This window comes from Podarcis cretensis (assembly GCF_951804945.1).
Source record: "Podarcis cretensis genome assembly, chromosome: 8".
NCBI classification, from domain to species: Eukaryota; Metazoa; Chordata; class Lepidosauria; order Squamata; family Lacertidae; genus Podarcis; species Podarcis cretensis.
This window is the reverse complement of record NC_137177.1, coordinates 42,494,261-42,725,255: the sequence shown is the minus strand read 5'-3', so window position 1 is coordinate 42,725,255 and position 230,995 is coordinate 42,494,261. Positions and strand designations below refer to the sequence as shown.

The 230,995-nt window shown below is 43.6% G+C and overlaps 3 protein-coding genes and 1 long non-coding RNA gene across 6 annotated transcripts; 2 read left to right on the top strand and 2 right to left on the bottom strand.

Annotated features, from left to right (window-relative positions):
- Positions 1-26,405: 26,405 nt before the first annotated feature.
- On the bottom strand, positions 26,406-35,800 carry LOC307223246. Its single transcript, XR_013842046.1, has 2 exons — positions 34,836-35,800; positions 26,406-26,713 (listed from the first exon to the last, which is right to left on the bottom strand). It is a non-coding gene; the product is annotated as an uncharacterized lncRNA (long non-coding RNA).
- A 1,041-nt stretch (positions 35,801-36,841) lies between these two features.
- On the top strand, positions 36,842-92,256 carry NFATC3 (nuclear factor of activated T cells 3). The gene is made up of 10 exons (XM_079988276.1): positions 36,842-37,303; positions 51,488-52,610; positions 62,304-62,466; positions 72,760-72,959; positions 74,598-74,770; positions 76,354-76,494; positions 77,484-77,539; positions 78,876-79,002; positions 80,522-81,580; positions 88,444-92,256. The coding sequence occupies exons 1-10, from the start codon at positions 37,159-37,161 to the stop codon at positions 88,566-88,568; spliced, it is 3,312 nt and encodes a 1,103-aa protein (XP_079844402.1). The 5' UTR covers positions 36,842-37,158; the 3' UTR covers positions 88,569-92,256.
- Positions 92,257-100,880: 8,624 nt separating this feature from the next.
- On the bottom strand, positions 100,881-163,274 carry ESRP2 (epithelial splicing regulatory protein 2). 3 transcript variants are annotated; one of them, XM_079988281.1, is made up of 17 exons: positions 163,133-163,274; positions 162,701-162,861; positions 161,580-161,708; positions 134,270-134,383; positions 132,956-133,070; positions 131,982-132,080; positions 131,785-131,845; positions 128,847-128,957; positions 128,015-128,147; positions 126,908-126,950; positions 125,687-125,988; positions 114,946-115,167; positions 114,278-114,476; positions 110,766-110,985; positions 110,486-110,663; positions 106,614-106,725; positions 100,881-102,368 (listed from the first exon to the last, which is right to left on the bottom strand). In XM_079988281.1, exons 2-16 carry the CDS (start codon positions 162,839-162,841, stop codon positions 106,636-106,638), a joined length of 2,157 nt encoding a protein of 718 aa, XP_079844407.1. In that variant the 5' UTR covers positions 162,842-162,861; positions 163,133-163,274; the 3' UTR covers positions 100,881-102,368; positions 106,614-106,635. The 3 variants fall into 3 exon arrangements, with proteins under 3 accessions (XP_079844407.1, XP_079844408.1, XP_079844406.1); XM_079988282.1 differs by having other exon boundaries at positions 114,290-114,476; positions 163,129-163,273; XM_079988280.1 differs by having other exon boundaries at positions 163,129-163,271.
- A 39,429-nt stretch (positions 163,275-202,703) lies between these two features.
- On the top strand, positions 202,704-221,469 carry PLA2G15 (phospholipase A2 group XV). Its single transcript, XM_079987993.1, has 6 exons — positions 202,704-203,010; positions 212,321-212,477; positions 214,199-214,317; positions 215,448-215,546; positions 216,245-216,469; positions 217,085-221,469. Exons 1-6 carry the CDS (start codon positions 202,842-202,844, stop codon positions 217,594-217,596), a joined length of 1,281 nt encoding a protein of 426 aa, XP_079844119.1. The 5' UTR covers positions 202,704-202,841; the 3' UTR covers positions 217,597-221,469.
- The last annotated feature ends 9,526 nt before the right edge of the window (positions 221,470-230,995 follow it).

Sequence of the window (230,995 nt, the reverse complement as noted above, 5' to 3'; positions counted from 1 at the left end):
TTCATCCGAGAATCCAAAGCAGTGGGGGGCAGTCCTGTGTTCTTTGTGAAGAAGAAGGACACGCCCCAGAAGAGGCTTGTAGTTGATTTCAGAATTTTAAATTCGAAAACCAAGCCCACGGCTTTCCCGATGCCCAAGATCGACGACTTGCTCGCGACGGTGAGGAAGGGACGCATCTTCACCAAGCTGGATCTACGAGGGGCGTACAATCTTATACGCATGCGGGAGGGCGACGAGTGGAAGACGGCCATGTTCACGCCCTTGGGCACCTATGAGTATAGGGTTATGCCCTTCGGTTTACAAAATGGCTCCCACTGCTTCCAAGCATTCATGCATCACGTGTTAGCGGGGCTCCTCTACAAGAAGTGTGTCTGCTTCCTGGACGACATTCTGATCTTCTCGGAATCGCAGGAGGCTCACGAGGGAGATGTCAAGGAAGTCCTGCAAGGACTACGGGAGCACAGGCTTTACGCCAAGCTGGAGAAATGCCAGTTCGACATGACGGAGGTGGATTTCCTGGGCTACAAGCTGTCCGACAAGGGAATCGCCATGGACAGTGCCAAGGTACGATCAGTACTGGACTGGAAGAGCCCGCGCAATCGGAAGGAGGTCCAGAGGTTTGTCGGCTTTGCTAACTTTTATCGCAAGTTCATCAAGGGTTTCGCTATGCAGACGGCGGCCATCACGGACACCCTCAGCTCCAAGAAGAAGAAGTTCATCTGGACGGAGCAGGCGGAGCAGTCCTTTCAGAAACTCAAGCGTCTTTTTGCTTCCGAGGAACAACTGCTGCATGTGAACCCCAGCAAGCCCATGAGGGTGGAGACGGATGCCTCCGACAGAGCCGTGGGGGCAGTCCTGTTGCAGCGAGACCCGCAAGGGGATTGGAGGCCGTGTGCTTTCTACTCCAGGAAACTCAGCAAGTCGGAGCAGAACTACACCATCTGGGACAGAGAGTTGCTGGCCATTCATGCAGCATTCAAGGCGTGGCGGCACTTCCTCATCGGAGCCAAACACACGGTGCAAGTTCGCACGGACCATAAGAACCTGGAGTACTGGCGCACGGCGCGGTTCCTGAACCAGAGACACATCCGCTGGGCGGAGTTCTTTGCGGATTTCGACTTCAGGATAGAATATATCCCCGGAGACAACAACGTCATGGCTGATGCGCTATCCAGGAAGCCGCAGTATCTGGAGGAAGCAGCACCGGTAGTGGCCAAACACATTTTCGCACCCAAGGCGTGGGCATGCGCTTCTGCCACAGTAGACCTGGAAGCGATACGGCGCGAGCTGCTAACAGATTCCTTCGCGCGCTCCAAGATGGAGGAGGTGCGCAGCGGCACGGCAAAGGACGACGAGTTCCAGATACGCGACGGACTGCTCCTCCGCAAGGGGGCCATCTACGTACCGGGAGATGAACTCCGCGCGACAGTACTGCAACAGCTACACGACGCACCCAGCGCCGGACATTTCGGCAAGGAAAAGACAGTGGAATTAGTAGCCAGAGACTTTTGGTGGCCCAAGATGCGGGGAGAAGTCGCGGATTACGTCACGAGGTGCGACACCTGCCAAAGGGCCAAGCCAGTACACAGACCGCCGGCGGGACTGTTAGAACCGCTACAGACCCCGTCCGAACCGTGGGAGAGGGTAGCCTTGGACTTTGTCACTGACCTGCCCAGCTCGAGGGGCAAAACAGCAGTACTCGTGGTAGTCGACATGTTCACCAAGATGGCGCACTTCATTCCTTGCGCGAAGGTGGCCACAGCGGAACAGACAGCCAAGCTGTTCATAGACCACGTGTTCAAGGTGCACGGCCTGCCACGGTCTATCCTGTCCGACAGGGGGCGCCAGTTCATCTCGAGTTTCTGGCGGAAGCTGATGGGAATCCTGAACGTCAAGGTCAACCTAGCGTCGGCAAGACACCCGCAGACCAACGGACAAGCGGAGAGGGTCAACGCCGTCATGCAGCAGTACCTGAGATGTTACGCCAACCAGCAGCCCTCGACCTGGGTGGACTATCTGCCCCTGGCCGAGTTTGCCTACAACAACACACAACACGTGTCCACGGGGGTGACACCGTTTTTTGCCAACCACGGGCGACATCCCAGGACCTTCCCGGGCTTAGAGAAAGAGGGGGAGGGGGAGCCACAGGGAGCTGAGGCATTGGCAGAGGAGTTACAGGAGGTCCATGAACAGCTCCGTAGACAGTTAGACCTAGCAAAACACGTATACAAGATGCAAGCAGACAAACACAGAAGAGTGGGGGAGGACATACGGGTAGGGGACTGGGTCTGGTTAGCGGCCCAGGCAGTGCCGGCCAGATCCTTAGCTAAGAAGAAGCTAGGACACAAGCAGTTGGGCCCTTACCTAGTCGAGGCACAGATCAACCCAGTGGCTTTCCGTTTGACACTACCGGAGGGTTCCAGAATGCACCCGGTCTTTCATAGATCGGTGCTAACGCCCTACAAGGCACCTCACAGGTTTCAGGAGCCAGGAACAGCTCCCAGTCCGCTTAGAGATGCACCCATGACAGGGGGGTCGCCGAGGGCGGGGCCACTCAACGAGGTGACGGAGATTTTGGACTCGAGATGGGGGGAAGAGGGCGTCGAATATCTCATCGCAAGGGAAGGTGCCCCGGCCAGCGCCAACAGCTGGGTGCCGTACTATGCGGTGGAGGAGCACTACCTCAAAGACGAGTTCCACGCACTCTTCCCACACAGGCCCATGCCGGAGGATTATTTTGATGAATATCTTTTCACCCCCACACTCTCAGCCAGTACGTTTCAGGGGTTCTCCTCGGCTGAGGAGACGGTTCCAGAGACTACCTCGCCGGAGGGGTCGGTCTCAGACTTGGGTGCGGAGCGCTCTTATTGGTGGGACACTCAACCCGAGGAGGAGTGGCGCAGGAGACTGCTCAGAGGGCCCTGGCACGCAGACTACCCAGAGGAAATGGGGGAACAAGGGGGCATGGACGGGTTGGGGGAGGATCCTGGTTTCGAGCACGCCGGCAACGAGATGGAAGCGGAGGAGAGCGACGTCGATGTACCCGTCACGGACTGGCAGCATGCCAGGGGGGAAGACCGGTATCCGGCAGGCACCCCCATAGCATTGGAGCACCCGGAACCCACGCCAGAAGAGGGGGAGGGGGGAAGGGGGGGCTTCGAGGGGGGGATGGATGTCAGGGACTCAGCGGGAGCGCAGGGAGGAGAGGAGATGGAAAGCGAGGGGGAGCAATCCGAGGGCAGCGTAGGAGAATATGACAGCAGCTCGATAGATTCCATGAGCCTCTCCAGCGAATCGGAAGATTCACAGAAGGGGGCGCCGATGGGCAGGACAAGGGGCGACCCAAGGGGGACACCCCAGAAGCAAGGGGCCAGCGGGGACTCCCAGAGCAGCAGTTGCAAATCAGGACCAGCTTCCCCACCAGAGCGTAGTGGGGGGGAGGAGTTCCAGGTGTCAGAGCCCACACATGCACCACCAGCGAGAGAAGATGAGTCAGGGTGGACCACGCCTCCATCAGAGAGCGAGTTAACGGTTAAGAGGAAAGTTGCAGGCTGGGCGCGCGCGCCAAGTTCAAAGGTACAGGCGAGCGGCACAGAAGGTAGCCCGGATAGGGAACCAGGTCCTAAAGCCCGCCGGAAGGAGGGGCAAGAATCGTCAGGATCAGCGTCAGAGGAGTCCAGGAAGGATGAGACCCTAGCGGGCAGGAGGACCCAGAGGAGAAAGGAATTTAGGAAGAGGTGGAGCAAAGCGAGAGTCTTAAACTGGTGTGGAGGGGGAGGAGACTCAGACAGGACTTCGCCGGTCTAAGGTCGGGACGTAGAGCTGCACGCTGCGGCTTTAAAATGGAGACTGAATCTCAATAAAGACTTTTGTACATAACTACAGCCTAGCGTTGGTCCTCTGTGAGCTGGGACCTGGAGGCAGCTCTGACAGTAAGTCCTGTCTCAGATTTCAAAGAACCTCGCAACGTGAGAGGACGCAGCGAGGGGCGAAGATTGGTGCTTCGCGAGCTCACAAAAGCAGCACAAGATGACTACAGAAGAACGACTGGCAGCTTTGCAAGAAGCAGTGGTACAACTTAACGCAGAAATACGAGCGGCAAGGAGAAGAGAAGAGGAATCAGATGCTGTCTGCAAGGATCTGCAAAACAGGTTGGAAATGTTGACTAAACAGGGGCCACCGGCAGCCAAATCCGAAGGGATCGGGCTCGGGAAGAGAGGGGGGAGCCTGGTGTCGCATTTCGATGGGAGTCTGCAGCAATATCCTAACTTCAGAGCAGACGTAGTTTTTGCGCTAAAGTTGCTGGAGAAGGACTTTAGAGATGAGCAGGAGAAAGTAGGCTTCATACTAACGCATCTCCATGGAGAAGCTAAAGCGTGGTTGCGCAATCTGTGGAGAGATAATGATCCAGCCCTCCAAAACGCAAAAGCCTTCATTAAGGCGATGGACGCTTGTTTTTTATCAGAGATAGATGTGGATGTCGCTAGAAGAGAGATTCACGGTCTGAAACAAGGCAGAGCCACTGTAAGGCAATATCATTCCCGCTTTTTTGCATTGGTCAACGCGCTGGGATGGGAAAAGGACTCAGCGTCCGTCAGGGACCTGTTCTGGGAGGGGCTCAACGGGGCTGTGAAAGACGAAATCGCAAGGGGGGAGAGGCCACGGAGCACTCAAGAAGTGGTCCAGAAGGCGCTGACGATTGGGGTGAGGCTGGAAGAACGTCCCTGGAGCAAAGATGAAGGGCGTTGGGGACGCACGCCAGCAAGGGCACCTCCTTTCTTTCCCAGAGACTCAGCGCGCGCTCAATCCACGCCTCCACTGGGAGGGGGAGAGGAGCCGATGGAGATAGGTGGTGCCAAGGCTCAGTCAGCGACCAGAGCCCTCACACCAGGAGCAGCCAAGGTGAAGCCTCCTAGAGGGAACAGGAAGTGTTACATCTGCGAAAGTGCTCAGCATATGGCAAAAGAGTGCCCCCAGAGGCTCCGCAAGCACAATGCAGCCTCAGCAAAAGTAACAGAAGCAGCTCAGCAGAGGGAACCGCAGCAGGGAAACGACGAAGTCTGGCTGGAAGCAGAGCCGCTGGGGCCCAGCCAGACGAATCAGTAAAGCAGTCCCCAGGAATCTTACAGCCCACAGACCCCCTCCCGCCCAAACCAGTGGTGCAGCTCACCGCAACACTCCAGCTTCCCAATGGGCTCACCATGGAAGTGCCTATTACCATTGACTCTGGTAGCAATGCAGACTTTATGGGGGTGGATTTCATCAAGCAACATAGCATAGCGCTCCTGCCTGCCACGATGCCCCTGAAAGTAGTGACAGTCGATGGAAGAGAATTGCTGGGGGGACAGGTGGTACAGCAAACGCCGCCAATGGTGATGCGCATTGGAAATCACCGCGAAGTCATCAGCTTCAACGTCACCCAACTGTCAGACACGCCCATAGTGTTGGGCATGAGCTGGTTGGACAGGCACAGCCCGGCATTGGCATGGTACCAGCGTAAATTGACCTTCTGCTCCTCCTACTGCTCAGAACATTGCATCATGACTAACCAGGAGGACGAGGGGCAAGAGGATGACCCACAGCTACAACTGGGCATGCTGCAAGCGGTACCCGACAAGTACAAGGCGTTTTTGGAGGTCTTCTGCGAGAAGGAAGCGGACAAGCTGCCTCCCCACAGACCCTACGACTGCAAGATTGACCTCCTGCCGGGGGCAACGCTGCCGACCGGAAAACTGTACTCCATGTCTGAAGACGAACTGCAAGAGCTCAGGGAGTTCATAGATCACAATTTGAAGCGGGGATTCATCCGAGAATCCAAAGCAGTGGGGGGCAGTCCTGTGTTCTTTGTGAAGAAGAAGGACACGCCCCAGAAGAGGCTTGTAGTTGATTTCAGAATTTTAAATTCGAAAACCAAGCCCACGGCTTTCCCGATGCCCAAGATCGACGACTTGCTCGCGACGGTGAGGAAGGGACGCATCTTCACCAAGCTGGATCTACGAGGGGCGTACAATCTTATACGCATGCGGGAGGGCGACGAGTGGAAGACGGCCATGTTCACGCCCTTGGGCACCTATGAGTATAGGGTTATGCCCTTCGGTTTACAAAATGGCTCCCACTGCTTCCAAGCATTCATGCATCACGTGTTAGCGGGGCTCCTCTACAAGAAGTGTGTCTGCTTCCTGGACGACATTCTGATCTTCTCGGAATCGCAGGAGGCTCACGAGGGAGATGTCAAGGAAGTCCTGCAAGGACTACGGGAGCACAGGCTTTACGCCAAGCTGGAGAAATGCCAGTTCGACATGACGGAGGTGGATTTCCTGGGCTACAAGCTGTCCGACAAGGGAATCGCCATGGACAGTGCCAAGGTACGATCAGTACTGGACTGGAAGAGCCCGCGCAATCGGAAGGAGGTCCAGAGGTTTGTCGGCTTTGCTAACTTTTATCGCAAGTTCATCAAGGGTTTCGCTATGCAGACGGCGGCCATCACGGACACCCTCAGCTCCAAGAAGAAGAAGTTCATCTGGACGGAGCAGGCGGAGCAGTCCTTTCAGAAACTCAAGCGTCTTTTTGCTTCCGAGGAACAACTGCTGCATGTGAACCCCAGCAAGCCCATGAGGGTGGAGACGGATGCCTCCGACAGAGCCGTGGGGGCAGTCCTGTTGCAGCGAGACCCGCAAGGGGATTGGAGGCCGTGTGCTTTCTACTCCAGGAAACTCAGCAAGTCGGAGCAGAACTACACCATCTGGGACAGAGAGTTGCTGGCCATTCATGCAGCATTCAAGGCGTGGCGGCACTTCCTCATCGGAGCCAAACACACGGTGCAAGTTCGCACGGACCATAAGAACCTGGAGTACTGGCGCACGGCGCGGTTCCTGAACCAGAGACACATCCGCTGGGCGGAGTTCTTTGCGGATTTCGACTTCAGGATAGAATATATCCCCGGAGACAACAACGTCATGGCTGATGCGCTATCCAGGAAGCCGCAGTATCTGGAGGAAGCAGCACCGGTAGCGGCCAAACACATTTTCGCACCCAAGGCGTGGGCATGCGCTTCTGCCACAGTAGACCTGGAAGCGATACGGCGCGAGCTGCTAACAGATTCCTTCGCGCGCTCCAAGATGGAGGAGGTGCGCAGCGGCACGGCAAAGGACGACGAGTTCCAGATACGCGACGGACTGCTCCTCCGCAAGGGGGCCATCTACGTACCGGGAGATGAACTCCGCGCGACAGTACTGCAACAGCTACACGACGCACCCAGCGCCGGACATTTCGGCAAGGAAAAGACAGTGGAATTAGTAGCCAGAGACTTTTGGTGGCCCAAGATGCGGGGAGAAGTCGCGGATTACGTCACGAGGTGCGACACCTGCCAAAGGGCCAAGCCAGTACACAGACCGCCGGCGGGACTGTTAGAACCGCTACAGACCCCGTCCGAACCGTGGGAGAGGGTAGCCTTGGACTTTGTCACTGACCTGCCCAGCTCGAGGGGCAAAACAGCAGTACTCGTGGTAGTCGACATGTTCACCAAGATGGCGCACTTCATTCCTTGCGCGAAGGTGGCCACAGCGGAACAGACAGCCAAGCTGTTCATAGACCACGTGTTCAAGGTGCACGGCCTGCCACGGTCTATCCTGTCCGACAGGGGGCGCCAGTTCATCTCGAGTTTCTGGCGGAAGCTGATGGGAATCCTGAACGTCAAGGTCAACCTAGCGTCGGCAAGACACCCGCAGACCAACGGACAAGCGGAGAGGGTCAACGCCGTCATGCAGCAGTACCTGAGATGTTACGCCAACCAGCAGCCCTCGACCTGGGTGGACTATCTGCCCCTGGCCGAGTTTGCCTACAACAACACACAACACGTGTCCACGGGGGTGACACCGTTTTTTGCCAACCACGGGCGACATCCCAGGACCTTCCCGGGCTTAGAGAAAGAGGGGGAGGGGGAGCCACAGGGAGCTGAGGCATTGGCAGAGGAGTTACAGGAGGTCCATGAACAGCTCCGTAGACAGTTAGACCTAGCAAAACACGTATACAAGATGCAAGCAGACAAACACAGAAGAGTGGGGGAGGACATACGGGTAGGGGACTGGGTCTGGTTAGCGGCCCAGGCAGTGCCGGCCAGATCCTTAGCTAAGAAGAAGCTAGGACACAAGCAGTTGGGCCCTTACCTAGTCGAGGCACAGATCAACCCAGTGGCTTTCCGTTTGACACTACCGGAGGGTTCCAGAATGCACCCGGTCTTTCATAGATCGGTGCTAACGCCCTACAAGGCACCTCACAGGTTTCAGGAGCCAGGAACAGCTCCCAGTCCGCTTAGAGATGCACCCATGACAGGGGGGTCGCCGAGGGCGGGGCCACTCAACGAGGTGACGGAGATTTTGGACTCGAGATGGGGGGAAGAGGGCGTCGAATATCTCATCGCAAGGGAAGGTGCCCCGGCCAGCGCCAACAGCTGGGTGCCGTACTATGCGGTGGAGGAGCACTACCTCAAAGACGAGTTCCACGCACTCTTCCCACACAGGCCCATGCCGGAGGATTATTTTGATGAATATCTTTTCACCCCCACACTCTCAGCCAGTACGTTTCAGGGGTTCTCCTCGGCTGAGGAGACGGTTCCAGAGACTACCTCGCCGGAGGGGTCGGTCTCAGACTTGGGTGCGGAGCGCTCTTATTGGTGGGACACTCAACCCGAGGAGGAGTGGCGCAGGAGACTGCTCAGAGGGCCCTGGCACGCAGACTACCCAGAGGAAATGGGGGAACAAGGGGGCATGGACGGGTTGGGGGAGGATCCTGGTTTCGAGCACGCCGGCAACGAGATGGAAGCGGAGGAGAGCGACGTCGATGTACCCGTCACGGACTGGCAGCATGCCAGGGGGGAAGACCGGTATCCGGCAGGCACCCCCATAGCATTGGAGCACCCGGAACCCACGCCAGAAGAGGGGGAGGGGGGAAGGGGGGGCTTCGAGGGGGGGATGGATGTCAGGGACTCAGCGGGAGCGCAGGGAGGAGAGGAGATGGAAAGCGAGGGGGAGCAATCCGAGGGCAGCGTAGGAGAATATGACAGCAGCTCGATAGATTCCATGAGCCTCTCCAGCGAATCGGAAGATTCACAGAAGGGGGCGCCGATGGGCAGGACAAGGGGCGACCCAAGGGGGACACCCCAGAAGCAAGGGGCCAGCGGGGACTCCCAGAGCAGCAGTTGCAAATCAGGACCAGCTTCCCCACCAGAGCGTAGTGGGGGGGAGGAGTTCCAGGTGTCAGAGCCCACACATGCACCACCAGCGAGAGAAGATGAGTCAGGGTGGACCACGCCTCCATCAGAGAGCGAGTTAACGGTTAAGAGGAAAGTTGCAGGCTGGGCGCGCGCGCCAAGTTCAAAGGTACAGGCGAGCGGCACAGAAGGTAGCCCGGATAGGGAACCAGGTCCTAAAGCCCGCCGGAAGGAGGGGCAAGAATCGTCAGGATCAGCGTCAGAGGAGTCCAGGAAGGATGAGACCCTAGCGGGCAGGAGGACCCAGAGGAGAAAGGAATTTAGGAAGAGGTGGAGCAAAGCGAGAGTCTTAAACTGGTGTGGAGGGGGAGGAGACTCAGACAGGACTTCGCCGGTCTAAGGTCGGGACGTAGAGCTGCACGCTGCGGCTTTAAAATGGAGACTGAATCTCAATAAAGACTTTTGTACATAACTACAGCCTAGCGTTGGTCCTCTGTGAGCTGGGACCTGGAGGCAGCTCTGACAATATTGATCTATTTCATCCATGAAACTTTTTTTTTTTATGCAGAACGAGAGGAAACTAACTTTGAGCAAAGAGGCCAAGTCATCTGTTGAGCCACACACCATAATTATCTGGAAGTCTCCTTCCTAAGTAGCCCAGTTCTATGCTCCCTGTTTATTCACCATTTTTCTGGGTGCATTTGCCACAAACTGAAGTCACAGGCCACTGCTGGTGCATGCCAAAGATGCACAAACCACCCCGATTTCTGACTGGATGCCTTGTTGAACAGAGTGGATGTGTTTATCTGAAATGAAAGGCCTTATTTGGCGGCTGATCTTGACAGTTCATAGGCAGGTAACACAGCCTTCTCCAACCTGGTGCCCTCTGGCGGTTTTGGACTATGACTACCGTCAATCCCTGCCAGCACAGCTGTAGTCCAAAACAGCCAAGGTGGAGGTATTAGTTTAGAGAAGGGTGCAGTAGCTAAATATAGCTATATAGCTAAAATATATATATAAATATATATAGTAGCTATATAGCTAAAATATAGGGGGAGCCTGCAAATATGGAAATAATAGCTGAGTGGTAGGGGATCTGTTTTGCATGCAGAAGGTCCCAGGTTCTACCCCCTGCATCTCCACATAAGGCTAGGAGATGTCTGAAATCCTGGAGATCTTCTGCCAGTTTGTATTGAGCTAGATGGACCGGTGAAGGCTGGTCCCCTAGGGCAAGAGGAGCATTGCCCCACTATCTTCATCCTGCTCCCCTCCAGTCCCCACCTGTTTGCTTCTTACATCCAATCCATGGGTGGTACTGCTTGTCAGCTTCCTCCTCCTTAGTCTCTGTGTTGCCTTTGTACTGCGACTCAGAGGGGGGAATTGGATGAGGGAATGGAATTAGTCGGTCCTGCCTGTGATTGGCTCTGCCTCCTGCTTGGTATCCTTGCCTTCCCCCCTACCAGCCTCAGAGGATGGCAGCCACCACTGAGATGGAGCAAGGGTCTGAGTCAGGATAAGGCCATTTCCAAAGTTCTGTTTTGAGGACGGGAGGAAGCAGAGGTTGCGAGGTGTAAGAGGGAGGGAGGATTGTTTACTGTGGGTGATATTCAGTGCTAGTCCTACTCAGAGTAAACCCACTGCAGTTAATGGACATAATGGGTTCAATAATTCCAGTGGGTCTACTCTGCATAGGATTTTGTTGAATACAACCCACTGGGCCTTGCAACTAACATGGTTGTGAACTGACTATTGATATCATTCTTGGGCACCACTGCTTCAGGCAAGAGCCACCGCCTTTCCCCCTGACGCTGCTCCTATGCCTTTAGCAGACTTTCTTCCAGAAGTCTCCTTTCAGGTGCAATTCAAAGCAGAGATTTAATTGCATCTTTTGGAAGTCTGACTGAGCATCTTTATGTAGACTGAAAACCCATCTCTCTCTCTCTCTCTCTCTCTCTCTCTCTCTCTCACACACACACACACACACACACACACACACACACACGAGAACAACCTTCCCCAACCTACGATCCTCCAGATGTTTTGGATTACAATCTCCATCCCATCTGTAGTTGAAAACATCAGGAGGGCCCCTGCTCGGTGACAGTTGGTGTAAAGCTCTTTTCCTAAAGCTCATTGATTGTCATCTGTTCCAAAGTTGAAGCTGCTTATGCCGTTAGTTACATTTGAGACAATCTGGGAAACTCTCTAACTGGGGGAAAGCCCTTCCTTCTTTAGCAGCAGAGAAAAATCCAGTACTTGCTTACTTTGTCTCAGGGCATTAATAGCTATGGTAACAAACTGGCAATGATGGCAACCTTATCCCAGTTACTAGAGTAACAGGAGCCAACATGAAGAGAAACATTTTTTTTTTTGTTCTCCTTTATTATTATCTGTTGCTGAATGTATTTGCCATTGAAACTGTCTTGGTTTCTGCCCATAAAATTGATGCCTTTGCATTGTGAGTTTGCATCTAACAGGATCCTGACCTAATGCATGTAGCTGGGGCGCAGCCCCTTACCTGCTTTGATCGTCCTTACTGGTAGCACCACCTGGCTCAGCAGAAACGATGTCAACAGCAGCCATCTTCATGGAGCAGGCTGAGCCAGAAAGGAAGAAAGGGCAGAGCAGCACAAGAACACAAGACAAGCTTTCTGGATCAGGCCAGTGGCCCATATAGTCCAGCATCCTGTTCTCACACTGGTCAGCCTGATGTCTGTGGGATGCCTATAAGCTAGACATGAGCACAACAGCGCTCTGCTCACCTGCAATTCCCAGCAACTGGTATTTAGAGTCATGATGCCTCTGACAGTGGCTAGCAGCTGTTTATAGCCTTGTCCTCCATGGATTTGTCTAATCCCCTTTTAAAGCCATTTAGGTTGGTGGCTATCACTGCCTCCTGTGGGAGTGAGTTCCATAGTTTAATTATGTGCCATGAGAAGTGAACCCTGGATCTCTATAGATAATACCCACATACCTATGTAGATAATAAATAATACAGCCTTGGTGGTCTGGGTGATATTATTCCCAGGTGTGGTATTCAACTAAGTTTTACTCAGAGTAGACCCATTAATTTCAGTGGCTCTGCTCTGAGCAAAACATAATTTACTACTGCCCTAAGAAGCCATAAATATCTCATTCATTGTTTTGGGCTCTGGAAGAGCTTTCCTCTGTTAGCTATTCTTGGCAGGGCCTGACCATCCACATGTAATCTAATTAATGCCGTGTTCCAATTCAGTGGCCGATTCAGCCAGTGGAGCATCAGCTGAGCTTTGCAGCAAAGGCAGGGCTGTCTGTCTCACCATTTGGTTCGGATCCTTGCACAATCCCTGTCCCTTGCTTTCTCTTTAATCTGCCTCTCACTGTGCATGTCTACTCATAAGTAAGACCTACTCAGTTCAATGGGGTAAACGGATATAGAACTGCAGCCTAGTAATAAACACACTTACTAAGGAATAACTCCCACTGAGTATTTTAGGATATGTGCCATATAATTGGGGCTGAACAAATGCCAGAAGTTTGGTTTCTAGTTTCTGCAGGCAGCAATTATTTGTGACTAAACAAGTCAGTTCTGCTGAAATGCCAACTCTATTGGGCCTCCTCCTCCTCCAGGGAAAGATGGAAAGCAGGGCCCAAGAACTACTATTTAACTTTTAAGAACTGTCACACAAGTTTGCTTTTCCTTTTGCCCTCTTCCCTCCTGGTCCTGTTTTCCTTGTATGTTGTGTCTTTTAGATGGTAAACCTACAGGCAGGAACTGCCTTGTTTAACCTGACTGCATGTAAGCCTCTTTGGGAGTCTCTTTGGCTGAAGAACACGTACAAATCCTCAAAGTAAACAAATTCACCTGGCTATCCTGGAAGGTGGACTTGAGGTTTGATTGCCTTGGCTGTGAAAGAGACAATGATCTATCTTAAGCATGCCTGGAAAAATTTCAAAATATTTGGCAGGAATTTCTTGAGCTATTTTAATAATACTGGTAGTTTCCTAAGAAAATGTCCAATGACTGTTTTCATGTTTCTGCAGTTGAGGCTGCCCTCTCCCTTTTCTCTTTTCCCCCTTGTGTTTTTGATATGTCTGTTTCTGCCACATCATCTCTTCTTCTTCTTCTTCTTCTTCTTCTTCTTCTTCTTCTTCTTCTTCTTCTTCTTCTTCTCCTCCTCCTCCTCCTCCTCCAAAATTGCCATTAATTTGGAGGATGAGATGGAGGACTTATAGAGAGGGGAGTGAAGGCAGAAAGAGGGTGGATTTCATTGTGGGCTGTGGGTGAAGGGGGGAAAAAGTGGCTATTGTGGCTTGCTTTATTATTTAGTGAAGTGTGTATGCATGCCTTTGCAATCCTGTGTGCTTTTCTATATAAGCTTATAGTAATATGGCAGCTGTGCCACCTCTGGAATTACAAAAAATGGAAGCCCTAAGCTGACAAAAGAAAATGAATATTAGCAGTTATCAAAGTGTGTGTGTTTGTGTGATTATTACATAAGTCTGAACTAAAAGTGTTCAACAATCTTAAAAGTGTGGAACCCGCTAACACAAGATGTAGCGATGTCCACCAACTTGCATGGCTTTTAAAAGAGAATTAGACAAATTCATGGCAGAATAAGACTAGCAATGGTTACCAGCCATGGTGTCTTGTGTTCTACCCCCCCCCCCCCCGTGTTGAGAGGCGATGTGCTCCTGAATACCAGAATGCTGGGAATCACAAGTGCGGAGACAATGCTATACTCTGACCCTACTTGTGGACTTCCCATAATGGGCATCTGGTTGGAATCTGTGAGTACAGGATACTGGACTAAATAGACTTTTAACATTATCCAGCAGGACTCTTTCTGTGTTCTTAGCTATTATTTTGGAAGTCAAGTTGCTTTGAAATGAATGGAGCAAGATAGGTGTTGCCTGTCCTCTGGTCTGAAGAGCTTTCCTTCCTTCTGACCATCACCACAGCTGCTGGCAAACTGCTACAGAGGAGGAAAATATTCCTTCCCTGATTTTATTTATTTGCTTGTTTTAGCTGTCCAAGCACTGCATCTCCCAACCCCCTCCCTCCTCTACTTCCAGCCTTTGAAGCCCCAGGAGGGAAGCTGGCTGTTCTCACAATATTCCAGCTGAGATCAGAACGAGATGCTAAAGCCAGCAATCTCTCACAAACAAGTCTCGTTCTCTCAGAAGCCTTCCAGGCTGACATTTCTCGCCCAAGAAACCCAGCTCCTTAAGATGAACAGTCAGACCTCCGAAAGCATCTCTGAATTCAGGCCAGTTCTCATATATCCAATAGTTGCAGTTGCACACTAAGCTAGGAGCTTTCTGGCTATCATAAAATATTTGAGGCCTGGCTGCTTGTTTGGCTTTATTTCATTTTCGCAGGTATGCTGCTGTGGTATGATGCCCTCGCCCTCGCAAATCTGTAATTTAAATTGTCATGTGTGTAGACACAGTTCTTAAAGGTTCTTTCGGGAGGCATTGTGCTTTTCTTCACTGAAGTTTCAACACATACTTTCCATCTATCCACTGATGTGTATCACGCTTTCCCCTCACCAATACGATCCTTTGATGAGACTTTTCTCTTTACTGCTCTGGAAAGACGGTCTCAATATTTGCTAAGACACAATAACACATATACACACAAGACCCATTGGCTATAATTTAGGAGTCATCTTTCCTTTGTTCTCTGCAACAAACACTTCTGTTTGTTCTCTAGTATTGGTGCCTCTTCCAGTTTCACTCTCAATCAGCCCTCTCATGTTTTCTTTAAAGGGCATCCCAGGAGGACAGCAAACAGGCCCCTTAGCTTCAGTATATACCCTTGAGCAAGCCGTTTGAGGTAACCAAGATGGTTGTTGGCTTCTCTGTAAACTTCAGGTTGCATTTCCTTGCCTAGAGATCTGCAGCGGAGACTCTGCTGGAATTTGCACCACCCTCTGAAGTCCATGGGGCAGCAGTGCATGAAATAGCCTCCTCTGGGGCAGCTCCCAGGTAGTGCAAAGCCCTCCCTTCTGAGGTGCATCTGTAAATGTAACCTCATCACTATAAATATTTTGATGTGTGGTCAAGATGCACCCTCTTCCCACAAGCCTTTGTTTGTGGAGGACAAAATCAGAATATCCCTCCCACCACAGAGTTGCTGCTGTCTCTGATTGCTATTTGATTCAGTTTAATTCATAATCTGGTGATGTATTACTGTAGTCTAGTTTATGTATTCCATGGTTTACTTGTATTGAGTTGCATGGACCCACCCTGGGACTGCATGATGAAAAGCAGAATACAGATGCCTGGCAATAAAGCAATCAATCAGTCAATGAATCAATCAGATGCAGCTATGTATTTTTATTTCTCTGCAGAAATAAAAAGGTATCCATCCTAAGATAGCTAAGATAAAATTGCCTTATTTAAATTAAGGCAACCCATAATAAAGTTTTCAAAATTAACTTAAAATTTTGCATTGTTGAAGACCTCCATAAGGAGAGTGTCAAGAGCATCATGGAGACATAATGGAGAGGGTAATTGATGAGGAAGAGTGGGAGGAGATTGGGGAGCTGGAATAGTCTGGCCTGGGGAAAGATCTGAGCCGATTCGGGTATAGGAATCCACTCTATAATTTCTATGATTCTATGAAAGCTCCTTGTACCTTGGGGCCAGATTGGTCTCCTCTTTGCAGACATGATATTCACCATATATGTGCCTGATAATCAATAGTGTAAGATGACAAAATGTCTTTTAAAATGTGTTTACAAGCCCTGAAAAGAGGGCAAGCGAGTGAGCGAGAGAGAGAGAGAAGGTTTGAGAATTCCCAATTTAGCTCTCAGGCACAGGAACCAGCCGTATAATTTATTGCTGCCTGTTGCTGTGGTACATTCTGACTTCCTTATAGGTCAGAACAGACTGGCCATGATTTGACCCACTTGCATACAGAATGAAGGGATGCCCCTTCCATTCAGTACTGTGCAGAATGCCAGGCCAATAACATATTTAGCTTGTTATAACCCACTTAATAAAAGATACACAGGCTGGCCAGCATTGGTGACAGCCCTACAACTAGGGTCAGTTATTGCTCAGGCTGCAAGATGTTCTGGCAAGGAGTCAACGTGAAACAGTTCCAGTAATTTGTGCATCTGGGCTGACATTTGGCTGCATGGCTGCTGCTTGGTCAGGAATATCACATCTGAGTAGGCATCAGGTCAGGATGGGGAGAATTCAATTCAGTTTGCATTTAAAGGCAAACCTACCAAATCCACAATTTCCAAAACAATATGTAAGCCATAACGCAGCCATCTGTTGAAAATTGCCCATCTCTGAAATTTGCAATGCAGTTTTCGAGCCAAATAATGTGTACAAAAATGCATATATCAAAGTCTGTATATAAATGGTTGTATTTGTAAAAACAGCATACGAAAATGCATTGTGCTGGGGGAAATTTTCTCAAAAATGTGTATATTAGGTAAAACTGAATACAGAAGTGAGATAAATTTTCACAGGGACCTTAAAAAATAATAATGCAAACTGATGTAGCAATGTGGAGAACTGAAATTAAGCGTGAATGACAAACCAAGAGAAACTGAACTGGATAGATTTGCCCATTCTCTCTCTCTCTCTCTCTCTCTCTCTCTCTCTCTCTCTGTGTGTGTGTGTGTGTGTGTGTGTGCAGGGCCGTCCTAAGCATATCTGGTGCTGTGGTGCAAAGCTCCCTCCGATGCCCCCCCCCCGTTTCCCGAAGTTTTTTTAGGGAGGACGGTGCTGCTGGTGGGGCTGGAGGAAGAGGGCAGTGGCTGGATGCGGCTCCTTCCGGCTCAGCTGGCCGCTTTGTGCCACAGTGGCCAAGGCAGACAGAGGCTCTGGGCGCGGCAGAGGTGGGTGAGGGCAGCGAGCTGATGCTGAGAGGCGCCATGTCCAGCTTACACCTCTTCCCTGGCGCCCTCCAGAACTTGGCGCCCCGCGCCACTAGCCTCTATGGGTAAGACCCCCTGCTCTCTCTCTCTCTCTCTCTCTCTCTCTCTCTCACACACACACACAGAGAGAGAGAGAGAGAGAGCGCATATAACAGGAGAAAGTCCCCCTTCTCTGCTCTACATCCCTTCCCTAATTTTTTGCTTTTCATTTCTTTTTAAAATAAGCCTCCTTAAAAAAAGAAAGCTACTGTAGTCATCAGAGACAGCAGAAATTGTGCCAGCAGTTAATGCATGCAGTCATTAACAGTACAATCCTACTGACCCACTGCTAACATTCAATAGGAGTTATTCACAAACAAGCATGCATAGGATTGCAGTGTAGGATATAAACACTCCTCTCACACATGCCAGTGCTCTAGCCAAAGTGGGCAAAGGCCTCTGGAAGATTGGCAAGCTAACATTTTAATTGCAATGGAAACACTGTTAAAAATTAAAATGTGTTGTCCTGTGATTTCACTTTTGATGCGCAAACTGTCTGTACTTAGCCGCTTCTGACATGCACCGATTTGGACATAGGAACAGCCTTAGACAGCCTGCCTTGGGAGCCATATTTTAAGTGTGGATGGCACAGGGTAGCAGGAGAACCCAGCCAGTTCATTTCTATCACCACGGAGAGCACAGTCTGCATTTTTGCCTTCAGGCCTCAAAAATGTCTTGGGAAATTTCTGCTTACAAAGGGCTATCTCCTAGCCTAAGCCCCCAAATATATGCACAAAACAATTCTGGCCTAAGGCCTGGCAGGCACTTTCTTGCTCACATTAAATCCCCGCAGATGTCTCTGTAATCCAGCACAGGAGTTCCCAAAGCGGGAGGTGGGGTGGAAGTTTGCTCTGGCTCCTGCTAGTAAATGGATTCTGCATTCTTTGGAACCATCTGTGATGTAGTGGGGGGGGGCAGCTGAAGGGTGGGTGGTCTTGCCTTGTGTCATAATAAGCTTGAGGGTCTCTTCCAATCAAAGCTGCATTTATATTATGATTGTACAGAAGTGACTATAGCTGGGCACAGAAGATATTTCTGTTTCCTGAGAATCTGTGCTTTGATATAGTTTGCTTTTTTTAAACAAACAAACAAAAGCCAAAACCAGCAGCACGATCTCCCCAAAGTTAAGCATTTCTGAATCACCCTGATTTCAACATGGGAGATTTGAGGACGTGTACTTAACTATCCCCTTGAAATCAGTCAGATTCAGGCTGGACCCGCATATAATAGATGTATAGTCATGTGCGTTTCCCCTGATGCTTTTTCAAAATAATTATTTCAATTATGTTCAGAAAAAGAAAACATAAAAATATGTATCCACAATTCACTATATATACTTTTTGATGCATTTTTACTTACAAATGGTGGGGAAATTTAGTTTGGCTCTTGAATTATTATTTTTTGTAAACCTACCTAATTCTCGCTTCCCCAAAACCATGAGAAAACAGTAAGCATCTATTCTTTGAAATTTGTAGTTCTTTGAATTTTGCAAACCAAAATAAATGCATATTAATGAGAATCATACGGAAATGCACAATCATACAGGAAAAGGCTTGTTAGGCAAAATGGCAGGAAAGTATGACTATATTAAGAGAAATGCAAACTAAGATGCTGACATATTTTTGTGAAGACTTTGTTTTCTAAAAAATTGCAAACGGATGTGGAAATGTGGCAAACTGAACTTGAGACTGGAAAAAACGAGGCAAACCAAAATCAACAGATCCACCCATCTCTACTCAAAAGTAAGTAATGTGCTTAGCATTACAGCCATTTAAACATCAATCAATTTCTTACAGTCAATAGAGCAAAAATAATAAAGCATACAGTACACAAGAATCTTGGAGCAAAACAGATTGTGAAGTACAATATTAAAAACTATCATATAAAACTACAATACTCTCAAGTTAATCCTTGAAGATGGTCCTTCCAGTTTCAAGTGCTGAGTTGTTCTCTTGCCTCCCTGCTGCCGACAGAAATTTTGCCACTGTGTGCTTGTACCTTCCATTAGATATTTAACGTAGGATTGAACTGACCTTCCCAGTAGTTTGGTCAGCAATGGGCCATTCGTCTGCTGCCAAACTCCAGCATAGAAACAAAAGAACACGATCTACAGATTCCACTTCCTGATTATTACAGGGGTAGAAACTTTAAGGAAAGGGGGGATGCAACATGCTTGAATTTCTACATGGAAAGCTGGCATTAAAAGCACAGTGGCAGAGGTGGTAAGATACAAATCAAAACAAAAACGGCAGCCCTCTGGATCCTATTTCAATTATGAGCACTTATTTGGCATGGGAGTCAGAGGCGATGAGCAGGCACATAGGCCTACCTTTGTTATGGAGCTTGAACAGCTTCCCCAATCAGTGCCTCCTCTTCTTCTTTCTTCTTTTTTTATGGCTTTTGCCTTTAATCTTCCTCCAACAACTGTGTAAACCTGGCGGATTAGAGTCTGCAGGAGAGCAAGGCAGCTGTTGCTGTCTCCGGCATTTTCTGCCAAGCAGAAGCATGTCAGAGACGAGAACCACTCGATGCCATTGCCTTGGCGGAATTCGTGGGTACATACAGTTCTGCTAGCTGAGACTTTCCCCCAGCTGGCTTCCTTTTTAGAACAAGCGCTTGCTGCCCTTGACTCACGTCACCTAAGCAGGATCAAATAGGACGCTTTGATCAAAAGGTACAAAAAAAATGAAGGAGGGAAAATGTTTCCGCAGGCCCCTTGGCCTGGGTGTGATCATAAAAAGGGAGACGGGGGCTGGATCTCCACACACACACACACACACACACAGATGTAGCTGTGTGTGAAGGAGAGAATCAGCTACACACACATGCCTTCTGAGGAGCGACTACCTGCTTTGGGATTGGATTGGGAGGCAAACATTATTATGCCATACTCATTTTAGCCTCACAATAACCCTGTGGGGTAGGTTAGGCCAGAGGCAGCGAATTTTTTTTCAGCCCAAGGGCTGCATTCCCTTCTGAGCAGCCTTCCAAGGGAAATATGCCAATGCTGGGCAGGGCCAAAGGCAAAAGTGGGTGGAGCAATGATTGTAAATACATCTTTGTGTTGTATGCTAGTTTTACACACATGCACACTCCTGTATTGTCCATCCAGTCAATCAAGGGGCATTAGCAGAGCTCAAGGGCACATGCCAGTCAGGCAAAACCATTCGGGGGGTGAAGGAGGACCAGTGAGGTATGTGGTCTGGGGAGAGTAAGTCACCTGTAAATATTTTGTATTAGTCAACTAAATAATACTAATGAATTTATAGAAAGGTAGGCTGTGAAATTGACCAATTCTATGAAGACTTACAACACCTTATAGAAGTGACACCAAAGAAGGATGTTCTTCTCATTATAGGGGATTGGAATGCTAAAGTAGGGAGTCAAGAGATAAAAGGAACAACTGGCAAGTTTGGCCTTGGAGATCAAAACGAAGCAGGGCAAAGGCTAATAGAGTTCTGTCAAGAGAACAAGCTGGTCATCACAAACACGCTTTTCCAACAACACAAGAGACGACTCTACACATGGACATCACCAGATGGGCAGCATCGAAATCAGATTGATTATATTCTCTGCAGCCAAAGATGGAGAAGCTCTATACAGTCAGCAAAAACAAGACCTGGAGCTGACTGTGGCTCAGATCATCAGCTTCTTATAGCAAAATTCAAGCTTAAACTGAAGAAAGTAGGAAAAACCACTGGGCCGGTAAGATACAATCTAAGTCAAATCCCTTATGAATACACAGTGGAAGTGAGGAACAGGTTTAAGGATTTAGATTTGGTGGACAGAGTGCCTGAAGAACTATGGATGGAGGCTCGTAACATTATACAGGAGGCAGCAACGAAAACCATCCCAATGAAAAGGAAATGCAAGAAAGCAAAGTGGCTGTCCAATGAGGCCTTACAAATAGCGGGGGAGAGAAGGCAAGCAAAATGCAAGGGAGATCGTGAAACATACAGGAAATTGAATGCAGATTTCCAAAGAATAGCAAGGAGAGACAAGAAGACCTTCTTAAACAAGCAATGCAAAGAAATAGAGGAAAGCAATAGAATGGGAAGAACCAGAGATCTGTTCAAGAAAATTGGAGATCTGAAAGGAACATTTCGTACAAAGATTTCCATAATAAAGGACAAAAGTGGAAAGGACCTAACAGAAGCAGAAGACATCAAGAAGAGGTGGCAAGAATACACAGAGGAATTATACCAGAAAGAAACGGATGTCTCATATACCCCAGGTAGTGTGGTTGCTGACCTTGAGCCAGACATCCTGGAGAGTGAAGTCAAATGGGCCTTAGAAAGCACTGCAAATAACAAGGCCAGTGGAAGTGATGGTATTCCAGCTGAACTATTTAAAATTTTAAAAGATGATGCTGTTAAGGTGCTACACTCAATATGCCAGCAAGTTTGGAAAACTCAGCAGTGGCCAGAAGATTGGAGAAGATCAGTCTACATCCCAATCCCAAAGAAGGGCAGTGCCAAAGAATGCTCCAACTATCGCACAATTGCACTAATTTCTCACGCTAGCAAGGTTATGCTTAAAATTCTACAAGGAAGGCTCAAGCAGTATGTGGACCGAGAACTCCCAGAAGTGCAAGCTGGATTTCGAAGGGGCAGAGGAACCAGAGACCAAATTGCAAACATGCGCTGGATTATGGAGAAAGCTAGAGAGTTCCAGAAAGACATTTACTTCTGCTTCATTGACTATGCAAAAGCCTTTGACTGTGTCGACCATGGCACACTATGGCAAGTTCTTAAAGAAATGGGAGTGCCTGATCACCTCATCTGTCTCCTGAGAAATCTCTATGTGGGACAAGAAGCTACAGTTAGAACTGGATATGGAACAACTGACTGGTTCAAAATTGGGAAAGGAGTACGACAAGGCTGCAATTTGTCTCCCTGCTTATTTAACTTATATGCAGAATTCATCATGCGAAAGGCTGGGCTGGATGAATCCCTAGCCGGAATTAAGATTGCCGGAAGAAATATCAATAACCTCAGATATGCAGATGACACAACCTTGATGGCAGAAAGTGAGGAGGAATTAAAGAACCTTTTATTGAGGGTGAATGAGGAGAGTGCAAAATATGGTCTGAAGCTCAACATCAAAAAAACGAAGATCATGGCTACTGGTCCCATCACCTCCTGGCAAATAGAAGGGGAAGAAATGGAGGCAGTGAGAGATTTTACTTTCTTGGGCTCCATGATCACTGCAGATGGTGACAGCAGCCACGAAATTAAAAGACGCCTGCTTCTTGGGAGAAGGGCAATGACAGGCCTAGACAGCATCTTGAGAAGTAGAGACATCACCTTGCCAACAAAGGTCCGTATAGTTAAAGCTATGGTTTTCCCAGTAGTGATGTATGGAAGTGAGAGCTGGACCATAAAGAAGGCTGATCGCCGAAGAATTGATGCTTTTGAATTATGGTGCTGGAGGAGACTCTTGAGAGTCCCATGGACTGCAAGAAGATCAAACCTCTCCATTCTGAAGGAAATCAGCCCTGAGTGCTCACTGGAAGGACAGATTGTGAAGCTGAGGCTCCAGTACTTTGGCCACCTCATGAGAAGAGAAGACTCCCTGGAGAAGACCCTGATATTGGGAAAGATGGAGGGCACAAGGAGAAGGGGACGACAGAGGACGAGATGGTTGGATAGTGTTTTCGAGGTTACCAGCATGAGTCTGACCAAGCTGCGGGGGGCAGTGGAGGACAGGAGTGCCTGGCGTTCTCTGGTCCATGGGGTTACGAAGAATCGGACACGACTAAACGACTAAACAACAACAACAACAAGGCTGTGCACAGTGCTGATTGGCTAGAAATAGGTGACATCACTAACCCCACCCCTCCCTGGGGGCTATGTACTCTATTTCAACGTCGTTGTCTTCTTCTTCTTCTTCTTCTTCTTCTTCTTCTTCAGGCAGTGCTAAATGTACTTGGAGTACTCCAAAAATAAAAATAAAACCAGAAGTGGACAGCATGCCTCAAGCATGTTGGGATGACCAAGACAGGGCAGATCAAGGTTTAATTTAATGCCCAGTACACTTGTCAAACATATTGCAAAGGAGAGGGTAAGATAAGCTTTAGATGTAGGAGAAAGTACCCATAGCAGGTCCTGGTCCTTATGTATTTCTATATATACCCAATTGGTAAGATCTAAAATTAGGTTTACTCTGAGTAGTCCCATTGAAATAACACACTTGACTCCATCGATTTTAATGTGTTTACTCTGAGTATGGTTTCAATGGATACCACCCTATGATATCCTCATAACTTAGGCCCTACTTCGGTATAGTATCTTTCATTATTGGATCTTAAGCCACTTATCTGTTGTTACTTTATACTTTCTAGATATGACTGAGTTTTGCTTCCTTGTTTTTTTTCCTCCTTTGACCCTTTCAAGGTCTCCACTGTTTTATCTTCACCTTATGCAAACTTCTCGGCTGGCACCAGAATAAAGAGCCGCAATTGTTAAGATCGCAGAGAACAGTTCAGTTGATGAAAGGCACTGCAATGATCTAATTTTTTTTATCTCAGGTACATATTTTTCATTTAGATATCCTTTGATTAAGGGGCAGGGCAGGAACTGTCTTCATTAATAGTTTTCAGTGAATAATTACTAGTGCGTATATGAATGTGCCATATCATGAACGATATAGTTGGGTTGCCATATTTTGAAGAGCAAAAAAGAGGACACATTTGCCGACTTCTACTTTTAACTATGGATTGCCATGAAAAAAGAATGTGTCCTGGAAAAAGAGGACACATGGCAACCCTATTTTCTATCCCATTTTTCATTTCTTTTCTCCCTTAAAAAAATTTACTTCAGTTTCTTGGTTGGAGCTTTTGTTTGTGAAATAAGCCAAAGGAGATATTAAAAGCTGGGCCTCAATCATTAGGCCCCTTGGTTCTCAAATTGACCTGTACACAGAGGCAGACCCTGTAAGGAAACAGCCATTTTTGTCTGCCCCTTAATAATCTCAGAAATATAAAACAGCAGAGAACTTTATGAAGTAATGTCTGCTTTGTGCGGTAGACTGCTAACCCAACAATAAAGAAAGGCAGTGTTTGTTTCATATCAGAAATGTACCAAGGTGTGTGTGAGAGAGGGTGGGGGGAGGTAACAGGACTCAAGTAGGCTAATCTTACCCCTGCAACTTCTGAGGAGCTGTTAAACTTCCTAAGGAAGGCCATAAAAAGTGCTTATGAGAGACTCCATGGCCTCTCTGAGTTTTATGTGGGATATATTTTCATCCCGGCTCACCTTGTGGGTAGCCATTATTGCTGTAGGACAAATGTCCCATTGATCAGAAATTTAGTATATATATATTTAAGAAAAGGCGAAGTCAATAGCAGAGGCACTCTGGAGAGTCTGCATTTGACAGCATCTTCTCACATCTCATCTGAACTCTTTAAAACAAATAAAAGTTATGACTATGAAATCCCTTTTTTTAAACAAATGCTTCAACTAACAGTAAAGATTTTAATTCTTGAGTGGGGCCAGCTGTTGAGGCAAAGCTTCAGTGCTGTATACTTTACCCTCTCTCCCTCTCTCCAAGTTAGCATTATTTACTTGTGCCAGGAGTTTCATGTTTCACCGTTGCACTGGCGATTAGCCAAGGGAATTATTAAAACAACCAGATGTCGTGCATTAAATAAAAGTCACCTATGACCTTCTGTGCTGAATGTAGAACTCCCTTGAATGCTGAATTTCACAACTAATTGGGCAACATATAGAGAGCTGTTAAGAGAAATCGATAATCAATTAAAATCGAAGGAATCTCAAGAAATAAAAGGGAAGGTAACATATTGGTTATAATATTTTCAGTTAAATGAAGTATTTAAAAATGATAAAAAGAAAGGATTCACCTATGAAATTTCAAATTTCCAGAGAGAAATAATAGAAAATTATTATAAAAAATGTATAATATATTGTTGGAATGGGAAACTAAGGATGAAGAGGTCAAGTGTGTTATGATAAAGTGGGCAATAGATGTGGGAAATAATATTCAAATGGCAGATTGGGAAATACTATGGAAGAATGATATAAAATTTACGGCCTGTACCTTATTTAAAGAGTTTGACCAAAATGCGGGAGGCAGTGGAAGACAGAAGTGCCTGGCGTGCTCTGGTCTATGGGGTCACGAAGAGTCGGACACGACTAAATGACTAAACAACAACAACAACAACCTTATTTAAAGAGAATTATATGAAAATGATGTATAGGTGGTATTTAACAATGATTAAATTGGCAAAAGTGTACAAAACAAGGGAAAATAAGTGAAATGTAAAGAAAGGCTGCTCCCCGAGCTTGTGGGATTGACGGTGGGGGAAAGCCACGCTTCCCCCACCACCAGCCCCGGGGAGCAGCGGGAAGGCTGTGCGCAGCCTTTCCGCTGCTCCCCGACCTGCTCTTTGGGTCCAGCAGCTCTGGGGTAGCCTGCGAAGCCTCCGCAGGGCAGCGGGGAGCCTTCATCCTGCTGCCCTGGGGAGGCTTCGTGCTGCTATCCCTGGCTTTTGCGGGAGGTGCGGGAAGGGACAGAGCGAGGCTCTCTCACTTCCCCCACCTCCCGCAAAAGCCCCCAAGAGCCGCATATTTTTTTTCCCTTGAATCCCCCCCCCCAAAAAAAGTAGGTGCGCCTTATGGTCAGGTGCACCTTATGGAGCGAAAAATACGGTATCCAACAACGGCCGCTGAAATATTGCTAGACCCCACTAAGGAAGATTGGTAAATTAAGTTAATGGAATATGCGGAAATGGCTAAACTAACTGGGAAACTTAGAAATCAAGATGGTAACAAATATAAAGAAGGATGGGAAATGTTTCTTGCATATTTACAAAAGCACTGTAAGGAAGTGAATACATTGGCAGGATTTTAAAAACACTTGTAATGCTATGGATAATGTTTAAATTTGGAGGTAATTAGAGATAAAGACTTTATTGACATGCATAAATGAAGATAATACAAAGGAACCAGGGGAGGGAGTGGAGGGAAGTCGGGGGATTCAAGTAATCCCACAATGTGGATTTAATACTAAGTGTATACAGTTATTTTAAATGTTTCATTTTATTTCTTTTTCTTTAATGTAATGATTTTGTTTATTGTGAAAATTAATAAAAATGTGTGTGTGTGTATTTAAAATGATGAATTTCACCAGCATCTTTTTAAAATGTTGCTTTGATGCTAGAAAAACTCTGAGCCCCCAAAAGCTTCTTTCACACGCTTTCTTCATATGTTCTGTGCACAGCTCTGAAAACAAAAGGACAAATTTTGGGTTGACTGATCTTAAGAGACCAAGCAGATTAGTTATATCCGTTGGTTACCAGTAACTTTAGGTATATAACCTTGGATTTATTGATATATTTCTTATACAAATTATTAATTTGTAACAGTCAATATTTTGAGTGGGAATGCATAATAGATCAGAGAGACAGGCTGCTGGCCCGGCTTGAATGAGTGCCCTTGTTGAAGTTGTGAGCTTCCTTGAGAAGAGAGCGAGTTGTCTTCTTTGGCTCCTTGACTAACTGTTGCATCAGAAGTTGCTGATAACAGCCTGCCTCATCTGAAGAGATGTGCATCAACCCGGATCCTGTCTGGGCCAAGGAAGATGGAGAAAATAAGGTCAACTTCATTTAGGTAAGGGCATGAGAGATCGCTGTTATGGCATCGGAGCATACATGCTGCATAAGAAAGGTGATTAAAATATGTAATTGGACTGTTTGTGACATCAGGTTACCGTATTTTTCGCCCCATAGGACGCACCGCCCCATAGGACGCACCTAATTTTTTTGGGGGGGAAATAAAGAAAAAAAATTATTCCCCCCCCCAGGCATGGGGCAGGCGCAGGGGAAGCAGCCTGCTATCTGCAAGCCTAGGGAGCGCCCCAGGCTCCCCAGGCTTGCGGAGAGGTGCGTGAAGCCCGGGCGCGCTCTTCAGCGTGCACCAGGCTTCGGAATGCAGGAAGCCCGGGAGCGCAGGCAGCTCTGCGCCACCCTCCGGAGCCCCACGTGGCTTCGCGCCGGGATCCGGAGGGTGGCGCAGAGCTGCAGGAAGCCCGGGAAAGCCTGCATTCGCCCCATAGGACGCACACACATTTCCCCTTCATTTTTGGAGGGGAAAAAGTGCGTCCTATAGGGCGAAAAATACGGTATATAAACCCAAACTGTAACACTTTTCAGTTTAGGCTTCCTGTAATTTTATGCATTACCTGAAAAAATACCTTGTCACATATGTATTGTGTACCTAACTGAACCGTGAGTGCCTCCACCAAATGGAGTGATGCTGGCTATCACCAGAGGGTGGGGCGTTGGGTTTCGATAGCAGCACCCGTGGTATGCAACAGCCTTCCCAAGGAAGACCAACTCTCCTAAGCAGGGATGGGGAACCTGCAGCCCTTCAGAGGCATTGCTGAACTCCAGCTCCCATCAACCCTGAGCATTGGCCATGCTGGCTGAGGCTGGTGGGAGTTGGAGTCCAACAGCATCTGAAGGTCCACAGGTTCCCCATTCCCAAGACTCTAACAGTACAACCCTAGTCATGTCTGCTCAGAAGCAAGCCTTCCCCTCAACTCAGTAGAATTTGCTTCTGGATGAATATACAGGTATGGGATTGCACTGTAAGGTTATTATATACTTTTGGAATACTTTAGGGGTGAGAGCTGAGGGCCACATGCCGGTGGTGAGCAGGGCCAGAGGAAAAAGTGCACAGTGAAACAAATGTGATTTTTAAATTCTTTATACAGTATGCTTACTTCTACACCTCCTCAGATACTCCTCTCTTCATCCTCCAGCAAGGAAAGCAAGAAACATTATGAAAGTTCAAGGGCACATTCCAGCCTGGCAGAAACACTCAGGGAATGAGGTAGCACAGCCTGGGGAGAGGGGACATGGTCTGGGAAGAGTTCTGAGGGCCAGACAGAGAGGCCTGGAGGGGCCACATTTGGCCCCTCAGGCATGAGGCTTCCCAGTCTTTGCCTACTTAGCATTTGAGGGCCTAATTCACCAGTAATATTCCTGTTCATTTCAAAAGGGTTTTCCTGGCTGCTGGATTGTGCCTTTCGTTTGTTTCTTGCTCTACTTTGCCTGCTCTTCAGAAGGAGTTGTCAAAGCTTAATTACCTCAGGCCATGTTTCCCACAAAGAGACTGCTTTGGCTGGGTTTCCATTGGCAAAGCTGCCATTCTGATATTTCCAGACTGAAACCGGAGGCCTTCTTAGTGCTTCAGGTGAGGTTCTATTGTCAAGCAAAGCCACACCTGTGCCAACCAGGCATTTCCTTTGGAGTAAGAGACTGTTGGAAATAGTAATAATAACTTCTCACACACCTGAGGGGAAAATAGTGCTAAATGTTGAGCCTAGCCTTCCTGCAGATAATGGAACTATAATCTGAAGCTGAGGACACACCCAGCATTGCTTTGGAGTAGCTACCAGTCTATGCATCCCAGGCAAACACAGCTTTGTTGATATTCACTAAAGAACAAGAGGGATTTTCCTGTACCTACACCAGAGTCCTGGCACTAGGAGAACTGCTGCAGTCTTTACTGCACGTCACATATTGCCCCTGGAATGTGTGAGAGATCCAATGTGGCAAAGTCTGGATCAAATGCAGAGGGAGGCCAGTTCAGATGTCACGGTGTGGTTGGAAGATTAGCAAGAGCTAAAATGTACTATATATTCTATCAAAATTGGTGGAAGAAGGGGTGGCCAATGTGGTGCCCTCTAGATGTTGATGAACTACAACTCTCATCATTTCTGATCACTGGCCATGCTGCCTGGGGCTGATAGGAATTGGAGTCCAATGTCATGTTTTTATTCACAAGGGCATCTCATCAAGTCAACAACACAGCAGCAACAACACAGGTTAAAAACAGTCTCCAGTTGAAAAAAACTCTCAAGTTGAAGCAAAAGGGTTTTTTGCCTGAGACATCCACAATCTAGTTGCATTGGGCAATTTAAATTGTTAACTAACAGCACCAGTTCCATCAGACTGCAGAGCAGGGGGAGATATTCAGTAAGGCTATTCAATGGCCTCTACTGAGAGACAGCTGCTTTTGACACTCTGCTTTGACACTCAATTGTCACTTAGTTGTACTATTCCATTCAGACCACCTGGACTGTTTCCACTCCAGCTGCTTGGTTTAAGAGCTGTCACTTTCAGAACCACTGCCTGAGCTTGCTTTCCCCTCCCTCCTCATTCTCCTTTCCTCTCCTGTCATGTCTTTTCAGTTGTAAGCCTGAGGGCAGGGACTGTCTTACAATCTTTGTAAGCTACGTGGGGAGCAGGGATTGTCTTACAATCTTTGTAAGCTACGTGGGGAGCTCTTTCAGCAAAAGAGTGGGGTAAAAACCCACTACCTCAATTCAGTGCTTAGGCTGTTTCCTAAGAGAGAGAGAGCAATCAAGTGCTTAGGCTCTCTCCTCTCTCATGGCTTAATACAATGTTGTTAGAGTTCATCACACCAGTATCTCAGGGTCAGCCTTACCATTGGGCAGAGTGAAGCAGCTGCCTTAGGCAGTAGGTGCCTGGGGAGATCAAGTGAGGTGTTGGAGAACAGAGCTGCATGAACTACATGTCTTGTGCTCTGCAGCCCCTAAGCTAGTCTACTGCCATCATTGTACACTGAAGTGTAGTGTACTCTCTCATCATTAGTGCTGAAGTAGGATTCAGCTACAGATCCAGTTGGCTTCTGTACAAGGAATAAGATGAGGGGATGTGGCATCTCTAGTGGCAAAACTTCTTGGGCCAGCCCTACAACATATTCAAAATGGGAAATTGTGGGTTTAAGTTCTGACTATAACCCAAAATTCCAAACCATGGTTTGCCAATCAGGGATCTAGCTAGTGCTTAAACTGCAGTCTCCTAATTTGGACCATAGCAGAAAAATGTGGTTAAATGAATCCTGGGCATACTGCATTAAGATGCCAGAGTTGAGGGGAGGCTAGGCAGGGCTGTGGAAGCAGAAAGTTTGTTCCTCTTCCATAAATTGTCGTTATTACTGAACCAAACTATTACTGAACCAAACTAAAATATTGAACTGGACATAGATGATCATGAGGAAAAATCACAACTGGCCTGAAACGGGATGTGGAGAGGGGAGGAAGAGGATGGGTTACTCATCCTGTCCTTTCTTAGTGACAGTCAGGCCATACTGTACTTTTAAGCTACAAGGTGAGGAGAAAACTAAATTAAGTCAGATTACTGTGAGACTGTTTCTAATAGCATCAGCTTCAGCCTAGCTGTAATCATTTCATTGCTGCATATACAGATCATCACATTCAGCAAATTCAAACAGCTATATTTTAATTAATCTGGTTCTTTTGCTGTTAAATGATATGGCAGCTGTTCTTACAGCTCATATCACATTACACAGTTGGGAATCAACAATGCGATATTTACACTTTAGCTTCTCTTTTGAGCCCAATCACTTTTCTGAGCAATAAACCTGTCCCCTCAAAAAAAGAAAAAGATCATTCTAACAATAAGATGGAATTTATTTAATATAATTTTTCTGTGTGCAGTGAACAGTTTTTAGATTAATATAAAAAGATGGATATGGCAGTAATGTTCTTATGCTAAAATAGTGTGCATGGTTTAGAAAGCCCACCCTGCCCCTGCCCCCACCCCCGCCCTGTATCTTAAGTCCACACAATGAGGACCACAGTCAATCATAGGGACAGCTGTTCACACTACTAAAGACAATCCTGTATTTCATTTTAGTGCTATTTTCTTACATTTTAAAACATCTCTTAATATGAAACCAGTTCGACCCTGAATATAAGCATGATTACTCAAGAGTAACTACTGAAATAAGAGTATTAGGAAATAAATTAGTCAAAGTATTGGGATATTATCTCTCATCTTCTAATACAGATGGACACTGGACTTTTTTTTGATGTTAACATTTTCCACCAAATAGCAAAGGCCGTGAAAAGAACAATTACAAGACAGTGCCTTATGATTATTAAGTGAACATAAAACTCACCATCAGTCTGTACTGTTTCAGCCAAGAGTCACATCAGAGAACAATAATGAGAAAACCAGAAATAATTGCAACAAAAGAAAATGTTCACTGTAGCAACAAAATCTACTTCTTTATCATACTGCTGAGAAGAGAAAATAGGCTCTCACTTTAGAGGCCTGCCATGGTGAATTCAGCCACTGCTAATAGGGTCTCTTGATTATAAGAGGCTGGCAGAAAAATCAATTTTCTGCTATTCAGACCAATTAGCTTTCCCAGCTGGATCTGAAAAATCTGTATTAACTGCCGAAAACAGCAATAAAATAATGTGGCATGTCCTCTATAGAACTACTGCTGCAAGGGTAGAGACTAAAATAATGAGAGATTTTTTTGAAAAATATATTCTAAAATTGCAGTTGGCATCAGTTGCACCTTTAGATTAGCTATGGTGGTGGCTCTAAGAGTAGGGTTAGAAATAAATTTCAGGTAGCAGTCTGTAATAAACAAAAATCTGCCCTTATTCCCTTATGGGGGACACAAGAGCCCTTATAGAGTCCTTTGTAGGTTCTCCATTGGTCAGAGAAAATAACAGAGGCCAACCAGAGAATATTGAGAAACAAAGCAGCTTGTAACTCTGATCTTTATTGAACTGTTGCAACAGGGTACTCCCCTCACATGCAGGAAAGGTGGAGGACCCAGAACAAAGGTGTGTCCGCCCTTATATAGACATTTTAAATTGCCCACCCTGGAGTCCAACACCCCCCCCCCATACATCATACCTACATTACAGAAAGGGTGGTCTACAACAGAAATCTGAGTGCATTGTTTATCACCTGTTAATGGTCACTTGATTGGATACCCTGGGGAGCCTGGCCAGTCTTTTGTAATGACAAATACTTACAGGTAGTTCCTGAGCCAGGTCACAGGCTCACCCTATTCATACACAGACATACCCTTAAGACAGGATTTGTGAACAAAAAGACGATGGGGAGGCTCCCCCTCCCCCTCCCTCCTTTCAGAGAAAACATTTGTTCAGTTTGGGAGTCAAAATGGTTTCAGGGCGGTCCTCCTGTGCTGCTCCAGACATGTGGTCCACACATCTTTGTATGCGCTTGGTTGGTACATTTATGAACATTTATTATATATATAAAAGACCTTAAATTTTTTATTTCAACTCAAATGTAAATCTCTATGTAATCACGTCACACCAAGGGGCTAATGAAACAGGCTTTGTGGATTCAACATCAAGCCAGCTTTACTCCCTCTCCCTCACTTTGCTTAACATCCAGCCTGCTGAGGTGTTCTGAAGAACTCAAAAGCTCACTCACTAAGTATTTTGTGACAGTTTAGGTGGACCTAATAAAGGTATTGCTTGTCCATGGATTTTGGAACCATTCTTTTGAAATTGCTTGTTGGCAGGCAGAGATAGTTGGGGCTCTTATTTCATCTGGCATAATAGTCAAAAGTTGCCTTGAGGATGTCACTGTATTAAGAAATTCCTTAACGAGACGTGCAAGTCAACTCCAAATAGTAAAAATAGAGAAATAAATGAAAGGTCCCAGCTACAGTAACACAACTGCAATGTTTCCCTCTTCCTGGAAGATGTTCAACATTGCAATAATAATTCTAGACTCTGGAGTTAACGATCTTACAAACACACATAAAGGTAAAGGTAAAGGTACCCCTGCCCGTACGGGCCAGTCTTGACAGACTCTGGGGTTGTGCGCCCATCTCACTTAAGAGGCCAGGGGCCAGCGCTGTCCGGATACACTTCCGGGTCACGTGGCCAGCGTGACAAAGCTGCATCTGGCGAGCCAGAGCTGCACACGGAAACGCCGTTTACCTTCCCGCTGGTAAGCGGTCCCTATTTATCTACTTGCACCCGGAGGTGCTTTCGAACTGCTAGGTTGGCAGGCGCTGGGACCGAACAGCGGGAGCGCACCCCGCCGCAGGGATTCGAACCGCCGACCTTTCAATCGGCAAGTCCTAGGCGCTGAGGCTTTAACCCACAGCGCCACCTGCGTCCCTCTCAAACACACATACTGTACCTTTTTAGATTTATTTTTTCCATTCTATTTATGAATCACTTCCTATCAAACCTCTTAAAGTGATTTAACAATAAAAATGTCAACAATAAAAACAATTTCAAATAGATACAAGACTGGGAGGGAACTCTCCAAATAAAAGCTTGTTGAAAAAGAATGATCCTCAATAGGCACTGAAAGAGACAATAGGGAGCGTATTCATTTGCTTCTCTTGAGCAGGAGCCTTGTAAAATCTTGGTTTCTCCCTCCCTCCCTCCTCCACCTGGGCAGAAAGAAAGGCATTGCAACAATGCACTCCCTTCCTCATGGGGTGCTGGTGGAGAGACTGAGGGTTGCTAGTATTTTACAAGCATCCTGCTGTTCAAGAGAAGCCCCTTTCAAAGTAGATAGGCAAAACCAGGCCCACAATCCAACCCACCTTTTGCGAGACTGCTTGAAAAGGGGATTCTTTTGAGCTTAGCCCTGCTTGTAGAATACTAGCATCTTCCTCCCCACTTCAAAGAGTGCTTCTTCTTAAAGTTTAAAATATGTTAAGCCAGCCTGGCTGCATTTGGGAACCCTTCTGCTTATTTTGCTGAATAGGGGTCTGGACATATGTGCCAAAGTGTGCCATCACTGAGTATTCCGTGTCCCTGCCCCCCCCCCCCGATCTTAAGAAAAAGATGCTTGATCAAGCTTCTCTTTCAAGCAGTACTTTCCCCACCCTCCCTCCCTGCTGCCATTATCACTTGTGTTTTTGCCTCATTGGCTCAGGCCCACCCCTTCTTTCTAATTTGTTTAGCACTTAAAATAATCCAAGTGCTTTGAAAAAAACATAAAGTCCCCATCTGGTGATCTGCAGCAGATCCCTTGAGACACAACAGTGAAAAAGGGGGGGGGCAGGGAGGACAGAAAGAGAGAATAGCTTTATTTGTACAGCTGCAGGTGAGCTAAGGAAGGTGTCAGATGCCAGCTCAGAAAAACACCCAATTTTAGAACAAAAAGAAAGACCTGCAGAATCATACCAGTGGTCCATCTAATCAGTACAGTGAATTTTTAAGAAAGGTAAATTCCATGTTAGGGAGCAGTAGGAAAGGAACTGAAAATAAAACGGTCAGTGTCATAATGCCTTCATCCTAAATTACGAAGTACTCTACTTCCCTTTGTCTGTCCTGAATTGTCCCACATTCAGCTCCATCTGATGGCCTCATTGGGTTCCAATATTACTTTCTCTAAACCTAGCACAATGTTTTGCACCTCTATCATGTTCCCCCTTACCTCTTAACCAAAAAGCAACCAGAATTGTACACAAGTATATTCCAAGTGTGGCTGCAACTTATTGACCTGCAGAGTGCTCTGGGCAGTTCATGGTGCAAATCCAGGTTCTTTGATGGCATGGGGAGGGAGAAGGCGCGAAATGTGTACTGAGGAATTACTTGATGGCAGAGTTCCCAGCCGAAAAGACAGACCTTTTAGATTATAGGTGGTTTTTGGAACGTTTTCAAATTTTCAGGAGCTGGGGTTGTTTTGTCTTGCTGTGTTTTGTTATGTTTATTTGTGAGTTTATATGTTGTATGAATTTATTTTATTCACAATTTCCCACCACCCTGTAATTTTTTTATGAAGAGCTATTAGAATACTTTTAAATAAATAATAATTTGTGGGGATCCCGATGAGTTGTTCCAGGTACTGTGTTTTTTTAAAGAGTAATAATACTAAACTCAGTCGGACTTACTTCTTGGGAAATAGGATTAGGCCAGTGCTGTCAACAGCAGCTCAGAAAAGGCACTCTCTATATACTCGGAGGCACCTTCATCTTTTCCCGTCAAGGCTTGGCTTGAGTCATCTCAGAATCTAACTAAACGGGCATAAACCATCTGGTGTGCCCGTGGACAGTTGCTTGTGCTGCATTCACAAAACAAGCGAGTTCGCTCCCCAAAAGGGCAAAGTCAGGAGGTCTCTTTAAACCAGACATTGTTGGACCACAGCTCCCGTCAGGCTCAGTGAGCGCGGCGCGACCATTAGGGATGATGGGAGTCGTAGTCCACCAAAACAGCTGAACCCACAATTCCTACTGGTTTCTAGTCACGAGGCGAAAATGTTCTGGCCGTTTTTTTACGTCACCGGGCAAACCGCTTTAGCTTGCGTAGGGAAAGCCAGACGAGAGAAGGGCGAGGGAGGAGCCCGGGGACAAAAGTCTTTCCTGACGGGCGGAAGGAGAGGCTGACGGGTGTGGCTAAGCTAAAAAGCAACGGCTGTGAGAGACTGGCTGCGACGAGAGCGTGACGTAAAAAGGAGGCGGGGCCCGCGCGTGCCAGTAAAGCCAGGGCAGCGGACAGCTGGCGGGTGGAGTGAACTGCTCTTTAAGGGCCCAGTGCCTGTGGTTGACAAAGACACTTCCGGCTTCTTATTGCGGTTCGAATCCTCTTGATGAGGGACTAGAGCTTTGGAAGTACATAGGAATCAATGCAAAACGGCATACAAACAGCAACTCTAAAACGAAAAGCAGATTTCTTAAGAGGTTGCATGGCTTTGCGGTGATCATACCTCTGTTCCCCTCATTCTGCGCTCAAAGTAGAGAAGTTATAAGCAGGTTTCACGTTAAATGCTATACATTTAAAGCGTATTTCCCGCCACCCCAAATAATCATTTTCCTTTACATTTCTATCCCCATGCTTTTTAGGTAGTCCCTTTCCGTAAGCGTGCACCCAGTATCTTCTTTTAATTGATTGTATGTCGCTGTATTGGAATCCGAGTAAATAAAGAAACAGTGCTGTGTAAAATGGTTAGAGTTTAAGACTGGGGTATGGAAGACCAGGATTCAAATCCTTACTGAGCATGTTGCTCAGATTGCCTCAGTCACTCTCTGTCAGCCTAACACACCCTGTCAGGCTGATGAGGAGGTCCGGAGCAGTCCAAAGCTTGCTCATGATAATGTGTCATTTGTGGAATCTTTTGTTGTTGACCAACATTCGGCCTTGCTCTGTTTAGTTTTGAGTAGATATGCATAGTGGGATCAGTGGTGCTGCTAATGCAAGGATCTGGGTGAAAAAGAGTTCTGGACCTGTAACAGAAAGATAGCGCTCTGTACGTGTAATCAAGCTGTTTGTGTGGCTCTGCTATTTTCATTTGGGTCTACAAAAGAGAAACAATAGTTTTATTCCCTACTGCGAATGCTTTAACTACTCTGAGCATGACTAATGTTGGATGCAATCCAATATAACTGCAACAGAGCATTACATTTCATACATCTGCTGAAGTTTATGTTCACTTAAGATTGTGCTATAACAATTTGCACAGTAGCACAATGCAACCTAGATTTAATCCTTAAAAATTAAATGGATTTATTCCCAGGCAAATGTCTGCAATCCTAATTTGGTGAGCCCGATTGTAGCCAAGAGGCTCCACCTCTGTGTATGCATACACTGTTGTTTTTAAATAAATGTTTCTTAAATTTTGAGAATACAATCCCAAATAATCAATAGGATATTCTAATCAAGCAAAGGAAGATGTAAAAAGAAAAGAAAAAAACCCAATAAGCCCGCACTGTTAGCGCCCCTGAAAACACTCGTCTCTTTTCTCCTTTCGCCAACCAATAAGCGAGCGGAGGGCTCGAAATGGGCGTGGCGCGATGGCGGAGGTGCCGCGTGAGGGGAGTGGGCGTGGCCCGGCGCGCGGAGACCCGGGAGGCGTGGCCTTCGCAGCGGCTTCTAATCGCCTTTCCCCTCCCCTCCCCCCCTCCGGTACTTGTGAGTGACAGGCGGGAGTTCAGGAGCTGCGAGGACGCCGAGTCGCCGTTGCCGCCACCAAACCGTGGAAGAAGAAGCCGCTTTTTCGCCGCCCGGAGCGCTGCTTCTGCCGCCTCCTCCCCTTCTTCCTCCTCCTCTCTTACGCAGTACTATGAGGCGGCCCTGACGGGGGGCGCCGCAGCCCGCCCGCCCTGCCCCCCTTCCCCCCCTCCTCGTCCCCCCCTCGCTCCCAGCCCCCTGTCCTCGCCTCAGCCCAGCCCAACGAAGCCCGGCGCGGCGGCGGGGTCAGGGCTCCCCACCCGCCCCCCGATGACTGCGGCAAACTGCGGCGGCGCCAACGACGAGTTCGACTTCAGGCTCATCTTCGGGGAGGACGGGCAGCAGCCGGGCCCGGGGCCGCCGTCGACGACGACGCCACTGCCACAGCCGCTTGGGCCTGCCGCCGCCTCAGCAGGTGCGTCTCGCGGACCAGGCTGGCTCGCCTGTTGCCCTCTGGCTCGGCCCGGGGCGGGGGGGGGGGGGAGGCGGCAGCTTTGCAACTCCTTCCAGCCGCTTCGGACGCGACGGGGCTTCGGGGCGGTGCGGCGGGGTAGGGGAAGAAGATTGCCACCAACCAAGTCCTACTCGGAGCAGAGCAGTGGGAATTAACGGACCTGAATTAGTCACGCCCTTTTATTTCTTTGGGACTACTCCGAGCAGGTCTTGGTTGGCTGCAGCCCTTGATTTCCCTACCCGAGTCGCGCTGGCCTTAGGGTTGGTGAGGGGTGTGCGCGTGATGGTGGCCCTGCGATTCAGCGCACGTTTAATTTGTCTGTAATTAATCAATTCTGCTGTAACAGAAGCCCCCCAAAAGATTCTTGCGGAACTTTGAAGCCTGATAACAAACTTCTCCGAGTAGACGAGTGTAAGGTTACTCGGGAGTAAGGCCCAGTGGTCACAGGGCCGGCGTGCGTAGGATCCGGGTCACAGGGCGTGGCTGCTGTGTATATATTGTGGACGCATAGAGTAAGCCCCTTTTGGTTCCACTGACTTGATTCTGCGTAAGTGTATGTTAAGTTACTTGGAAGAAAGTGACATTGACCCCAGTGACAGGATTGATGTGCGTGGAATTGGACCACGAGGTCATGAGCGAGGAACTCTAGACGGAATAAATTTATTCGAGATTAAGAGTGTATCCTATTGCAACCCATATCTACTAAAAAAATTAATAAACATGGTCAAATCTTCTTCAGAATCAGTGTGCGTATGATCAAGCTGCATGTCTTATTTGGTTCAATTCAGTGACTTAAATATATGCTTGGGGCAATCCAAAATAAGCCTACATGGGAATAGATCTTGTTGGACCTAGTGGGACGTGATTCAGAGTAAGCACACATAGGATTCAGCCATATGTCTGCTGTAAATGCTACGCACATTTCACTAGTGAGTAATTGTTATTTTCTTAGGTAACACTAGCAGGACAGGTGCCTGCTTGGAGGAGCGTACAAACTAAAATTGGGCTCACTTCTGAGTGTAAAAAATGCATACAATTGTATGCACTCTCAGGGGACAAAGTAGCATTGAACTCTGTAACTATGCATAGGATTTGACTCTTACGGTAGCTTCAGTCTTTCGTACATTTTCTTCAAAGCAAGTCCCATTGAACCTTATACTCTTGTTATGGAATTCTGGACATTCTCTCCCACCCCACCCCACCCCACCCCATCAGTTCTCTTCCCCACAAATGCTCAAGGACAGATGGATCAGAGAATGAAGCTTGCTTCTGAGTAAGCATGAATAAGATTGTTAGTTCTCCAGGTCCTGAATGAGGAAAGAATAATGAATGTTTTGTTTGGGCTCAAAGATCCCAGAAAGTGTTGTGAGATGTTGAACTCTTGGTAAGGGAGACTGTATATATCCTCTTTGGAAACTTCTGTGAAGCTGATAGAAAATAACTTGGGTTGAACATAGTGTATTTTGCACACATGAGGCAGCTGTATACTGAACTGGTTCATGTAGCCCACTATTGCTGCCTCTGACTGGTAGTGACTCAGGCCAGAGGTTTTTCCCAGCTTTGTCATATGAGATCCTCTTAACTGTCAGGGATTGAACTTAGGACCTCAGCACATGAAAAACACATCCTCTACTACTTAGCTATGAACTCTGTGTTCTTGGAGGTTCCTGCGGCGTTAAGGCAGCAGGCGGGTAGTGAGAGGGGTGGTTGGAGGTTGTATCTGGAGTTGTCTTTGCATACGAAAAGGGGTGGGTGGTTGGGGTGCCCAGCTGTAATATTTCATTGATAAAGCAAATTTCAAATGGTCATTAAGTGAGCTGAACTGAGGATTCTGCAGCCAGCTTTTATTTGAATGGTTGGTGCTTTTACAAACTGATGTCAAATCAAATACCAAACTTAGCAAATTTAAGCCTCAAACCAAGAAGCCTACTGGGAGAGCTGGCATTCAGACTATTTATTTGTGATGTGGTCTGTTAGTTCCATAACTTTCTGGGAAGTCACTGGTTTATGATTCTGTTTTCTGGAGGTGTTTGGTTTATTTTGGGCAGTTTTTTTAAGGTAGTTTATTTATGGCAGGTGGGATAACGAAGTAATTTAGTGTATATGGTCTGTAAGAATTATGCAAGTACTGTAATGAAAAAGTGTAGGAAGTTTCTATCCTCCAAGAAAAAAATATAGAAAAATAAACCACTTAAACACAAGAGAAGTCAACTACCAAAAAAATAAAAAAAAATACAACATTCCTCTGGGGGACACAAACCTGAACAGACTAGTCTGCTATGCCAAAGGCTATGCAGTAGTGTGAAAATGGAGGAATTGGTGGTGAATCTGTCAAGCTGTTGTCTTAGGAAGTAAACTGCTTGTGGAAGATAAATACTGTATTTACTCGAGTTTAATGCACCATCAAATCTAATGCACACCTCAGTTTTCAGAACCTTGAAACCAAAAACATATTTGTTGGCGAATGTAAATGTGCCATTGAATGTAATGCACAGCTTAATTTTTGCAACGTTTATATGGCCAGAAAAAGTGAGCATTAGATTTGAGTAAATACGGTATATTCAAATCACCTTGGCCCTCAGTGGTCCTGAAAGCTGCATACCTAGAATTGAGGAATCGTGAACTGCCTGATTATGAACAAGCTACGAAAAAGGAAATAAAGAGCAAGTGTATGAAGGAACTGAAACTGGCAGTATTTTGATGAAAGCCTCTGTGAAGATTATGGACATTTTGAGGCAGGTTACTTCTAAAGAAGAGCACAGTGTAAAATATCCTTTTATCATTCAACGAATCCTTGACCAAGTTATATGTTAGTGATGATAACAGTAATCTTGTTCGTACTGTGTTGAAGAATATTTGTATAACGTGCATAGAACTTGATTATGGGCACAATCATAGAACTGTAGTGTTGGAAGGTACCCCCAAGGGTTATCTAGTCCAACCCCCTGCAATGGGGCTAAAGAATCACAGACAGATGGCCATCTAACCTCCCTTTGAAAACTTCCAGTGAAGGAGAGTTCGCCACGTTCTGAGGAAGTTGGTTTCAATACAGACAGACTATATGGTAATCCAGTATTAAACTGTTTAGTGCCTTAAAAGTTAATTTGAGCATGGAAATGCATTGTTAGCCACTTATTTTTGTGAAATGAATAACTTACGAATCTCTTAAAACATAGCATAACCACATACCTCCAAGAAAATGAAGGAAACAAGGAATAAGGCTAACGCTTTAGGATGTTAGTGAAGATGATACGCAAATAGCACATGGCTATTTTGGGAAGTCTAGTTTTGAAAATGCACTTCATGTTTTTAAAAATATACTAGAAAAAACTGTTTAAAAAAGATTGGCAAGTATTGTTGATTCAAATGAGCTGCTTCAACGTGATTTGTTCATCAGGTTCCACCTATATTTCAGTATTCTTAATCTTTAATTGACTTGTAGATTAGCTGCATTCCTCATAAGAATTCCCATCAGGTGAATAGGCATGAACGTTTTTCTAATTTGGAATAGTTACTGTTATTAGTTTATTGCTTGCTTTTTCAGAAAAGTTATTTGCAGGGTAAAAATAAACATTAAAACAAGAACCTAAAATGCTTACCCCATTAGAAAGATGAGTAGAAGAAGAGGCAGTAAACCTATCTATGGACCCCCCAAATTGAGGACCAAAAGCCTGGGTGAATAAGAATATTTTTTCCTGGTGTTTAAAAGCAGATAGTGATGCTGCCAGGCTTGCCTCCCTGAGAAGAGCATTTCTCCAAGCTTCTCCCCTTCATTTAAACCCTACGACAACCCTGTGAGGTTATGCTGAGAGGTAGTAACTGGCCCAGCAATTTCATGGCCAAATGGGGATTTAAACTCAGGTGCTAGTCAGACTATATCATACTGACGTTAGCAAGTGGCAAGTGCCATAACTGTCCTTTCCTTCACACTTGCGAGATTTCTTTCCTTGTGTTCTTTAAAGTCTTCAGTAAAATTGTACATACTGGCTGCCACTGTGCAGCTCCACTTATGAAACACCATTGCAAGTAGCACAAAGGCAAATCCTCTGCACTAGCACCTCATCATTTTGTTTTGCTTAATTTTACTTTAATATATTTCAAGTTTTGTGTTTCCTTTCATTTATAAAAGAGTGCACATTTGCTGCATGTGTGGACAGGATATTGTGCATTGGAAGGGAACTTGCAGGAATATGATGTAAAGTTGAGCCATGCCTTGTGGTGAAAGGCTGTGTATCTGCATGCAAGTGATAGAATCAGGAAGTCTTTAAAGATAACTCAACTGGGACGCTATAGGTCCAGTGTAACTAAAGTAAAAGGTAAAGGTACCCCTGCCCGTACGGGCCAGTCGTGTCCAACTCTAGGGTTGTGCACCCATCTCACTTAAGAGGCCGGGGGCCAGTGCTGTCTGGAGACACTTCCAGGTCACGTGGCCAGCGTGACGAAGCTGCTCTGGCGAGCCAGCACCAGCGCAGCACACAGAAACGCCGTTTACCTTCCCGCTATAAAGCGGTACCTATTTATCTACTTGCACTTAGGGGTGCTTTCGAACTGCTAGGTGGGCAGGAGCTGGGACTGAAAGACGGGAGCTCACCCCGCCGCGGGGATTCGAACCGCCGACCATGCAATCGGCAAGCCCTAGGCGTGAGGTTTTACCCACAGCGCCACCCACGTCTTGCCAGTGTAACTAGATGTTCCTTAATAATTGGATATGAATAGAAGGATTTTAGAGTTGAGATGAACTGTTTTTTAAATATTCCTTTTCAGCCTGGATAGGTTCCCCAAACACTTTATGGCTAAAATCCATACAAATTACAATTTAATTAGGGACACGGTGGTGACATGCGTGTTGGGGGAGCAGTCTTTGGCCCTTAGAAATTGATGCCACAGTCCAGGTCCCAGGCTTTTCCCACCAAAGGAAAATGGTTTAAAAAACTAAAGATTGACTCAGGGACTGGGTGATCATAAATTTAAACCCACAGAAGTCTGTTGATCTTCTTTCTTTATTCTTTCTTTGGTGATCACTTGTAGCTGTGTAAGATTGTCTTCCATGAACACAGTCTTAACAGTGAGTCCATAAGTGGCTGTGGAGACCAATTCTGCATCCACACGTCCTTCCACATTGGGGACATAGGTTTCCAGGCGGGAGTTGATCATGGTGAGGGTTTGCCAAATGGGCCTTCCTCTTAGCCTGTTTTTCCGTTTCGTCCTACAGTCTTCTAGACCCTGTCATCACACCAGTATCTATATACCAAGCCTTTGTTCTTGTTAAATACTGTAGAATGTTCTTACTAAATATGATTTTTGGCAGCAAAATGTGTTTAACTGGCTAAAATCAGGTAGCTATGGTAGTTCATCTGTACAGAATTCAGAGTTATAAAACTGGTATGTGCAGAAACCCATTACTGACAGTACTGCTGAAAGAGGCTGCTAATAAAAAGAGGACTGAGGCTAAAATAGCTTGAACTGTTTATGTATTGACATTTTGTAAAAGTTCAAAGTTATTTATTGGAAGTGCAAGGTTGTTTTTTTGGCTGCTCTTTGAGGATTGTGGCAGTTTTAATGGAGGAAGGGGATGAAGAGTTTGACAGGGTAGTATTGTATTTATAAGCTCACACTGCAAGCTTCTTCATATTGTAAACGACAACACTTTTTGTGGATGACTACTTAAAATAAGCCCCACATAATTAGTTCCAGTGTTAGTCTGTTCACACTGATTGTTGCTGTCTTTGTTTGTATCTGTCCATTTGCATTTATGAAAAAAGTGCCTTACATAACACACACAATATTACCAAACTTTGTGCAAATAAAGATGCAAAATTCTGAATTCTGAAGATAGGGAGGATAATGGTGGTAGTTTGTTTAAATGCAGAGAAGGAAAACAAATCTACAATAATTGCTTTTAGCTTGTATTAGGAATAGGTATCCTGAATAGTATTTTGCATACTTATTTATTTTACTTTGTTCAAATTACTATAGCTATGCATGGTATATATCTTAACTGGACCTGGTGAAATATGATAGCTTAAAATTTGAGCCTCAAAACGTTTCAGTCACCACAGAATGGAGGAGAGGGGAAAGTGGTTTGGTTCACGTGTCCTGTCAAACCATAGTTAAAATAAACTGTAGCTTAATGTGAACGTGCTGCATGCTGGCATATGGCAATCAAGCTACTGGGAAACAAGCCCATGGTATCACTTGTATCATCTAGACCAAAACTTGTGACTTTGTCTCCAAACCATGAGTGAAAGGTCTGAGTTTGGATGACACCACATGCCACAGCATGGCTTTCAGGACCAGGCATCGGACTTCCCATACCCCAACCCAAATAATAAGAGACCAATGAGATTGGCTTTGGGTCAAAACAGGCCACAACTTTATTGAATACAGATGAAAGTGGTTTGGCTAGGGCATTGGGCAATCTAAATACTTCCTGCCCGCTTGCCAGAAGTGATGCATGGTCAATCCAGGTGGGGGTTCCTAAGACTTACATTCAATAGGGTGACCCCCACAGGGATCACCGTCTGGGGGAGTGCCTTCAGCCCAGGCCCTGCCAGGGCACGCGGACATGGCCATTCCCCCTGGATCCCCGGATACCCCAGCGTTTGTAGGGGCAGGCGGAAACTACAACCAGGAAGAACTTCCTGACAGTAAGAGCTGTTCGACAGTGGAATTTGCTGCCAAGGAGTGTGGTGGAGTCTCCTTCTTTGGAGGTCTTTAAGCAGAGGCTTGACAACCATATGTCAGGAGTGCTCTGATGGTGTTTCCTGCTTGGCAGGGGGTTGGACTCGATGGCCCTTGTGGTCTCTTCCAACTCTATGATTCTATGATTCCCCTCCATCCAAAACAAAGGATTGCCCCAATGCCCAACCAATTGTGATGATTGCTATGAGGTAGGCAAAACCACTGGGTCAGTGTCAATTAGTCCGATGGGCATAGCAGCAGGAGCAGAGGAGGAAGGAAGCACCCATTATTTTAGCAATGCTTGTTTAATGTGATGTACAAACCAGGCTAGCCTATTGGATGAACTTCAGCTTTCATGGCATGCCTTCCTCTTCTCTTAGATTATTTAAGAGGAGAAGAAATGGGGCAGATGATGTTGATGTGGATATCACATTGGTTGTAGGAGCTAAAAGTAACATGCCTTTTCAAGTCCATGTTGTAATATTTTATGAAAGTATATTGCTTCTTTTAAATAAACTTTCCCAATTTACTTGAAAGTAACATGGATTTTCTTGAGAGAAAAGTTGACTGAGTTGCACTTTTGATAACCCTTTAAACACACACGAACATATTTGTACATGTTTTGAAAATTACAATAACTTATTGCCTTCTGTTACCCTTTTTAAAAAACATGATTGTGACTGCATTCTGAAAACAAAATAAATATCATAGCTGTTAACTTATGCACAAATTAGAAACAGCAGCACCATTGACAATAGGCATATTTTTTTAAAAAAAATTCTGGAAGCAGGTGAGGAAGAGCTGGTGGTGGAATTTAGCATGATGAAGTTTCCTAAGTGAGCAAAAGAATCTTTTATCCTAGTTAATTAGGAGGGAAAGCTTTCATGTGTAACTTAAAAAACTGTGGAGATAATGGCCATAAAAATGTTTTATTTAGTGCCATTTATGTACCTGTCAGTTTACAGAGTAATGTAAGCCAAAGGACAGCTCCTTGTCTGTAAGAGCTCATAATTTAAAAAGGGAGAGGAAGATCAAGAAAGAGTAATAGGATGATTGTGCAGCAATACAGTTATATATACTTATTTTTTTGTGGAATGAGAGGTTTCACAGAAGAGTTGGTTGGGAGGGATTTAAAGGATGGATTCATGCAGTGTATGTATCCCGGGAGGTAGCACCAGCAGGAGGGAAGGCCTGTATGGGAGAATATTATTTTAAGTGATCAGTAGGTCTTTAGGTTGAGGTTTTGCTTCAAGGTAGTAATTGGGAGGTATGATAATCATGGGCAGTGATATCTTGGAATATGAAGCTTTTGGAGAGCTTTAAAATTAAGGACAAGAAGTTTGTGCTGGTTGTTGAAGAGGACAAGATGCCAGTGAAGCAAGCTGAGGCATTGCAAGGTCTTAAGTAAGGTGAATGATTTGGCTGCCTTATTCTGGTTATAGGCGGCTGAGTTATAGTAAAAAGTTAGAAAATATGGTTGCAGTAAACCAGGTGGCCAGAATGTTCTGGATTGGTCTTGCCAAAAAACAAAGGTTTTGACATGTTATAATAGGTACATTCCAGAGGAAACGTGATATTTGAGTCTTATCTGAGAGACATGTGGCTGTATTTTGCTACCCTAAACAAGCTTGAGATGGTCATCATGACACTACCAAACTTCATGGTGGGGAAAACTGAGTGTTTCTTGAGTGAATGGGTAAATAAAATAAAATCCTACTTGAAGTAGTTTTCTGGAGAAAACCAGTGGAACTTGATTGAGAGAGACTGTAAGACTAAAATGTTGAGCAAGTGCCCAAGAGCTTGGTGTATTTAGAATTCTAACTGTTTTCTTGCACAACTTGCCTGTTTTGTATCACTTTATAAAATACTTAGTAATTTAACCAGCTTTTAGTTCTTTTTGTTTATAAATCTGCAGCAGTGAGTGTTATCATAAATGGAGAACAAAACACAGCCCTGAAGATGTTGGGCATTTGGTTAGCTCATCATAATTTACGTAACATATGGACTTATTTATCTCTTAATTTTTAGTGTTCCTTATTTTGTCTATAACGAATACAGTAAGCTTTCATGTCTTGCCTCAGATCATTGCAGAATAAAAGTTATGTTTATATGAGATAAGGATTGTTTGTGTTTAAAAAACTGTTTGAAAATGAAACTGACAGATACAGTTGAGGCCATTATAATTAAGTGAAGTTATGAGCCAGTTAATAGAATGGTTGAATTTTGGAACTGGTTATTGGGATTCAAATCCCAGTTCAGCCTTGAATCTTGGAGCAAGTTATTTCTTCCAAGCTTTGGTTTTTCTATAAGATTGGAATTGTAGTGACTGACTTCCTAGTTGTGTGGGGTGCACACTAAAGTTGGTATAGACAGAAATACCGTATTGAATGCATTGGTCTGGTTTGTACATCACACTAAACCAGGCATGGGCAAACTTGGCCCTTCAGCTGTTTTTGGACTACAACTCCAATCATCCCTAGCTAACAGGACCAGTGGTTGGGATGATGGGAACTGTTGTTCAAAAACAGCTGGAGGGCCAAGTTTGGCCATGCCTGCACTAAGCCAAAGGTAAACCATAGAGAGGTGATATGCATAACTTGTAAGCCAAACTATGACTTAGCAAGGTCATGTGATCCACTTTGCTCCTTCCAAGTTCTTTTTACTGTTGCACTGTACTGAAATAAACTAAGGTTTGGCTTGAAATGTTGGCATGTTGTCCGAAAAAGGGCTTGTGGCTAAGTGTTCACCTCATTCAGTGCTATTTTTCCGGAAAAAGAGGTACCAGAACTCATCATGAATGCCTCCCTTGCTCTCTTTAATGGCAATGGCACCCACCTGAGAGGTGCCAGAACTGAATTCCAGTGAGTTCCGGCTGAAAAAAAGTCCTGATCTCACTAATCATGATCTGTTTGTAGGTGAACTTAAGAGAAATTTGTTGAGAGAGTTGTTGGCATACCCTAGGGGTGGGTATCTTAGCTGAGGTGTTTTTCTTGCTTTTAAAACATGTTGACAAGCACTGTATTCATTTGTGTAGTTGTGACTTGCAGTATGTGAGGCGTGACTTGCCAAATGCTAGTAAAAGGCACCTTTTAAACAATTAAAAATTGGGTAATGTAGTGAAAGCCATACATAATGGAGAATAATCACTTGAACTTTCTGTTTAAATTTTCATGTCTTTTCTGCACTATAGATGTACAGTGAATGTGTTTTTTTTGGGGGGGGACTTCAGAGAGGTTCAGTTTGTTAGTTGAGGACAGAACAGAAGTTGCTTTAAGGTTTCATCACCATGTGTCACAGCTGTAAAGCAAAGGCTGTAGGCTGAGGAATTGGGCAGGGAAAGGATCCTGTTACTAGGCAGACTTAGCAGCAATGTCATATTTTCTGGCACAGACAGTGAGAGCAGTTTCATTTTTCATCTGCTCTTGGCTAGCATCTCTGTAGCTTGGAGGGTAAATTGGGCAGGACAAGCAAACCACACATATAACATGTCCAGGTTCATACATAATGCTAAACAACAATTAAGGTTATTAAGCCAAGAGCATCCCATGGATTCTTATTTTCCAACAGACCATAGTTAATAAACCATAGTCAAGATGCTGGGTTGGCTTTTCATTTAACACCAAACCATGGTTTAACATTGTGTGTGAATCAGGCCAATGTGTAGGTGGTTTCTTTGGACTCAGTATTCTCAGAAAATACTATTATGGAAGGAGAAGCATATCTCACATGGAACACATCCAACTAAGGGAGATGCTGATGTTCTTTAATAGTTGTCAGCATTTGTTGCTCCTCCAAGGTATCTTCTAAGGTTATAGTATATCTTACATTATAAAAACAGTTACCATATTTTTTGCCCTATGGGACGCACTTTTTCCCCTCCAAAAATGAAGGGGAAATCTGGGTGCATCCTATGGGGCGAATGCAGGCTTTCGCTGAAGCTTGGAGAGCGAGAGGGGTCGTTGCGCACCGACCCCTCTCGCTCTCCAGGCTTCGGGAACACATCCGCAACCTAGGCAGCCCTGCGGGAGTTCCCGCAGGGCTGTCTAGGCTGCGGATAGCAGCCTGCTTCCCGGAGCGCCAGGTGCCCTGAAAGCAGAGCGCCCGGCGCTTTGGGAACACACCCGCAGCCTAGGCAGCCCTGCGGGAGGTCCCGCAGGGCTCCCTACGCTGTGGATAGCAGCCTGCCGCCCGGCGCGAGGAGCACCCTGAAGCAGAGCGCCCTGCCCGCCGGACAGACATCCGCAGCGTGTTGGTGCCCCGCGGGAGTTCCCCGTAGGGCTCCCCACGCTGCGGATAGCAGCCTGCCGCCCGGCGTGAGGGGTGCCCTGAAGCAGAGTGCCCCGCCCGCCAGACGGACATCGGCCAGCCCCACAAGCTCGAGGGACAGCAAGGAGGCGCAGCGCCGCCATCCCGCTGTTCCTCGACCTGGTTCGGTTTCCCTGACCTGGTTTTGGGGGCGAAATAAAGGGGGGGAATTTCTTTTATTCCCCCCCCCAAAAAAAACTAGGTGTGTCCTATGGGTTGGAACATCCTATGGGACGAAAAATACGGTACTTGATCATGCAGTTCAATGTGAGTTTGTCATGTCTGGGCTCAAATGTGTGGAGGAGAGGACAATTTGCTTTTATATGGCAGTTTAATTACTTTGTTAGCTTCTGTGATAATGCCAAAACATTAGGCTTCTGGATTCTTGTCTAGAGACTGTATAGTAATATTGGCATTGTCTAAAGTTATTTGATAATGTTTTCCCATTCCATTCACCCTCATTAGTACAAGAATCTAGAAAATGATGGGAATTATAGTTTAGCAGTATCTGGAGGGCTGAAGGTTCCCCACACCTAGTTTATATGAAGTCTGCATTAACTTTTGTGCTCAGTGATTCAGTTACATATATGCACAATACAGGCAGCGAGCGATTTAGGTGTGCCCAATATGTGCTTGACTTCGCACAATGCGCAGCACACTGAACTTGGAGATGACCTGAAAACCTCTCAAAAACATCACAGAAGGGATAGAACTGGTGAGGGCAGGGATGGGACAGGGCAGCCTTACGCAGGCCCCACCAACATATGTGCTTCCAGAATGTAACCCCCATGTGAATTGGTTGCCTGTATTACATATTGTCTAGGTCAGGCTTTGTTGCTTTAATAGCAGTCTGTGCTGTGAAGTTGAATTAGCCTAACTTTACATGCTGGTGTGCCATCACCAACAAAAGGTCATTTGGCATGTGTATATACAAACAATGGAAAGCTCAACTTGGCACTTCTCTGACACTGGATTAGTGCAGAGATTATTGTCCTAAAAGGCCCTGTCCCTTAGTTGTGCAATTCCTATATGGACAGCACCTCTTTGTAGACCAGAGTTGGAGAAGCTTTAGGCCTCAAGATATGGTTGGACTCGAACTCCCAGAATTGCTGGCAATTGATCATGGTGGCTGGTGTTGATGGGTGTTGGGAGTCCCACAACATACAGGAAGCCACAGGTTCCTCGTCCCTGGTGTGGGCCATAGTATGTGAGTGGCAATTTTACATGTGTGTGTGTTCCAACATGTGTATACACAGTGGGGAAGGCAGGAAGATTCTGACCAAGTATATCTGACAGAAGTACCCCACATATAAGGGCATTTGCCCATGGTCTCTATTCAAAGTTTCATATTCATTCTCATACAGAATAGCATTCTGTTTTAAGAATTCTGCAATGTATTAAGTGGCCTTAAATATACTGTGGATTTGCTGCTGCTGTGTAGATTATGTTCTCTAATGAGAAAACATCAGTTTGTTTAAAAATGCATGAGGTTTGGTGCTCCTTTTGTTGTAGCCACATTTTAAACATGCATTTGTTGGCCTTTGTGCTGGAAAGGGTAGCTGTACAAACCAGTTAGACCTTTTTTTGGTCAGGATATACTAGAAGGAGGAATATTTCAAATCTTGGTCTCAAAGAAAGCTACAGGCACATTTAGCATTTACACTGTACAAGTGAGAAGTGTGTCAAACAATGTTGAATGAGCAGTTATATTGTTTGTTTAGCAGCAGCAATGACATTCTGCTGGTATTGTAATTCATGAAATCAACACTATCGTTTGAATCTTTTGTTCACAAATGTCTGTTTCACTGAACTGTAAAGTTATAGGCTCTGTTTCAAAGTGATGCAAAAGCATATTTTAGTAGTACAAGGCCTTCTTCAACAACAGATTCCTATATTCCTGCTGTTTCTGGTTGGGGCGGCAAGGAAGGGATTGAAAGCATCACTTTCCTAGTTTAAACTAATGCTGGCAGTAATTAATGAATCAAATTATGTATAGACTTCAACAAAAAATATGAAGATAATATTCCCAGCTGATGATATACCGTATTTCTTGCCGTATTTTTCGCTCCATAAGACGCACCTAGTTTTTAGAGGGGGATTGCAAGAAAAAAAATATTCTTTAAAGGGAGCGCTGAGCAGAGCCTGTATGCATCCCAGGCTCTGCTCAGCATTCCCTTTCACGAGCGACGTGGAGCGTGTGTGCGGCGCTTGCAGGCTTTTCCCCGAGGAGGGAGAAGCCCCCAAGAGCCGCACACATGCTCCGCGCGGCTCGTAAAAGGGAGCGCGGCTCTTGCTGGCTTTTGCGGGAGGTAGGGGAAGGGACAGAGGGATGGCCTCTGTCACTTCCCCCACCTCCCGCCAAAGCCAGCAAGAGCCGCGCTCCCTTTAAAGAGCGTGGAGAGTGTGCTTTTCCCGCCTGCCTCCCGCCTGCATTTGCTCCATAAGATGCACACACATTTCCCCTTATTTTTTAGGAGGGAAAAAGTGCGTCTTATGAAGCGAAAAATATGGCACTTCTAAGCAAAGCTGCTTTTTTTTTAAGATGCTGCCCAGCTTTAGTATGACCTTCAATAATTGAAGTATTTCTGTTGCCATTTGTGTGATCTGCACTATGTGCTGAGATCCTTTAGAAGTAAAATGTGAAGTACGGTTAGGCTGCTAGGTTTTTTTAACTATTCTTTGAAAGAACACACACAGAAAATGAATGTGCATGAATCTGGTACATGTGGTTTGGAAAGGATAGGCTTCTTGTTTTTTGTTTTTAAATAGTGAGTATTATCTGCCTTCAAGGATAGGGCAGCTTGTCTAAATAAAATAAGCATACTGAAGGAAGAAGCTCTTTTTCTGTAGAATTCAAATTTTACAGGAAGCTAACAAACTTGGTACTGATCTGATGTTACCTTTTTATTAATGAATCAAACTTTTTTTAAAAAAATTGAATGAATTTTTGTAATGATCTGGTTATATTATATTAATTTTATCTCCTGTGCCTTTCTTTTATATTGCTCTCTTAGTATTTTGAAATGTTAACTTTTTGGACACTTTGTTGAAGAAGGGTAATGGAATTGCTAGAAATGTCAGCGTAATGAAAAATTCCTAAAACAAAGTATTTAAATAGTTTACCAAGTTACAATAACTGCACTTCAATGTCTCTTTCAGATCTTGAACCTGATGACTGTGCTTCTGTGTGCATCTTCAGTGTAGATCATTCATCATCTGTAAATCATCCTATTTGTATCCCTTGTCATGGATTTCAGTCACATCATTCTCCTTTGTCTTCGCCTACTAGACTGCAGGGTCATAAAAGCTATGAAGGAATGTGTGAAGTACCACAATCCAAGTACAGTGCACTAGGTGGTCCTAAGACATTTGAGTGTCCTAGCATTCAAATTACATCTATTTCTCCTAACTGTCATCAAGGAATAGAAGCCAGTGAAAATGAATTGCACACAAATGGCCCTCAAAATGAATATATGGAAAGGCCTTCAAGGGACCATTTGTATCTTCCTCTTGAGCCATCTTACAGGGATTCGTCCCTTAGCCCAAGTCCTGCCAGCAGCATTTCCTCCCGAAGCTGGTTCTCGGATGCCTCCTCTTGTGAGTCGATTTCTCATATTTATGATGATGTGGATTCAGAACTGAATGAAGCTGCTGCTCGATTTACCCTTGGATCACCTTTGGCATCTCCTGGAGGTTCTCCAAGGGGCTGTCCAGTGGATGAACCCTGGCAACAATCTTATGGATTTGGGCATGCCTTGTCACCTAGACAATCTCCTTGTCATTCTCCTAGGACTAGTATCACAGATGAAAATTGGCTTAGCCCTAGGCCAACCTCAAGACCATCATCGCGACCTACATCACCGTGTGGGAAACGGCGACATTCTAGTGCTGAGATCTGTTATGTTGGTTCACTTTCTCCTCACCATTCTCCAACTCCCTCTCCAGGACATTCTCCTAGGGGAAGTATAACTGAAGACACATGGCTAAATTCTTCTCTTCATGGTCTGACTCCTGGCCTTTCACCTTTTCAGTGTTGTGCTGAGACTGACATCCCTCTTAAAACACGAAAGACCTCTGAGGATCAAACTGCCATTATATCAGGAAAAATAGAGCTTTGTTCTGAAGAACAGGGTAGTTTATCACCATCACTTGAAACAGCAATAGATGATAGCTCTGGAGCCCAGCATATGTTAAAAAAAGACTTGTCTGGTGACCAATTTCTTTCTGTTCCTTCACACTTCACCTGGAACAAACCAAAGCCTGGCCATACTCCTATCTTTCGGTAAGTAATTGTGGGAAATGGACTACTTGTGCTGTTGTCTTTATATGTACATATGACTAGAAGTTGATACACTGTAATACAAGATAGTAAGTCTCTTTAGGCAGTTGTATTCCTAAGGTATTTTGTTGTAAACAAATCACCTAGTGCCTGAACATTATATTGCCTCACAAATTACAACTAAATAACTTGTAAATCATTGAATATGTGTAGAGATAATTTGGCCTAGACACAGGCCTCATTCAAGCATAGTGCTAAGCTATTTAAAGTTTCACTTCCAGTTTTAACTCTTCATACATGGATAAACTGTGGTCAATCTTAACTATGGTTTAGGGAAACAAATCAAGCCATGGTTAATTTATTTCCCATGGCTTTATTTCCCCAGGCTATGGTGAAAATTAGTTAAGATAAATCAGTTTTGGATTTGGATATAACAATAAATTGCAAACACTTAAAAATGAAAGTCAAAGTTCCTGATCTCTTTGTAGCCTTGCCAGAGAATTAGAGACTAATGAAGAGGGCGGGAAGAGACACAACCCCATAGTTTAGTGTTGTTAAAAAGGTAAAGGACCCCTGGACGGTTAAGTCCAGTCAAAGGTGACTATGTGGTTGCGGCACTCATCTCACTTTCAGGCTGAGGAAGCCGGCGTTTGCCCACAGACAGCTTTCTGGGTCATGTGGCTAGCATGACTAAACCGCTTCTGGTGCAACGGAACACTGTGTATCCAAAGCAAACCACAGTGACCCAGTTCACATGACATGGTGAGCCAAACTATGGCTTAGCATGACTATGCAAACATGGACTTCCAGAGAGGAGCTTGCAAACTGACTGCTGGTTGGAGCTGATGTTTGTTGGAGTCCAACAGTATCTGGAGGACCACAGGTTGCCCAATCCTGCTCTGTACCCTTCCAAGCTGTAAACAAGAAAGTACATATGCTGCTGTTATGGTACTATACTCTGTTCTTTGCTAGATGTTCTACAGATGTAGTGTAGAAACAGATAGGAATTTCGCCTCTTATCTCTCCCCCTCCCCCTTTTCTCCACCAGAATGTAGCATTTTCAGAATCTTACGATCAAAGTAGGGCACATCCACACCATACATTTAAAGCACATTTAACACATATTTCAAGCACATGGGTTTCCCCCAATAACCCCAGGAACTGTAGTTTATTAAGGGTGTTGGGAATTGTTGTCATGTGAGGGGTAAACTATAGTTTCCTCAGGATTCTTTTTTGGGGGAAGCCCCCCCTCCAATAGTTAACACAGCACCCTTTAGGTCTTTCCGATATTCAGCTGGGCAGCTACACGAATATATCCAATTAGGGACTTGAAATGACAAGCCCCCTTGTTGTTTTGAACAGTGTTTAGCAGGGCCAGTTCCAGAGATTTCAGTATTTGCTGTCCAGACATTTTAGTAATTCAGCAAAGTCCAAAACTGCAACACTTTTTCATAAGTCCAGCATGTATGCTAGAATGACCCTGTTTCCCAGTATCCTCTCCATCATATTATTTAATTAGATATCTTGATTGAAACAGTCTCATACGCATCATATACCATTTTTGCACAATTTTTAATGTTTGCTCCCTCCTACTACATGACATGGATTTAAATGGGAATGTTAGTCACATAGAATTCCAGCAACTGCCTTCAATCAAAATATTATTCTCTCTTACTCTCACATCCATTACAGGCCCTCTGCAGTGCCCATATCAATGTTTAAAAGTAGTAATTTGCATTACCACATTTTTCCTTGGTTGGTTGCTTTTTTCAGATAATTTCATCTGGTCCATTGAAATTGATGGACAAGGCTAACTTGGGTACATTAATTTCAGTTGGTTTATTCCAAGTAGAATTTAGTTGGATACAGCCCGCAGAGTTTATGTTGGGTATGTTGAGCCCACTCTTCTCCTTTAGATCTCCCTGATAGAAAAATGAGAGTGCTTTAAATAATTCCTACCCATTTCCCTTCTTTTATCAGTGCAATGGAAAAAGTGGGTATTATTACTTAACATTTGTTTACTAGCCAAATGTCTGAAATCAGAAGGCTTTTTTAGATTTACTCTGATTTTGAATTAGCAATTCAACAATACTTTAATCCTTTTAGGGTTATCAGTCATGGGTTATCAGCCATAGCTATTGGTGACTGCCTAAACACAAGCAAAGCATATCTTAACTGTGTATTGCTCAGTAACATTAGAAACTAAGCTATATAAACAAAGCCTTCAAATATATTTGTTGACCTGGGAATAAGTGTCCCTATAAATTCAGCAGGTACCTTTGAAGTTATTAGGTGTTAGAAGAATAAACAGTTTAATGTTTACGCACCATCTAATGGATCTTTAAAAATGCAGTTATGTTTAAGAAGTTAACACAGGTGCGTGTGTTTGCCCTGCGGTGTTCCGATTTTCAGTCTTTTAGCAGTGGCAAACATTCTGACACCAGTTTAAATAAACTTTGGTGCCATGAAGCATTGGCGTTGGATCCTGAAACCACAATTGCTTTGCATTTTCCTAGAAACTGGAACCAGAAAGACAAACTTACTGGCTGTTGGAGCATCCAAACTTCCCTAAATAAAGCTCCATGTTCAGTTACCAATGTAATAGTGGAAGATAACCTACACGTACAGTGGTACCTCAGGTTAAGAACTTAATTCGTTCTGGAGGTCCGTTCTTAACCTGAAACGGTTCTTAACCTGAGGTACTACTTTAGCTAATGGGGCCTCTTGCTGCCGCCGCACCGCTGCTGTGCGATTTCTGTTCTCATCCTGAAGCAAAGTTCTTAACCCGAGGTACTATTTCTGGGTTAGTGGAGTCTGTAACCTGAAGCATCTGTAACCTGAAGTGTCTGTAACCCGAGGTACCACTGTACTTGATTCTTCAAAATTGTGTAGAGCAAGGTCAGAGGCAAAAGAGAGAGAAAAAAACCTTGAAATGAACAGTGTAGGCTAAGGCAACATTTGCTATATAAAGGTAAAGGATCCCTGACAGTTAAGTCCAGTCGCGGACAACTCTGGGGTTGCGGCGCTAATCTTGCTTTACTGGCTGAGGGAGCCGACGTTTGTCCGCAGACAGTTTGTCCAGTTATGTGGCCAGCATGACTAAGCCGCTTCTGGCGAAACCAGAGCAGCGCACGGAAACGCCGTTTACCTTCCCACCGGAGCGGTACCTATTTATCTACTTGCACTTTGACGTGCTTTTGAACTGCTAGGTTGGCAGAAGTTGGGACCGAGCAACGGGAGCGCACCCCGTCACAGGGATTCAAACTGCCGATTTTCTGATCGGCAAGTCCTAGGCTCAGTGGTTTAGACCACAGTGCCACCACACATCCCAACATTTGCTATACTTTGTGTAAATAGGTTTGGGGCAATTGATGCTATTTGCCTAAGAGCAGCAAGTAGCCTGACATGCAGTTTGACAAAAGAACTTAGGTTTAACAATATTGCCCCTTGGAACAGGAAGCCTGTTTCTCAAGGTTAGAGCTGTAAAATAGAAAGAGTTTTGTGGCTGATCACTCTGCTCTTTGCCCACTTGCATGTTAAAGCAGTACACACTTTCTGCATTAGCTTTGCAATGCTTCTCTTGCTTGGTATTCCTTAGCCAGTTCTGCCATAGATGCTGGGTGCTGGTAACTGCTGTGCTATCAGACAAACAAATATTTAAGTAATAACCATAAAGAATTCAATTAAGCCTGTCATAGTCAAGTTGAACTACAGTGTATGTCATTAGTGTTTTAAGTAGGCAAATGAGATTCTATGTTCAGATGCTGGATTTACTAAGTGGTTTCCATTTTTTATATGTTATACTTGGACTAGTTTTAGTTGCAACTAATTTTTCTGTCCTCCTGTGAAATTGGATAGGTGTCTTGGACCAGTCAGCTGGGTAACTTTGAGGTGGTAGTGTATATTTGTTTTATTTTTCATAAATGAGATAAATTTAGTGTAGCATTCTTAATAGTACATTGGCCACTCACTGAAGGCTTCTCTTGATGGTGGGATATGAGAAATACTAATAAGCAAAAACGGTTTTTGGGTAATGTTCTCCCTAATGAACATTTTAAAAATCTGCATTTTTTCTCTGATAGTTTGTTTACTCAAAAATACAGATACGCTTTTTACCTTGGTCTCCTCTACTTATTTAAAGTTTAGCTCTTATTTTGAGTAATGTTGACATTTCTTATGGTATTTTTGTAGGAATTCTCAGCATTTCATTCTCTTTCCTCTAAAGTTAGAGGAGAAAATAATGATGAATAAAGTGTATGCATTTAATTATAATACAGCTGCTATTATTGTCTGCTATTGACAGAGCAGTTGCCAACAAATGGTGATCATTCTAATAAGAACTCTCATGATTTCTATCAATTTTGATAATACTATATTTGTATTATTTATTCATATATGCCCTTGCAGCTTGGGTGAACAAATTCACCTAAGTTTACAAGAAATGCATGCTTTCCTCCTTGGTTTTTCATCTTCTGAAACATGGGAAAAGGTGGATGGTAAGATGACTTAGCTAATTAAGGGTTCTGCTTTTAACCTAGAAAAGGCTGCATGGATTTCATTAAGTTAGGAGGACAGCACTTAATTATGGAAGGTGATCTTAAGTAATCCAGACATCTATCAAATAAATCTGTCTATTGGGAAAGAGGCAGTCATGGCCATATTCAGTAGGCTAGGGTTTGCAGGTGTCTGCTTATGCTCCATAGGAAAGCTTAGGCAATCACTGTATTACAAGCAGCAGTCTTTCCATGACTTCAGAAATGTGAGTTTTACAGCCTGGCTAATGAATATTTTGGAATAATGCAAACGTTTACCGTGGGGAGTGAGGCTCAAACACCATAGTTATTGGCTTTGTAGCATTATACTTCATTGAAGAGTGAATTTCAGATTAAGATTAATAAGAATTATGGTTCTGAATGCATGTTTAACTGCTCATGATGGTCACATTGTATTTAAAACAGTTTAAAGTACATAACTTTTAAAATTTGATCCTGCTATGTTTGTTTGACCCTGCTTAGACTTTTGTTTTGTTAGCCAATCTTTTATTTATAATGCTACAATAAAGATAAGTAAGACTCCCTCTATGGCTGCTAATAACATTTAAAAATTGTTTAAACACCGTGAGTTTGTGGGGAGGGCTCTTCCCCCTGCAAGCCCATTCTCCATCTTGGGCCTGGGGACGGGCCCCATACTCCACCTCAGCATATAAGGCTCCAAGGAGGCCTCGGGACATTGCTGCTGCCGCTTCACCGTGAGTTTGTGGGGAGGGCTCTTCCCCCTGCAAGCCCACTTCACCAGGCCAGGGGGCGGGGCCCACATTCACCACCGCCACAACTTTAAGGACACTGGTGCTGCTGCAGCAAATGTTTAAAATGTTTTTATATATTTTAAAGTGTTTTAAAAGTGTTTTTACTTTTTACTTTGTTGTACCACCATAAACGGTGGTTTTTATCCATGTATTTTTATTTTGTTTTGTTTTATTTTGGGTTGGGGTGGGATGGTTGTTGAGTGGGGTGGGGATTGGTTTTGCTTTGGTGTAATTGTTTTTTGTTTGTTTGTTTGCTTTTATATTTTGTAAATGGAGGCGAGTATGAGGCTTGGGATTCCTACTGTGGAGGGGCGAGGGAGGTATGGCGGTGGGGGCAGATGTCATAGGCGAAGGGGATCGAGATACGGATATGCTCGTACCCCTTCCAATCTGCGCCCCATCCCGAGAGATGAGGGTAGGGTGAGCAAGGATTACTCACCTCCGTCACTGGTGTTGTGCAATGCCAGGTCTATAGGCAACAAAACCGCCACCCTGCGAGATTTCTTCATCTCGCAGGGGGTCGACCTGGCTTGTGTGACGGAGACCTGGGTGCGAGAAGGGGATACTGTTACTTTACGAGAGATGGCGCCCCCGGGTTTCTCCGTCCTCCACCAGTCGCGGACTGTGGGCCGTGGGGGAGGGGTGGCATTATTAATCTGGGAAGATTGTTCTTTCAGGGCTCTACCATTGCCATCGATCCCCGGCATTGAATGTGTTGGCCTAGTGTGGGGCTCCGAGGTGAGATTGGCTGTCTGGCTGGTGTACTGGCCACCTAGCGCACCAGCAGCCACCCTGTCAGGCCTGCTGGAGGCGGTGGCCTGCTGGGCCTTGGAGTTCCCTAACCTATTGGTATTGGGGGACTTCAACATCCATGCTGATGCCACTCCCTCCTCACAGGCTCTGGACCTGGTGTCTTCCATGGCAACACTAGGGCTCTCCCAGTTTGTTTCGGGCCCCACACATCAAGCAGGCCACACGCTGGATTTGATCTTTGGCGTCGGTATAGATGTGATCATGTTTCCTTTGATGAAGGTGCCATGGTCTGATCACTATGCTCTGAAAGCCAGGATTGACTTTCCACCCCCACCCTGCTTAGGTGGCGAGCCGATTTGGGCTCGCCCGCAGAGGCTGATGGACCCTGATAGATTCCGTCAAGCCTTGCGGGACCTTTCTCCCCCTGGTGACTCATTGACTGAACTTGTTGAGGGCTGGAATACCCATCTCCTGGCAGCCATCAATGAGATCGCGCTCTGCGACCTCGCAGAAACCGGGCTCCCTGGTTTACCTAGGAGCTCCGGAAAATGAAGCGGGACCTCAGACGGCTAGAGCGAGTATGGCGGGGTGCCCGTGACGGAGCTTCAAGAACATCTTATAGGGTTTTTATGAAAACCTACGAGATGGCAGTGAAGGCCGCTAAGAAGTCCTACTTCTCAGCCTCCATGGCATCCGCTAGCTCTCCCCTGGCGCAATTATTTAGTATAATTCGGTCTTTAACGTCCCTCGAAGGGCAGCCAAATTTAAATAACAATTTGACACACAGCTGTGAGGCATTTGCGAGCTTTTTTGCGGAGAAGGTCCTGTTGCTCCGCTATGACCTCCCTGCCAATTTGGATACAATAAAGGAACTGGAGGCCCCTCGACTGTCCTCGGGTCCAGTGTTGGACCACTTTGACCAGATATCCCCAGCCAATGTGGACAGACTCCTCCGAGCTGGAAAGCCCACCACTTGTCCTCTCGACCCGTGCCCATCCTGGCTGATTAGAGCGTGTCCAGACGAGGTGCAGGCCCTCCTGGGGGATATCATCAATTTGTCCCTTGGGGCAGTGGTGCGCCCGCTCTTAAAGAAACCATCATTAGATCCCTTAGATCTATCCAATTACCGCCTGGTTTCGAATCTTCCATTCCTGGGTAAGGTGATTGAGAGAGCGGTTGCTGAACAGCTTGGTAGGTTTCTGGATGAAACATTGGCTCTGGATCCATTCCAGTCCGGCTTCCGCGCTGGTCATGGGACCGAGATGGCTCTGGTTGCCCTAAACGATGATCTTTGTAGACAGCTGGATCAAGGCGGGTCGGGGCTGCTGATTCTTCTAGATCTGTCAGCAGCTTTCGACATGGTCGATCATGAACTCCTGGACCACCGCCTTGCCGACGTGGGGATCCAGGGCACAGTCCTTCAATGGCTGCGCTCGTTTCTCTCTGGTCGGGGACAGAGGGTGGCGCTTGGGAGGGAATTGTCATCGCGCCACTCCTTGGTGTGTGGAGTGTCTCAGGGTGCGATTCTCTCCCCGATGCTTTTTAACATCTTTATGCGCCCCCTTGCCCAGCTTGTCCGGAGTTTTGGGCTGGGCTACCATCAGTATGCTGATGACACCCAACTCTCTCTGTTGATGGATGGCCATCCTGACTCGGCCCCAGACACACTGATCAGATGCTTGGAAGCTGTGGCTGGATGGTTACGTGGGAGCCGGTTGAAGTTAGATCCTTCGAAGACAGAGGTCCTCTGGCTGGGACGGGACGATATGGAATTGAGGGGGCAACTCCCATCTCTTGCGGGGGTGCAATTAGTGCCAGCACCGTCCGTTAAGAGTTTGGGTGTAATCTTCGATACCTCCCTCTCCATGGAGGCGCAGATTGCAGCTATTACAAAGGCGGCATTTTTTCATCTCCGCCAAGCTAAGCAGTTGGCTCCTCTCGCCCTGACCTAGCCACTGTGATCCACGCGACAGTCACCTCCAGACTGGATTATTGTAACTCGCTCTACGTGGGGCTGCCCTTGAGACTGACCCCAAAACTCCAGCGGGTGCAGAATGCCGCAGCGAGACTCCTTACGGGGTCTTCGCTGCGAGATCACATTCATCCGGTGCTATACCAGCTGCACTGGCTCCAGGTGGAGTACAGGATCCAGGTTTAAGGTGCAGGTTTTAACCTTCAAAGCCCTATACGGCCTAGGACCCTCGTACCTACGGGACCGCCTCTCCTGGTATGCCCCACAGAGGAACTTACGGTCTTCAAATAAAAACATCTTGAAGGTCCCAGGCCACAGAGAGGTTAGGCTGGCCTCAACTAGAGCCAGGGCTTTTTCGGCTGTGGCTCCAACCTGGTGGAACGCTCTGTCACAAGAGACAAGGGCCCTGCAGGACTTGACATCTTTCCGCAGGGCCTGCAAGACAGAGCTGTTCCACCAGGCCTTTGGTCAGGGCGCAGCCTGACTCCCTCCTTTGGCAATCTTTACGAAACTTTAGTTTATGGTTGCCATCAATTTTGATTTTAATTAATTTTTATAATGTTTTTATAATGTTGCACTACTTTAGTGTTGTTAGCCGCCCTGAGCCCGGCTTCAGCTGGGGAGGGCAGAATATAAATAAAATTTATTATTATTATTATTATTATTGAAAGACCAGTAACAATAGAAAGCCCACATATACATTCCTTAGACTGAATGATCAGGGGGTTTTTAAATAGAACTTTTAATGTATTTAAATAAGAACCTAAACTTCAATAATGCATAAGAACAAAAAAGGAAAAAAAGGAAAACAACAAAACTGAGTGAAAACGAAAATTAAACTTGTACACAAATAGTACAAACTTGACTTGCTTCATTCACATTCCCTGGAAAAAGCTATTATTGGTGTTGGGGTAGTAACATTTTTAAAAATACTTGTTTTATTTTTAAATATCAGGATATTTTCTTTGAATGATCACATAGTTGGGCTCAAACTGTTCCACTCTTCTGATCAACTCAAAAAGTGAAATCTGTCCCAAGTAGGCCTCTCTCATAATTCTTAGTGGGTGAAGTGGTTAATATGAGAGGAAGTGCTGGCTGTGATATGCTGGACTAAAATATATATTTTGGATGGGATGGTTGTTCTCTTTTACCAAGCACACAGCTTTGGGCTCACCATACGTGGAATGGTGAGGGAGGAAGGGGACACCCACCTAGCCAGCCAGATCAACTGAATTAACCCTGGTAATCAGTGCAGTGAAAAATGTCACAGCCAGATGGCTCTCACATCTGACCAAAGGATACAGGGCTTCTGTTAAGGGTTGGTTTTTTGAGTTAAATTTTGCAGAGGAGGTTGGGTGAGGACTTCTGCATGCAGTGAAGGTTTATGAAAATGCAACAAATGTCACTTTTGCACATGGTAGTCTCTCCTCATTCATACTATGTCCTTTTCATGGTGGCAATTGCCTTATAACTGATCACATTACCCTTGTCCAATGGTGGACAAGGTCCACCATTGCATGAAATATTTTACTGTATTCAATAGATTTTTATTCTGTTTGATTTTTGTATGCTCGCTTTTATTACTGTATTTGTAGTGCTTGCTGCCCTTGAAAGTGCAGGGTATAAATGTATTAAATAATGAAATCTGTTCACTTCTTGTTTTTAGCACATCTTCGTTGCCTCCCCTAGACTGGCCTTTGCCTGCTCAATATGGACAGTGTGAATTGAAAATAGAAGTGCAACCAAAAACTCATCATAGAGCACATTATGAAACAGAAGGCAGTAGAGGAGCAGTAAAAGCATCAACTGGTGGCCATCCTGTAGTGAAGGTAAAAGAGGCTAATATAATGTTTTATCCGTGAACTACTGTTAACTTTGAATGTTAATGAAGATTGTAATAGAGGTGTGTGTTGAATGATAAATTTTGAAGCATTTTTATCTTGCTCTCCAACCTAAAAAGAGTCACATGGCAGCTTGCAAAGATCAGTTCCTGCTCTCAGCCTTGCAATCTAAAGGCATGGCACTGGTGGAATGGCTGGTTTCAGGTGACAATTGATGGAGGGAGGAGTCTGATGAAGGTGGCTTCTCTGCAGAGCTGATTGGGACACTATTTCTCTTCTATCCCTCTGAGGTAGCCCAATGAAATTATCTACGTACAGCCGGACTTGAGAACCTTTGCCCCTCCATATATTGTTGGACTCCATCAGCCCTAGCCAAGATGATCAAGAATGCCAAGAGTTGTAGTTCAGTAAGCCTGGAGGGCTTCAGTCCCTCCATCTCAGAGCTACAAAAATAAGGCTGACAGTCCTTTGTACAAGTATTGGAAAAGCTTTAAATTTTGTTTATCCCTGATTATCTGTGGCAAATGACTGTTACTTTCAAGGGATGAGGTGCATTTTCTCTGTTCTGGTAATAGCTTCTGTGCCAATAATGGAGAGAAGTGTGTTGAAGAGCAACATTACTGAGGTTTCATGTATAGTTCTCATATTCAGGGGTTGTTGTTGGGGTTTTTTGCCTTAAAGATCCTGTCTCAAGATAGATAAGGAAACCAGATTGCCAAGAAATTAGTTTTCAGAAAATTACAAGTTATGTTTGATAATAAGTGAAACCATACATTATGTTTATGCTCTGTTAGTTGGGACTTTAGCTTGCTTACTTTGTGGATTGTGTTTTTAGTCTAGAAATGCACACAATTAGAAAAAGCTAGTTTTAATAGATGTGATAATAGTTGTTTGTCCTAAAGAATGAGATGGAAAATGTAGTAGAGGGTGGTACTTTTTGTTAGAAACTGTCTGTAGGGCAGGGGCATGCAGGATATCAAGTTCCACAGAATATGCCATTGAGGAGAGTGTTGTTCCACTTAGTTCCTTCTTGTGGGCTTCCCATGGGCATCTGGTTGACCACTGAGAACAGAATGGTGGATAGGTGAGTCTTTGGCCTGATCCAGCAGAATTCCTATTGAAACTAATTAGGCATCCTGTCCTATGTGTTCGGGAATTTTGGTAGGAGCAATGACTAACACCTGCTCAGCATGTCCTTTTTATATACCGTACAGATTACTCGCAATTTACACACATTCAACTTTTCAACATTCAACTTTATGTGCTTAGCATGAATGAATGAGGCATAAAGGGAGTGGGTGTCTGGGGAAAATAACTTTGGCAATCCTACCTGCCATTGTACCCATTGTGTTTTGATTATATGCAATTTTGGCTTTATGTGCTACATAACTCCAGCGTAAGCTGAGAGTTGTCTGTATAACACAAGTGGGCTTTGAGATAAACGTAATACCATCTATATGAAGAAGCACTGGGATTTTTTAAATTATCAATTCAGGTTGGGAGATGGGAAGGAAGAAATTTCCTAAATTGTATAATTTATGTAACAATTAAGTGAGTGGAGCCCAAATAGAAGCTTGTTTTACTTCCCTGGATAGAAATATTGAAAATGAAACAGAACCCACAGATCAAGTTCAAATTTAAACAGTATTAGAATACAGCGCTTACTTTTTTAAAAAGCAGCTGTTTATCCAAGTAAAACTACTTCTTTTTAATCAAGAGGGCAAACACTCCCCAGGTGAAGAGTCTAGTTGTATTATATATTATTATTCTTCCTCTGCTTCTTTCAAATATCTCTTCTTTTTTAGATTTGCCATATGTATGTAAGACTTTAGCACTAATTAGTAGGTATTGAACTGCTTTGAAAGTAAGTTAGGATATATGCGGCATTTCACCCCCATTTGTGTTATTCATGAAGTTTATATACATATATGTGCTCATGCACATAGATTCAGTAACTGATACTGAAATGTATGTGATCTATAGGAGCTAATGTAAAGGGAGGGTAGCTCCCCATGCAGGAGATACACTACTATTCCTTATCACAACTAAAACTCAGTTGCTGATCTGTACAGTCATTCCTCAGTCTCATCTTGTGAAGAGGGAAGAAGTTGAGTGGTCTTCAGTCTGTACAGTTTTAGTTAACTGTGCTGTCGTGCTTTCTTGCTCACCAGTTGGTGCTGGGCACACCAGTCCTTCCATTCTCCCCTTGCCTTTGTGTGAACTTAAGTTATCCAGAGAACTTTTATAACTGGACAGCCTATAGATATAGTTACCTTAAAGTAAATAAAAATGCTGCTGTTCTAAGAGATTTACCCATAGCACTATTCTGTTTGTCCACTTTCAAGTGTGCATTAATGTGTCCAATTTGAGTTATCATCTCTTCTATTTCAGTAGTGCAGTTGACTTTCTGAGTTGCTTCTACAGTTTTTGATTGAGAGAGATGCAGTCTTCAAAAAACAGCCTCTGTAAACAAAGTCTTGAAGCAGCTTGCCAAAAGTGTAGTTTATGTGGAGCTGGGATTATTGAACTAACTTTGGATAAGCTGATAGTTTACAAGGATTTTTCTTGTTTTATAATGGTTATTAGAACCAGTTAAGTGTTGCAATGTGAGATTGCTAGAAACCTAAGCACCATGCATAGCCTTTTATAGAATAACATCTTAGCAGTAAGTATTAAAATTGGTTGTTTACAACTTTTATTTTGAAATAAGTTGGCTTGTGTGAAAGGAACATTACTAGGACCACTTCTATAATTTAGCAAAATAAAGTATGCTGAGCTTGGAGTTCATATGAGAGCCTTTCCACAAAGCTTACATTATTTGATGGGGGCAGTATTGGGGTATGAATTATAAGGTATTGGAAAGTAATAAGAAATACCAGTCAGGATTCTCACTGGGTGGCCTTGGACAAGTTCCTGTTTCAGCTATTAAATCTCATGGACTGGTGGTGATGATAAATGAAGATAACCTAGAGTTTCTTGGAAGATTGGTGGAATACAAATGCATTGAAAATGAGATGAAATTTAGTTTAGCCTTGAATTGAATTTAGAACATTTCTGACCATAATTACTAAAGGAACTTTCTCCACTCATTCATCACAACTTGACTGTCATGTTAGTCTGTTGTGCCTCTGTTTCTGGTGGCTGTTCTTTATTGTATTTTCTTTTTTAAATAGAGGTCTCCAAGGGCTCCATCATTTATTATCAGTTTTTAGATCCAAACTAGTTATAAAAGTGAGAGATCTGTGAACATATCGGTTGCATTTCAAAATCCTCTGTTTCACTCTATTACTACTGCATTGGTAGTAGGTTTGAATCAGGGTTGTGCAGTGGAGAAAGGGAAGATTAACCCTAACCATGTGTCATCTTTCCATTTTTAAATCCCCTACCAGTTGCTGCTTGCCCCATGAAGAGAACATTAAAATGTCTTGCAGTTCCTCCATTAAGCACAAACTGATCTTGTGCCACTCTGTTTTATTTTCCCTCTGTGCATGCAGTTGGGATTTTCCTGAAGCTGGTACAACTATATGTGTTTAGAAGTTAGCACTTAATTATGAAATCTCTGGCCTGGTAGCTGGAGAGTTTGCAAGAGAATTGATAAGGTGATGTTGATGAAAATGTTGTTTAACGTTGGAGCATAATGTTTAATATTAGCTTGCCTTTTCCAGCCCTTCCATTGTATGTTCTCAAGATGCTTACCCCCAACACCTTTGAGGCTGTTCTGTATGTTGGCGGTTAAATACAGAATAAACTGCCAATCTGCTAAAGGAGGTGGGGAGTCAAAACTAGAAGATACAAAAAACGAACTTTGACTAAAATTACTTTAAAGTTTGCCTGTTCAGTTTTCTTTGCTATATGCATGCTCATTTTATATTTTTGAATTTTTTTACAAGTACCTGTTCTGCACCAGTTCTGTGCTTGTAGCCCCCCAATCTGGATTGTGTGGGTTATTTTATGCAAGGACCTATATAAGATGGTAACTTCAGATCTGGAAATTTAAAGGTCTAACCAAAATAATTCTAATGCTGTTTAATATGGTAACATTATTTCATTCCAAAATGTCAGTTACTAATTCAAACAATATGGTCAAAAGCTTAACCTTGTTTTTAAATTTTATTTTTATTGCTTTTCTTAAGTTTAAACAACAACGCATGCACACATATCACAACATACACAACAGAAACAAAGTTTAACTTTGTAATAAAAATCTGCATGCATCTTTGGTTGAAAGCATTGTGTTCTAGATATTTTCAAATATTAAAAATGCATACATACTGATTTTCATAAATTCATCTCGCTTTACATAAAAGCAGAGTTATCCACCTGTAACACGCTAGTACAATTAGTTTTTTCAGGGGAAAACTATTGTAGCTTATCCTTTGGTGACCTTCTCTCTTCAGCCTTTCAGCTTTAGTTTAACTTAGCATCCACTGACCTTTGCTATGGAAACGATACAGAAACACACAAACAACTTGGCAGAGTTTCCTCCATAAAGCAATGGGTTGTGTGTTACAGTATACAGTTACTAGCGGAGGGTTTTTAGAGGTCAGTAGTGACAGTGTGCTGTAACTTTTTCATTATTTACAACATTCTGTTTGATCCCTTGGGTGAAGAGTATATGATTATGTTTACAAAATGAAAGTGTATGATTGTGTTGCACATGAGTGTGTTTAGATTTAACTGGAGCAGATGCTGGTAGTAAATATAAATTTATTTTAAATATACTGTGCTCCCTTTTGTAATATTACACTTCTAGCTCATCTCCTCTCCCTTCAACCACCAGTTTAATTTACTATCTTTGTGTAAAGGACATATGGTTGCATATTCAACAGGCTGGCATTGGTGTCAGTAATCTAATTAAACTTAATATTTATGGGATGATTTATCACTGCCTAACTTGTATGAGGATTTTGGATTTTACAGAAGGACAACAATGCAGCGGTCATTCCAAGTAGACATACACATTTTCTTTCTGGAAGACTTGTAAAGGGTGAAATCATGCAAAACTCTTCTGCATGGGTGGATTCATAGTTAAGGAAGACGGCATTGAACAGAACTATTGTGGGGACATAGGTTGCTGCCTTACACCAGACCAGTTTATTTGTCTGTCCTAGGGCTGTCTACTCTGACTGGCAATGGCTCTTTAGGGTCTCAGGAAAAGGTCTTGTTCTTTACTTGTTACCTGGTTCCTTTAACTGGAAATAACTGGGGCCTTCTCTGTATAAAGTATGTGCGCTACCACTGAATTATGGTCAAATGTCTCTCAGAAACCTTAATGCCAGGAAAAAGAATCTTGAGACAATATTGATGATAGTTATTCTGGTTTTTTAACTCCTCAGCTTCCTCTCCAAGGAGATGTACAATAAAATAGTCTCTACACAATACTGTAAAGCACAATGCAGTTGGAACATCCACTCTGGCACAACCTATTTTATTTTATTTTATTTTATTTTATTTTATTTTATTTTATTTTAATTTAATTTAATTTAATTTAATTTATTTATTTATTTAATCTATATTTGTACTGGGTGATACCTGGTTTTCAACATCATGATATATCACCAGCTAAATATGATATCTCTATATATCACAGTACATCTCTGTGGTGGTGGAGGGCCTTGCTGGGCCTCCCCATGGCGGCAGAGGGTCCTGCCATACCTCGCTGCAGTGGCAGAGGGTGTGTCGTGTTTCCGCACAGCAGCAGAGGGCCTTGACGAGGCTCCCTGCGGTGGTGGAGGGCCTTAAAATTTAAGAAAGTAGTAGATTTAATAAAAATATTAAATAAACTTCCATATAATATATATAATATATTTTCAACCAACTTAAGAATAGTTTAAGTGATTTGCTAGCCAAGTTGCATCTGCTTCCCCACTCAGAGGTCTAAGTGGAATCTCTGCATGCCTAAGCCCCACTGAGTTCAACTAAACTAACTTCTACCTTCCTGGGAGCAAGCCTCATTGAATTCAGTAGGGCTTGCTTGTGAGTAGACACAAATTTGCTTGCACTGCTTACTGAAAAACACCCTCCCCATCATTCTCACATAGTACCTAACCTCCCATTTCAGCATAAGGGAGCCAGCTAAATCTCCCCTCCATTCGCCCCCCCCCACAGAAGAGCCCCCCCCCCAAAGCCCTCATCTCACCAAGTTCTTCCTTTATATCCAAGGGAGGGAGGGCAAGCAAGCAAAATATAGTCTCCTTTTAATAAAATACCCTTCCTTTTTGACATAGAGGAAAGTTATTTAGGGGGAACCAACAACGTAAACACCACCAGAAAATTTAAAAACAAAGAGAAGCTTCCTTCTCTTTTTTCATTGCTGGGGTTGTGAGAGAAGAAAGAAGTGCTTTCCAGTTCTTTGTTTAGTTCTTTGTTTGCTGCTGCATCTTGACTGTCTAGCTGGGGGTTGGGGTTCCTCCTGGATTGTTAGCAGGTTCTACATAACTAGCTGAGTTCTAAGTGGAAATACATGGGTGGTGCTGTGGGTTAAACCACAGAGCCTAGGGCTTGCCGATCAGAAGGTTGGCGGTTTGAATCCCTGTGACGGGGTGAGCTCCCGTTGCTTGGTCCCTGCTCCTGCCAACCTAGCAGTTCAAAAGCACCTCAAAGTGCAAGTAGATAAATAGGTACTGCTCTGGTGGGAAGGTAAACGGTGTTTCCGTGCGCTGCTCTGCTTTCACCAGAAGCGGCTTAGTCAAGCTGGCCACATGACCCGGAAGCTGTCTGCGGACAACTGCCGGCTCCCTTGGCCAGTAAAGCAAGATGAGCGCCGCAACCCCAGAGTTGTCCGCGACTGGACCTAATGGTTAGGGATCCCTTTACCCTTTAAGTGGAAAGATACTGGTGAAGCTGAAAGTGTTTGCTGGTTTGTGTGAGGACTTTTCTTATCCGTTAGGAGGGAGAGAGCAAACAAAGCTGGATATACCATTCCAGCAAATAATCTGCAAAGTAAAGTATTGTTCAGATGAGCTACCCCCTGGGAAGCTCTTAGTGTCCACCTTTTGTATATTGCCTTGGTGAAACACTTAGGTAAAGGTAAAGGTACCCCTGCCCATACGGGCCAGTCTTGACAGACTCTGGGGTTGGTGCGCCCATCTCACTCAAGAGGCCGGGAGCCAGCGCTGTCCGGAGACACTTCCGGGTCACGTGGCCAGCGTGACAAAGCTGCATCTGGCGAGCCAGCGCAGCACACGGAAACGCCGTTTACCTTCCCGCCAGTAAGCGGTCCCTATTTATCTACTTGCACCCGGGGGTGCTTTCGAACTGCTAGGTTGGCAGGCGCTGGGACCGAGCAGCGGGAGCGCACCCCGCCACGGGGATTCGAACCGCCGACCTTTCGATCGGCAAACCCTAGGTGCTGAGGCTTTTACCCACAGCGCCACCCGCGTCCCGCGTGAAACACTTAGCACAATGTTATTTCAATACTAGTATTCAATGATACAGCGATTTATCACACATCCCTAATCTATATATCTGTATTTTGGGGGTTTTCAGAGCTAGCCCTGCAGATGGCAACAACTGTGTAAACAAAATAGATTTTTAGTATTCTCTTGAAATAAAACTTTTTTCAAGCAAAATATTGAAAGTTTAAATGGAAAGTGTTAAGTTGCCATATTGTGAATGTGGGCATAAGTATTCTTCACAAGAAAGACCCTAAGCAAAGAACAGGCAGGAATCTGGTACTTTACTTTTAGTTTTGCCTTAAAAAAGGTAGAATCTCAGTTCAGACAACATATTCCTGAAAGAGCATGTGTTCAAGTGAAAGCAGTCTTGGACTTAAATAGTGGAGTAGTTTTCCTTTCATTTGCTGAGATAGTGCTCATTAAGTACAGTAGTCAATGCTCTTTCTGTGAAGTTCCTGAAGTTCACTAAAAATATTTTGGGCATCTGTTGTGCATCAACACAACCTGGAATTCAGTAAGTTCAAAGTGTCTGTGGGAGAGAATATTATTCAAGTGTTCAAAGATACACAGTAGTGTATAGCTGCTTATTTTGGCTGTTTTGAAACACTAATATGGAAGCAAACACTGCAGGATACAAAAATAGTATATAAGGCAGAAACATTACAAGACCAAAACGGAATTTGTAGTCCTGTGTTCTTCCTGGAGGTGCTTCTTTTTACCATCTTCATTTTGCTTCAGCACCATCATGTCAAGAGCTCATCTCCACCCAGATGGTTTATGGTAACCTTACTAGCTTACCCTCTGGCCTTCAGGTACAAGTGCCAAATTCCAGGTTAGTCAATAACAATTTTTTCCTCATCCATTTGTGATTAATTGTGGATGAGGAGGCTGACTTGGTGTGCAGTACTGAGACTTGGTGAGCTGGGAGGAGTTAGTCTATCTGGGCTGTTCCTTTTTGGGTACTCAGTGCAAGCATAAGTATAGGCTTGTGAGATCTCTATAGGAATTCCATAAGTCATCCTGTTCAGTCATGTGCCAGGCTTGTACTGGGGTCTAGGGATTGATTAGGGATTCTGCTGGTGTATCAGCCACCCTGCTTCCCATTGGTTTCCCTGCCTGAGCTGATGTAGATGGTCCCTAAGTTGATGTTGAGGAAAATTGATCTGGGAAAATTTGCCGAGACCATTCTATCCAGCTTGATTGGCACGCATATAAAGCCTTGGCCAGTCTGTGGTTATGCAGATGACACAAGGCTGCATATTATTATTGTTTCAATTGTTTCTGTGTTTCTTGCTGGTTTTAACTTGGTTTTTTTGGCTGGGCTTATTGCCTTGTTGTAGTGTTTTTATTCTGAATTGTGTTTACACAAACCACCCAGGGAACCTGGTTGGAAGTACAATATATAAATGTATTCAATAAATACAAGGCAACATTATTGCAGGGCGACATTAGCATGGGGAGAATTGGTGGACAGTTTAGGTTCTTAACCACTGTGGTCTAATTGACCCCAGTGCCATGATTAGTAAAACACTTCTCTTTTTTAAGCATAGGATGATCAAGACATGTAGAACCATTCTTATTTTGTTGTTCCAGAACAAGTCTATAACTTCTTCCAGCCAGTGTAAATGTTTAAAAATAAAATATTGGAGAATAGTTATACTGAGTTTCCCAAGCACATTGCATTATGTGGCAGTTAATTTAAGATTAGTACAGTTGATACAGCACATTGCTGCTTCCTTAAAATATCCTAGTTTATAACATCGTGTCCCCAACAGCTGTTGGAGTTTGTAGAAAACCCGGCAGTAGTAAGGCCATGCTGGTTCATAAATGTCAAAATGCTGTATTTACCTTATTGGGGCCAATTAACATGGGCAACTTTCCTGCCAAGTAGTATCTCTCTCTGCCTGTCCTGCCCATCACTTTGGTGTAGAATCTAGGTGAAATTTAAGCTGGTGAAGAGTACCCCCTCTTGTTTAACCCTCATTTGGCACTTGGATATAGCTTTCTGAATGCTTAATAGGTGAGCCAGACTAGCAGCCTTGTCAGGTGATGTCTCATCTCTTATTCCTGGGATACAGTGATTATGTTCCCCACAACACAATGGGGAGTTATTGTAGGGAGTGATTGTGAATTTTGATTGTATTTGATACATTTCTTGATGAGCCAGGAAGTCAAGTCACTAGTTGGGTTTAAGTAAGCTGCTGTCATTTCTGTTCAGCAGTAAAGTGATATTTAAAGTACTGTAATTCCTTCACTGAGGTCCAGCTCTGAGGGCCTTCTGGTGGTTCCCTCACTGTGAGAAGTAAGGTTACATGGAACCAGGCAGAGGGCCTTTAAGGTTCCACTCTGTGGAACACCCTCCTATCAGATGTCAAGGAAATAAAAAAGTATCTGACTTTTAGAAGACATCTGAAGGCAGCCCTGTTTAGGAATGTTTTTAATGTTTGATGTTTTATCGTATTTTTAATTTTCTGTTGAGAGCTGCCCAGGGTAGCTGGGAAAACCCAGCCAGATGGGTGGGGTATACATAATAAATTATTATTATTATTATTATTATTATTTATTATTCATGAGTTACAAAGATTGCAATGAATGTATGGGAACTATTTTAAGTAGTGGTAGTAGAATTCATAGTTAAAGTTTTTTAAGTAGGTACAGCTACAAAAATGTATACCTTGAGACAAATTTGAAACCAGTGGACTCCATAATCATGCCTTTTAAATTATTATGTATTTATGTATGTAATCATGCCTTTTAAATTATTATGTATTTATGTATGACTTACAGTCCTAATGCATTAACGTCTGTTTTTTAGTATTTGGGCAAAGCCAATTTCTTTTACAAAACCGGGATTCAGAAGTTATCTTTTTTTCTTTTTTATTAGCTCCTGGGTTATAGTGAAAAGCCAGTAAACCTACAGATGTTCATTGGGACAGCGGATGATCGTTATCTACGGCCACATGCCTTCTACCAAGTGCATAGAATCACGGGTAAAACAGTTGCTACTGCTAGTCAAGAGATAATTATTGCAAGCACAAAGGTCTTGGAAATTCCACTTCTTCCTGAAAACAATATGTCAGCCAGGTACGTCAAAAGATACGTTCAAGCAGATCAACATATTGCATTCCAGGTTTCCCAGCCATATTTAGGGAGGTGATGTTACAAACTTCTTAGGAAATGGATTTATTTATTATGGATGCGTTTTCCTAACCTGTAAATGACACACTGAAATGTTTTCTGCTATATAGTGTTTCTCTTAAATGAAAGATTACCAGTTTCTTGCAGTAGTTTAAAGTTGTTGCGGCTGCTGCTGTATTTTACATGAAATGAATGAGAAATCTTTTTTACAGTAACGTGAAGCAGGATTTTTTGGGTGTAGCTGTCCCTACGACATGTGTCTTCAAGTTACATTTTGGATTGTTTTTTAAACTATATCTGGATTTTATGGGTGTAAATCATCTTGACACATGTAGAAGGTGGATCATAAATACATTGGCTAGATAATAACCGATTCACTTACTTTTTTGTATTTGCATATTAGAATTTTTAAGTGATTTCTATTAGCCTGTAAGCATATTCAGGATAGCTGTTTGTTCTCTATTTCACTCCCCATGCCTCTACAATTTCTGTATGATTCATATTGATTCCAGAAAAAACATATACACAGCTCAATTGTAAAAAACCTCAGAGCGATTTACAAAAATTGAAAGTTTTTTTTTCAAACAAAACAAATGTTTCTAGTCCATGTAATAGCAAAATACTAAGATCTGACCAAATAGGAATGTTAAAATAGATTGGCTCAGATGTAATGTTTTGATCTCCAAACCCATGTTTTGGCAGGTTAGGCATGTGCATTCCCTCCCCTCATACACTCAGATTTCCTCCTTCCCTTCCTCCTTTGCACAAGTCATAGTTTGGGTGCAACAGTAGACTATGGTTTGCTCAAACTAGGAAGAGAGTATGTGGGATAAAGAAGGAGTCCATGAGCCTTCACCATGTGGTTTGGAGGGATAGGAATGTTGTATTCGAACTGACTTGGTGAATTTGAGCTTAATCTAACCCTCAAGATTTATTAGTTCGGATGGAAGAAATGTGATACATGAAGGTAACAGTTGCTGAATGAGGCTTGTAACAAGTGCACCCTAGCCACCAGCTGTAGTCTGGCATGTGCAATTTTCATGAGCATTACTCATGAGAATTTCATTGGCATATGTTAACTATAGGAATAGTCACCCAAGGTTCTTCCAACTCCTACATTTTCAGAGTGGACCTTAGCGTTGGATAGTTTGTCTACTTCTACCATATACCTGTGGTGTAATACTTTGCCTGTTTAGTGTTTTGCAAATTTAAAAAAGTATCCAGTTTCTTCCACATTTTATTATATGCATAGTTTGCCATTTCAAAATGATCATTTCATGGAAAAATAAGAGATAGTTTTGTTTCTTTGTGTGGCACAGCTGCGGTTGCTTCTAAGGGTGACTCCTGGCATTTTAAATAGCATTCTTTGTTTCTGCATTTGTTAATGGTACTGGGGTAGAGTATTGAGACTGTATTCCAACATAAGCTAGTAAAGAACAATGTGCATGGATGTTGGTTTCATGTCTGACAAGCATTCAAACAGCAAGAAGGAAAATATGAGTAACTATAAAATATGCATACTTGAATTATATAAAAAGAAACACCTGACATGTACATTTTCATTCAACTCCCTGTCTCCCATAGTATTGACTGTGCAGGTATTTTGAAACTCCGCAATTCTGACATAGAACTTCGTAAAGGGGAGACAGATATTGGAAGGAAGAATACAAGAGTGCGGCTTGTGTTTCGAGTTCACATCCCACAGCCTAATGGAAAAGTCTTGTCCCTTCAAGCTGCTTCAATACCTGTTGAATGCTGTAAGTTTTCTCTTCTTTGTGTTGTGTTCCTCATTGAGTACACTTAATAAAATAAAAACTGATTTCATGCTGGATTCATCCCCTTTTGATGCTAATTTGTACTCATTTTTAAGTTATTATTTTGTTGTGTTGAGTTTTTGCCTTTGTTGGATTAATTGGCTAGATCAGGCTTCCTCAACTTCGGCCCTCCAGATGTTTTTGGCCTATAACTCCCATGATCCCTAGCTAGCCGGACCAGTGGTCAGGGATTCTGGGAATTGTTCTCTCAAAACATCTGGAGGGCCGAGGTTGAGGAAGCCTGGGCTAGATCCATATTGATAGTTATAGAAATACATAATATTAGAATTCTGAATTTAGCATGGCAATATATATTATTGCCTTATTATTAGCTGTGTGGGGCTTCTAGCTGGAAGGAAATACTGGTATAAAATTAGCTGCAATTTACATGCATAACATTACCTGAATGGATAAAGACTGCCAAATTACTGTCAAATAGATCCAGGGTTTTGGTTTTGTGTTGGGCTCCTTTAAAAGTTAATATTGGTAGGAGAACTAAATGGGATTTGCAGTTTTGTGGGAAACAATTTTATTATAAAAATGGTATGCATCAAATACTCTAGGAAAGCAAACTGCACAATTTCAGAAGTTTGAGTGTAGGGGCTAGGGAGTTATGATAAATGAGTGTAGCGGGAGAGGGGAAACTTGAGGTTTGTGTTCTGCTGTATTGGCACCAAAAATCAGAAAGCTGATTAACAGGAGTGGATTGTGGGGAGATGGTACAGAGACAGAGGGATTCAAATGTCTAGCATTTCCAAGGAAACACCCCTAACAGAACTAGGAAAGACTACATAATAGACAAGAACAAGGTGATATGTTACTTTAACATCCATTCCCAAAAGTTGATTTGAGAGCCCTGGTAAAATCCCTCTGATTGGAAGCTAAAGAGCTCTTCTTCTCCCTTAAATGGCAAGCTTAGGGAGAATTTTTTCCATTTTTGGAGATCTACTGCACAGTTTTTTTAACAGTCACATTCCCCTCAATCTGTTTAGAGGTCCCCACTTGTGTTTGCAGCATTTCTGACGATTCCCCTTCAGCTAATAAAAGCTCTGAATATGTCCCACTTCAGTTTTTGATTTGGAATTTGTCCAAATCTGATGCATACCCTCACAAAATAACTTGCATTTTGATATAAACGCTTTTGAACCACAATTTCTTTTGAAAAACATTATTTGAGTCATGTAGCATTGTTTTCAACATGGGATTTTCTGCCCATTTTAATAGCTTAAATTGTGCCTCATAGCAGATTTATATAAAATTTGTTCTAATTTAGCATTTTCCTTTCATAGAAGGGGCATAGTTGACTTGGAAACCAGCTTAGTGATAATGATATATGGATAAGAAAAACTTGTTTTCCTCTCCTTTAGGAAAATGAACACTGCATGATTACCAGCACCTATCTACGATAATAATTATGTTTAAATGATGCACACTGTTTTAAATGGTAAATACAGGCTTTGGCCACCTTACCCTCTTAGCTATAATTCTAGCATGCTTATTTATATTTGTACATCTTTTTCACAAAGCTCAGAGATCGGCTCAAGAACTTCCTCAGATAGAGAAATACAACATCAACAGTTGCTCAGTAAATGGAGGCCATGAAATGGTTGTTACTGGATCGAATTTCCTTCCAGAATCAAAAATAATATTTCTTGAAAAGGGGCAAGGTGAGTATATAGCACAACATTAGTGAATTATATATATGTGTGTGTGTGTGTGTGTGTGTGTGTGTGTGTGTGTGCATGCATGTGTGTAATTGTAGTATGCAATTTAATATAGAATGTTTTAAATATATAAATAACAGAGCTACTAGCAATATATAATATAACTGCAAGTACTTGGCAATCATTTTTAATGAATTTAATGCAATTTCCCAACATTTTTTCACAATTTGTTTAATAACACACGTTTAAGATTATTCCACAAAATTCTACAAAAATGTAAAAGTCAATATTATGTAGTTATTTACCAAAAAAACCTAAATTATATTAAATTAACCAAAATATCTTTTGAATTCTCAAATCATATTACAACTTTTTATCAGCCCTCATTTTGGGAATTGAAAAATTCAACACACCCTACAACATTTCTCATCAGAAGTGACATTAGAAACTCGTGTAGAGCAACAGCCACTGTTTCTGCACATTCTAAGTTTTAGCTGCTTAGAATTATTGCAGAGTTTTCCCTTACCAAGGTGCTGCTTCTTACTTTCCCAGTGATTTTTAACCTGGTTTGCTATTCTTTCAGCAGGTGAAGGAGCCTTAAGTCTCCCCACCTCAAAGTGTAGCCTCTCTTTGCACTCCTTTTTTATGCAAGCTATTCTGCAAATTGCAGCAGCCACTAGTTATGAATTAATTATGAATGTGCCAAAACAACAATTTCCTTCACTCCCCTATTTCAGATTCCTCTTTGAAACCTACCTTTTCTATACAGTATTCATTTTTCTGGACTCTTTGCTAGCAGTTAAATCAAGGCAATTCTGTGTCAGTACTATGCATAACTCAAATGTTGGGGATCTCGTGCATTGAGATACCTTTGGATTTTTAAAGGAAAACTAGCATGAAGGATTTTTACAGTCTGTGTTTTGTCTATCATTAATTATTAGATTGCTTTTTTCAGTAATTTGATACTTCAACTAAAATCTTTCTCTTGATAGATGGAAGGCCCCAGTGGGAGGTGGAAGGAAAAATAATTAGAGAAAGGAGTCAAGAGGTGAGCTTTCTTTTAAACGTGGGGAATTATTTTTAAATGTACTGTAGCCTTGTAAGCAGCTTGGCAGACACTTGAGCACAATGTGGGTAGCCATAAATTTTCTCATTTTAGCAGAAAGGTTAAATGTTTAAGTTTAACTGATCTACTTCATGGGTGTTTACATATCAGTAGGGGTGCAAAAAATGTTTGCAGAATGTAGGAGCTAGCTAGTTTTTCTAGGAGTTGGCTTTGAGCATGGCAGTTAGACCAGAATTGGCCAGTAAGAGGAAGTTTTATGTTCTTTCTGCAAGGACTTCACTGAAAGGTAGCAGACCCTACCTGGAATTCAGAATTTCTGATGCAGAGCCTTTCCTCCATTGAGTGCTGTGACTATTATGGTTGCTCAGAAGGGCTTATCTCAGTGGTAGTCATGCTTTGTGTGCAAAAGAGTGCAGCTTTCAGTCTATGGCACCTCCAGGTGAGGGATGAGAAAAATTCCATTATGAAACCCTAGAGAGATACTGCCTGTCAGCTCTGTATTGTCTACATTGATCATGTAGGCCAAAGAGCTGTATCAATAATGAGGGGAAAAGGCACCCACATAATCTTATTGCTGCTTAATATGTTTGAGAACTGAGTTCTGGGTTTGAAAGAGCTCCTGAAGCTATATCCTGGGCAGGCCAGATTAATGTTAAAAAGGTTTCTTTCTAGAGTACTATCTGGAAACAAGGAGAAAAAAGATATTAAAACAGAGGAGGTGGAAAAGACTAAAAATAGGCGTCGGAGTAGTGGAAAGGAGTTGAGCCCAGGGGCTTGGGATATAAAAGGAGCCAAAATGATGTGAAGAAAAAAGGGGATAATAGATTTCCAACATACTACAGCAAATATAGCAGAAGTCCTTTATCTACCTTTTAGCCACAGAGAACCCGGCCATGTCTAAGAAGTTGAATTTATGTGCCACTGACATGTCCAGTAGTATAGATGTTTGGTTAGCAAATGAAAATTCTGGAATATACTTTACATAATTAAAACATTAATATGATGATTTGTCCTGCATCAAGGAACTGCTTTATAAGAAATTTAAAATCACAGTTAGATTTTCTGTGACCTTTAAGGATACAAAAGAAAGGGAGTGGAGAGATGGGGAGGTGGCCTATTGAACTTTCCAAGTGATGGCCATTCTGTAAAAAAGATGCCACCACTTAAAAGTCTCTGCTTGGTAGCCTAACAAATAGTACAGTACTTTAGGGGAGAAAGCATATGCTTTGCCAGCTGATCTTGGAGAGGACGAGGCTTATTTAGGGGAAGATGTTTGCTCTTGCTTTTAATATGCAAATTTCATTCATTTTTCATTCAGGCTACAATTGTTCTCGAAGTTCCTCCATACCACAACAAAACAGTTACAGCTACTGTCCAGGTGCAGTTCTATGTTTGCAATGGCAAGAGGAAAAAAAGTCAGTCTCAGCGTTTTACTTACACTCCAGGTACATACATACCTTCTTTCTAGTATAAATCAAGGGTGAAATTCAAAATGTTCTTTGTTTCAAATTTCAATAGCACTTAACCTGGATTTGGGGTACCTGTTTTTTAAAAATTATTTTTGCAATTATATTTGGCTATGGCTATTAAAGTGCCTAAATTGGATCTTGATGTTTTGTACAACACTGTAATTCTTGGCAGCTGATAAAAGGTTGAGAAGTGCATCCAGCAGTATTTTGAAAGCATTAATTGTAGCTCTTGACCCAAGATCAGGGGAGAAACTGTTTACCTTTTGAGCTTGAAGGTTAGAAATAGGAAAAGCCCTTCAAAATGCAGAATAAATGTGAATGTCAATGCTGGGTGGAAAATACAGTATTTTCACTTTTAATACACATCTCTCCCAGTCTTGACAATCTGTCTCAAACCAACCATATACAACTTACTCAGATGTATATAGTATTACTGTCTTGAGTTAAACATATCAAGATGTCTAAAACAATAGTAATGGTACACACATTTTGTAAAATTATGCTATCTCACTACACACAGAGATTATTAATTTTGAAAACAAAATTTATTCATATTATCATGACCGTTTATGTAAAATAAACAAGCTATGCCATAAAATGACAGTCAGACTCAAAAATAATGCTTCCTACACTGAATGTTGACTTTGCATACTGAAATGGGTCTCAGCTTTTTAAATTTTGAATAAAGTGCTTGTAAAAAGTTCTTCATTTTTCACAGTTTCCATTGCTTATAATGTGAAAATCTTTAGGTAATATAAACCTATATGATCAATAGTTGTGTATATTTCATTCACTACTTTCAGCAAAGATTGACTCTCAAAGCAGCTTACAATTAAAATCTATACAAAGACAGCAGAGTTAGATATATGTGGGTGATTGTAGCCAAGGAGAGGAGGGCACAATATTTTCTGGTTCTTGCAGTTGGTAGCAGTTCAGGTTCCAGGCTTTTCTTTCTGACTTCTAACAGCACAATTAATTCTATTATAGTTAAGTGTGGCATAGATTCCATCTTGAATATGGGACCTTGTGCATGCAATCTCTAACATGTACCTTAATAAAGATATATATTGCTTACCGTGGCTGGGAATGACATCTGCATGAGACTCACATGGCTTCTTTTGGTCAGGATCGATTATACGGTGGTACCTCAGTTTACAAACTTAACCCGTTCCTGAAGTCTGTTTTTAAACCAAATCCATTCTTAAACCGAGGCACGCTTTCCCTAATGAGGCCTCCCGCCGCCGGGGGCCCTTCCACCGTTCGGCTTCCGTTCATAGACCGAGGTAAAGTTCGCAAACCGGAACACTACTTGGTTTTGTGGAATTCGTAAACCGAATAGTTCGTAAACATGACTGTTCGTAAACCAAGGTACCACTATATGGCGATATGCATGGCCTTGTACTGACTTGGGATAAGGTTGCGTCTTCTGTGACCAAGTTCTGATGTCCGTCATTTTATCTGAATTTAGTAAATAGTTGGTTTTCTTATTTCACAGTTGTACTAAAGCAAGAGAACAGAGATGAAATGGATTTGTCTTCAGTTCCATCGTTGTCCTTGACTCGTTGTACAGGTGTTAAAGGACTCTCTTCTCTCCAAACTCAGCTGCCTTCACCAGATCCAGGGCTCTCGCATGATAGTTTACTTTCTACTTCACCTAGGAGCCTTGTATGCCCAGTTCAGCAGACGTACACATCCATGGCATCCTCACCAGTATCTCACTTGCCACACATCCAGAATAGAAGCATTAGTCCAGGTGAAGAGCATCATGTTTTGTCTCCAGCTGTAGTCCACCAATCTTTTCAGGTAACATCAGCACCTTCTGCGAGGCCTTCCTACCAGCCTATGCAATCTAATGTTATGTTTAATGGACAGACTGGTCTTCCCATGAACTCTGCTTCCTCCAGCCAAGGATATGATGCAATTTCCTTTCAACAAGATGCAGCTGCACCTCCATTGATAAACCTTAGCTGCCAATCTCTACCAACAATGCCCTATCTTTCTTCAAGTCCAGTTTCAGTGTCAACTTCAGCTGCAACAGGAGGGCATCCTTCAGTCCACCCAACTCAATCAAGACAATCGTCACCCCATTTGCAGTCAATGGGATACCATTGTTCAAATCCTCTGCAAAGTTCTGTCTCTTCCACAATGACTCAGTCCCTGGGACACCCTTCCACACAGTTGCAACAAGTTACTTACCATTCTTCAAATCCAGGTAACACTTCATCGCCATCCCCAAAACCTTCTCATTCATTGGGCCATTCACCACGATCTGGGCCATCTTCTCCACAATTGCAGCCTATGCCTTACCAGACTCCTAGCTCAGGACCCGCTTCATCTCCTCCTCCAACTGCTGTTGGTCACTCTGAACAGTCCCCACAGACACACAGCCCAGGCTTGGGTGGAATTCCTGCAGCTTCATCTTTGATGCATCATAACATATGTGACTCATCTCCATTTTCACCAGAGGAATCAGCTGTTAACATTAAACCTGAACCTGAAGATCGAGAGTTGAATTTTCAGACGATAGGGTTGCAAGACATCACTTTGGATGATGGTAAGTGATGTTATAAGTGTAAGGTTGAATGCGTTTTTGCTTTAAAAAAAAGCAGTATATTGAAAAAGAAAAGGGGAAAAAATAGTATAATAAAGGATTACATTTGGAGAGCCTGATACATACACATGACCTCGTTGTTGGCTTTCCTGTTTGTTGTAATATTGGTTGCAGGTATGCAACTGGGGAATGAGTGCTTGAGCATTTCATATGTGTGTTGAAGTCTGCTTTCTTGTGAGTTGTATGTATATCAGTGCTTTTCTATGCACAGAGAGCCTCTAGGTTAGGTGGACAGTCATCTCTTCTTAAGTCATTTAATGTTTTAGTGTTTGTTAGCAGGTATAATCCTATGTTATAGGAAGTTTAATAATGCCTCTCTAAACATGACTTTGTGTCATACTTTGGATGCAAATCAGATAGTTGAAGAAAGCATTGCTTGCTCCATGTGACAGCCCTTTAGATATTTGGAGATGACTATTGTATCTCCTCTCAATCTTTACCAGGCTAAACATACTCAATTCCCTCAACCAGGCCTCATAAGGCTTGGTTTCCAGACCCTTGAACATCTTGGTCACCCTCCTCTGCATACAGTCCAGCTTGCCAATATCCTTCTTAAATAGTTCATAGAAATAATTGATAAAAGAGACTCCTAAATATTTGCAAAGCACAAACAATTTTTGACAACTGACTGAGTGTCCAAAGTGCATAACTTGCATTCACTGGTCAAGGATGCTCAAGTCTCCTGGAAAATTTACATAACATTTCTCTTATTTTTAAAAAACAATTATATAAAAGAATCCGAATAGTGGAATGAGTAGCACAGTTACTTAGATTTTGGAAAGATATCAAGATACTTGAGAATTTTTCCATGAAATGTTCCTGTTTTAGTGTAACAATATGCAATCTTTGTTAACTGGTCTGAGGTTATGTTAACCTTGATTTATGTTCAGTATCAGATTATGATGACCTTTTGCTAATCTTCTTTCACTTCCTTATCCGTTGTATCTCCCATTACATAAAGCTGTGGATTAGAAAAGCAAGGAATAAGGCTGTGTATTTAGGAGTTTGCTTTGGAACTAGCCTATGAGCACATAAGGAGGGCTCATTACTTCACTTTCCCTATGAGCAGTATTTTTGGTATACCACTTGAAAGGGATGTTGCGTGATTAGTAAAACCTACATGTCCTGAAGAATTCATCCAAAATGTGTTGGGCTTTGCAGTATTTTATATCATTTGATAAAGTTAGATTTTAAGCACCATTTTGAATGTCTCAATTTTCTTTGTTGCCATTTTGTTTTTGTGCATTTTGCTTTTGGTGTTGTGTCCCCACCCTCTTCGGTATTTCAGAATAGCTGAGATGACATGAATACAAGCCCACCTTCATTAAGAGGGTAACATGAATCGCCCCTTTTCAATTATAGTAAGCCTGCTACTTACGCACATTTAACTTGTGCACATTCAGCTTTATGTGCTTGGCAAAAAAGTATTTTTTGAAAAAAAGGTGGCTGGTGTCCAGGGAAAAAGACTTTAGCAATCCCGCCTGCCATTGAACCCATATTTGTTACTATACAGTATGTGATTTTTGGCTTTAGGTGCAATCCCTTGAACATAACTGCCACATAAGTTGTGTGCTTAAAGTGTTTTGGATGCTGTCCTGCTGGTGGTGGTTAGGTGACTAGAAGACATTTTGAGGTAGCTCAAGTGTGACTCCAGTTGCTCATCTTGTAACTTGAGATTCTTGGTTTTAAAGGCTCTGGGGTTCAGGAGTGGCACAGTTCCCTGGAACTCTAAAAATCAGGCATTTCTGTGTAAATTAGGTTTAGGGTCTTGAACTTATAAGAAGATAGTAAGTTTCCCCAAAATTTACTTAAATTTCAAGTGAAAAACTTTATATTACACAATACAGTAATAACCTTTCCAAATTAAAATTGTTCTTCAGGAGCTCTGTTCCAACCTATGGGCATAGAAAAATAATTTGAGTATCAGATGGAGATGTCATAAGTTCCTAACTTATTTAATTCCAGAATATCATGTAATTAGTAATGATACAATGGAGCTCCTTTTCAAATGTACATAAATGAAAAATTTGGAGGACTCATATGGTGGCCACCTAGTATAACTGATCATTCTGAGGAATTACAAAAAAAAGCTTAATGGAGTGATCTGCTTCTGCTTCTTGCATTGCCTGGGCACAGTTTTAGTTCTTCTCAAATTTAAGGTTTATTTGCTGTGTCATTTGTTACATTCTTACTAGTTTGGAGTTTTTATCACATTAGAACCCAAATGTGGTGGTGCAGTCTTGTCTTCCTAATTCAGAAGCAATATAACCTAAGAATCTGCTTTCTACAGTTCATACCTTTCTTCCCTGAAACATTTGTTTTCTATTCCACTTACTTAAAAATACCACAATTTATCTTGTTTGTTTGCTTTTAAATATTAGATAATAGAATTATACTTCTTGAAATCCAAAACTTTAGTCATTTCTAAACTAGGATTACTGGCACATTCATGACTCAGTTGTATTGTGATTCACTTGCATCTGAGCAGAGGTTCTACGGTTTGCAGATAGGTTAATGCAGCTTGCCAATAGACTCTTACTTTAAAGATCAAAAGGCAAAGCAGATCGTTCCAGCAACTTTATCAAGTGTCACTTGTCACCTGTTCTGCTTACAACTATACAGCCTCAAAATAATTTCCAAATGGTCAGCAGGTAATCAAGTAGTCCAGAATGCCAAGTTCTCAAGCTACATGTAAACAGGATTCCTTTTTTGCTCTCCCCCACTCTGGAGTATCTTGTATAAAATACATGCTGCCTAGAAGTTTATAAAATTGAGAGTAATTCTATAAACCCAACAGCTCATAAAATATTAAGAAACACATAATTCCTTCTTCCTGGTACTTCTACTACTGGCCCAATTTTATCAGATGAAATGCCACCATATGCTTTTTCAGGGACTACTGGCCCCTTCCTTGCATACAGCAACTCTTCTAACAGTGCTTTTAGGAATAAATCCAATAGATATTAAAGGCACTTATTCCTTGGTAAATATATGGAGGATTCCAGTCAAAAGCCATAGTTTTTTCTTAATATTGCTATCGGTTTTGGCATCACTGTTCTAAGCATTTTTAAAAAATAAACGTCACTTAAGCCAAATATTTGAAGGCTCTCAAATGAAGAGAAACACCAGTAACTTGCATAGAACTTTAACACCTCCTGTGTTGTTTATCCAGTATTTAGTCTAGGTTGTCTCCTATTAGGCCATACAGAAATCAATGAACATTACTAACTTAAATCCACTGATTTTGACTTAGTTGGATACAAACCACATTCATCTGAAAAGTCAAAGCCAAATGTGAATCTCTTAGGGAAACTTTTTATGGTCTTAGAGAGGAATAAAGTGTTAAATAACTAAAGATGTGAAACTGTGCAGAAATATATTCCAGTTAGCTCCCCAAATTGAATAAATGTGGCAAACGTGTGTGCTGCAGACTTTGAAACCTTTAGCTGCTGGCTGTAAGATATCCCTAGCTGGTTTAGCTGCTGAGATGTTTTGGATGCATTTTAAGCTCATAATTTTAAACTGTCTAGACCAAGAGACCAGATGGAGTATTGGTGGGAAGGAGGTATAAGAAGAAGGTAGTCCTATAATAGTGGTACATAACTGTTACTGTGTGATAGAGGATGCAGGGTGGAATGTAGGAAGCTGCCTTACGCAGTGTCAGACCATTGGCCCATCTAGCTCAGTATTGTCTACACTGAATGGCAGCAGCTCTCTACAGGGTCAGTCAGGGGACATTTCTAGTTCTATCTGGAGATGTCAGGGATTGAATCTAGGACTTTCTGCATTCAAAGTAGTTAGTTGCTCTACCACTGAGCTATGGTCCTTACTTACCCTTGAGAACAGGGATGAATATTTGCAGATAACCTTTGTTTTTAATCTAATTACAATTTGAAACAGATTGTGTTCACTTTTTTGTTTCATAAACATAACCTTGGTTCTCACCGCAATCAATTTCAGTATGCTTTTGTCAACAGAAAAATTAACTGAACACTTAGCAGTAAATGTCTGGCTATCACAGAGTTAAGAACGATATCATGTATAATTCTAGAAGGCAGAAGCAGTCTAATTCCAAATAATGTTTATTCCTCTGTGTTCTGATGTTTAATAGAAACATGCAGATGCAGCCATTGACTTGAACAGCAGTGTGTTCAATAGCTTGCAGTGCATATAAGGACAGTGTTGTCATTTGTAATATGATAGGATTGACAGTGGATTTTACTGTATTTTATTTCTGTACTAAGGCATTATTTTGAATCAGCATCAAAATCGCATATTTAAAAGAAGAAAAGTGCAATACATGTAGTCCCCTGTCCTCTTACCAGTAGACTGACTTGTTAACTAATCAGCTTCTAACTTTAGAAATGTGGCAGTATGTTCCAAGTCTCTTAGAATAATAGAATCATAGAACTGTAGTTGGAAGGCATCCCAAGGGTCATCTAGTCCAACCCCCGGCAATGCAGGAATCCTGGCTACATCCCTACGTGTGCTCAGACCACCAACTTTCTCACCAAATGCACTGACCCATTGAGCCACCCGAGGACCTTTGGCATAGTCAATTATTATTTTCAGTTATAATGGAAAGATTTTGCCAGCATACATTCAAACCATTCAAAATTTAATTATTTATTGTAAGCTCTGCATGTGACATTCCTCAGTACTTTCAATTTTATTAAAGTTTGTAGGCTGTTAAACATTGTGCTTCTTTAATTCTTTGCCCATACTGACTTTGTGTGTAGTCCCAAAACAACTTCCTGGCCAGGCTGCAGAGTGTGTGGCTAAGAAAAGTGACCAACTCTGCCCCGAAATACTGGCCAACTGGGGCAGGAGTAAGGGTAATGATAGAGGGAGAAAAAGAGACTTCGTCATCTTCTTCTTCACCAATCTCAGTCCTGCCTGTGAATTTTTACAGGCACTTATATTACTACTATTATAATTTATTAAATGTATTTACCACCCTTTAGCCGAGGATCACAGAGCATTTTATAGGATAAAAACACAAAATGCATAATATGACAAACAATACCACCTCCATACATAAAACATTGATTTCTCCCTTTAGTGATGAGCATTAACTCTGCATTTCCACATTTTAAAATTAAGCTGTTGCTGCTATGAAATCTCAAGTTTCTCAAAGAAACTGGGAAGAAGAAAATAATTCCTCTGTCTGTTTCTGGACATGTTGGGACTTTGAGCACAGGACTAGGATAATGCTGCAAAATTTATTTATTTTCAAGGTGATTTAACTAACTCACAAGCAGTATGGAAAATAATTACCTCATGGGCCCACTACGCTATAGAAAAGGAACTGCAAGGAGAATCAATCTGTATTAAATCATGTTCTTGACAAATTCAAACATTACTTTTTAAAAACAAACTTGAGGTTGTTAGCCCTTGGGGCTCTTTGAAGGCATCTTAGCAGAACTGCTAGGTATTGCCAAAATTGCTTGGAAGCAATGACAAGTAGACAGGGAAGAGCTTTTAGGGTAGGGAATGTGATAGCACGTGCTGCAGCTGAGAACAAATCCATTGAAGCTCAAGCATAGCTTAGACTACTGGAGCATTGTCTGTATCTATTTTAAGATTTCTGTTTTCCAGAGTGCCTCACTGTGTGCTCTTCTGCATCTGATGGCTGATGCCCACTGACACATCTGGCAGTGTAGCTGGAGAGGGGGGTTGCCGCCAATTGAGAGTATTGCTGAGTTGCATATTTGTTTTGCACAATCATTAGCTGTAAAAGAGAAAGCTAGCAAGTGCAAGACACGTTGTCTGAAACAGGGCCCCCCATATGTTTTTGCACTCCCATCAGTCTCAGTGTCAGGGACTGGCTAGACACTAAGGAGTGGTGGCTGGATACTGATGAGTGGGCACCGGGAAAAGGGACAGTGGAATGGCGGAGCCTGTAACAGCCGGGATAGGCAGGAGAGCAGCAGGATTGACGAGTGAAGAACCAGATGCAGGAGGAGGGAAACATAGGTCAGGCTGGTGTAGTCGAGGACTTCCACACCTCCTCCTCCTGCCCCCACCTCTCCTGCTCCTCTGTCTCCCAGGACCAGAAGTGGATTGAAGTGGGATTGAAGTATGACTTTTGTATAAGATGACTCCATTCCTCTTATTTAGAAATTAAGGCATACCACATGACATAAGTTTCTGAATTCATGCATTGTTTACACCTACACATCCATTGCCAAAAATTAAACAAAAATTAAAGAAGACAGCTTGCTTCCAGTTGCATGCAGCTTCTGCAGCCAACCGGAAGCCACAGAAGGTGCGTCAGACATTCAGGTTCTAAAGAACATTCGCAAACTGGAACACTCACTTCTGGGTTTGTGGCGTTCGGGAGCCAAAATGTTCGACTCACAAGGCGTTCGCAAACCAAGGTACAACCGTATTCCAACCAAAAGACAAAAAAAGACTGCTTTGATGCAGGGCACATCAGAGTGCATCAGAACATTTTTGTAATGCATGACTCAGTCCTGAAAATGTGACATAATGATCTCTACTCGTGTGCAAAGTACATCACACTGCTCTGTGAATCTTTGAAAAATGGGATAGGAAATGTCTGAAATTCTAACTTTCAAAAAAGCATGATCTCTCCAGTCCCTTTGTATTGTTTAAAAGCTTAGTTTCATCCTGCATACGTTCTTTTCAATGGTATAGAGATTTTTAAACCTGTGCAGCTTTAACTGTGTTTAATATGAAATTATATAAATATCATCCAGAATGGAGTTTGGTAAATGTACCACTCAGAAAACAATATTTACGAAAACTGAACAAATACATTAATCCTTTTTCTTTCCTTTCAGTGAATGAAATCATAGGAAGAGATATGTCACAGATCTCGGTGTCCCATGGAGCAGGGGTGGCTATCCATTCTTCGCATGCATCTTCTGCATCTCTGGAGACAGGACTATCAGATGGAGCTCAGTAGCTACTAAGCTTGTGACTTAGTGATCCAGAAAACTTCGCACTTTTCCTTTGAGTAATGCTTCATCCCCCTCCTTAGATTTACTGTGCTTCCGACTTTGTGGCCTTGATGATCTGGAACAGTGGATCCTTTGCATAGCTGTTCTGGGAGGGTGGGGAAACGGTTACACTTCTAGCTTCCTAGGATGCTGTAAAAATTACTTTGTAAAAATGGACACAAAGAAGCAACCCAAGATACTTTAACCATGAAAAAATACCAATGAGCTATGCTTGTTTTGTTCATTTAATAGAATACTTTTATATTAAGTGCTTAATTGTATGGAGAAATATAGTTTTGCTCTCAATATGCACAGTACTGAATGTGGGAATTCTTTTTTAAAAATACACATCTTCATATGCTGCTTTTCCTTAGAGATATTAGGACTGTAATATAAATTTGTATACCTTTTTGGGGGTCTTTTTGAAGAGCCTTTAAGCTTATATTGTTTGAAAGAGAACTTTTTTTTATAATGAAATCTTCCAGAGGCACAAAAGTACCTGTCATCTTAAGCCAATGCCTTGGAAGTCTTGCGTATAAAAAAATAGCATTTTCTTTGGACTTTTAGGAAGCAAAGCCAAATGTAGGTCTGTTGTTCTTTATACATTGAAAATCCTTGGTAGGCTGCAAAGAGACCATTCCATCATGGAAATATTGGGATTAAAATGACATTCCAAAATCTAACTTTTATAACTTTATACCCCTTGCTAGCACAGGCCCCCCCTATAAGTGAAACAGGTTTTTCTAGTTCAGAAAAGTTTATAAAATGCTAATTTTTAAGGAGAGAACCAAGATTTTTGGATGCTAAAAAGCCATGCTCTATAAGGAAACCTTTTGGTTGGAATAGTTTTAAGTACGGGTTATCCACACTGTCTTGAAATCCCTCAGGTAGGGTTTTTCACTTAGTCCATGGTGTGTCTCCCCACCCCCACCCCACCCTTAGACAAATCCAATTTATATCTCTTGTTACTCAGACTTGTTTCTTAAAATATTTTCTTTATAACATTTTGATACTTATGTTCATGGGGATTCTACCTTCAAGAAATCTGATTAGTCCCAGTATGTAGTAAAGGAAATGTAACAGGTTTTGATAAATAGTGAAAAACTGTTTAGCCGCTCATGCTCTTAACAGTTGTGCTTAACACTGCTGACAGAGGCAGCTTTTTCTAGTAGTTAACAGACATCAGGGCACACCCACCATGAGTTTCTCTCCTGCAAGCGCTATTGAAATTAGTGGGGACTGCCCTTCTGCAACTCCTGTTGTACTTCCAGCAACCCACACCATCAAGGAATCATGTTTACACTACATTTTGAAATTTCAGACCACCCTGAATAAAAAAAAATCATGATTGGAGCTGAAACATCAGAGTGACACAACTTTGTGTTAGTATTTCATACAAGATGGGCAAATACGAATTCATAATCCAAACATGTAAGATCCAGAATCCCCGTTAGATAGTATATTTATGTTGCTTTTTGTATGAATATTGAGTTCTTTTAAAAAATTGAAAATCCAGCTTATTCAGCTTTGACTAGCCAAATAAGAAAGAGGGACTCCAGATTGCTATGAAAGCAATCAAGTAAATATTAATCTGGCCTGACCTGTTGTAAAAACATTGTAAGTCTTAACTGCATCCCCAGGATATATGTGCAGAAAGAACATAAGAGCCCATCCAAATCAGGCCATCCTTTTCTGGAAATCTGTTCTAACTCTGGCCCAATGCGTTTTAATCAATTTCCCACATCTCCTGTGAAGAGAGCTTTGTCTTCTTTAAGCCTCCTTTTAGCTATCAAGAGGGCACTTACAGATATTAGCCCCAACTGGCAATGTTCTGCTGACTGATTTGTCACTTGGTCTGCCAGTGGCCCACCATTCAGTGTAAAATAAAATACAGTACATTCAGATGTTTTTGCTTATCTTCAGTGGAAACATAATGCCTGTCTTCTACAAAATTCCTAAAGTTTAGAATATATATATTTAACCTTGACAGTCAAAGCAAATACAATTTTGGGGGTTAGAATTTACAATTCAAGAGGGAAGGAAGTGGCCTTCATATGAACAGCTATCTTGAATGCTTTAATCAGGTAGACGTCAAATTGGAGTAGCTCTTAAATTCATCCCTTTCCCCCAGTAAATTTGCTTTTAATTAACTTTTTGAGATATGTAATATTACTAGACTACTGTTACTAGCTTGTCATATATAAATATTAGAAATCAAAAGGAGCGATACTGTCATTTGGAAAAGGTAGTCTCTCTGTAGTGTTGCTTTCAAGTGAGTCTGTCTTCTGTTCACATAAGTTAAATAGCTTTAAAATAAGCTTAAGTACAGCTAGTTACATGTGTAGCACTTCACTCCTTTTTAAATTGCCTTAGCCTTTTCATGTCTAGTTGGTGACAATTCCTGCATTACAGTTTTCACTCCGTAAGTAGTAATGGGTCTCTAGTAACCAGTGGTTGCAGGGAGATTTCAAGTTTTCAGAGCTTTCAATACACCGTGGGATTTTATGCTCCTTGGTGGTGTGCGGTGTAGCCTCTTCCCTCTCTAAGTCCTCCTGAATAGTTTTGAATTTATATTTTTCCTTTAATGTGGGAACCCAAACAATCCCGTGTTGCTATGCACTAAGTGAGCAATCCACCAAAAGCTGTACCATTACAGCCTCTCTCCATTTCAGCAGGGCTTGCACAGGGGAGCCCCTTGCAAGCAAGCTACTGAAACAAATTGAGATTTTTGCAGCTGTGGAATTGGCGGATGGTTCACAAAATCTTCTGATGCCTTTAAATACCTTGATGCCTGTAGATGTAGAACTGCTTTCCTATTTAAAACAAAAACATAGACTTTGGGTACTAAAAATGGTTGTATTTGCCTTGTAAACACTTCAGTGCAAGGGTCTTAATTTTATTTTAATGTTTTGCTTGTGTGATGCTATAGATTTAAAGACTGTTAATCTTGTGTAATGTAGTGGATATAAAAGCACATGATTTCTATTGGACTATGCAACTTACAATTTTCAGCAGCCGCCGCCTGTGACTGGCACTTTGGCATCTACCTTGCTAGCCTCTCCCGCCTCCAAATCTGCACAATTGCTTTCTATGCTGATGTCCAATTTTTAAAAAAAATATTATGAGAAGCATTCAAAAACAACTCTCAGCAGAAAGAGTGGAGGCTTTTGTTAATCAAAAGAGGAGGCAGTACATGGCCCATTTGATATGGGCTACTAAAAGCAGTTTTGGCTTTACCAAAGTTTGACCACAATCTGGCACTCATTGTAATAAACTCTTCATCAGAGAAATGGAACTGCCATCCTTTGTAAACCAAAGATTAAAGAAGAAAAAAATGACAAATTTTGTTTGTATGCAAACAAAACTTTGAAAACTCTATTTTTGATACACAGAATGAATGTCATTCCTTGAGAGGTTTGGAGACTATTCAAATTGAAGTTTTATATTTAACCATGTGGGACAATAATGATTTTAAGACTAAAGGTTACATTCTAGATGTTTACAGAGCCTTGTATTGTAATTTCATGTACATTTTGTGTATTAAACCTTTTGTAAGTTATGATTGCAGTGCTACATGCAGAAATACAAAGGGAAAAACTTGCGTTTTAGGCTCTTGAATCATAGTGTTGAAATAAAGAAGAAAATGCACAAAAATGTGTGTCTCCAATGAGGTGTGTGTACTATTTTGGGAGATTTGGCATGTTTTGCATGAGATGACTTTTCTCATGACCTTCTTGGTCCTTGGAGGATTTTATATTTTCTCCAGATTCCATAGAGATGCCCAAATCCATTCCACAGTCTCTTGACTGTAGTGCACTTTCCACAGTACCTGTTCCACACAGTTCCGGTTTCACAAACTGCTGCGGTAACATTTAGATAACCCAGGAGCCAAATAGGCATGCATGTGATTTAGAGTTCTTTCCAAGCAGTGTTCTGTCTGAATATCAGGAGGAGCAACCCCCCAATGCATTTTATGAGAGGCAATAGTTCAATAGTAGAGCATGTTATTCTGCTTGTAGCATAAGGTTCCCAGTTCTGTCTCTGGCATCTTAATTGAAAAATAGTCTTTCCCTTAGTTTTCAGAGAGCCACAGCACATCAGAGCTGCAGATTTGTTGCAAGATGGGCAGTATGTTTCTAATAACCCAAGCTACACTACCTGGTGACAGACGGCTTGCCTGTACTGCTAAGGTGCCAGCTGTAAATACAGGATCAGTAGCTTTGAGGTTGGTAGTAGTTGCATCTATCTATGTGAGGAAAGAGCAAGGATCCAGACCACATGACCTAGCAAGAGCCCTGACCAATTTAGGATTAGCCTCCTTGACGGCGCCTCTGCCTATATGGATGCTCCTGCAATATAAATAGAGGGGGTAGATGGAAGTGCCAATGATTTCATATTAAGCCATGGTGGCCTAGGCTTTCTAAAGATAGCTTGGGGAGTCTTGAACCCTGCTCCACATTCTTACCATGTAATTAAGAGCTGCAACGCTGGAGCTGCAGATCGATTGACAGGAGGATAATTTGCTTGTGGGTTCAGGCTTTCCTCTCTGTAATCTGCTAGTGCTTGTGTGAACTGATGAGGCCAAGAGGTGCCGTAAAATGACTTACCCTCTGTGGAATGAAATTGTGACTCAAGCCCCGTCTCATACCTCTGCTGTGTCACATGGGGCAATTAGTCCATAACTCATTCTAGGCATCATCGCCTTACGATGAAGAGTTGTGACAAAAGCAGTTTGCCCTTCAAGAGCTAATTGGGTAGATGCACTTACTTGCCTGCCTACACTAGAAGAATTATTTTGCTGGAACCCAGGAGCTAAGGGGTTTGTGTGCTGGTTCTGCGTCTGCAGAACTGGGTCTTTTGCTTGCATGTTTGGTTAAAGAGGTGTGAATTGTTACTTTTTTTCTCATTAAAATATAATCAATTTTCTCCCTCAAATCTACTCCACAGAATCTGGAGAGACAGATGGTATTGAGAACTTAGGCTCTGCACCTCGATCCTAAAAGGACCATATAAATTACTAAACAACACTCATCCAAGTTCACACCTTTTCTGAATAACCTATTTTATTCTCTCTCTCTTCCTATTACGAAAATGTGTTCATGTTCCAGTTTTATCACCAGCATGTTGTCATATGTTTTTGCGTTTCCCTGCTGGTGGTGTTGTGTTTGGATCTCAATTTGGAGGCACAGGTTCCGCTGCTTAGAATTTTACTATTTTCTCAGTTGCATCTCACTTTTCCTCAAAGTGCAGCAGCTCCTGAAACTTAGAATTTGCATCACTTCCTTCACTCTCTTCCTCTTGGTGGCTCTTGATGGTGGTGATGACGTCTAAAATCTCTTTCCTCTGCTTTTTTTATTGCACTATTATAAAAACCATAAAGGCTTGCATGCAGTTCACAATACAGATTACCTTTCAAGCTTACTGCAGTTAGAATGGAATAGCTGTCAGGTTTTCTTTTTGGTTTGTTTGTGCACAACATGGAACTGTGAATTGCTGCTGCCTTTCTCCAAATAATGTTATCCTTTTATAGACCAGTGTGTGCACTTTGAGAATTTGCAGTGCTATATTATTATTATTACACTAGGCAGGGTCTCATTTCAGTTGCCTCACAGTGCTCTGCTATTTACACACACAGGTTTTTAAAAAACACACTAGCCTTAGACTTTCTACTCATCCACACTGCATTTTTCAGTACTTTATAATTTTCAGCCCTGTTAAGATAGGACCATCCTAGGCTCTTCACTCATCACTGGTTGAATGCTATGTATTAATAGCTGTGCAGGTATACAGCTCAACTGTTAGGGATTTACATTCAGCCAGTGTACAGTATGTGTACACAATAGCTGAGCTTGTGTGTGTATGGTTAGTCACATGTAACATTCAGAGACAGTGTGCTCAGAAGTGCAGCATCCGTGTGTCGATGGGTGAGCTTAGATTTAAAAATGGGGGCCATTCCCTTGATGATGCCAGCACACCAGAACTTAATCTGTGCAGGAGATGAACTTTTAATAAGCAGAAGATATGAGAAAACAGGATGGAGCATACCTGTACTATTCAACCGAACTGGCCTTTTGCTGCTTTGAATTCAGTCTCAGCCGCCTGTGTTACTGTTGGTGGAGCCAGTTTCGCTTTTCCAGTTTTGTGCTGTGTTCCACTTGGCATCTTTTCAAGCTCAAGTGAGCTGTGCTAATATTAATTAGCTGATGGAATCACAGTGGAAATCAGGATGCGGCATGTCAATACTGGGCTTCTACCACCTGCTCTCCTGGACGGGGACATCCGCTGTGCACATACCGTGCAGGGAACACCATCGTTCCCATCCAGCCCCGTCACCGCTATTAAATCAGAAAGATACTGTGACCTATTTAGCAGGCAAAGAGTAGTATACAGCATGGCAGTAGTCAATGTGCTGCCTTCCAGATGATGTTGGACTTCCATCATCCCCAGCCAGCATGGGCAAAGATTAGGGATGATGGGAGTTGTAGTTCAATAACATCTGGAGGACATCTGGCTACTCCAGTATCATAAGTAATAAAAACAGAGTAAGGCTGCTTGGGAGGGGGCATATATACACATATATATACATATACATACGATTGTGTGTCATCTGACCTGTCTACTGCAGTTATTAAGTTTGCAGATGACACTACCTTAATGGGTTTAATAACAGGTGGAAACGAATCAGCGTATAGAGGGGAGGTCCAAGAAATATCTACATGGTGCCTAGAGAACAACTTGCACCTTAATATCATCAAGACAAAGGAGATGGTGTTGGACTTTCGGAGGAAGAGAGAACTAGCCCCGCTGTACATCGGGGAGGGCTGTGTGGAGAGAGTCTCTTCCTTTAAATTCCTAGGAGTTTATCTCAGTGAAGACCTTACTTGGAAAATCAGTACAACCCAGGTGGTTAAGAAAGCCCAACAGAGGCTCCATCTCCTTAAGAGTATTGCGAAAGAACGATGTAAATCAACATTTGATGATCTCCTTCTACTGGTCCACAATAGAAAGTGTCCTTTCATACTGCATCACGGTGTGGTACGCTGGTTTGACATCAACTGATAGGAAGTGCCTACAGAGGGTGGTGAATACAGCACAAGATATAATGGGCTGTCCCATGAATCCACGGGATGACATCATGGAAGAACATTGCCTCAGGAGAGTGAGGAAAATTCTGAGGGATGATTCACACCCTGGCTGGCATTTTCTTGATCTCCTGCCCTCGGGCAGAAGATACAGAAGCATGATTAGTCGCACCAACTGGGTAAAAAACAGCTTTTATCTGTGGGCTGTTAGGCTGCTGAATGAAAAGATAACAACAGAGCAACTGACTTTTGGGTTTGGTGGGTGTGCGTCAGTAAACGAGGGGAATTAATACTAAGAGAGGTGAAGTGGGGGGGTGCTCATGTAATCTCACTGTATACAAGTTGTACAAGTGACAATAAAGTATTTCATATGAGGGGAAGTTTGGCTGAAGGCTTTTGTTGCCTGCCTTCTCCTACTAGCCACATTTTCCTGCTCAGCCTCAATGTTACTGAGGGGGAGATATATTGAGTGTTTAGAAGTTTAGAATGTAGAAGAAGAAGCTGTTGCACCAGTCAGACCAGTCTCTGTAAGATTATCTGTAAGATAATGCTCTTAGCCGGCCATTTACATGTCCAAAGAGATTGCCCTGCTGCTACAGAGACAAATGGGTGGCTCTTTTCCCACCTCACGTGGCTGAATGCATTGCCATCCCAGGAGGGAGAGCAATAGAACAAGGGAGGCTGTGTGAGAGAGAGTTTTGGGGGGATTCTGGAAGCTGGGGACACAGAAGCTGGTGTGTTGGATCCAATATGTGACTTGGGGCTTCCCTAGAAACCTAATGGAGAAGCAAAAATCTTCTGGAGTGTTAGTGCTCTGAGTTCCTCTGTCCTATGTTCAGCTTGTACATGTGCAAATGAAACCACATATTATAAAGACACCACAGTCTCTTTTGACCTTAATTTCAAGGAAACAACCCTGGAAAAGAGATACGGAGCCTCTCACTGCTCAGAGATTGGGTTATGTGCAACAATAAATATACTTACAGATTAGTAGCTAGTGGCCCTCCTGATGCTGCTGAACTTCAGCTCCCATTGCCCTCTAACCACTAGTCATGCTGACTCATTGAATGTTGCGCACGAATAACTACAAAAGTGTGCATACCAATTTTTGTGTACAACAGGTACAGAGGTTATATACTTGCTGAATGCAACATGTGAATAATACCCTCTGTGATGCTGCTTTAAATGTATATGCAGATGGGCGTTTATATCTGCAGCAGGGGTGATTGGGTTTATGTTTCATGAGAAGAGAAAACAGAAAAGGGGGAGATTGCAGAAAGAGAAAGCGCCGAGTGAAATTCCTTTGCAGGAATTCTGTGTACTGCAAAACACACACACACACACACACAACCCCGAAACATCCCGCCCCCCATATTACATAATTTGGAATCAAATGTGGGACAGTCCCCGCCCCCCAAGGCAATGCAGAGATATCAGGCAGACCCTGCCTCCTACCCACCTTCCTCCCAGGTGCTGGCCTCGCCTTCAGCTTCATAGAAGAGCTATTAAAAGCTGGCCAAAGCTGTTTTCGTTTGCCACAGTCTCCCTTGACACCTCTCAGACCTGCCTCTTCCCCTGCCCTCCTGCCAGCAGCATCCATTAAATTACTATTTCAAGGATGTAACAAGAGGCTTCATTTATATATTTCCAAGCATTCAGCAAGCTGCTTTCTGTATCGTACATTAGGACAAATGGTACCCATAATAATATAAAATGCTTGGGCACTTGCAAAAAGGCAAGAAATATCCCCCCCAAGGTACATTGTGTCCATTGGCCCGATACAGTAATTAGAGTGATGAGGCAGGGCCAGATTTTAAGGGGGATTTATTTACTGGGTGAAATTCTGCAAATCTACTCAGAGATCAAGCATATTTGCATGTGGAGTTTAATCAGATATCCTGTAAGAACTTGATTCTGTTCCTTTTGATGGTGGTCACAACTGAAACAGCCCCACAGTGTAATTATAGCTTGCTCTTTACACTGGCTAGAATAAAGTCTGGATTCTTGCATTGCAAGAAAAAATGATCCAACAAAGCAGACTTAGTAGACACCTAATCAAGTCTGACTCATTTGAAGTCACTTAGATGGCCAGGTGTAGCTGAATAAATGCAGTGAGAACATTTGAGGGCACTCCATTCAGTTCTGTGTCCGGCGTGACCAAAGCTGCCATAGCCCAGAATCCTCTGCAATCCACTAGATTCCTCAGCAGAGAAGACAATGTGAAATGAGTTCCCTGGATAAAGAAAGCTTGAGAATCTCTGCATGGCTTAAGGTGCAACAGTTGGCTGACAGTTAAGAGTTGCAAGAGTGAGTAATGTGTTATTTTCATGGAAAGTGTTTAAGTCCAAGTTGATTGCCCCCTACCATCCTCTTCTGCAAAACGTTAAAGGTAAAGGTAAAGGTACCCCTGCCCGTACGGGCCAGTCTTGACAGACTCTGGGGTTGTGCGCCCATCTCACTCAAGAGGCCAGGGGCCAGCGCTGTCCGGAGACACTTCCGGGTCACGTGGCCAGCGTGACAAAGCTGCATCTGGCGAGCCAGAGCCGCACACGGAAACACCGTTTACCTTCCCGCCGGTAAGCGGTCCCTATTTATCTACTTGCACCCGGAGGTGCTTTCGAACTGCTAGGTTGGCAGGCGCTGGGACCGAGCAGCGGGAGCGCACCCCGCCGCAGGGATTCGAACCGCCGACCTTTCGATCGGCAAGCCCTAGGCGCTGAGGCTTTAACCCACAGCGCCACCTGCGTCCCAAAACGTTAAAAGAAAAGAGAAACCCCTCTCTATTTTAAGACAATTAGCTTTTAAAATAGGAACCGATTTCACATGGCTTTCTTAAAAAAGCATGCATAAACCCGACCTTTTGCATATAACATGAGGTCACAGGCAAATTAATGTTTCCAAAGATAAACCTGAGAAAAGTGTGTCTGTGATAGGATGGCCATGTGTCCTCCATTGCAGAAGAGAGTCCTCTAATTTAATTTCATCTGTTCTTGAAGGACTGTCTAGTCCCAGTTCAGGTTCAAGAGGGTGGAAGCAGAGTTGAAGTTGCCCATTAACAGTGAGCTCCTTAACAGCAGACTGAGCAGGCACAGAGCTCAGCTGGCCACGGAGCCTTACCCCTTACAACAGTGAGCACTATTTCAAGTGGAATTAATGTACATTGCTTCTAAATGTCCATGTATGTAAACACATTTGCCTATGAACATTTTACCCATCTGTAATGATTCTAGGGGTTGCTCGTGCGTAAACCGGTGCAACACCTGGCTGGGTTGCCTGAGTGAGCCTTTTCTGTCCAGACAGCCACTCACCTGTGGCTGTCTCAATAGCTGGCAGAATCCGTCAGTGAGCGTTTCTTGAACTTCTTCCAGCAAAGAAGCTCTTTGACGCCTAGTCTCCTCCTACTCTCCCTGCGCGGAAGCCTTCTGCACAAGGAGGGTGTAGGCAGCGGAGGACCCTTACTCTCCCCGCTGGTCCCTGGCAAGGAGTCATGGGACCGCCTCGCCGATTCCCCCATCTGCCCCCCTTCTCCACTGGTGCTACGCTGATTCCCTTCCCCAGAAGATGGGCTGCCTCTCCCCACCCCAGGACGCTCTCTGGAATCCCTCTGGCTTTTGCTCTCTCCCTCCGGCCCTGATGGCAGTTCCCTGACACCATCCTTTTTAGAGGCAATGTAAGAAGTGGCCATCTTGTGTGGAAACACACATTTTCCAAATGCACTAGAAAGAAATTTAAGCTCCAATTTAATGCAACAGCATTTCTCAGAAAGATAGTGCGTTCCTCCACCTATGACTAAAATGAGGACCAGGCAGAGTGAACAACTGAGCATATATTTTTGGAAGGTCATTACTGTTATCATTAGTGCAAGTAATTCTTACTATAAGGCCATAGCTTCTGCTTCAGATTTTGGTCCTTGCTCTGTCAAATTCAGTGTAAAGGGGACACCTACTGGTAGGATGGGTTTGTGGCACATTTCTTAGGGCTGCCTACTGGGGAACCTGCAGCCTTGCTGATATTAAAAAGGTAAAGGTAAAGGTACCCCTGCCCGAACGGGCCAGTCTTGACAGACTCTGGGGTTGTGCGCCCATCTCACTTAAGAGGCCAGGGGCCAGCGCTGTCCGGAGACACTTCCGGGTCACGTGGCCAGCGTGACGAAGCTGCTCTGGCGAGCCAGAGCCGCACACGGAAACGCCGTTTACCTTCCCGCCAGTAAGCGGTCCCTATTTATCTACTTGCACCCGGGGGTGCTTTCGAACTGCTAGGTTGGCAGGCGCTGGGACCGAGCAGCGGGAGCGCACCCCGCCGCGGGGATTCGAACTGCTGACCTTTTGATCGGCAAGCCCTAGGCGCTGAGGCTTTTACCCACAGCGCCACCCGCGTCCCTGATATTGCTGGACCACAATTCCCATCACCCCAGCCCACATAGTCAATGCTCAGGGATGATGGGAGTTGTAGTGCAGCAACATCTGCTGTGGTTACTGTGGAACAGTGCTAACAGGAAACCAGCTTTTTCAGTTTTCCAGAGAAGCAGCTGTGTTTGTTAAAACAGACTGAGAGCTTCACAGTACTTGAAAGCGGCTTTCCCCAGCATGGTGCCCTCCAGATGTTTTGAACTACGGATCCCATCAACACTGGTTATTGGCCATGAGGCTGGCCCTGATGGGAGCTGGCATCTAGCAACCACTAGAAGGCCACAAGTTCTCCATTCCTGCCACAGACAGAACTTTCCCATCACCTTACCCAGAATGCTTTTGAGCCGAGCAGATTTGCACTGAAAGGTCAATCAAAGGTTGAGGAATCCAGTGAGGTAGACACATGCATTGTAGGGGGTTCAACAAGATGATTCTTTGGACCCCTTCCAACCCTACAGTTCTATGATTCTAACTGCCCAAAGACAAGCTGAGACAAGCATGCACAGACCCAGGAGAGTGAAGCTGAAAACACCTGCCAAACATTTAATTGCTTCATATCTGTATCAAATATAAAATAAAGAGCGGAAGGCAAGTTCATAACGGAAGGGTTATTAGAAATAAGAACCACCCAATTCATACTAACTTATTTGTGTCTTTTAAAAGTGATATGCAAATTGTTGTTGACTGTATGGTGAAGGAAACTTGCAGAACCTTTTCAGTGTGACATCTCTGCAGCTTTCCAATCCAGGGTTAACATCAATCTAGAGAAAGTTCAAGAAAGCCAGGGTTGTTGTTTTTTCCTGCAAGCATCTTTTTATTTGTTTATTATATAAAGAAGCATACGGCATCATCTGACATGGGAGGGAGAGGCTGATTCTCTCCTTTAAGTACTACTCCAAGTCGTATGCTCTTAGCAAAAAAAAAGTAAGACTAGACTGCATACTCAGGTACCGAAGAGCCTCTTGCAAAAATGGGCTCCTTCTGGTTTCTTCTGCTGTTATTGCACATTTTGAGAAAAGTCCTGGATCAAGGCACGGTAAAAACAAAATCATTTAGTGCTTCTACAGTAGATGTTTCAGCACACGCTACGCAACATAAAACTATATTCTTTGAACACATATATACATACTCACATAAAAAAAGAGTCATGCACTAATTAGGGTGAGATTTCAACTTCTCTGGTTGCTTCATAATATACAAATAAAGAATAATGTTGTAAACAAATGGCATGCACATAAACTAAAGCAAAATATGCTTTATACAATATCTGAGAGCTATGATGCTTAAATAAAACAAAATATAATTTACTAGTCCTCAATGTTTATGTGCCATTCTTGTCCTAGTGAAATTCTTTGAAGTTCTGGATCTTTCTTCGTTTGGTTTACAGGTTGGCAGCTTGAATGTTAGGAGACAGATATGGCTTTATTTCATTTACTTATTTGTGTCATACCCAACAAAATGATACATTTTACTTTTATTTTTTAAAAAAAGAAACTAAAAAGCTTTTTCTGCAATTTCATTTGGATGCAGCTTTCCAAGTTATTCTCTAGTGGAGTAAAGGAAACAATATAAACATTCAAACAAAGTTGTTGTTTTTTGTCCAGCCACATTTCAGGAAAACGGGCTTCCACTAGCCAACTTTCAAGGCAAGGGCAACCCCCACCCCTCCCTGCCGCCAACAACAGCAACAGCAACAACAACAAAACTTTTGGCAAGTTTGGATTCAAAATGAAATGAAAATTTGAAGAATTCTACAGGCTTCAGTTTCCTCTCCAAACTGATACACAGAAATAAAGTTAAATTAAAAATACATCTGTTGTGGTTACAACTGGTGAAGTGCTACAGATTTATCTCCAAATTAAGTGGGGGGTGGGGGATTTTCATGGCAACGCTGCTGAAATCAAACATCCTAGCACTATTTTTTTTTTGAGGGGGGGGGGAGGGAGGTGTATTTCTGTCCCACTCAGTTGAAGACACTTGCGAGGATTGTTTCCCAGGCACATCAGGAGGAGAAGGCACTTTTGAGTGAGGGAAGACGCTGTTTTTAAAGAAAGGGGTGAATTTTGAGCAGGGATTGTCCTCACTCTTGCCCACCCCACAGAAGGTCCAGCCTCAGTTAGATCAGGCAGAGTTCCACACAGTGTCTTCCCAAGTGGCATCCACTTCTCTCGGCCACGGCTTTCTTTGCCGAGTCCAGGCTGGGGAATGTGACCAAGGCTTCTCCGCTGGGCTGACCACTGAAGTTGTAAAGCAGGAGGATGGAGTCTCCATGGAGCTGCAAGGATGGAGCAGAAGGGTCAGAGCAGGAAGACTTGGACCCTGAGAGATTGAGGAGGGGAGGAGGAGAGAGAAGGACCACCCCTGGAGAGCCAAGTTCCAACACAGCACCTTGCAACCCCAACCCTCACCGAAAGCGGTTGTCACAGCTCCTGGGGATTATAGAAGAAGTGTTTGGATTTGATATCCCGCTTTATCACTACCCGAAGGAGTCTCAAAGCAGCTAACATTCTCCTTTCCCTTCCTCCCCCACAACTAACACTCTGTGAGGTGAGTGGGGCTGAGAGACTTCAAAGAAGTGTGACAAGCCCAAGGTCACCCAGCAGCTGCATGTGGAGGAGCGGAGACGCGAACCCGATTCCCCAGATTAGGAGACTACTGCTCTTAACCACTACACCACACTGACATCTTGGCAATTGTGACTGGACTCCATTGGGGAAGAAGAGGAGAGCAGTCAATGGGAAACGAGTGGCTGTACCGATGCTATTCTCAAGAACAGAACAGAACAGAGAAACCTAGGAAGCTGCCTTATACAGAGTCAGACCATTTTGTATCGTCTACAATGCCTGGAAGCCATTCCCTGGGATTTCAGCTCCACCTGGAAATGTTGGGAGTGGAACCTGGGACCTTCTGTATGCAGAGCAAATGCTCTGCTGCTGAGTTACAGCCCTTCCCCAATATGATTTATGCTAAGTCAGACTGCCTTGTCCAGGGATTGTGAGCCTGTGGCTCTCCAGCTGCTGCTGGGCTACAGCTCCATCATCCCTGACCATAAACCATGCTGGTTGCAGCTGAAAAACAGCTAGAAACCAACTTGATGTTATGCTCATGAAGGGCAGTAAATCCTTTTTCATATGGGATAATACAGTGCTCACTGGTAGTAAGCCTCTGCTTTTCAGGGCAGTGGCTCATCTAGTCCAGCACCCTGTCCTCACAGATGTCCATGGGACAACTGCAAGCTGGATATGAGCTCAACAGCACTCTGGTACACTTGTGATTCCCAGTAACGTATTCAGAGGCACGATGCCTCAGACAGTGGAGGCAGAACAGTGCCTTATCCTGCATGAATGTGGCTAATCCTCTTTTAAAGCCATCCAAGTTGGTGGCCATCACTGCATCCAGTGGCAATGAATTCCATATTTTCACTATGTGCAGTCTGGATTAAATACTTCTGTTTGTCTGCCCTGAATTTTCCATGAGTTCTAATGTTATGTGGGAGAAAAACCTTCCTCCTCCCACTTTCTCCATGTATCCTCTTACCCTTTTTCTCTATACTCAAAAGGTCCAAATGCTCACAGAGGAGTTGTTCCATCCCACTGATAATTCTGGTTGCCCTTTTCTGAACCTTTTCCAACTCTACAATATCCTTGAGGCGAGAAGACTCACCTGAGCCAGAATCTAGGACTTCAATCTGAGATTAAATGCTTATTCTCTTTATCATGAGTGGCTTTCTCCAGAAGATTTCCTGACCTTCCTTATGTGAAACTAATCAGTAAAAGATTAAAATGTGCATGGGCAGACACACATGGATGTGCCAGGTGTCAAGAGATAATACCTCAAGAGAAATAACTATTATGCACACAAAAACAGAGGGGGAACCTGGGGTGCTAGGAAGGAACCATCCCACCAGCTCTCCTAGAGAAAGGCTTTCCTTTGAACCCACTGTCAGTGCTGATAACTCCAGCAAGAGTTCTCATGTACAAAGCACCACACAATCCTTAGCCATGAAACACAGGCCCTTCCTAGTCCAGAGAAGGCAGAACCTGAAGCTGGGGAGGGAGGGAAAGGGAGAGGAAGAAAGTCCCATGTCTAATGAGTAGTTGCTCCTGCCCATTAGTTTCAGTTACATCCATATTCTAATAGGCTACAGTCCCAAATAAGGCAGAGTTAGCAGTCTTTTCAGTGCCCAAGACTGAGCTTGGATTGAAATACCCGGGTGGTATTCAACAGCAGTCATACTCAGAGTACTCATTGAAACTAATGAGCATGTCTAACTACAATAGGTTACAGCAATACTCTAATTTGCTCTGCATTGGGGCTTAATTGAATACAACCACAGTGTCCTAAAGCAAAGGGCTAGGACATGGTTGTAGAGATTTTCAAAGTATGTTCCAGGGAACCCTGGTGTGTGCATGTGTGTGTGTATGTACATAATATTGAAGCTTACTAAAAGCTACTTAATGGGAAGGTTGGTTATGGTAAACACATTTCCCTGAAAAGCATCCTGGCCACATTACTGAGCTTTCCTTTGCCATATGCAGATGTAGGAGAGTTCTAGATGTCTTGCTTCAGAATAGGCCTACCTACTGTCTTTGTGGGCTATCTGTGCATTCTAAAACATGCCTCAGGGCTCTGCAACAGGGGTGGGGGACTTCAGGTGGTGCTGGAAAACAACTCCCATTATCCCCAGCTAGCATGAATCACAGCCAGGGATGATAAGAGCTAGAATCCAGCTACATCAGGAGAGCCACATGCTCCCCCTGAGCACATATTCTAAAATGTGCACAGTTACTTGGCAAAATTAGTCAGTGTGGAAAGGCACCACTGAAGGTAGACCACCATTAAATTGGAGAGGAGAAAATGAAAAAAGATGGATATAGTCGTACAATGATGGTGCTCAGGTATGTTAATTAACACTAGCCTGACGTTCTGGCCTAGACATCACATCTCTCTTTAGCACATGTACACACACTCAACAAGGTCAACTTAAAACAAGCAAACAAATGCCTACATTGAGATTTGACACACAGGCTCATACCTACGAGTTTGAACAATACAGTATCAAAATATGGGTTTGTCCACACAAGTGGTTGCTTGATGTTACTGGAGAATGAAATCTGATACATGTGTGTTATCCAGTCCCAGAACCCTCACATTTAGCAGAGGCCACAACCCACACTGGTTGCCATATTATGTCTGCGGGATCTGAACAGGAGGTGTAATGCACATGGTTGGCTGGAGGATGTGCTCCTCAGCAATAAGGTGATAAAATGACATCTGCAGGATTAAAAATCCCCAGGTGTTTCAGGCAACACAGTCTTTCTGGAGGAGAGTGATGCCAAATGAAACTCAAACTATATGTAAAGTATATACCAGTTAATCCTTATCAACAGATTTCCTGTGTGCTTCTTCGGACTAGTTCCCACTGGGGTAGGTCAAATTGTGTTGGGGCTTTAGTGCTCACATGCTGCTTTGGAGATTCTCATGACAAAATACTCCCCCATACAGGGGTGAAAGATCTATCTCCTTGCACAGGCAGGCAGCATATTGGGGGGGGGGGAATGAAGAAAATACCTAGGGTTGGGTTTTTTGCAGTTACATGCATCATTCATATGAGTTCCCTTAGCTCAGTGTGTGTGTGTTCATGTGTAAATTGGAGGCAGACTTAAACCAGTATGTGTTTTCTCAAAAAGAGCTCCCAGAACAAAGGGCTGGCATCTTCCTTGCAAAGTTGTCAATAATGCAACCTAGTAATGCTGCCTCCCAGGCACCCAGCACTTCCCCTGAGGATTGGCCTCACACCTGCCAGCTGTAGTACTGGCTGCATCATCAAAGGAACTTGGTGCTTCCTTATTCCCTTGGAATGATGCAGTCTCAGTATTTTAGAAGAGGGAAGAGAGATCAACGCTGTGTGCTTCGGACAAGGGTGTGGGGAACTTGTTGCCCTCCATATGTTGCTGGACTTTAACTCCCATCAGCACCAGCCCACACAGCCAGTGGTCTTGGATGATGGGAGCCGGAGTCTAGCGACAACCAGAGGGTCACAGGTGCCCCCTTCTCCTGCTCTACATATAACCACAAAGCATGGTAAATTGGAAGAACTGGTCATAACCATTGAAACTTGCCCTTCAGTGCCCCAAGTGATTACATTTTGCCTTCATTGCCTTACATCCAACAGCAGAAAGATACTGTTACATGCATATATGACAGAAAGCATTCAATATGATCATCTTAGCTTAAAACAAGAGAACCCTTACGGAGTGGAGAGAGAATGCCAAGCAGACATAATTGCCAGCATTCCCTTTCTCCTCCAGAGGTCTCCAGCATCGCTGCCACCATTAGGTTAGTTGATTCATGCCAGGCGCCGAAGCAAGGGAATGTTAGTGAGCAGAGTCCCCACCACAAGCTAGGAAGGGAGGATGCAAGGAGGAAAAAAACCAATTTCCCACCACTCCCAGCCGATCATTTTGCCCTTTTTCCAATCACCACCAAAAAGCTCCACCTTCTGCCAATCTGAGCTTACCTTCACTGGAGGTTACAAACACTTACAAACAAACCCAGTCTTTCGGTGCTTGTAACACACTCCTTGCTTGGTCGTTGATCTGAATAAGGCCATTGTAGTCGTCAGGTGCATACTACAGTACAAGTGTGATACATAAGGTCAGCAAGAGAAGGGGCAGGTCATCTTGTTACCAGCAAGCCACACAGACCAGCACTTGCAAATGTCATTAGGGAAGGGGTGGGGAGGAGTCATGGCTACAATTGTCAGGGGAAGATACAAGTCAGGCACTGGGTCCCTCTAGCTCAGTGTCGTCCACTCTTTTCCAGCTCCAGTATTTTGTGCAGAGAAGGGTTTTAACCTTCACCTGCTACCTGATCCTTTCAACTGGAGAAACAAGGGATTGAACCTGGGATTTCTGCATGCAAAGCATTCTACCCAATAAGCTATGTTGGCTGCCTTTCTCCAGGATGTCAGAAGCAAGGGTCTGCCCCAGCACAATGTTTTGAATGGGGATGCCAAAGAGCAGCGTACATTCTCAGGCCCTTTGTTTCATTGGAAAGCCCCTTGTCCCCATGCCCTGGAGGCATCCACCTGAGGTGCCAGAATCTATGTAAGCAAAAGCATGGCACAACCTACAGGACACCATCAGAAGTCTAGCTAATGCTTGGGCACCTTTAGATCACATTCCAGGTGGCACTTATGTTTTTAAAGTCACCCATAAGCCTCTTTACAAAAGCTGCAACTGTCAGAGATCCAATCTATAAAACTGGGTTAAGCAACAGCAAGGCATACTGTGTTACAAGCCCAGAGTGTCCTGGGAAAACTATAAAATGTATTCTTGGATTGTGACAAATAAGAAACAAACAAACAAAAAACCTTTAATTAAGTCAGGTTAAAAACATTAAAAAAAATAGTCCATGGATCTACAGAGCAGAGCTAGTTCCTGAGTTGGGCAACTTGACCAGTCAGACCAAGCCCTGGAATTAACGCCAGATGTTTTAGCAAACTATGAACCCTCATTAATGGCCCAGTGTTAAAATGCAACCCCATGTCATCTGTCAAACATTGCCAAGCACCAACTGTTAAATATTATAAGGGTGATGAAAGCAAACACCAAAAAAAAAATTAATTGGATGACAAAAGGTTGATTTCAAAATACAACCTGCGAATGGTTCGCAGATATTGGACATCAAATCTCAGAGCGGTTTTGGAAGCAAACTGGGAAACACCGCTCTAGAATTGTAAGAACTAGACGCTCCCCCCACCCAAAAAAGTTCATTTTTCCAAGGCTTCAAGTTTAACACCCAAAGAAAGAACAACATACAGAAGAGGTTCTCCACTCCTCCTCCTCCATGCCCTCAATCATATAGACAAACCATAAACTAGGAGATGATTCTGAAATGCATCAAGAACAAGTCGTGCAAGATGTTAGGTTTCTAAAGAAACCCAGAGCAGAGAAGATGTCTTTGTGCAAGCATCTATTTGAAAGAAAAGGAAGTCCACCACAATGAGGTCTCCTGTCCTGTTAAGTGGAGACCAGAGTTAGAGAGACAGAGAATGCATATGCCTCTGGCAATTTGCCATCACTTTGTGTCACTGCCCCCCTCAATCTTTCCGCTTCTCAGTGATATCTGGTCATCATGTCCTATTGGAAAAGCTGCAGGGTCAGACACAAGAACACCTGGGAAGGTGAGGCAGTACTAAAGCTCAGTATAGGTTGGAAAAATATGCACATATATGTGGAAGTGGATAGCTCTCTTTTAGCACTTGTTTATTCATGAGAAGACATGAGGAAGACACCTTCACCAGGTGTCATTTTGAAACAAGATGGTGGACCAAAATGCAACTCAGCCATGATTTCATGTATTTTTTTGGGCATGGGTTCAGCTCTTCTCATTATACCATTGCCAAACTTGACATGAGGGTTCCCAGGGTGGGGTGGCAGTCTTTTTAGCATTTGGATGCCAGCCACCATTTTGAATCACGATGGCAGACCAAAATGTGACCTTGGTGTGACTTCACCCCAATTTTTGGTGTGATGGGTCCAAATTTACAACCTGCACTATCCATTTAAAAATCACATTTTTTTTGTTTCTAAAGATACATGGGCAATGCCAGTCACTCTTCACTAGTGAATAAATAGAACAGACACTATACTATTTTGCTGCAAGGATTTATTATAACCCTTCCACCAGCCTTACAGAAGCAAGCTTCAATACTACTGCATTGGGAAGTCAGAATTTATGTTTCAGCTATGTACACCATGCTACAAACTTCCTTATGCTGCACAGTAAGAACTGTGACACTGTAATGGGCCCAGACAGCACCCTTGAGAAATGCAGAACAGTGTAATGTAGAGTCATTTAGCTTCTATGCAAGATGTCACACTTTCAAACTGTCAGGGCAACACCCTTTAAATAACCTCCCTTGCATCCCAACCCGATTCAATCAATCATTCTCACACTGATCCACACTGGCCAATGGCAGCAATGCCTCCAAATACAGCACTAATTTCTAAGCATGACAAACAGCGAGAAGATAATTCAATTAGGTGTAGCAGCGCAGGCCGAGTTCAGAAATAGATTACAGAATGAGATAAGGAGGAATTCATTTTTCGAGAGACCCTTGAATAGGGTAGGGCTGCTTAAGGAGATTTGGGGGAAGATTATAATTTGTAAGAACACCTGTTTGGCAAGAATGAGGACCTAAAGGAGGATGATGAAAGCACACAAGTATTCTCACATAAGAATGGTTGTTTGGAGGAAACAAAACAGAAAATAACACACACTGAAAATAATAAATTATTCCCATTTTTTATCATTTTCACAGCTGCAACTTTGAATTGATCAAAAGCATCTGGATAGAATAAAACAGGGGTGGGAAATCTCAGGCCTGGGTGGGAAATCCTCCCAGGTCGGAATGTTTCCTTGATCTCTGACAATGCCTCTTGCATACCTGGAGGATAGAGGGCTGTGCTGAGTGTATGGAGAAACTAGCCAACCATAACAAAGGTTAAAAATAAACCACATTCTTGCTCTATCCACTTTTGCCTCTGGCATGCAGTCACCAGAAGGTTGCCCAGAAGGGAATATGGCCCTTGGTTTGAAAATGGTTCCCCATCCCTAGACTTAAAAAGAAAAGAGAGCTGTTCCCAATACGTTCAACATAAGGTTGTTGTTAGTCCCCCCCTCCCCCCCCATTTAATGCAAATGTTTTGAAAACTGAATGGCAAATTTTGTCTTATAAGGCGTTCATCTTTCCTCTCTGCAAGATTTGTCCACTTGCAAGCCTTGTCTGTATCATCTTTTCCCCTTTAGAAGAATGGCTTCTCATGTATGCAAATTGGATGGTAATATAAAGATGGAATTAGCCCTAAATGGTTGATGGGACACCATTTCATTTACATGTATGACTGGCAAAGGAAACAACTGCTGGCAATTATAAAAGAAGTGGGACCTAAAAGAAGATGTTGAAGTGTATCCTTTCCAGCTAGAAGGAGTACTCCTGATTCCAAACTGGCCATTTTCTCCAGAAAAAGGCATTTCACTCCCAATCCTCTTCTCCAACAGATACCCAACATTCTGTGGTTGCCAAGATACTAAGCCCTTGTGCTATTTTTGTTGGTTGGTGGTTTGTTTGTCTTTGCACCCTTAGGGGCCCCTTCTTCATTTAAAACAAATTTTGTAACTTAAATTCTGCAAATGTTGGGATTGTCCCAGGCACGAAGATTCTTCCTTCCCCTTAGCCTTCACCAAACCTGAACAGGAGCGATCCGCACTGCAACGTTTTGCCGCAGGATCCTGCATGATGCAAGAAGTTCCAGCTGCAGCTCTCAACTGAGAGGCTACCTGGTGACACAGAGGCTGAAGCAAAGGTAGAAACCCAAGACTAACCTGATATCCCTGGAAGAAACTGAGGATTTCCTTCATTCCTGCATTATAGGGCAATCCCTGCATCCGGACAAGGGCACCAGGCTGAGGCAGCATTGGAGTGTGCGTTGCTGAGGCAGCGGCTGCAACTGCTGCTTGGGGTGCTGTGATGTACCCTACTGTGGTCGGGGACACCGGTGGGCTGGAAAGATAGGAAAATGGTAGGTTCAAGGGCTGTTTCACACATGCAGGTGCAAAAAGTTCACCCTACCTGGAAAAGTTACCAGCCCAAACAGGATAGTACCTGGGGTAGTAAGCTGTGTAGTTCATATAAAGTTGAGCAGCCTGAGTTGGGTAGTAGGTCACAGCTGGACTAGCGGCGGCAGCAGCGGCAGCAGCGGCAACAGCAGCCGAAGCCTGCTGGGACCTGGTTTGAGGCAAGAGCCCTTGCGACTGATATAATGCCGCTTCTGTTGGGATCACGGCGGCAGCTGTCTGGAAGGCATAGGCTGGAGGAGAAAGACCTGTGGATAAAGATCACAAAACAAAACCCCAAAAGCAAGTTAGCAAAGACAGAATCCATTGGACAGGTGAGGCCCCGGCCCTCTGTCCCAGGAGCTGCTGGCGGGAAAACTTCCAAGTGGAGTTCCAGCCTTTTGAGTAGGTATAAAATTGAGGGGTAGGTTGCTAGTTACTACCATCATTGCTACTGCCATGGCATTAGGGGCTAGAAATGGTGGACAAGGAACCTGGGAGACCCTGGTTCAAATCTCCACACACAGGTGATCTTGGGCCAGTCACTCCCTCTCAGCCTAACCATACTGCACAGAGTTGTTGTCAGGATAAAGTGGGGAGGGGGAGAACTGTGTCTGCCACATGAATGTAATAAAGTTTTGGGCAACTATGGGAAATTAATTGGTGTGCTGGTAAACTTTATGTCGGCGTACATTTCCTTTTATATTTTAAGCAAACTGTTACTTGTTGAACAGTTAGGGATATTGTGATATTATACATTTAATTACACATTATGTTTATCATGGTGTTGTATTTTGACTTTTTTTTTGTAAACCACTTTGAGTACAGAAAATGTGTGGAAAATGATATATACAAACAAACCACATGACTGAAGTGCAAATGTGGAGTACAAGTTCACACTTCGAAAGGTGAAACTGGTGAGCAAAAGCTTTATGTGATGGGCAGTGCATGGTCATATGTTCAGAATCCTCATCAATGAGTTTCGCGGGGTTTTTGTCCTTTCTCGGCAGTAGCAAGGCAAGTTTCTGGTTCTCATTGTTTTAAGTCAGTGGTGGGGATCCTCAGTCCCACAGGCTTATTTTGGCCATTTCCCCCAAGCCATGTCCTTGATGTCATACGTGACATGTGCCTCCCTCCCAAAAGCTGATTTTACTATTGATCAGCAGCACCTGAAAATCCCCATGCCTTTGAGACGCATGGTTTGTTTCAAGCCACCCAGGAAAAGGAAAAGGAACAGGTGACAGATGACTCCGCCCACCAGTTAAAATTGCCCATTGGGCTTTGGGAAGGTCAAGATCTAACCCACTGACTAGGCCCAGCATCTTGATTTAAGTATAAACATGAGTGAACCATTTCTTCTAATATGTGTTGAAAAGCCAGCAAATGTATTGCTGAGTTACTTTACTGAAAGTAGTTCACGGATGTGTGCATTCATTGCAGTATGTTACAAGAATATTTATGCATTTGTAGGCCTTTGTATGTTGTGCTTATTATAAATGGACCCGCACTGCATATTCTACTTTATTGGAAAGCTTGATGTGTCCTCTTGGGGCTTTATTTTCTGGCTGTTGTTTTTCCTCCTGTCTCTAAAAAGCAACTTAGATTGGTAGGCTTGGCAGTATAAGCTCAACAGTCACTGTGGCATCAAAACAGCAATAGTTGCTTTTAGCCCTGGAAACAACTGGTCCTTATTTTTTCACAATCCTTCTCTCAACTACATTTTAAGCCACGAGCTGTCTAGCAAAATGTGGAAGTCACCTACACACACTTTCAAGTACTGGCTCTTAAGCCACCCTTTTATTGTCCTCCAACAAAACAAAACCCAAATGCTAAGCTGCAGATATCATTGCTTTGGTGTGCAATGAATCCAGCCACACTGTTTATAAAGTGTTTTAAGACCATGAAAATGCATCGTTTCATCACTCAGTTTTGGTCCATCAGAACCCTTGTCCCAATAGATGCTCTGTCTTCAACAACAAGCTGTGTCCCTGAAGACCAGCACCTCCCTACTGCAAAGAGGCAGGAGGAGATTAATCTCATTGGCAGCTGCAGAGCAAATTGCTTCAATTAAAAAAAGAAAAGCACAAAAAATGTAATTGCCAAGCAAGCTCTACTAAAGGTGAAATTTATTGCAGAGTTTTCTTTTCCGATAATGAGGTTAACACAGTCCCCCAACAAAAGCAAAGTACATAATAATTTGGGAAGCATCTCTAGCTACCAATACCCCCAAAATATTTTAAAATACAGGGCTGCAAGCCTAAGAAACCATTGCAGCCCATCATCTAACACTATACAATGAAACTAAGCATACTTAAAAGTATGTTCCACTGGCTGCAATCCTATGTAGACTTTCCTGGGGGTAAGTCCGACTGAACTTATCAGGACTTAACTTTCTAATAAACATACATTGCACTGTTAGCTGGTTAGAACAGTTCAGGTCAGTTTTAACTGGCAAGCGTTAATCTTTATTACATTTCTGTCTTTCCTTTCTTCCATTACTGAACTTCCTACAGACCTTATTTGGTGTTAAGATTGGCTTGAGATGGGGGCTCTCTTCTTAATTCCACCACCACCATCTGAAGTGTGGGGAATGGTGGTAGCCCCAAATTGTGGAACTCACTCTCCACAAAGATGTACCTACACACTATCATGACTCAGCTTCCACTGTAGTCCACTGGATGGCCATCTATCAGGGAGTCTTCAGCTGTCATTCCTGCATTGCTGGGGGGGTGGACTAGATGACCCTTGGGACCCCCAACTCTGCAATTCTATGGCTGCATGATTCTATGCTGAAGCTGTACCTTGTTGCTACAGCTTTTGACATGTTTATTTTTTGGGGTGGGGGCACTTCTTTTGTTTCGTTTAACCTATGTTGTGCTGCTTTTGTTTAGAATTGTTATGCATTTTATGATTTATTTTAAAAAATGGCTTTGCAGTACTTGTTTTTAATTGTATGATTATATTGTTGTGACCCGTCTTAGGACCTTATGGTGAAAGGCAGGTAACAAATCTTATAAAGAAACATACAAAATAAATGAAACTCAGGATAGGGGTTCATGAGGATTATAAGAGGATAGGACAAATTCATGGAGGATAAGCAAATTTGCTCTATCATGTGCCCTCAAGACCATGCCCTGGGTATGCTTATATTAGGGCTATGAAAGTTTATTACAGATATCCTTCCCTTCTAGCAATGAGTGACAGTTTCCTCTCCCCTAAAAATAATAAGATACCCTTGACTTCCTAAAAAAAGGCACCTACACTGAGAGGTTGCTGATACACATACTTAATTCATTAAGATAAATAAATCAAAAGTATAGTTAAAAGGCAGGTGATCAATCAGCTAAAATTATTGAAGCGGTTGACAGCCCTAACAGCTTCAGAATCACATCTGATTTGGGGCCCAGCTTCCAGTCCCAGCCTATCCACGGAGGGGTGATTACAGACCGCAACTCATCCCAAGACAGAGAGGGCAAGACCCCCACCGCAGCGCCATCAGCACCTACCAGAGCGTCCCCCGTTAGCAGCACAGAAGAGAGCAGAAGAACTTGGGAGACTTACATGGTAACTTACATGGTGGCGGAGACAAGCCACTACGATTTAAAGTGCCACCCATTAAAACAAAATTCATCTCCTCTCCTGAACACTGGAACACTTCCACGTAACGGTCCTTCATCATCTTCTTGTGGCACTTCTGGGCCACCAGGAAAGCCCGGTCAGAAGATTTCATCTGGATAAAAGCATCACCAGAGGGACGGCCCTGGAAGACAGAAAAAACCAGGCAAGGGGATGGAAGAGAAGTCAAACAGGGCATTCTCCCCACTTTTGTAGTCAAACAGGACATTCTCCCCACTTTTGTAGTCAGTGGTCCCATCAGTAATTTTAGCATATTATTCTTTTTAAGCAGAGCTTTATTTTTAATTCTTAAAGGAATTATTCCGTTGATCGCTGCACAATTTACATGTCTAAAATATTGAAAGCACCAATATTTAAAGAGATGTTAAAAGGCAATACACACGATTGGTTCTCTGGGATCATGTGACCCCCCCCCCCCCCGGGAGGATTCTGTTCTGGGCAGTTCGTATCCCAGCTTGATTGATTGGGCCTTCTCTGGAGATTACATAAATGAAGATGTTGGTAGCTCTTGGGTTGTTTCTCCGATGGCCAAATTCAGTATCTCCATCCGTTTCTAACTGAAACCCTAGAAAAACCATATTGAATTCCCATACCTGCTGGTTCAGGACCATGTGGACTCCATGTGGCTTAATGTCTGCAGTAGCGTCTCCCATGAACTCCAGGATGTCATCGATCCCAGCCGTATAAGGCAGGCCTCTAAGCCGCACACAGTCTCGCACGCTGCCAGCAGCGATGGTGTACGGAGGTGGCATCACGGGGATGATAGGTGTGGGGAGGGTGGGGATGAGAGGCGTCGACATGTACCTGTTGAGGACCTGTTGGCAAAGAATCAGGGGTGGAAACAAAACAGAAGCAAGCAGGGCTGAGTAAAAGGGATGTTTTCCAAGATGGAAGGCATAGTCAGAAAGCAGCCGTAGATGAAACTGAATGCTGAATGATACCAACCCTCTATAACGCATGTAACAGATTGGCATGCAAAATTCTTGGAATACGCTGCCATGGGCAGAATGGCTCATTCAAGGAGTAAGCAACAACAAAGATTTATTTATGAAAAACTGGATAAGTTTTATTCAGTACGGTGGATCTAGAGGATGCGTGTCTAATATGTGTTACAGTTTTTCCCTCTTGCTGCAGATTGGATTTTGTTGTCTGTTTGGGGGATTTATTTATTCACTGGAAAATAAGTGGTTGTTTTTTGCTTATGCATAGATTGCTGATTTTATTTTTTTGTTACGTGTAAAGTTACAATAAATCTTTTTTTTTTTTTTAACCTAACCCCGATGGCTGTGTTCCACCCTCCACTGCCACAAGCAGTGTGCTTCTGAATGCAGTTTCTGGATACCACAGGAGGGGAGAGTGCTGTGGCACTCAAGTCCTACTTGCAAGACCAGAAAGCTGGATTCGAAAGACCTTTGGCCACTTCCGGTCGGCGCCAGCGTTTAATGGCGGTCCGAGCCTCGAGCTCCGAGGCAGGACTGCTTCGCTAGTTCGGGTCTTACCCGCTACGGCGAGCGGGGGACCCCTAAAATCACAGGCGCGGAGCCTGTGAACAAAGGAGATTCGGTGGGCACCTTTTGCACCCCCCGGCACTGTGAAGGAGCCTTTTTAAAGGCTTCTGAGTGGCATCGGGGTAAGCGCGGTGCTGAGAGTCGTCACCCAGCTAGCGGAGTGAAGCCGCGTCGCCATGAACGGAGAGCGCCGATTCCTTCCTGTAACTGGAAATTGACTACAACACCCGTGAGTAAGACTGGAAATTGACGGGACTCTAAAATAAGAAATTTGGCTGAAAACGGGAAAGGCATAAATTAAGGAAGTCTGCCTCCCCGGAGCTGCAGGAGAAACAAAGCAACGAAAAATCAAGCTGCATTTGAAGGGAACCTTTCTTTTTTTTTAAGCTGTCAAACTGACATCGGACTAAATCTCCCCCCCGAAAGGCAGGAGAAGGGGGGAAGGGATTGGGACATTGTTAATCTGCCGGAAAACGATTGGGAAAATAAGACCTTTCACTGTCAACCCCCCCCCAGGACGGGCTGCCCAAACAAGACACCGGGATATGAACTGTCAAACTCTTTAAAGTGGGGGCTTGTTTGTAACAAAGTTACTGGACCTTAGATTTACCCTGTTGCATTTTGGTTACATAGAAGACAGAGACTTTATGGTTTGGACTCTGGAAATTACTGGCTACTGTTATACTTTCTTGCTTCTTTGTCTTTTCTCCTTGCCATTTGGATACAATTGAATGCTCCCTCTAGAGGGTTTTAAGTGAAAGTGTTGCATTTGGAAAAGTAACAGTGGGATTTTCCACTTGGAAACTAACTCTGTGAAAACGACCTTGAGGATATGAGTGGCCCTACAGAAGAGATAGTAACAAGGTTTAAAGCAAAACAATCCCACAAGAAAAGGGGCTCCATATCAGGAACTGCACCAGCTGCACAGGAAAAAACAGCAGCTTCTATGGATCCTATGACACAGGCACTCCTTAAAATAAATCAATCCCTGGAAGCACTGACAAAGCTATCGACAGAGAACTCCAAAAAATTAACAGAGTTGACAACAAGACTAGATGTTAATACAGCCAGTGTAAAGTCTAATACAGATTCTATAAATAGATTAATCCAGGAGAGCTCTGAAACACGAAAGATTGCAGAAAGTGCAAAAACTACAGCTGAGGAGACAAGGGAAAAGTTTGGGCCTATTATTAAAAAAGTGAATGAGCATGATGCAGCCCTCTCTTTACTGGAACTTCAGAGGAAAGAGAAGAATTTAAAACTTAGACTGGTTCCTGAAGGGGAAGGGGACAACCTTGTGGAATTCCTTACAGAGAACTTTATAGCTTTTTGGCAAGAGGAATGGGCGGAAGATGATGAATTTGAGATAACAACAGCCTTCCGGCTGGGCAGGAGGCAAGACAAGAAACCAAGGGATTGTCTAATTACACTGAGATCAAAAGAAGAAAGAGATAAAATATTGAACTTGCATTATCAAAAAGCACTGGTGATCCAAAACTGTCAAATACAGATTTTTAAGGACATTCCCAAATATATTTTAGAGGTGAGGACCTACTACAAAAGCCTAGCAGACCTGTTGAAGAAAAATACCATACCATTCAGATGGGAGTTCCCACAAGGACTGTCCTTTAACTTTAAAGGAAGAAAGATTAAAATAAAAACAATTCAGGACAAAGAACAATTTCTGGAGAGATACCTGGAGGATTTGCAGAAAGGAACTGCAGAGGAGAAAGAACCACCTGATATAGCAAACTTATCATTTGGACTTTTACCACCACCATCGGAGGAAGAACAGAAGCTTGGAGCAGTTGGAGGAACAGCTACTTAAACACAAAATGTCTCTGCAACTTCTTAGCTGGAACTGTAATGGCTTGAACCTCCCTCGGAAAAGACGACAAGTTTTTCACATTTTGAAGAGAGAACAATTAGATATAATATGTTTGCAAGAAACCCATATTGCCAGGATACACAGGAAATTATTGATAAATAAGAGACTTGGTCAAGAATTTATCTCATCAGACAAAGTGAAGAAAAGAGGAGTGGTGATCTACACAAAGGAAAAATTGGTTCCAAAATTGATATTTAAAGATGAACAAGGAAGATACCTGGCAATTGAAATACAAATTCAAGGAGAAAAGATTTTGATTGTTGGAGTATATGCCCCAAACGAGGGGAAGGCCGAATTCTTTAGGAAGTTGCATGAGACACTAGTTGATTTTATAGACTATAAAATCGTAATGATGGGAGATATGAATGGAGTTGTCTCAACAAACATGGATAAAGCACAGAGACAAGTGATCTCAAAAGAAGGGAGACTACCAAAGATCTTTTTTGAAATGACTGAAACTATGGACTTGATTGATATTTGGAGAACAAGGAATCCTCTAGAGAGAGAGGGAACTTTCTTCTCTGAGGCAAAAATGACATGGACAAGAATAGACCAAATTTGGATTTCTAGCAGTCTGGCGTCAAGAACAAAAAAAGTAGAAATATGCCCAAAAACTTGCTCCGACCATAATGCGGTGAAGATGGAGATGAAACTAACAACAACTGGATCCTTTAGATGGAGAATGAATGACACCCTATTTAAGGATGAAGAGATCCACAAGAAGGCCCTTAAAACATTAAAAGATTACTTTGAGATTAACAGGAAAACAGATGTGGAAAAGAGAATAATTTGGGATGCAAGCAAAGCCGTGATGAGAGGTTTCTTAATTCAACAGAACTCTATAAAGAGGAAGCAACAAAATGAGAGGAAGGAAAAGATTCTAGAAAAAATAAAAGAAGGAGAGAAGAAATTGAGGTCCAAACCAAAGTCCCATGAGATTTTGAGAGAAATAAAGTTTTATCAGATGCAGTACATGGAGCTCATGAACCAACAAATAGAATGGAAGATAAAGCAAATGAGACAAAGAACTTTCGAATCAGCGGACAAATGCGGGAAACTTCTGTCATGGCAATTGAAAAAAAGGCAGAAAATGAACACTGTAACAAGTCTAGAAATGGATGGAAAAATTATCCACAAACCTAATGAGATAAACAATTGTTTTCAAAGTTTTTTTAAGAAATTGTATGCACAAGGGCCAATTAATGAACAAGAAATAGAAGAATTCATTAGAAAATACGGCTTACCAAAAATTCCAGAACAAAGTAAAAGGATCTTAAATGAGGAAATAACAGAACAAGAAATAGAGGGTGCCATCCAAAATATGAAATTGGGAAAATCACCAGGACCAGACGGCCTTACGGCTAAATACTACAAAATGCTGAAAGAATGGTTGATACAACCATTGAAGGAAGTTTGCAATGAAATTCTGAAGGGGAAAAAGGCACCTGAATCGTGGAAAGAGGCTTTCATCTCACTTATACCGAAGACAGAAACTGAAAAGAACCAGGTTAGAAACTACCGCCCTATATCTTTACTCAATGTGGATTACAAAATTTTTGCAGACATTTTGGCAAAAAGATTGAAAAGAGTGTTGATAGAGGAGATTCATAAGGACCAAACAGGCTTTCTCCCAGGGAGATATATGTCAGACAATGTGAGGAACATTATAGACATTTTGGAGTTGCTATATGTTGACATTAACAGGAAAGCAGTTTTGATTTTTGTGGACGCGGAGAAAGCCTTTGACAATATCTGCTGGACTTTTATGAAAAAAAATCTCCAAGGGATGGGGGTAGGCCAAGGTTTTGAAAACGGTATAGGTGCAATATATTCCCAACAAAAGGCCAAGTTAATTGTAAACAATGTGGTTACAGAAGAAATACCCATAGAAAAAGGTACACGGCAGGGATGCCCAATATCCCCTTTGCTTTTTATATCAGTCCTGGAGGTTTTGTTAAACATGATTAGAAAGGACCAGTTGGTTAAAGGAGTTCAGGTCGGAGTTAGACATTACAAGTTAAGAGCATTTGCAGATGACCTAGTATTGACCTTGCAACAGCCAGACACTAGTACTAAAAGAGTATTAGAACTAATTGAAATATTTGGTCGAGTAGCAGGTTTTAAATTGAACAAACAAAAAACGAAAGTGTTGGAAAAAAACTTAACAATGGAAGAAAGAGAGAGTTTTCAGAATGAAACAGGCCTGGAAATAACAAAAAGGGTAAAATACCTGGGGTTAAACTTAACATCCAAGAATGTGAATTTATTTAAGGATAATTATGAAAAAACTTGGGCAGAGGTAAAGAAAGATCTGGAAATATGGTCAAGGTTGAAACTTTCCTTGTTAGGCCGAATTGCTACTATTAAGATGAATGTATTGCCTAGAATGCTGTTTTTATTCCAGACGCTGCAGATTTTGGACAAGATGGATTGTTTCAAGAAGTGGCAGAAAGACATATCAAAATTTGTCTGGCAGGGCAAAAAGCCCAGAATTAAATTTAAGATTTTAACTGATGCAAAGGATAGAGGGGGGTTTGCCCTGCCGGACTTAAGACTTTATTATGAATCGGCAGCTTTCTGCTGGTTGAAACACTGGCTACTTCTTGAGAACACTGACATTTTGGACCTGGAAGGGTACGACAATAGCTTTGGTTGGCATGCATATTTATGGTATGACAAGGTAAAGGTGTACAAAAGTTTTAAAAACCATATTGTGAGGAAAGCATTGTATAATATTTGGATTAGATATAAAGATCTGCTGGAAAGTAAAACCCCTAGGTGGGTGTCACCAATGGAAGCTAGGGAAGTAAAAAAGCTTAATATGGACTCTAAATGGCCAAAATATCATGAAATTTTAGAATATGATGGTGAAAGGGTGAAACTTCAGAGTTATGAGAAACTAAAGCCTAAGGTTCGAGATTGGTTGCATTATCATCAGATAAATGAGACATTTAAACAGGACAGAAAAATAGGATTTCAGAAAGAGAAGTCAAAACTAGAAACAGAACTGTTGGAACCCAATACTAAGAACTTATCAAAAATGTATAACTTGCTGTTGAAATGGAATACACAGGATGAAATGGTGAAATCAGCAATGATTAAATGGGCACAAGATATTGGTCATGATATTATGTTTGCTGACTGGGAACAGTTATGGACCACCGGTATCAAATTTACTGCATGTAATGCTTTAAAAGAAAATATTATGAAAATGATCTATCGGTGGTACATGACCCCAGTCAAGCTTGCAAAAATTTACCACTTGCCTAATAATAAGTGTTGGAAATGTAATGAGACTGAAGGCACTTTCTACCACCTTTGGTGGACCTGCCCAAAGGTTAAAGCTTTCTGGGAAATGATCTATAATGAAATTAAGAAGGTCCTTAAGTGGACTTTTCCTAAGAAACCAGAGGCTTTCCTTTTGGGCATGGTTGGCCAAGTGGTGTTAAGGAAGGACAGGAATTTTTTTATGTATGCCACTACAGCAGCAAGAATTCTACTGGCAAAGTATTGGAAGACGCAAGAACTACCTACTCTGGAAGAATGGCAAACAAAGGTGATTGACTTTATGGGACTGGCCGAGATGACGGGCAGAATCCGTGACCAGGGGAAAGAGACAGTGGAAGAGGACTGGAAGAAATTTAAAATATATCTTAAAAATAACTGTAAAATTGAGGAATATTAAGATGTCAGGGGGTAAGAGGTAAAGAATTGCAGCAGTAATCAAAAAAAATTAAAGGAATCTTTATGAAAGGGAATTAAGATAATGGACCCAAGGGTTGCTAAAGAACTATTAAACAAGGATGCAGGGATGGGGAGGTATGGGGAAGTCAAAAGAAAGAAGGGTATGAAATGATGAGATTGAAATTATATTGTTTTGTATCTATTTGAAAAATGAATAAAAATCATTTAAAAAACAGAAAAAAAAACAAAAACGAAAGACCTTTGGCCTTATCCAGAAGATCTCCTCCTATTTTCTCACTCATATGAAATTGCTGTTTCCCACCCTGAACCCTTGGCAGGTGATGCGCTACAAACCAAAGTTAAAATAAAACCAAGAACTCAGAAGGGCAAAAGCATCACACAGAGCAGCTCCAGACTGCAAACTAACCCAAAGAACAAGACTAGAAGTTCACATCTTAGGAAACACAGTAGCCACGTTTGAACAAGAATAGCCGAGTAGGTTTTTGCATAAACAAACACAAAGCTCTTTTGATCCACCATCTCCTTCAATGAGGCAAGCAAATTGAACTAGGAAGTAATTGTTTTCTAGTTTTTCCAAACAGGCAAGATACAAACCACCAACTTCAGAACAAAAAATGATAGCCAACCAGCTTCCAACTGCGGCTTAATGTCCTGTCTTGTTTCAAATGTGGTAATTATAGTTTTCCAGTTGCGTTGAAATGGGAACTATGGTTAATTAGAGACTTCCTGGTTTGACTGTTCGGGCTACAAAGGGAGGATCAAAGGGGATGCATGCACAGGTAAAAGGCTAATTCAAACTGAATATGATAATCCAAACTGGGCCAGCAGTTGTTCAGCTGTGGTCCAGAGTGTGATTTAAGCAGGTCTCAATATGTCATAAACTGAGGAATGGATACTGAACTTAAAAATTCAGCTGCAACTGTTCTGATAAGGCACAGTGAAACAGAAATGTTGCTAGGAAGGTGCGCTTTCACTTGCAACAAACTCTGTTTCACAGAGATTTGTTGATCAAAATATGCCACTTATCATTTATGCAATTTGTTTGTCATGACCCAATACAAAAAGTCTCTGGAAGACTTAAACATGCAATTAAAAACCACTATCAAGTTTAGCAACAAAACAGCAATATTACACAGAAATAGCAATAAAAACAATATTCTCTCAAATGCACAGGAGAAGAGGGACATCTTTGCCTGGCACCAAAAGTCCATGTTAGTGCCAGGCATTTTGATGAGTATAATCCAGTTAAGGCAACAAAAATTGCAACACCCACCCACCCACCCCAATCGATACTTTAACTTTTTTTTAATCCTCCCCTTACAAGTTTTAAACGAATTTGGAAATCCAATTTATATATGTAGAATGCAGTTCAGAAAAAAATGTATCACCTCTGCCCATTTGCTGTGCTTACTGGGGCTGATGGGAGTTGTAGTTCACCAACATCTGGAGGGGCCAAAGTTTCCCTGTAGCTGAGCTAGAGGACACCATGCTACACTTTGCACTTGGCAGCACAAGACACCTGTTTGCAGCCAGGGGAGGGGGGATCTAGCCAGCATTATGAAACCTCAGCTGTGAGCACTGATGGGAGCAAGTAAGTGATATAGGAGTAAAACTAAGCAGGTAGATCTTCTCCTGCTTGGGGAATCACTCCAGGGAAATGCAGAAAGAGTCCTGCAATGGGTTGCTGCGGATCATCATATCTCAGTTTGACAAGCCAAGATATGGACAAGCCTTGGGTTACTTATCCAACCCCTTCACTCTTCCCATTGCAGCAACGAAAACAAGCCAGGAACTCCAGTTAACTATAATTTCTCATTTCACCCAAACCACGAAACAATAGTTAATTACTCCAGAACAAGCCAGGATATTTAGCCACGGTTTGAAGATGGGTTTCTGGCTTGTTCCAAAGCTTGTTCATTTCCTAGCTTGGACAAAATGGGAAACTGTAGAAAACTGAAGACTTCTTGGTTTGCTTGTTCCCTTAATCACAGGGTTGTTTGTATCTTGGTTTATTAAAGCAAATATATGGTAGTCCAAGGGCAGCTAGTGCATCATTTCCATGACCCAGGAGAGAGAGAGAGAGAGAGAGAGAGAGAGAGAGAGAGAGACTTAGAACTGAGTTTGATGACCAACAGACTGTACTAAGTTGGAAGAAATGTGCCACTCTCTCAATTGCTCATTATTGGTACAATCCCAGCCCACATTACATCAGCACTTTTACATCATATACACAGAAGGGAAGGGGGAGGGTCAGGGCACGCTGCACCTACAAAGTGAGCAAGGACTCTGAACAAAAGGGTGCACACACTGTCCAGCTGCCAAAAACAACAAGCACTGCAGACTAGCAGCCTCTGATATCCTTGCTTGCTTTAAACAAGCTCCCCCAAAAATAGAAGTATGAGCCACAGATTAATTTGGGACATTCTTGGAAAAACGAGTGCAAGCCTCTCCTTGCCACACTGCTTAGCTTGCGATGCTCTTCCCTCTAATCATGCAGGAAGTGATATTGGTTACCTGCCTCAGACATATTATGACACCTGAACCCTGGTCTTTTTTCTTTGGTATGTTATTATGTTTCATTGCATTTAAGTGGTACAGACATAATCTGAAAATAAATGAAAAGTAACCAACTGCTAAAGTTGGTTAAATGCTACAGATAGCTGTTATAACTTGAGCCCTGCTCAACCATTTTGTTTTAATGACAAGGAAAGCCTCCATGAAATGATATTACATGTTCCAAAAAGCGTAAGTGCAAGCGCGCGCGCGCACACACACACACACACACACACACACACACACAGAGAGAGAGAGAGAGCGCAAGCACAACAACTACCACCAGCTCCCACTTGCAGAAAGATTGCTTATTATAATTTGCCAGATCTGGGCCAGGGGAAATCTCTGCTTCTCACTGGTCCCCTTGCCTCCCAGTTCCCATGAGCTACTTTCTGAAGCTTCTCCCTCTTGGGTTCCTCCCAACAGACAGAAACCAGACAGAAATAATTGGAGACAAGCTGCCTGTTGAGGCCCATTGTTCAAAAGCTGATTAAAAGAGGACAAGGGGGAGTCAGAGCAGCAAATAAAGTGGCTGCTGTCTGGCAATGCACTTGTTCGGTCATAGCTATTCAGCCACACACAAAAATCTGCGAGGTCACCCTTGCCCCAACCTGTTGCCCTCCTGATGTTCTGGACTGGAACTCCCATCAGTAACTGTGCTGACTGGGGGTGGGGGGCAGTGATGGAAGTTAACACTCCCAGACACCTGGAGGGCAACAGGTTACAGAAGGCTTGGTGAGGCTTTAGTGGCTTCTGCTGCAACAGGCTAACAGTAGTGCAATCCTAAACACGCCCACTCAGAAGTCAGTCCTACTGAGTTCAATGGGGCTCACTCCCAGGTAAATGTGGTTAGGATTACAGCCTAGCACAGCTCCTGCCCTGGGTTTGAGCTTAGATTGCCTTCTTTTCCTGTTCAAGAACTCCTAACTTGTTAAAAATAGGATTCCATGTCAGCAGCGTCTGCATATGCATTTTCTGTTTATCAGTCACTGCTCTTAATAAAAATAGATTCAATGGAATAACTGCACAGACATGGAAGCTGCATGTGCCAGACCAATGAGATGGACACGCTCTAGGTCAATACTGATCGAGATGGCCCATTATCAGGGCAGCTTCTTAAGTTCACACGTGACTCAGTATAACACAGCTTTGTGTGCTCCTAAATGAGGTTCAGTAAATAATGTGTTACATGGATGCACCAACCTAACCCCAAGATAGTGATTTTCGGTATAGCAATTCTCCACCTTCCACTACCTAGCAGTTGTTTCTTCACAATAGTGACATTTGGGTGCTAAACCCAGGTTGGCTCTCATTTAGGAGGTTCCTGCCCTTGCAAGTGGGGAAAGAACAAGACAGTTCTCGCTTGCTTGTGTGACAAGGAAGGGGAAGCAAAGGCCTCAGCAAGAAATAGCAGCCCTGCCCTTTGCTTTGGCAGCATGGAAGTCAAAGCTCCTACTGGTAGGATGGAAGAAAGAAGCAGTGGAGGTTGGGTGAATGGGGCCCTGGCCCACCAACAGCCTGTCTGCCCTCAGTCACCTCCTAGCAGCAATGCAGCTTCTTGCCAAGAAAGGAATGGGGAACCTTTGGCCCTCCAGACGTTGCAGTTTCCTGTGACACAGTGATGAGCCACTTTTCTCTCTCCCCACCCCCATATACACAAAATTGGGCAAGTGCTCTAACCTGCTGGACTTCTGCTGCTGTGCTTCTGAAGAGCTCAATGTATCGCTTCCCCAAGATCTCCTTGTGTTTCTTAAGTGCATTCTGCGCGTACTCTTCACAGGCGAACAAGACAAAAGCATCTCCCGTAGGCCGGCCGTCTGGATACTTAACAAAGAGAAGCCCCTCCTTCCCTCCTGTGACGGGGCACTCGGGTCCCAGGAACCCCAGGACATCCTCAGGCGTGGCTGTGAAAGGGAGACCCCGCATCCGGATGATGACTTGGTTCTCCTTGGAGAGGAACTGAGCTACTTCGTTGGAGGTACCTGTGGGTGGGTAGGGGGTGAAGAGTTACAATAATTTGCTATATCTCTTTTACACATACCTGGCATTTAATTAACTGGACCAAAGAACCTAGGAAGTTGCCTTATACCAAGTCAGACCATTGGTCTATCTAGCTCAGTACTGTCTGCACTGACTGGCAGCAGCTTTCCAGGGTTTCAGGAAAGGGGCATCACCAGCCCTACCTGGAGATGCCAGGGATTGATCCTGGAACCTGCATGCAGGATAGATGCTCGGTCATTGAGATACTTTCCCCAACTTTTGAAGCAACTTTTAAGATGATCAAAAGTGTTTCAGAAATGAATTCATCTAACCCAGGGATGGGGAACCTAGGACACTCTAGATGTTGCTGATCAACTCCCACCATCCCTCACCATTTGGCACACTGACTGGGGCTGATGGGAGCTGGAGTCCAAGAGTGCCTGGAGGGGCACAGGTCAACCACCCTTGATCTAATGCGATTAGTTAAATGTTGCAACCCTATCAAATGTTACCGACCATTCAATGGCATCTGTAAAGTACTGTCAAGTAATCAGTTCCCCTGCACTTGCACACTTCAGCACAGTCTAGCACTACAATACATTACAGGGGGTAACTCGGGTAACTCTTTGAGGCAGGTCTTTCTTGTTTACTGCTAATTATTTCGCAAGCAGGCCTGGAAATGGAGCCAGTGCAGTTAGTGATATTGTCATCATGTCCTGTCCCAGCTAGTAATCCCACGTCATCCTGAACTAACTGCGGTTTCCAAGTAGCCTTCAAAGGCAGCCCCAGGTAAAGTGCATGATAGTAGTCTAACCAGGAAGCTAATAGAGCATGGATTCTGTAAATTTATTTTGTTTTCGCACATTCACAACAGCAAACTTTCAATGGCAAAGCTGAAAAGGTTTATTCCAAACTGCTCACCTCCAGCAATCTTCAGGAACTCTTCCCCAGTTGCTTTGTAAACCTGAAGTAAAGTAAGGAAAAAATAAAGTACTGTGTTGCTGCGACAGATTATACTACTAAATATGAACATTAGCATTGCATAACTTCTGGGCTTCTTTTTTCTTTTGACACGTGGGTTTTTAACCCTTCTGTGCATGCAAAACACACTTTACCAATATGATAATGCAGAGGTCAGCAAACCTTCTGGGTCCAAAAGCGCCACACACAGAGCAACCTGTTACACTGGTTAATAATAATAATAATAATAATAATAATAAAAAAATAATAATAATAAACTTTATTTATACCCCACCCTCCCCAGCCAAGACTGGGCTCAGGGTGGCTAACACCAAGTATAAAACAATTGATTAAAATACAACTTAAAAACAAGATTAAAATACAACATTAAAATGCAGCCTCATTTCAGTAGAAACTCAAATCAAAAACTTTTTGGGGATGAAAACGTCAAATCTTCACCAAGGCCAACTATCCAGACTGGTCCTATGTGGGCCAGAAAAAAAGCCAATGAAGTCCCCAAATTGGAGTTCCATCACAGAAGAAGGAAACAGGAAAAAGGATAGAGGGGAAGGGGATCAAGTTGATTCCAAGCCAAAGGCCAGGCAAAATGCATCTTCCAAGCCTAATTTCAGCAGAGGGAGGAGTGAGGGGAGGGGACCCTGTGGGCACATATTGATGATCCTTCAAATTAACATGACCACATGTCCTATTTTACAGAGGACAGTCCTCCATTTTATTCCCCACTAGGATGAGATTCATCCATTTAAATCATGGCATCTCAATTCTATTTCAATTGTAGTTAATTATTACTGAATTTCCATCTTTACTTGCAAATTAGCACATGCACGTTTTATGGAAATATGTACTCTCTTTTCTGGTGATGTTAGATCAAACAGCTCCCAAATTAGTATTATTTGACAATGGCTCGGATTTAATGTCGAAATAAGAAACCTAGTAAAGATAAATCTGTTTCTTTTCATTTATTCATCCATTCCCCACTTTTTCTTGTACAAACCACAGGGGCTAACAACATCCAAAAGCATTCAGACCTGAATCCAAGCAATGTACCTCAATGTATCTGCTACCCATGTGGTGCTTGTGCCGCTCTAGGGCCAAATCTCTCTGCTCAGAGTTGACAAATCGCACCAGGGCCTCTCCATTCCTCCTTCCTTGGGCGTTCAGGCACAGGGCCACCCCACCTCTAGCAGGGAGACACACAAAAAAGATGAACAAGGATGACTTCATCTACATCCTGAAAAAAACAATTACTCTTTTATTCTTCCAGGGCAGAGTGCATGGATGCAAGACATATTTAAGGAAAAGCAGGAACATTTTTTCAGCTCAAAGGCCACATTGATTTTTTGGGAACATTCCAGGGGCTACATACGTTGTGGGGGGGAGGAGGGAGAGGCAAAATTGGTCAGAACAATGGATCTGACTCTTAGCTTGGTACTAAGCTACATTCCCAACCTTGCAAAAGTCACACACACACACACCCTTTCTGTCCCCCATCAAAGCAAGCCAGAAGCAACATCACTATTCAAGAACACATTCCAGCATGGGAAAGCACTCGTGAAAGGTCCAGAGCTTGGCACGGGTCTGTGGAGAGCAGGGAGTGCCCTGAGGGTCAGCCAGAGCCCCCTGGCCAGAGGTTGCCCATCGCTGCAGTAAAGTTTGGGACTTGAGTAGACAACTAAGCCTGCAACCCTAAGGGCTCTTATCAGCTGGGGCCTATTTGTATCTTGACTTCTCAAGTCTTATGGGCTGACAGCCTAAAAGCCTCTTTCTCTCCCAATAACTCTGAATCCTTCATCAGGAAAATGTAACACACATACGAATTTGTAGCAATGAAGTCAAATAGCACTGCATCCTGAACAGGGAACTTTACAGTAGATCTTACTTGGCAATATTAAGGCCTTTGAAAAACCGAGCAATGTCCTGGTCGGAAGACTGCCAAGGAAGCCCTCTGGCACGTATTACTGTTTCGCTGTCCACTGCTTCTGATTTACTACTGTGGAAAAGAAAAAGGAGGACGTCTGAGATCAGCAACTGACCCAAGCACTCCACAATTCTTTTTAAACTATGCTGCAAGCAACCATGTAATAAGCACACCAGTGTTGAGTTCTTTCTACGAAACAAATTATGCTATTTGGCAATTCCGGTGTGCACAACTTCAGCCACTGAAGTGGGAGCCTCAACCCCTTTCACAATGGAGGCCAGGAGCCAAAGAACTATGCAATGAGTTCTGTGCAACCCAAGCATCTGTGTGCTTGCGTTTCTTGAAGAATAACACATCCTGCTAACTCAGGTGTCAACATAGTTTTAAATGTGAGAGAGCTTGTGATATGGGATGGGAGAATTCGGATATTCAAGGAGGGGGAAGTGCAAACCATTCCACTGGATGAAAATAGCTCTTTGGATCCCAGCCAGGATGTGAAATGAAACATGAGCTTGAGCTTGCAGGAAGCGAAAGACACCGCTCCAAGATAGTGCATTCAAAGCAAAACATAGGTGCACACTGGACTGGCAAGGCTATTGCGATTGCTCTTTCCTGCACAGCCAAAACATTTAGAGGCTACCCCTTGTGTAGATAGCACTGAGCTAGAAGAACGATTTGATTCAGTATAAGGAGGCAGCTTGAGTTCCTGCTTTGAGCAATGGAAAATGGATGCCATTCAACACGCAGCCACCTCCAAAATAAAGGACAAATTTCACCATTTCACTATCACATTTTTAACAACAAAAAAGATACTGCTTTTCTGCTTAAAGATTAAACAGCACATACAATAAAAGAACCCCCTTAGTAACTGTGATGCAGCACAGAATATATAACACATCTAAGAAAAAAAGAGAATCCAGATTATCCAATGCAATAAAAGAAAAACAGCACACTATCAGAAATCAAACCAGCCAAAAGATTTGACAAGCTGCAGGAAGCCCCCTGATGTCCATCTGCCTGTGTCCATCTGCAAATTTGCCTGTGGCTTTTTTCTCTCCCTTCCCCTGCTTGCCATATTAGCTTATTTGTGTGTTTTTAATTTAAAGCAATCCAATCACACCCATCTCCATCTCTTAAGAACCCAGCAAAACAACCACACATCCTGTGACCCAGGAAATGGGACTGAGGAAAGGCTGGGGAAGGGGAAATTCTCACGCTGCTGCTGAAGCAGGTTGTCAGTCAGCTGGACTGGATGCCAACTGCCCACTCACTAATACAGAAGTTTACACACTCCTGATGATTTCATTTCAGCCTGACAAAATGCACACTCAGTCAGAGACACACTAAGAGTGAAGAGCAAAGTGTGCAAATGCCCGCTGAGAAGGTTGGCTCAAGAGAGGTGGCAGCCCTTGATTTGAGGCAGCCTGCAAGGCAGGAGACTTCCAAGAAGCTCAGAAAGAGCACCAAGATAAACAGAGTTGTCCCTTCATGTAGTCATCTCTCTCTCTCTCTCTCTCTCTCTGGTCGCAGCACAAGTGCAAAGACCAAGCATGCCCCAAACCTTCCCACACAATTTGAGGCAGCCTGCCTTTCATTGCTTACATTACGTCCAACTGCAGTTTGCAATACAGTTCTACAGTATAACTGCTCCTTTCCCCCATCCCTTTGGACTGAAAGAAAAGAATATAGGATATTCTGTGAGAAAAACCTTACAAGGGGCTGATTAACTTTTAATGCAACAGGCAAAAATAGGTAAAGGTATCTAAAGGTCTGATTGCAATGGTATAACGATTGGTGTCTAGGTGCTTTAATTATTTTGGTATTATTGCATCCAAGCTGCTGGAGGGTCAAAGGCCACATCTGCATCAACGTATAGGTTTCTTAGATGCATGGGAAAAAATGGGGAACATGTCCTGGATTCATGCAAAACATTTTACTGTGGCCCATTGGGATTCCATGTCTTATGAGGAATAAGTTGTATCAACAACATGGACAAATTATTCTCATAACAAGTTTGGTGTTCAAAGAAAACACCACTAAAATAATGGATCAAACTCTTTTATGTGCTTGTGGAAAAAAGAAACAAGCACTTATATTTGGAAGACTTATGAAGGCTCCCCTTCAACCCCACCGCCTCAAATACACACCTGTGATATACTGGAATAAAGTGTGTGTAAGTAAGTGTGTGTGTGTGTGTGTGTGTGTGTGTGTGTGTAGGTTGGAAAAGGCTGTGGCCCTACACAGGTTCTGAACTATCATCAGCCTCAGCTGATGGGATGATGGGAATTATATAATCCAGAACTTATAGGTAGCCCACTGATTATGTTCGTATTAGCAAAAATGAGCTTCCTGAAAGATTTAGGCTGGCTCTTCTTTTTAAAGCAAGTGTTTAATTTAGTCAAGATTTATATATTACGTTTGGTTATACCCAATGCAATTTCTGATGCAAACACTGGGAATTTTTCTTTTGTTTAAACCTGAGCACACTAACCACTTTGGGAAAACTCATATATGAATGCTAAAATGAGCAAAAACAGAAGTGCCCAACTTGTTTTAGATTTATGTACATGTTTGCACCACCTTGACCTATTCTTTCCCTGCCCCACCAACAAAGAAACTCTATCTAGAATCAGCAGGTCTAGAAATCAAAAGAAACCAGATTCATGGGATGCACCAGGTATGGGGAAGCTTTGGCACTCCAGAAGTAGTTGGACTGCAACTCCCATCATCCCTGGCTATGGGCCATGCTTATGGGGGCTGATGGGAGTTGTAGTTCAGCAACATATAGAGGGCCAATGGTTCCTCACACCAGGGTGACAGAATCATCTTGGGGACAGAGATGTTTTCACCACCCCTCCCAATCATGCACCCATTGCTGCACTGTGAAGCTACTACTTACCAGGGTCCAGTTTCATACTTGTATTTCACAGTTTCTGGGACAGTGAACCTGTGATCTGCAACTGATCAAAACACATTAAAAAATACTTTATTTTTTAAATGGAAATGCACCCAGAAGATTGAAGAGAGAAAAACTGGCATTTGTCAGCCATGATGGAAAAGTGCCCACATTCAGCAGAAGCAATTGTTTCCACTTACCACATGTATCCGGCAGCATGCTGAAAATAATGGCTACCATGGCTTTCACTTGCCACACTCCAAAATCTTCCTCTGCTTCGTTAATCCTAAAGCCTATATCTAGACAGCATGTTCAGGAAAACAGGGAAAAGGGTTTCACGAGCTACAAGGACACACAATTATGGCAGTGAATACACCATAGGCTGATTAATATTGATTCTGTTTGTCAGACAGCAGGCTGCCATTATGAAGAGTTCTATCAGAAAAATGATGATCCGACCGCAATTGATACATGCACAAGTGCATAGTAAGAAACATCAGCAGCATATATGGCTATGGTCTCCATGAAGTAAAGGCTACACACAATTACTAGTGCTTTTCCCCCAGGGGGTACTCAAGGGTACACAGTACCACCACCTCTCTTTTTTTGGTTGAAATGTGTGGCACTTACTGTAACAACTTCATGGTAAGTACCGACACCTATTTTTCTAGAAAAAAGCACTAGACGTGATATCTTCAGCTACATGGGTTGTTGTTATTTCACTACACTGATAGAGCAGGGATTGAACTACAGCTCCAGATATCACGGCAATGATCAAAGATCTTGGACTACAGATCCCATCCATGCTAGGGTGAATGCTATGTTTTCTAGAACAGGGATGGCCCACACCTGCATTCTGCAGGGCAGATTATTCCCGGGACAGTGGTCTAGGGACCTGAAGTGTATTATGCCACATAAACTACCCCAACTCTACAGTACCACTGGTGCAACCTAGCAAGAAAAGGGTAGATGGGTCACATGTGCTGAGTCACAGCTAGGGCATTACAGGCAAACCCTAAAGAGAGTGTGGCATTGTGGTGTAAGCTCAGCTTCCCTTTTCCTTAAAAGTGGGGAGAAGAAATCACCCCATTGGATTAAAAGTTGGTTGGGCCACTGGGACCTGTATCAACACATAGAGCCAATCCAGCTTTAGAAGGAGCAAGAGAAAGGATACATTCTGCCATAGACTGGATAGTTTGGTCTTTCACGGGGGCCACATTAGGGTAGCAGTCATGAAACTCTTTGCGCAGATCATAAAATGAATAAAAGCAGTCAGACAGTAGGAGATTCTGTGATGGAGAAAAACAACAACACATATAGAGCATTAGAAAGCCTTACTCATATCCTACATGGATGCAGGTCTTTAGTTTTCTCCAACAGTAGAAGACTAACACAAAGGCATTATTATAACTATAATTATTATTGTTACAAAAACTCATGCAGATCTAAATAGATGCAGATCCTTAGCTTTCTCCAACTAAGGTCAAATCCACACTATATATTTCAGGCACACTGCTTCGCCCAAAGAATCCTGAGAACTGTAGTTTGCCCCTCACAGAGCTACCGTTCCCAGCACCCTTATACTACTGGAGGAAGCCATGGCAGTGGAGGAGAGAGGAACTTAGGCACTCTCTGTTCATACTTAGTGACAGCTTTAGGATGGTACAGTAGTACCTTGGTTTAAGAACTTAATTCATTCTGGAGGTCCGTTCTTAACCTGAAACTGTTCTTAACCTGAGGTACCACTTTAGCTAATGGGGCCTCCCGCTGCCGCCGTGCGATTTCTGTTCTCATCCTGAAGCAAAGTTCTTAACCCAAGGTACTATTTCTGGGTTAGCGGAGTCTGCAACCTGAAGCGTATGTAACATGAGGTACCGCTATATAACAAACTGGTTTTTTCTGATGATAATGAGCCTTGCCTCCCCCTGTAGCATTCTGAACTCCCCGCTTCCCTGTTCTTCTCCAGCAAGGAAGAGATTGGAAGCTTTTGTTTCTAATTTTGTTATCCACACTTTAGTGCTATGTCAAAGCCCCGTACTGTGGTTTATCTTAACCAAAACAAGCCAGCTTCAATAAATCAGTTTGAAATTGACTTGTTTCCAACCAACAGTAGCTGGGATTAACAAGTTTAGGGTTTTGGAAATGTAAATTGTGGTAAATAAAATCTCTTTCAGCCATGCTAGATAGTGGGGGAGGGGGGGAGTGTGTGAGCCCAGCGGAAGGCAGGTCCCATTCCCATCATAATAACATCCAAACCTAGTCAATGTGAAACTTCTGTGTCTCTTACAAGTTGCAAAAGCATTTTGTCTCAGGCAGCAAGATGATTTGGGTCAGTGCTGTGCATCTCTCACAAGTTCCACTCACATTTGGAGACTATACAATCTGCCATGGTGATGGCGAAGGGGTTGTACTTTTCAGACCTACTCTGACCACCACTGGCTGCATTCATGTTTTCCAGGCTAGTGCTAGGATCCTGCTAGCCACGTACCTTTTTTGAGGCCTCTGGATGAAGGACCTGTCGAATGAGGAGCTGGCCATCTGTGCAGAATGTGTAAGTGTTTCTTCCCAGAGCCTTTAGATCACTGGATACAAGTTGGCTGAACTAGAAAAAGCAAACAGTTGTATTCAGAATTGCAAGTTTCCAACTCAGTCCCTCTTCTCGCCATTTAAAATACTAGTCACCAAATGAGCGAGTTTGAAACATGACCCAATGGAATGCTTCTGCAAAAATGTCTGAAAGGCCCAGCCCATTCTGGGAAATGCAGTCGGGAGAGGCTTGGGAAATATGAGGGTTCCCAGAGAGGAGATTGTGGCTGCTATGGTCTTTCCCTGGTCCTCCTCCTCCAATGCTGCTCTGAGTCAAGCCATGGTTTGGCTTAGCTTATCCTCCCAATTTGGTCCATGGTTTGAGGATTAGGGGAGGAACACAGCACATGTGATCAATTCTCTGGGAAGCTGCATGTTTGTGTTAAGCCATGATTTGGTCCAGTGTGATGTGCAAACCAGGCACTGAGTGCCTGGATGAAAGGTAACTCAGACTTCTTTAAAAAATAATAATACAATAAATATAAAGTAAAATGAGGATCAGAGCAGAACAATCCAGTCAAACTGGGAGCAGGAAAGTTTTGATTTCACATATTATTCTATCCCTGATTAAACACATGCACCAATTTGGCAATAGCTCCGTAATTATGTGCATCTGCCATTCAAGGGTGCCAACCACAGCTGAGGCCAGATTGGAATCAGGGGCTTCCCAGTTGCTGATCTCTTTAAAACAACAAAGGATTGTCACTCCTTCCTGCAATAATATGTTTTGCAGCTATCAGACAGTGCTAATAAGCCCCAGCACAACCAGAAACCCACCAGTCTCAAGAAGTCTGCAAAGAAACAAAGAAACACAACAGCCCTTTACCATCAGAAACAGTATTTTCCACCTGTTCTCCCTCCCTTCAAGGTTCACTCATAGAGCCCAATGATGCAAAACAGTATGCACCGAAAAAAAGCGTTTCCGGGGCTTGTGCCAGTTTCAAAACTAAAACCCAAGACACACTTCTATTCTTTATTCTCATTAACATGAAATTTCAGAAGTCTGCACATTTTGGAGTTCAGAGGCCTCCCTTGTTAAAGAGCGTGGAGTTCAGCAGCCTCAGAGAAACTGTCTTGATGCCAACATTTAAACAAATGCATTCGGAGCTCGGACACCCCTCCCCCCCCGAGTCTGTTTTGTAGGAGTGTTGCTGTGCCCAAGGTGTGTTTGATTACAGGAATTACAGCAAAAGCAAGGTTTTGACTCAGTCAGATCCATTGTCCAAAGCACCAGATCTGAAGTCTCTTGCAGGTGACTCAGGTTAGAGGGAATCCAAACACAGTATGTATCTGAACACATTTGGTAAACAGTAACAATTAGATTAGATTAGATAAATTTATTGTCATTGTCCGTATATACACAGTATACACAACAACGAAAATCAAACACCCAAGACCGGATTCACATACACATTTGCACGTATCTCCAACACTCTCATCCTATTCAGACATAATCTATTAAAACATACATAATCCAGAATATAACACAACCTATTAGAAGCATAGCATAACCTAAAACCTATCTCATTCCTTACTACTCACTGCTTGCTATTTCTTACAACTGGCCCTGAGATCATTGTTTAGTGCAATCAGAGCTCTTGGATAGAAACTATTCAGAAGGCGTGTGGTTCGTGTTTTCATTGTCCTATATCTTCTGCCCGAAGGCAACAGTTCAAAGAGGTTGTGAGCAGGATGAGTGGGATCTCTCAGGATATTGTGTGACTTCTTCAAGCTGCGAGACGTGAAGATCTCATTCAGGGTTGGTAGTTGGAGCCCAATAACATTCTGGGCAATTTTAATTATTCTCTGTAAGGCTTTTTTATCCATTCCAGAGCTGCTCCCATACCACGATAATATACTATAGGTTAAGACACTCTCAATGGTACTATGATAATAAGACAGAAGTAGGTGCTGAGATAGATTCAATCCTCTGAGCATTCTCAGGAAATACAACCTCCCCTGCACCTTCCTCACAACCATATTAATATTTGCAGTCCATGAGAGGTCCTCAGAGATGCAAGTGCCCAGGTATTTAAAACTACCAACCCTCTCCACCTCCTCGCCATTTATGTGCAATGGTAAAAATACACTTTTCTTTCGCCTAAAATCAATTATGAGTTCTTTGGTTTTTTTGGTGTTAAGCATAAGATTATTTTCTTTACACCATTGAATTAACCCCTGTACTTCTTTCCTATAAGCAGCCTCATCATTCTCACTAATGAGCCCCACCACTGTTGTATCATCCGCAAATTTGATGATTGTGTTGGACTTATACAGTGGGGTGCAGTCAAATGTGTACAGGGAATAGAGGAAGGTTCATTAGCATCTCAATAATAGGGGACTGAGGTCAATACATGAATATATTTGTTCAAAACAGAGTGATCCAGAGCAGAGGCTTTCTATGGGGAGATAGAATCTTCCCCGCATGTCTTGAAAACCCGTAGCCCGGGACTTCCGGTCGGCGCCAGCGCTTAATGGCGGTCCGAGCCTCGAGCTCCGAGGCAGGACTGCTCCGTTAGTTCGGGTCTCACCCGCTACGGCAAGCGGGGGACCCCTAAAATCACAGGCGCGGAGCCTGTGAACAAAGGAGATTCGGTGGGCACCCTTTGCGCCCCCCGGTACTGTGAGGGAGCCTTTTTAAAGGCTTCTGAGCGGCATCGGGGTAAGCGCGGTGCTGAGAGTCGTCACCCAGCTAGCGGAGTGAAGCCGCGTCGCCATGAGCGGAGAGCGCCGATTCCTTCCTGCAATTGGAATTTGACCACAACACCCGTGAGTAAGATTGGAAAAGCAACGGGACTTTTAAAAAATAAATTTGGCTGAAAACGGGAAAGGCAAAAATTAAGGAAGTCTGCCTCCCCGGAACTGCAGAAGGAATAAAGCAACGAAAATCAAGCTGCACTTAAAGGGAACCTTTTTAATTTTTTTAAGCTGTCAAACTGACATCGGACTTAAAATCTCCCCCCAGACTGGCAGGAGAAGGGGGGAAGGGATTGGAATGTTGTTAATCTGCTGGAAAATTAATGGAAATTAAGACCTTCCATTGCCAAATCCCCTGGGGTCGGGCTACCCAAACAAGACACCTGGGACGTGGACTGTCAAACTTTGAGAAGCGGGGACTTGTTTGCAAAAAAGTTATCGGACCTTAGATGTACTTTGCTGCATTTTGGCCACATAGAAAAATAGAGACTTTATAATTTGGACATTCGAAACTTTTGGCTACTGTTATACTCCCTTGCTTCTTTGTTTTTTTCCATCTTTGCCATTTGGATACAATTGAATGCTCCCTCTAGAGGGCTCTATCTGAAACTGTTGCACTTGAAAAAGTAACAGTGGGATTTTCCACTTGGGAATCAACTCTGTGAAAACGACCTTGAGGATATGAGTGCCCCTACAGAAGAGATAGTAACAAGGCAGAAGGCAAAACAATCTCACAAGAAAAGGGCCTCTATATCAGGAACTGCAGCTGTGCAGGAAAAAACACCAGCTTCTATGGATCCTATGACTCAGGCTCTACTTAAAATAAATCAATCCCTGGAAGCATTGACAAAACTTTCGACAGAGAATTCTAAAAAATTAACAGAGTTGACAACAAGGTTGGATGTGAATACGGCTAGTGTCGCATCGAACACAGATTCTATAAATAGATTAATTCAGGAAAATTCAGAAACACGAAAGATTGCAGAAAGTGCAAAAATAACAGCTGAAGAGACAAGGGAAAAATTTGGGCCTATTATTAAAAAAGTGAATGAGCATGATGCAGCCCTCTCCTTACTGGAACTTCAACGTAAAGAGAAGAATTTAAAATTTAGATTGGTGCCTGAAGTGGAAGGGGACAACCTTGTGAAATTTCTCACAGAGAACATCATAACTTTTTGGCGGGAGGAATGGGAGGAAGATGAGGAACTTGAGATAATATCAGCCTTTCGACTGGGTAGAAGGCAGGACAAAAAACCAAGGGACTGCCTAATTACATTGAGATCAAAAGAAGAAAGAGATAGAATATTGAATTTGCATTACCAAAAGGCACTGGTGATTCAAAATTGTCAGATACAGATTTTTAAGGACATTCCTAAATACATTTTAGAGGTGAGAACATATTACAAGAGTTTAGTAGACCTGCTGAAGAAAAATACTATACCATTCAGATGGGAATTTCCACAAGGATTGTCCTTTAACTTCAATGGAAGGAAGATTAAAATAAAAACAATTCAGGACAAAGAACTATTTCTAGAGAAGTATCTGGAGGATTTGCAGAAAGGAACTGTGGAGGAGAGGGAACCACCCGATATAGCAAATTTGTCATTTGGACTTTCATTACCACCATCGGAGGAAGAGCAGAAGCTTGGAGCAGTTGGAGGAACAGCTACCTAAATACAAAATGTCTCTGCAACTCCTTAGTTGGAACTGTAATGGTTTGAACCTTCCTCGGAAAAGAAGACAGGTTTTTCACATTTTGAAGAAAGAACAATTAGACATAATATGTTTGCAAGAAACCCATATTGCCAGGATACACAGGAAATTATTAATAAATAAGAGACTCGGTCAAGAATTCATTTCATCAGATAAAGTAAAGAAAAGAGGTGTGGTGATTTATGCAAAGGAAAAGTTGGTTCCAAAATTGATATTTAAAGATGAACAAGGAAGATACCTGGCAATTGAAATACAAATTCAAGGAGAAAAGATATTAATTGTGGGAGTTTATGCCCCAAATGAAGGGAAGGCTGAATTCTTTAGGAAGTTGCATGAGACATTAGTTGACTTTTTAGATTATAAAATCCTAATGATGGGAGATATGAATGGAGTTGTCTCAACAAACATGGATAAAGCACAGAGACAAGTGATCTCGAAAGAAGGGAGACTACCAAGGATCTTTTTTGAAATGACTGAAACAATGGACTTGATTGACATTTGGAGAACAAAGAATCCTTTAGAGAGAGAGGGAACTTTCTTCTCAGAAGCAAAAATGACATGGACAAGAATAGACCAAATTTGGATTTCTAGCAGTCTGGCGTCAAGAACAAAAAAAGTAGAAATCTGCCCAAAAACGTGCTCCGACCACAACGCGGTTAAGATGGAGATGAAACTAACAACTACTGGTTCCTTTAGATGGAGAATGAATGACACCCTATTTAAGGACGAAGAGATCCACAAGAAGGCCCTTAAAACATTAAAAGATTATTTTGAGATCAACAGGAAAACAGATGTGGAAAAAAGAATAATTTGGGACGCAAGCAAAGCCGTGATGCGAGGTTTCCTAATTCAACAAAATTCTATTAAGAGGAAGCAACAAAATGAAAAGAAGGAAAAAATTTTAGAAAAAATAAAAGAAGGAGAGAAGAAGTTGAGGTCCAAACCAAAGTCTCATGAGATTTTGAGAGAAATAAAGTTTCATCAGATGCAATATATGGAATTCATGAACCAACAAATAGAATGGAAGATAAAGCAAATGAGACAAAAAACTTTTGAATCAGCGGATAAATGTGGGAAACTTCTGTCATGGCAATTGAAAAAAAGGCAGAAAATGAATACGGTAACAAGTTTAGAAATGGATGGAAAGATTATCCACAAACCCAACGAGATCAACAATTGTTTTCAAAGCTTTTTTAAGAAATTGTATGCACAAGGGCCAACCAACGAGCAAGAAATAGAAGAATTCATCAGAAAATACGGTTTACCAAAAATCTCAGAACAAAGTAAAAGGATCTTAAACGAGGAAATAACAGAACAAGAAATAGAGGGTACCATTCAAAATATGAAACTGGGAAAATCACCAGGACCAGATGACCTGACGGCCAAATATTACAAAATGCTGAAAGAATGGCTGATACAACCATTGAAGGAAGTTTGCAATGAAATTTTGAAGGGGAAAAAGGCACCTGAATCGTGGAAAGAGGCTTTCATCTCACTTATACCGAAAACAGAGACTGAGAAGAACCAAGTTAAAAACTACCGCCCTATATCTTTACTCAATGTGGATTACAAAATTTTTGCAGACATTTTGGCAAAAAGATTGAAAAGAGTGTTGGTAGAAGAGATTCATAAGGACCAAACAGGCTTTCTCCCAGGTAGACATATGTCAGACAATGTGAGGAACATTATAGACATTTTGGAGCTGCTGGACGTTGACATTAATAGGAAAGCAGTTTTGATTTTTGTGGATGCGGAGAAAGCCTTTGACAACATTTGTTGGACTTTTATGAAAAAGAATCTCCAAGGGATGGGGGTAGGTCAAGGTTTTGAAAACGGTATAGGTGCAATATATTCTCAACAAAAAGCCAAATTAATTGTAAATAACGTGGTAACAGAAGAAATACCTATAGAAAAAGGTACACGACAAGGTTGCCCAATATCCCCTTTACTTTTTATATCAGTCCTGGAGGTTTTGTTAAACATGATCAGAAAGGACCAGTTGGTTAAAGGAGTTCAGGTCGGAGTTAGACATTATAAATTAAGAGCATTTGCAGATGATCTAGTATTGACCTTGCAACAGCCAGACACTAGTACTAAAAGAGTTTTAGAATTAATTGAAATATTTGGTCGAGTAGCAGGTTTTAAATTGAACAGACAAAAAACGAAAGTGTTGGAAAAAAATTTAACAATGGAAGAAAGAGAGAGTTTTCAGAATGAAACAGGCTTGGAAATAACAAAAAGGGTAAAATACCTAGGGGTAAACTTAACATCTAAGAATGTGAATTTATTTAAGGATAATTATGAAAAATGTTGGTCAGAAGTTAAAAAGGATCTGGAAATTTGGTCAAGGCTGAAACTTTCCTTGTTAGGCCGAATCGCTACTATTAAGATGAATGTATTGCCTAGAATGCTGTTTTTATTCCAGACGCTGCAGATTGTGGACAAGATGGATTGTTTCAAGAAGTGGCAGAAAGATATATCAAAATTTGTCTGGCAGGGCAAAAAGCCCAGAATTAAATTTAAGATTTTAACTGATGCAAAGGATAGAGGGGGGTTTGCCCTGCCGGACTTAAGACTCTACTATGAATCAGCAGCTTTCTGCTGGTTGAAACACTGGCTACTTCTTGAGAATACTGACATTTTAGATCTGGAAGGGTATGACAATAGCTTTGGTTGGCATGCATATTTATGGTACGACAAGGTAAAGGTGTACAAAAGTTTTAAAAACCATATTGTAAGGAAAGCATTGTATAATGTTTGGATTAGATACAAAGATCTGTTGGAAAGCAAAACCCCTAGGTGGGTGTCACCAATGGAAGCTAGGGAAGTAAAAAAGCTTAATATGGATTCTAAATGGCCAAAATATCATGAGATTATAGAATACGATGGTGAAAGGGTGAAACTTCAGAGTTATGAGAAACTAAAACCTAAGGTTCGAGATTGGTTGCATTACTACCAGATAAATGAGACGTTTAAACAGGACAGGAAAATAGGATTTCAGAAAGAGAAGTCAAAATTAGAAACAGAATTGTTGGAACCCAATACTAAGAATTTATCAAGAATGTATAACTTGCTGTTAAAATGGAATACACAGGATGAAACGGTGAAATCAGCTATGATTAAATGGGCACAAGACATAGGTCATGATATTATGTTTGCTGACTGGGAACAGTTATGGACCACCGGTATCAAATTTACTGCATGTAATGCTTTAAAAGAAAATATTATGAAAATGATCTACCGGTGGTACATGACCCCAGTCAAGCTTGCAAAAATTTATCATTTGCCTAATAATAAGTGTTGGAAATGTAATGAGACTGAAGGCACTTTCTACCACCTTTGGTGGACCTGCCCAAAGGTTAAAGCTTTCTGGGAAATGATCTATAATGAAATTAAGAAGGTCCTTAAGTGGACTTTTCCTAAGAAACCAGAGGCTTTCCTCTTGGGTATGGTGGGCCAAGTGGTGTTAAGGAAGGATAGGACATTCTTTATGTATGCCACTACAGCAGCAAGAATTCTACTGGCAAAGTATTGGAAGACGCAAGAACTACCTACTCTGGAAGAATGGCAAACAAAGGTGATTGACTTTATGGGACTGGCTGAGATGACGGGCAGAATCCGGGACCAGGGGAAAGAGACAGTGGAAGAGGACTGGAAGAATTTCAAGATATATCTTAAAAATAACTGTAAAATTGAGGAATGTTAAGATGTCAGGGGGTAAGAAGTAAAGAATTGCAGCAGTAAACAAAAAAAACTTAAGAAATATTTATGAAAAAGAACTAAGACAATGGACTTAAGGGTTGCTAAAGAATTTTAAACAAGGATGCAGGGATAGGGAGGTATGGGGAAGTCAGAGAAAAAAGGTTATGAACCGATGATTATGAAGTTATACTGTGTTACATTGTTCTTTATTTTATGTGTGGAAAATTAATAAAAATCATTATAAAAAAAAAAAAGAAAACCCGTAGCCCGCCATTCCACTCAAGCAGCCCTCAAGGTAAAAACTCAGGTTGCTTACATTGTTGTTTAATATATGGTTGCTTTGCGCTGCAACCTGAAAATTGCCCTGATTACTGATGTCTTGGGGAGATTAACATGCAGTTCAGTTCCTTCTCCACTGGCCTCTGCCAATATCTAGAGGGCTGATCTCCACCCAGACAGGTTGGGAGCTATCACCAGTGGCGGCAACAGAAAGCTCTGAAACAGAGCATTTTGGAGTGGGATGTCAGACATTGTGGATCAGTGGGATCCAGAGTCTTATGGGGTAGTACATGTGACTAATCCTAGTTTTATTCTCACAACAACTCTTTGAGGGAGGTTAGGCTGAGAGATCCTGACTGGCCCACCATCACCCAGCAGGCTTGACAGCAGAGTGAAGATTTGAACCTGTACAACACATGGGCACTTGGCATCAAGTCTGATTGATGGTTCCTTTAGCTCAGTGGTTTAGAGTGTGGTACTGATAACACCATGGTTGCAGGTTTGATCGCCATATGGGAAAGCAGCATATTCCTGCATTGCAGGGGCTTGGACTAGATGTGTCAGTGTGTCTTCCAACTTTACAATTCTATGATTCAAGAGTCATATTCTACTAAGCCCAGTCCTCGCTGGATTGACTGTCGGCAACACTTGGGGGTCTCAGAAGTCTTTCCCAGCCCCCCCTCTCTCTGCATGCCAGAGTCTGAACCTGGGATTTCTGCATCATAATCGACAATGATATTGCTATCCTGGCTCATAAACAGAACCAATAATAAAGTTGCAGTGCTAAGCATGAATCATGAAGTAACAAGAGAAAAATTATTGTAAAGGGCTTTGTTTTAAAAGTTTAGCTGCCCCCGCCAGCTCCTATAATACATTTTACCTACAAGTGAATATTTGGGCCAAGAAGGGGAAAACTGATTGAGCAGCAGATTTAGAAACTGGTTGGACAGGATTCTGGCTATTTATCTGGCAGCAGAGAGAAAAGTGGCTCAGCAAGTTTAGTCAGTTGCATGTTGGCCAAATGCCAGCATCTGTCTGCTCTCTTTTCCTCAAGACAACTCCAAGCTTGACAGCATATAACCCCTACTCCCTTTGTGCGACCACAACCTGCTTTACATTACCGTAAGTGAGATGGTTGGTTGGTTTGGCTCAGTATTGTCTGCCCTGATTGGAAGTGTCTCTCCTGAGTTTCACAGGCAGGGGACATTCTCAGCTAGTCCAGCACTCTAACCACTAGGCTACACTGGTTTCTCAACACTCTCTTGGCTCAACACTCCTATTTCTAGCTATAGTAGCAACCTCCAGGGGCAGTGTAACACAGCCATAACTCTGGCTTGACACTCCATTAATGTGTTAGCACAAACCATGGTTTCAAACCTGCTTCAGAACTATGGCCCTCAGCTAGCTGGGCATAATTCATAGATTATCAATTCAGGCATCATGCTTTAGCATCCCTTATAAAATGGAGAGCACAGTATCTGAATGGAGTCTTTGATCACATCCATAAAGGGGGTAAAGGGAGTAAAGGGCCCCCAGAGCCCCCAGGGGACTGGCTCTCCTGGTGACCTGTTTACTGAACATTCATCCTGTTTATAAGTCTTCCCATTAATCTCTCATTCAGGAGTGGCAGCTTAGCCCTGCGACTGTGGGTGCCATGCAGTGTGCATGGCCAAAATTTGTGGGTGCCTGGCCTCTTCATGGGGAAATGTGTGGGTGCTTGGGCCCCCAGAGGACTGGCATCTATGCTCTCATTGATCCCACACTTTTCAGTGCATTTCTTTCCTAGCTGCAAAAAAAATGTTTACCTCAGTGCCTTCTGAGTGTTACACCAACCCTGAGAGGTAAAGGTAAAGGGACCCCTGACCATTAGGTCTCATCTTGCTTTATTGGCCGAGGGTGCCGGCGTCCAGCTTCCGGGTCATGTGGCCAGCATGACTAAGCTGCTTCTGGTGAACCAGAGCAGCGCACGGAAACGTCGTTTACCTTCCCGCCAGAGGGGTACCTATTTACCTACTTGCACTTTGACGTGCTTTCGAACTGCTAGGTTGGCAGGAGCAGGGACCAAATAAGGGGAGCTCACCCCATTGCGGGGATTCGAACCACCGAACTTCTGATCGGCAAGTCCTAGGCTCTGTGGTTTAACCCACAGCACCACCTGCGTCCCATCTGTACCAGGCCTTTAAAGCACATGGTTTCTTCCAAAGAATCCTGGAAACAGTAGTTTGTTAAGGCCGCAGAGAACTGTAGCTCTGTAAAGAGTTAACTACAATCCCCCAGGTTTCAGGATGAAGGGTGGGGAGCCAGGAGCTTCAAATGTATGGCATGGATGTTGTTTCATGGCACTGGTGCAAACTCCAGAGAATCCTGGGTGCATGGGCACCCACAAAATTCTCACTGTGGGTGCCCGGCCTCCGTCTGCTGCCCACGGCCTTAACTCTGCCACCATGGCGGCGACTGGGCTGAGGCCTCCGCCTCTGGCCCTCTGTTGGACTCTGCTGTGGATGTGCACCCATGCTCTGCCACCCCCGTTGTGGCAGCACAGAAGCGGTGCTAGAGAGCAGCGGCAGTGTGCATGCTCAAAACGTGATGTTGTGGTGTCACACCACACACTGCTGGGCACACACAGGCTGGGGCCCAAATCATTGCCTTTGTTTCATGGCCTCCCTCTTAAAAATCTAACAGCTTGTTTCCTGCTAAATCTGGTGTTGCTGCAGTCTCCAATTTGGCCTCACCAAGAGCAAGCTCGTGCCCACGAAATACTGCTGAAGAGAGATGAGTTTTTTGGATTACAAACGCACCTGCAGGCATAATAAAAGCAAAGAAACTTTCTGAAACAGAAAGCCCCCCCCCCACCTGCCAGTGGGGTTTTGCTTTTCATTCGTCTGTTAACTGTTATTCCACATGACTGAAAATGGGATCACTGTGACCTTGTGCTAAAAAGCTGCCACACGCAACAAATGCAATCCATCAAGCTGTAGCTAATTTCTTTCTGCTTCTGGCAATACACACACACACACACACACACACACACACACAAGCTATGGTGGCTGGACGCTAGATCTCTTGCCCATGTAAAACATTCATGATCTCAAAGCCCAAGTTTGCACCTCCCAAAGCTGGGGTGCAGAAAAACCCGCATGCAAATCCAGTGGTGGCTGGTACCCATTGAGCCTGATAGGGCAGGGAGGCAAATGATGGGCAGAGCCAAAGAAATCCTAGATCTGATGAGTCCTACAAAGGCAGCACTGAAGAAAGGAGAATAAAGCTGACATCTGCCACCCCTTTGACAGATTGTAAGTAAGAAGGCAGGCAGGCAGGCAGCTGGCTGAGAGTGGTGGGGCAGTGCCCCATTTGCCCTAATGGAGCAGACTCGTCTGTGCAAATCCCTCTTGGTCACCCTACACACACTGAGAGCAAACACATTATCCAAGCATGCAACCAAAACAGTGCCAACCAAACACGACAGAAAGTCTCAATAGGCTTCAGTTTGCATAAGTAGGAAGACAATAAACAACTCTTTGGTTTGGAGGGAATGGAACGGGCATCTCCCAAAGACAAGAATACAAACAAAATAAGTACAGAGACATAGTAAGGAGAGGGATATAGCATATTTATCTTATTAATATGTATATGCTGCTCTTGCTCCCAAAGGAGCCCAGGGCGGCAAACTTACCAACAATTAAAACTTCTAAATGAAGTTTTTAAAAACCTTCCAAAAACAGATTAAAAGGTTAAAACATACACTCACAGATAATAATTTCAGGGTTGTACTTAACAGGAATATGTTCTTGGACCACAACATTCATCATCCCTGGCCAGTTGGCCATCCTAGTTGGAGCAGATGGGAGTTGGAGTCCAACAACCACTGGAGGGCCTCAGGATCCCCACCCATGATCTACCATGGCCTTTCCCAACCTGGTGCTCTCCAGGTGTTTTGGACTATAATTCCCATCAGCCCTAGCAACTACAGCTACTTGTAGCCTCCAAACACCTGCAGGGCTCCAGGTAACAACAGTGGAGCAAATGATCACTTGTTGCCATTTGCAGCCCTGCACACCACACACCTGGAAGAACTAATGCTGCAGATGCCTTGAGATGTGCTCTGTTCTTAAAAAATTCCCCATCCAACATGGCTCTCTCACTTCCCCGCCCCACCAGCTTCTACTTCATGGCCATCTTTCAGCCTGCAAACGCCTCACTAAACACTGCCTGCTAGTCTGATTACTCCTAATCAGTGGTGGCTGGCAGTACAATCATTGTACACACACGAACACACACACACACACACACAGCATAGCTGCACTGCTGAGAGAACCAGGAAGAAGAAAAGAATACAGGTTTTGTTGGGACAGGAGCTCACGCTCAGACCACTTCCACAAACTCTGCTTCATTCATAGTTCAGGGGCATACTATAGGGGGCTTCCAGATGACCTGGTTATTAAGCATCCATCCAGTTTTTTTGTTTTTGTTTTTTTTGCAGGGAGGTTAGACAATGCTGCAGCAAGTCAAGTGTCATCTCATACTTTCCAGGATATTTTCCTGCTACTTTTCTTACTGGAAAAAATCCTCTTCTCCCTTTTGGAGAAGAGGGTTTGTTCTGCAACACACACGCACACACACCTCTAATTGCACAACCTAAATTTACTGGGTGTGTGACTGAATCCCATCTAAAGAGCAACAGCATCCTGGAAGTCCTTTAACAGAGCCTTCCCCAACTGAAGTCAACTAGCAACTCCCAGAAGCCCCAAATGCACAGGAACAATTAAGGGTTGTGGATAAACAGCATATGTCATGGGGGGGGGGGGATAAGCTAGCCCCCTTTGCATTAGGGAAAAGTGTAAAAATATTTTTTTCATGAAAATCTTTAAATGCATTGTGTTAAGAAAAGTAGCAGACACAAATTTAGGAGAAACACACACCAGAATGCCAACAAAAAACTAATAATCACCAAACTGGTGTGGAAAATTTCAGGGTGGGCATAGTGTTTCACTTGTAATACGTTTGTGCCCTGTGGTTTTCTGTAAAAATCCTGCAACCTTTCACACCATAAATGCTCTCAATTTGGTTTTCTGTCCCACTTTTGTGGTTCCTCTAGATGGCAATAATGATGTGTGGACCATTCAGCATAAATACAATACTATTTAATTAACCACATGTTGGGTGTCCCCCCTTAATTTAATTTTTAAAATGTGGGACAAATTTTCGTAGGGGCCATGCTCATCTTCTCTGTACCATTCCAATTCTAGTATTTGTGCTGCTGGAGTGAGCATTTCATTAATGACATGTTGCAGAAGGCAGCTGCAAAAACTCCCAACACACCTCCAATTTGGAGGGGCCCTAAGGCATCCTCCTCTTTGCATTACTGATCCCATCAGATTCAGAGCCCTCTCTGTGGTTGCATTAAAGGGGGTGGGAAGAGAGAAGAGACGCCTTAGGTATCTCTCGTATGACAACAAGTGCAGCCTCAACTCTTACCTAAGCTTAGTTGTAGACAGTGAACTACGATAACTATTTCCAAAGCTATTTCTAAAAAGCAACACTTGTTAAGAATTCACACATTCACACAGATAGACTGAGTCAGTAAAAAACCAACCAACCATGGTGGGCATTGCAGTGTGTTGTTAGTGTTTAGTTTTCCTCTTGCCTTCTCTCTCTCTTTCTCTCCCCCCATTCCAAGGACAAGCTTTCCTAAGCAACATGATCTTTAGCACTTGCTCTGTTGATTGCAAAGCATGGTCCCGTTGTATTTACCCAACACTCTTTCACTGTTTGTACTGCACAGCTGGACCAATCAGGAGGAAGGCTAAACAATTGCTGCAGAGCTGGGGGAAACCGTGCACACCAGCCTTCCTGGTGCTTTGGGCTACAACTCCCACCAGCAGGGGCAAGGCTGGTGTACGCATACTTCTTTAAAAAAAATCCACATCAGATATCAAGTATGCTCCCCCCCCCTCCATGGCATGGGTGGTGCTAACTTTAGAATAAAAAGCACCTTTTTCTGCAGACTCATCTCAACATATCTGAAACTTTCACCTGGTTTTCAGTTTCTGCACATTTATTATGCACATGGATGCATCAGTGCTGTCACCTAGACCTTGGCACAAGTAAATGCAAAATGCAGAAAGCAGGGGAGGGGGAAATAATGCTACTTTTAAGGCAAAGAACAGGGTAATCCTTTTCCTGGCGAAAGTAGAAGAAACCAGTGATGGCACACCAGACCTCAGATGCGATCCTAGGTAACTACTGCATTAGAGGAGTGCATGTGCTTTTGTATTCTCTGACACTTTAGAAGATGAAAACAAAGAGAGGTGCTTGTTTTATACGATGTGACAGAGAAATTGCTTGTGGTGGGATGGACACCAAGTGGAGACCCATTTCAGGCATGAAACAGTAAAGCGGACTCTGGGATTCTATTTTAATGATCACTGATAATTCAAGTACAAAAGTACTTTTTCATGCTTAGCAATAGGGCACTGCCACTGAAGAAGTGAGATCAAGAAGTGAGTCCCTCTAGCTCAGTATCTACCTGCACTAACTGGCAACAGCTCTCTGGGGCATGGATGAGAACCCTTCGACCCTCTATCTGTGTTGCTGAATTACAGTTCCCACCAGGGATGATGGAGGTTGTAGTTCAGCAGTATCTGGAGAGCCAAAGGTTCCTCAAAGACTCTAGGGTTTCAGAATCAAGTCTTTCCCAGCCCCAACTAGAGATGTTGGGGATTGAACCTAGAATCTTTTGCATACAAAGCAGATGTTCTTCCACTGAGCTACAGCTTTTGCTCCCTTGACAGACACACAGACGCAGACACACAGAGACACACCACCCCCTAGCCAGGTGAATCAACATGATTCAGTAGTCCACCAAATTAAAAATGGTGCGCCAGGCATTTTATTTTATGCACTCCTTCAGATTACCCTCCCATTGACAGGGTTATCAATATGGAGAAGTTGCATTGTATATTTGTTCCATACAGCACCTAGCACACAGCTTAATAATTATTGTAGGAATTAATTCTGAAATGCATTTGACCCATTAAATCATGTTACATTGCTATGTTGAAGGCCAGATAACTGAGTGAAGGCATCTTTGTTCTCCAACTACCAATTTTAATAGACATCCATTTGAACTCTTGCAAAGCTTAACTTCAGCATTTGCCAACCTGTTTTGACTACAATTCCCATCAAATTCAGCCAGCACAGTGACAAGACTCTGGTCTTCTCTTCAGTTCTTTTTTTTTTTTGCAGCAACAAAAATTAAGAAAGTGCCACTTCTGGAAATTTGAATCTTTTAATGGAATTTTTCAAGAGCGCACACTATTTTTGGCAATACTTCAGAAGAAAGCTGACTGGAATGAAGTGGAACTAAATAGTATGCAGACTGACCCTAGGAAAGGTAAAGGGGCAGGTAATCTTGATGATGCAAAATAGAAATGGATGCTACCAAGAAAGAGGTGCAAAAAATAAATTACTACTAATATATCTGAAAACTTCTGCAGAAGAATCATAAGCACCTAAGAAAAGCTCCACTGCATCAAAACAGTAGCTCACCCAGTCCAGCTCCCTGTTCTCACAGTGACCAACCAGATGCCATAATATGAAACCTCTAAGCAGGATCCAAGCACAACAGCACTCCCCCTGTCTGTGGTTCTCACCAGCTACTGAGAGAACTGTTGGGGTTGCCTATCCCTGTCCCCATCTGAGGGTATTAAGACCTGCAGGCCATGGGGGAAATGCAGAAGACATAAAGTCCAGAGCACAGAGCTTGTGCCAGCAGCTCCTGAAGTTGCCCTGAGAATATTTTGTATAATTTGTTTATCCTAATATTGTAAATAGCCTCAGGTGCCTTGGCAGAAAACTGGCATATAAGTGCAACCAAGCAAATCTGTCAGTCAAAATCCAGCACACCCATATAATTAATGCACCCTCCCTGATCTGCTACAATGAGGTGGGAGACAGAGAAAGAACCTACAGACCTTGACCTACCGTATTTTTCGCTCTATAACACGCACCCGACCATAACACACATGTAGTTTTTAGAGGAGGAAAATCCGTAGGCATGCCACCCGTAGGCATTCCCTCCATAACACGCACAGACATTTCACCTTACTTTCTAGGAGGAAAAAAGTGAGTGTTATGGTGCAAAAAATACGGTAATTCTATGCAGCCTTTGGACTTAGTTCATGCAGATTGAGGGCTGCGGAGGGAGGGAGAGCCTGGGGTAGGACCAGCACAGGACGTTTTGCCACTATCCGTCTCAGCGACAATCAACCACCACAGATGAACACCTGACAAGTGTTGACTGACACCCAGTTAAATCAGAGAAGGAAATAGAACCAAGCTCCTTCAAACCCCAAGTCCAGTGGCATTTCAGTTCCACATGCCCTGTGGAAGAAACACTGGCTGGCTCCAAAGAAAAGGTAAACACCTGACAGGCATGTTGGTGAGGGACCGTTAATACCTCCCACCCACCACCAGACCTGCATCCGCTTCTGCAGCAAAACCAAAGTTTACCCTAGCAACTTGCAGGCTTGGTTTGCATTTTAAAGGCATGCAATGTATTAAATATGCAGCTGGTGGCAAATCCCTGTGCTTTCTGTCACTGCTTCTAAAGGGCAGGGGAACATTTTAGGCAAAAGAAAAAGGGGGTGGGGAGAGCAGGAGTGGGGAATCTTTCCCAGCCCATGTGGTCAGCATTTTCTTCTGTGCAAACCTTTCATGGAACACATGCAAGTGGTGGGCGGGGCCAGAGGCAAAAGTGGGTGGAGCAACAAATGTACATGCTACTTTTGTATGCAGTGGTACCTCTGGTTATGAACTTAATTTGTTCCGGAGGTCCGTTCTTAACCTGAGGTACCACTTTAGCTAATGGGGCCTCCCACTGCTGCCGTGCCGCCGCCACACGATTTCTGTTCTCATCCTGAAGCAAAGTTCTTAACCTGAGGTAATATTTCTGGGTTAGTGGAGTCTGTAACCTGAAGCGTCTGTAACCCGAGGTACCACTGTAGTACTTTTACACACACAAACACACAGGCAGGTCTCAGTCCTCAATACACTGCAGAGGAGTGGCTAAACAGCATTTTCGTCCACACCAAATTAATTCTTCAAATTGGAAGGAATCCTGCTGAATCAGCTTTCCTGATCACTTTTTCAGATGGGGCCAAAGGTGCATATCAAAGAAAGGAAAACTCCTGCAATGAGACAGAAATACTCCCAACCTCCACCCCTGGTGCGTTATTGCAATAATCCCTTCTGCACTCCTTCCCCCCCTTTTTTAAAAAAGTGGAATAAAATCAAGATGGTTTGCAAGGCCATATAAAGAGGTAGAACAGGGACACGCCCCTTGCCATCAAATGGCGAAGGTGGGGTGGGGGGGGGGTGGTAGAGAAAGGAGGAAAAGGCTGCAGAACAGGTTTCCCCTGAAACAAAATTGCAACCTGTTAATCAGACTGAAGGAATCTTATGGCTGTAATCTTCCCTTGTGTCCTTTCCGCCCCCCTCTTTTATTTTTTTAAGTTGAAAACATGCAGCCCATTTTCTGCTGACTTCACTCGACTACAGATGTTGAGAAAAGTGGTGCCTCTGTTCTTTGGCTACCAAGAGCCAACGCCTCTCACTCATCTGCAGGACCAGACATGAATCCACCAAAGTCAGCCTAGGCCCTGCTCTTAAGAGCTTTCCTGAACTGTCATTTCGTGCATGGCACTGCGCTGCATTCACCCAGAGTGCTTTACCACCACGAGTTCCCTTACAGGGCCAAATGCAAGGTGTTACTGTTTATATATAAAGCTTGGGACCTGTTTACTTGATGGATCACCTCATCCGACATTTGCCCATTTGATCTATGGAACCAACATAATGATCATTCTGCACCTGCAAGGAATCGATCCTTCCGTGTAGCAGCAGCACCTACTCTCTGGAATACCCCTCCCACAGATTTTAGGCAGGCGCCTCCAGTGCTTGCTAAAAACATATTTGTTTAGGCAAACCTACTTACACATGTGATTTGCTTATGAATATTTGTTTTGAAACTGGTGATTTCACCCGTCTTTTCATAAATTTTAAGTCTATTTGCTTTTAAAGTTTTATTTTATCATCAGTGTTTTCTTATGAATATTTTCTACCGTTTTATGGAAACCTCTTAGAAGTTATGGTTGATTACATGGTATATCAGTCTTGTTAAATAAATAAGGTACCCCCAAAATCACATTCTCTAGATATTTTAAGGGATTACAGCCTTCCTGGACTGCATTTTTCCTCCAGCAACTTTCAACTGATTTTAATGTTGCATTTTTATATTGTGGCAACACACCCTGGGACCTTGTGGTAAAAGGCAGGTAAGAAGACCAATAAAAAAAGCAAAGTAATAACAAGCCTGTCAACCAGCTGAATAATTTTAGTTTGTTAAATGACCTGCCTTCCAGCATGTTAATTTATGTATTACCAGTGCCTTTTCAGAATATCAAAGGAAACATGACGTTCCTTGCAATTTAAATGAAGAAAAGTTCCCACTAGGCATTGGAAGAAGAGACCATATTTTGAAATTTGTTTTCCCCTGCAAAGAGCAAATACACCAGGAACCAAACTAGTCTGAAAGAATAAAGACAGATTCCATCTGCTGATGGAAGCATCATGCCTGCCAGAATTTCACAAATGGAAAAAGGTCCTTGTATTCTGACACATACCAAGAACCAGGACCTGAGCACCCTCAAGGCTCCCTTTAAGCATTGCAGAAAACTTTCCTTTGCTCCTGTATTATTATGCAGTTACTAAATTAGATACAAGTTTCTTCTTGAAAAAACAATTATGGTGGTAATCTAGAACAAGTGCAGCACCAAACCAACCAGCAAGATTTCCTATCTGAATTGGTGCTGAGTGTTGTTAGGAGCCTCCTGTTCCCCTTATGGAACATTTCCAAGTTCCCTGAGAAGACTGATTGACTGTTAAGCTAGTCTAAGAACTATATCTCTGGGAGGGGAATAGGGGTCTCCTAACACCAGTACCTTAAATTACAGTTCCCAGGATTCTTTGAGGGAAACCATGACTGTTTACAGTGGTATGATGCTGATTTAAATGTATAGTGCTGACAGGGTCTTATATTAGTGGTTTTCGACCCATGGCACCCTGGGGTGCCTTGAATGATGTTCAGGGGTGCTGCAGGCAACACTGGTCTCTGTATCTCTCTTTTTTTCTTTCCCTCCCTCCTCTGATGCCCTCTTGTGTTTCTGCTGCCCAAAGGCTTGCACAGCTGTTTGTTGCAGCAGCCCTGGCCACAAGTGAATGGTGCCTCTATGGCTGGCCAGGGGGTGCTGGTTGCCAGGAGCTGAGGTAGCCTCAGAGTAAGCAAGCAAGCAGGCAAGATAGCCCAGCCAGCCAGTCCGCCAACCCTTGCTGTTGGGAATGGACAGACTGGGCAGGCAGGAGTTGTGTTGGCTTTTCTTGTGCTTGCTGTGTACAAGGCCTGCCTGGGAGCTCAGTGCCCGGTGCTGAAGGGAAGCCTTTTCACCATGCTGGCCCTGCAGCGCCCGCTGCTGCCTCCCAAGGTAAGGTGTTCGCCTCACATTCACCTTTAGCCAGTCTCCATTGGGCCACTAAGGCTGGGGGCATCCTCTTCCAAGGCTCCTGTGTGGCAATATGAGGAGGCACCTCTCTTTGGGGTGGGGTGGGGCGGGGCGGGGGCAGCTCAGAGACTAGGGGCAACAGTAGGGAGGGTGTCTGAAAAAGGACAAGAGGCTGCCAGCTCTGCAGGCAAGGGGTGTCATAACTAGGCTCTTGAGCCCCACAGGGGTGCTGCAGAAAGAATGGGGTGGGTCAAGGGAGCCATGGACTCAAAAAGGGTGAAAACCTCTGCCTTATATGAATGAGCAGTACTGAGTCCATTACTGTTGTGTGGAGGTGCCCTGGGGTCAGAATGCATTAGAATCTCCATTAGAATTCCAAGCTCAAAGAAGTGTAGTTGTCAGGGGAAATAAGACATCGATTCAAGGCTATCATGAAGGGGATGCGTGCAGAATGTATTATCAAATACAGCAACTAAGAGACAAGACTTAGCGCCCCTCCAATTTGTTTGCAGGTATATTCTGCAACATGTCATTGATGCAATAAGAATACATTAGTGAGGGATTTATACTGGACTGTCTGCACATCATGCTTCCTGAATACTGCTGCATTATTGCTGTCCAGAGAGGCATTATAGCACAACAAAAGTGAGAAGAAAACCCACCAGCGCAGCACATTCAAGAAAAAAATATATGCAGAATTTCAGCAGGAATCTACAAGGTATGAATTGACAGAAAACCAAACTATCTCAAACATATAGTATTGAAAGCGAGATCACATGTAATGGCCCCAATATCATAATTAGCACAAAACATCACAAACACACAATAAAAAGATGTCTGAACGGCCTTTGATTGGCACTTAGACATTGATTATGACACACCTCTGGCTGTGAAGCAGGGAAATATTGACCCAACAAATATCACAAAATGTTGTGCACTTTTTCCTGCACTCTCTTGAGCCAAGAGTCATCTTTCACATACTCAAGGATAGCAGTAGCTCAGGACACAAAGCATGGAACACCATATTACAACAACAGATAACCAAATGGCAATGCATCCAGCCTCATAACAGATGGAAGGAAATATTTTAGTTCCTTGTAGGCATCACCTATATACATTTGCTTATGAAACATGCATGGTGTACACTATTAAGGAAATTGGGACCTGGATCCCCTACAACAAATGAGGGACAAAGGCCAAAAGAAAAACTGATGATGCCATTCGTGTTTCACACACTTCTTCTTGCAATCTACGAATAGAATGAGTGAGACAGAGGAGATAAGAGAGGTGTAAAATATGCCCCCCAGGAGATCAGCCTATTCATCCAGGTTGCTTCCAAGTTAGACAAAAAGAAGCAAATATCCCTGCCAGAGGGCTTTCAGACAGAGCTATCAGTGTCTACACATGTCAAAGACCTTACCTTGTGTTTGCTGCAGCAGCTATAAGCAATTGTCCCTGTGGACTTAACCAAATACTTAGATCCATACTGAACAAGCTATGCACATGGCTTTTCAGCTATGTGAAGGTTCCCTTTGATCTTCAAGGACTCAGATTTTTTTTTAAACAAAATAAGATAATGCAAAGCTAGCCCTGCAACTCGAGAGTTTAAATCAGGACTAAGCAAAGAGAACTATCAATAAAAGTTTGAGCTAGAATAAAGACTTCTAAAGCTCACAATCACTCATATTGTGAGCATGTTATATTTGTGTACCATCAATGGGCTGTCTCCAACTATGTTTTACTCAGAGTAGACCTGTTGGAATTGATGGGCAGGACTAAGGTCAATGAATTTCAATGGGTAAACTTTGAGTAGAATGTAATTGGATACAACTTAATGTGCATGGGGAAAGAGTGGACTCAAGCACACAGAAACTGTTGCTGGAAAACTTGTTCATTGGCCATGCTGGCTGGGGTTGATGGGAGTTTGATTACTGCTCAATAAGCAGGTTGTCTGGAATTGACCTAAGAAAGATGGGCTAATGGACCAACTCAGGATCAAGGCGGCTTCCCGTGCTTCAAACAGGTTGCTAATCTTCTGACTCTAAAACAGTGCTATTTTCTATAAGAAGGTCAAGACAAAGAGAAAGAGAAAGGAAACAATGCTGTCTAGATGTCATTGGGCAAACTCCCATCAACCTCAGACAGCATGGTCAATGTTCTGAATTCATGGGCTTTGTAGATCAACAACATCTGGGTTCAGGTTAGTCAACTGCTGCTCTATATTTGCATATTTTCCAGGCATGTGTCAACTCCTCATTTTGGCCTTCCTGGATATTGGGTAAAGATTCCTGCAGCAAACACCAGCAACCTGCCAGTTGCAACTAGCTCCGTCTCTACTATCAGCATTGTTTTAGCATTGTCTGATGGCTCAAGTTCAAATGATGGCCGTGGAGACCTTTATGAGTGTGCATGTCACACTGAACCGTGGATTGCAATGTGACACAAGCATCCTTTTGCATTTTCAAAAGAAGCAGAGGGTGATTTTCCTGAGCGGATGACTTTCATGTAATTATGACAGCTTTTCTCAACCTAGTGTCCCTCCCAGATGTTCTGACTGCCCCTGATGGGAGTCATAACCCAAAACATCTAGAGAGCACCAGGTTGAGGGAGGTTGAATTACAGAGCAGGAATTACCTGTTGCACTTTATTGGTGACAGCTGGTAGCTTAGATGTATTTAAAAGGGCATTCTCTTTATCCACCTGGAAATGTGCTTACCAGTGGCTGTTAGTCATGATAGCCAAACAAAACCTCCAAATTCAAGAGCAGTGTGCTCCCAAATACTAGTTGCTGGAAAGCAACAACAAGAAAGGGCTCTTGCCTTCTTGATGTCCTGCTAGCGGGTATCCCAGAGGCATGGAATTGGCCACTGTAGTGTGGGAAGGAGGTTGCTATACTAGATGAGCCTTTGGTGTGAGCCAACAGCTCTGCCTATGAAAAGCAGCCACAACATATGCTCCGAAACTGTGCTGCTTTTTGCAATTTAATCTTGGCTAGAGTTTGAAGGACAAGACTTTCAAATCTTGCTGGGATTCTCACCCCCATCTACTGAAATCTTTCTTGCTTCCCTGCTCAAATCTGGGAAGAGCCACAGCTCAGTGGCAGAGCATCTGCTATGCACGGACACGGTCCCAGGTTCAATCCCTAGCAACTCCAGAGAATTCTGGGGAAGATCCCTGTCCAAAATCCCAGAGTTCTTCTGCCACTACCAGATGGATCTGTGTTCTGATAAGACAGCTTTGTAAGTTCTGCTAAGCAAGACAGAACTTCTGAACCTCAATTGCACAGGATACTTAACAGAATGTTTTAAATCACTGGGAGTGAATATATTTATATGTAGTTAGCTCAAAAGTAACAATCTCCTTGCCATTCCATCTTATTTCTGCAATTTTAAAGGGTGTGGGCTCAGTGGCAACTCCCCAAGTTCAATACAGTGGTACCTTGGGTTACATACCTTGGGTTACATTGCTTCAGGAAGAGAACAGAAATCGTGCTCCAGCGGCACGGCAACAGCAGGAGGCCCCATTAGCTAAAGTGGTGCTTCAAGGTTAAGAACAGTTTCAGGTTAAGTACAGACCTCCGGAACGAATTAAGTACTTAACCTGAGGTACCACTGTACTGTAGCCCCCACTTTTCCCCAGCACACAAACAGCCCAACTGCCCCACTTTAGCAGGCATAATCCCTATTTTTTTGGGGGGGGGTAAATCACACTGCCCGTTTTTGGCTTCGTGTGTGTGTGTATGTGTGTGTGTGTGTGTGTGTGTGTGTGTGTTTAGGAAATGGCACCAATTTAGTTTTCCTTGATTTGCTGTTTTTCAGGATTCAACTTCCTCTTCAGAGCCTTTATAAGTTAAACCTAAGAGTGGGGTGTGGGCACAACTTATCTGTCATACACTTGCAAATGTATGTGCATGCTGCAAGGCCATTTCACACACCACAGCTGCCAAGGTACATTTCGTAATTGATAAGGCAAGTTGTCCTACAAGATGCCTTTTCTAGTATTTCTCTTAACAAGAACACACCCTTCTGGCTTTTAAAGTTGGTGGAAGACCAGTGACCACAGAGTAAACAAAAGGCTTTAAGGAGGAGGAGCAGAACTTTCAGCAAGATGTGACAGCAAGAGAGAGGGTTGGTAGTGGTGGGACATTGAGGATTGGAATATTACAAGGTTTCTTCTATAAATAATCGGAGGATAAGTCACTATGGGGAACCAAATGGGCAGTCCTGGTTCCATCAACTGCATGGACCAACAGGAACTAGCGTGGGCTGAAATGCACCACATATCTGAATTGCAGCATTGATGGAACACTGAAACCATGCTTTCGTGTCTTGAGGACTAGAAGATTCCTTAGTTCAAATAAATGTTCAAATTGCTGTGTCTTAAAACAGGACAAGATACAGAGCCCAGATTTCTAAGAACCAGCGAGAGTTACAGGTGGATATCCTTTAACTCAAAATTCTCTGCCTCACCCAAGGCACCCTCCTTCATTTGACCAAGAAGCATCGACCACACCTAGACAGAGGCAGCAGCATGTCCTCTGTGCATGTGCTGCAGTAGCTACATCTAACTTGCAATTTGTGGTGATAGGATACAATCACATAGAAGTATTGAGCATAATTATAGAGTGTCACTTTTTTAAAAAAAGATGAACAACAAAGTGTACTTAGCTAAGCTGTTCCAGATGTCTTTGGTTGCAAGACGAAGGACAAGATTGAACTTGCAGTACGTAACGTTTGTCTCAGAGCTATTTCCAAACTACTGAAAAGTCACTTTACAGTCTTAACTGGTCTTGCATGAAATCTACCCGGGGAGAGCGAAGAGAAGAGAAGGGGGGGAGGATACACCACGCCTAATGATTTCTTTTGCAAAAATACTTCATTCCCCCTGCCCTACCCAGAGTCTGCTGTACTCATAATTAAAACTAAGGATGATTCAATGTAGGGCAAAATCACAGCAACACCGAAATACATTGCTCATTACTTACTGGGCTGATCCCTGTCACCAGAAGTGGCAACACACTAACCTGTTCCACAGCCTAAGCAAGTTTTCCCCACAAACACACTCAACCAGCAATTCTAATGAGATATGAAGAACCAGTTCCATACATTCCAAAAAAAGCTATGGCGTTGTATTTTTCCATTTGACTCCAGGTTGCTCAAAAGCATAAAACACATACATATATGAAAAAGTAAAGGCAAAACACCTTTGCATGTTTTGAAAAGTGAACCAACGAACTCTCTCCCCACATTAACAGCAACATACAGAAAGGACAGTACATGATGCTGCAGTTTTGCTGGGTCCTGGGGAGGGTGCGGGGAGAGAATGCACAGAACTGTACCACTCGTGAACTCCATATACAACTAATTTCAGGACGAAAAAAAGTCTTAATGCCCCAAGCCTTTCCCCCTAGATGGAAAACTGTCCCTGCGTGGAGAACATATATGAGTTTGGCCACCACCTTGCTGAAGTTAAGCAGGTCTGGATCTGGCTAGGGCATGGATGGGAGACTACCCAGGACCTCCATGTATGCTGCATTGGGCCTCGAGGTTGGAGAAAGGTGGGATGAAAATGTAAGAACACAGAGCTAGATAGTTACATCCATGTTCAAATCCCACAGAACTCGTTGAGTAAATCTGAATCTGTGGGCAAACTCCCTGCCCTTCAGTCTACCTTTCCTTTACAGAACTGCTTAAAAGAATACATAAAGTATTATATATCAGCCTTCCTCAACCTGGTGCCCTACACATGTTTGGGGTTACCAACTCCTACCAGCCCCAGCCAGCATAGCAGGCTGGTGAGAGTTGATAGTCCACAACATATGGAGGACAGCCAATTCTGCACTCAGGGACAGAGTACCCCCCCCCCAATACAGTTTTATCCAAAGTTTCATCCCCGGAGTTCAGGGTAGCATGCAAAGCTTTCCCACCCACTTTTACCTTCACACCAGCCCTGTAATAACTAGCTCCCAGGTCAGCCTAAGAGAAAGCGTGTGGCCCAAGGTCACCCAGTGAACTTTGTGGTGGTGGGAGTCATCTCCCCAGACAGAGAGCTATACTCTGGCCCCCTGCACCTCACTGGCTTTGCAGAAGCTGTGAAGGGCACATTCAAGTATTTCTAAAGACAACTATCCCCTTAAAACACCCCTTCCTTTCCCTCATGTGAAGTGTTTCTTCATGGCAATGGGCTAATGGTGGGACTGCTTAAAAGACAACATACTCCGGCCCCCCTACCCTCAGGGTTACCAGTTGTTTTCCCTAACTTATTACATTAAGACAAACCAGTTTGGCTTGCTATCCAAGTTGTGTATAGGCACGGCCCTTTTGGTGAGAACTTTCTGTCTTTTTACCATATTCAGAATAATTCCCCCCCCCATCATCCTCAGTTTCACCTGAACCCCATTAGGGATCCTATTTAAATATTTCTCTATTCAATTTCTCTTTGGTATTTGGGGGAAAGAGGCTCTTGAGGCTCCATCATTTATTGTTTTCTTTATTTTATTTTTTACTGGACAAGTAGATCAGCATTTAAAGTGTCATGTCCTGACTACATCACTGCCCAAATCCCATAGGAACAGCCTTACCACATTGCATTAAGAGGGCTAACCTGGCTGTACAAGCAATCTGTGATTGTTTTAGACCTGTGTGCTACTGGACTTTTGTCAAGAGGCTTTCAAAACCAAAGCTGCCAGAATATGTCACCCATACACAAATTCCCATGGCGAATTCACATTTGTCCCTGGATGAGGGCAACATTAAGCACCGAGTGACATGCTTGAATGAGCCACTGCAGGTTATAGTCAACTTCAGGTTATAACTTCAGGTTATAGTCAACATTATACTTTGCATTTAGACACCACATTCGAGATTTCAGAGTGTGTTAACACATAAGCGTAGTGGTTCTTTTTTGGGGTGGGGGTACAGATAGTCTAAGGCCATTTAGGGAGTTCAAGGCAAAGGAGAAATTACAATCTGGGACTTCCTGGCTCTCATGGCGAACACTCTGGTTATTAACAGCACCAGATTCAATACTTGTCATCGTTCAGCTAGAAGTCACTGGAGACGATAATCAGAAATGTGCAAGCATGTGGTGAATAAACAGAGCAGGCCTTACTCGCAGGGCAAACCATGCTTGCAATATTGCTGCTGTGAATAACTGGTCTGCGGAGCGGATTTCAAAGCGAAAGTCAAAAGCAAGTCTATTTGCCTTGTTGCATCAGTCAGAATCCTGCTCTCTGCATTAACATTAACCCTCAGCTTCCCTCACCTGCTGGAGAACTCGATCCAGTGGCTCAGCTTTGCTCAGGCCTTCAGGGGTTAAGCCTGTCACCTCTCCACATTCATCGCTCAGCTCCAAATTGTCGGCCTTCACCAAGCATTTGTGCAGGGTCCCTACCTGAAAATATTTAACAAAGTGGGAATGGGGGGGGGAGGTTGGAGGGAGAAGAAAAAGTAAGAAAATGGAACAGGGTGGTGTGCACACATGCATGTGTGTTAAAAGAAAAGCACAATGGTTTAAGGGAATCTGCCTTATAATTTCTTTAAAAAGGTTAGATTTTGCCAATTTCACAAAATCCAAGATTCTGTTCACTCCTTGGTTGCTCTCTTCCTCGGGAGACTTGCTCCCTTCCCCTGAAAAAGGGACTTGGCTGCAATTCTTATATAATCCTGATGAGAGGAGTTATGTTTATCCCATCAGAACTGGCTGGTTTTCATGGGCAAACAGGTCACCCTGCAACACTCTCATTAAGGGGCTCAGCCATATTGACAACTGGGCAGCTTTTTTGCTTTTTAAATAGCTGTTAATGTATGACACAGGGTGCAAGAATGAAGGCGGGGAGGGAATGAGATTTGACCAAGTTGCTCTTAATGCACACAGAAAGTCCCCCTCCCTGGGTTTGATTCCCATATAAAGCGATAGGTCCCAGAAGCAACATGCAGGCCTGATTTAAAATAAAATAAAAAAATACACAACACACACCAAATACCCCAAATGAGGAAAAGGCTCAACTTCTAGAAGAAGCAAAAGCTTTTGGCATTTAAAGCCTAACAGATAAAAATTAGCTGGAGTGGGGAAGATAACACTTTTGTAGTCTAGATTTTCCCCTCCATCAATCAATTTTAACGACAATTTTGAAGCAAGTGAGTTCCCCATTTCATAAGAGTGCGTATGTGTATGTATGTAGGTGGTCAAACTATTTAAGTTGCTCCCCCACCTACAGAGATTTTTGGAGAAGAGGGATACTTAGCCCTTCTCAGCTTTGGAGTGGGGGGGGGGGGAGAGGGAATGTTACTCTCAGGCAAGTTTGGGTAGGTCTGCATTTGCTGTTTTCTCATTTCCTTTTTGCACGTCACCCAACTTTGTACCAAGAGTTTGGGAAGCCATACCTTCTTGCTGTGTAGATCCACAACTTGCCACACCAAGAGAATTAGTTCCCTTTCATCGGAACCCAGCTTAGCCCCATATGCACCAGCTGTTGCCCCAAACAAGACCACCAGAGAGTCACTGTGCGGAGAAGCAGCCGTCATGACCACAGGGGGGGAAACAGCTACAATCAAAAGCAGAGGTAAAAAACAAAAGAACAACAAAACAAAGGGAAAAAAATAAGGGAGAGAAAGAGAGAGAGAGATCGAGTATAAAACAAACCCAACACAAACCCCCACAAATAAAGGGCTGCCCCTTTCCTCCAAGTGATCAAAGTGGAGATTAAAAAGGACAATATTAGAAGAGCCAGAACTATGGGGAAGGGGGGCAGGGAGAGGTAGCTAAGACCAAAATAAATTATTTAAGGAGAGATTCTGTTTTGCAGTTGTACCTGCCTTGATGAGGTGCTTCTCTTCCTAGGTCAGACTGGGGGATGAAATTAGCAAGCTCCTTCTGACATCATGGCAGGAAACCCAGCTTTGGTTAATCAAGGAGGGGGAAAAAATCTTTTTCTTCTCCTCTTCTTCCTAAGTTACCTGCCCATGAGTGAGACCATGTGACCCTAGTCAATCTCCCAAAGGGGCAAGGCCATTGGGCCTTTGGAAAAGGTATAGGGGAGGGACCTAGGGAGAAATCAACGCCTGGCTGAGCTTACCTGATTGGTGTGGGTTGGTGTTTGCTCCTGACTGGGAGAGAAAGAGAGATCAGAAGGGAAACTCCCTTTTCTCCTCCTCCCTCAGTTTTAATTCTGACTCCAGGAAGTGCCTTAACCTGCTTTCTGAGGGGTTTTTTTTTTTTAGGAGTCTTTTATCAGCAAGTGGAATGCAGCACTCCTGCTACAATTCGTTTCTAAAGGCACAGTGGACGCCCCCAGGATATATTCGCTCGCAAGACTTCCTTCCTCAATATCTTGTGTTCAGCCCTTCCCTCTCTCGCTAGTTACCTGCCGGTTTTTGTCACCTGGGCACAGATCCCATTATTTTGAAATCTTTACTTGTTTAAAGCTGCAGCCGTTTTTTGTTTTTGTTTTTAAAGTTCTGTTGCATTTATATCCTGCCTTTTGCACCAAGGAACTCAAGGTGGTGCAAGTGGTTCGTTCTCCCTCTCCTCATTTCATCCTCACAACAACCCTGTGAGGTGGGTTAGGCTACCACTACCCAATACTGGCTCTCAATTCTCTGCAGAAGTAAAAAACCTCATTGCTTCTGTGAGCGAAACAGCCCCCAAATGAAGCTATAAGGCTGGGATCTTATACCTGCTTGCAGGCAGATCCTGTAAGGCAGAACTATGAGCCTTACTTCAGAGTAAACATGCTTAGGATGGCATTTCACAATTGGACAGCACTTGCATTAGTTTATAGCAGGGGTGGGGGCAGCTCCAGATTTTGCCCTCCAGATGCTGGGTTCCAACACCCATCAGCCCCAGACAACCTTGCCAATGGTCAGGGATGCAGGGGGCATGGGGGGAAAAGCTGAAATCTAACAGCATGGGGGGGGGGCAGATGCAAAAGGGAATTTCAGCAGGCAAGCTGAAATTGTGCTATGCATCTATTAAAGGTGCAGAAGCCTCCCCAATTTTGCACCTGGCCACTAGGGGACTTGTTGAGGGTTGGGTCTCCTATCTGTCACCCAAAAACTTTGCTTGTGGGGCAGCTGAGTGTAGTGTGAAATGAAGTGGTTTCCAGTGTTATTTTGGTTTAAACACTTTAACAGTGGTTTTGATTATTTTAAATGTTTTTATTGCACATCTGAGAAGGCACTTTAAGCTTTGCTTTTAGTTGCTGTATTAATTTTATGATGCATTATTGTGTATTTTATTTCTTGGTTGGTGGTTTTTATTCTGTGTTCCTATACTTATACTTTGAAATGCATTTCATACAGGTATCTTAAATAAGTAAGTGAACAATGCATATGCATCACACCAAAACACCAGCAAAACCTACACAAAATGAGGGTTTTCTTTTGAAATTATTTGATTTTTTAAAAAAGCATTGAGGTAGCCATTGTGAGAGAGCCATTTGCTAGCCTTCCACAACACACTCCTCCCCTCTTTTAAATGGTTTTCATTTTGAATTAGAAAGAGAAGGGCACTGTAATCTTTTCAGTGATTAGGACCTCTAAAAGTCTTAATCCAGGTCCTGCCCCTGAGTCACATGTTTCTTTCTCTTATGCCCTTCCTTTCCATTCTCATTGTTAATAAATATCAAGCTTTTATCTGCAATTTCCTTCAACACCTTCCTCTGGCCCTTTTCCCCTCAGAGGAGGGAGGCCTTCCCTCTTTCCTGCCCTGGAACATCTGTCTCCTGGTCACCTTCACTCAGCAGGCAAGGAGTGTCCAGCTCAAAGGCTGTGGCACTGAGGCCCTCCCAAAAGTTGCCTTAATGTGGGTCCTCCAGTCCCACCATTTGCTTTGCAGAGACAGTTGAAGGTTGCTTCCTTTAAGTAATAATAATAAACTGACAGGGCTCTTATGCACAGCTGGCAGGAATTTATGTGGTGAAATTTTATTTCCCTAAGCCTGAGGAGAAGGTGATCGGCAGGCTTTGAGGCCTAACTTTGTTCAAGGCAAATTTAAAGGCTTTAAGATTTGGTAGCCTTCATTGCAAGTTATCACCTCCTCACCCGTCCTTCAAACACAGCCTGCATAGGAGGCTATAGAAAGCCTCTGCTGTCAAGTAATAGTCTTAAGATGCTGCCCAGAGACTGCTGGTGAAAGGAAGGTATAAAAATCTGGTTAAGAAACAGCACCATTTGCATCTGGAGGTGTTTCCCAGGCACTATAATGGCAGCTGTTTGGACATGGCTTCAGAGAAAGGCACCACAGAATATGAAACCGAGCCCTTTCGAATACACACCAGTGGCTTTAAACAAGAGATGTTTGAGAGGACTGACTGAATATAGTTATAGCCCAAAGTGTGTTTGCTGGTTGGACTTGGGGTGGGGTGTGGGGTTTGACCACCTTACGTGGCTCAGTGAATTCCTGTCTTCCCTGTAGAAATGGATCCAGCACACAAGAAGAAGGGAGTGTTCAGCTGAAAATGGAGTGGCCTTTGCACAGGTATGGAATGTTAAGTGGCTTTGCTGAATGCCTGCCGCAGGTGCCTCTGTTACAGGGTCTGCCAAGGAGGGGAAGAAGCCACCGTTTGCATTACTTGGGGGAAGGGTGACTGAGAGTCATAGCACCATAGAACTGCAGAGTTGGAGGGGACCCCGAGGGTCAAACAGTCCAGCCCCCTGCAATGCAGGAATCTCAACTAAAGCATCCATGACAGGTTGCCATCCAACCACTGCTTTAAAACCTCCAAGAAAAGAGAGAGTCATATTGAGGAGGAAGGTGACATTTTCTTCCCACAAAAGTTTTAAACTAATGTGCATAATTCCACTAGAGGCTCTCCTGGTGACCTGTTTACTGAACATTCATCCTGTTTATAAGTCTTCCCATTAATCTCTCATTCAGGAGTGGCAGCTTAGCCCTGCGACTGTGGGTGCCATGCAGTGTGCATGGCCAAAATTTGTGGGTGCCTGGCCTCTTCATGGGGAAATGTGTGGGTGCTTGGGCCCCCAGAGCCCCCAAGGGACTGGCATCTATGCTCTCATTGATCCCACACTTTTCAGTGCATTTCTTTCCTAGCTGCAAAAAAATGTTTACCTCAGTGCCTTCTGAGTGTTACACCAACCCTGAGAGGTAAAGGTAAAGGTAAAGGGACCCCTGACCATTAGGCCCAGTCATGACCGACTCTGGGGTTGCGGCGCTCATCTCGCTTTATTGGCTGAGGGAGCCGGCGTCCAGCTTCCGGGTCATGTGGCCAGCATAACTAAGCCACTTCTGGAGAACCAGAGCAGCACACGGAAACGCCATTTATCTTCCGCCGGAGCGGTACATATTTATCTATTTGCACTTTGATGTGCTTTCTAACTGCTAGGTGGGCAGGAGCAGGGACCGAGCAACGGGAGCTCACCCCGTCACGAGGATTCAAACCGCTGACCTTCTGATTGACAAGTCCTAGGCTCTGTGGTTTAACCCACAGTGTCACCCGCGTCACCCTGAGAGGTAGGTCAGTCTTATCCTATATTACTGTTGAGGGGCTGAGGCTGAGAAGGTAGCTTGACCTGAAGCTGATTAGTGTGCCAGAAGCAAGATTTGAAGTGGCATTTCTAGGTTAATAGTGCAATGTAATATGTATACATATAGAATCAACTATGTTGGACAACACTTTACTAAATATAAGACAACAGGTCTCTGCCTGGAGATTATAGTTTACAGTTTGACGCATATGCAGCCATAGATTTTCGTACTTTGAGCCAGTGCTGAGTTTTGGATCTGGTTTTGGATCTGGTTTTGGATCTGTTTAGCTATTAAGCTCACCCTGGGAATTAAAGGGAATTAAATCAATGGATACTAGCTGCAATGGCTATATTCTTACCTGACCACCTAGCAGGTGAGTCACTGCTGCTTACCGAGAGAAAAGCCTGGTGCAAATGCACCAGCAGGAGCACTGGATTGGCTTGGCATGGTGTGTTTTCACCATGCCTGCCTTGCTGCTACCTGCCACCTCTCTCTCCTGGTAAGCAGCAGTGACACACCTGCAGGGAGATCTGGTAAGCGCCTCTGCCCCGCCATGCTGCCAGCTACTGTGTAGGGTGACTGTCGTTCACTCTTAGTCTATTGTATTTCACAGGGTTGCTGTGGGGAATAAATGGGATGAGTGAGAACAGTATGTATTGCTCAGATCTCCTTGGAGGGAGGGAGGATTATAATATAATAATGATGCAATGTTTTATGTTCAGTTTTCATTGGTTTTGTATATTCATTAATATCATTTAAAGTTTTGCCCTTCCAAACCTCAAAAAAGCAGGGAGGGACCTGTCTGAATTGCTTAGAATCTAGTTAATTCTACCCCATCCAATCACCCTCCTTCCTCCATGCATTTCCGACTTGTGATCTATATATAATACAATTTTCTGGGCTGAAAATACTAAGAAATAGTATCGAATGTTTGCAGAGAAGAAAAACAGGATCCATTTCCTGCTGCGACATGTGGGGTTAAGACCCTGAGCGTGCAGTGCCAGCAAAGTTAATTTGTAACCTGGAACTTGCTGCAATGAAATGTTACTCTTGCTCAGCTTTAACTTGAGTTCTGAAAGTCATATTTCTAGAGAGAGCAGCCTTCACACAACTTGAGGCCTTCCAGATGGTTTGGACTACAAGTCCCATCAGCCACCAGCCAGCACTGGCTGCTGGAGGTCATCCTGTTTTCAGGCGGCAAACCAGAATAGCCATTTGTGGTGTAGTGGTTAGATTGTTGGACCCAGGACTAATTGTTGAATTAGCTTTATCTGGATTGCTGGGCTGGGCCAACCAGGATGTGTTTTGTGCTGCTGATTGTAATTTAATCGTTTTTAAAAATTGTTCGATGAGACAGATTGTGAGCTGCCGAGAGGGCTCCTTCCTCTGAAAAGCAGCATAAAAACAAAAAAATTGAGTGCAAATTCAGAGGTGTGTCTGCCTGTTCTGTCCCAGTGTGATTCCCTGTGCTGCCATTTCCTTCTTTCCATCAGCTGCTGCTGTGGTGAATCCTTCTGTGGGCCAAACTACATGTTGGCCTAAATGCACTGTGTGCACCTCTGAAAATATTTTTCATTGGTGAAAGTTAATTACCATATTTTTCTGTGTATAAGATGCCCCCATGTATAAGACACCCCTCAAAATTAAGAAAACACCCCTCAGCACTACCCATGTATAAGATGAGACCCAATTTCAAACCTAATTTTTTGGTTAAAAAACCTAGTCTTATACATGGAAAAAATACGGTAATTGTTACTATTGTTATTTTGTCTGTTTGCAAGATATCTTATAAATTCTATACACTCCTTATAAATGCTGTCTACAATGAGTCTGCCTGTAATAACCCTGGGTTTCTTCAGCTTAAACATTCCTTGGCGTTTTCTTGCTTTTTCAACTTTGCTAATTTTATCATTCCAAAATGTTCCCCTAAGTTCCTTATCAGTGCCACTTTATTTGAACTGTGCTTTTCTTTCCAGGTTTTTGCATTCACTACCCTGGCCATCTTAAAAGCAGACAATGCACGTCAGTAGCATAACTAGAATACAACAAACAGTGTCTCAACACTGGGTGCAGGATCTGAGGAGGCATGCTACAATAGACATTGTTCTAGGGTCCGAACAGACTTTGGCAATTGTAGCGCTAAGGTGATTCTCTTCAGATAAATTGTCCCCTGTTTTCAGAGGCCATTTCCAAATACCTGGAGGCAGGCTGAGTTTGGATCTGTTGACTGTGTTATTCAGTGTTTTGTACGAAAATTAATCCTCTGCTTCTAGGCTTCTTATTTAACTGTTGGCTAGCAGTCAGGATTGTGCTTCCTCCATACTGGAAAAGGCCTGTATTTTCAGGAATCAAAGAATAGGCTCATCAATGTTTTGGTAGACTGGTGATATGGACAAATTAATAAATAAGTTAACACAGAGGAAATGGATCCAGGTCCCTCCTGAAGTTGGGAGAAAAATGGACACTGTTTGTTGTTGGCTGTAGCTATATTAGAACTGACAGAAATGTCTTCTTTTTGTAATATTAACATTTTGAATAAGGCATGTTTTGAGAGATTTGGGGAAGGATTTGAAAAAAAAAAGGGGTTGAAGCTCAGTGGCAGATCACAAGCTTTGCATGCCCTGGATCTTTCTATGCTCATATCAAGGTCTGAACAGAGCTTTATGTATGTACAGAGTTACCCCACAAGTGTCCTGGAAAAACCGGGACATCTCGTTTTTTTACTGCAAGAGAATGGTGACCATTTTTGTTGACATGATCTCTGATGACTTCATGGTGTGATTTCCCCTAAAAGAATGTTTTTTCAGGGCTGCCATCTCATGTAACATTTGTGGGTGCCGAGCCTGAATCAGCATTTTTTTGGGGGGTGGGGGGGAGAACAGTGGTGATAAATCAGGCAGGATCACAACAACCAAAATGGCTGCCACACTCTTGCAATAAAAAACAGGAAGGTGGTGTCCAAGAAGATGGCATCCCAGATTTCTGCTTCAAAGTGTTGGAGGGGTATGCAAACGCAGGGATCCAGCTGCACAGAGGGAGCCTCTCAGTGCTCAAATGTGGACTTTCTTCAGAGCTGTGCATCAATCCATGAAGGTCTCAGAGGCAGGGGTACAATCTCACTCCCTACCCTCCATGCCTTCCTATCCATGCAAACGTCGCATGAACTGAGCAAATGCTTCCAAACGGCCAGAATTATTCTTAATTCTTAATTTTTTTTTCAACTTTGTGCATTCTGAAAGACTGGCCGTTGCTTTATCACTCTATTGCTACAGGAATTGCAGTGTCAATATTGATAAAAAACAAACCAAAACCAGGCATATGGCTCAACAGGTGCAGAATGCGCTGCACTGCCTCCTCTCCTGCCAGAGTCATGCTGGTGTAGATACGTGTTCTGGCCTAGCCCTTCCAGATGCCTTCAGCTGGCAGCACCACACCCACCTCCTTTCACACAGAGCTTTGCTTCAGAGGGAACGCCCTTGTTTGCCAAGGAATTAGAACTTAGCCAGCCAGGGAACTGTTGGTTTTGTCAATCCAGGTCCAGCCTAAGATATTTTGGTGCCTCAGCCAGAAACAAATGGAAGCCTCCCGTCTACTAGGGAGAACTCACCAAGTAGGTGTGCCAGGCTTTGACCCAAAGTCTCCAGATTTGCCTGGCCTCCTGCCACTTTCCCTCAACAACTTTGCCAAAAAAAAGCTCAACTTTTGTGTCTGGATTTTCACCCTAGGCAGGCAGAGGAGTTGTATCTCCAGGTAGACACACACACACACACACAGAGAGAGAGAGAAGCATGCAGCTTTAGCCCTGCAGTCTGCCACATGGGAGAAAAGTGTGAGAGATGTACAGGAGATAGAGATGCCTCACAATTGTCCCATAACTCTTCCCAACCAGTGGGAGCTGGTGCCTGTTGGGACTGGTAGGGGGCTTGTGAAGAAGGCGCAGCAGAGACTGTACTTTTTGAGAATCCTAAGGAAAAACCATCTTCTGCAGAAACTGCTGCTTGCCTTCTATCACTGTGCCATTGAGAGCGTGCTCACTTATGGCTTATGTGTGTGGTACGGAAGCTGTACTACCCAGGACAGGATGGGGTTGTGCAGAGTTGTTAAGGCAGCAGAGAGCATTGTTGGCTGCCCACTTTCCACCTTAGAGCAGATTTATGCCACAAGGTGCCATAGGAAGGCACTGGACATAGTAAAAGATCCATCGCATCCTGGTCACTGTCTCTTCGAGCTTCTGCCGTCGGGACAGAGATACAGGACGATGAAGACAAGAACGAGCCGTCTCAAGAACAGCTTCTTCTCCAGAGCGATCTCGGCCCTGAATGGGAAACCTGGACTTTGAAAGTCATCTAATCTTCCTTGCTGTATTATATTGTATTGTTTTAATTAGTGTTTTTATAGTTGTTCTGATTTTGTGTGGAGTGCCCTACCTGGGTGGATGGAGCAGCCAAGTAAATTTCGTTGTCCCTGAGAGGGGGCAATGACAATAAAGATATTATTATTATTATTATTATTATTATTATTATTATTATTATTAGAAGGCAGGGAAGGTGGAGCCAGAGCCAATGGCAGGGTGGAGCTAGAACCAAGGATGGACCGCCACCCAACCCAGATTGGGTCCTTCTAAGCTGCTCCAATAGGCCCACCCCTTGAAACTTACTATGCACATCAACTTTGCCACCCCAGAGTAACCCACAGCGAAGCTGTAATCCTGCAGCACAATACACTTAAATGCAATTTATAACAATATTTGAATCATTCCAGCCAAACTCAGAAAAGCAGCACAATATTTGTCAGAAATATAATACTGGGCACAAAATGGATGTTGTGTGGTGGCCAGCCCTGAGCTTAAGGGCACATTTCACATTTTCACATCACTAATGATAGGGCTGCCTCTTTCTCTAATTTAGTTAAGGTAAGTCTAGAGATGTTTCGATGGTAATATGGGACTGTTGCAGATTTCCCTTCATCTTCGTCTTGTGTAAGAATGTTGCATCATCCCTCGCACCTTGATTTTGGTTCAGCAGCACAGTGGAAGCCTACACACCTCTTTCAAGTTCGGTATTCTATGATCTCGGTAGCCTGAACCATTCCAATGGATAAATAATGGGTTTCGTTTGGCAAGCAATTTTAGCCTTTACATTCTGAACATACTTATGACAAACACAAGAGATGCCTTGCCATGGCCCGAAGTCTCGGAAGGTTGATAAACAAGTCTTCCCCTGTTGTTTTTCCTTGGGCATGTCACATTCACAGATATACTGTGTGTGTACATGGAGGCTCAATTTAAGAAATCAATGACCAATAGTTGTTAAAAATACCTGCCCTCCCTTTTGAATTTGTCTGTTGTTATTATATTAGTCAGCTAAGTAATAAGAACACAAGAAGAGTCTGCTGGATCAGGACAGTGGCTCAGCATCCTTTTCTCACAGTAGCCAACCAAATGCCTGTGGGAAACTGACAAACAGGATCCAAGCACAGGAGCACTCTCCTCTCCTGAGGTTCCCAGCAACTGGAATCCCAAAGCACTGCTGCCTCTGACCATGGAGGCAGAGCAATAATATGGCTTGCAGCCATCAACTGCCTTATCCTCCATGAATGGGTCCGATCTTCTTCCAGGTTGGTGGTCATTACTAGACAAGATGCCCATCTGCTTTATATTCTTCTTTTTAATAATGCAAAAATAAACTAAGCTGCCCTCTGCTCCCCCACAATTCAGATTGTCAGCCAGTTTCATTGGAATAGCGCAATCAGCCATTATTCATCAAATCATTGATAACATTAACAGTTAGAAAGCAACAGCAGACACCAACCAATGTTGCTCTGTCAAAGGAGAGAAATTGCTGCTTTTCTTTCAGGTATGCATGCGCCTTTAACCCTGCCCGCACCTTCAGAATTTAGACAATATACTTAATTGTTCTATGGCCTGCGTACATACCATACATTTAAAGCACATGGCTTCCCTCCAAGAATCCTGGGAGCTGCAGTTTACCCCTCTCAGAACTGCAATTCATAGCACCCTTAAACTACAGTTCCCAAGAGTCTTGGGGGGCGGGGGAAGCCATGTGTTTCAAATCTATGGCATGTAGACAGCCCTATACTGTCATGTGCTTGTTAAGATCAACCTGTCACTTTTATTTTGCAAAGGAGGAACTTTTCTCCTCCTATCTGCCAAAGGAAGAGTATACAGCAGGGGTAGGCAACCTAAGGCCCGTAGGCCGAATGTGGCCCAATCACCTTGTAAATCTGGCCCACGGACAGTCTGGGAATCAGCGTGTTTTTACATGAGTAGAATGTGTCCTTTTATTTAAAATGCATCTCTGGGTTATTTGTGGGGCCTGCCTGGTGTTTTTACATGAGCAGAATGTGTGCTTTTATGTAAAATGCATGTCTGGGTTATTTGTGGAGCATAGGAATTCGTTCATCCCCCCCCCCCAAAAAAAAAACATAGTCTGGCCCTCAGCAAGGTCTGAGGGACGGTGGACCAGCCCAAGGCTGAAAAAGGTTGCCGACCCCTGGTATACAGTCCTTGAAGATCAATTGTACAGCTATGACATTCAAGGACAAAATTTAACAGCCTTGCCCGGTCTGGTGCCTCCGGGGGATTTCGACTATCCATCAGCCCCAGCTTTTTGGACCAGTAACAACTGCCCGACATAACCTATACCACAGGGTTGTTGTGAGGATAAAATGGGGGGGGGGGGGGGAGAGAACCATGTATGCCACCTTGAGCTCCTTGGAAGAAAGTTCGGATATGAATGTAAAAAGGAACGGGTGTGAAAATGAATAGACCTTGTCTTGATGGTATCCAATGCCAATAAGTTAATGATGCATTTTGTGACGAGGTGGTTCCTTTAGCAATCATTGTCACTGTAGTGCTATTCAAGAAGTGTCATCAAGCCTGGTGGTCTCTTCTTCATGTCCGGAGTGGGGGTGGGGAAGAGTGGAGCTTATTGAATCAAACACCAGCCTCTTTAATGAAAGCCAGGGGTTCGTGGGAGCCTCAGCTTTGCCTTCCCTGCTTTTGGTTTCCACAAAGCCTGTTTGTTTTACTTAAGGCTAGTTCACTGCACCCTGGTTACCATGGGAATGGCAGAAGGGCGGCCAGCCACACCTTTGTGAACACCACCTGGGTGACTCAGGAGGAGCAACTCAAGAGACAGAGCCTGACCTCATAAAAGTCGAAGCAGGTAAAAGTGCACGCTCAGGTGATCTCACCCAAATGCTGCATACCCATGTATACTTGATCATGGGACAAGACGATGTAGAAAGGGAGGTCCTGAGGAGCAGGCTGCCTGGATCCCCATGCAGTAAGTCAGAGCCAATGTACACTGCGGAGTGCTGCATTAGGACTGTGGAGATCTGGGTTCAAATGTGGCTCAGCACAGTAGTATAGTGACTAACAGGCTGAGCTGTGGATCAGGAAGTTCCTTATTCCTGAATCTCACCTTTGCCATATACTTAACAAGAGGCCTTAGGCAAGCTCCTATTGTTCAGCCTCAATCTTCCCATCTGTTGTACGGGACATAATCATACTGTGTAAGTTTTTCCTTTCTTTTTAATTAATTGTATGCATAGAAACATACAAAGAACATAACTTAAAACATAGATAAAATTCATTTCCAGTGTCATTGTTATTCTTATCATTCTAAAGCATAAACAAACAACGATGAGTTCCATAAAGCATGCTGAGAGGGTGCCATTACATCATTGGTTTTCTTATCTGCATACATTAAAAAATCAAACCATTCTAATCCAGAATGATCTTTCTTTTTAGTCCCTAACTTTATATTGTTTGTTAACTTTCCAACCAAAACTATATTACAACCCTTTTTATACCAGTATTCTCTTGTAGCTCCTTCCAAACTGCTGCAAAAAGGGCTGGTTGTTAGTTTTGTTGCCATTAAAAATGACTTGTCAACACTTTACTTCACAAATTCTCATTGCTGTTTGAGAAAATGTTTAATAAAGCTAAATAATAAACTGGTTCCATATGTTGATTAGTGATGTCCTTAGTTTCATGAAAGAATACACATTCACACAATGTTTGCAAAACTTTATTATGGTCAAGAATTGTTAAGTAAGGGAGACCTGTGCTGTGTACAATGCAGATCCAGCCGGCAAACTCAATTATCAATCAATTATTTTTCCTGTTGACCAAAAGGGGAAATTTCTTTCCTAGGGTTGCAAAAAACTTCTAAGGTGTGATCTTCTAAACAGTTCAAAACACAACAAACATGTACACACACATCCAAAACCATAAGCAGAATAAAGGCATTTTTAAAAAGGGTGGGGTGGTTCTATATAATTCAGCAATTACAAGATGTTTTTATGCTCTGAAGTTAAAGAGAATGCTGGCTCTGCTCCCACAAAAAGCAATTACTCATCCAATGCTCTATCGTACTCAGGGTGATTCCAGGCTGTCACTACTGTTGGGTGGGATTCAGTTGTATACTCTCAAATTCAGGTTGCACAATGAAAGGTGATTGTGCAACCAACCCACTTTTTGCAATAAGGAAAGTGATGGGGAAATGCACTGGAAAGTGTGGGGTGGCATCTGCTTGATACAATGTCGTCTAACTTCCCCACAAACAAATAAGGATGAATGCTCAATAAACAGATTGTCTGGAAGCTGCCTTATTCATGACAGCTGGGATTTTTTAGTGTCTTCTACGAAACGCTTAGAGCCCTTGGGTGCTGTTGTGGTTTACAACACGTTTCAAAGTCATGTACAATATTCAATTAAACAGTGGCCTGAATCTCCAGGCCTTTAACATGATCCACAGAAGAACAATACAACCCACCCATCCTGTCTCTTTCCTTATTCATAAAAGGCTTTTACTAGCCCCAATGGCTGTGGATGGTGCCAACAGCACTCCCTGGGTGACTTGGCAGCCTGCCTTGAAACTTAGGGCGTGACAAGTTTGTGAAACCTGCCAAATGGTTCACCAACTGGAATACCTTTCTTATTCTCAATGCTAGAAAAGCAAATGGTCGGAGCTGAGTAGTTCAAAGTCACACCAAGCTACAGTTTCCAGGATTGTTTGGGAAAACCATGATCATAACAGTGAACATAAGAACCCAAGAAGAACCAAGATACCAACATGATTTTCTGGGGCTAGTGCACTGTATGTGGATAGGGTCTTCCTCTTGCAAAAGAGGACAGATTTGCATATACTTTGCACCAGAAGCAAATCTGTGGATCCCCAAGTTGCTCTTGTTGCAGCTCCGATTGATGTACCCAATGCCAGAATCAGGGATGTGTTGTGGGGTCAGTTTCAGCTTATGCAGTCAGCTGTTGTGGACAAAATTGCTGTGGGCAATACATCTGGCCATGTGCTTTCTTGAGTCCTGTACCTCCTGGCTTGAGGGGGTGTGACTGGTTGGCTCCAGAGTAGGGTTGCCATACATCCAGAATTTTCCAGACGTAGCCGGTATTTGGCCCTCATAAACAGCGTCTGGGTAGAAATTGCTGAACTGTCCAGGGGAAATCTGAACATATGGCAGCCCATGTTGGAAGTGTAGATTTTGGCAAATTTCCTTAAAAACAGCTTAAAAACTTTTTTTGAGATTTTACAAAATCTCAATTTTGTACAAAATCTGGTTAACACTTTACTGTGTGTGATGCTGGTCCCTGCTGCTTTGAAAGAGGCAGTGGTTGCGTCTCTCCTTAAAGAAACTGGCTCTGGATCCCTTGGACAGGAACAACTATTGACCAACTGCTAATACTCCCTTTTAGGGAAGGTGATGGAGAGGGTTGTGTTGGGGCAGCTGCTATCTGAGTTCAGATCTGGCCCTCTAACTGAGTCACCTTTGTTCATCCTGATAGCTGGCTTTTGCGTACAGTGGGACAGGGGGACACAGTATTGTGGAAGTGTGGATGAGCCCTTAGTGGTGCCCTTATAGAATTACGCAGGGAGGAGGATAACTAGAATTAGTTTGTCTCTGGCTTCACCTCTTCTTCGTCTCTCTGCTTTCTGCCCTATCAATTCCCAGTGGGCACCAGCCACCACTGTCACTGCCTGTGGCCACCCTTCTATCTACTTGTCAACTCTATCAACAAGAATTTTTTTTATGACTAGCTCTGCATCCACCTGAGTCTTCCAGGCTTCTCTTACTCGCCCAGGCTCCTCTTGTAGCATCACCCAGGTAGCAGGATGTTTGCAGTCAATCCTAGTTCTCTTCATCATGGCCTGGCCTCTTTAGCTAGTCTCGCTCTCTGTCTCTTTGCAAGAGAGCTGCAAATTCTCTTGAATTTCACCTGCATACTCCTTGCCACTCCACCCCCCCTCTTTATAAACAGTCAGTCTGACAGGTACAAAACCTAAGTGTAGCTCAGGCGCCTGCAACTGGCTTTGAAACCAGGCTTAGCTTAAGCCTCGGAGGGGCTCTAATAATATACACAGGGTCTCCGGGGAGCCTGGTGCAGCTGTTGCCATGCTCTCAAATTAATGGCTCCTTCTTTTCCTCCACAAACGATGAAGGCGAGACTTCTGTTACAGAGAAGGATAATCCATTGCTGATGAAGGAGGCCAGCAGGAGACCCAGACAAGCGCATTGTAAATCTCTGGAGCCTGAAATTTGGTGCACTGCCTCTGCTTTCTAGTGACGGTACATTGCCCACATAGAATAACATGAAAATGAGAGGATGAATGATATTTTTGGTTGTGTTGTGCAATATAACACTGGGCTTTTTGATTCAAAAGATTTCTGCTTTTAACTTCTATTATTTTTAAATATTTGTTATCATCTATATCTATCTATCTATCATCTATCTATCTATCATCTCTAGCTCATGTATATCCCTATTATCAATTATATACTAGTGGTGACTGCTCATTCCCTGGGAATTTTGATAACCCCCCACATATGGTGATTTTTAAATGGATAGTGTAATTGGAGAGTTTGGACCTAGCATGCCAGAAATTGGGTGATGTCACACCAAAGTCATGCTTTGGTTCACTGTCTTTGTTTAAATTGGTGCCTGGTATTCAAACTCCAATGAAATCTCCCACCCCTAAACTCAGGAACCCCTGGGCCAAGTTTCGCAATGATATCTTAAGAGGCATCCAAACCTATGCCCCCAAACAGGTGTAATCACACCCAAGTCACATTTTGGTCTGCTGTCTTGATTCAGAATGGCTCCTAGCATCCAAGTGTTGACAAAGACTGTCACCCCCACATCAGGAACGTTCATGCCTAGCTTGGTGACAATATATGCTGAAAAATATGTGTAGTCACCGCAAAATACACATTTTGGTCTGCTATCTGATTCAAAATGGTGCCTGACACCCAAACAGCAATGTAGATGTCCACCTCAGGAACCCTTGTGCTGAGTTTGGCGATGATATCTGAAGAGACAGTAGAACTTATATCAAAACACACGCGAAAGTGATGTTTCAATCCACAATATTGAGTACAAATGGTGGCCAAGGCCCAAATGCTGAGGAAGAGCACTATCCCCACCTTAGGAACCCTTCTGCCAAGTTTGGCAGCAATATATCTAGAGGCATCTGAATTTGTAGAGTACAAATGGACAAAACACTTTCCAAATACAGTGGTACCTCGGGTTACATACGCTTCAGGTTACAGACTCTGCTAACCCAGAAATAGTACCTCAGGTTAAGAACTTTGCTTCAGGATGAGAACAGAAATCGCGCAGCGGCGGCGTGGCAGCAGAGGGAGGCCCCATTGGGTAAAGTGGTGCTTCAGGTTAAGAACAGTTTCAGGTTAAGAATGGACCTCCAGAACGAAATAAGTACGTAACCAGAGGTACCACTGTATATAGTAGATTGCTAGAGGTGTGCAAATCCCTGAAACCTGGTAAATGTTGTTGGCTGACATTTCCTGTGTGTGTAAACTAGGGTCCCACAACATCATTCCCTCTGGATGTTTTAGACTACAACTCTCAGCCAGCATTGAAAGCAAATAAACTGATCCAGGATGGATTATTTATTGCCTCTTTCACCATCACTGTATTCAGGTGGGGTGCTTGTCAAAACATGCTGACTTTATTTCACCCAAATCAAGGTGTTACCTTGCCTCACCCAAACAGGCTTTTTAAAAAGATGCAAATATTACATTAAATCTAGGAAGCGTTTTCTTCTTTACTTACTAGTTATCACAACTTGTATGTATGTATTACATTTATATACCACCTATCCTTCTGAGGAGCTCATAGTGGTGCACATGGTTCTTCTCTCCCTATTTTATAAACACAATGACCCTGTGAGGTAGGTGGGGCTGATCTTATAGTTTGAGCCACCATTTTCTCTCTCCACTGCCACCACCACCCCTCTTTCTGCCTAGCTAGCCAGGCTTATTTGTGGGCTACAAACCTAGCGGAGGAGAATGGAAGAGCTCACAGCATCAGGACAGAGATTCAAGAATCCCCATCATGACTGGTTGGCTGCGTGTTCAGCTTTACAGAGGACAGCCCCCTATTTGAAGGCCTCTTCTATTTCAATAATCCCAGAACGTTTTCCACTCCAGGGACTCGCCTTGAGTCCAACGTGCATAAAAATTTTAATTTTACGCCCTCTCTTTGTACAGTGCTAGTGTTGCTGTTGCTGCAGCCCACCTTAAGTTAGGCCACAGCCCACTAGTGGACCCTACTAACCCACCAGATGACAACCAACATACCCTCTGGAGCCTGTCCCTCTGGCCAAGTCTGTGCTAAAGGTAAATAGCCATTAAAAGGGAGAACAGGGACCTTGAAGTTGCTCAACAACCATTAGTACCCGGATAGGAGTCTAGTCACTATCTTCCCAGCTATGGTGCAATGTATTACAGTAATTATTTCTAAGTTACAGGTAAAAGTATCATCTGTATTTTTTTTTAATGCAGATTGGGCTCTTCTTTTTGTCCCTTCCTCTTTTCATGATTCATTGCCTCTTTCTCTTTTTTGGAGGGGCTGATGTGTAAGAGGATACTCTATATATCATAGGTACTTATTAATTACGGTACTTTCATATCCCACCTTTTTCTCCAAAGAGCTGAAGGTGGCACACATGAATCTCCCTATACCTGTTTTATCCTCACAACAACCCTGTGAGGTGGGTTAGGCTGAGAGATTGTGACTGGCCTAGTGAGCTTTGTAGCCAAGTGGGGATTTGAACCCCAGTCTCCCAGGTCCTAGTCCAGCACTTTCACCACTGCACCACATCAGCTTCTATTATATGCCCATGACACTATTTTATTTATTTAGGTTTCTGCCATTCTTTGAACAGAGAACTCAAGAGGGCATAAAACAATCTTCTGTCCAGATACTGACCAGACCCAAACCTGCTTAGTTTCCTCACTGTGTTCCTTTAGGCAGGGTTTGGGGTGGACCTATGGCTCTCCAGAAGTGGTTAGACTATACTCATCATCCCTGACCAGTAGCTATGCTGGATAGAGGTGATGGGAGCTACAGTCCAACCACATGTGTAGGGCCACAACTTCCCCATTCCTGCTGAGGATCATACTCTGGGAATAAGTCAATCTCCCATCCCACACCATGGCAAATATCTTTCAAGACTTACTCTAGATGGGGTTAGAAACCACCGCTTGCAAGCAATCATAAGCTAGACAGGTGAGTGCTGTTAAAAGCCGATCCTTGCCCAATGGAAGTACTTGCTGGGCCCATGGCATTGGGCTGGGCCAGTCACTTTGGCACTGTCCTCCTGGGAGGAGAGCAGGGTCTGGAAACTTGGCTTCATAAATGTGCAGGTATACAAATTTTGTGTACAAGAAGATAGTGTATCTTGCCTGGAGCCCTTGGAGTTGAGTGATCCTGGGTGTGCCTGCGAGGAACTTCCTGCCCTGCCAAACCGTGGGAAGCACAGCGAAGAAAGCCAGTGGGAACAGTCTGGTACAGCTTGCTGGAAAGAAACAGCATCTCACCCACATTACTCACTATGGTCTAGTCTCCTCATATGCAACAGAATGGACTGCACAAGCAAAAACTAGCTATCTTTGAGCAGAGGCCTTCCTCCTCCTTCTCCTCTGCTACCAGAAAAATGAGGAACCTATGGCCTTCCAGGTATTTCTGGACTACAATTCCCATAATCCTTGACCATTGGCCACGCTGGCTGTGAAGTGTTAAGTATGTTGGTGATGTTAAACAAACAAACAATGTTGTTTTTTCTTTTTCTAAAAAACCCCCTGTGATCTTTGTATCTTAATTTGCTTCCAAAATGTTTTGGTTTTGTTTTTGTTTTTAAAACAAAACAGTGCGTTTTACTGGTGATGTAGGTTGCTGTTGCTGGAAAATTCACAGAGAAGGGCATCTGGCTTGCATCATGGAGGTCACGATCAGGCAATTCTGCATAGGTTGAAAGCTTGTAGTCTGTTTTACCCAAAGCAGTTGGTCCCTTGAAAGTGAGTTGTTTTTTTTTTTTAAAAAAAGCTCTTCTTCCTTCTGAAACCAAATTGCCTGGAAGGAAACATCTGTGTCTCTTAAGTTTCTTAAATGTTCAGACCAGGGGGTGGCAACATCTTTTAGGGCCGGTCCGGTCCACTCCCCGGCAGACCTCTTGTGTGCGCCCCCGCGTGCGCTCAAGCTATTTCTGGCACTCTTCTGATCCGGAAGTTGGCCTGTGAATATGGAAACTGTGATAGGTTGGTTTCAGTTGCACGACCGCCCCTGATAACCCACCCTTCTTTCTAAACTGAAATGACTTACCTGAAGAGAAGCCTCCTTCTGCCCATCTACTTTACAAATCTATGAAGCATCGCTACCTATAGTGGTACCTCGGGTTAAGTACTTAATTCATTCCGGAGGTCCATACTTAACCTGAAACTGTTCTTAACCTGAAGCACCACTTTAGCTAATGGGACCTCCTGCTGCTGCTGCGCCGGTGGAGCACGATTTCTGTTCTCATCCTGAAGCAAAGTTCTTAACCTGAAGCACTATTTCTGGGTTAGCGGAGTCTGTAACCTGAAGCGTATGTAAACTGGAGCGTATGTAACCCGAGGTACCACTGTATAGGGATTTAGCTACACAGGATACAGTTTTAATGATGGCGTTAGAAACTTTGCCCCATTCAGGGGAGCAGGAGGGCTTGTTGAGAGCCTCCTCTTGCATTAATGAATAGCAAATGGAGGACTCGTTAGGCATGCGATGACCTGGAAAATGGGATGGGTCACTCTTTATGGCTCCTTGTGTCAATAACCCCATGGATAATAGGCCACGGCAGAGGTGGTTGGAATCCAATCCACAATGTATCCAGGCTTGAACAAGGTGACGATCAGGATCAATGCATTCTCACCCATGCGCAGAGCACCTTGCTCCAAAGTCAGACTAGCACCATTGTTGTCAGGAGGAAGGGAGGTGATTCTTAAAAACGACACCCAGGAGGCCTATGGATGAGCATGCATAACCCTGAGCTGGCACCCATTTTGTGGGAAAGCGGGAAAGGCATTCAGTGGGTGAATCTATGCTGGGAAGACGAGGAGTGTGCCTCTGGCATGAGCCAAATGGCAAGCACTAAAGGGCTGTCAGCCTGAGGCTCTCAGCCGGTGCTATTTCTGCTGGCCCAAACACTTAAGCATATCATATGAAGAACAGAAGGGAAGAACTATCTGTTTGGGACTCTTGGCATTGAACACTACTGAATGCAGTTTCATGAGAATCTTAGATATCATTTTTAGAAAAATTTCTTGCGCTTATAGCTCAGAGGATATGCAGTGGTGCAGGTAGGCAATTTTAGACTCTGGACTTTATGGCCTTACAAGCTGCTCTTTAGAAATGCAAATCACTTCACTTCTTTTGAAATGTGGTAAGCCAGCTCTGGTGTGTTGCGGGGGGGGGGGGCGGCTCTTGCTCATTCTACTAAGTGAAGTCCTGAGTTTCTGCACCCTGATAACACCACTGAGGATATATTCTGAAGATGGCCTGTGCTCTAGTTACAGGGCTGAGGGCAGAGGGCTGACAGAGTTTCAGGGTTGCTGGGTGAATCCAGTACCCACCAGACATCATCTTTCAATTCCTGAAAAGAAAAACACTTTATTGAATACAATTTCCAGTTTCTTGGTTTCTAGATGAGTGGAGTCAGCAGACACAACCTTCAATTCCTGAAAATGAAAAACAGCAACATATGCTTTGTTGCCTCTTTGTGCCCAATTCTGAGAAGTAAGAAAATAAAGGAAACAGGGGGAGCAGAATGGATCCAGCCCTGTAGGCAAACCCACCCCCAAGGAGTGACTGCCCCCATTATTATTTTTTAAAAATTGTCCTTCTAAGTTGTGACATAACAGCCCATATTTAAAGAATGACTGCTTACTTTAAGAATGGGAGCGATATAAGAATAGGACCCTTTGAACAATTCAGTGAATAAGATAGGGTGAGTGCACAGCAAAAGCCTCATCAGGAAGAATCCCCCAGACTCTACTCACTCAAAACATTCCTTGACAGAGGGTGGATTTTTCACAGACCCTCCAAGTGTCCCTATTTTCCAGGGACTGTCACAGATTTACAGAAGCCACCCCAGTTTCTGATTTGATCCTGGAATGTCCTGCCTTCCCCTATTTTCATCAGAGAAATGTTGGAGGGTATGGAATAGGACGCCCCCAGGGCTTTGTTTCACCCGGAACTCAGTTCTGGCACCTCTTCAGTGAGCGCCATTGCCATTATAAGAGAACAAGGCAGGCGTTCATGGTGAGTTCCAGCACCTCTTTTTCTAGAAAAATAGCACTGGACATCCCTATTTTCATCAGAGAAATGTTGGAGAGTATGCTCAAGAAAATTGGAGATATGAAAGGAACATTTCATACAAAGATTACCATAATAAAAGACAAAAGTGGAAAGGACCTAACAGAAGCAGAAGACATCAAGAAGAGGTGGCAAGAATACACAGAGGAACTATACCAGAAAGAAATGGATGGTTCGTATACCCCAGGTAGTGTGATTGCCGACCTTCAGCCAGACATCCGGGAGAGTGCGGTCAAATGGGCCTTAGAAAGCACTGCTAATAACAAGGCCAGTGGAAGTGATGATATTCCAGCTGAACTATTTAAAATTTTAAACGATGATGCTGTCAAGGTGCTACACTCAATATGCCAGCAAGTTTGGAAAACTCAGCAGTGGCCAGAGGACTGGAGAAGATCAGTCTACATCCCAATCCCAAAGAAGGGCAGTGCCAAAGAATGCTCCAACTACTGCACAATTGCACTCATTTCACACGCTAGCAAGGTTATGCTTAAAATTCTTCAAGGCAGGCTTAAGCAGTACGTGAACCGAGAACTCCCAGAAGTACAAGCTGGATTTTGAAGGGGCAGAGGAACCAGAGACCAAATTGCAAACATGCGCTGGATTATGGAGAAAGCTAGAGAGTTCCAGAAAGACATCTACTTCTGCTTCATTGACTATGCAAAAGCCTTTGACTGTGTCGACCACAGCAAACTATGGCAAGTTCTTAAAGAAATGGGAGTGCCTACAAGAAAGAAGATTCCACCTAAACATTAGGAAGAACTTCCTGACAGTAAGAGCTGTTCGACAGTGGAATTTGCTGCCAAGGAGTGTGGTGGAGTCTCCTTCTTTGGAGGTCTTTAAGCAGAGGCTTGACAACCATATGTCATGAGTGCTCTGATGGTGTTTCCTGCTTGGCAGGGGGTGCTCTGATGGTGTTTCCTGCTTGGCAGGGGGTTGGACTCGATGGCCCTTGTGGTCTCTTCCAACTCTATGATTCTATGATTCTATGACCTCATCTGTCTCCTGAGAAATCTCTATGTGGGACAAAAAGCTATAGTTATAACTGGATATGGAACAACTGATTGGTTCAAAATTGGGAAAGGAGTAGGTCAAGGCTGTATATTGTCTCCCTGCTTATTTAACCTATATGCAGAATTCATCATGCGAAAGGCTGGGCTGGAGGAATCCCAAGCCGGAATTAAGATCGCTGGAAGAAATATCAACAACCTCAGATATGCAGATGACACAACCTTGATGGCAGAAAGTGAGGAGGAATTAAAGAACCTTTTATTGAGGGTGAAAGAGGAGAGTGCAAAATATGGTCTGAAGCTAATCCTGGCTAATAAAAGCAAGCCGGGAAGGGCTGGGCGATGGGCTCTGCGGGGTGTGTGTGTGTGTGTGTGTGAATGCTTCCCTCTGTGAGGGAACATTCCCAGATCCGCTGAAAGAGGTGGTCATTAAACCGCTTCTTAAAAAACCATCTTTAGACCCGGCCAGTATGGCCAACTATCGCCCAGTCTCAAATCTTCCATTCTTGGGCAAGGTGATTGAGCGTGTGGTTACTGAACAACTCCAGGCATGCCTGGAGGATGCGGACCATTTGGATCCCTTCCAATCAGGATTCAGGCCTCATCTTGGGACTGAAACTGCCTTGGTCGCGCTGGTTGATGATCTCCGGCGAGCTAGGGACAAAGGTGAGAGTGGTTTCCTAGTTCTGCTGGATCTCTCAGCGGCCTTTGATACAATTGACCATAACATCCTTCTGGACCGTCTAGAGGGGCTGGGAGCTGGGGGCACTGTTATACAGTGGTTTCGCTCCTTCCTCCTGGGCCGTGTTCAGAAAGTGGTGGTGGGGGATGAGTGTTCAGACCCCTGGGCCCTCACTTGTGGGGTGCCTCAGGGTTCCGTCCTCTCCCCCATGCTTTTTAACATCTATATGAAGCCGCTAGGAAAGATCATCAGGGGGTATGGACTGGGTGTCCATCAATATGCAGATGATACCCAGCTCTACCTCTCTTTCAAATCAGAACCAGTGAAGGCGGTGAAGGTCCTGTGTGAGTGTCTGGAGGCGGTTGGAGGATGGATGGCGGCTAATGGATTGAGGCTGAATCCTGACAAGACAGAAGTACTGTTTTTGGGGGACAGGGGGCGGGCTGGTGTGGAGGACTCCCTGGTCCTGAATAGGGTAACTGTGCCCCTGAAGGACCAGGTGCGCAGCCTGGGAGTCATTTTGGACTCACAGCTGTCCATGGAGGCGCAGGTCAATTCTGTATCCAGGGCAGCTGTCTACCAACTCCACCTGGTACGCAGGCTGAGACCCTACCTGCCCGCGGACTGTCTCGCCAGAGTGGTGCATACTCTAGTTATCTCCCGCTTGGACTACTGCAATGCGCTCTACGTGGGGCTACCTTTGAAGGTGACTCGGAAACTACAACTAATCCAGAATGCGGCAGCCAGACTGGTGACTGGGGGCGGCCGCCGAGACCACATAACACCGGTCTTGAAAGACCTACATTGGCTCCCAGTACGTTTCCGAGCACAATTCAAAGTGTTGGTGTTGACCTTTAAAGCCCTAAACGGCCTTGGCCCAGTATACCTGAAGGAGCGTCTCCCCCCCCATCGTTCTGCCTGGACGCTGAGGTCCAGCGCCGAGGGCCTTCTGGCGGATCCCTCGTTGCGAGAAGCAAAGCTACAGGGGACCAGGCAGAGGGCCTTCTCGGTAGTGGCGCCCGCCCTGTGGAATGCCCTCCCATCAGATGTCAAAGTGATAAATAACTACCTGACATTCAGAAGACATCTTAAGGCAGCCCTGTTCAGGGAAGTTTTTAATCTGTGATATTTTAGTATATTTTTGGTTTCTATGGAAGCCGCCCAGAGTGGCTAGGGAAACCCAGCCAGATGGGCGGGGTACAAATAATAAATTATTATTATTAATTATTATTATTATTATTATTGCCAACAAAGGTCCGTATTGTAAAAGCCATGGTTTTCCCAGTAGTGATGTATGGAAGCGAGAGCTGGATCATAAAGAAGGCTGATCGCCGAAGAATTGATGCTTTTGTATTATGGTGCTGGAGGAGACTCTTGAGAGTCCCATGGACTGCAAGAAGATCAAACCTATCCATTCTGAAGGAAATCAGCCCTGAGTGCTCACTGGAAGGACAGATCCTGAAGCTGAGGCTCCAATACTTTGGCAACCTCATGAGAAGAGAAGACTCCCTGGAAAAGACCCTGATTTTGGGAAAGATTGAGGGCACAAGGAGAAGGGGACGACAGAGGATGAGATGGTTAGACAGTGTTCTCGAAGCTACAAACATGAGTCTGACTAAACTGCGGGAGTCTGACTAAACTGCGGGAGGCAGTGGAAGACAGAAGTGCCTGGCGTGCTCTGGTCCATGGGGTCACGAAGAGTCGGACACGACTAAACGACTAAACAACAACAACAACTGCTGCTGAAGCACCCTTGATGGGCTTTGGCCTCTCTCACTGCACCACTAAGCAGGACAACCTTGACATCAATTGTATAAAAGTTCTTCTTTTGTTTCCTTTCTTTCCACACAATGTCTCAATAGCCTGCTTAGTAGAAAGAAGTGGTGGGTGGGGTAGGGTGGCGAAGTGAAATATTTATTCCTTTTATTCTTTTTCCCATGGCTGTGTTCAAGGAAATGTTCAAAAGGTTAAGCCAGGTCAAGCCCTGCCCCGGAAACCAGCATTCACTGTCTGTTCCCATTTTATCTCTGAGCTATCTGTCTGACCCCTCTGTATGCCTTTGCCTAAAATGGTATTTGACAAGACCTGTGGCCATTGCCAGTTGTCTCCCTGGAGCGGTGCCAACCTTGGGGTCCCAGAACTCCAGGAGGGTACCACTGCCGCTAATACCTGCCCTGAGCTGTCTGTGCCAGGCAGCTGAGTCTGTGCAGCCACCATTTTAAATTTCCCAGAGTGTCCATTCTAAAGCTGCCCTGAAGCACTGTGGGACATTTAAAGTGATGGCTTCCCAGCAGCCCACCATGTGTAAACTTTTAGCTGGGGCAGGGCTTGCTGCAGGAGCCTGGGCATGAGGTTTTTTACATTACTCTTACATTATTTCTGTCTGTCTCTATCCTGGCTGCTATCCACAGTTTGGTCAATATCCCTTTATGATGCTTCATGTGCAATGGAAGGGATAAGTCATGTGGTCTTGACTGCTAGTAATTTTTAAATGTGAATAAGCTGCTTTTCTGCTTAAAAGCAGCAGCAGCATCCAAAGCAGCTCCCAAGGTTACAATAAAATGTAAGAGGTTTTGAAGAAGCCTGAAAATTACAGTAAGAAACAATAGGGAAGTTTCATAAAACAGTAGATTGCCCAAACGGTTTCAAAAGAAAACCTTCTCAGGGGCAGAGGAAGTTATTTTGACAAGATATTGTTAGAATAAAAGAAATGGGCTTCCCAGAATAACCCAACAAAATGAACTCTCATACTTCAGATGAAGGTTTGTTAGGCAATTTGCCATTTCATTGTTTTTCAGCGTCATTCTCAGGCTTGCCTCTTTTTTGTCTTTCTCTTCTATATTTGGTGCTGTTTCCTTTTCTGTCCCAAACTAAAACCACCAGGGTGTGTGTGTGTGTGTGTAAGTAAATATAGGGAAACTATACAAAACCAGAACAGCAGAAAAAACCCAAATCATGACAAAATCCCTGCAGGAGTGAATGCAGTGTTTAGAATTTAAGAACAGTCCTGGGGGATCAGATCAAAGACCCATCTAGTCCAGCATCACAGTGGTCAGCCAGAAGAGGAAGTTCACAAGCAGGACCTACCGTATTTTTCGCTCTATAAGATGCACCAGACCACAAGACGCACCTAGTTTTTGAAGGAGGAAAACAAGAAAAAAAATATTCTGAATCTCAGAAGCCAGAACAGCAAGAGGGATCGCTGCGCAGTGAAAGCAGCAATCTCTCTTGCTGTTCTGGCTTCTGGGATAGCTCCGTAGCCTGCATTTGCTCCATAAGATGCACACACATTTCCACTTCCTTTTTAGGAGGGAAAAAGTGAGTCTTATAGAGCAAAAAATACGGTAATTGAGATTGATGTTAGAACGTTTATACCCCCAAAGCCCTGTAAAGCAAAAGAGTCTGGCCAGGAGACTTGTCAGAAGACCAGGAGACAGAGAGGGGGCAAAGTGGGTCTCTTGTAGGAGGAAATTCTACAGTCTGAGTGTGTCACCCAAAAGACCCCATCATGTTCAGCCACCTGCCTGTTCACAAAGGTAGGATGCCTTAAGAGAGAACACACATTCCTTCAGAATAAGTCAGTCTTTGGGTCCTCTACCTGCTCTCAGAGAGAAATTTTAGCACTGAAATGGAGGAGAGGAGGGGTGCTGCCTTTTACCCTTAAAAAGCAGGCTGAGGACTTTTATCTCTGAACTTAGTTGTTGTTGTTGTTTAGTCGTTTAGTTGTGTCCGACTCTTCATGACCCCATGGACCAGAGCACACCAGGCACTTCTGTCTTCCACTGCCTCCCGTAGTTTGGTCAAACTCATGCTGGTAGCTTCGAGAACACTGTCCAACCATCTCGTCCTCTGTTGTCCCCTTCTCCTTGTGCCCTCCATCTTTCCCAACATCAGGGTCTTTTCCAGGGAGTCTTCTCTTCTCATGAGGTGGCCAAAGTATTGGAGCCTCAGCTTCATGATCTGTCTGCCTGAAAGGACCTGCATGGGTTTGGGATTTGGTTAGCCCTATTTATCTCCCCCCATCAGAAGATTAAGTGCTCTGTCTGTTCCTCTGAGTCGCTCTCTGCTTTATCTCCCAATCAGATCAGGACCTGGCAGGCATCTTCCTGTAGCTTGGCAGGCCAGGTGTAGCCTGCAGGTTAGCCAGCTCTGCCTTCTGATATTCTAGTCCCAGGCCATTTAAGATTCTAAAGCGGGGTGTGTGTGTGTAACCATTTTGGCTCCATGGGCCAGATCCTTATCAGGCTTAGTAAACTGGGTGGTGGAGAAGGAACTGGCAACCCAATCCAGTATTTTGCCATGAAAATGCCATGGACATTAAAAAGGAGAAGCTTTGAGAAGCAAGTGAGAGTTTCCAAGGCATGCTCTGATTCATGGGGTCACGGAGAGTTGGACACGACTAAGATAACTAAACAACAGCAAAGTGGGTGGAGGCTGTTTGAAAGCCGCAGGAAGATGCCTACCAGCTGGTTCATCCCACCATTCCTCTGTGTCCAACCAGCCCGTGACACCAAACTACACCCAGTGGAGGCTGTCTTTAGCAAGATGTGCTGGGAGAAGAGGAGGAGGAGGAGGAGAAAAGGATGGGATGCATCTTGGGCAGGCTGGCTAGGAGTAAAACCTTTGACTCCAGTGTTGCACTGCTGTAGGGGGAAAGTCCTGCTTGAGGTGACCATGCTGTTAAGATCTGGACTCCCTCCCTCCATGCGGACTGAAAGTGTAAATAGATGAATAAACGTTATTTCTTAAAACTACGACAGTCTCCGTCGTGTCTTCAATTCTCCAAAGGAGCACAAATCCTGGGTGAGTGCTGGAACTCCTTGAAATCTTGCTACTGCTTGGCTGGGAGCTGGAGCGGTATCCAACTTTGGTAACAATATGAAAAACCCCTCCAAAATGGAATTATCAGCACTACACCCTCAGCATCTCACTGTTAAATAGTGCCTTCCCTTGAAACATTAATTTTTTACCGGATCAGTCTCAATTTTAAATCTCAATTTTTTTTGCAAATGCAATTGGAAGATATATAAAGAAATAGCACAAAGCGCATATATTATCCATGGCAAAATATTCATCTTAGGTGGTCTGCTTAGTGATGCTTAGTTTTCCAAATTACCAGAAATCTCCATTATCAACCTATTTTAGCTCATTTCAGTCATTTGTAAAATATCTTTTGGAACCAAAATGTCTAGGTATGCTATGACATTTTGGGCCCCAACAAAATCACCACTGTATAAAATCTTGCCTGACTCCTGGAGAACTCAGAAGGTTGCCACACTTTTGTGGCATTTTGGTTGGTCCCAATAAACAAATATTGCCAAACAGCAGATTTTATTCGTTGTTGAATGGATGTGTGCTTCCACCTAGTGGCTCAATCTGAACCTAACAGCTACACTTAACTGAATTAACTATGCATCATGGAAGTGGCAGTCATTTTCTTTCTTTCTTTCTTTCTTTCTTTCTTTCTTTCTTTCTTTCTGTTGTAATACTCATTTATTACAGTCAGATAAATGGCCATGATAAAATTAGGAAAATGGTGAAACTATTGAGCCATAGAAAACTGAGGAAAATTTATCTACTACAGTATTGTGACAGAAGCAGTTTGTATGAAAATGTGGATTCACAGAGGTTGCTACTGTAAAAACAGAATTGATAAGACATGCCCTTTCTCCAAAAGTTCCTTTTCTAAAAATCCTTTCTAGCTGATTTTCTTTATACAGTGGTACCCCGGGTTAAGTACTTAATTCGTTCCGGAGGTCCGTTCTTAACCTGAAACTGATCTTAACCTGAAGCACCACTTTAGCTAATGGGGCCTCCTGCTGCCGCCACGCCACTGCTGTGCAATTTCTGTTCTCATCCTGAAGCAAAGTTATTAACCTGAAGCACTATTTCTGGGTTAGCGGAGTCTGTAACCTGAAGTGTATGTAACCTGAGGTATCACTGTACATCCAAACTAAGTACAGATGGACGTAACCTCGGGTTACATACGCTTCAGGTTACAGACTCCGCTAACCCAGAAATAGTACCTCGGGTTAAGAACTTTGCTTCAGGACAAGAACAGAAATCGTGTTCTGGCGGCACGGCAGCAGCAGGAGGCCCCATTAGCTAAAGTGGTGCTTCTGGGTTAGTGGAGTCTGTAACCTGAAGCGTATGTAACCCGAGGTACCACTGTATATGATTTTGGATTGTTATTGCTCCTGAGCCTGATTGGGAGATTTAAGACTAGGAACAAAAGTTGCTATGTGGACTAGAGTCAGGGCTGGATTAAGACCTTTGGACAGAGCTGCAGCTACAGAGGGGGAGGGGGACTAGCTGGGTTTTTTGCCCCAGGTGAACCCTTCAGAGCGACATCATTGAGGCTCCCAGACTATGTGTGTGTGTACGCAAATGTGTGCACAGGTTTGTGTGCCAAAGTGGGTCTTTGACCCTGGTGAAAGAAAGCCTAGTTTCGCCCCTGCTCGGTCTACTTTAGGCTTTAAGCATGCCAGTGCTAATGTTTATGTTTCCCCAAGCTTAGTGAAACATCCCTCCTGTGTGTGGGTGATGCTGTTTCAGTTGCATAAGCAACAAAACCCACAGCACAAGCGTGAGGAGGAGTCATTATCATGTTTTCTCCAGTATTTTTTTAAAATTTAAACTTGTCCTGTCCTGTCCTGATGCTGTCAGGGTCTGACTCTGAATCTGTGACAGTCAGGGGAAGAGGCTGTGGGCTTTACACAGCAGAGTTAGCTAGCATGCTGGTCGTGTTGGTGGATCTGTACATAAGTATCTTTACTTCAAAGAGCAGAGGAACTGCTTATAGTAGACAGCAGTGTCTAGCACTGCCTTGTGTCTGGAGACAATAAACACATTTATTACTTTGAACTGTGTGGAAGAGGACCTTTCCCCCTTAACAGGGGACTCTGGAAGAAGCTATTCCACTGAGAGCAGGAAATCTCTGAACACTCTGCTGGGGCTCCACACACTCTGCTGATATACCACACTGATTGGGGTGTGGTGAACTACCAACTGACTTCCACAGGTCACCAACGTGCTTCATCTTGGTCAGAAGTGAGTTCCACAGGATGAGTTCTATGGAACCAAATGCTGGTTTTGCACTGCACGTGGTATTTCATAATAGCATCAGGTGATGGTGGGAGCAAATGGTAAGAATCAGGATCCCAGGTGGTATAGACAAGGGTGGCCCATCCTATTTTGCCCCCTGAGGTGAAAGAAGAAGGTGCTGCCCTCCTGCGCATGTGCTTCTGTGCTTACTGGGGTCACGCAGCTGCAGTTTCCAGGTTCTGGTGAGATTTTGCTGCCACAGCCACTCCTCTGACACCAGTGGGAGGGGTCCATGGAGATGCCTCTTGGATTTTGCTACCTGAGGCAGCTGCCTCAGTCTACCTCATGGATGGGTCAGGCCTGGGTGTGAAGGAAGAAGTCAACTCTTTCCTCCTCTACTGCAGTTGATCCTGCCAACAGAGGGATAGGATAGAATTTACTCTGGTTTGCAAATACAGTGGTACCTCAGGCTACATACGCTTCAGGTTACATACGTTTCAGGTTACAGACTCCGCTAACCCAGAAATAGTGCTTCAGGTTAAGAACTTTGCTTCAGGATGAGAACAGAAATCGTGCTCCAGCAGCACGGCGGCAGCAGGAGGCCCCTTTAGCTAAAGTGGTGCTTCAGGTTAAGAACAGTTTTGGGTTAAGTACAGACCTCCGGAACGAATTAAGTACTTAACCTGAGGTACCACTGTACAAAAGGATTTTCTTCTGGACCGTACATGTGTGAGTCTGAGTGTCCTGTGCATCTTTTTAAAATATATGGCTGGAATAATGCATGTTCAAGGATAGTGAAATACATTGCCTGGTCTGCTCCATCTGGTCAAGATTTCCTCAGACAAGTTCTGCCAGATCCAGATGTACTCTCTGCATAAACAATAGCTTGGCACCAAAATAGCTGACGCCTGCACAGTGAGGCTACACCCTTGGGACAGGCCCTACCAACTGGGAGGAGGCAGCCACCACAGATGGCTGGTGTGAGTGTGGGTGTCAGTGGCAGCAGTCCCTTTCCAGAGAGTTCTCCTTAGTCTCCTGTCTATTCCCAACCTTTTCAGCTAGTGCCTTGGCTGCACTGCTTGCTTACTGCTGGCCCAGGCTTGCTGGCTATCTCATTTTCCCAATATGTCACAGACAACACTGTTTGGGAAAGGTCCCCGAGGCTAGGGTGGCCATGTTTCCCACGATTCAGAGGACAGTCTGTAAAGTCTGCTACTTAAAGTCCTGTTTAAAGTGAAAGAACCCTGTGAAAGGGGACCTGGATGGAATCTACACACATATAAAAAATGCTGTGAAAATACTTTTTTAAAAAAACCTTTTGAAAAATACATTGAATTTTGCATAGCTCAGTGTTGCCACTTAGCTTTGCCTCTGTATATTGCACTTTACAACGCATTTAAAACGTTTTATTTGCTGCTGTATAGCTGAGTCCCTCCAGGGGCCTTGAACTTGCCCATCCACAGTTATCACCTGGACAGAACACTGAGCAGGCACACAGGTCACCCAGTCACAGCCCTCCCAACTATGTTTATATCAACAAAATTTTCTATATGCTTAAGGTCCTGGTTGTCCCAAGCTCTGATATAACCTTCCTCTCTGTTTTTCATTTGTATGGTGGCTCCTTTCCACAGACTAAGCTGTGTGCACATTATACATTCGAAGAACACACTTTTCCCCAAGGACTTCTGGGCAACGTAGTTTGTTAACGGTTGCTGGGAATTGTAACTCTGTTGCAGGAAAACTACAGTGCCCAGAACCCTTTGAGGGGAGGACTGTGTTTTGAATGTGCTCTAAAGGTATTGTGTGTGGACAGCCTAATAAGAATGGTGTCATTAATTCTCACCTCTTCCAAAGTGACCTTCTCTTTGGATTTAGCAACATTCTGGTCCTGACTAGGTTGAAAATGGCATAAGGCTACAGATATATATACACATTAAAAATATTTACCTCAGAACATCATTCAGAAGAACTATGTAATTCAACAAAATTTCTGTTCTTGCAACGAAACAGTACCTGAGGCTGTTTTCCCTGCCCTTCCAAAGTTGTTGAGACTTGTGAAGTTCCCAGCACCTACCTATCTGGCTGTATCTTATGAAGTCTCCTACCTGGAGATGCTGAGGATTGAACCTTGGGCATTTTGCAGGCAAAGCAGATGGTGTCCTCTTAAACTTGGGAGGGATGAGTTTTCTACTGCATATAAAAGGAGGTTGGAGTGGCCTCCCTCTGGAAATGTTGCTTAATGAAGAACACCTTTATTAGAGAAACAGAGATGTGAAAACGAAGAGAGCTGTTGCAGCAAGCCGGTAGACAGAACAGCAGGTGCCTCAAAGTTCTGACACAGTATCAAGATGGAGGAGGAGGAGTAATGCCCAGGGCCAAGGCAGGTGGGTTGTCAAGATACCAGTGGCCCACCCTCCTGGGTTACATCACTTGCTACTGGCATAAAAGTTGCCAGCCAGAGGTGTCAAGTGGGGGAATTAGGAGTAGTAGGAGAGACAGGTGTGGTGTGAGAGGCTATGTTGGAGATCAGCCCCTTTGGGTAGCTTTGAAATAATAATTTTTTTTAAAAGAGTTGATGGTCCTGCTCTGAGTCATATGTTGAATATGGCAGGGACATCTTTGCCAAAACGATGCTTTTGGATTAGGATTAGGATTGGCTGAGTGGTGCAGAGAGTAGAAGAACAGGAAGTTGACAGAAGTGCCCCTGCTAAATTCAATTAAATATAAAATGTATGTGGAACAGGAAAGAGTGTGTGGCTTTGAGATTTTGGATTTTTTTTTTCAGGGGAGGGCTTTGGCCCAGTGGACCAGCCTTCACTAATGTTAAGATGTCTGTTTAAACTGTAGTAATTCCTTTAAAATTTGCATGCATCACTATATGCAAACTTAATGTGACACATTTGACCTCATTTTTTATTTTTTATTGGTGGTGTGTGTATAAGTGGCTGCCTTAGGGACAAGTGACAGGCTGCATCCAGTCTGGTAATTCAGAAGTTTGTGCAGGCCTGGTGTTTCTCCCTTTCTTCTTTACTTGCTGGGAAGATGCTGCTAATTGAGCTTGGGACCTTGGGGTGGGCAGCAAAGACTCCTGCTGCAATAATGAAATCATTTCCAGCAAACCCTCGTGATGTAGATCTCCAGGGGGAGTAGAGCTTAAAAAGAAATCAATCAGAAAGATGTATATGGAGCATCACACACACCGTATACATTAGCTGATGGTGGCTTCTGTTAATTCCATTATCTTTGAATGAGGCTTGATTGCACCAGCTGGCAAACTGCCATGTTTTAAGCGGGACCAGAAATGTCCTGGGACACGATCTCCAGTGCGCCCGCAAAAAGAAGCTCCACTAGTGTTGTTCTCTCCTTCTGGGCAGTGATATGGATTGGGCCCAGAGGGAGAGGCCAAATGAATGGGCAGTGGTGGCAGCATGGAGTAGTGGTGAGAGTATTGGATTAAGATCGAGGGAGACCAGGGTTCAAATCCCTGCTCAGCCATGAAACTCTCTGGGTGACCTTGGGCCAGTCGGAGTCTTTTAGCCTGACCTACTTCAGAGGGTTGTTGTGAGGATAAAATGGGGAGGAAGAGAACCATGTATGCCACCTCGAGCTCCTTGGAGGAAAGGCAGAATAAAATGCAATTAAGCAAATAAATCAACTCAGAGAGTAGTATTACACAGAGAGCACCTTATACAGGGGGCCCAATGTTTGGAGCAGGCATGGACCCTGACCTCTCCCAATAGACAATCTTTCGCCAATCTGGTGCCCTCCAGATGTTTTGAACTACAGTTCCCACCCACCCCAGCCAGCATGGCCATGCCTCCCTTTTTACATTACACCCCCTTCTTTTCCGTGTCTCTTCTTAGATCATAAACCTATGGGCAGGGTCTGTTTATCCACGTACCTACTTCAGATTATGCTTGCAAAAAAAGAAGCAAACTGGAATCCAAAGCTAGGGTTACAGAACCCTCCTAGAGCACCAGTGTAATGCTGCCACCCCTCTCCTCTACACCCAGCTCCATGTTTTGGGGGTTCTCTACAGCTGCCTCAGTATGCCAAGTACAGTGGTACCTCGGATTACAGATGCTTCAGGTTAGAGACGCTTCAGGTTACAGACTCCGCTAACCCAGAAATAGTACCTCGGGTTAAGAACTTTGCTTCAGGATGAGAACAGAAATTGTGCTCCGGCAGCGCGGTGGCAGCAGGAGGCCCCATTAGCCAAAGTGGTGCTTCAGGTTAAGAATGGACCCCTGGAAGGAATTAAGTTCTTAACCTGAGGTACCACTGTACTGACACCAGACCTGTGGTGTTCTTTCAAGACTTTCCTCCCAACCCATCATTTCTATGAAATTTTGGGCAGAACTCCCTAGTCCTTATCCCATACTGAAACGGAGCAGAAACACATCATTCTGGATGATACTTGTGAGTCCCCTTCATACCTGTGATCCTGTGTATGTGACTTGGGACATTTGAGAGGAAACCTGGTGAACCTGTCATTCTAGTTCCTTTGTTAAGGTAATGCAGTGGCGTAGTGTGGGGGGTGCAGGGGGGGCCGGCTGCACCAGGCGCAACATCTGGGGGTTAGGGTTAGGGTGCGCAAATCCACGGGTTAGGGGCCGCAAATCCACAGGTTAGGGGGCACAAATTACTTGCCTTGCCCCGGGTGCTGACAACCCACGCTGCGCCACTGAGGTAATGTCCTTAGCTGGCAAGTTAAGTCCTTTCATCAGCATCTCTAAGAGAGTGTCACATCACCCTAGGATGAAGAACAACAGGCCAAAGGCTATGTGTGTGAGTCTTTGGCAGATCCTGGAAGTTGGGAAACACAGAGGCATGTCTGCTCAGTGCTGGACCCAAAGCTGTTTCTTGGCGCTTCCATGAAAGCCTAATGGTGAAGCAAGACCTGGGGATATTGAATGCTTTGGGCCCCTCCATCCTATGCTCAGGTTGTACATATGTGCAAATGAAGCCACAAAGACACCAGTTTCCATTTACTGTACATTCATTCCAAGGTAACCAAACCCTGGACTATTGTCAGGACTCCTGGAATCTCACACTGCTCGGAGATTGGGATGGCATGCAATAATATTTTGCAATGTTCTGCTACTTTCTCACAGTGATTGCTCAACTGCTTTGTTAGCTGTGCTCCCTTCCCAGCATTTCTTAATGGTCTCATCTGATCTCCTGCCCAGGGAATAGCGTTCTTTCTCTCTTGATCTGGAATACACTTTATTGTGCCCAAGGGTGTGAGGTGGGATGCTTCAGCCACACCTTCCAAATTCTAGCTTTGCCCACACTATTCCTGGGGGTGGGAAGTAACTAGAAACAGGTTTGCAAGGCAAGTTAGCACATGAGAAGAGCAAGAAGGGTACCCAAATGAGTTGGCTGCGAATGTAAAGCCAACTTTGGCATGCTTCAAAAGTGCTTGCCAGTGCTGCCAACTTTTTCTGACAGGCTCATCCTCCTGTTTCTTGAACAGTACCTTTATCTGAAAATATTAGTGTGGGTTTGTGGGAAGCGTTTTGGTTTTTTTAGCCTGTGGGCCACATTCCTGTCAGGGAAGCCTTCTGGGGGCCACATGCAAGTGGTGGGCAGTGTCAGATGCAAAAGTGGGAGCAGCATTGAGTGAAAATGTTTCTTTGTACAGCAGGGTTGTCAGAGTTTTTCTGCACACACTTGCACACCCCTCTATTCTACACACACACACACACACACACACACGAAATCTCCAAAGCCATAGTCGTTTTCTTCTGTCACCCACAGCTACTATTAATACATTTCCACTGACTGAGAGGCTTCTTAGATGCTTCTGCCCATCTCCTCTGCTTAGCCAATCAAAATAACCACCACCAGCAGGCCCCACCTCTGTCTTCAGCATCTCTCTCACATGGAAACGGTTCCAAGAGTTAGAATCATAGAATCACAGAATTGTAGAGTTGGAAAGGACCCTGAGAGTCATCTAGTCCAACCCCCAACAGTGCGGGAATCTCAACATGTGGAGTAGGGATGCCTGCCAAATCACTGCTGGAAGGGTATTTCACAGCATGGGACCGGTGGCACTAAATGTCTGACTTCTAATTGAAACGATTTGAGCTTCTAGAACATGGGAAACAACAGACAGCACTCCTTCAAATCTCAGTGATGGGGTGGGAAATAAAGACTCAAATGAGAACAGTCTTGATGATTAAAAAGTCTCATTCAAGGGGAAATGAACGTTTTATTTTTTTGAGAGTTGGGTAGTTGAGTAGTTTGAAGTAGTTTGCAAATGTTACCTTGTGAAAAACTTGAAAGCAAATTCTGGTGCTCTTTGCAAATTTGAGGCCACGTGGCTCAGAGCAAAAGATGGATGGGACTCCTTCGGCTGTCCCCAATGAATCCACTAATGGTAGCTGTAGGTTTAACAGTCACCATCTTGCACAAAAATTCTTACTCAATAGACCTATTGCCCTGCATATGGTATGTACACTTCGTCCCTCTTGTTTGTTGACCAACATGGCACTGAATTTCTCCTCGTTTGCTGGTTTTGTCAGGACTGGATTTCATTCCACTGTTACCACATGGTTTATGACTAACTAAATCCAAAGCTAGGAGGAACCGATTTGGTCCTTGTTGTTTGTTTGGATAGCAGTTTACTAAGGGCCACTTGATTTCGGCCTAGTTCTCACTGACATTTCCCAGGATTCGGCATAGAGCTGTGTGCAAATGGCCTCTCAAACTTCTCATTTGTGGCAGAGAAACGGGGGGGCGGGGCAGCGGCAGGGAAATGGGACCGTTTTACTGCATTTCTCCAGGATGGGGCGAGGCCACCAGCTGTATTGACAACCTTCCCACCATTTTGTATTCCTTACCACAATGCCTCAGAACTATCATCATTACAGGGTGTTGTGTTTGTGTCTGTGTGGGGAACTGGTGGCTGTCACAAATAATGATGAGGATGATAATAATAATAATAATGACAAACAAGAGCTTCCAGAAATGTGTAATAGGACTGGGCAGGTCTGGCATCAGAAGCTGGTACTGTTGGGCAGCTGCTGTTGGCCCAGGCCTCAGGAGGGCTCGACACTACTCTGCCACCAACCCAAAGTGCCACCTCTCAGTGCTGGAGGCTGGGTGAATGTGACTAGCTCCTCCTTTTTTTATTCCCCACACCTCAGGGAATCTGACATGGCATCACTTCAGAACGATGCTTTTTTAAGGCGCCAAGGGCTTTGCGGTTGAATTGAAATGACAGGTGTCAGCAAAATCACTGCTTGCCAGCTTGACCGGGTTGTTTTTGCTCTTGCTGCTCCCACCTGCCGCCACCAAGGCAAGGGGCGTGTGATGGGTCCACCTGGTTAAGGGCTGACCAAGGGCTAGGAATGGGTGGATCCCTCAATTGTAGTTACTCTCAGTCTCATTTTCCAATCTTAAATTCAGTTCTCCACCCTTCCAGATCAATTTGCAATTAAAAACAGTCCCCATGAAAATTCACTAGCTTTTGGACTACAACTCCAGCACCCAAACACGGAGAAGCCTAAAGACAGAGACTTCAGATGAAAGCAATAATGCTTAGTGCAAGTTGAGCCAAAGGGTTATGGTGCAAGGAAATGCAAATCAGTTTTCTGTGTTTCCAGCACCAGCTTATATCCTGGTTTGGAGAACAGCTTGAGTCAGCTCTTAGGCAACATAATGAAGATTGCATACATGCACTTGTCTGAAACGTGGAGTTGATGAGCTAATAAATACTTGATTGAGGAAAAAACCTCAAGGTCTCATGCTGAGCAGTCTCTAAATTCAACCACAGCTGAAAAGACAAACATCTTTCCTCATTAGCTGCTTCTAAGTTCAGTGGTTTCCAACCATCTCATTTTTCCCCAATCAGTAGTTTCACCACATCTAGTCAGGGGAAGAGTCTTCCCAGAAGCCATATGTCAGCCAATCAGCCCCAGCTAACAGGATGCGAGTTTTAGTCTAAAACAACTTGAGGGTACCAGGTTGGCAACGTCTGCCATATGGTAACCTGTTCTGACAAATATTAAAGGGAGTTGTTCCTCCTCTAGGTCAGACTGAAGTCAGGAGTTCCCATATAAGACAATATGAGTAAGTCCTTGCAGCATGTTGACACATTATGGAATGATCCTGACCAGTTTTTCACCTTTTCTAGGATGCTCTGTTCCATTGCCCTCTGCCCCAGATTTTCCATCCCTAGCTTAGGGATTTTTTCCTCCATTTTCCCTATTAGATGAACTCCATTTCCTCCATTAGATTAACTGAGCAAACCTTTTTTTAATTGTCTAGAAAATTCCCTTGATTTTTTTTTTTAATTAAAAAGACAAGCTTTTAAAAATTACATACGGTACATCTAGCACCACCTTAGAAGAGGCTTTCTCATATCTCTTTGGCCCACCCTACATTTCAGTGTGGTTTGCCCTTTCCCCCCTTTCACAAAGAGTCAGCATGGAGGCCCTAAGCTAGATCTTTTATTTATTTTATTTATTATAGCATATCTATCCCACCTGTCCTTCAAGCAGCTCAAGGTAGTGCATGTGGCTCTCCCTCCCCTTATTTTATTCTTGCAACAACACTGTGAGGTTAAGTTAGGCTGAGAACAGTGACTCATCCAAGGTGATCCAGTGAGTTTCAAGGTTGAGGGGAGCTTTGAACCCTGCTGTCCCAGGTCCTAGTCTGACACTCTTAACCTCCACACCATACCGCCTCTTCTAAGGTCTGCTTCCTGTTCTGTCTTTGGCAGAGGCCACACTGGTAACAAGCAAGGCCTTTGGAGCTGACGTAGCCTCTCATGGCATTCCCTTCTAGTATATTCATAGGATTCCTCCTGTGACAACAGGATTTTTGCAAACTTGCATGCTCAGAGAACCATCCCACCTCTTTCATGATTGCACAGCTTCAATTTCATTTTTCATTTGAAGCGCATATAATTTAATAAATTGAATATTCAAAGACCAGTGTCTGCCTGCCTGCCAAATACAAATTAGGGTGTGCCTACTCTGGTCCTATGCTGCAGTTTCACCTCTGACTCCAGTAACAACGGCATAGCTCTTGCTCAACTCAAGATAGAGAATCTTGTCATTTAAAAGGTTTTTCTTAGCAAGGGCCTTCTTGGCTGATTAGCAGTTATCAGTGACCCATTTAAGGCACATGACAGCGTGGGCAAAAAAAGAAAAAAAAAAGCAAAAAAAAAAAAAAGCAACACATTCCACTTTATCTGTTGCTAGTTAAACACAAAGCAGCTCAGCAAGCAGATTATAAAACAAGTCACATGTTGAATAGAATGAATGAATCAATATTATTTCATTTTCCTGTTATATGAAATGCTTGGATTGGGGAGGAAAAAGTGGCATTTGGGGGCAGGAATAGAACCCAGAGAGATGTGGGTGGGGAAAAACCCATCTGGCTTCCAGGAAACAGTACAGAACTGGTTACGGATGGGTTTACACTCCTACACTGTGATCAGGCACACACAGAAATATGATAAACTGATGTCAGTGGTATTTAGGCGCATCCTAAATACTTTTTTGAGTCACACCCAGAGCTGACTTTACCTTAAGGTAGAATGCAGCTCCTTTATCAAGTAAAAATGCAATTTCGCTACTCTGACAATAACAGAAAAGTCCTTGCACCTATGTATGGAAGGGAGGGGGGGACCACAGGTCTGGGTATGTGTGTCAAATACATTACTCCGAGCCTCTGCATCTGCCCCTGGGGCTCTTCTCACGCTGCGACTTCACCAGCCCTGCTTCACACCCTCCTTTAGTGTCTTTGCCAAGCTGAAATGTGTCCTTGAAATGCCTTTTGCTTGCCTCCCAAACAGCCCAATACATTCAGTATTCACAGAATGCTGAACGTCAGCTGGAAAAGAATAGAAATGAAGCCCCCGCCGGCCCGGCCCGCTTTAAGCTCCTTAAAACTTGTTATATAGCGTCCTGAGAAGGAGCACTTCTGTTACGGCAGGGATGGGGCACTAGTGCCCCCTACCCACAATATGCTGGTATCCTCCAACACCCCCTAGCCAGCATAGTCCGTGATCAAGAGGACTGGCAGCTACAAAGCTGGGCACCCACCGGTTCCTGATCCCTGCACTAGGAGACGAGTGGGTGGACATTGCAAAAACAAACCGCGTTGCACCAGTCCTCGCTTGTACAATTGCAGCATATGCAACTCTTATGCTTTGAGACTGAGCGGATCTGCTCGATCTGCGATTGGTCTTTCCCGGCCGCGGGGAAGAAAGCGAGGGGGGGGGGCAGTGTTTTCTTCAACGTCTTGGGATTTTTGTGTGTGTGTGTGTGTTTTCTATCAATCGACATCTCCGCTCTCAACTTCCCGTACTGAATTCGAGGGTAGGGAAGGAATAGGAGGAGCGCCGGAACGCCTAGTTCTCTCTCATTGGCTATCAGGCAGCCGGTGAGAAGCGGATTGGCTAGCCGTCTCTCCCCCCCCTCGCTTTTATATAGGCCCTTTGGCACCGCGCGCGCCGCCTCAGCTGACAGGCTCCGGCGGTCGGAGGAAGCTCGAGAGGGGAGAGAGCCGTTTTGTTTGTCTCGAGGCGGCGGCGGCGGCGGGACTGGGACTCTGATCGCTTTCGCGGCTCGCTCCTCCGAGGAGGGGCATGAGCTGAGGCGATGATGCGGCCGGCCGGCTCGAGGCGGGGTCGGAGGAAGCAGCTCCTCCCGGACGGGGCTGCCTTCCCCTCGCTGGCCCTTCTCTTCCTGCTGCTCTTCTGCTCGCCTCACGGCGCCTGCTGCCTGCCCCGCAGAGGAAGGAGCTCCCCCGGCCCCCCGGTCGTGCTGGGTAAGGACTGGCCGGGAGGCGGAGTCCTTGTAGGGGTCGGAGAGAAAAAAACGGGCACCTGTGAGGAAAGGTTGCCAGGGCTACAGATCCCCCCACGTGGCTGGGACGAGAAGTTTCCGTGGGGTTTGGGGAGGGGGGGGAAGGCACCCTTCAACTTCAAAAGCCCCCCTGGCTATTCATGGGCGGCGATGTGGAGAGACGTGGGCGAAGGGGGATGTGGGGAGCCTGGAGGTCACCCTCAAGCCCAGAGAGGAAGCAGTAAGTTCTGCTTTATTGGGTGGGGGAAGATATACAGGCTTATTCTGTTCATGCCTTATGTTTGCACTTGATTTTTTAATTAACGTGGTCTACGGTGGAGCTGTGGGTTAAACCACAGAGCCTAGGACTTGCCGATCAGAAGGTCAGTGGTTCGAATCCCCGCGACGGGGTGAGCTCCCCTTGCTCGGTCCCTGCTCCTGCCAACCTAGCAGTTTGAAAGCACGTCAAAGTGCAAGTAGATAAATAGGTACCGCTCCAGTGGGAAGGTAAACGGCATTTCCGTGAGCTGCTCTGGTTCGCCAGAAGCGTTTTGGTCATGCTGGCCACATGACCCGGAAGCTGTATGCCGGCTCCCTCGGCCAATAAAGCGAGATGAGCGCCGCAACCCCAGAGTCGGTCACTACTGGACCTAATGGTCAGGGGTCCCTTTACCTTTACCTAATAGGTTAATTGTGGCCGAAAGTCTCATGGATCCCAAGTCCCCGCTGCATCACAAGCCCAAGCGCACAGTGACTTGCGTTTTGGACTTTTACGAGTGAAGGGGTAGAGGAGGGCTTGAAACATCCTGGAATTGCATGTCTTTTAGGATGAAAGTTATGGGGACTAGGGAGCCTGGGGAGAAGCTTTGAGAGGAGGCAGTAAGCTCTGTGGCTGTAGGTAGAAGGTCCCCAGCAACTGCAGGTAGGGTTTGGAAAGCCAGCTGCCGCCACCACTACCTTAGGTGTAGGTAGTCTTGAACTAGATGGACTAATGGTCTGACTTGGGATTAAAACCACCAAACATTAAAGGCTGTGTTAGTCTAGACTGGAAATGCACACATTTTAGTTCTTCAGTGTTCTCACTTGGAGAAACCAATTACTTGATGCTATCCCAGGCAGGCATGTGTAGGGGGCAGGCAGATGAGTTCACTTGTGCAGCGGATTGGAGGGTTAACTGGCCTGCAGTCTGCCAGGGGCCTGCCAGACTTATGCTGCCATCAGATCCAGAATGCCCAGTGCCTACAAGCCAAACGGGATCTTAAGCAACTAACTACTTTGAATGCAGAAAGTCCTAGATTCAATCCGTGACATCTCCAGATAGCACTGGAAATGTTCCCTGACTGATCCTGTAGAGAGCTGCTGCCATTCAGTGTAGACAGTACTGAGGTAGATGGACCAATGGTCTGAAATTGCATAAGACAGCTTCCTACATTCCACCCTGCATCCTCACTATCACTTAGTCTAACAGCTATGTACCACTGTGATAATATTAACTTTAACCTCCTTCCTGCCAATGTGTTTGTATCCAAGTAAATGAAAATCATTGGACTTAAGTTAGTAATGTACATTGATTTCAGTGTCTACTCTGTATGGCCTAACAGGATACAACCTAGACTAAATGGATAAATAACACAGGAGGTGTTGTAGTCCTCTGCAGGTTACTGGTGTTTTTCTTCATTTGATTCTTCAGATATTTGGCTTAAGCGACATTTATTTATTATTGGTGACATTTATTTTTAACAAACATTTACAACAGTGATGCCAACCCTGATACCAATATTAAGGAAAAACTATGGCTTTTCTTATGTTGTGGGATAAAACCAGTAGTGAATAGAGTTGTGTTAGAAGAGTTAGTGTGCAAGGAAGGTGCCAGTATTCCTTGAGAAAGCATGTGGGGTGGCAGTTCATCTGGTAAAAATTCTACCAATAGTAGAAGCACCAGGAAGGAGGAATTTTGTGTTTTAGTATTTTATGAGCTGTTGAATTTATAGAATTACTCTGTTTTATACAATATACTCTGGGGGCAGGGGTGGGAGCAAAAAGGGAATCAGAAGCCACTGAGAGATCAAGTAATACTAGCCAGCATAGGTCTCTGTTAAATGAGCTCAATTCAGTTAATATAAAGTTCATAGATTTCACCAAACTGTGTTCTTCACATACACAAATTGTTGTAGTTTTATAAGTAGGAAATACACACATCTAAAAGCGTATACTATGTTTATTTTGGCATTAGGAAACCTTGCCTGTTGACTAGATCTTGACCCGCTTCAAAATGAAACATAATCTTATTTATCTTCAGTTATTTGTGTAGAGCAGAATGACAGATTAAATGTAGGCAGTGTTCTGACTACTGCAGACTTTAATCATGCAGGTATGTGTTCACAGAATAGAAACAATAAATAGCTCTTTAAACTGTTGCATTGCGATCAGCCAATAGCAGAGGTTAGCTGTTACGGGGTCATTGAGACAAAGGCTGATTATCTTTTAATAATTTTCACTATTGTTTAAAAGGATATGTCATATTGAGAGACCTGATTAACAGAATCAAATAATGAAATGAATTTACATGTGTGAATTTCTGAGGTTGTGGAGTGGCAAACAGTTTGCCTATGTGTCTCTTTATGGAGATGAGCCTTTACCAGCTCTCTCTTCTTTCTTGTTTTCCACAAAGGCTAAACAATGTGCTTTGACATTTAATCCAGGGCTGGCGTCAACTGAGATAAAGCGACCAGTGAAATATCTGCAGATCTAATATCAGACTTCAGCCACATGAGAAATAAATGAGTTAAAATAAGTCATGTGCTAGACAGATGCTCACTATGGGGCTTTAATGCAGCTGGTAATAAATCCAATATGGGCAAGCAGATGACAATCAACATATCTTGTTTATATGAAGATTCAAATAATATAAACAACACCCTGGTCCTTTGTTTATGGGAGCATTAATTTCCTGTTTCTGTCAGAATTGGGAACACACCAGTTACTAATTTTTTTGTCTTCCCATGACTGACTGATCTTGGATACAATCAACTCACAACTTATGAACCTGCACAATCGCAGCTTTATGTGCCTGGTGGCTGGCCAGCATGCAGATCACAGCTCACAGAATAATAGAGTTGGAAGGGACCCTGAAGATCATCTGTGTCCAATCCCCTGCAATTAAACGGACACAAGGTGGAGAGTTTAAACGCTCTTTCTGTGCTGGGTTTTCCCATGATGAAGAGAGCTTTTAAGCTCTTTGCCTTGCTTACTGAGCTCTGGGAAGATCTCGCACAGGCTCTGGGAGCCACCCGGCGCCTGTGTGAGAGCCTTTCAGAGACCAGTAAGCAAGACACAGCTTAAAAGCTCTCTGCGTTGCATGAGGGACAAGCCAGCTCCAGAAAAGTAGAGATGGTCATGCAGGTGGGGTTAGTAAACCGTTTCCCTAAATTTAAGCCATTTACTATTTACAAGTTTTGTGCTGCAAAACACCTGTGAAAGTGTGAAAATGAAAAACATCAGCAACAAAAAATCCCACAAAATCTATAGATTCTTGCAGTTGAGCTGTTTTTTCCTTTTGTCCATTGTTAACTTGTTGGGGTAAAGAAATATTCCATGTGGTTTTCCAAGCCGAACCTTCCTCCCAAAAAGCAACAAAACCCAGTCCAGGGAAACAGATAATAGTCCTACTTCTGACACATCACACATGGCTTCATTTTGGGACATTTTACCACACTGACATATTTAAATAGACTTGGGTAGAAAAAATGTCTTATGTTATCCCAAGTCAGTTTGGGAATTGCTTGGGAGGGGGGACGACGACGACAACAAAAAAAGAAACCTACCACCACCTACCCCAGAAAGCTGTCTGTGTCTCTTTTTTAATTGTCTTGGTTAGTTCCTATATGCATAGGTCAAATAGGGTTGTGCAAGCATCAATTAGGGATGAGTAGTTAATGGGCTACTTAAAAAGCAAACGAAACCAACAGCAATCCTCTTAATATTTTGCTTCTTTCCTCACTCTAGGGGTTTCCAGATGCTTAACTGGTGAATTTCAAATGATGAAAGTAAATGTAAATTGGCCTTTGGACTGTGGTCAAAGATCTGCCTGCTCATACTGCAAGAGACTGCATAACTAGTGTTCGTTTTTTGGGTTCCTGTCTTTGCATAGGTTTTATCTCTATCTATAACCTACGCATACAAGTGCAATTTGTTCCTGTAGCAGGTTGCTTACATAAACAACCATGCCCATCTTGTATTAAGGAGTAGAGCCACATTCTTTTTTACTTGGTGATTGCTTCTTGGCCATCACCGTTCTCTTGAATAATTGTAATCTCTTTACTTGACTTAGTAGGATAAGAAGCTTTCTGTGATCCACTTGGTCTGCTCTTCCTTCTTTGAAATTAAATCATCACCTCTCAAACTGGCAGTTAGCCATGGAGGTAGTTGCAGGTGGAGGTACAGAACATGCATTGTGGCACCTTGTTAGGAAGATTAATTTCAGTGATAGTTATTATTGACTGATTGCCCCATGATTTAATGTATAGCCACAGCACATTTGTGGTGGCTAAAGTGTTGCTAACTTTTAGTATGAGATGCTGAGCATCATTTTGTAGTGGACAATCTTGTTACCACCACCAGTTCCATTTCATACATGTCCTTGGAATAGATCCACTTTTGCATTTTAAAAACAATATAATTTACCCACACTTCATGTAGTTTGCACAGGAGAATAGTAAGTTAGGCTGTGCTCCAGTGATACTGCCTACCAGAACTGTAGCTTCCTTCTTCCATATGCTTCCTTACTGTTGTACTTTTCATTGACTTTTAAGCACTTTTCTTGATGTTGTGCAATATTCACATTATTTTCAGACTTTCTACCGTTAGGAAGCACTATCCATACCAACTTGTCTGCCAAGTAATGTATAAGTTTGGCAAAAGGTCCTGGATCACATTCTAGGGGCTCATACTTTCTCATTGCAAGCTCCTGCATTGCCCTGTGCAGGAACCAGTAGAAGAAAAGCAAGTAAGATCTTTAGCTTTCTGTTGCAACAGTGTCCCCACCCCTTCCTCTGCTGCAAGGAGGTAAGGACCCAGAACAAAGGTGTGTAACAGCTTTTAAAGGCTTTAGAAATTTCCCGATCCCTTAGCCCAGAGGTTAAGGGACCATTTCAACCTTTTTGAGTCCACAGCTCCCTTGACCAACTACATTCTTTCTGCGGCACCCCAGTGGGGCTCAGGAGTCTGGACATGTCACCTCTTCCCTCAGAGCTGGCAGCCTTTCACCCTTTATCGAACATCCTCCCTTGTGGAGTGTTTCCTCAGCCTTCTCTTCTCTCCACTCCCCTCTCCTTGGGAGACCTCTAGGTAGCCACAGCTGCTGCTGGTGGTCTCTGATTCTTTTCACTGGTCTCTGACTGCCTGTTCAACTCCCAGAACCATTTGACAACCAAGGGGTGACTTCCGATTGGCTGCAGGAGCTTCCTGCACTCAGTTGGAAGCTGCGGAAGCAGCGTCGGATGTTCGGCTTCCAAAAAACGTTCGCAAACTGGAACACTCACTTCTGGATTTGTGGCATTCAGGAGCCAAAACATCCAAGTACCAAGGCATTCAAGAACCAAGGTCTGACTGTACAAGCATCAGTCTACAATAGAAATTTGAGAGCCTGGCTTGTCTCCTGTTTATCAAAATACTGTACCTGATAATGCTTGCTGACTGCATTATCCTGACCAGTCTGGGCTGTTTTTTGAAATGGTAAATAGCCTAGTTTCTGAAACCATTGTTACAGACCTCCCCTATTTATGCACAAAATATGCTCTTTTGACAGATTTTGAAGGATATGTAAGTGAATAGAAATACGTGGAAAGATTTTTCCAAGATACTTCTATTGCAGAAGAAATATTTGAGGTCATTAAGAGAGTCAAGATGAGTTTGGCATTGCTGTGTGTACTCAGATGAAGTGTATTTATTTTTTCAGGGAATATTTCCTAATTTTGAAAGGTGAAAGATTTGTTTTCTGTGGAGTGGGGCCTGCTATGTGTGTGCACCTTAATGTTATTATAATATAGTTACAGTTGCAAGCAGGGAGGACCTATTCTCAGGCAATGTGCTAGTTGTTGTATCAAACTGTATCAGGAACTTGACCTCAAGAATATCTGCTTTTAATTTTCTTTTAATTTTTGTCGCAGGGCAGCATGCTTGGACATAGTGTTTTATAGTCATAAAGGAAAATGCCTGACAGGCAAGTACCGTATTTCAGATTTTTGAATACAGTGCCAAGCTTTGTAGCAGCTGGAAATAAAAGCTTACTTCAGCACATTAGTGCATAATCTATGTAGATCCAGATCCAGTTTGATACCATTGATTTGAAACAATACTATTTTCAGTCTATAACTCCTGCTACAAATTATACTAACTGACGCAAGCTTTGCTCTTGGGTAAGCAAGTAGGTTGGAATCGTATCAAGGGTGGTGTATTTATAAACATTCATAAGGATCTCTTTGCTCATTCTGCTATGTACTACTTATTTAAAGGAACTTCAGTGCTTTTAAGCAAACTGTTCAGCTTTGTTATTTTTCTTTTCATTTACATTAATTCCTGAGGGGGGGTTTAAGCAAGTACATTTTAGGATCAGAGTTGGTTTGCTGGATCACTTACTAAGGGTTTGAATTGACTTTTTGCTAAAATTCTTAGGAACATAAAGGCCAAACTACACACGACAGCAATGCAACACAATCCACAGTTGGCTGTGTAGAATTCCTAGGAAGCCAGCCAATGGTCAAGTTTTAATATGATGTGGGCCAGATGGGGATGGGGTACTTAACCTTTCCCTCCCTAGCTTCATTTCAGCTGTTTTAAACTTTAAGGTTTAGATTGCTACTGCAAGATGAAACACTGAGAACAAGTGGTTAGAATGTGGGGTTGAGAGCACAGGAAGGGCTCAGCACTCACTTGACATTTCTGTGCTTTAAATCATGCAAATATTCCTCTATAACAATTGATCAGTGATCTCCTTTAGACTCTGGTCTAAAGTTTGTAGTTTGGCCCTAAACAAAGCTATTTGGGTATTCATTTTCTTAAGCTCCTCTCCATTGTTTGACTCAGGTTGGCAGCTGGGTGTCTGTGGCAGGGTTTGTTTACTCATGCACTCTTCAGAGGAATCTGCACATCATGTGACTGCCCTTCTAGTCCTAATTATAACATAGAAGCTTCTTGCAAAATAAACAACCCTGAATTGTAAGTGGTTTTATAAACTCTTCATCTTGTTCAACAGTTACGGGAGACTTTTCCACGACTCCTGGGAAACAGAAGCTGCAAAAATAAAGAGTCCTGTTTCTTGAAATTAGAAAACTTGAGAACTGCCCACCATGAAGAAAACATGCTCAAATCCATGTTATAACAGGCAGAGGGAAGGTGAATCAAGTTCTAAATCCCCAGCCAGTTTACAAGTGCAAATATTTAAGACACTTAATTGTACCAGATTTTTAAATGCCTAATGAATAGTAGCTCCATCCATCCCCCACACCTATTTATGTCAATTCTTCCTTCAGCTCCTTGAAACTAGTTTTGGTTTATATAGTTTCTATTTAGGTGGGAAAACCTTCAAGATTGCAACATTGAAAAGAAAATGTTTTTGCTAGGGTGGTAATTCTGTATCTACCTTTTTGTTGTCTGCTCTAAGAATAGTACTATTAGTAAATACATGAGATGCATTTGATTGTGTCTTCCAGCCCTGGATAGACATCTGAGTCAAAGCAGCAAACAGAGATAGGGAAAGCAGTCAAACTGCCTGGCGCGTGATCTTGTCCAGATAATACAGGATGAGACCTTGAAAATGTTTTTAGGAGAAGGTTGCCTTGCAGGCTGGCTAGTCAGCATCCATATGTCGGATGGTGGGCAGTGAAGAGATAATTAAGGCATATTTGCCCTGGTGACTTTCCAGAAGCTTCAGGGACCACAGACTGCAGCCGCCTAACTTCTGACATGGCTTGAGTTGCTGGGAGCTCTTGCATCTGCCAGACATGTACTAGGAGTGATTTGTGGAACATGTAACAAATAATTTTTTTAAAAAATGTGTTTTTCTTGTAAAATAGCTAGTGAAAAGTAAATGAAGAGAAAAAAAGTGTTAACTCATTTAATGGAATTATCATAGTCTTGATCGAAATGCAAACTAATATTGAAGAAGTGCCTAGTTGGCAGCTATTTTACAGGAAGCAAGCATATTTCCTTACATTAAGACCAATGTTCCTGTTACATTAAGTTCTTGTATTCATTTTCAATATTAAGTCAATAATCAGTTTTGAGGGAAGTGTCTATAATGGTCTATATACAAAGCAATGCCAAATACACTTGTCCATGCAGTTTTTATTCAACCTAATTTCAGAAGCAATTGAGATGATAAAATATATCACATTGTGCTGAGAAAAGAAACTGTTTCATGACTGTTGAATTCCATTCTCCATAAATTCTATCCAATCTGACATGAATGATGCCTGCTTTGGGCAATGTAAATGTTTGCTGATGAAAGGGATGGGGCATGAGGAGGAGGGACTGTCTTGTATATGTAGAAGTGCCTTTAACATTTTTTATAGAATTCATTTTGTTTTTATGTTGTGGAGTTTTCTGTTTTTATACTGTAAACTGCTCTGTGATCTTGGGTGAAGGGTGATATATACATTTAATTACTATAATGAATAAATAAATAATTGTGAATATTTATTGCATTCTTCCTTTCCTTCAGGTCAGAAATAGTATAAAAGTAGCATAAAGCACAGTTGATGTGTATAATAGTGGAAAATATAAAGCAAACAAAAATTGTGATAAATAAGCTGACAGATCGGTTTTATGTAATGTAGGTGGGAGGTTCCATGAAAGGGATTCTCGGTTGCAAAATCTTCTAATAATAATTTTGAAGGCACTTTTTTCCTTGCATAGTTAAAAATGCATAGTGTGCTAAAATAGTTTGAAACAGTCAATTTAACTCCCATTTGTTGAGATAACAAGTTTCTCCCCCACCGAACATAATCTGAACTCAGAAGTATTTACATTTCTTAGAATATCAAGCATCACAAGAGTGTGATAATTCTTACAGGTCAGCCAACAGGCTTGGAGACTGAGTAATTTCCAGGCTACTGTACAATAGTGCTGAGGCCATTTCTCCACAGAACTGTGATTGCTTTACAGAGTGTAGCATTTTTTAAGTAATAAAACCTCAATGCATTTTAAAACCAAGTGTAGCTTTGGGGTGGGAGTAAAAATGCCTGAGCAAAACCACAGCACTTGATGTAACTCTTCCCTTCCTTTTACCGTTACAGTGCCGGGAGATTTGGGTAACCAGTTAGAAGCAAAGTTGGACAAACCTTCTGTGGTGCACTACCTCTGCTCCAAGAAGACAGAAAGTTACTACACATTGTGGCTCAATTTAGAACTGCTGCTTCCCGTTATCATTGACTGTTGGATAGATAATATCAGGTGGGTCATAGCACTGTTAAAAGGACTTGGTTCTGTGTAAAAATGGGACTTAAATAATTTGATTCTTTTTTGAGTAGCAAGAAGTACCCAAATTGTATGAGATCTAGGGACATTCAAGCTGAGATCCCAAACCACACAGAAGGCAATGTGGGAAAGTCAGTAGGATCAGAATTCAAATCCTGGCTCGGCTATTATGTGTAGCAGCCAGAAAACTATGAAATCTGTATGCAGTTTGTCACTTTTGAGGAACACATGTCCACAGCAGGAAACTACAGTAATTGGCAGCAGGTTTAGGCTACAATCAAACAGTGCAAAATATGTGTACGTGCCATGGATTCACAATTTCCCATTTCAGTATAGGAAATGTGTTTGTGTGTGAAACAGAATCATTTAGTTCCATCCTTGTCCCTCTGGAACAATTTTCATGGTGATTCCCTGCCAGTTACTCTCATGGTTTGTGTTCTAAATTTTGTTAGCAAAGACTGTGGCTTGATATGCTGTAGGAATTGAGCCAGCATTCAAAAAGGTGGTAGTTTGACATTGGCAGGAATCCAGTCATGAAATACTACCTGCATACATAAAAGTTCAAATAGCTGTTGAATCATAGAATTGTAGAATTGGAAGGGACCCCAAGCATCATCTAGTCCACCCCCCTGCTGTGCAGTTAAAGCTCAGTTAAAGCATCCATGACAGATTACCATCCCACCTTTGATTAAAAAGTTCCAAAGAAGGAGAGTCTGCCCCTTCAGAGGGAGTCTATTCCACTGTCAAACAGCTCTTACTATCAGAAAGTTCTTCCTCATGTTTAGTCAGAATCTCCTTTCTTGTAACTTGAAGCCTTTGGTTCGGGTCCTATCCTCTTAAGCATGAGAAAACAAGTTTGCTCTGTCTTCCATGTGACCACATGAATAAACTGTTATCCTTGAATCTGCTTGTTACTCAACTTGCATTATGCCTTTTTAACACTTCATTGCTGTCTTGTATTGCATATCAGAATGTTAACTATGAGTTAATGATAAATTAAATGCTTCCTTGGACCCAGAGGTCTCTCAAAAAGCAAACACTACAAATGCTATATTACATCCCTTTTCTTATTGACACAAGTCTGTAGACCTCATGTTACCAAGGCATTGGTTAACATTTCTCCACTTACCTGCCAGAACAGTCAAAGCAGAATGATTAATTACCTTATTTGCTTATGACAAAAACATATGTCCCGCACTCAAGTTGAGGACTCTAGCCAAAATCATCAGGTGCATTTTAAGGCAAACTGCTGGAACTTGTCTACATTACAGGGAGTGGAGGAAGGGATAGCTCTAGGAAGGGAGATATTGTATGGCAGCAAGAACAAGGCCAACCAATTGTTTGCAACTGGGCTGCTTCAGTACCTAGCAGCTAAGTGGATATTGTTCTTATGCTATATTAAGTCTGTCTGAGAAGCTTTGTTGAAATAACCTACTTAAAGCTGTCTTACCAGTATCTTAACCCTTTTTGCTAAAACTCTGCTTATGGCTATATTAGTAAAGAAAGCTTATCTCTTCCCTCTAGACCTGCAGTATGCTGCACATTGGACTTAACCCCTTACTGGTTTAATTAGTGTATGTGTGCATCAGAAAACAAGTTTTCAAAGTCCATTTATTGTGCACCTTTTGTGTACCTGATAATTCAAATGTATAGACTCCCATTCAAATTTTGGTCTTGATACTGATATTTTCCCCCAGGCTAGTATACAATCGAACAAGTGGATCCACTGGGCCACCAGATGGGGTGGATATCAAAGTCCCTGGATTTGGACAGACTTTCTCCTTGGAATTCCTTGACCCTAGTAAAAGAAGTGTTGGTATGTATTTTTCACCTAATCTGATCTCATTTGGACTCTTGGCAGTGGTAGTGTCAAGTCTCAAATATGCATACATGAAACATACTGGCAAAGTAGTCCCTTCCCCTAAATGTCCTTGGACAAAAACCACAATAATTCCAGAGATGGAGAATAGTTCCTGAGATTTATTCTCTGTGTGCCTTTGTTTGAATTTGATGGAAAGAGCTCACACTTTTCTGATTGGAAGGCTGGGAGAAGAACTAATCTGTATTATACATAGGCCCAAGCATGTAATTTAGGAAGGGACATAGGAAGCTGCCTTGTACTGAGTCAGGATTTTTCTAGGGTTTCAGACAAGTGTCTCTCCTAGCCTTACCTGAATATGATGAGCTATGGCTGTTCCCCAACTTGCCTATGTACATATTGCCATTTGTAGTGCAGTCTATTTGATTTAGAATGATTCTTCCTTGTAGTAAATGTAACATTCAAGTCTGATATCAGAAACAGAAATAACAATGCCCCCATCATGCCAGGGTTATTTAGATGGCATTTCTTGCCCTCACCCTTGGTGTTAACTTTCAGCCTTCACTTCCTGGCAACAGAGTGGAAATGTGCTCAGCCCATGATAGAGGCAACCATGTTAAACTATGTTAGTTATGGAAACACAGTTCAGTACTCTACCAGCTGCTAAGGTCAGTACCATCTTACCTGGTATTAGGTCAGAGAAAATTTAAGTGGAACAAAACCAGACTGCATCAAAGGTGAACTGACAACCATCTCTGAGTGCTCATTTCCAACAGCTGTGATCATATAGGTTCTTTAGGTTCTTCCTGTGGTCATGTACCCTCATAGATTAAAACATAGAGCAAATTGGCCACTCAGGAATGAACAGTTGTTGGAACATCTTGTCCCAGATGGCTTGAAAATGAATGTCATCTCCAGATTGTGATTTCAGAATTGTTGATGAACGTAACTGACACTGTAATTGTTTATAACTGAAGAATGATTAATTTGAACAAATTAACTGATAACATGTTGTAACCAATATGGGAGTTGGCTTAAAAAGGCCCTGAAATTTTAACATTACATAAAGGGCAGTGTTACTTGGGCCTGCGGTATCGTTGTGATTCAATTTCTTCTTTTGGCCATAGGTACCTACTTCTATACACTGGTGCAGACTCTGGTGGACTTGGGCTATCAACGGGATGAAGATATTAGAGGCGCTCCCTATGATTGGCGGAAGGCACCAAGTAAATAAATCTTCATCTATTGGGTTTAGGGTTACAGAGCAGAATGAACTGTGGCTCATGCAAACACACAATTTGTGGTAATCAAGTTTTTCCAAGGCTTACAAGTTCAACCTATTTAGCCCCTGATGCAACTGAATGTCACCTGATAGTTAAATAGTTACAGGGTTGTTTAAAAACAAGTCTTGGTGACCTTTCTACTTCATACAGCCAAGATGGTGCAACAAGCCAAATTGTTACTGAAGAGCTGCGTTGGAATCCTGGACAGTAGACATTGATACAGGGTGTTGTTAAAGTCACCCACCATCCATGCAAATCAGTGCTTTTTAATGGGGCCATTTCACATTTTCATTTCCCAGTCACTGAGATGCAGAAGTCAAGTGGTGTACATGCATGTGTGAACAAAATCATTCTCTTTGCAGCCTGTGTCAGATTATACAATCAAGACACACTTTCTTTTAACCTTAGACTCATAGAATTAAGAACAAACAAATCTGAGAGACTTTTGTCTTGAATGTTGGGGAGCAAGTCTGAAAGGTTAAGGGAATTGTGGGCAATGGGGGAAAAACCTATCCAAAACAGTGCACGTGATCTTCTACAGCTTTCAGTTCAGTGTTAAATGTTTTAAATAAAATGACAATAGAGATACTTAATAAGCTCATTCAGTTAATGGGATAAATGATCTGCCTTCCTCCTTCTAGATGAGAATGAAGACTATTTTGTGGCCCTCCGGAAGCTGATAGAGATAATGTATGAAGAATATGATCAACCAGTGGTTTTAATTGCCCATAGCATGGGGAATATGTATGTTCTCTACTTCCTCAGCCATCAGCCTCAAGACTGGAAAGACAAATACATAAGGGACTTCATTTCACTTGGTGCCCCGTGGGGAGGAGTGGCAAAAACTCTACGTGTTCTAGCATCAGGTAAATGTCTCCAGCTTGCGGGGTGGTGGTGGTGGTGGTTTCCATTAAAAGGGACAGGGGTTTGTGGTGCAACTTGAACATGCTTAGCTACATCTAGATGTACTATTGTAATAAATAGCTACAGTCTTCATCCTAAAACCAGCTTTTGGTTGAAGAGAGCCATCCTGAAACAGGCATTGGAGGACAAGCAATCTTTGAATTTCCAGGATGATTGGATTCAATAATTGTGGGAAGCTACTGATGGTCTTAAGTACTGATGTTGTTCAAAGCCAACTCCTGCCTAATTTTAAAGATAGGGAGGCAGAGTCCTTAGATAGCAGGTAATATATTTATCTGTTACGAAATCATCAAGGTAAATCTTTCGATTACATGAAGTTATTTATATTGTATGACAGTTTGATATGGCAGTAGTTTTCCTTGGATTATGCTATCTTTGGCATCAAATATTTTTACTGTTGCCCTCCATGTCAGGGCTTGAAGAGTACAACCTAATAAGTGTAAAATGATTCAAACTATACTTTAGTTTTGGTCTGTGTCATGAGTTTATAACTACTGGATTATGGGTTTATATGACAACATGTGATCACTAACCAGATAATACTTTTAATGCCTCAGGTGACAATAATCGGATCCCTGTCATCAGCTCCCTCAAAATCAGAGGCCAGCAGAGATCTGCAGTGTCAACCAGCTGGTTGCTCCCTTACAACTACACCTGGTCTCCAGAGAAGATCCTTGTCAGCACTCCATTTGCTAACTATACTATTCAGGATTACCAAAAGTTTTATACAGACATTGGCTTTGAGGATGGCTGGCTCATGAGAACAGAGACCGAATCCTTGGTCTACAATATGATTCCTCCAGGGGTGCGCATACACTGTCTTTATGGTACTGGGGTGGAGACACCAGAGTCATTCTTCTATGACACCTTTCCAGACAAGGATCCTAAGATCTTTTATGGTGATGGTGATGGAACAGTGAATTTGCGAAGTGCCTTGCAGTGTCAGAAGTGGGTGGGCCAGCAGAAACAGAATGTGACACTCTATGAGCTTCCAGGGAGTGAGCACATTGAAATGCTCTATGATGCCAATACAATTTCCTACGTAAAAAAAGTTCTCTTTGGCTCATGACACAATGCATAATACCCTCTTCTGACATGACACTTGAAGGGCCTTTTAAGGCAGGGAGGAAGAATGACTATTTTGGACAACCCTATTTAAAGCCTGCTTGACTTGTTTGGGCCTTGTTTGAAATGTTGCTGTCAATTAATGATCACTTGTCTCTTTGATTAGTGCTCATAACACACTGTGGTGTCCTACATACAAAAGGCTCATTCCAGCTGTATTTAGTGCAATCCCAGTGCCCATCTTTGTGAAGAATGTGCTGCACTTGTTCTCTGGGATGTGGGGAAGGGCATAGATGAGCTGTAATATAAAGAAAAGAACAATAACACAACCTTTTCTGAAGGGTCACACATACTGGGCAATTGTTGCCAGCTGGGAAGCTAGTATTAAGTGAAGTCCCAGCAGCAGCTTTTTGGTTTTATTTAAGTTGGCTTGATCCTTGCTGGAGCAAGGCGGAGGTCAATGGCTGAAGACAGCAAGGTTTTCTTTACTGCTGTAACTTGGATATTTCCAGTTGGCTGTAGATCTAAGAATTGACAGAGTAGATATTAAGGAGATGGTCTCTGTTTTGCTGTGATCAGTTGGCTGTCTCTTGAGTATTTGCCAACCATTGTTCAGAAGCCAGTGCTGTGACAAGTGCTATTTTAGCCAGATGCCTTCCTTCCATGATCTGGATTGTCTAAAACACAGGCTGCCTTCCAGCAACGCTTAGCATTGTGGAGCAAAATAACAGCCTAAACTGTTCTTGTTACTGGAGACTTCTTAAAGATGGAGCTGATGGTAAAGCTAACTCTTCCCAGAAATTTTGGTATTGTAACTTGGTTGTCATGTTTCGTTGGAGTCTCCTTTTCTTGTACTGTAATCCTCTTCCAAATTCTATTTCCTTGTCCCCTATGGAAGATCAAGCCTTGTACCATATAACAAAATGGCATGGGGCAAAGGTGCTCACGTTCCTGATTCAGGAGTGTAATGTGCAACCATAATTGCAGGAAGTGCCCGTAAAAAAAGCACCAACCTTCATCTGAGGCAGTGCAGGGCAGACTGCAAAAAAAGAGAGGCTCAGCTGACCCCATAATTGCCTGTTAGCTGCTGGGTTGGCCATCTATTGGCAATCCCTCCTTCCAGAGCAAAAGGTTTAGTATTCATTCCTGCTGCTTCTGCCCACCCAGAGAACAGCTTGTGACCATCTCCTCAGTTAACTAACCAGCATAAGTGTCTAGCCAACATGGCACAACCAAACTCTCCTGCCTTGAGCTCAGTATATGTTTGGGATACAAGTTTCTGCATCGTTATCTATGTCTGGTTAGCCCCTGTGTTGAAACATTAAAAGAACCCAAAAGGGGGTGGTACGTCAATTGTTGATGTCATAAGGGACACTTGTAATAGGGGGCTGACTTGAGATTTGTGCCAAATACTCCAATTTGAGAGTAAGAGTGACCTGGAAATCTGAATTTTGTTCTGAGGAACTTGCATTGAGCCTGACCTCTTAGTAAGCAAGTGCACAGAGCAACAGATGTGGACACGTTTACCATTCATATTTTTCTAATCTTCAGACTTTTTCCTAACTAGACAATGAGATCACACAGAATCTGCAGTGGTAGCTTACAGTCTGCAAGTATATTTTTCCGTTACTGGTATGGTGTAACATTTTTATATAGTCTCTGTCAAGCTTCTAGGTTTTCTAGATTGTGTATTGCTACATTGTAGTAGTTTTAGCATAATATTGGTCCTCCAAGAAACAAAATATTTATCAAAGTATTTATTGCCTTATGGAATGTGCAATCCTGTTCATTGAATTTCCTGTTTTTCAGTAATGCCAGTAACCATTTTAAACAAGGCCACTGGTGATCACTGTGGGCATGGCAATAACATAACCTCTGAAAGTTTCCAGCAGACATTGTTCTACGCCTTGCACTCTGAGAGTGCCTCCTCAAGCCATGTCTTTGAATTGTCAGCATCAATCTGCTTCTGTTTGTTCTGTAGCTGCAAGTTTCATTTGGGAATGCTTCTGATTGCAAATCTGACTTGCTAAACTGACGCTATACTTAATTATAGCTCTAAGATTGGTTCCACCTTGTCTGTTGCTCCCCATCCTACCCATATCAGTCTTATGGCCTCAAGGTACCATTATTCTTGGTGCCATGTAGATGGCTGGGTCCATGTGGGTGACACTGGGTTCCTTTTCCCTGCCGAGTTATTTCTTACTATTTGGCCTCACACATTCACAGGGAAATCCACATTCAGCACAACATCACTTTCATGGAACATTCTGAAGGCTAGGGCTTGCCTTAATGGTCTGTTTAGGACTGTTACAGCAGAGAACAGGAAACGAGTGTGACAGATCTTCAGAGACTTGCTAATTTACACTTCATATAGAGCTAACCATACATAAGCAAAAGCACAGGTCTCTGATTCCTGAGTAGGATCCAATTTAAATTACAGCACAGGGGGTGCCAGGCTGGGGGAGTGATAGAGGTGAAGGTAACAAGAATGTGTTGATTTACTTGTGCTTAGGCTTAGTTTTAGTTGGGGATGAGGACTAAGGGGTTAAACCAAAGGCCACATGTATATTCAGAGTGCGCTCCTACTGTATGTGTGCCTTCCATGCTTTGGCCTTGCATCATATTGTCCAGCTGTAGCTGGTAACTGGCATCTGTTGCTGTGACTTCCAGCCCCATTCTTATGTGCCCTGTAATACTTCTGTCCCACCTGCATTTCATTCTTAATACACAGTGCAATCAAAATGTCACCTCTTCATTTCTCCCTTCTCATCTGTTCTGATCAATCTCATACACCTGCCTCCCGTCGTTGGTTCCAGGCCATTGGTGGTTTATTTATCAATGCTTGTGCCAGCTGCCTGCTGTAAAATTAAATATGGCCAAGTATCATTAGCTGTCCCACTGGGGCTTCTTCTGGTTATATGACAGTCTTACAGTCTTTCTCTTCTATATTTGGCTTTGTATCGTATTGTGGCTTTTTTGTTATGTTTTTATCCTTTAACTGATAACAGAATGGGAAAAGCTATATTGGATTAGATTTTGCCATTTATATCCACCATTTAACATTGTGAATGATGGTTATTCCTAAATTCGGTGGTGAAGTACTGATTGAACTGGAGCTTCCTGTAGATCATAGCCAGGGAGCCACAAATTGTGCAGTTAATTTCCTGAAGCTCACATTTTTCAAACAACAATGTGTCTGTGTCCCTCTTTCAAACTGCTTTTGAAACTAGAGTTTTAAAGCATTCTATTTATCTTGGGAATCAACAATTCAAAGTCAAATTTTCACTGGGCACGATGATCCTAAAATGTGTCTTTGGGTTCTGGTTGCTGCTGTCAGTCTGTGAAAGCACATGAGAGACACGTTCTCCAACAGCTTGCCTCTTCATGCTATCTCTTGGTATCCCCAATTATTACAAATATTTTCATTTTTCATGTCCCTGCAACTTTGCTCCCCAAAACCAAAATACTTTTAAGGACCAAATGCACTACAACTGATATGTAGAGAGTGCTGGATGCAACTTCAACTGCTTAAAATATAGATAGATAGATGCTGCTGCTGCTGCAAGGTTTTAGGGCTACTATGTGATTCTGCTAGAAAGAGTAGATTTCACCATTGAGCAATAAGTGAAACGGAGCTTGCAGGCCAAAGTCAAGAATTCTAGCCATGAAGCTAGTTTTTGGAGTACATAGTGTTTGAGGTGTTCAAAAATTCAGGGACTGAGCAATTACTTCTCTGCTTAACAGTATTTAATATAGAACACTGCCTGGGAAGGCCTGTTGTTTTTCTATACACCTTCCTCTTTGTGTGAATAAGTTCAGTATTGACAATTTGATTATCATACTTTGATAACATAATAAAGTGAATCAAATGCTAAAAGTTTCCTGTGCCTCTCTTTTGTGCTTTTCAAACACAGAATATTTAACAGCAACCGTCTGCTCTATAGCATACAGTTTACAGACCTTGCCCAGAGAGCTCATAACAAAGAAGGGCACTGTAGGCGATGGACAATACCCAACTGGCAACTAGTTGGTTCACTCTTTACCTGTGCATGGTCTGAAGGCTCGTCATCAGGTTTATTCATGCGCTGCTTTTCAAAATCATGCCCAAAGCAGCTCACAAGGACAGAGAACAGATTGACTTACAGGTACAACAAAGCCATACTAACAAAAACACAAGTTTAGGGAACATAATATGAAATACACTCAACACAGCTGCAGCAGGAACAGTTCTTGCACTTGGAGTCAACCAGGGCTCAGCTTTCCTAAAGCAACTGAGAATGGGCCTGCTGGCACCAGGCCTTCCAGGACTCTCTGGGCACATGATGAAGGAACTTTGCTGAAGCTAAGGAGGTTTGGGGTCAGTGTTTTGATGGGGGGGGTCACCATGGACTTTTATCATTATGATCTTGGAAGATGTTCAGTAGGGCTACTTCTGGGGTGAGCTCTAATATCTGTTTAGTTATTTTGCATATCTCTTGTAGGACTGCTGTCCAGAAGGGTTGAATTTTAGGGCATTCCCACCACATGTGGAGGTATGTGCCTTTGAAGGTGCAGCCTCTCCAACATCTTGGTGAGGTTCCTAGGTGTATCAACGCCAGTTTCTGTGATTTTAAGTACCACCTACAGGTGAATTTCTGAGTGAGTTCCCTTCTTTTGGATGATATGGAATTAAAGGGAGGTTTAGACCACATTCAAGTGCATTGGGTGGGGTTAATTTCATAGCTTATGTCGTGCTCCCATTGTTCTTTGATTGTGTCAAGGGGGTTTGTGGGATTTTGGAGCAGTATTTTGTATATTGTGGATACCATCCCTTTGCTGTGTCCCTCTGCTGTCAGGAGAAGGTTTTCAAAGATTGCCAAGGGCCTAGTAGCTGCTGATTTTACTGCTGGATTGTTTAAGAAGGCATATAGTTGACCGTGTGTTAGCCCAAGGTATTTGGGTGTCCCCTACTTTGTCTTGTATTTCTTGTGTTGGTATGGGGTTGTTGTTTTTGTAGTAGTATTTTAGACAGTGTAGGCCATTGGCTTACCAAGTTTTAAGGTGTGTGTTGGAATAGTGGGTGATGGGCCAGGGGGGTTAGTGGAGATGGGGAGAGTTTGCCTACTTTCCCCTTCAATGCTTTAAGCATGGACAGTGTGAACCTGTTCAGTGTTGTGGGGATTTTCTTTAGTTTGTTTTGGAGAAATGGGGATGCTGTTTTGGGGATGTTTCCGATGGTGTCTCTCTCCAAGTGGGCTCATTGTTTCATCTCGTCTTCTAGAATATACTGGATTATGTGATGTATTTGGTTGGTGATGCAATATGATTATCTGAGCTCCACTTGGCCATCGGTAAGGGGCTCCCAGTTCCGGCGGGGTTGAGGCCACTGGGGAGGCTGGGGTCTCTGCATAGCCTCCCTGGTTGTTTCATTGGGCATCCCTGGTTCCCCACCGATGGCGGCGTTGGCATTAATGCTGGTGGTTTGCAGGAGGTCTGTGCAGCTGTGGTGCTTGCCATCTTGCCTTGCCAGAATTCCATCAAATGCCACTGCACCCTTTTGTTGGAGGACAGAGGTGTGGGTGCCACATGGCCTGTTCTGTACCCCCATAATTATCTTGCTGCCCTCTGATGCAGCTGGGGAAACTTTTCCCCCTGGAAGGCCACATTCTATACTGGCAAACCTCCAAGGGTTGCATGCCAGTGGTGGGTGGGACCAGATGCAAAAGCGACCAAAGCAACAAAAGAGAGTTTTATTTGGTTTCTATGCATACCTCTATTATCCATCCTGGCAAGCCAGATACATTATCAGAGTTCAAGGTCACATTAAAACTAGTGGGGGGTGGGGGACAGGACTTGGTGGGGTAGAGACTCATAGAGGCGCTGCATTTGGCCCCTAGGCCTGAGGTTTTCCACCACTGCAGCGGAGGATGCTTTTCCATTGCCAGTATTCTAATAGGATTCACTTGCCAGTTTAGTCAGCTTCCGTATGAGGAATCGGGGGGCAGGTGTGGCATATTGTCCTTTGCTATAATAGGCTGTGAAATGTCTTGGGCTGGCCTTGGACACTGTTTTAGGTTTGCTTTGACTGTTGGTTTACCAGGCTTTGAGAGGTGGCAGTTTTGTGAAATAGGATCCCTGCTTTCCAGCATTTTAGCAGGTGCTGCTGATCTCGCTTAGGAGGAGTCTGCAAGATCAGCCGCTGAGTTTCTCCCCACCTCACACTTTTAACTCTTTGGGTTAATCGTCTCATAAAACACTTCTTTCCCCTGCCAGGAATGAGGGAAAGAAGCCATTTTTCTCATTTCTGATGCCCCTCCTATGCATTTTACATAAGCACATTACAGTGTATGCCAGGGTCTGTTTGGTTCTTTGTCCAAGGTGTTCCAGAGCCGAGGTGCACATGACACATATTTGGAACAGAGCGTGATCATTTTCAGCAGCTGAGGGCTTGCTAAATCCATTGGTGAGACAACAGCTGTGTCCTCTGCCTTTCCAGGAAAAAGTGGTCACCTGAGCCTTGTTTCTGCAGAGATTGGGCAACCCTTCTGAGCTGCGTCATGTTCAAGAGCACCTGATCCCTCACTGTTCTGAACAGAACCTTGCTCAGCTCCTGTCAGCTTTGCCCTCACAATCCATTTAAAAGGTGTTCTCAGAATGTTTCCCAATGCCTAACAAATCCCTCTCTCCTCTCCCCATTCTCTTGTCTTATCCCTGCATTGAGACAATGAAGCTGTGCCTGTCTACCTGGTCCTGTGCATGGAACCACTAACATTTCAGAGAAAGCTACCTTGGGGGTCCTGACTTCCTGCATCTCCAGGTAACACTCAGAATGCCCCACCTGAAACCCCAGATACCTGGTGCTAGTCAGTGCAGACAATACTGAATTAGATGGGCCAATGTTCTGATTCAATGCAAGGGAGCTTTCTATGCTGACACACCATTGTATCTTTCGCCCTGGGTAGCAAAATATATTGGACTGGCTCTGAGCTCACAGCACTTTCCCTACTGTATCTCCCTCCTTCATGTAAAATGGACTGCTGGGAAGAGCAAAGAGGTGGCATTGAACAGAGCAATCCAACCTCTCTTGGAGGGACCTGATCGGAATGATAGATACAGTACAAACGTTTCTGACTTGTGAAGGTTGGATAGCTGAAATAAGTTTGCTTCTGTGGCCAGTAGGGGGCAGTGTTTCACTTGAAATGCTTGAATCTTAGAGATCTCCTGTGGGTGATGTGGTGGTTTTTCCATCCCTGGCTTCTACAGGTGAAAGAGTGATGAAAGTCTTCAGGGTGAAGAGCAACGCTGCTAATATTTATTATTTATATTGTAAAAAAGGTAAAGGTAAAGGTACCCTTGCCCGTACGGGCCAGTCTTGACAGACTCTGGGGTTGTGCGCCCATCTCACTTAAGAGGCCAGGGGCCAGCGCTGTCCAGAGACACTTCCGGGTCACGTGGCCAGCGTGACATCGCTGCTCTGGCCAGAGCCAGAGCCAGTACCTACATCCAAATGCTGTGCAGGGGGAAGGATGCAAGTGAGGCAGCCCAGGAACAGCCGGGCTGAAGATGGGGAAGAAATTCTATTCAATCCAGCATTTAAAGCTGAATTGATCAAATTTGCACCTTCTGCAACAATATGAAAATAGAAACACAGCCATCATTAGAAATTTGCACTTCTCCAAATTTTGCAATGCGGTTCTCCATCTCAACAATGTTTGCAAAAATGCATGTATAAAAATGAATATATTTATGGAAATAGCAACTAAACATGCATTATATTAGGTCACATTGTTTGCAAAAAATGCACATTAGTCAAAACTACATACAAAAATGTGTTTATTAGGAGATGCCCTAAAATGCTGAATAATTTTTCATGTGGATTTTTTTTTAATGCAAATTGTTGCAGAAATGTAGAGAACTAAATTTAGTGGAAAGAATGAGAAACCAAAATAAGTGAAATTTACAGGTCCTTCCATCCCTAGCCAGGGCAGAATTACCAGGTTCCAGGTGTTTCTTAAAGGTGGAAAGTGAATGGGCTACCTGGTGGAAGGAAATGGACCGACAGGTGGAAGGAAATGATAGATCTGGAAAGGTCCTAAGAGGGCATTTAGTCCAACCCATACTCAATGCAGAAGGCAGCATGGGAGATATGAATATAAGAAAATAAAATTCCTGACAGATGACCATTGAGTGTTTGCTTAAACATCTCCAGTGAAGCACAGCTCCCCAACTCCTTAAGCAGACAGTTTCACTGTCAAGCAGCTCTTACTGCTGGGAAGTTTCTTCTTATGTTTAGAGGAAATCAGATGTTCAGTATATCTCAAAGGTTTGTGGGGCTTTAAAACAAAGTTTCTTGTCTCTTCCTTGTCTCTTGAACTTGAAGCATTTTTACCCCTCCCCCTTCAGTTGAAAAAGGAGCCCAGTATGAATTACAGAGAACAGAAATAAGATGGCCTCTGGTCTCAGGTTTATAATCTAAAAGACCTGACACAAAAGGAAAAGGCGTTGGGAGGGAGGAAGAAAAGTGAAAACTCCAGGCACTAGTTCTTAGTTAGTGAAGTACAGAAAGTAGTCATTCAACAGAACAGAGAGCTGGCATGCCCCAAATCCCTCTGAGGGACAAAATGAGATGCAGAAACTGACCTGATAATTACATAATTAACCATGGTTGCTCACAGCAAATGGCTATACTGGAAATACAGATATCCTTGCACAGTCAACTAATTAGCATGTGTTGGGTGATGAAAATCCATGGTGTAAATTCAGTCCACAAATGCCAGAGCAATGAACCTCTAGATGTGCTGCAAATCAGTGGTTTCCCATTGCAGCCTCTTTTTGAAATTCCTTAATTCTGGGGTGGCTACCTTAAAGTAGTTGCAGTTAGAGAGCCAGGTTGGTGTAGTGGGGTGTGTGTGTGTGTGTGTGTGTGTGTGTGTGTGTGAGAGAGAGAGAGAGAGAGAGAGAGAGAGAGAGACCCCTGGGAGGGTTTGACTCACCACTCAGCCATGAAGCTCACCCTGATCAGGTAACTCCTTCCATGGGGATTTTTCAGAGTGGGAAATCAGGCTGCAGGGAAATCGCAAATAGAGAAACAACCCTCGACCATCATGCAGCCATAAGGTAATCTCAAAACCTCGCACCCACCAACATTCTAAATAAATTCTCAAGGAGGCAGCAAATGGAAGAGCTTTTGAGACTCTGGAAGACCAGTCTGCACTGCACATTCACATAATGTATAATTTAGTGCATTTGGTTTATTTATTGTTCCAAGTATATGTCTCTGTCTAAGCCCCATGGATTTCAGCGGATCTACACTAGACCTGACTAAAGTCTAGATTCAACACACAGACATGAAAAACAAACAAATCAGCCAGTTGCTGTTTCCCAGAAAAACTGCACCATTTCCCATTGATTCAGGGGAGCGGAGCTTGCAAATCATCCTACATGTTCCACATAGCTAATACCACCACAGAAAGAATCACCAAGCTTTATGAAATGCATGTAGTATTCCAGGAAATCCGTCCACCCAAATAGGAATTTTTTAGCATTCCTCAGAGTCTCGTTAGAGATCCCAAATCGCCAACCATGTTTATCCAATCTTTTATGCAGCCCTGAAACAGGATGCAAATCTTTTTAAATGGGTGTGGGAGAAAGCAGAGCAGCATATATTTTTGGATAGACTGGATTTCTTTAGAATTAATTAAAACCTGAATTTCAGTAAGACAAAACTTCCTTTGGGAGTTTGACAGTCTGAAACCTGGGGGATGGGAGGGAATGTGTTCAAAGCTCCACACCAATATAAAATTGCTAAGTTCCTCCCAACTCTCATTTGTACATCTGACAGGCTTGTCTTGCCCGATGCTTCTAATAGAAGCTTACTGTAGCAGAAACTCAGCTGGCATGTTCAGGAAATTTCAGCGTGATTAAAAATGAACGGGAATAGAAATTAAATGCCACCACTGTCCTTATGCAGCAGCTGGGTTTACCCAAGCGGCGAGGACTCATACACAAAGGTGAAACAATTCTCACTGCGAGTTGCCAGATAACGGGTGACGTTGGGCTTCAAGTGGGCCATGTTCATGTTCCGTATGAGCTATTTCACCTGACACTTGGAACGCTCTCTCTCTCTCTCTCTCTCTCTCTCTCTCTCTCTCTCTCGTCTATACTGCCAAGAAGAGCGTGTTAAAGATGGGGAAAAAGGGACACAAGCAAATTCTCTTCTCCTTGTTGATACTGGACATTTTCCAGAAGGCCCTTCTGAATACTTTCCAAACATTCTGCATATACTCAATGACTGCATTTGACCATGATATCAAGTGGTATTTGATTTCTGTATCTGATATTTGCTAATACAGCACTTAGAAGTTGACATGTGGCACTTTTATATGCTTGACTGTACTGGATGGCTGACATGCATCAGTCAGTATCTGTCAAGGCAAGCAAAGTGGCAGTTCTGTGGTCTCTGGGAGGGCTTCCCAGGAGGCCACAGAATAGGAGCCGCATCAAAGACAAAAGGCTCTGATGAAAGAGGGAGAGCCAATGTTGGAATCTCCCTCTGTCTGCTGGTTTCTCTGAAGTCCTAATGCTGGTAGTACCAAAAGGAGGCAAGCTGGGGACATGCCAGGAAGCAGAGGCTCTCTCAAACATGCCCCCACAAACAGGAAAATTTAGACACACTTCTAAACCACTGTCTCCATTGTTTCTGATGAGAGGGGGACAGACAGACAACAGACAGACACAACGGTGTTCCTCCACTCTTTCTCAGTATCTGGCCTGCTCACAGAACCTTCTTCCCCAACCCTGCTTTAGAACCTCCTTTAAAGCAAAACAGAAACTAGTTCTTACATTTGCCCCTTAAGAGCTTGAGAATTTGCAACTCAGTGGGTAGGGTATTGGTGCTTTCTTGGCAGGTGTTGTCAAAATCACAATGAGTGCTATGGAGCTGCCCAAAATGTCCTGGAGCCTTATTTGTTTCTTCACAGCCCTTATGTTGAAATTTACTCCTACACCTGCTCTGGGACCAACATTGCTTGTGCAAGTAAGTAAGCTGGGTGTTCCATCATATTCTCCTCCTGAGCCCCCCAAGTCCACCATCTTGGGAGCCATCATGCCTATGGGAAGTACCGCTCTCAAGGTTGGCTTAGAACAGGCTTCCTCAACCTCAGCCCTCCAGGTGTTTTTGGCCTACAACTCCCATGATCCCTAGCTAGCAGGACCAGTGGTCAGGTATGGTGGGAATTGTAGTCTCAAAACATCTGGAGGGCTGAGGTTGAGGAAGCCTGGCTTAGAAGCTGCAGCTAGTGTAAAATGCAGTGGCTCAACTGCTCACTGGGGTTATGGCACTGCCATCATTTTACGCTACTGCTGCAAGGAACAGCCTGGCCAATTAGGTACCAGACTAAGTTCAAATTGCTGGTACTGATGCTGCACAAAACCCTCTACAGCTGGAGACCAAGGCACCTAGAAGACTGTCTCACCTCTTATATACACAGCTGATCACTCTGCAGGTCTTCTTCATACCACTGGGCCAGATACTCAGTGGTGGAGTGGAGCCTCTGCTCTGCATGCCGAAGGTCACAGGTTCAATCCTTGGCATCTCCAGGTGGGGCAGGGAATGTCCCTCCCCTGAAACTCTGAAGAGATTCTGCAAGTCAGTGTTGACAGTACTGAGCTAGATGTGCCAGTAGGTCTGGCTTGCTATGTTCTTATGATGTAGGAATCAGGCCTTTAGCCACCTACCTTTGGAACTCCCTCCCATTATATATTAGACAGGGACCATCTCAACAGTCCTTTTTTGTGCCAGTTGAAGAAGTTCCTTTTTAAACAAGCTTTTTAAGAGATGATTTTCAAACCAGACCTGTATTGAACTTAACATCGCTTTTACATATGAAATCGTTTCAGTTGTTTTGCTAAACAGCTTTGAAACGCTTTATAGGAAGTGATTCATAAATGGAATGGAATGGAATAAATAATAAACAAATAAGAATGACATTTCAGGAGAGAAAATGTGTGTGGGGCTAGCTATCCTCTGTGTATTTCAGAACCTACTTTATCATCCCATTAGGAACACCAGTTTGTCTTCAGCTTTTATCTTTATCTTTTAATTGGAAACACAAAGAGACTTACATAGGAGTGTTACCATTTGAATTGCTAGCCTGAAGTAGGAATACCATCAAAGAGAAGAGAAGGAGTGCCTAGCTTCTGCTTGATTATTTTCCTCATTTTCCCTTTCTTTCTGAACCAAAAAGCCCCAAATATGGTAACCTTTCCTCTTTGAGGAGTTGCTCCGGCCCCTTGATCATTTCGGTTTCCTGTTTCTTTCATTGTTTTTCCCTCAAGATCTCAAATTACGTGACACAAACCTTTCTTTTCTGCAGCTTGAGGGTGTTGGATTGCAATTCAGACTTTTGCAACCTACTTGTGTGCAGCATATAGTAAATTGCTTAAATCTGCAACGTTTTCTTCCCTTCCACATTCAGGCTGTTGCACAAACAAGCCCAGGTTGCCCGAGTCAATGGCAATGTTAAATTATAAACGCAACAAGAACAAAATTGCGATCTTCTTTCCCCACAATGCTCTTCAGCTGTCACTGAGAACCACTGGTGGATGCTTTGATAGCCGGGTGGAATAGCTTTCTCCCTTGAAGGAGAGCAATTGCCCTGCTGGCTTTAGGGAGCCAGCTGGACACGGGCTGGGAGGCATTCAGCACAGCATCAGAAACTGGGAGGATGGTGTGGGGAGCTACAGCATGTCTTCATTGCCACACAAATTGCAGGAGCTCCTTGCTTCAAGGCCAAGCCTCCTTGGCCTTCTCTTTCCAAAGCATCTATACCACCAAGGGCACAAACTAACCCAAGGCTTTTAAGTAAATGGGATGGCAACAGATTGTCTCTGTGCAAAGTGATATCAATATGAGAATGGGCTTGGAGATATTATTATTGATTGATTTAATTTGTATACCTCCCTATACCTGCAGGTCTCAGGGTCACAGGATGAAATCATAATATAAAAACACAAAATTCATAATCAAAAAACAAGAACAACCCAATACCCTCCCAACACATTTTAAAAGGGCATTGAATATCAGCTGGGGTCTGGATGCAAAGCAAGTTGTGGAAAGCTGCCCCCAAGACTCAGCAGCATGATGAATAATGTGTCTGACTATGGATCAGAAGATTCTACATCCAACTTCTGGTTGGCTCAGGACCGATGTAACTTTAAAACAGTTAGAGAGTCCAACCAGAACCTGGGAAACCAGGGTTCAAATCCCCACTCAGTCACGAAGCTCACTGAGTGACCAAGGGCCAGTCACTGCCTCTTAGCCTAGCCTGCCTCACAGGGCTGTTGTAGGAATCAATGTGGGAGGTGGAGAGCCATGCACACCACCTTGAGCTCCTTGGAGAAAAAGGCGGGACAGAAATGCCATA

Bases quoted from the DNA above. Each gene is read 5' to 3' on its own strand.
- PLA2G15 (XM_079987993.1), top strand. From the start codon at position 202,842: ATGATGCGGCCGGCCGGCTCGAGGCGGGGTCGGAGGAAGCAGCTCCTC. The intron at 203,011-212,320 runs GTAAGGACTGGC...TTACCGTTACAG, and splicing joins CGGCCCCCCGGTCGTGCTGG to TGCCGGGAGATTTGGGTAAC. The intron at 214,318-215,447 runs GTATGTATTTTT...TTTTGGCCATAG, and splicing joins CCCTAGTAAAAGAAGTGTTG to GTACCTACTTCTATACACTG.
- NFATC3 (XM_079988276.1), top strand. From the start codon at position 37,159: ATGACTGCGGCAAACTGCGGCGGCGCCAACGACGAGTTCGACTTCAGG. The intron at 77,540-78,875 runs GTGAGCTTTCTT...TTTTTCATTCAG, and splicing joins TTAGAGAAAGGAGTCAAGAG to GCTACAATTGTTCTCGAAGT. The intron at 81,581-88,443 runs GTAAGTGATGTT...CTTTCCTTTCAG, and splicing joins AGACATCACTTTGGATGATG to TGAATGAAATCATAGGAAGA.
- ESRP2 (XM_079988281.1), bottom strand. From the start codon at position 162,841: ATGACGGCTGCTTCTCCGCACAGTGACTCTCTGGTGGTCTTGTTTGGG. The intron at 132,081-132,955 runs GTATCCTTTCTC...CATGCTGTCTAG, and splicing joins TATCCAGTCTATGGCAGAAT to ATATAGGCTTTAGGATTAAC. The intron at 128,148-128,846 runs GTAAGATCTACT...TCTCCCTGCTAG, and splicing joins AAAGGCCTTAATATTGCCAA to AGGTGGGGTGGCCCTGTGCC.